Source organism: Cyprinodon tularosa, unplaced genomic scaffold (genome assembly GCF_016077235.1).
Source record: "Cyprinodon tularosa strain WSP-4 unplaced genomic scaffold, ASM1607723v1 ctg196, whole genome shotgun sequence".
NCBI classification, from domain to species: domain Eukaryota; kingdom Metazoa; phylum Chordata; class Actinopteri; order Cyprinodontiformes; family Cyprinodontidae; genus Cyprinodon; species Cyprinodon tularosa.
Window position 1 is genome coordinate 29,752 of NW_024038715.1, and position 288,358 is coordinate 318,109.

General features: G+C 37.0%; 10 protein-coding genes and 1 long non-coding RNA gene across 15 annotated transcripts; 7 read left to right on the forward strand and 4 right to left on the reverse strand.

Moving 5' to 3' along the window:
• The first annotated feature begins 3,773 nt into the window (after window positions 1-3,773).
• Window positions 3,774-13,904, forward strand: LOC119782603 (sodium/glucose cotransporter 1-like). Its single transcript, XM_038283616.1, has 15 exons — window positions 3,774-4,000; window positions 4,349-4,420; window positions 6,200-6,304; window positions 6,470-6,529; window positions 7,251-7,355; window positions 7,445-7,550; window positions 7,928-8,008; window positions 8,123-8,331; window positions 10,006-10,141; window positions 10,270-10,377; window positions 10,458-10,608; window positions 10,698-10,866; window positions 11,189-11,404; window positions 12,883-12,982; window positions 13,069-13,904. Exons 1-15 carry the CDS (start codon window positions 3,863-3,865, stop codon window positions 13,284-13,286), a joined length of 1,974 nt encoding a protein of 657 aa, XP_038139544.1. The 5' UTR covers window positions 3,774-3,862; the 3' UTR covers window positions 13,287-13,904.
• Window positions 13,905-21,537: 7,633 nt separating this feature from the next.
• LOC119782602 (sodium/glucose cotransporter 1-like) lies at window positions 21,538-33,364 on the forward strand. Its single transcript, XM_038283615.1, has 15 exons — window positions 21,538-21,722; window positions 22,086-22,157; window positions 25,095-25,199; window positions 25,317-25,376; window positions 25,460-25,564; window positions 25,651-25,756; window positions 26,001-26,081; window positions 26,192-26,398; window positions 27,373-27,510; window positions 28,523-28,630; window positions 28,722-28,872; window positions 28,963-29,131; window positions 30,662-30,877; window positions 31,924-32,026; window positions 32,237-33,364. Exons 1-15 carry the CDS (start codon window positions 21,585-21,587, stop codon window positions 32,449-32,451), a joined length of 1,974 nt encoding a protein of 657 aa, XP_038139543.1. The 5' UTR covers window positions 21,538-21,584; the 3' UTR covers window positions 32,452-33,364.
• A 5,890-nt stretch (window positions 33,365-39,254) lies between these two features.
• LOC119782648 (sodium/glucose cotransporter 1-like) lies at window positions 39,255-49,879 on the forward strand. Its single transcript, XM_038283687.1, has 15 exons — window positions 39,255-39,459; window positions 39,784-39,855; window positions 41,799-41,903; window positions 42,071-42,130; window positions 42,212-42,316; window positions 42,399-42,504; window positions 42,918-42,998; window positions 43,112-43,320; window positions 45,160-45,295; window positions 45,405-45,512; window positions 45,596-45,746; window positions 45,830-45,998; window positions 48,260-48,475; window positions 49,396-49,501; window positions 49,665-49,879. Exons 1-15 carry the CDS (start codon window positions 39,331-39,333, stop codon window positions 49,877-49,879), a joined length of 1,968 nt encoding a protein of 655 aa, XP_038139615.1. The 5' UTR covers window positions 39,255-39,330.
• Window positions 49,880-53,881: 4,002 nt separating this feature from the next.
• Window positions 53,882-65,235, forward strand: rnf208 (ring finger protein 208). 2 transcript variants are annotated; one of them, XM_038283643.1, is made up of 3 exons: window positions 56,151-56,642; window positions 56,724-56,860; window positions 63,254-65,235. In XM_038283643.1, exon 3 carries the CDS (start codon window positions 64,213-64,215, stop codon window positions 64,987-64,989), a length of 777 nt encoding a protein of 258 aa, XP_038139571.1. In that variant the 5' UTR covers window positions 56,151-56,642; window positions 56,724-56,860; window positions 63,254-64,212; the 3' UTR covers window positions 64,990-65,235. The 2 variants fall into 2 exon arrangements, with proteins under 2 accessions (XP_038139572.1, XP_038139571.1); XM_038283644.1 differs by lacking the exons at window positions 56,151-56,642; window positions 56,724-56,860 and adding an exon at window positions 53,882-53,903.
• Window positions 65,236-68,057: 2,822 nt separating this feature from the next.
• On the reverse strand, window positions 68,058-72,294 carry si:dkey-106l3.7. Its single transcript, XM_038283645.1, has 6 exons — window positions 71,562-72,294; window positions 69,376-69,528; window positions 69,129-69,267; window positions 68,958-69,040; window positions 68,754-68,851; window positions 68,058-68,536 (listed from the first exon to the last, which is right to left on the reverse strand). Exons 1-6 carry the CDS (start codon window positions 72,177-72,179, stop codon window positions 68,449-68,451), a joined length of 1,179 nt encoding a protein of 392 aa, XP_038139573.1. The 5' UTR covers window positions 72,180-72,294; the 3' UTR covers window positions 68,058-68,448.
• Window positions 72,295-72,335: 41 nt separating this feature from the next.
• Window positions 72,336-80,346, forward strand: LOC119782618. Its single transcript, XR_005280691.1, has 3 exons — window positions 72,336-72,386; window positions 73,712-73,891; window positions 78,822-80,346. It is a non-coding gene; the product is annotated as an uncharacterized LOC119782618 (long non-coding RNA).
• Window positions 80,347-81,588: 1,242 nt separating this feature from the next.
• Window positions 81,589-97,098, reverse strand: LOC119782598 (iporin). Of its 2 annotated transcripts, none has more exons than XM_038283609.1 (10): window positions 96,877-97,098; window positions 89,775-91,030; window positions 88,650-88,866; window positions 87,635-88,513; window positions 86,654-86,730; window positions 86,333-86,507; window positions 86,153-86,258; window positions 86,002-86,048; window positions 84,139-84,775; window positions 81,589-83,993 (listed from the first exon to the last, which is right to left on the reverse strand). In XM_038283609.1, the coding sequence occupies exons 2-10, from the start codon at window positions 91,002-91,004 to the stop codon at window positions 83,912-83,914; spliced, it is 3,450 nt and encodes a 1,149-aa protein (XP_038139537.1). In that variant the 5' UTR covers window positions 91,005-91,030; window positions 96,877-97,098; the 3' UTR covers window positions 81,589-83,911. The 2 variants fall into 2 exon arrangements, with proteins under 2 accessions (XP_038139537.1, XP_038139536.1); XM_038283608.1 differs by having other exon boundaries at window positions 89,760-91,030.
• A 2,839-nt stretch (window positions 97,099-99,937) lies between these two features.
• On the reverse strand, window positions 99,938-101,059 carry LOC119782622 (liver-expressed antimicrobial peptide 2). Its single transcript, XM_038283651.1, has 3 exons — window positions 100,829-101,059; window positions 100,586-100,725; window positions 99,938-100,319 (listed from the first exon to the last, which is right to left on the reverse strand). The coding sequence occupies exons 1-3, from the start codon at window positions 100,892-100,894 to the stop codon at window positions 100,298-100,300; spliced, it is 228 nt and encodes a 75-aa protein (XP_038139579.1). The 5' UTR covers window positions 100,895-101,059; the 3' UTR covers window positions 99,938-100,297.
• Window positions 101,060-103,474: 2,415 nt separating this feature from the next.
• Window positions 103,475-116,720, reverse strand: scarb2c (scavenger receptor class B, member 2c). Its single transcript, XM_038283650.1, has 11 exons — window positions 116,491-116,720; window positions 115,891-116,048; window positions 113,993-114,137; window positions 113,162-113,445; window positions 112,464-112,583; window positions 111,709-111,887; window positions 111,495-111,613; window positions 109,223-109,296; window positions 107,408-107,459; window positions 105,537-105,689; window positions 103,475-105,167 (listed from the first exon to the last, which is right to left on the reverse strand). Exons 1-11 carry the CDS (start codon window positions 116,611-116,613, stop codon window positions 105,129-105,131), a joined length of 1,446 nt encoding a protein of 481 aa, XP_038139578.1. The 5' UTR covers window positions 116,614-116,720; the 3' UTR covers window positions 103,475-105,128.
• Window positions 116,721-122,205: 5,485 nt separating this feature from the next.
• rai14 (retinoic acid induced 14) lies at window positions 122,206-175,993 on the forward strand. 3 transcript variants are annotated; one of them, XM_038283635.1, is made up of 21 exons: window positions 122,206-122,445; window positions 125,400-125,484; window positions 149,509-149,639; window positions 153,654-153,742; window positions 153,924-153,988; window positions 155,783-155,840; window positions 156,014-156,084; window positions 161,940-162,046; window positions 162,181-162,365; window positions 162,827-162,852; window positions 164,855-164,941; window positions 165,290-165,379; window positions 165,772-165,900; window positions 166,409-166,504; window positions 169,566-170,273; window positions 170,415-170,893; window positions 172,694-172,862; window positions 172,966-173,133; window positions 173,501-173,659; window positions 173,759-173,824; window positions 174,165-175,993. In XM_038283635.1, the coding sequence occupies exons 2-21, from the start codon at window positions 125,449-125,451 to the stop codon at window positions 174,249-174,251; spliced, it is 3,006 nt and encodes a 1,001-aa protein (XP_038139563.1). In that variant the 5' UTR covers window positions 122,206-122,445; window positions 125,400-125,448; the 3' UTR covers window positions 174,252-175,993. The 3 variants fall into 3 exon arrangements, with proteins under 3 accessions (XP_038139563.1, XP_038139566.1, XP_038139564.1); XM_038283638.1 differs by having other exon boundaries at window positions 169,653-170,273; XM_038283636.1 differs by lacking the exon at window positions 164,855-164,941.
• Window positions 175,994-237,496: 61,503 nt separating this feature from the next.
• On the forward strand, window positions 237,497-259,611 carry fgf10a (fibroblast growth factor 10a). Its single transcript, XM_038283605.1, has 3 exons — window positions 237,497-237,955; window positions 254,662-254,765; window positions 258,860-259,611. Exons 1-3 carry the CDS (start codon window positions 237,556-237,558, stop codon window positions 259,061-259,063), a joined length of 708 nt encoding a protein of 235 aa, XP_038139533.1. The 5' UTR covers window positions 237,497-237,555; the 3' UTR covers window positions 259,064-259,611.
• Window positions 259,612-288,358: the final 28,747 nt, after the last annotated feature.

Here is a 288,358-nt window from a genome sequence, read left to right on the forward strand (position 1 = left end):
AGCAGTATGGAGGAATATTGACACATTTTTTGTGGACTTTTATGGACCTTTCTGCCTCGGGCACCATAGACCTCCATTATTTGAATGTCAGCAGACAGCAAGAAGCCTTCCAGATCTCCAGATGCATTTGAGATATCAAAAAAGTACTCCAGAGTGTTGTTCAGCATGGGGGTGAGTAGAAAATGAAGGCTAATCATGTTTTGGGTGTACTATTCCTTTAAGAAAAATTAATAATGAAAGTTTAGAGTCTTTAAAAACAAAAAAGTTTCTTTTATGCTAAAACACTATTTTTATTAACTTTTTTTTATACAAGTAGTCTCCTAAAATCAAAATGTTCTTAGGGGTTTAAAGCAGGGTTTCCCCAGTCCAGTCACTGTGAGCTGATATCCTGTAACTGATGCAGCTCTTTTCCAACACACTTGAATTTAAGATTCAATAAACAGAATGTCATTACAGGTCTGCAGATGACTGATAAGAAGTCATTCGAATTATTCAGGAAGGTTTTAAAGTGATTCATAACACAATGTGGCAGAATAGCACCCCCACATGACTGGACTCTTTGGTTTAGACCTGTGGTTTTCAATCCTGGTACCCAGGGACCTTTATCTTATTTTTGTTGTTTCTGCTTTAACACACCTTATTCAAATAATAAGGTCATTGTTGGGATTCTGGAGAAACCAACTGCAAATAAAGTAGATAATTTAGCCATTTGATTCAGCTGTGTTGAGATTTTTCTAAAGGTTGCAGGATATCGGCCCTCAAGGACTTGTTTGAAACCATTGGACAAACCTGCATTTCATTTGGTAGGTTTATAAGTACTACAGGGACATCTACTGGCTGCTTCTTGCATTCTCTATAGAAAGTCCAGATAAAACAAAATTACTTGTCAATAAAGCTTCGATTACTACTTCAGATGGGTCTATTTTGTTGTTTTTGTTACTCTCTTTTAAAATATAACAAATATAGCATTAAAGTTGATTAAATATTTAGAAATATCTCAGCGTTTCCTGCCTCTCTCATAAAACACATGGGTTAAAGCTCACAACAGTTGTCTTTTGTTCCTCCAAAGGCTAATCATTAACAAGCTTATCAAAACATGATTATAAAGAATGCAAATTGTCTGTGTAATGGAGCAAAAATAAGTTAAAGTGCTTTTTGTTTGTTTTACATTTCAGACATAGTTAGTATATATTAAAAACGCAGACCTCTCTAAGATACAAATGTTCATTTATGTTTTACAGTTCATCAATTTCCCCAGTCTTACGGATGAACAGATACTAAACTGAATGGCTAATATAAAAAAAATGTTTAGATAAAATACAGCAGCATGCACTTTATGTGTTCCTGCATCTTATTTGTTCAGTTCAGATCAAAAGAATCCGATTCAGCAGAATTTACTTGGCTTTTCCTCAGAAGATGCGAGAACTCCACTTCAGATGAAACATGCTCATGGAAGTAATTGATTAAAAAAAGAAAAATATAGAAAATATAAAAAGAAATAGAAAAAAAAGTAAATATATATATTCTTAAACTGTAAAATATTGTGTTTATTAAAAACAAAGCCTATGTAAACATGTTTTAGTAGAATGGGATCTTCCAGGCTTGAAGATATTGATAATGACAGTCTTAAGTTGAGGATATGATTTTGCTAAATTTGTTTTATTTATATGCGCAAAAATATTTAACTCTGCCTCCATTCATTTTTAATATTTGTTTTAACCTTCTATGGCATAAATATAAATATTGTTATGTTGATAAAACTTAGAATCATAATCAGCTTTATGGCATTTTAGGGATTTTACCTGGTTTCCATTGTTTATATAACAATATTAGTTAAATATGTGGAAACATCGTGGAAAAAAGAGCAATATGTACTTTTATTTGTATAGCATCCTACTTTTTTTTTTTTTTTTAACAAAATCTTCGTATAAGTAAAGCATGCATCTATTTCCAAGTAGAGTACATGATGTACAAGATGTAATATGTTTATTGTTTTCACTAAAGAGAGAGTCTGGGTAAATAACCTGTTTTGTCATGGCTTGTTTTTTCATGTATCACGCTGCAGCATGGTTCCTACGAGTTTTCACAGAATGTAAGGCATTTTCAGAGATGTGACTTTACAAATCCTGGATGGAGGAAAAGTTATCTCTGCTGATCCATCATCTGACCAAACCATATAGAGATGCATGTGCAATGAGATAGACTGAATCACTGCTGTGTAGAAAATTATTAGAAGCTTACTGTGGAAGATTTTACTTATTGAATTGCTGCAGGAAGTACATCACCTGTTGATCCCTTATCCAAATTGTGTTTCTGTGCACATACCCATTATTGAGCTGCCTCAAATCAATAAACGTGTGATCTGCAGAGTTTGAGAGTTTTTTCTGATAGTTCTGTTGGAATATATTAATTTGTATACAAAGGGGATGTAAAGTATGGATAAAACACACCACTAGGGGCCATCAGAAGCATATCTTTCCTTTTAACCTGATTCTGGAATGCATTTTTCCCTCCCCATCAGTCTGCTTAAGATCACTGTCCTCACTGCCATAAGGATGACCATAAATGCAGGTCCCGTAAAATCTTCATGCATGAAATTTGTGTTGGTAAAAAATTCAAGTACCATTACTGGCCTGTACCTATTTAAACAAAAGTGGCCAAAATACACAATGTTGCCCAGAGGCAATGATCCACCATTCCTGTATTTAAATGAAGGTAAAATGTGTTTTTACTGAATCAGTTATTATTATTATTATCATTACATACTAATGCACGTTCAGACAATTGCATAAAAAAAAAAATTGAAATAATAAAACCAACTTAATGAAGAAAAAGAAAAGATGAGTATTAAGATAGGGAATGAAGAAGTGGGGAAATTAATAAATTGTATACATGGATTTCTAACAGCGCTGTTTATCAGCGTATTTATAGCACAAACTCATAGTTCTATCTGTCTGACAAGCTTACGCTGTCAAGCCAGCATAAACTATATCAGGTGTACGACATTCTTATTTATGAATGTACCTGTTAGACGAGTGTTCTCTCATTTTTACCAGCTGTATGAAATGAAACAGTAATCTTTGCAATTTCTCTCTATGTTTGAGTCATTGTTAATCCAACTCTCAAGCCTCGAGAATTCCTATGGGCAGAAGTGTGCGTCCACTACAGGGTGAGTTGTTCTTTAATTAGAAAATACCAGAGGTACAGTAGAATTAAATAATCAAATCACAAACATAGATAGTTCAAAGACCAATAATAATTGTAATAAAAAGATAAGCTACCACAGCTGTAAATACATAGTGTGGTTCGAAAAAAAAAACTATCCCAGCCCGGGGTCTCTCTGCATGGAGTTTGCATGTTCTCCCTGAGCATGTGATGGTTATCTCCAGGTACCCCAGCTTCCCCCCACAGTCCAAAAACATGACTGTTTGGTTGATTGGCTTCTCTAGACCTTACTGAATAGATCAAATATATGTTTGTGGATTTTCACTATATTTATACAATTGTATATTTATACAATAGTTAACATCATCAAACAAAACAAAAAAATGAAAGATAAGAAATAAAAACAAAAATCTTATTGTAATAGATTTAATATTAGCTTTGTTCTTCACTGAAGAGAGTAATTTTCACTGAGTTTCTTCAAACTTATCCTTATAAAAAATGATCTGTAGAAGTAAAGCTCCTTGTGCAGAGCAGAACTCACGTTGATATCAACTCATGCTCACATTTTCCCTCCCTCTTTCCCTCACACACACACACACAAACAGTAAAGATATAAAGGTAAGTGTTATGCACGTGTAATAGACACTGAGGAGAGACTCTTGCGGCACTCTTTAACTGCACATATATTCTGAGCAAAATGTCTCGGGATTACTTTGGGTTTTCCCACATCACAAGAAACAAGGGAAATGAATCTTCTCAAAATGTTATCAACAATCCAGCAGACATCTCCGTTATTGTTGTCTATTTTGTCGTTGTATTGGCAGTGGGAGTATGGGTAAGTATTTGTGGAATTTTTTTTTAAATCACTTCTCTTTCTCTACTACAATTTCAAATTTTATGTTTATGTATGCAGATTCTTTTTGCCTACAAATGAACCTTATACAATATTGATTTAAAAAAAGAAAATGTCTATCCATTTTATGGAGAGTTGCATGCAGATGACACTACAAAGAAGTGGACAGATGTTAAGCAAACCTGATATCTTAGCATCCTGGTGCACAAATTTATGTTTCACTGATAAGATGTAAAGAATTAGTGACATCTTGAACTTTGTGCATTGAAATTGAGGATGAGTTTTGTACACATTCAAGGATTTCCTAAGATGCTTCTTGTCTTGCTGCAGGCTATGGTCCGCTCTAATCGATCCACTGTGGGTGGCTTCTTCCTTGCTGGAAGGAATATGGTGTGGTGGCCGGTAGGTAGTTTACAACAGAAAATAAAAAAAAAGAGCTGAACAAAGTCTGCTCTTTTTTGTTATGCCTTTATAGAATGCTGTAGATAGAACAAGTTCCTTCAGGGTGACAAGTGTAGTTTTTCATTATTGGAAACCTGTGATAAACAGCAACCTTAAACATGCTCTTTATTTATTTATTTAGTTTTGATATAATCTCTCTTTTTAAACTTTTTAAATTGCTTTACTGTGCAGTAAAAACAGACTAAAATACAGATATGATGCAAAAGTTAGTTTTAATGGCTGAATATTGAGAGAGTAGGTAATTGCATAGTCTGTGAGTCTTTGCAGAGACTGCTGGTCACACAATCTGGGCCCTTATAAATGAAAGATGACAAATACAAGTATGAGCTAAATTTTGATGTAATTGAGGACACACCTATTCTCAGTCAATTAAGGAAAATATTCTAAGCTCTTCACAATGAGATTCACAGAGGCCCCGTTTGTGAGATTTTTTCCCACATCCCATTGGCTGTTTGGGTGAGCATCATCCTTTCATGTTATGAACTTTGTTGCATCCTCCAACACACAACAGTTTATATGTCCATAGTCAACACCCCTCTTTGGACTGACAGCCTCTCCATCAAAAATAGGAAGTCCCAAACTGAAAGTGATGAAAGAGCGCTGCTCATATGAAACTCAGAAGACATGCAGCTAAATTTTTGCCTGTTCCGTTGCATTTGGAACAGATGAATTATTCGAGGTATAAAATTCACTAAAGAGCAATATTCCTAAACAATTAGATTCGGATAATGCCATACAGCAGCAGGAATATCAGCTTTAATGGCTGGAATAAAAATGATGCAATATCACCTATTTGTCAATTTTACCTTGACCAGGTTTTACTCCAGCCTTAATGCCTGTGATGTTACTGACTGTAAGTAGGAAAAGTAGGTTTTTTTTGTTTTACATACTACTGCAGACAAATCACTTTTCACGAGGCATATAAGTAATGCAATTAGATGTTATATAATTCCAACCTAACAGAGAAAAAAGGTTTTCATTCGATTATTTTTATTTCATGTTTCGTGTTTTATAAATATTTAACAGGTCACATAGTTTGACTATAAGAAAAGCCCAGGGCGCTTCGATAAGCACCCCCTGAAATGAGTTTTTGGAACTTGGGATGTCTGTAATATGTGGTGGTGCGCTGTCACCAATGGTTCCATTCAAGGTGCACAGTCACTATGTTTCCGACTGTGATGTGTGATCATATACTACTGGGAATTGCATAATTGTGTCTTCTTGGCCGATTTATGAAACTGTTACTGTATCCTGAACATTAATCATGTGTTGCACTTCATATGGGGCCCACCCAGATAATGTTGCTTACAGGCCTATTGTTGTGTCGTTAAGCCATTGCAATTCTCATGTTTATTTCATGGGCAAACTATATATATATATATATATATATATATATATATATATATATATATATATATATATATATATATATATATATATATATATATATATATATATATATATATATATATATATATGGTAATGTCAGCATACAGTGCTTTATTTAACAAATTGAGAAAAACTGAGTGTAAGACAAAGGGGGAAAAAAGTCAAGCCAACCGGGCTTGATAATCTATTCAGGAGACTACTGGCATGAAACATGACTAAGTCCCTTTTAGTAGTTATCACTTAGTCATTTTATAAAAATCTAGGTTTGTCGGTGCATAGTAAATCTTTTTCCCTTGTTTACGTAACACCTATTGCTTTCTGGTTCAACAGATTGGAGCATCACTTTTTGCAAGCAACATTGGCAGCGTCCACTTTGTAGGGCTTGCTGGTACTGCTGCAGCATCTGGAATAGCCATTTGTGGATTTGAATGGAATGTGAGAGATCTTCTACTGTATATCATAAACATAGAGGTTATTCCTTTGAGCACAGCTTAAAGCTTAAAGGTCAACATTATTTTTGGTTTGGAAAATAAATAAATAAATTTTTCCGAATATTGTTCTAACTTAAACTTTGTTTCTGACGATGTTTGTGTATTACAGGCTCTTGTTCTTATGGTCATTTTGGGATGGATCTTTGTGCCAATCTACATCAAAGCAGGGGTAAACTAGACACAAACTGTTAGAAGCTTTCACCATCTCTTCATTTGGTACACCTCGATAACTTTGACCCATATTTTCCTTCAAAATTATTTCTAAATGGCATAAATCTAAATAGTGTACAGAGCATTGCTCCAAAGTTCCAGTCCATATGGTTTTATCACGTAGTTGCGGCTCACTTAACTATGTGAGTCTTCCATTCCAATTGAGGTCTTGTAACAGTGAAAATCACCTAAGTTAAAATTAAGTCATGGTCTTGTTTAATAAACCAGATGCATTTGGTTTGAGGTTTGTGACAGCGATTTACTTTCGTTGAAGTAGCCTTTAAGACATCAGTGTTTATTATAGTAAACATGGCAGCAATACTTAGTTAGTCTGTAGCACTTCTACAGTTTTTAAATTAGATGTCTCGAAACTCATATTCTCGAGGGCCGGTGTTCTGCTACTAGATATATAACCACAGCTGAATCAAATAAGTTAACTAGTGCACCAGCAGCAGTCGAGCTTTGCTAATGAGCTCATATTGCAGTCAGGTGTGTTGAAGCAGACACACATCTCTGACTGATTAGTTGCAATGTGATTTGCACATTAACCATTTCTATTAAAACCTATCAGACAGGTGTACCTAATGAAGTGGCTAGTGAGTCTGCTTTCTGTTTACTACAAAAGGCATCCATTACTACACTTCGAGCCTTTAAAAAGTATCATAACTGTCTATATCCAGGTAGTCACCATGCCGGAGTACCTAAAGAAGAGGTTTGGGGGACAGCGCATTCGTATTTATCTCTCCGTACTCTCCCTCTTCCTCTATGCTTTCACTAAGATTTCTGTAAGTTTTTTCTTATCTGTTACCCAAAATTGTCCTGTTTTTCAACAATACATGTAGTCTAAGTCAAACGCTATATCTGTCCCCCGCAGGCCGACATGTTCTCTGGAGCCATTTTCATCCAGCAGGCCCTTGGGCTGAATATCTATGTTGCTGTAATCGCTCTACTGGCAGTTACTGCCCTTTACACCGTAACAGGTCCATCCTCAGGAGGAGATTCACTTTCTTTTTATGGATCATAATTTTCCTGATAAAGAAGTCTTATCTATACAAATGACAAAAGAAGGCGAGGGAAGGCCAACTGTACGACAGAGATCTAGAAACATACTCAAATTAAGAGAATTACTCCATCCAGCTTATCCATGTTGCATTACATAGGCGATACACCAATAGACTAAAGTAAGTCTGAGCTGGTACTCAGTTGCTGCTTTGAAATACTGACAACACAACTAAACGTGACTTTTACGACTGTAAAAGAACAGCTACAAGAGATAAGATAATATTCTCTCTAGTAGATAAATTGCTCTCTATGATTTTCAATACAAAAACTTTGCTAACATCATGTTTTTTCTCAGGTGGACTGGCTGCAGTAATATACACAGATGCCCTACAGACCATCATTATGATTATTGGATCCTTTATTCTCATGGGTTTTGGTAATATTAAATAATTCTATCATATAATATTCTACCTTGCAGATGCAATTGGTTTCACTGCCACCTTATTAAAAAATGAAAATGAAAAGCTAAGTCTAACTTTTATATCCTTAGCTTTCAATGAAGTGGGGGGCTATGACAATCTAATGGAAAGGTACATGACAGCAGTTCCCTCAATCACTGGTAACATCAGTGCAGAGTGCTACCTGCCTCGGCCAGATGCCTTTCACCTGTTCAGGCATCCCATTAATGGAGACTTGCCATGGCCTGCCCTGGTGTTTGGACTGACTGCTCAGACAATTTGGTACTGGTGCACCGATCAGGTAGGTAATGATCATCAGCTTTGGTTGTATAAGTGTTTTATTTCTAGTGACTAAGTAACTAGTTTTATCTGCATATCACAAATGATTTAAAGTCATAAAATCATCTTCATGATTTCTTCATTTTTTTTCATTCTTGTCTGTTTTTTGTAGAACAACTAAGCTAGTTAAAGGTTAACAGCTGAGAGTGAACATTGGACAGGTTTTTAGAGTAAAAATATTGTTTGCAATTTGAATAAAATCCTCCACGCATGTTTTACTATCTTTATGCAAGTTCAATAGTGCTTAGGTTTGGATATTGTCTTTACTTTGATAAGATTGCATATACTATAGTGAGGGATAATGCTTTATAGCTGCTGACTGGTTGGTCCATCCCCTCATCCAACTATGATACAAGCCATTAAATAACTATTATTACATAAAATGTATAACAAAAAATTTGTTTTGATAACAAGGTTCAGCAAGGGGAATCTTAATAGCAGGTGATTTGTCAGATGCAGCACTTGCAAAAAGCCACCTGTTTCAATACTTTGAGCTATAATCTTCTTTGCAGTGTCAAGTCTTTTAGGGTTAATACTTTTTTCCTGTTTAACAAACAGAGATGGAATATTAACATAACATAAAAAAAATTTCAACTTTAGTTAAAAACAGGTAGATTGGTGGTAAGCTACTCAGTCAGCAGTTAATTTGGTCTTTGCAAAAATGAAAACAAGAAAATCATAAAACAGGCCTAAACCGCAAGCAACTGGCAACTTTTGCTTTGTTTTTCTGTGCAACATTTAACACCCATTTAGGAGTCTGTCAATTCAAATTACTTTTCCTAAAGCAATCTGTAGTTGGAGCACATGGATGTATTTAAGCAACATGGAGGTGAATCTCCTGAGCATATTTCAATTTAAATGCAAATCAAAGACCCATCTGTCATTTTACTAGGTTGTTGAAGTCTTTTATTGTGAAGGGGTTATGTGTTTGGCAATTTCAATCATGATAAGTGTGCTTATGCAATTTCCAAGTTACAGATGTTTGGAGGCCAATCTTCCCCTTGTGTTAAGTGATGGATTTTCCCTTTTAACAAAGATGGCATCCTAAAACCCCTTTTTCAAATAATCTGTCCTGTCTCTATATGTGAACATTTTGGTCTTCAAAGACGTGTTCTTTGTTCTTGAAGTGTGAATGTATCAGTGCTGATTTCTCATTGAACACTTGAGTGGCTTTAATTGTGGCACAATTATTGGTAAAAATACCCCTTCTTAAATTTCATATGAGTAGTCATTAAATGGCATTAAATGTGCCCTAATATGCTTCTGATTTCATGAGTGTGTTGTGCCATCTTGTTTATTCCGATCTCCCCTCTGCTTTGGAACAGCAGGATACTACCTGTTGGCCTTTAATGAGTTTATTATTCCAGAGTCCTTCACAACAGCTATTTTTACCCATCGTAGTGATGTGTTTAATGTTTTTCAACATATGTTAAGTCCACTCTTCCTAAAACCCCTTACGGCAGCTTTAAGGGTATCACATCAAATGAGTTAAAATATTAATACATGGCCCACTGCCCTCTTAACAGTTACAATCTTGTGCTGGTCTAGCTTATAGAGTCATCAGTAACATGCCATGTAAAGGTATTAAATGTGTGGGGTATTTTGCATTTCACCAGAGCTAGATCTTTGTCTACAGGTGATTGTCCAGCGTTGCCTCTCAGCTAAGAATCTCTCTCATGTTAAAGGAGGATGCATTTTGTGTGCCTACCTAAAGCTGTTGCCCATGTTTCTCATGGTTTTTCCTGGGATGATAAGCAGAATCCTCTATCCAGGTCTGTACTTTTCTTTTGAAGACAATGTATTTTGACTTTTATATAAAAATATATATTCTGCTGTGATTAATTGCCTTTATATCCTGTAAATATATTAATATTTGTAAAATACTATGTGTTATATCCAGATGTGGTGGCATGCGTTGACCCAGATGAATGTCAGCATTACTGTGAGTCAAGTGTGGCATGCACCAACATTGCTTATCCCAAACTGGTCGTGGACCTGATGCCCAATGGTAGGGAGATTTAAATCTTGATTTACCTTCAAACTTTTTCTTTCACTTTTTTATTTTCATACTCACTCTCTTTGTTGCAGGTCTGAGGGGTCTTATGCTATCAGTAATGCTGGCCTCTCTAATGAGCTCCCTTACCTCAATATTTAATAGTGCTAGTACTCTTTTCACCATGGACATTTATACTAAGATCCGTCCAAATGCCAGAGAAAGGGAACTGATGATTGCTGGAAGGTAAAACACAAGTTTTTCTCATCTTGAGTATGATTGCTTTACAATTTTGTGATATTTATTTTTGCTGCATATCTTTTTAACTACAACAGGGTGTTTATTGTGTTCCTTATTGGTGTGAGCATTGCATGGATCCCTGTGGTGCAATCAGCCCAGAGTGGTCAGCTCTTTGACTATATCCAGTCTATCATCAGCTACCTTGCTCCACCTATTTCAGCTGTCTTCCTTCTCGCTATTTTTTACAAGCGTGTCAATGAGCCTGTGAGTTTACTTTTGACCTAGAAATTACATTTCGTTTAAGTCATGACATGGGGAGAGATATGAATAGCAAATCTCCTGTACATCAAACCATCCATATATATATATATATATATATATATATATATATATATATATATATATATATATATATATATATATATAATATACACAAAATTTATCTTATTTCATGTCATCTCCTCTACAGCTACAACCTATCAATCCTAAAAGCTTGGGTTGTTGATTTTAAAGACAAACCTAGAAAAGAAGATTTTTTTTTTTAAACTGTGCTATCTTTCTAATTCTGTTTTTGTTTCCTTGTAAGGGTGCATTTTATGGACTTATCATCGGTCTGATTGTTGGCCTGGCCAGGATGATCGCAGAGTTTGCCTATGGGACAGGAAACTGTGCTAATCCGAGTAATTGTCCTACTATTATATGTGGAATACACTACCTATACTTTGGCCTGATCCTGTTTATTGTCTCATGCATCGCCATAATTGGGGTCTCCTTATTAACCAAACCTATCGACGACAAGCATGTAAGTTAAAGCTGTGTAAAGTAAAGCAGGTTTTAATCAAAGATTGTTACGTGTTGACTAATACTGCAAAAATTTTGAATAGCTTCTTTTCCTTGAAGAAAATGTATCTGTTATGAAACCAGAGGGTGTCACACTTTACTGCAGGTGAACCTGATATTCAGCCAGAGTTAAGTTTAAAGGTTTTATTGAAGGGGTGAATAATGGCAGATGAAACAGGCAAACAGTCTTGGCAGAAGAATCCTTGTTGAAAGTGCTGGTTTGCAGGGATGAGCACAGAACCAGGAGACGTAGGCAGTAACAGAACCAGCACGTCGTGTGGAAGGGAGAACCACTAGCTGATGGAACATGGAGACTTAGGCAACCACAACTTGGAGAGTTCAGCTGACAGAACCTACAGGGTCCAGTAGAGAAGGAAACAGGCTGGACTGCAGCATGCAAACACAGGCAACCTTAGCAGGAGAGTCCAGCTGACAGAGCACACATGAGCTAGTAAAGCAGAGGCAAATCAACTAATTAGTGGGAACAGGTGGAGATAATCTAGAGTGGGGTCGTGGCTGGAGTCAGACTGAGCTGGTAGGATAACTACTAGTGGTTGAATAGTGACAGGGTGAACTGAAAAAGTCCTCATAAGTCCAAAACCAAACTAAACAGAACCATAAATATGACAGAATGACTCTGATTTGATTTCCCTAATCACAACCTGTTCCAAATTTTATGTCTTTTTTTTTTATGTATTTCTAGCAACAGATTTCTGTATTTGTGGATTCTGGTATTTGTCAAAGCTATATTTCTAATGAAATGCTATGTCACAAGGATCCACTCTGCAGGAGTGGGTAAAAATCAGAAATGCACTCATCTTATCAAGGGACTTGCATATGTTAAAAGCCTTACCAGGAACAACCTGAGATGTAGTCATTTTGTTTTTGAAACCAGCAAGTCTCTTAACATTTAAAAATAAAGCGTCACACCCTGAAAGTAAAGATTATAAATTTGCAAAATAGTAAAAATCACTTTTGAGAGCAGATTCATAACATTTCCAGTAAATAATGCTGTTTCAAAGCAAAAAGTTAATTGTTAGTGATGAATTTACATGGAGGAACGTAAGTAAACAATACACTTATACTATGTAGAACCGAATTTAGAACTGAGTTGATTTAAGATTTGTTTTACTTGGGATCAAATTAATCAGCTTCATCTAGCATCTTGATAAAGTATTTTGTTTTATTTCATTGGTTAATACTGACATCTTAGTTAATTTACATATTTATCTGTTGCAGTATTTCGCAAAAACTATTACCTAATTTTTAAAGCAATAATATCACCTATATAACCTTTACAAGTTGGTTTAAATGGATGGCATCTCATTATATATATATATATATATATATATATATATATATATATATATATATATATACATATATATATATATATATATACACATAATTTTAAATTTCTATCAAATGTGTCTCTTTCAGTTGCACAGATTATGTTGGACTCTGAGAAATAGTACTGAGGAAAGAGTGGAGATTGAATTGGATGATTGGGTTGACGAAGGGGATGAAATGGATACAGAAGGTAAATGACCAATTACACAGTTCAATATTTAAGAGAATAGGTCCCAAAAAATGTGAATTCCTTATTAATTTGACTTTTTCTTTCAGACCAAGAGGAAAAACCAGGATTCTTCAAGAAAACAATAATGTGCTTCTGTGGACTCGAGAAGACGACAAAGACACCAAAACTGACTCCAGAGGAGCAGGCAGAACTGAAAAAGAAGCTCACAGATACAACGGAAGAACCTCTCTGGAGAAACGTAGTCAATGTTAATGCAATCATTCTATTGTGTGTGGCTGTGTTCTTTCACGGATACTTTGGTTAGTTGGATACTCCTGGATATTTATATATATATTTTATTAACAGTTTTTATTATATATATAAACGATCTTTGTCCTACCTCAGCAAAATTCAAGTATACATTTTTTGCCCACAACATTACAATAGTTTGGTCAGGGAAAGGTCTAAAGCTCCCAATGACGGAAATCTCAACAAAATTAAATAAGATAAAAACAATAGTTTGATAAAAAAAAAATTTATCAATAAACTTTTTTTAAATTAAAATGATTATTTTTGGCAAGCGATATAAAGATACTTAAGTAAATAGTCGGGGAGTGGTGGCCTAGTGGTTAGAGCAGGGATGCTCAAGTCCTCTCCTCAAGAGCTACAGTCCTGTAACTTTTAGATGCATCTCTTCTCTAACATACCAGAATCAAAAGGCTCAATCTCCTCATTTAGCCCAGCTGAGGCATGTTAACGAGCCACTCATCTGATTTAGGTGTGTTAAAAATGGTTGCATCAAAAGTTACTCTATGCCTTAACCCCTGGTTAAGGCATAGAGCAACTTTTTGATGCAATAGAACTTGGAATCCTGAGGTTTTTCGTTCGAAACCCACCCCCACAGACTGCCACTCTGGCTCCCAAAGACCCTTAACCTCACACTGCTCCCCGGGCACCGCAAATAGCAGCCCACTGCTCCCCAAGGGGATGGGTTAAATGCAGAGAGTTCATTTATACGCACTGTACTTGTGACAGTGTAATGACAATAGAATTTGATAAAAAAAATAAAAAAATAAATATTGAAATAAACAACCTTAATACTGAGAACGTTTATGAACACACATTTCTTGGTGTGGTCTTACAGTGTTGACGATGCCATACTGATTTCATATAATTCTGCATTAAAATCACTCAGCAGGAAATACTGTACAAAGTGCTTCTGAGTCATTAGCAATAAAACGGGTTTATCTTTAACACAATTATCCTACATTTAGCAGCCCCACAGCGGTGTTCTGATTAATAGCTAATAAAAACCCATGCGGTAACGTCAGATGGAGAACACTTCTGGATCTAGCTCAACATTCGATAACGCAGATGGATGAAAACATTGATCATTGTTTCAGAATATCTCGTTTGGAATTGGTTTAGGTTTTTATTCAATTTTAAGGAGAAAATTGTACCAGGAGAGGCTAGCGTATTTATTCTGAGTAATATCGAGGCATCACACCTTACAGCTCAGAAGCATCCAGAGTGAACCTTAAACCTACAGAGTCAGACTCTGAGCCATAGGGTGAGGGCTAATATAACGGCAGCATCCCCGCTAGAAGACGCACAGTGAGAAAACATGGCTTGAAAAGTCTCTTGCACAACTAGTTATTTGTTTTTAAATGTAAATTGGTACATACATCCTCTAAATGAATAAAAAATTTAGATAAATCCTCCACCGCTGTTACAAGAAATTATTTACTATATTCCTAAAAGTATATCTAGCAACGCTACCCATCCTTTCATGCCAGGATTGTCGGATCTGTTTCCAGCCTAAAAACAATGTGAAACCCCACCACCTTAGAATAAAAAAAAATCACAGCATAAATTCCTCTGAACCTTCTGTTAAAACATTGACCCATAAAACACCTATTACAGAACACAGAGCCAAGTTATTACCAGGAAGTTAGGCTCTACTTCGGTATTACAGAAGCTAAAATCAATTAGCTCTGGATAATCATGTGACACTGGTATGTCAGAAGCTGATAACCTTTATCTTTAGGTCATCCTGTGGGACAGCAGCAATCTACTATTTAAGCTCCACGTCAGCCTCCTGTCCTTTGCTTTATAATTTTTTTTCTCTCATCTCAACATCATCTTGCCTCTGATGTGGAGCTGGAAGTGAAGCGTTGGGAGTGATATTAGCAGGTTTTAATAACAATTGATCCTTATCTGGCTCATATACTGGCAAATTTTTTTCACTTTCTCCCAGGTCGGGACACGGTAGGTACGGCTGTTTGAAAACTGCTAACTTTAGTGTTTTACTGAAGAACCAAGCCAGTCTTTAAATGAGGGAACAAAATAAAAAACAGATCCTTCTCAGACAGTTTAATTAGTTGTTCCTTATATTAGCTACTCTGTATAAAATTTATCTAGATCAATTTATCAAACCTTCAGCCATACAAATATTCATAATTTTGGGTTCAGAGATCACATAAATGCCCTTTTCTTAAAATCTCACATTTTGATAATCAAAGACTCTTGTTGTGATGTATAAAGCAAGCCTTGTTCTTCTCCATGTCAATATACAAACAATGATCAACAGCAGAGAAGAGAATTACAATTTGAGAGGGGAATTTGTAATGAGACGATGTTGTGTTTGCACTACTTTTAAAAGTCTGGGGCCTAACCAAGACGGTGCTATGTTGTGAAATGGCTTAGATATAGAAATTAAAAAGACCAGAAGGAACCACTTTTAAAAAGTTCAACAGTACGTATAAATATGTTAACTTTCAAAAATGTGCTTGCAACATGACAATCGTCAATAATTTGATGTATCCTTTCCCCCAAAATAGGATATTAGATATTAATGATATTGTGCTTTGAATTGTGATGCCCTTTTTTCAAAAGCGCTCACATGTCAAATGTGATATGAATATTGGGGGGTAGGTTTGTAAGAGTTATCAAAATTTCTAGTTAATACTTTTGAGCTTTCTTTTTTAACGTCTTACCTTTCATGGTTTTGGTTCTGTTGTGCTTTACTTTGCTCCTTGTTTTTTAGTTTTATTGGTTTAATTCCTATTTTGTAGTAGTTTCTAGATTTATGTTCTCAGGTTTTTCTGTGGTTTTCCTTTGTTGCCCTCTTGTGTGTGTTCCTTTCCCCTTGGCTCCCTTGTTGTCTCCTCTCACACCTGCTCCTTGTCAGCTCGTTAGCCCTGTCTTTGTCTCAGTCAGCTGTCTTTGCTCTCTTCTCATGCAGTTGTCTACCCACCCCGTCTCTCCCTGGCTCCTCGTGTTTGGTTTCCCCAGTTGTCTCCATAGTTCTGGTTAGATTTACATTATTAGTTGGATTTTTTTTGGATTCCTACCCTTTTGTTACTGTTCCTCACCATTAAACTGCAGGAAGTCTCCTCAGCCTCTCTACCTCTGCATTTGGGTCCTCCAAACCACAATGTAACCTTGATATCATCTCTATGTAAACCTTGCTTTAAACTGCTACTCAAAGATGAATTTAATTTAATTCAATTCAATTTAATGATAGGAAAAAGGGCTTAACCTTGGATAAGCATGGATATAAATTATGGCTAAGCTCTTACCTTATTAACACAACATGAGGCTCTTTTTGTATTTTTATTTTTGCATTGTGCACAAAAACTGGTACTGCACACAAAGCATATTTCTATCCAAAGGTTTACCTTTATCCATTCCTTCCTCCATACATCTGTTTTATATTTAACTCAGAACATACACAACAGAGGTCATGGCTTGAACACTGAAAACAAATCCCATTATCTGCAAAAAAGGAAGCTAAAAACCTGAGGTTCTCAAAACAGACAAATTGACTCATGGCCCAAACTGTTAGCTGAAATATAGGTATTTTAAAAATATATTAGAATATTTGGAAATCCAGTAATAAAAACAGTATGTACAACAAAAACATTTGGTTCTGTTTATTTCTGGGTGATGTCTTTAAACTTTATACACATAGGTATGTTTTATCAATATCATTTTAAATGTTTAGTTTAATCTCTAGAGCACAGGTGTCCCATTCTGGTCCCTAAGATCTACTATACTACAGTTTCTTGATCAGGCCTACCCAAAGTCAGCCCCCAAGGGCCACTTTTCTGCAGGTATTAGAGGTTTCCCAAGTATAGCACAGCTGATTCTCATTTTTGCTGCTGATTTCCATTAATCAGCAATTATTAATGGAAATCAGCTGTGCTGAAGCAGGGAGACCTCACGCGTTGACTTTAGGCAGGCCTGTTCTGGATGCATCCTTGCTCCAACACAGCTGAATCACATAAGGGGCTCATTACCAGGCCTTTACAAAATTTGATGGCATGCTGAAGAAGTAATTCAGTCATTTGAATTAGCTTTGTTTGACCAGGAATGCATCTAAAACCAGCAGGGCAATAGATCATGAGGACCAGGGTTGGAGAGCTCTGCTATACAAGATCTCAAAACCCCATACTTCTAGATCATTCTGCTTATAAGTAAGAACAGGGCAGCCCTTAAAAAGATGCAACCTTATGCTCCAGTTGTAAAAATATATATTTGTTTGGAGGATATGGCTGTAATCCTTTATTAGGATTAAAACACACATAGACTGGACAGCAAAACTCTATGACCCCCTTCAGCAGTTCCTCCTGAATTTAAGATTGTGGCTTTCTACCCAAACCTTTTTCTAAGATCTGAGAATAAACTTCCCCAGGTCTTTGTCCTGTCCTACCTTGAGAAACTTTGAGACCAGTATAAAATCTTTCTCTCGGTCATAAGAAATATTTATGCATTTGTAGACATTCATTGATAACTGGACATTTTAATCTTCACTTTTGACAGTGTTTTATTAAAAAGAGAAGAGCACTGTAATTAAGAGCGGCTCATAAATATTATGTTTCTGATTGGCATCTTTCTATCTTTACATGAAGATAGCACATTTACACTGCAATGGCTAAAATTCACAATTCGTTAAGAATTAAAGTAAGATTACAATTTTATTAAAAATGCACAATCTTTTTTATTTGTCCTCAAAGTCAACAATGCTTAAAGCATTAATCAATGAATATTTAAATGTATTTTTATCTTGCCAATAACTTTCAAGTTTACTTATCATTTTTGTATTAAACACAGGACATGGAATGAAGGTTTAATGAAAGACAAACAACATAACAAAAAATATATATCCGGAAAGGTCCTGTAATATTTAACCAGTGAAGGACAAACCAAATGGTTGTAAATGTCCTCAGGATACATGCATGTGCAACTTCAATAAATCTCAGCTGTTCTGCCATTTTATTTGTTCAAAGTCCATGTGCTCACTTCTTATGTATTCACTCAGATGTGTGTGTTGTTATGGAATAAGGAAAAATAATATTCAGGGAAAGAGGGGTAGAATTACACAGACCAATGAAACTGCTGCTTTGCCTCCACCTAGTGGTGTGAAATATGTACAAAAGTTTTTGGTAACATTTGGGGCATTCCAATTTTATTTTGTTTAAACCTGGTAATAATCGGGAAAGACACCCTTTGTATACCCTTTTTAGATAACAGCCTAAGAAAAAATCATTTATTTTTTTGTTTTGTTTGTTTTCTTGAAAAACCTTTTTACTGTAACTTTCAGATTCACATTATTATCTTGGTTTTATAACTTAGTCTGGTTAACTGCATGACACGAGTACAAGACGTGTACTGTTTTATCATAGATAAAGACTTTCATTACATTATATGATGTACAACAAAACTTTGATAGAACAAACCAGTTTCAGCTTATAAAGTATATTAAATGCAAACATTTGGTCATATATGCTGCTTATGCACACAAACAAAACTGCCTTAATAACTTTCTTCCAGGTAGTTTTATCTCCTGATTCTACATAAGCTACAAATTCATTTCAAAGATGATATGTTTGCTATCTGTTGTGCTGATCTTTGATATAATGTCATATTAAAAGGTTAAAGATCAACATGCAGGCTTATGTTGATTCAAACACTAAGATAAGATATCGAATGTACTGTTCATTTCCAAATAACTAAAGTTTGAATAGAAAAAAAGAATGAATCAAATTTTATTTATTGTCAAATCTTAGTGTTCATTACCAGCCCAATGTGGCTGAAATCAAACAGCTCTGCAAAGACGATTGTGCTGAAATTCCTCTGCAGTGTTTTGCACATTAACTGTGTCTAATCCTTGATCCGCAATTTATAGGCTTCACCCAAATAGGCATGCGCGGTTAAAGTATTATTCAGGGTTTGTTTGATGCAAAAGGACTTGATTTTATATCACATAAAATACATCACAGATACATGCACAGAATCATAAAACTCTGGTTTAACTGCGCCTATAGTAACAATTAGATATAGTTTACTTTGTCTAAACTCTGTGGAAGACCAAGGTCCTGTCCGAGGTGTACCTACTGTAGTCTCTGTGTGAATAAGTAAACCTACAGATGGATGTATGGGCAATCAAATGAAATCTGTATAATTATTTTAAGAGTAAAGAGATGTAATATATTGTGAAAATCAACTTCAAAAACCTCTTTTAATTTATTGTTGATGCCTGAAAAACAACGTTATTAATGACAGCTATAAATTGCAGAAGTCACTTTAAGCTCTGCAAGTACGTCATCTGTTTTGTAATAAATGTGTTTTCTAACTGAAAAATAGCAATTTTCCTTGATTTTAAGTGTCTTGACAAGCAGTGGAAGTGTCTAAACTATTTTAACTTTTCTGGTTCTGTTTATTTTCAAATATTAATGTTTGTGTTAATTACAAAGGGACCAGTTTTTGTATAATTTCAAAGAAAATTAAGATAGATACATTTAGTTGAGGATCATTGTATTAAAAGTACTATTGAAATGAAATTATAACTGGATCTATCTATTAAAATAAACAATTGATTTATCTATGTTCACAAAAATATATTTTAATAATTAACTAATGAGATAAACAGAAGCATAACAAAGCTCCTGGGAAGACAGAACTTGGAGTGAAATTATCTTCACAGCTAAGATTGTTTGTAGTTTTAAATACCACAGCTAAACCACTGAAAAAATATTAACTTGATGCACATGAGGATAGCTTTATTCCTTATTCTATCCAAGTTTACAAACTTTGAAATACTCTAATTTTCTTTATCTAGTTTGTTCCTTCTGGTGTTTATGTTTACGCAATTCTTTAAATTATTCCTGTAGAATTTTTCATAAGTTTTTACTTAGCTCCCAATTTACTGTAAAATCTATCATTCCTTCAGGTTGGTGTTATTCTTAGTTGATCTAAAAAATGTTTTTGTCTTTCCTTTTTACCTTTTGGGTTGGTTCCTAGTGATTTTTATGCTGGAATGTGTTCTGTTTTAGTTTTGTTGCTGTCTTTTTTTCTGAGTTCACCTGCATTATTGCTATCCAGCTGTTTCCTCTGTAACTTCCTTCACAGCTGCAAACTGTTAACAATCAACCACCTGCTCCTTGTATACTAATTACCACTCCAACAATTATCTACGTTGCTCTCAGTCAGCTGTTTTTGTAGCTGTACAAATTTATCTGTCTCTTCTTCTGAGCATTTTGTGTTGAATTTTGATTTTCATTGTAATAAATCCATCTGTCTCCATCCTGCATTTGGGTCCTCAACAACAACCAGTTACGAAAACCGGTGGAGAAATTTTCGGATTGATTTGTCATGGTCCGCAGCTTTCACCTAATGCAAAATAGGTTGGTTCTGCAGAAAATGTATACCCCATGTATTGCTGAATGAATGATTCAGTTTCTGCAGAGTGTAATTTTGTAAGCATCTTATGATTATATCACATGGATTAGGAGCTGTAAATGACTTGCATCTTTTTTACGACCCTACCCCAATCATACCAAAAGCTAATTATTAACATGTAGCTAAAAATAAATCATTATCAAGAGCATTAAATGTCATTATAATAGGGTGAAGTCAGGGTTAAGAGCTATTTACCTGTTTTATACCTACATGAAAATCCTTTTAGGCAATGTTCAGATTAAAACTCTACTGATATAAGCATTTTTTTTATCTCTGTGACACTGCCATTTTAAACATAGGTTTTCCGGGACATACAGGAACTAAGATTAGTAAAGCTAATGAACAATAATATGGATACTGATACTGTTTCCCTAAAATCCAAATATAAAATATTGTGTTTGCGAATTTATTGGGAAGCAGTAGTATACTCTGCCCCTTTAACTACTCTGCCCCCTTAAATACTAATAATATAGAACAAATAAAGCCTTGTTTTATATAAATACCCATCACTGATAGAATATGTTTCCTACAAAATGAATGAAAATGTTTAAGGGTTAAAAAAATAAAAAGTGCTAACAAATCCTGCAGCTGGAGCCGGCAACAGTGGCGTTATTGTAGACTGATGGATATCCATATTGTTTTCATTCTTTTGTTTGTTTTAGTGGTGGTAGCAGTGATGACAATGATCTGGACACAAACTTTATTACAGCAGAATAACACGCGTATAACACGCACACAACATGACCGTCCCTCCCTCTATCATGTTCTGTCACACATGCAAATAATAAAGATAGAGAGGTGTTGCGCTTTTATTGTAGTCATAGTGAATTGACTCCAGCACGCAGCATCATCCTTTCTTGATCTTCCAACTCCTGGAAAAATGACCTGGGATTATTTTGGATTTAACAGCATCACAAGAAATGCAAGAAATGGAACTGATAAGATTGCAATTAACAATCCAGCAGACATATCTGTTATTGTTATTTACTTTTTGGTTGTCCTGGCTGTGGGATTAGGGGTAAGTTTTGCAAACATTTTTTAGAGATTTTTTGGTTTGTTTTTTGTTTTTTTACAATCATACATTGCTTTATGAAATTTAATTGAACTGATTTCTCTTCAAAGAAAAAGGCAGATAAATCTCACAGCAGAACAGGAATCAGGCATGCATAGGTCTACTAATGTATGTACTCACTGTCTACAAATCTAAAACAGTTTTTTAGAAGCTGCGAGAAAATTTTTTATCTTTTTCTTTTAATATTTACTGTCAATCCATCAGCAGAATGATTCGCAAAAATTTGCCCACAAAGTAATGGATGAGAAGATCTGGGGAATATTTAGCAATGTTTTTGTTTTCTTGACATGTGCCCTTGTCTTAATGTAGGCTATGGTCCGCACCAACCGAGCCACAGTGGGTGGATTTTTCCTTGCAGGAAGGAGTATGGTATGGTTGCCGGTGGGTATCTATCTAACCTGCATAAAACAATCAGCTCTTGTCCAAAATTGCACCTCACTCTGACTCTATATATTTACAGCTGAAAGTAGATATTTACATACATGATTTTCAATATCAGATATTAAATCAGATTACTCTTTTTTTTTTTCTCGATTCTAGGGTTAATAGGATTAACTACCTTGCAAACTCTAATGATTTATCCCTAATAATCTGTTTGAAACGGTTTTTCAATAAGCTAGAAAAGCCAAGAGGATGATGACATGGTTTGTAAACTTCTGAGAGACTCATGCAAAATATGAAGTTAGATTCAGACACACCTTTGGATGTGTATTAAGTTAGCTCCTCAAACACACTGTCTCTTAATGTGCATTATAGAGAGAGCTATGAAATAAGGAAAAATAAACAGAAGGAAAGCTGTGGACCCTCATTAACCTGACTCATCCATGTGAACAACTTTCAGACGCCTGAAGTTACAATATGCATTTATACAAAACACTTTATTAAAGGGGAAACACCAGGGGGAGGTCCATGGCTATCATACTGTAGCATTAACCCCAAACAGGGCAAAATATATTTTGAAGCTGCTACCTAGAGTTGGTGCATCATTCTCCACTATAGATTGAGTCTTTACTTTTACCAAAACAGATCTTAATTTACATTGCAGCCTTTAAAGCCATTTTACCTTTTGTAAATGCAGTTACTGTAGGTTACGGAAAAAAAATTTTTTTTCTTTGAAGGATCATCTGTTAAGACTTTTAATGTTTGGCTGAAATGATCATTATTACAACTGGGCAAAAGAGAGGGTAAACTTGGAGCTCATACTCATTTAACTGATTAAACTCTAATAGTTATTCTGCATTCATCACTCTAGGAAGTCTCTGGTGAATCGGCTGTTATCTATTTGATTTGAAGACAAGGATTTTCAGCCTTTCACTCTTTCAGGGTGACTAAATCAGGCATAATCATTTTCTCACAAGTCTTTATAAAGTTAAAATGGGGATCATATTGCAACAAAACTTACTCCCCAGCAATCTATGAGACATTGCTGTAGAGAATAGACATCTACATCAGGTTTCCTTTGGGATTAATGATTAATGAATGATTACGATGATTTTGTATGATTTTGTATTGAATTTCAATTTCATATCTAATAACTACAAGTGGTTGAAATAGTATTTCTAGTCATTAATCCTTGACTATATTACTTCTTTTTATGTGTGTTGTCATTAGATTATTGATTAGTAGGCTCAGTGCCCTTCCCTGTAGTGAACCTTGTTGACTTTACCTTTGTTTGAGCTGTAGACTGACACCATTTTCCTCTAACAGAGGAGGCAGAAAGAAAGTTGTTTTTAAATTATTTTGTGTATCACTGTTGGAAAATGGAAAAGTGGACATTTTTGCAAATTAAAGGAAAATATATTGAAAATAAGGCATAAAGGACCATGTAAGATTAGGGCCAATGGGTAGAAAAAAATCATTTGTCAAAAAGGTGAGGAAGACAAATTCAGGTGATTTCTTTATTAAATTATTGGCCTTGTAGATATTTCTGTAAATTATTTTCTGTATAATTGAGGACAAAACCCAACTCTTCATATGCTGGCTGATTTGTATATAAGAGTTTTTTACATTATTATATAAAGACTTTTTTATCCAAAGCCAGATTTTATATATATATATATATATATATATATATATATATATATATAGATAGATAGATAGATAGATAGATAGATAGATAGATAGATAGATAGATAGATAGATAGATAGATAGATAGATAGATAGATAGATAGATAGATAGATAGATAGATAGATAGATTTTTTTCTTTACGTTGTTTGTCTTGCTTATCAGATAGTTTTCCAATATAACCAGTTTGGTCTCAGAAACTCTGTGGTGATGATGCCATTCTTGTTGATAATGTTTAACGCTACTGTATAATGTATATTACATTGAAAACAATTCTCACATTTACTTCTACCAATATTGATGACAAACAGATGCTGTTTCTTTTTTGTGCTTATTGTTTTAGCAACTGGAGGCTCCCCTTATAGATGGCTTATTAATAAGATATAAATGTGTTGATAATTAATCCATAAACTCATTCAGAATTGTTTATAACATATTAATTAACGGTGAGCATATAATTATAATTTTATTAGTTTGTGAATATTAAAATCTTGCCACTATACATCTTGCCTGCAAGTAAAATTAAAACAGCTTTTAAGGTGACCTTGCAACTGTCCAACCCTCCGTCTGGCCAGCACTGTTGCCATTGATTGGACATGCAAATATCTATTCGGAAGTGTTTTGGCATCCTGGTCGGTTTGTTGGATGGAAAGCCATATAACCCATATTAAGAACAGCTACTCATGACAGTCACGTTTCTTGCGATTAATAATCATGTCTTTGTTAAACTAAAAGACAACTCGTTAAAAGAGGCCATAAGAACAAGTAATATTTCCTTTCTTTGGAATTAAAATAGTTCAAATCAGTAGGAAGGTAACGTCATTATACTTGTCATTAACAAGAATATTCTTAAGGGTGTACAGTAGTGGATGATGTTCTTTTTCCGGGTGGTCCTCCTAATTGTCAATTATTCTGGCTTTTACGTAAAGCTGTCCTAAGTGCTCGTCCCCATTTTCACTTACCTATGGGGAGTCTGACATAGTGGAAAAATTGCAAAACTTTTGGAAACTAAGCTTGAATAAGAAACAGGAAACAGAGCATTCATGAGGAGAAATGGGTTTGTGCATGATCTCACACGTGTTTAATAGCCATTCCCTCTCAGGAGCGGGTACAAGGTTGTGCATGTACATTTTTTTAAAGGGGAGAGGGCGGAACTTATCAAAAATATGTGAAAATCACCTATACAACACAGAGTCTTCATTGTTAAGGAAAATTGTAATTGTCTTCTAACATTTTTCTAAACTGTTAATAGATCGGAGCGTCCCTGTTTGCCAGCAACATTGGCAGCGTCCACTTTGTAGGGCTTGCTGGAACTGCTGCAGCTTCTGGGATAGCTATTGCTGGGTTTGAATGGAATGTGAGTAATTGTTTTAGGATGTCATTAAGAAACTCATGTTATCTCTGTGAGGTATGCTAATAGCCTATCATTAGATTTGATTCACAGAATATAAAAAAATTGTTTTGTGTGTTTCAGGCACTAATTCTTGTTGTTGTTTTGGGATGGGTTTTTGTACCAATCTACATAAAGGCAGGGGTAAATAACAAAACACAGACAACACATTTTTCTAGATTTCACAATTATAAAAAAAACAAAGTCTTATCATGATGTTTGTTTAGGTGATAACCATGCCTGAGTATCTGAAGAAGAGGTTTGGAGGACAGCGTATTCGCATCTATCACTCTGTGTTGTCCCTCCTCCTCTATGCCTTCACTCAGATCTCTGTAAGTTTATGTGACTGCTTTAAAAAAACTTCCTGCAGAAAGGCAAAGCCATTTCACTTACAATCTTGTTTTTTGTCCGATTTCAGGCCGACATTTTCTCCGGCGCCATTTTCATCCAACAGGCTCTTGGGTGGAACATCTATGTTGCCGTTATTGCTCTTTTGGCAGTCACTGCATTGTATACTGTCACAGGTCTGTCATAAGAAGGAAATCCTCTTTTACAGTTATAAATTTTTTTCTTATAAACTACAAGGAAGACGCCTTATCATAGTAATACAGGCCGTGCCTCTCTCAAAGCCATATCTAGGGCAGTTTACTGTATGTTTAGCAATTAGCAAAAGTAAGTAATAAAAGTTATATAAGAACATAATAACACATCTTTATTGAGCATATTTCCCCATTTGATTCTGAATGAAATTTCTATTCCTTTTTCTAGGTGGACTGGCGGCAGTGATATACACAGACACTTTACAGACAGTCATAATGGGTACTGGATCCTTTGTTCTCATGGGTTTTGGTAATATGCTGTTATTATTGTTTATCATTTTTGCGTGTTATTAGTAATCAATTATATAACACTATTGAGGACTGAAAGAGTAAACCTGTTGAATCTCCAACTACCCTCAGCTTTTAATGAAGTGGGCGGCTATGAAAGGTTCCAGGAACTTTACTGGACTGCGATCCCTTCAGTCACTGGGAATATCAGCGCAGAGTGCTACACGCCTCGGAAAGACTCCTTCCATCTTTTTGGAGATCCAATAACTGGAGACATGCCATGGCCTGGCCTGGTGTTTGGACTCACAATCCAGGCCACGTGGTTCTGGTGCACTGATCACTTTGGTAAGAAAGATGATCATCTTCTCCTGCTGTGTAGAGATGTTTTCTCCGGTGACTTAGTAACAGGCTTAACAACATAACAGAAGCAATCAAATACCATAAACTCATTGAGATGACTATTACATAACAGTTTCATCTTGCCAACTTTTGGGTAGAATCATTAAGGCGATTTTGAAATATACCTTGGAATTAGATCATGAACTGTGAACTGAACTGCAATTCAAAATGATTTAGGAATTAAAAATCTGAAAGGCGCCTGCACATAGAATCTCCACTTCATACATATACATGTACATATTTACATTTTGTTTTACTTTGATGATGTTGTTAAAAGATAGATGTAATCAGTGCTCATAACTAGTTTAGTCAAGTTTGTAACAATTGCTACCTGATACAATTTCGTGACAAACTCACCAAAATCATGTAAGAAACATGTTGCTTGTTTTTAGGTTAAGCATTGTAATATAGCTACTGCAGGATAAATTGACCCACTGTTTCTACTCTGATAAATGTCAGTATATTTTCAACTCACTCATGGGGTCATGAGAATTAAAATAAAGTAGTATTACTTGATAACTTGCATATACTGGAACTGTATATACAACAAAGAAGAGGTCATATTCGCAAAAAAGACCTGAAGCCAATGAATAGTCCTTAAAAGTATGCATAATATGAGAAGTACATTACTTAACACAATTTGATGCAGACACTGGAAAGCTGCTTTGTATTTATCTTTAAAGCAAAAAATCTAATCAAATTCTTAGAACACCAACATAACAGTTAAAGCCATGCTCAGCCAAATATGTGTAAAGCTGAGTATGACCACACCTATTTGACTTTACAATTTTGGCTGCATCTTACGACAGCATACAAATCACCTGTTTTATCCTGTGCTGAATTGATGTGTCAGTATGTTTAGCACCAATGAATTTCTGTGTGTAAATCTGATTGTTTTATTCACATTTTTTTGTAGGTGATTGTGCAGCGCTGCCTATCAGCCAAGAATCTCTCTCATGTTAAAGCAGGTTGCATCTTATGCGGGTACCTGAAGATACTGCCCATGTTTCTTATGGTTCTTCCTGGGATGATAAGTAGGATCCTCTATCCAGGTACCTAAATTGTTTTGTACCCTTTTCTGACTATTTAGCATCTGTGTGTTTCTTCAATTTTTTTAAAATACAAGTAGTACAGGACAGTGGTTCCCAACCCTGCTCCTCAGGAGCCACTATCCTGTAGGTTTTATGTGTGTTTCTGGCACACCTGCATCAACTCAGTGCAGTACCACAGTCCTGCACGTTTTAGAACATCAGTGCTAAAGTCCAGTCCTCAAGAGCTACTGTACTATCTTGCAACTTTTTGATGCACCCCATTTTTAACACACCTGACGTGGCTTGTTAACATGCCCCTGGTGGACTAAATGAGGGGATTGTGTCTTTCGATTCAGGTATATTAGAGAACAGATGCCTCTAAAAGTTAAGGGATGGTAGCTCTTGATAGATGTTTGCCTGCTCCACACACCTGACTTAAATAACTGGGTGATTAACAGGCTGATGCAGTCCTTGAAGGCTGTGGGGGAGGCACTGCAATCAGTTGATGCAGTTGTGCTGGAGCAGAAACACATGGAAAACAAACAGGATAGTGGGTCCTGAAGAATAACATTCCTGTCATTACACTAATAATTTGACACTGTAGCATGAATAGTTATATCCACAGACACATCAGGTTAGCTATTAGATTTGGGGTGAGGATATTCATATGCATCCCTGTTGCAGAATAGACACAGCTTCAACTCAAATGCCACAGTAAATCACCAAATTAGGTTACTTGGTCACCTCCTGTACTAGGCAGAGATTATTCCATCTCCTAGAAGCTCTAAAGTAAAGATAAACATTTATCATAACTTAGTTTATGATCAGAAATAAGTAGATGCACTTTGCAGGGCTAGAGCATTAAAACTAATTTTTTTTATTTAAAAATAAGAAACAGCAGCATAAGTAACCTTCCTAATCAGTTGAATCCTCTAATACCAGCTGTAATCCTAACTGAAATGTATTATTTAAAATACATGAAAAGATATTCAAAGATAATAAAGCAATATTATCTATGTGATATTAATTACAGACATAGTGGCATGTGTGGACCCAGATGAATGTAAAAAGTACTGTGGGACTAGTGTTGGATGCACCAACATTGCCTATCCCAAAATGGTGGTGGACCTCATGCCCAATGGTTTGTTGATTAATACCATTATTTTAAATTCTAAATGCACATTTTGACTTCTTCCAATTTCCGCTGCTCTTACTCAACAACTCTCTTTTAGGTTTGAGGGGTTTGATGCTGTCAGTGATGCTGGCCTCTTTAATGAGCTCCCTTACCTCAATATTCAACAGTGTTAGCACTCTTTTCACCATGGACATCTACACTAAGGTTCGTCCCACTGCCAAAGAGAGGGAACTGATGATCGCTGGCAGGTAGTTTAAGCTTTTTTTTTTTTTTTTATATATTTGTATTGTTCCTCTTTTGACTTTTATAGTAACTGCATGGTTGTTTGAACTTTACAGGGTGTTTATCCTCATATTAATTGCTATAAGCATTGCCTGGATTCCTATGGTGCAGTCAGCCCAGAGTGGACAGCTGTTTGACTACATCCAGTCGATCATCAGCTATCTGGCTCCACCCATTGCAGCTGTCTTTTTTCTTGCACTTTTTTACAAACGTGTCAACGAGCCTGTGAGTTTTTGTTTAAGTTTAATTAAAGCTTTTGATTTTCAACAAGTTGTCCATTACTGAAACTGAAATCTTGATTACAATTTAAATTGTAGATGACAATTGATTGATTGATTGATTAGTCAAAGAGGATACAATAATATTTTATACACTATATTGCCAAAAGTATTTGCTCACCTGCCTTGACTCACATATGAGCTTAAGTGACATCCCGTTCCTAATCCATAGGGTTCAATATGACGTCGGTCCACCCTTTGCAGCTAGAACAGCTTCAACTCTTCTGGGAAGGCTGTCCACAAGGTTTAGGAGTGTGTTTATGGGAATTTTTGACCATTCTTCCAGAAGCGCATTTGTGAGGTCGCACACTGATGTTGGACGAGAAGGCCTGGCTCTCAGTCTCCGCTCTAATTCATCCCAAAGGTGTTCTATCGGGTTGAGGTCAGGACTCTGTGCAGGCCAGTCAAGTTCATCCACACCAGACTCTGTCATCCATGTCTTTATGGACCTTGCTTTGTGCACTGGTGCACAGTCATGTTGGAAGAGGAAGGGGCCAGCTCCAAACTGTTCCCACAAAGTTGGGAGCATGGAATTGTCCAAAATGTCTTGGTATGCTGAAGCATTCAGAGTTCCTTTCACTGGAACTAAGGGGCCAAGCCCAGCTCCTGAAAAACAACCTCACACCATAATCCCCCCTCCACCAAACTTTACACTTGGCACAATGCAGTCAGACAAGTACCGTTCTCCTGGCAACCGCCAAACCCAGACCCGTCCATCAGATTGCCAGATGGAGAAGCGCGATTCGTCACTCCAGAGAACGCGTCTCCACTGCTCTAGAGTCCAGTGGCGGCGTGCTTTACACCACCGCATCCGACGCTTTGCATTGCACTTGGTGATGTATGGCTTGGATGCAGCTGCTCGACCATGGAAACCCATTCCATGAAGCTCTCTGCGCACTGTTCTTGAGCTAATCTGAAGGCCACATGAAGTTTGGAGGTCTGTAGTGATTGACTCTGCAGAAAGTTGGCGACCTCTTCGCACTATGCGCGTCAGCATCCGCTGACCCCGCTCCGTCAGTTTACGTGGCCTACCTCTTCGTGGCTGAGTTGCTGTCGTTCCCAAACACTTCCATTTTCTTATAATACAGCTGACAGTTGACTGTGGAATATTTAGGAGCGAGGAAATTTCACGACTGGATTTGTTGCACAGGTGGCATCCTATCACAGTTCCACGCTGGAATTCACTGAGCTCCTGAGAGCGACCCATTCTTTCACAAATGTTTTTAAAAACAGTCTGCATGCCTAGGTGCTTGAATTTATACACCTGTGGCCATGGAAGTGATTGGAACACCTGATTCCAATAATTTGGATGGGTGAGCAAATACTTTTGGCAATATAGTGTATCTTTACAAAGAGATGTTTTGCACTTTATTAGGGGCTGCATAACATTTAAAAAACCTATTTAACTTATTTTTTTTCTGAAGTTTTGGAGGATGATTCATTTAAAAGCACAATAATTTCCTTCTCTGTTATTCAGGGTGCCTTTTATGGACTTACCGTTGGCCTGGTAATAGGACTATCCAGGATGATTACAGAGTTCATCTATGGCACAGGAAACTGTGTCAGTCCAAGCAACTGTCCCACAATTATATGCGGCGTACACTACCTGTACTTCGGGATGATCCTCTTTACTGTGTCCTGTATAGTCATAATCGGAGTGTCTCTGTTGACCAAACCCATTCCGGACAAGCATGTAAGTGACAGCTGTACAATAAAATTAGATTTATTTTTACATACCAAAATAAGTAACTTTTGACTAGAGGTCAGCTCTGTACCCAACATAATTGAGCTGAGAGACTAAATTTAGGATTCTTCACACAAAGATAAGGTATATATCTTTAGTGGGATCAAAATAAAATATTTTTTCCATTTGGTCCTATTCAGCAGGACAATTATTAATGCTTAAGAAACCTTAACCTTAACTAACCTTAAGAAAATTCCCATAAATTGTTCATTTGACTAATAACTCATCATGAGGTTGTGTTGTTTCTGACATTTTTTTTTAGTTTAAATTCATATACGGTAGATTGATCTAAGTACCTAATATCCTCAACCCTTATATGGCTGCTCCTGACATGCCTGTATGACAACACAAAATAATATTTTATTCTAATAAAACAGTCTCATATATCGTATTGTACATTTCACTATTTGTATTCATAAAATTCAGTGTAGTCAATGATCTTTGTTAGCCGTTTATTTGATTTTTAAGGTTGTTTCTCTATACATAAAAAAAATGGTGAATTGGCATTGTTAAGGTGTACAGCAGGGTTCCTAAATTTTGTCTCTGAAGGATTGAGATCCTGCACCTTTCAGGCGTGACTTTGTCTCATAAAACCTGAGTCAAATAGTCAGGTAACTGGAAGGACTGTGGAGGCAGTAATTTAGCCATTTGTTTCAGATGTAGGAGCACAGACACAGCTAAGAGGAACAGGACATCAGACCTTGACAACAGTAATTGCAGAAGCCTGATGTACAGAAAAAGTCCTTATAGTGACCTGATTATTTGACCCAAGTGTGTTAAATCAGAGAGACACGTCTAAAAGTTGCGGGAAACCGGAACTTGAGGACTGGGGCTTGACACCTGTGCTCTAAAGAAACACATGTTTGCAAACTGTACATGAGATTAACCACAATGAAGTCATATTTTGAATTGAAATATCAGTTTATACAATTCTCTTTGATAGACAAACATTTTATTTTTAAATTCAAAATATTTTCGCTATCTTTATTTACCAGCTGTATCGATTATGTTGGAGCCTGAGGGACAGTACGGAGGAAAGAGAAGACATTGAACCAGACGACTGGATTAATGATGAGGAGGATGAAGAAAACGAAGATGGTGAAAAGCATTTACACATATTTTATATATCAGTGATAATAGCTGTTGACACATTTATTGGATGGTCTAAATACAAAACTATTCAAAATGATAAAAACTACAAAATACCTGTTAAAGTACTCCAACTTAGATATTTAAGGTACCATAGATGTGTTTTGACTTTTTTGTCCAGTTAAAAAAAAGGCTTTTTTTTTTTTTTATGTCGTACAGAACCTGAGGAGGAACCTGGCCTCTGCAAAAAAGCCATCATGTGTTTTTGCGGACTGGAGCGGAAAAAAGCCATAAAACTGACTCCAGAGGAGCAAGCAGCACTTAAAAAGAAGCTCACTGATACAACAGAAGACCCATTTTGGAGGAATATTGTTAATGTTAACGCCGTCATTCTATTATGTGTTGCTGTGTTCTTTCATGGATACTATGGTTAGACAAATTTAGCATTAATTATTCATATAAAAGGTCTTTTCGTTGACTCAGAGGGTTAAATATACATACAAATGAGTACACGCTGTCATTTGCTTTGCTTGTTACTCAGTATTTTTTCCTGTTTTATGCAATTTTGAAGCGTGTTTCTTTCAGAGCCTTTTACTTTCAAGATATTTGATTTGAGTAGAATAGAATAGAGTAGACTAAAATAGAGTAGAACAGAAAAGAAAAGAATAAAATAGAATTATATTGGTATTATTCAAAGTCTTTTTTGTCAATGGATAGGTAAGCTTCCTGGCATGAAAGACAAATAAACAAAGTATTAAAATGGACCAAGCACAAAAGGAACATTGAGAAATAAAACAACCAATGAAAACAGTATTTGGTAAATTCTGGTTGCAGGAGCTAACAAGTACAATATGCTATGACATACAAACTTATCTCATCAAAAAGATGAATCATCAACCCCCTGACATCACAGTTTAACTGTGTAAAGGTTTCTCAATGAAATAAGACATTTCCATTTTCTTTTGTTGCACATCTTAGAAATATAGCTTCCGGTTAGCTCCACTTTATTTGATATAAACGACAGATTGAAATTGATCAAATTCACAGTAACAACATATTGATTCATGAATTAGATTTATGGTGACACACAGAGGTGCTTCTTTCAATTGTGATTTTTTTTTTAAGAATTGTTGCTATAAATACTTGGATAAATGGTATTGTTTTTTTGGAAATAATAAGCTTTGGTTTATGTTCCCTTATGTCAATGATACTAGCACACATCCTGTCATTAAATGTTTTGCTTTTATGCATTGATAGTGTTCCTTTTCCTGTGGGGAGTTGTATTTTATCATGTCTTTCCAATCTCTGGCAGCTGCAAATCACTTTATATGTAATAAAAGGATCATAAATTACATACAACAATTTTTACTGTGCTAATTTTGACATATCAGGATTAACCAACAGTCTTTTCATGTAAAGCTTAGAGTTACTTTTTTTTTTTTTTTTTTTTTTTTAAAAAGGCCAAACATAATTATAATATGATTTTATTTACCGGTGGGTAAGGCTGCATTCCACACTTTCAAGTCAAGCTATTCTAAGTAGTTTATATTGTTAACAGCCAATAATACAAAAAAAATAATAATAAAAATACAATACTGCTCATAATCAAACTAATCAGCTATTTTAAATTTGTAATACATTTCGAAAAATGCAATAGGCTAACTTTGTATTTACCGGTGTGGAAAAATTCAAACAATGGATTCATGTTTGCTTCTACTAATCCTAAATTACTAAGATTGCAAAAATGTGCTGCAAATAGTCATGTTGACTGTTCTAATCCTAAAGGCATTTGAGTTATTTGATATTAATTAAAATAAATTTCAGTCTGTCATATTTTGCATGGGGGAAAAAAAAGGCTGTGTGTTTGAACAACAGACAGGGTTAATTTAAAATTGAAATAGATTCACAACAACTTAAACTCCTGCGGAAGATGGAGTTAGAGATCGACAGGCCGATTGGTGTGGTGTCTGCTGTGATGATGGATGGATGGATGGATGGATGGATGGATGGATGGATGGATGGATGGATGGATGGATGGATGGATGGATGGATGGATGGATGGATGGATGGATGGAATTGCATTAATAATTAGCTCCTGCCTGTTGCTGCAGAGAAAACACTGAGCCTGAAAGTTAAAGCTCTAACTTGGTCATAAATAAATATCACTACAAACAGAATGTGAGTCGGTGTACAGGGAACTAAAATGAGCATCCCCCCCCAGACTAGGCTCCTTCATAGACATTGGGTGAGGGGTTTGGTTGCCAATGGGAGGTTAAATCAAATGGGAACAGTAGAGGAAGTTCATGTCCCCCCACAAAAGTCCCACTGAAGTGAGAACCCAGACCCAAAAAACACAGGAGGGACTATATAACTAAAGTAAACAGGTTGCATCCTTGGTGTTTTATGCTTAAAGATTTGTTTCTGAAACTATTTTACATATTATATAATAATATTAACTATTTTATTTCAGTAAAATATTCATAAAAGAACTGTCCTCAGATTGACCACAAGATGTCTCTATATGACACTTTATTGCATAATTTCAAAGAAAGCTTATTATTTAAAAAATCAAAGAAGGAATGTGCAAAATCAAGCAAAATTTATTGTGAGTGATTTAAACATAAAGGCGTTTTAAGAGACACATTCTGCCATCCAAATATGCTATTTTTTCCCTCTTTGTAAATATATTTAAGACATTGCCATTAATTTAATGATAATTCCATCCATCCATTTTTAGTCATGCTTATTCCTGCTGGGGTCACGAGGGGAGCTGGTGCCTATCTTCAGCTGTCAATGGGCGAGAGGCGAGGTTCATGATAATCGTCTACCTTTATTTTAAGCATGTTGGTGTTTTGTTGTCTTTTCAAACAGCTGTGCAATATGCTTTTTTTTTTATTCATACATGTTAAAAGGTAGCTTTGGTTCCCAGATAAAATCTGATGCATAACAGTGCCTGCTGCTTACACGAAGCCCTCTGTGATCAGATGGAAAGACTTGTAGTTTTGCTATAAAGGATGAATTTTATCCTGCCTTTGGGTTAAAGAGGTTTTTAGTTTTTGTCATGGCATGCTTTGACCTGATAGGCATTGGAAGTCTACAGAGAAATCATATTATATTTCTAAACTCTTTATAAATCTATACTGGCTTACTTGAAATGAACCTATCTATATCTTACTGCTAACTGAGTAAACACCAATTCAGTTGTGCAAAAACAAAACAAAATGATAGATATTATTAAAGAAAATATTACATTAGACTCATTAAAATATAATGTACTGTTAATTGTTTACTCAGGACCTGTCCTGCTTTACACATTATAAATGTGCAATCATCCATCCTTGTTGATAAAATGTGACAAATAAGTTTTCCTGACAAAGTTTTTCCGCATCCTTTAATAGCTGCATAGAGGTATGATCAAGATACTGTTAATGGGGGTATAAAAAAAGGATGGCTTATTAATTTACTGCTGTTCTCACAAGTGCCCTGATAACAATATGGAAGTTTTGAAGGACACAAAGCCTAAAACTGATGGCAGGGTTTGTATGGCTACTTTTTCTGCTGTACTATTGTTTTCACCTGTTTATCCCATCAGAGTAACACTGATTCTGAAATTATGATTGCCTAAAAAAAAAAGAAAAATGTGTTCTGTTTAACAGTAAAATTGCACTACTGAATGGAACTGGTGTAGAAGTGTTGCAATAAAAACAGTTGTTTTTATTTTCAGGGTGATATTGAATTTGTGTTTGGAGGCCTCTGACTGCCACAAAGTTTTATGCATAGACAAAAGGTTTTGGTTCCTTTAATATATTTTTTTATTTTATTGCTGTTGTCATGATAAACATAACACATATATTAAAATTTTGAATATATTCAAATTAACAGTATAAACCGATTTTTATTAGAATGCAGCTGCAGTAACTGTTGCATTTCTATTATCTTCACTTGTTTAGGAGAAGTTGTTTTTTTTTTTATTATGTTTTTTTTATTTTTACTCAGGCCAGAATTAAAACAACATATGTAAATCGTATGATATCCTTTTTGTCTTTTTTGTCTCAGTACTGTGTGGCTAAATTGTTTCAAGAAACATATTGATTGAATACTTGAGAGATAAATTTAATTTATCTGTTGTCAAGGCAGGGTTGCAGGAGACCTTGTGCCATTAGAATACACGGCCACACAGCACAAACAACCACACAGTGCCCAGATACAAACATAACTTATATCTAGAAGGGCTGTTTGAAGAACATATTTTGGGACAGTGGAAGGAGGGCAGAGTAACCAGAGTGAACCCAGGCATGAACAGGAAAAGCAAACTAAACTCAGAAAGTTCTTTGGTTGAATCACCTTCTTGCTGTAAGGCAGAGTGCTACCAACAGGTGCATCACTTTGCAGCCATGGTATAGGGGAGAATTTTTCCAAATTTTTTAAAATTACACCTATTGATTGTGTGCGAGAGCATGCACAAGCCCATTTCTCCTCGTGCGTGTTCAGTGCTGTTTGCATCACTCATACAAGCTTACTTTTTAAAAGAAAATTAGCAATTTTTCTACCGTGGTGGAAAAGGCGAGTTTTAATGAATGGCTGAAACCGTAGCTCAGATCCATAACCTCACCACGGATATACACCTGAAAGAATGCATGCATAGAAAATGATGAGGGACAAGCTTGTAGGACAGCATACATAAACATATCACCAGAATGGTCAACAATTAGGAGGACCATCTATTTTGATGATCCACCCAGAAAAAGAACATCCTCCACTACAACCTTGATAATATATTTGATATTCCGATTCCTATTTCTAGTCTGTTTAATTATTTTATTCTGTTACCAATCCTCTTAATTTGGAAAACAAATTGATTAGCATTGAGTTTTTATATATCTTATTTTTTAACAAGATATTTATTTATAAGTTTAGAAGTAACATGGTTGTATCCACAAATTGCCCTGATGTTGTTCTTTCTTATACAATGTAACCACATTGGGTTACATTAGGGTTTGTGTCACTTAGGTGCCATGTTTCCTGCTGGTTGCACTGGTATATTGCATAGCTTGCATAGGCTGTGCAAAATTTGTGGTGACACCAGTATCACCATGTGAAATTGATAAAGGAATCATTTGCATAAATGGCATATAATGCCAAGAAATTGCAATACGGGAAATCAGTTCTCAACAAGAACCAGATTTTGATTCCATTCTCTGGCAGCCACACAGTAAGTATTGGAATGAATATTGAAATAAAGTATTGAAATTATCTTTCAAACATGGATAGCCGATGTGTAAAAGGCTGGTGTTTTTTTTTTTTTAGCAATACTATTGGAAAGACTGAAAGAAAAATATAGTAAATTACCTGTTCTTATACAGTGGTTAATTAGTTGAGTTGACTCCAAAGTGCTTTATACTATACAAGTCATTCAGCCACCAACAGACTGTTGTAAGTCACATTTAGCCCTGTCTACACCGACAGTACTAATGGGCTGCATTCTCACCACCAATATCAAGGAGGATGGGCCAAGTCTCTTTCCTGATAGCCATCTGGTTTATAAGCATTTGGTTTAAAGAGAAATCAGAATAGAAATCCATTTTCATTTTTTTTTTTTTTTCTCACAGGTTTATATGGAGTAACAATATACTGTTATCTTATGATTTTGCTAAAAAATTAGAAAAAAACTTAGAAGGTAGCACAAAATGTACTTTGGTTGATGATTAACTTCCTCAAAGATTAACAGAGAAAAAAAAGCTGAGAAGTGGGAAGCTTACTCAGAAATAATATTTGTTATTTTTATGGAGAATAAATATTTGTATCCATGTTATGTTAAAAGCAATGCAGCTTTTGTAATAAGGGAACAAAACCAAGCACATTTTAGAAAAGAGGACATATTCAGGGCGGATTGTTAATGGGATTTAACAACCTTTTACAGGAGTCACATCAAAGATTCATAGATGTACCTGCCTTAAGATAGCAGTTGCACAGGGTACGTTCACTTCACATGCAGAGACATTAGCTGTTTGTTGCAATATATACAAAACCTTCCAAAATGTCCCAACGATCAGCAAGTCTCTATTAAACCTACAAAGAAAAGTTGCATTTTCTTTCCAATTCTAAAAATGTAGAAAGCTGAACAAATGAAAAGAAGCATATCGTATGTACACCTTCGACATTCACATAATACAAAAAACCCCAGAAGCATTTAACCAAGTTAAGTTTCAATTTAACCAAAGATATAAGAATATTTAGCACCTTATTATACATCACAGTTCAGTGAAGATTGTATCCTTTTCCTTTTTGATCTTCAGTCTTCTGTTTGGTTCTCCAAGCTAATTATTAACACACAGATAAAAGACACATGATTATAAAGAAGATTTAATGTTCATGTAATGGGTTGAAGGTGAGGTTAGGAACTATTAAATTGTTATATACTGCCAAGAAATAACCACAATCTTATTTGGCAGTGCTGTCATAGATTATTAACCCATGTCAAGGGGAAAAAAATGTTTTATATAAACTAGATTTTTGAAATTGTGGACATGATATGAAAAAAGCTGTTATGAAACTTTAGACAGCAGCTATTATATATTCTAATATCTATGTATTAGTTCTTAATTTTTGCATTCGTTTAAACAGGCAAAATCTTAACTTAAAATAAAGACAAAGTAAGAATTTTCTTGCTAGTAGAAGTATACCATTCCAACATCAAATTAGCTGTTTTCCCCCAAAGACAAATTTATATACATATATATATAATATGTGCTTGTGTGTGTACATTTTTATACATACCCCCTTGTTATAAATTGTATCACATACATTTTAATTCATTATTTTTATGTCCTTACTTATGTGGATTTAAAGGCCACAGTTCACATATTCCTACTTCATTTTTAATTCTATATGTTAATAAACAATCGTGTAAAGTTAGCAACTGCTGCATATGGTCCTATCATGTATGATGTGTTATATAAAGAAAAACACTTATAAGTAACAACAGGAAGAAAAAACGATTACCGGAACATCCCTGGTTTTACTTTCTTTAAAGATTGATGATTAACCGTTTGCTTTCCAGAAGGTTTAAACATTTCTGCTGTACTAATATTTGTAACAAATTAGCATACAAGTAAATTTCTTACTCTGTATAAACCCCCCTCCAATCACCCCTCTCTTACCTTTACTCTATGCTATTGACCACCCCACCACCCCTCCCTCCTTCTGCCCAACACACAAACACTGAAGCTATAAAGGTAGGTGTTGTGCATGTTTTCAGTCACAGTGGACCGACTCCTGCAGACTACCTGTCGTACACTCCAACTCTGAGCATAATGGCTTGGGATTATTTCAGATCGCCCAGCTACTTAAGAAAAGTAAATGGCACTGTGGCTCTCAACAATGCAGCTGACATCTCTGTTATTGTTATTTACTTTTTGGTTGTCCTGGCTACGGGTGTTGTGGTAAGTTCTGCAAACTTTCTACCTGTTTAAAGACTGCAATTCTTTTTTCATTCACCATGAATTGTAAACTGTTCAAATAATCTGAACAAAGAGCAAAAGCCATGCTATTTTTATTGTTGTTTTGACTGGTTCAGGCATCTGTTTAGGGAATTTGTTTAAAACATTTGCATTAAACACATTGTACTATACCTGGGATTTCTGCAGATGAATATACAGTAACAAGAAACTGCCACTAACATAGAGTTGAAATGCCATAGAACTTACTGTAGTAATGTTTTGTTGACTTTTATTTATTTGCTAAAATGTATCCTTGTATTGTTGCAGGCTATGGTCCGCACCAATCGATCCACTGTGGGTGGCTTCTTCCTTGCAGGGAGGAGTATGGTGTGGTGGCCGGTGGGTATCTTACTAAAATATTAGGGGAAAAAATTAGTTCTGCAATGATTCTGATGTATTTTTTAACAACTTGAAATGAAAGGTTGGTTATATACAAGTCAGAGAAAATAATTTATTGCATAGTTTTGTTCCTTAAAATTATTGCTATTTCTTTATGAAAATTAAGTAAGTTCTTTTATATACATTTGAACTGATGGTGTAAGAGTCAGCTAAAATTAGATTATTCAGATTCACTGGACATATTGATCATCAGAAACTTAAAACATTCTTCAAAACGCTGACATTTTTGTGTCCTTAGCATTGAGGTGTGTCTTGACAAATTTTTAAGAAAAAAACATTTACATTGATCTTAAGTAAGATACTGTTGTAGACAGTCAATCTGGGAATAGTTTCTAAATAATGTGTGGGCCACAGCTGTTGCAGAGATGTATATTGTTAAAGCCAAAACCTGCAGTGCTAATTGAACTTGTCACAAAACAAGAGCAAATTTTACTCCATAGGCCCAAGCATGGTAAATGCTAACTAAGGCCTCCGAAAGAACAGATTTACAAAGTGACAGGATGAGTAAACAACTTAGTCTTCAGAAAAAATGTAAAGAGGATCAAATGTTTCCTTACAGAAACATTTAGAAAAGATAGAAAAAAATATATTTTAATGGGAAGGTGACATGACTAAACATTGTTGTAAATGACGTGATTCCCTAGTCTTATCTTATACCAAGTAACTTATTAACACCACACTGATTCCCCACGTATAAGCAATCATCAGGTGTATTTTGTTTCTTTTTTATTATAATACAATCAACAAATCTAATGTATGCTGTGATTCAATTAAATATATTAAAAATGTTTTACACATATTTGTCAGTTTCCTTTAATGTCTTAGAGCTAATAGATGACCGACATTTTGTTGTTTAAAAAAGGTAAATTATTATCATGAGATCAAAAAATCTTTTTTTTTTCAACAATAACTAAAGTTATGGCCAAAAAATATTCTACCCAATCTTGGGGAAGCCAGCTGCATTGACAGTTGTCCAGTGCACAGCACCAACAACATGCTCAAGGCATTGCCGAACAAAAAAGGGGTATTGCATCAAAACATTTAAAGGAAAATGTACAGAAAAAGAGACGGAAAAAGAGAGGCAGAAAAAAAATGTACAAGCAACAGTAGCAATAACAGCCTGGGAAGACTGACAAGCAAAGCATATTCAGTACAACAGTTACTGTTAGTGGTTCAAGAGCTTCCATATGCAGTGCTGAACAGAGCATATTAACAACATTGCATTCCTTATGTTCCCACAAATAAGGTTTTGCCATTAAACTGAGAGAAAAAGAGACCGAGCTATTGATCAGGTGCCTAGACCCATAAAGAGACCGAAGTAAATTCTGGACCTTTCACTTGTAAATCCAGGGAAACTGTCAATTCGGGGTGCCTTGTCATTTCCCATGTTGCTCCATCGTTTTATCAAACCAAAAATCTGTTTCACCAGGACATTTTAGAGCAAAACATGCAGTCTTATCCTGACTTCAGCTGCATGGAGATGCTGATTTCATTTTCAAGCCATACTGTCTGCCTGGCAATACTTCCAATGGTACCAGAAGCTGGTTTAATTACGATAATTTATTATGATGTTTATACATTTGATTTACCAACAATCTTGGCTGGCTCAAACCCCTCAGGTTATCTATGAGGTTCATTCAAGCTTAGGAGCAATTTTAAAGCAACATAGGATTTCTTAGTAACATCTAATCAGTCCCACCAGCTTTTTTTTGCATGCCAGGCTACATTGGTGTACTACTTCATGCAAAAGAGGCCTAAACCAAACATTGTTTGAATATACTAACCTATAAATAAAATGTTGTGCTTTTCAGCTGAGCAAATGATCTGGCGTTTGTTACCTGCTGTGGCATAACTTTGGAAATGAAAGAATTTTTTTTTTACAGATTGGAGCTTCCCTCTTTGCAAGCAACATAGGCAGCGGCCACTTTGTAGGGATTGCTGGTACTGCTGCAGCTGCTGGAATAGCCATTGGTGGATTTGAATGGAATGTAAGTACCATTTTTTTTGTCCGTTTCACAAAAATGGAAGATATCGACTTGTGACTATACAACCTCACTTTTGGTTTTATGAAAACTGCAAAGAAAAAGCTTAATAAGTTTTGTACTAAATATTTCCTGGATGAATTCCATCTTTTTGCCATTGTTTTGTGTTCCAGGCTCTTATTGTTGTCGTCATTCTAGGATGGCTCTTCGTACCAATCTACATCAAAGCTGGGGTAAATAACACTCAAATTGAAAATTAAGAATTTTAAAGTTTTTGTGTTTGAAAAAGGAAAAGTATATTTAAATCGTCTTAGGTTGTCACCATGCCCGAGTACCTGAGGAAGAGGTTTGGAGGACAGCGAATTCGCATCTACCTCTCTGTGCTCTCCCTCTTTTTATATGTCTTTACAAAGATCTCTGTAAGTTTGTTGCATATAACTTTAACCTTTCAGCAATGGATGCATTGAATCAAAATCAAACAGCCTTTCTATTTCGTCCCAGGCCGACATGTTCTCTGGTGCCATTTTTATCCGGGAAGCTCTTGGTCTGAATATCTATGTCGCAGTCATCGCGCTACTGGCAATTACAGCTCTATACACCGTAACAGGTCAGTCCTCAGGAGGAGATTCACTACTCTTTCAGAGATTATTTTCCTCATTAGCAGCCTAAAAAAAGCGTTCTCTATGTAAATGACGCATGTGCAATGATAAGGTCTTCCAAGGCCACACGTAGAGCAGAGATCAAGAAACACACATAAAGAGAAAACCCCTCCTCTTTTAGCTGTTTATCTGTGGAGTGTTTGTGGTTAATTGCCCGTGGACAGTGATAAGCTTTAAACTGCCCTCACTTACTGCTTTGTAATAATGCACTCACACTAAAAACAAAACATTTATCAAATAAGAGATAAAATAGCGGTCACATGAAAACAAGAAATCCTTATTCTCTGTAGTATAGACATATTAATCTTTATGATTTTAAGTAAAACGCTTTAAAGATGGCTAACATCATGTTTTATTTCAGGTGGACTGGCTGCAGTGATATACACAGACACCTTGCAGACCTTCATTATGGTGATTGGATCCTTCATTCTCATGGGATTTGGTAATAATCATTTATCTTTATTTCTCAGTTTATTTTGCATCCTCTCTTTGTTCTAAGCCCCACAAAAAAAAAAGAGTAGAATGAGCCTCAGTCTAACCTTCATCTGTCCTCAGCTTTCAATAAAGTCGGAGGCTATGAAAGTTTCCAGAATAGCTACATGGAGTCAATTCCCTCAGTCACCAATAACATCAGTACAGAGTGCTACCTACCTCGGCAAGACTCCTTCCACATTTTCAGGAATGCAATAACCGGAGACTTGCCATGGCCTGGCTTGGTGTTTGGACTAACAATTCAGGCCACCTGGTACTGGTGCACAGATCAAGTAAGTAAAAATATAATCACCGCCTTTGACTGTGCGGATACCTTACTTCCACTGACTCAGGAACATGTTTTACTACATACCAGAAACAATCAAAGGCCATAAAGTCATTCGGTTGACTTTTTACATAACCGTGCGCGCATTTATGCTCTTTTTATCTCGCCTGTTTTGGACAGATTCACTGAGGCGGTCTAAGGTTGCCAGCTGATAGTGAAGAGCCATGTCATATAAAAGTCCTTTGGAGTAAAACCTGATCCATGAGCTGAATTGCAATTACTTCACAAATATTTTGCTAACCTCTAGCAATTTCTTGAGCCTATAGTTGCCTGGACACAAACTCTTCAGTTCACAAACACTGGTATCCTGTTTTTATCGTGTTTTTACCTTGATCCAATTGTAAATGTTAAACAAACTAAATGCGATTTATACCCTTTGTCATAAATGGTTTGAGTGCTTCTTGTGCAATCTATTTAAAAGCAATCACATACTTCAGTCAAAACCACTGCGTCTACATATGCACTTTTTTGTTCGGCAGGCTTGTGTTAATAACAACAATAGTCATGTCTTAGTGAGTGGATGTCTGTAATTTAAGGGTGGGAATTTTGCTGAATCTTATGATGAGATTTTGTTTTAAAATATGGCATTTATTATTCTTTGGCTCAATTCAAATTATTTATCCTTAAAGCACCATTTGCCTGAAATACATTTTTAATGTTTATTCATCAACAGGCATATTCACTACAACTAATTTTGATTTATTCAAATGTTTTGTTATTTTGTTGGGTAATAAGCTTTAAATAAACTGATTACATTCATTTTAAATAATTAACAACATATTAACAATATATTTTTAACAAGATTTTTCTTCCTTTTAAAACTCTAGAGGATGCATCCCCAAAGTCGGTCCTCGAGGTTTCCCTGCTCCAGCACAGCTGATTTACATTGATAACTGAATAACAGGCTTTTGTTGAACTGCAATCATCAGAATCAGCTGTGCTGAAGCAGAGAAAACTTTAAAACCTGCAGGACTGCGGCCCTCAAGGACTGACTTTGGGGATGCCTGCCCTAGAGGATGCAAAATCAAGGCAAATACATAATTGGTAAACACATGCAACGAGTAATGCAGAGGTAAAAGTTGCAAATACAAAAATTAGATTTACACTCAAAACAAATATAAAAGATAAATGTTGCAAAAGAGAAAGCCAAGTGCAAACATAGTGCAAACACAAAACCCATAGCAAACATATAAATGATGCTGACACACAAATAAAAAAAACCCACAAAAATCATGCAAATAGCAAAAAACTATAAAAGCCAAGAAAAGCTGAAAAACTAGCTTTGCACAATGAAAGTGATTCAGACCACTAGGGGAAGATTTTTCTTTCCTCCCTTGAAATATAGTCTGGGTGGAAATACCATTAGGTTTTTCTAGTGGATTTGGTCCATAAACATCAATGCATAGCAACACATAGATCCGTGTGATATGGTGATGTCTGCAGCTCGTTTTGCTGTTTGCAGCATTTCCATTCACATATGTTTTTCGCGTCAGCTCCATTTATGTTTTTGCTTCTGGTTTTTTGTTTGCAGCATGTTTGAACTTGATTAACTTGGTGTAACTGGAAAATTTTCTTTCTTACATTATTTCTTTGCATGGGTTTTTCTTACTTCATTTTGGTGTTTGCAAGCCTAATTTTTGTTTTTGCAGTACTTTTAATACTTTACTTTTACTGTGCAATGATTTATTTGTATCACATTAGCATTACCCTAGCATTAATGCTCCTAGATGGCTTTTCAGAGGCACTAAATACCTATGCTTACCCTCAATGCTCAATCTTTTTATAGGTGATTGTTCAGCGTTGCCTCTCAGCTAAGAATCTCTCTCATGTCAAAGGAGGTTGCATTTTGTGTGGCTACCTGAAGCTGTTGCCCATGTTTCTCATGGTTTTTCCCGGAATGATAAGCAGGATCTTATACACTGGTGCGTGTTTCAAGTCTTTTGTCTTGTGAGGACTGGCATAAAATACATATAAAGCTTAAAGTACTCATTTGACACTGCTATTTTCTTTTATACTTTTAACAAAATCCAGATGTGGTGGCATGTGTGGTACCAGAAATATGTGAACGAGAATGTGAAGCTAAAGTGGGATGCAGCAACATTGCCTATCCCAAACTGGTGGTGGAGCTTATGCCAAATGGTGAGTGCATTGACAGTATTGTCTTATTTAAATCAAAACTTTATCTTCTTCAACCATTTTCTTCATTTTTATCTGTCTTTTAGGTCTGAGGGGTTTGATGCTATCGGTGATGTTAGCCTCTCTAATGAGCTCCCTCACCTCAATATTTAACAGTGCTAGTACTCTATTCACCATGGACATCTACACTAAGATCCGCCCCCGTGCCAAAGAAAAGGAACTGATGATTGCTGGCAGGTAACATAGGTTTAGCTTTGGTTAACATAACTGTTTGGATTCCCTAACTTTTACCTAATACTTTATTTATGTTAACTTTGCAGGGTGTTTATCCTGATCCTAATTGGTATAAGCATCGCCTGGATTCCTGTTGTACAGGCAGCCCAGAGTGGTCAGCTCTTTGACTACATCCAGTCAATCACCAGCTATCTCACTCCACCTGTGGCAGCCGTCTTCATGCTTGCCATATTTTACAAAAGAGTTAATGAACCAGTAAGATTCCTTTTAGTTTTTCTAAAAAAGTTCTTAACTATAGCAACTGTTGTGCTACAGAAGTTGGGGTTTGGCTATGATTAGCTATTACTGTAATAAGCAATGATTAACAAAACTGATAATTTGGTGCATCCTCTGATTACCCAGAATTGATGGCCAAACTACTTTAAGCTGTTTTACTTATTTATTGATAAATAACTGCCTGGAGAGGTTTGGTATTGTGTAAGAATAGATCATTTGCGTAATTTGAACACATGTACTCTTAAATAGCCAATGTTGCCACAATTTATTCAGAAACAAAATACTTAAATTTCCTCTTCACACACTTTAGTCAATAACCTACTCCACAAGGCTCTTGGCATACTTCTACACGAGTGGGGATTTCAAATAAATTATGGAAATAGTAAACAAATCCATAAAACTGAAAATAATAACCAATAAAACAAGGCATCGATGTTACAGTTTGCTGAAATATGGGTATTTAAGACCACGGTTTCCTGCCGGATTTTGTATTTAGGTGAAACTGGCTTTAAGTAAATCAATAAATACAAATAATCGGTGCACATAGCAGAGGGGAAAATAAAACATAACTCAAATAAATGGAAGGTTAGCAAAAGTAATCTGCTAAAAAAAAAACAAATTAAGCCATTACAGGAATTAATCGACTGTTAGGACCATACTACTCTTCACAAGGGGCTGCTACAGCTACCATGAAAATTAAATCAGCCAAAGATATCAGCAATGTCAAGTGACATTAACCTCCTAAGACCCAGAACAATTGTTTGTGTCCATTATAGGGCATATTTTGTTCACCTTATTCTTCTTTTACTATTAGGGATTAACTTATCAAGCCTTATTGTCCCCTTAGAGGACATCCAGCCTTTCCAGATATATCTTATGTGATACAGTAGGTTAACATGCTGGAAACCCCTTGTTTTTCCTTGATCAAAATGGCAGGCTGACCTATAGGTACATTTTATGAAAAAAAGGAGTTGTTTGTCCAATAATTTAAATTTTTTGCCATTTTTTTCAGGATAACTACTGTATATATCTTCTTGTTAATTAAAACCTCAACGACACTATTTTGACTTCTTAAAAGAAGTTTAATGATTTCAGTTTTGATATAAAAGCCCTTTTATTTGTCTATTTTAGCAGACACTAGGTCAGTATTTGTGGTTTTAGTGACTGCACATTTCTTTAGGAGACAGAAGTGAAGCAGTAAAACCAAGATTCAGATTTGGAACTGTCAAATGAAAAGAAAGGTGAGGAAGAGTATCAACAGGGGAAGATGGTAAACCCAGGAGAGGATGAAGATGTAGGAGGAAGGGATGAAGGGACATACTTTGAGCCAGAAAGGAAGCAGAAACTTTGACATGCTCTTCTGGCCAGGAACTAATTCTCTGATTTACTAATTTCAAATAGATATTATAAAATACCATCTAACAGCAACAGTAATGTACATCAGAATAATGTGCCTCTGTCACGCAGGTGTTCTGTGCTTGGCCATCAATTTATTTCATATGGTGACTTACAGGGTTAATGACATCTACCAGGCTGATTCAGCTCAAAATTATGTAAGATTTTAAAATCACATTTTTCAGACAGTTTTAGAAGTGAAACAGAATTATTACCATAATCAGAAAGTGAAAATAGACAAACCAACATTTAAATACAACAGAATACATTTCCAAAGCAGAGGAATTCAGTTAAAACTCATTGAAGTTAGCTGTTGTGCAATAAAATCAACTTTTAAATCATTTCAAATTACACAAATAATAAATGCATTCCGAAGAATTCGAAAGCAGATTCTGGGGGCACTGATAGGAATTATTTATATACAGTAAGTGAAAGAAACAGTAAAAGGAGTTCATGTAACAATGTCTGAAAGCACTCATCATCGCTATTATAAGTATGATGACAATTTACTTAAATGTTTTGCTAAATTGGCCATTTTTGGAAACCAAACATACTTTGTAGATACTGTCTTCCAAAAAACACAACTGTTTTTAGTCATGAACAAAAACGGTTTTAGGCACTGTTAGAATAACCAAAGAATATTGCTGCATTGATTGCATTAAATGAGCAATTTCATCTTTATATGTTGTGGATTCTTCGTCAAGCCTAGTTTATAGCTTTAGCATTACTCTCAAATGAAATTATTGAATACATTTAAAAGAAAACTTCCAAAGGTAGCTTTTTATTGCAGTTGAGTATCTCCACCTTAATTTCTTTATTTCTTTCTCCTTTCCTTTTTTCACCAGGGTGCCTTTTTTGGACTCACGATCGGACTCGTAATAGGACTATCGAGGATGATTGCAGAGTTTGCCTTCGGGACAGGGAGCTGTGTTACGCCAAGCAATTGTCCCTATATCATCTGTGGAATACACTACCTCTACTTCGGGATGATCCTGTTTCTTATTTCCTGCATCCTCATAGTCGGAATCTCCCTAGTCACTAAGCCTATTGATGACAAGCATGTACGTAAAAGCTGTGAGATATGACAAGCTTAATCTTCAACTTTCGAATTTAGAAATCATTAACAGAAAAATTCTCAACTGCATACTTCGATCAGTATACTGTAAATGGAGCATGAGCTTCCTGGAAAAAATTAAGATGGGTTTTGGCTTTCCTCTGGATCACCTTAAACTTATGGGTATTGTCACACGCGCTCTGGAAAGTGTAAAAAGCTTGATGACATAAACTTTCAGCAGAGTTTTTTTTTTTTTTTAAAGCAATTAAATTGTTGCGCATTTCAAAAATTTGCTTTTTCTGGCCAAGTGGCTTAGGCAATGGATTTCAAATCCGACAGAAAGTATATTAAAACCATTCATTTGACGCAAAATAAGTTGTCACCAAGAAGCATGCTTGGGATAATTACTGGCCCTAATTTTTTATTTTTATTTTTTTTTTTGCCTTATGCCTTTCATATTTTCTTTAGACAAAAATTTAGATGTAATACTTTGTAATAGATGCTGTGTAACAGCATATGCTACATGTAGAAATGGTTTAATTTTATTTTTTAAGACTGGTTGGCTTTGAGTTAGTTTTCCAGTTTTCTTTGAAGAAAAACACCCAGTTAGTGTCTTATTACCTCCAAGTTAATGTAATGTTTTTATGATGTTTATTTTCTGAAATTCTTTTTGTGTGTAAAGTTTTACCACCGACATGACAGGCCAAAAACAGTTAAACATTCAAACCTTTAAGAAGCCTAAAAGGGTGAAATCTGAAAGCGCATGAATACTTTTTTATGGGTCTGCTGTATGCTAAATATGTTATAGTACTGGAATCTGTTATTATTAAAAAAATGAGAAGATATTCAGTTTATGCAAAACCAATCAAATACATGATTTTGGTTGTTGTAATAATATGTAATTAATATTTTGTGTGATTTTACCAGCTGTATAGATTGTGCTGGAGTCTGAGGAACCGTACAGAAGAAAGAGAGGATATTGACAAAGACGAGGATTGGGCCGATGATCAGGACAGTGATTCAGATAGTGAAGGTATCCAAAACACACACAGACTTTACCTTTGATATAATGATTTTAATTGTACATTTATATTGGTAGAAAATGTATTTTAAGATGTTTTCAATGTATTTGTTGTTTTATGTTGCTTTTTTTAAAAAACATTTTACAATTTTTGTTTTTGTTGCCTGTTCTACAGGATCAGAGAAGAAACCTGGCTTCTGCAAGAAAGCACTCATGTGCTTCTGTGGCCTGGAGGACAAAAAAGCACCAAAACTGACTCCAGAAGAGGAAGCAGAGCTGAAGAGACAGCTCACAGATACATCAGAGAAACCTCTCTGGAAGAACATTGTCAATGCAAACGCCATCATTCTCCTCTGTGTGGCCGTTTTCTTTCACGGATACTTCGGTTAGACAAACCCCATCGACATTAAGCAAACCTGGATGCTGTACTTTCTATTTAAGTCAAAGGGTTTTACCAGGATATAAATTAGCACCAAACCAGTAGCACTTACATGATATATGGTAACGTATCATTCTTCATGTATTGTGTAATCTGATCACACTCAGAATACAGTGTATTTTTCTTATTTTTTATTTTTGGTATTTGTCACCTGTAGTAAAGCAATAACAGATTACATCTAAATACTCAAATGTTTATCTTGACTTCTACATATCATACGTGTAGATATTCCTTGATGAACTGGAGATGTTCATCTTTGTGTGCTTCTTGTTTTTTTTTGTAAAAGAGGAAAGTAGCGCTGTGGTTCAGGACAGCCTATATGTGTAGGTTTAGTTTGGCTTTTTTTTACCCGAACGGAGCACAGAAAATACAAGTAAAGATTTTCTTTAAAGTTAAGATTGTTATTGTGATAATGCACAAGTGCATTTGGTAGTGGCTCATTCTAACTACAAAGCCTAATCTCTTATAACTGAATACATAAACATTTCTTTTTTTTTTCTCAAGTTTACATACAATTTTGTATTTATTGTCAGATGCTGCATTAAGTCATCATGAAAAAAAGAACAACATGACAAAAATGTATATCTGGGGGGAAGCTTGTAATATTTAACCAGTGAAGGACAAAAAAATATGGTTGTAAATTGCCTCAGGATGTATGCTTGTGCTACCTCATTAATCGAATTCAACTGGGTGTTTTCATTATGTGTGCTCAAAGTCCATGAGTGCTGCCACTTTTTAAATCCACATTCCTAACTCTGTTTTTTCAGGTGTTAATGAGTAAAACCATCTCATGGAAAGAGGGTTTGGAATTTCTACAAGCGCTCAGACTCTCTCTATGCTTAGTGGATTAAAATCCTTTATAGGTTAAAATTAAATGTAGATTTTATCTTTCTGTTTTGAACCCTAAGTATCCGGCTAAATATGTTAACGCTGAGGATAATGATGTTTATATTCACCAAAAAAAAAACATAAATGAGTTCTTGCTTGATTTTTAGTTACTTAAACTGAACATTTCCCTCTCTCTCTGAATACGACACATAACATCCTCTTCGTTTTATAACTAACTCTCTGGTCAATGTACAATAGTACCAACATGATGCTGTTATGTCATTACTGCCTTTGCAGTGCTCACGTTCTTCCAACTAATTTCTTCAGCCCACGCCTTTTTCTCCAACAGCTGCAAACGACTTTATAGCCGATACGTTTATCAGGCAGGTAGTGATAGTGCTGATTGTCTCTTTCCAAAGAATAAGGAAATCATAGGTCAGTAATGGGACTTGTTTGTCAGATAGGACATTTTGTCATAAATGACATGATGATTATCAGCTCAACAGCTTTACTGAATGCATCTAATGCATAAGCAGACACATAAGTTTTGAATCACTCCAACATGAATTTGACTGCTCTGCTGTCTACAGCTGAACAAATTGCTAAACGTTTTAGTAAAGCCATAACAGAGTAGATCTTTCCCGCACAAGACAGATGGTAAATACGTTTTTAAGCAAAAGGTAAAATAGCAGCCTCTGTCTAAAATAGATGGTCCATGTTTTTGTTGTTCTTTTTCAAAATAAGGGTCTAGATAAACAGTAATAAGAATAGGCTGTCCCAGAGATCATAGTAAATCCTTACTGAAGCAGGAGTTTATCATTTTGAAATAGAAGTGCTACATATGCAGTATCTGAAATTTAAATATATATGGGCATATCAAAATTATTTTTAACCTAGAATCACATTACTTACACATTTTATGTTTTTTTTCTCTTTTTTTTTTGTAATGTAGTTCTAAAGGATATGATGAATAAATCACAAAGATCTGTCAAAAATACTGGTGGAATCTATTGCCTATTTATTTATATATTGAAAGTAAATGCAAAAGATGATCATTTCATATTTATCAAGCTGATTATTCTAAAGGGAGCAGATTGGACTTTACCAAAATGCAGGTTAAAAAAAAAGAAAAGTTCCTGTAGCCTTTTCTTTTGTTATAGTGCATTTCCAAGGCTTGTTCTACATTTTAAATATTATTATAACAAGGCTATAACCATAAGCAAGGGTGCCATTATATGCCATATGAAAGAAATTAGAAGAATAAGATAAAAATTATTGTTTTTTCAGGTATAGGTTTGTAACAACACACAGAAAATACAGAAGTGATTAAAAAAATTAAGAGGTTCTAGAATTTCAGAAAAAGAAATGCTAGAACCTATATTCCAAAGAGATATACCTAAAGTAAAAAAGTAAATTAATAATGGAAATTTTTACTGGCCTTATTTTAAAGTTTTGTTTAAATATTTTCATTTAAAGAAATGTTTAAAAATAGCCCTCAAAAAAGATAGGGTTGTTGTTTTGTTTATTTATGATTACAATTATATATATATATATATATATATATATATATATATATATATATATATATATATATATATATATATATATAAAATGTTAAGAGAATATTTGAATTTCTTTAAAAGCTAGACAGTCCAGTACACATATGGTACTTTAGTATGAAATAGCTGGTAGGAAAACACCTATGGATTGATATCCCTCAAAACAAAGTATCAGTTTATGACTGATATCTCCTTAACAGCAGATGTGCTGGAAGGTGCTCCTGCAGGACGTTCTCCTGTGATTTATTTCAAAACATGACACCCAACAGTTACTGCATACTTCCCCATCCTAACTACTAAAGTATGTGTAGAGTGAATCATGGTCTGCAGCTGACGACTAAAACAGCAGACACCATGTCCTGGCAGTTTCTGTGACATGTTGATGCTATCATAATTCTGCATTACTCCGGCCACTAGATGGCAACGCATGCTTCAGTATGATCAGAGTATACATTGATGTACATGTTCAACCTTAGTTTGGTGATTTAAGAAATCACTACAAACTTATTAAGTATATATCCTTATGTTTACATTTTCAACCATTTCAAGGATTTTTCTACATATAACTAAAGATAAAACTACAATAACAATGAAAAATCATATTAACTGGCCTTACTACTGTACATCCAAAATGGATGTCAAAACATATCTAGCACTGATATTAAATCAAATTGGTAAGATTTCATAGATAGATAGATAGATAGATAGATAGATAGATAGATAGATAGATAGATAGATAGATAGATAGATAGATAGATAGATAGATAGATAGATAGATAGATAGATAGATAGATAGATAGATAGATAGATCCATGTGGAGGAATATAATATTTTCAGCTGTCATCAAGCAAGAGGAGAGGTGAGGAGAGGAGAGGTACTGTAGAGGTTGCATTTGCTGGCAGCGTTGGATTTAAAACAAATACTTTAGTGTCAGGAAATATTTAGAAGAAAATGCTTTTAATAAACATGAATATGAAAATGTGAGACTTTTATTATGTGACAGACAAATGCAGTATTTTAACTCTAACATTCTGGGGTTTATTTAAGTGTGTCTCAGATATTTTTATGTTAACAGTAAGGGGTAATATGCTTTAAGACAGAGAAATAGAAGCTTCCTGTAATCAATTGCTGGTTCATTCATCAACTGTAATTCATTATGTTCAGCAGATTAGCTGATTTTAATCAATAATTTAGTCTAATGTTTTAATCTTGATTTAAAAATTAAGGTGTTTGATTTGTATCAACCATACATTCAATGTAGGTGAAACTGACTGGATCTGAGCAACATATGCTTGAAATGGTTCATAAACTTTACTTACTCAACACACAATCTTTGTTTTATATATGGTCAAAAATGTACAACCAAAAATGTTTAGATCTAAATACATCACACAATAATGTCTTGTCAAACCCCTATCCTCCAGTAAACATGTACTGCAGGGGGAAGTGTTATGAATAGGCCTAAACAGATGGGAAACATAGGAAGACAGACTGGTTCTTCAGGACTTAATATGACAAAGTGATAAAGTTGATAAAAACAGTGACCAAAAAAACTGTGCAACTGGATGAGAACGCTTCGAAGCTGTAGGTGAGTTTGAATATAAAAATCCTTGTTTTATTTACATTTTTGATTAACTATAACTATGATGACTGGAAGCTAAAAAAACTTAAGTTTTACCAAATTGCCAATTGCTAAAGTTGGAACTTTTTGATCCAACGATCAGCTGTTGGTCACTGTTCCTTTTGCCCGCACAGAACTAGGGAAGAAAGCCTTTAGCAGCTCCTTGTGCGTGGAATTTTTTAACAAAGAAACTGGAAGTTGACTGAGTTTTTATCTTTAAATGCTTTTAAGTTAAAAGTGAAAAAATTTGAAGCAGCCTCAATGATCTGTAATTGTTTTACTTGATATGTTCTTTTTTTTTATGTGCCTGTCATTTATTTTTGATGTATCTATGCTTAATATCTTATGTACTGTAACTTTGCTGCCTCTTGGCCAGGACTCTCTTGAAAAAGAGGTTTTTAATCTCAATGGGATTTTTTTCCTGGTTAAATAAAGGTTAAATAAAAAAATAATAATAAGATATCACCTGAAATAACTCATAAAGTGATCACTACAAGATCTAAAACCTTGTTTAAAATTAACAGTTTGGTATTTAAATACTCACAGTGCTGTGACCTGTGACAGTTAATACATGTTGCTTTAACAAGGGATCCCAATTTTAGTTAAGTTTAACTAAATTCCTTGCCAAACTTTGTAATCAAAGTAAACTACATTTTTAAGATCCTAAACAGTAAAGTTGGTTTTAAAAAGCTATATGATGAAATACGCTGTTTTCATGAAAGTTTTTGCATTATAATAGTAGGAAGGAGCTTTTTTGTGCCTGCTTTTCATTGTCAAGGTTTATTCAAAAGTACCAAATGCATATCTTATGAGTGTATCAATTCATTACACATATTTCTTCAAAAGCAGCACCCATAAATATTTTAGGAAACAGGTGATCATCACTGTTTGTTAGGTTACCAGCAAACGGCAAAATAATATCCTACACTCATATTTTGGCAAACTATATACAGTATAGGAAAGGAAAATAAGTAAATCTTTAGAGCAGAAGTAAAGTAGGACGTAAACTACATTCGTGAGAAAAGCATCAAGGTAGTTTGAAATAAAATTGAGAATACAGACTAAAGAAAAGCAGCCAAGTGTTTCACACAAAGAACCTGTTTAACCTGATCTTCAAAACTGAACACAACCAGGAAACAGCAAAATACGAATAAAGGTTTTTAAGTTTTCCTAAACAAAGACAATCTTACATTTACTAAACTAAACTCTAAGTTTAGTACATGTTTCCCTAATTTGAGATAAACCAATGGACTGTTGAATGTAACTGGAATTTGCATTCAGCCTTTAAAATACAAGGACTTTTAGTCAAGATATTCACATTTAATAATTTAATAGTACACTGGCTGGATGAAACTACAATGAAAACTTTAACAAAAGTTGTAAATGGCTGTGTTTTTTACTTGCTTTATATCATGGCTTCTGGCATACCACAGTAAACATATGTTAGCATATTCGTTCCATTTATCTAGCCATCCTTCTGTCCGTCCGTCCGTCCGTCCGTCCGTCCATCCATCCATCTATCCATCCATCCATCCATCCATCCATCCTAATGGTGGTTAAACTGATGTGTTCCTTTCTCTATAAAATCTGAATAATTTAAAGAACTAAGCTACTGCAGAACTCTAAAACTCTAAACACTGTCTATCTTTTCAAGTTGTTAGTGACATTATGCAATGGGTGTTTAGTTGTTCAATGTTGCGTGTTTTTTCATATGCTTTGATCTGAGGATTATGTTCTGTTGGTGTTAAACCTTCTTGAGCTGACACAAAATATAACAAAATCCTTATTATGCAACATCCCTGCATGTTTGGATCTATGGGAAGGGCTACAATGCAGATTTGAGGTTTTGGAGAAATGTAGCAGTTTTAGAGTTTAAGAAAGATAGATTTACACAAATAATAGCCTGTTGTACTGCCTGTGATGGAGATGTTGGTTCTGCTTTCCCCCAAAATCTAAATCTATACAAACCACATTTATAAGTGAACTCATGCTTTACCCATCTCAGCTTTACAAGACCCCTGTGTTCCTGCTGGTGGTGCTTTGCCATATGTCTGCATATAAAGTATGATTCATTGCTTTTGGTTTCTTTTTGCATCTGAGAAAGGGCTAGTGTGTGTGTATATGCATTGGTGTGTTTAGATGGGGGTGGGGAGTACCATCCTGATTGGCTGAAGTATTTTCTCTGGCAACGAGCAAACGTGATCCCGCCTGCAGAGGCACTGCAGAGAGTGCTGCAGTGAGAGAAAGAGAGAGGCAGGGAGGAGGGGAGCAGGCAGGCAGAATAAGCTACATGAATAAGGACTGAACCAGAAGCCCACAGGAGACAGAGCACTTTGTGAGTGTGTGTACATGTTTGAATGCGTGAAAACACTGCGCATGTGTGACTGAACGGACGGTGGAGGAGAAAGAGCAGTAATGAATGCCAGCTGAGGGATGACAGCACAGGAGAGAGAGAAAGAGAAGACAGAGGCTCACCTTGAGACAACAAGAAGGAAGTAAGAAAGAAAGGAAGACATAATAGGTGGATCTATGACAGACATTAGCAGCTTGGGTCTCTGCACAGAATAAGATGAATAATGTTTGAATAGTAGCTGTAACACCTGGGATGAACAATAGGACACAGGAAGAGAGATGAACATCTACAACTCAAAGGATAAAGACTGGAAGAGCAAAGTAGAATGATATCGGAAAACCAATGATACTGAGGTTGACGAAAGCAGACTGATGTTTCCACCTTGCAACAGCTTCCTCCATCTTAACATCTCCTCCATGTTGTTGGTGCTCCAGGAATAGAGACGGATAGAAGAGAGACGGAAAGCATCCTTACCTCGGTGACAAAAAAGACAAAGCAGATTATCATCAGATGCGATTTACTTGATGAAGAAGATAAAACATTGAAGGTAACAACCATCTAAAGCAGACAGGTGAGAATGAGGAAAAGCTTTACATCTCTTTCTTGTTGAAGATCCATCTCATCCAAACTGCTTTCACACCGTTACCTTTTTTTGTACTGGCATAGCAAAAAAAAAGCGATGGTTTGTCTTTTGTTTGTTTTTTTGGTCATAGCCATGTTTTGCACAGATGTTGCATCATGCTGATCTTTGTTGAAGGAATGGATTCAGACACTGATGTTTATGAGTAGACAAACCATTACAGCATCTTGTCAGCAAATCTCTAACATCCTATCAGGTATAAAACATGACTTAAGGAGGCTTGTGTCTGGTTTTGGGTATAGATATTGTCTGAAAGGCTTAGTGTGAGCTTCAATGACATTTACCAGATCTCCACACAGGCAAAAAGCAGGGTTGGGTGAGCAATGATCCGTTCTGTAGCTGTCAGCAGTCACAGATGCATCTCCATAATGGCAATGCATTGGCGCTGCAGTGAGAGCACCCTGTGCACTACACTGGGATTGCATAACTGCTGCTTCATCCAAACTGCACCCCTCCTCAAAGCCGTGTGCGGCTGCAGCTGCTTCATCCCATAAAGACCAAAGCAGTTTGCTTCTCTTAAGTGATGTTCACCTTGTAACTTCACTGAGACATCTTTAATAATTTGCCATCATTGATCAAGTCAGTGTTGTTATTGAGGAGCTCGGACACTGTCCCTCATATATCTCTAATGAGGTCTTTGTTAGGCAGAGGGATGCATTCATGCTTTTATTTTTATCAACAGGATCTGCCATGTTGGCGTGGGAGCTACACAGGCGAGAACAAAGAGCAATTGGCTGTGATGAATTGTGAGCCAAAATGGCCGATGTCTGTTGTCATAAATGATAGTAGACTGTATTATTTAAATCAAAACTTTTTTTTAAGATAAAAGCACAAACACTAGTTGGTGTTTTACACTGGAAATGTGAAAAGAGGATTGGGGAAATAAAGGACTGCAAGCTGCAAAAGACGATATCTCTTTAGTAATAAGTAAATCCCATTCATCATTAGAATTTAGTGATATAATGAGGATACGTTTAGTAGAGTTGGGGATTTGTCCTTCCAAGGTTTTAACATGTTACATAATCACAATATGCAGCATTATATCCCACATACACCAATAGAGATGTGCTGCATTTTTTTTTATCAGGAAAGTATCAAATCTTTAAGGAGCTAACATACTTGACATACTGCTGGCAGGTGCAAAAATACCCGCAGTCAGCTCCATCGAGGAGGAAGCTGTGATAAACACAGATTTTTGTAGATGGCAGAGTGACAGGGAGACATTCTTATGAGCAAAATTATCGATGACTCATTCAGAACATGGTGCCTTATCCAGGCTCCCATCCCCACAGGTGGAGGGACTCATTCGTGTATGATGGTGTTGACGGGGGAGTAGCTGTGAATGTGAATGAATGTGTGCTCAAGACTCAGGCAGCACGTGAGGTTTGTTTTATCAAAGAAATGCAGCTGTTTGTTTTTGTCTCTTTTCTTGATTCTTTTTTTTCTCTTCCATCAGTTACTGGATGCATTTATAGATAATCATTTTTTATTGTCTCCCATCTGCCTGCTATCTGTGTGTTTGTCTCTGGAGGAATGTAAAAGGGTGGTGCTCTGTATGTACATGACGAAATGGTCTGAGGGGAAGAATGTTCTCAGATAGATGTGTGTGTGAATGCAGCTCTGTGTGTTTCAATTGAACGAGGAATCTGCAGCTGAGAGTGACTCCTCTGACATCTCCGTGGTCATTTTCTCCTTCGTCTTAAAGTCCAATGCCCAAAATAATTTCATTGGTAAAAATTCCCCTGCTAGAAAATGACCCATGATGAAATGGAAACAGAAAAACATTGGAAAGCTTCAGCATTTTATCCTGTTCTAAGAGGATGGGTAGATGGAGATGAGCTCTTTACATAATCTGAGCGGTGGCCGTCGATTAGGAGGAGGCTGCTCCAAAGTTGGCCCACTATTATGTTGCTTCCATTTGTTATTTCTATATCATTGACACCAATTGAGAAATGTTACCTGCTTTGTCTCCATCAGACTCCCCTTAAACTTTCTATTAGCTTGATTGACTTGGCCTTTGGCATGGTTTATCTTTTCAAATTGTGTTTTTTTATGCACTTAAAATATCTAGACTTAGACAGTCCTATTTTCTATTCCATCAAAATGCTGGTAACTAATTGGAAATAAAGATTTGTTCATAAATAAACTGGTAGCCGGACTTTGAGTTTAACCCTAATCAGTGAAACTTGATTGACAAACTTGAACATGAGTGGCAAGTCTGAGCATATGTTTTCTTATACATATTTACCCCTTGTTTAAGCCACAGTCTAGTTTTTGTGCAGATTTTATTAAAGTCTTATGGAACAACCTGGAACAAAACATAACCACACTCTATGTATGAGGCCATATAAATCAATCATTAGTTTAAATCTAAATCTAACTTTAAAAGGCTGCTTTCCGGTCTTCAATTTCAAAATGGTGTAACTTGTAACTGTTAATCACAGTCAAATATTTTCTGTACATGATGCACAATTTGGCCAGCTTTACCTTGATCGACTCCGATTTTGTCCCACCTTTTTAAATTCACCACAACTAAACACGAAGACTTGCTCTGTTGTGTATGTATAAAGCTCTGAAAAATTAGATAAAAGTTAGAACATATACTCTGGATCTCAAGTGACAACCATCTCATCTTTAGCTGTATTGCTCATCATGGTGACCTTAGCACATGGTTAACTTTTATGGTCAGTTTTCATTATATTTACTAATTAAAATTAAACTAAAAGTTGCCCGGCAACAGACTGGCAACCTGTCCAGGGTGTAACCAGCCTCTCCCATAGACTGCAGAAGATAGGCACTGGTCCCACCACAACCCTAAAAAGGACTAAGCAGGAGAAAATGGATGGATGGATGGATGGATGGATGGATGGATGGATGGATGGATGGATGGATGGATGGATGGATGGATGGATGGATGGATGGATGGATGGATGGATGGATGGATGGATGGATGGATGGATGGATGGATGGAATTAAACTAAGTTTCCACAAATGGGTTGGTTCACAATATTCATGTGGTAAAATGTATCCAAACTGAAACTGTGATGAGCTCTGACCAATTATCAGACTATCAATGCATCTTTGGTATTAAACTTGACATGGGTATTTTAAATTCAACATCAGGAAAAAGTAAAATTCAAAAAGTAACTGCAAATAAGACTTTTCTTCATACTATTCACAGAAGACCCTCAGAAAAGTCATGTTACATGCTTATTTATTCCACCCAAGCTCATGAAATGTGTATGAAAGCTTGCTCTGTTTCCCCTGCACACAGTGTGTCAGAGGATGAGAGAGAAACAGGCTATTTTTGGGGAAGCATTGCAGCACTGCATTGCTGCCTGGACACCTTTATTCAGATGGAGTGTCAATGGTAAAATTCTAAGTTGAGCTTTCTAACAGTGTTGTGTGCCATAGTGAGTAAGTAACAAGTATGTCAACATATTAATGGGGAAGGGAAACAAAAATGAAGAAACTGCCTAATAGGGCTTACTTCATCACAAAGCTACATGGTCTGTTGAGAAAGAGAGCATCTTTATCACTCGGTGTGACATTTTAGCAGAGGTTGGGGGCAGGAAACCGCAGAAAAGTGTACAGCTAAACAGACCATAAATAGAAGCCAGAACCATTGCTGTTTTTCATCTCTTCTGTCTTTTTTTTCTTCATGTCTCTCTTCGTCACTATGTAGGTTACCTCCTCTGCTCAGTGTGTTCCTTTTTTTCTATAATGAATCATCACTGTCGACAATCGAGCGCAGAATGAGAACCATGTCATCCTCCCTCTTTTGCTTTCCAGCAGCTATTGTTTTGGTCAAGTTAAAAACGTTCATCCGAACGTTTGTTCCTTTTTCACTTGCCCACTCACAGAATGACACAAACCCTCCGCACAGATTGTGACCTCTTCCCACGCATGTCAGAAGAAAAACCAACGTAGTTTGCATGAGATGGCTGGGTGTTGACAAGAAAGATATGCAAGTGCTGAACCACAACTGTGTCACAATCACCTGCTCTTTCAACACAGTGTGGAAATTCACATGAACAACTTTAGATTTTTATAAACCTTCACAAACTTTACCACTTAGAATAACAAATACAAGTCTTTGTATTAATAGGTTTTTGAAATTGGACCTTTCTTACATAAAAAAAAATGCAAGACCAATACATTAAGTAAATAATAAATTCATAAAGCATGCTGTTTTTCCTTCTGTGGTCAAAAGCAGGCAAGCTTTTAAATAATAATAAAAAAAAAACATCATATCACCGTGTTCAGAAAGCTGACCAGTGCATAAGCCAGAGCCCTGCATTTTGCAACTTTCAACAAATTTTGTTATACATTAATTATTATGAGTCAGGAGTTAAACAGTGTCTTCTTTTTTCTTTTATTTGCCAGTTAGAAGAAGAGATAAATAAATGATTTACCCTTTAAAATTGCTCTGGAGGAACCCTGGCCAGACTCTGATTATAATCTACAGACTTGGCAGCAAATTAATGTTATGTACTTTGTCAATAGAAAGGCATGTTCAATGCGACGTGCCTCACATCGAGCTGCATGGTTATCATCTTTCATATTTAAAAAGACAAAGCTTAGCAGAAGCCATGATGCAACATGAAATGGATCAAAAGCTTTCCCCCCAAAATTACTTCTGCTGATAACCTTTATGATCACTTAAGACAAGGATATTAAGTAAAAAATATATATATATTTTCACATTTCCTGAGTCACAACTACAAATCTCCATATTTTTAGAGGGGAAATATATGCTATATCGGTAGGAAGTTGCCCATAATTACCAAGAGCAAGGAATGTAATAGAAATAATAGAAAAATAATCTGCTGTTAAAAAAACACTTAGGCTTAGTCAGAGGAAAAGCATTTGTAAATAATTATTTTAAATCTGTCCACAAAATTGGATTGAGGTCTGGGCTTTGATTGGACCCTGAACCGCATCAAGGTGAAGATCAGCATCCCCTCAGCATTATACTGCCATCATTGACGTTTCTGAAATGCAGATAAAAACTTTATTGTCTAAAGAGCTGTTTTATTGAATACTTTTTGAAATACATTATTTAATCATTCTTGTATTAAAAAATATTTGTTTTGTTGGTTTTCTGTACTGTGCTTTGTTCTTTTTGTGAAAGGTGCTTAATTTGTACACTTGACTTACTTACTTGCTATGTCATTTGACTACCACACAGAGGCATAATTCTTCTGAACTTCTTACTGCAGAACTTGCTCTAACTACCTCTCTAGATCACTGCTTTTGTGGCTTCTAGACTAGTCTAGATATATTTTCTTTCAAACAAAAAAATTTTCAATGCTTTCTAGGCCGCAATAAAGTATCTTCAACTTAACGTAGGGTTATGTAAATAAAGTGTTGATCTTAAGATCCTTTAATATGTTTGACAAAATAATAGTGTTTTTGGTGCTTATTGTCGTTTTACTCCAAGTGCAGTTTTTGAAGAATGGGGGCAGTTTAATCAATTTCCTTCTGTACTTTAATGATCCTATGCAGATTCATCTAGCAAGTCACAAATTAAGATACTGTTTAGTGTTGAAATCAAAATTTGGTTGGTAAAACATAGTTAAACCATATCCAATAAATGAAATGATTTGAAAACAAAAACTTTTGAGAATTATTACCATAGTTCAAGCAAAACCAAAATAAATTAGAAAAGAGAAAAAGTCCTAAAAATCACAATTGTTAATGTTAACCTTTTATATACTTTTGTAAAGAGATATTTTAAATAATAAAAGCAAATCTATACTTTTCAAGACAGCAAGGAACCTTGCATGTGAGAGGGGGTCCTTCTTCCACTACTTTGATGTCCCAAACACATGTCCTTCTCTCAACAAAGGCTGTCGTCTTCCCTGTTCTGCATAAATGTCAAATTTGCAGAAGTTACAGCCACTGGCTGTCCTGTCATTTTAGCTTCTTCTCTGATTAGCGCTCCTTGTCAATTTAGTTTCGACTATGTTCTCAGTTGTACCTAAGTTATTTAGTTTTCAAATGATGGACTGAGTAGTGTTGTAAGGAAAAAAAAATGGAAATTGTTAAGTTGATTCCTGAAAGTCCTTGGTTATATAAAATTTATATAGCAAAGTTTTTGGAAATATACTTTTTATATATGATAAATTGATCCATAATTCTTTAAAATCCATTTATCAACTTCTTCTTTCCAGTTATGAACTGGTTATTTGTTTTGGTGAACATATGGTGTTTTGGAGTACATATTGTGATTCAGTAGGCTATCTTGTTAAAAAGCTCAAGACAAGTTCTATGCTTTTGAATTAGAAACATCTAAAATTTTCTTTTTTCCCCTTCTTACAGGTAAATGGACAGAAGGAACTGGATTTACTTTAAAAGGAGACATCTGACTCAAAGACATCTGTAAAACTTTTCTTCCGCCCAGCACAGTTATGATGACTGTTTAAGGCTTAACTTGAAAAGAAGCTCTCACTCCTACTTCTAAGGAATTCAAGGAGCCATTCCAACAGCTCCCTTGGGTATCAAAAAACACCCCACAAGAAAGACCTCCGCCCTTCAACTTATCAAGATACCAAGGAAAGGAGTCAAAAAGGGTGTTCTGAAAAAACTGGATCGACAGCAGAGACTGGCAGAGAAGCATTCTTTATTTCCCATACACTCAAGTCAATATCTAACACAAACACAGCCAACAACAAGAAGTTTAGTAGTTGTTTAAGTGAGACATTTTTATTTTCCTATAGAAAGTCAGAGGAGCAAATGTAGGAATTTCTTTCCTGGTCTAACTGAACTGCCCACAATCAAACCCAGGATACTGTGTGAATTGTATTGATTTTATATTGACCAGACTGGTGTAGTGAATGAAAATATCTTAGTGCTAAACCATTAAAAATTCCTGTGCAATTTGTAGATATCTAAAAGAGAGCACCAACATATGTAATTTTGTGCAAAAAAAATGACTGTGCATAGTGTACCTTGATCAGGTTCTGTGAACTAGACTGTTAGAATTTTTAGAAGTTTTAAGTTTATATGCATATATATAACACATACCACTTTGGTGCAACAGAGTTTGGAGTAAACATTACACTTGCTGAGCCTTTCCATTTATTGAGGCTTGAGCTGACAGAAGCAGCCAGCTGGGGAGATCTCTGAAGGAAAAATGGAGGCACCCATCCGTCCCCATGTTCCCTCTAATGGCTAATTTTAAAGAAGGAAATTAATCCACTTCCCCTTGTGCAAAACAAAGCCAGGGTGTCCACTGCTAATCAGAGCTATAGCCAGTCTATCTCAGAACTCAATACCTTATGTCCTGCCTCAGGCGTCAGCAGCTGGCTATCCCCATGGACACAGTGAAGATCATCCAGTCCGAGAAGTTTCCCAGAGAATGTCCTGTCCCGGTCACCCAACCCCGCTATGCTCCAGCCCCAAGAGTGGCATGGGATGGTGGCGGTGAGGGCGAAATCATTGTCAACCAGGCCTGCAGTGATCTGACATTGGACATTACACCTTCTCCCAGGCCAATGGTGTCCCCTCCATCCCCAATGATGCGCAGGGAACACAGCTTCCTGGCGCAGCGCAAAATGAGTGCCAATGAAATCTGCTATCACCAGTTCCACTACAAGATGGAAGACGTCATTGTCAACCAGTACGTGCTTCGCTCCTCCTCCACCTCCTCCTCCACTTCCTCTTCCTCCTCTTCGGGCCCTGTTATGCCATGCGAGCCTCTAGAATGCCCCACCTGTGGACACACATACAACTTTGCCGGGAAGCGTCCACGGATCCTCTCTTGCCTGCATTCGGTGTGTGAAGAGTGCCTGCAAATCCTCTATGAATCATGTCCCAAGTACAAATTCATCTCCTGCCCCACCTGCAGACGCGAGACGGTGCTGTTCACTGACTATGGCCTCGCTGCTCTGGCCATCAACACCAGCATTCTGAGCCGTTTGCCCTCCGACCCTAATGGGCCAGTGCAATGGGGCGGGGAAGCTGACCGCAGCTGCTACCAGACTGTGCGTCAATACTGCCAGTCAGCATGCACCTGCCAGATTGCCAACCCATTGTCCTCCTGCGGCATCATGTAGAGAGGAAGGAGGTGAGGACACTGCAAATAAGACTTACCGCTGCTCCCCACCAACACCATTCTTCTCATCCATAAGCTAAACCCTTTCTGCCAAGCCCCCCTTCCCTCTCACATGTACAGCAAATAAATCCCTTCATAGATGTTATCTCTATATATTTAATAGCACAGATGGATACTGTGTGGGAAATATGGATGCTGGTGATCCAGAATGAAGCGAATAAATGTATTTTATGTACGGACTGAAAAACTATTTATTTTGGATGTGTTTGTCATGACATCTCTTTAAATGGGAATGCCAGGGGAGGTATGTCCCCCAACCTAGGAGAATAAAGATTAAATGAAGCAAGTACCTCTGAGTGTCCTGTGTTAGTAGTTCATGTGATTTTAGCTATAAATGAATGTAATGTGAAACTTTAAATCCAAAGAAAGAAAACTCTTACATCCTGATTCACTAGCAGTGTCTTCTAGTTCATTAGGAATACCAATGTGTTAAAATGCCTATAGAGTAATACAGTCTCCAAAGAGAATTCTGGGTTTTCCTAGGGGTTTGTATGGAATCAGGCATGCCTAGAAGGAGGCACTTCAGAGGCTTCCTTATCGGATAACTGAACTATTGCAGCTAACGCTAACGCTAGGAACAGCATTACATAGCTGAAGTGCTTGCCTATATTTTCAAAATTATTATTCAAAAGAGGTCAATTGTGACGTATCACTTATTTGGTAAAAGATTTTGGTAAATTTCGTCAAACCGGCTTGCCACAGAATGCATTAATTTGTCTCGACCATCTCAGCATTTTGGTAGAAGAAGATGTCATTTATCCATTCCCCATTCTTGCCTATCCTTGCAAGTAAACCTTAGTGAAAGGTTGTGTACAATCTTGAAAAGTTGGCAGCTGCTCATAGGGCACCAGAGCACACAGGTAAAATAACCTAACATTCAGACTTTTTTTTTAAGTTATTGCGGCACTAATGGCTCATTATTGTACAATAGTCTCACAGAAAAGTCGGTACAAGAGAGAGGGAGAGACATAGGGCAAAGGACCATAGACGGGATTTCAATCCGGGTCGGCCACGTTGAGGCCTAAGGCCTCCATACATGGGGTCATGCGCATTAACCATTATGGCACTGATGCACACCCAGTTTGTATGTTGTTTTTATGTCATGTTACGAGATAACATATTCACATCAAATCTTAGGGAAAAAATATCACCCATTTCTAAAAGGTAAGGAATACAAACTAAGATGTTAAGCTAAGATATGCGTAAGAAGTGGTTAACTGACCTGCAGCTTTTATACACTGCTTAAAAAATAAAGGGAACAAATAAATAACACATTATAATTCTGAAAGAATGAAGTACTCTTTTCTCATTGATCACTTAGTTCTGTAAAAATTTGAATGTGCTGACAACAAAATCACAAATATATCATCAATGGAGATCAAATGTATTAACTAATTGAGGCCTGGATTTGGAGTCACACACAAAATGAAAGTGGAAAAATACACAACAGGCTGATCCAACTTTAATGCAATGTCCTTAAAACAGGTCAAAATAAGGCTCAACATTGTGTGTGGCCTCCACTTGCCTGTTTGACATGCCTACAACAGCTGGGCATACTCCTGATGGGGAGGCGGATGGTCTCATGAGGGATCTCCTCCCAGAACTGGACTAAAACATTGGGCAACTCCTGGACAGTCTGTGGTGCAACATGACGTTGGTGGATGGATCGAGATCTGAAGTCCCAGATAAGCTCAATCAGATTCAGGTCTGGGGAATGGGTGGCCAGTCCCTAGCTTAAATGCCTTCATCTTGCAGATACTGCTGACACACTCCAGCCACATGAGGTCTAGCATTGTTCTGCATTAGGAGGAACATATGGCCAACTACACCAGCATATGGTCTTACAAGGGGTCAGAGGATCTGATCTCGGTACCTAATGGCTGTCATGCTACATCTGGCAAGCACATAGAAGGTTGTGTGGTCTTCCAAAGAAATGCCACACCACACCATCTCTGACCAACTGCCAAACTGATCACGTAAACAATGTTGCAGGCAGCAGATCACTATCTACATTGTCTCCCATCTTTGTCAAGTCTGTCACATGTGCACAGTGCAAACCTGCTGTCATCTGTGAAAAGCACAGTGCATCAAGGGGAAATTTGCCAATAATGGTGTTCTCTAGCAAATGCCAAGCATTCTCGAGTGTGCTCTGTGAGCACAACCCCCATCTGTGACTTTGTGTCCTCATACCATACTCATGTATTTGATTTCTAAGCGTTTGTACAAACACGTGAATATTTGTGTCCTACTGGTGGTCACTTTGCAGGGCTCTGGCAGTGCTGCCCCTGTTCCTAATTGTATAAAGGGTTCTGGGGTCCTGCTGCCTGGTTGTTGCCGTGTTACGGCCTTCTCCATGTCTTGTGGTGTGCTGGCCTGTCTCCTGGTAGGGTATCCAGCCTCTGGACACAACACTGACAGACACAGCAAACCTTCTTGCCACAGCTTGCACTGATGTGCCATCCTGGATGAGTTGCACGACCTGAGCCACTTGTGTGGGTTGCAGAGTCTGTCTCATGCTAATATGAGTGGGAAAGCACCATGAACATTCCAAAGTGACCAAAACATCAGCCAGAGAGAAGAGGTACTGAGAAGTGGTCTGTGGTCCCCACCTGCAGAACCACTTGCTAATTGTCTTGCCAATAATTTCCACCTGTTGTCTATTCCATTTGCACAACATGTGAAATTGATTGTCAATTGGTATTTCTTGCTATGTGCATAGTTTGATTTCACAGAAGTTTGATTTGATTGAACTTATATTGTGTTGTTCACCTTTTACCTTTATTTTTTTAGCAGTATTTACATAAGGTGGGCTGAAGTTACAAAAATGTAAAAAAAAAAGCTATCTCAATATGAGAGGAGGGTTTTTTTTTTGGACTATATTACTAGCTTAAAATTATGCAATGAATGTCGATGTATTTCAAAATGCTGATTAATTTGACAAATTAAAGAAAGAACATGTCCATACATTTATTACCAACGGTCATTCTGAAACACTATCACAACTACCTCTTGAATTTAAACATTTCATCATTTATTTACAAAGCAAAAGAGGCATAGTGTTTGAATTTCTTTACATATTCCACATCTTCCTCTGGTCAATACTGAATAACATGTGGTTAAGCAGTTTTAAGACTTTGGTAAAGAGTCTTTAATTCCTGCAGCTTTAAGTGTAAGAGAAGCTGTATAATAAAATACTTTTTTAATGCTTTGAACTAGACAGAAAAAAGGGTAACATATTCTAGTCAATCAATTTGTTGCGTCTTATAAACAAAGATATTTGTCAATAGGGATGAACGGCTGAATCGTGCCGAAACATTTTCAAATCAGCATCAATGCTAACACACTATTTGATCTAAAACTCCTGAGATGTCAGCTTATGGAAACAGCGATTGTAGTCCATTTAATTTGGTGACACTTTCTTTGACCTCCTGAACAGCTGGCTGAACCGTCGCCGGGTAGAGAGTTTCTCTGATGACTGCATCTGTTGGCTACACAGATAAAATATTCATGAGGCTGCAAGCATGCACAGGAAAAATTGAGGCAGTATGTGTGTAAACATTGCTTTAAAAAAGAAAAAAAAGAAATAAAAAAGAAACTATAATTTAAGCATCAGCAGCACCTCTACTGTGCAGTAAATGTAATGTGGCTACATCATCTCAATCTCAATATTTCCCCTAAAAAGTTTTCTGTGATATATTGTCTTACCTCCTTATGTCTGATGCAGCAGACTCCGCCCTTCTCAAAGACCCAATTTTTAACCTCTGGATCAAACTTCTTCTGTTTGATTCTTCCTTTTTGGAATCCTAAAAATAATCCAAAAGTTGAGTTACAAAACAGAAAAAAGTGAACTTCCTATTGAAGATAATCTAACTACACTGTCTTCAGTAGATGTTTATGCATATATCTCACCATCTGTGTCGTGTCTTCCTCCTCAATTTCCCGTAGATTATTCGTACTTAGTTGCTGCCCTCTGGAGTTTCTGTTTAATTTTTCTGCAACAAATGCAAACTGTGAGTTAACTAGCGGTTCATTTTCCAAGAACAAAGAAAAAAAAAAATCCTGAAGTGAAAGATGCCTTACTTAAGTGCAGTTTTGAAAATGTTGTGTCTGAGGCTGATCTCTGTCTGAAATGGCGAGATTTTTGTTGCGGGGGTTCACTGGGAACTTGCTTTGCATTTTCAAGTGAGGGTTGGTCCTCCTGGGAATCTGCTGAGTTATTCTGACAAATATGAGGAGGAATTAAGAGAACAAACTTTAGTATATTGATCATATGGTAGGAGCTGCACAGATTTCAGGCTGTCATATTGTAATCTCATGGATCACTCACCTTTTGTTCTTCATTTTCCTGGAGTGCAACTGTCTCTGTCTGCAACTCCTGGTTTTGCATCTTCTGTTTGGCATACAGCTCCATCTTTTGGCAGACCCACTCCAAGTAGCAGAGACCGGGACTGAGTTCCTTTCCCTCAAACATACCAGAACCCTGTACACACAAATAATCTCTTTTAGTGAAATTATTGAGATCAACAAAAAGCATGTTGTTAAAGGTGGTGAACCTATTTCAATTTTTGAAATCCCTGAAGGAAGAGTAAAGAACCAAAATAGCACAGGAAAAAGAATTTAAATTGCATGCACCTTCAGAAGCACTACATAAAAACTGTTTACCAATGACACTTAACAATACCCTCAATGCTTTCAGATTAATATAAAATAAAATAAAATCTGAAGAATAATGCAGAACTGTTGCAGCTGCTCTTCTTCCATAGAGGATACACATAGTGTGGTTATATTGATCCTTTTTTACTCTATGCTTTTGTTATTCTTTCCTGTTGAGTCTATTACTGATTTAGTGCCTTGAAGTTACTTCTGCATTTTCTCCCAGGCTAGATGGAACAATTGGTAGTATGGCAATATCAAAATTATCTGGGGCTAAATCGCTTTATATAGACCAAAAAAAGCTGTGTATGAAGCCACATCTCTATTTCTACACTGGCTGCTGCCTTACACCAATTTTACCTGTCTGCTCGAATGCACATATCTGCAAAGGAAAAAGTACACAGCAGAACAACTTCGCCTTACAGAGGAACGTGTCTAGTTAGGAAGTACTGTAAGTAACTTCTAACTTTATAATGCTGTATGCAAGAGAACAATTTGATCCACTGGACTAGCTCTCCGCCATTTTGTGCCGGGCGATGGCTTTTTATGGGCAGCCCTAAAGTCCTTTATCACAGTTGTTACATGCAGGTGTGTGTGCCTGCACAACCGGCACAGCTTTGTAAACAAGAGAATGGAGAACTACACAGAGATTATGTTTTACGTTAAACATAATCCATCTAAAAATCTACCTTCAGTTCAGTTCGATTTTTAAAAATCTTTCTATTTAAAAAAATGACTTACCCTTGTTTTTCTGTTAAGTATGCAAACTTTTTCTACCCATTTCATATAGATTATTACAAGCCAAGGATTCTGTTTGTTGCTTTTTTTGTGTTTGTTTATTGTTCTTAAAGCCTGCATCCAGTCAAACATTTAAGGTAAAAGATAGATAAAAGCTAAAATGATTTTTCAAGTAGTCAACTTGTTATTCTTCACTGTTGGCAATGGTAAAGGTTAACTTTCTAACCAGGTAATCCATTAAGCTGTTAGCTAAATGTAAATTGTTATAATAACGCTTGAGGTAATCTAAACAGGTGTGCTTATAGAGGTATTTGTGATATTGCACCATCAACTAATCTTCATTTTCCACTGAATAGCATTCAGCAAGCTTCCAGGATTGTTGTCAATTCCCATCATCATTGAAGCTTAATAGAAGACTAATGGAAATATCTACCTGTTTGATCATAATAAAAAGATTACCTTAATCATCTAAAGAGTTATATAAATGGCTGATTTGCACTTTTTAGTGTTGCATTCTCAACAATTATTTATCCTTAAACTACTAAAATACATGGTAAACCACTGCAAACACACACCCAATGACTGAAATATTACCAGATCGACAATAAAGCCACTTAATCTTACAGTTTCAACATCTGGCTGCCGTCACCCAGAGCTGTTTTACTGTAACTTGGCTTTTTAGTAAAATCAAAATCACAATGAATTTTCTACTGCTGGTTCAGACATGCCAAACAGACTCTTCAACTTCCTCTGTTTCCATTACTCTGAATTCTGCTCCCAACTGGTTTGACTGGTTTTGCATCCATTTCACCAAGGAAAGACTTAGACAGGTTGTGAACAAGAAAGACGTCCTGCATGGGTAATGACATGCCTGCGTTAATTTAGGAGTGACTTTGTGTTGCAATCGCTGTAACGGAAGACTTTACCGGACTTTCCTGTAACAATCACAAGCTTTAGCAATGCAAGACTATACCTGAGAGTGAGTCACTGACTCCCTCTCCCGAAACTAAACCACAAACGAATTTAGGAGGCTGTTTTTAACAGTGACACAAGCTGCTCTGCATCAAAATCTGACTTTAATGGATTACAATGGTTTGGATCATGAGTATGAAAGCATTGTACCTGTGAAATCTGCTCGACAGAACCAACTGAAAGAGGTTCTCTCTGTGTTTCTGACACATTCCCAGAGGGGACTGATGGGTCGAACCTCCTCCTCATATTGAAACTCGCGAATCTTATACACCTTTTTAAATCAGATGTATGCTGTTTAGGCAGGGAAGATGATTTAGGCTGATGGCTTAGCACCTCATAGACTTGCTTCCACCTCTTAGAATCAGTCCTTTGTAGCTCTGGTTCTCCCTTAAGGTTCAAGGGTGTGGGTTCTTTTTCGGCTCTGCTGGAACACATGTTTGGAGAGGAAGACGAAGAAGAAGGCAAAGAAGACGTGAGAACAGGCGACTGAGATGTTGAAGCCGGAGAGAATCTGTCCCTTGGTAGCTGAAAAATCTCAATTTCTGTGTTGTCCGTTGACAAAAAATTGCCTGAGGTGGGAATTGGTGTTTCACAGCTGGCCGTCTCAACTCCAGAGTCTACTGATTCTGAGCGTGGGTTTACTGCCATGTTGGAAACAGGTGCAGGAGGCCCATCAGCGTTATCCTGATGCCAGTGTGACTCCGGATGAGTTCTCTCCTCATACACATAAACCTCCATAAGGTCACCGAAGCTCCTGTACAAATTCATCTCCGAAAGGTTCCAGTTTTCCCCCTCTAACCGTTCCTTTTGAGCTGCAAATGAAAAGTGAACAAGACTCACTTTGAGGCAACCTGAGCAGGTGAGGTGATGATGTAGGTTTAAAAAAATTCCCTATGATCTACCTCAGTTGTTTTTGCCACACCTCCAAACACCACTGCATGCACATACCTGCTTATACCTGTTTCTAAAAACAAGGTAGGGAATTCAGCTCCAACTATATTTGAACTATAATTTATCCTTTAAACTGTGAGAACACATGAACAAGCCTCAACATGTTTACAGTATGCCGGGAAGTTGTTGCATTTATAAGATGTTATTGGTGATGTCAAAAAGAAACTACAATCTTAAGATCTGCTGCTTACGTCTTTCCAAAATGCTATCCCACATCACACACTGTTAAATTTGTATTTTACCCATAAGGGTAAATTGTTGTGGTGTGCATGTGACGGAAAGAGCTGAAACAGTTAAAGCTATTTTGTCACATCTACAAAGCAAACAAAACTGGATTTATCAGAAACGGTAGGAATGTGTTGAACTGACTCTCCTGTCTGCTGACATGACTGGCATTCTTCAGGGAGGAAGCTGCTCAGGTCATCTGATCTGACGCACAGACTCATAGTTCTAGAACAACAAAGAAAAAGAGTTTTATTGCTTTATGAAGGAAATGGGTTCCCTTTTTTGTGGAGATGTCGAGTGCAATGATATACTGTACGTGCTGTACATGCAAACTACTTTTATTTGCATAAATATTTATACTACGTTAATTTTTATGCAAAAACTGATGGATTGTGTGGATATTCTGGTCAACACAAAATAGCACATAATTGTTTATGAAGAAGGAAAACTGCTACAGATGATGCTTCTTGCCTACAGCTATCAACATCTACAACAGCTTGTTGGAAAAAAGCTGTTACTACAACATTTAATTTCCCTTTAGGATAAGTAAAGTATTTTGAATTGAATATGAATTGAAATTATGGAAATTATTACCTCGAACTGAAATCTAGAGAAGCAGCTTGGATCCAGAGTTTAGGTAGGAGAATCTGTCACAAGAAAAAAAAGAATTATGCATGTCACAAATCAGGTCTTTATTAGTAAATAAGTAGAAGACATTTTGAATAAAGCTGCTGGCCTTCATCTGCAAAGAGAATTGCTTCTAAAGAAGGTCACCAGTTTATGGGCTCAATGCTATATGAGGGTGAAACATAGAAAACTTAGGGTCATTCCACATTACCCTTAACATTCCATTTTTATGGTGGTGGGAGCGTCATGTTATGGGGATACACAGAGGAAAACCTCATCAGTGTTATTAGGAAGATGCAGAGAAATCTTGGGAGAAAATATGTCTGAGGCTGCAAAAGAAAAATGCTTTAAACCAGAGGTCATAAATTAGCAAATCCGGACCCACCTGCTGGCTAATCAGGACCCAACATTATTTAAAACATTAATAAATTACCGCATGTTGTCTGAAGTCAGTGTCTAACTCCACTTGCGCCACTTCTCCTGTTGATATGGTAAAGCCCTCCGGAGCGTCCAGGACCAGGCTAGACGTGATACAAATTATGAGCTGTCAGTGTGGATCACTGCAGCGAGCCACTATTAGACACAGCAGGCGAACCTGTGGCAAACCAGGTGATGGGGAAGGAGAAGACGATGAGACAAAGAACGCAGAGAAAGTGTGGACTGCTGGAAGAAGTGTGGTGAGTTAGTGTAAAAAAAGTGAACTGGTGTGCTTAAAGATCACCCTGCACATTTTGAGCATGTTTGGCTCAATTCTCCAGCATGAACCTAATCAAAAATAAATATTGATCCAGGCTCACGAAGGAGCACCTTAATATATGCTTGAGAATGTCTTTGTCACCAGTCAAACCCAGGTTTAAAGCCTTGCAGGGCAGTTTAAAGCCCACTGCTCTCATTAAGCCATAAAAGAAAAAAAGAAATTACTAACGGTCAGTTTAGGTGTTTTATAAAATATGTGAAGGAGGAAATTGTCTATATACCAAACTGAACAATTGCTGTTCTCTACTTCAATAACAATTTAGATTTCAAAAAGGGAAAATGTTCATTTTTATTTATTTTTTTTATTATTATAGTTTTTTATTTTTTTCATGTATGTATTTTATTCATTCAATGTATAACATGGATACATAAAAACCTCATTTTATTTTTGTGTTAAATGCAGTTTAAAGTAACGGATTATAATTAAAAATTTCTTTACTGGTTGATGATTTTTTCTTTATTTGGACCCCGCTGATTTTTAATTGTTAACCCCTTCTTTAAACCATGTTCTTTAAAGGACACCTTGCTTAGTAAAAAGTACCCAAAAAGTTTATTTAAGTACAAGCAGAAAAAGCAGTCTTCCAAGAAATATTCCGAGAGTACAAAATAACTTGGTTAAATAAGTAATCAAGCAAAGATTACTTGTTGACTCATTACATCTGTTTTAATGTTTAATGTAAAATTTTGTAAGAGAGTTTTGCAGTAATGCGCAAAGCTAGGTATTTCAAAGTGTAAAGAGAAATTAAAAACAAATAATAATAGTACAAATAAATAACATCCTTGAAAAATAACATATTTGGGAAAAAGAAAAACATGAATTTTTTATTTTCTTACATAAACCTATAAAAACCCATCTTTATAGTAGGTAAGGCATTCATGATTGGAAAGGATAAAGAAATTGCAGTGAAAATATTTGTTTTTTGCATACTCATAGTAGCATGACATTTTACTCAAGCAAACAAACAAACAAACAAAGTTCTCACCCGAACTTTACTTAAGTAAAAGACAGAAGTACCATTAGGTGCAACTAGTAACTACCCACATTATTAGGAGGCAAACAGAAATGTGAACCATATTATAAGTTTATCATGTTTTCATGATATCTTTTTATTTTTGTTAAATATATTTTTGTATATTTCTTATCATTAATTATTTAAGTGTTTCTCTCTACTTCTCTTGACATATATTATTTAAATCCCTAAATTATTCCTCATATAGATTTCGTTTTTTTTTTTTTCTGCTTGAATCCTGAATCCACCAGGGGTCGTAGTTGAGCAATTTACAGAAATCCAAATAAGTTTCCCGTTTGTGCAGAGGTCAGGCAGCTTGATTTCTCTTTCTGTTGGGGTAACTCATAAAGGCGTAAAATAAAATAATAGAAAATAAAATAATGAATAAAAGTTTAATTTTTATTTTCATGACTTTCCCTGAGAAATATAGGAAGCAACCAACAGGGTGAGTTTCAGTCAATACACTAATCTGATTAAGGGTTTGGTACAGAAGAGGATTAGGGACACACAAAAAAAAAAAAGTTAACTAAGTTTTACATTTTATTTCAGTTTAATATGGGAAAAAAGTCAGAATTCTGAGATTAAAGTCAGAAGACTTAGACTTAGACTGATTTCTTCGTTATTTTGTATACACAAGTGTAAAACAAAAATAAATTTCGTTTAGAATAGCTCTCTGGAAAATTACATTTTTTTTAAACTGCAACCTTGACAGGCACGTGCAGAGGGGGGGGCTAAGGGGGCTTGAGCACCTGCCCCTTTTGCTCCATGATCCCAATGTGCCCTTTTGGTCCCTTTTTTTTTTTTTTTTTTTTTTTTTTTTGACACATGTACTGAAATTGTTATTATTAACTTTTTTTTTTTGGCAAGAAAAACAATACAATAAGCCCTCCGATCACATTGTTACCTTTGACCTTTTGCAGGTGACGACGCACTTGCCTCTCGCACAGTCAGATAAGGCGGCTAACTGCGGAGCTAAAGGTAGCGAATATTCCACATTACACTGTGGCCGCTGCTCATTTGGCCCTAAGCAAGATCAACCATGATCGGACGGATGGCTGTCTTCAGTCTGCACCGCCTCTCCAATGTCAACCTGAATAGAGATGTAAGTGAAACCAAATGAGCCCCATGGATGATGCAGTATTGTTTGATCTAAAACACTGTTTACTCTGTGCTTTTAGTCTTTTACATTGAAAATTATGTTTTTTAATTCACAAAAAACTGTTCTGTAATGATTACATAACAGTTTTTTTGTGAATTAAAAAACATAATTTTTGGAGAAAATACTGGAGTAGGCTTGCTACTTGTCAGACAACGAAAACTTTGAACGTTGTATAATTTCTCTACTTTAGCAAAGAGTAGCAGTTTAAACGGAGGAAAGTATAGGACGCGGCGCGCCTTTCTCTGAAGAACTACTGAGCGGGAGGAGACAGCCAGGTGAAGAAAAGCTGTTCTTATCTATCGATTCAGTATTTTTATCATACAGACATTAGGCTGTTGTTCTTGTGCTATGAGCTAGCTGCTAGCTAATGACTTTGCTAGCAAAGCAAGATAACTAAAAAGCCTCCCTGTGTCGTTAATGATAGTAGGACATTCTTCAGTATTACTTATGCAATAGGGGCACATCGCCCGTCAAAAACCTATCATCTCCATAATGGATATATGTCTGATTTTCTAATTTCCTTTGCTGCATGATGTACATTTCATTTATTCTAGCGTTAGGTAAATGTATCTTAAAGGAGAACTCATCCAGAACTACCATGATAGATATATGATAGATATAATGTATGAAGCTGGTGAAAACAAAACTGCGCAGCTTATGCAAGGAGGATCGGTTGTCAGACCTTCTTTTGTTGGCAATCGAGAAGGATGTGCCAATCATTCACAGTGAGGTTATTAAAATTTTTAAAGACATGGCTAACAGAAAACTGCTGCTGTGAACAAAAGAGAACAAAAATAGCAAAAATGCTTAAAAGTTGGAAATTTGTTTTTAAACAGTTAAATCACCATGACGGAAAATAAGTTTTTGGATCATAATCTTGGATTTAGTTTGGGGGAAAAAGAAAGGCTGAAATAAATAAGACATTGACCTTCACTCAACACAGAAAAGATGAGAAAATGAGGAAAAAAAGAAAAGAGAAACTGACAAGAAAAAACGAAGAGGAAAGATTGAAGAAAATGTATATAGGTACTTACAAAATACACTAAGACACAAACAGAGTAGGCTTTTCTCATGGTGACATGCATCAATAAAATGTTTGCTTTGTTCTTTTTTTTCTGCAGTTCCACATTAAAGTTTGATGCAGAAGCTCTGCTTTTCTGAATGGAGCGTCTCCATCTCCACTGTCAGTACAGCAAATCAGGCAGACATTCTTTTTTATAGATTACAGTACACTAAAGGGTTGCATTGTTCCCTTGTATGCATTTTTAACAGTTTAATTCTGTAAAGACAAAATATGTCTGGTGGTCCAGCTCTGATTTACATCTTTGGCTAAATTGCAGGTTTGAATATTGTAATACTTTCCTATAACAAAATAGACCTGCAGAAAGAAATTACTAATAAAATATTTTACATATGCATAGTTCTATGTTCTATGTAGAGATTTCCCTTAGCTTTGATTGTATGTATCACAATTTTGTAATTTATCATTGTTCATTAAACTCTGAAAGCTATGTGACTTTGTTAATATTCTGTCCTAAAATGCGATAAGATGTGCCCTTTTTTTTTTTGAGCACCTGCCCCTTTAGTGGTCTCTGCACGGCCCTGAACCTTGAAATATATATATATATATATATATATATATATATATATATATATATATATATATATATATATATATATATATATATATATATATATATATATATACATATACATATACCGTATATATATATATATATAAACAGTAATAAAAACATATGACTATAAATTTACAGTTCTAACATTTTCAGTTTCTTTTCTTTTTTTATATATATAATGATAAATATAATAAAATACAATACAATAACCAATTTTAAAAAACATTCAGCAGTCTAATGGCAGTGGGGAAGAAAGCATTGTGGAATCTGCTGGACCTGAATCCAATACTTTGAAGTCTCTTCCCAGAGGGCAGCAGGGAGAACAGTCCATGGTGGAGGTGTGAGGGGTCATTTAGGATGTTACGTGCTCGGGACACGCAGTGCTGGGATGAAATATCTTTAAGTCCTGCTGCTGCCTCCTCTGTATTTTTTGGGGGGTATACACATCACCAGCACTGTGTTTCTTTGAAATAATGAATTCTTATTAGGGCTGCAACTAATGATCATTTTGAAAATTGATTATTCTGTCAGTTATTTATTTTGATTCATCGATTAATAATTGAACAGCTTTCTTAAAAAATACTTTTTACGAATTTAAACCGCGTGAAACTAAAACTTTTCCACTTGGAGAGTTTTGTATTCAGCATATTGACAGACAAGTTTTTTTTTTTGTATCCTCTTTTTTTGTTGCAATTTTGGTATAATTAATTATGGTAATTCAATTCAGTTTATTTATATAGCGACAATTCACAACACATGTCATATCGAGGTACTTTATAGTTCACCAGGTCTTACAGTCAAATTTATTCAAAGTTTTCTATCTAAGGAAAACCAGTTGATTGCATTGACTCAAATACAATCCCTCACACTAAGCATGCTTGTAGCGACAGTGGAGAGGAAAAACTCCCTTTTAACAGGAAGAAACCTCCAGCAGAACCAGGCTCAGTGTGAGCGGCCATCTGCTCACACTATATGTTGATCATTTTTATTATTCAGTACTGTTATATTTACTATTTTATCATTCTGTGTCATCTTTTTTGCACAGAGACCCAGACCACCATTGACAGCAAAGATGGACAACAAGTTCCCCTACAAGCCTGTAAACTCCTTCATCCCTTAAGGAAGTCCTTAAATAAAATGGATGATGATAACCTCCAACTTCATCTCAGATGCAATAAACAACACAATGCAAACTACCTTGCATAAGATTTTATTATTATCTAGACGAGACGTTCACAGCCTCGGTGGAGTTTGACACATTATGGTTATTTTCTACAGTTGATGTCAATCTTTAAATTCTGGACCAATTTCTCAGCCAACATTTATACACTTTTGAAAAAGAGTTTGACATGGTTTTGAGTTTCCAAGCTGGAACATTTTGTATTTTGGCACACATCTATCTTTTTCACTCAAAGCTCTGTATAGATGCATTTGGGGAAAAGTTGGTTTTTAAAGTTGGACTTATAGGTTGTCTTGGGTGGCATTAGAACGAGAAAAAAAACACCCTATAAAAAATGAAAATAGATAAATATCTGTCATTTGTGCTATAATTAAGCTTTCTGTTGAACATGAGTAAACATACTTCTCCTGCTAAGAATGGGGAGATTATTTTACCTATTTTTTGTGGGATTATGCAAGCAGGACATTTCATCCCATCTTGACATCAGCTAGTTCTGGCAAGGGGAGGACCTTGCCCGGGGAGGCATCTATATGAAAACCAACACTGGTTCTAAGTCTAAATTTGGCTGCATTCTATCCTTAGAAAATATATTGTTAGTGTCAAAATATTATGGAAAATTCCTTTTGGATTCTGTTGCTGCTTTAATCAATCCCATTTCCAGCAGAAGGACATTTACACAAAGGGCATTTTAATAATAGTTGATCAACTGATAAATACTTAATCAATATCCAACCACAATGACATACTGTCATCAATGAACAACTGAACAAATTGTTCTTCACACACAGCAACATTTTTCCATGAATGAATAGTTCTGGCTGCTTTACTAAAGCAAAAGGATATTTTCTAAACTGTATTAAGTTATTCTGACTAAATGAAATGTGGTGAATATCAAATTACTTTTGAACTTGTAACTATAGAATTTAAACATTTGAAATATTTGTTTTTTACACTTTAATTATCATACAATGAGCATCTTCTGTGAATATTGTTTGGGATGCAAGATATCTTGGCTTTAACATTTGTTTTGGTAATTTTCAAGCATATCTGTATCATCTGATAGGTAAAACTGGGCCGATATTAACACCCACTGTTTATTTTCATGTACTAGCTGTTTTGTTTCTTATGCAGCTCAGGGTTTGTTATGATGTCCAGAGATTAGGGAAACATATATTAAATGATATTGGTAAATATGAGATATCGTCTAAAATTATCGTCTATTTGCCCAAATTTTCCTGTTGGTGTATTCGTAAATATTCCGAAACTGGAATTTCTTGTCCATGTTTTTGCTCACATGTATATTCTCTTAGCAGACACCAGCAAGCTTCTTTATTGCAGAATCGGTAATGTTCATTTATATTACTTGTTTTCCTGCTCTTTAATTTGACTTTTGTGCTATGTTCTCTTTGGAATTGGCCACGGGACCTTTCTTTTCCTTTAATAGGAAAGAAAACCGATTTGTTCTTACAATAAACACGCATCAAAAGGCTTCATGAACTGTAAGCTGCACTAGAAACTGCTCTTTCAACTAGACAATCCAAGATTCCTCAGGAAAATTATGCTATTCTTGAATCACATAATACACTTTCAAGCTTCTTAGTGATAGTTCCATACTGTGGGTCTATTTTGCTGAACGATGTAAGAAATTCATAATAAATTATTTACTATTTGTTTGAGACTTAAACATTTGTGAGTTCTAGCAGGACAATGATCCCAAATGGCTGTCAGAACTTTTTTTGGATAAATGATTCAAGCTAGACTTTACATATATATACAGTTAAGGGTTAGGGTTATTCATCATTATTTATCAATCGCTTTATCCCAAGGGGTGCTGGTGCCTATCTCCAGCTGTCTACAAGCAAAAAGCGGGGTACACCATGGATAGGTCGCCAGCCTTATCGCAGGGCAACACAGAAACAAACAACCATTTAGGCACACACTCACATCTAAGGAGAATCTAGACAAGCCAATCATCCTAACAGTCATGGAGAGTACCCGGAGAGAACCCACGCATGCACAGAGAAAACATGCAAACTCCATGCAGAAAGACCCCGGGCCGAGAAGACCCCGGAACCTTCTTGCTGCAAGGCAGCAGTGCTACACACTGCACCACTGAGCAACCCTTGTTGCAAAGTCTGTGCCAGGAAATCATAAATTCACATTAATTATACAACATCTGGCAGGCACAGATCTTAATTCTGTTAGAGGAGTCTGGCCTGTAGACTGTTGCCTGGTACTAATGCACACTTGAGCTAATATCAGTGGGATTGAGGATAAAAAAACAAAAAGCCCTTTTCTAACAGGAATATATCTGGCATGTTAGCGAGTCATGAGATTGTTGGATTCATCCCATCAAGGCGCAGTGCCAGGATACATGGGAGTCAAACCAGGTCAATGTTTGCAGCATACTTTATGCAACAAATTTAAGACCTGTTACATAATATGCCAAGAAAACCTACCAGTGGGCTCAAATAAAAACAGAATAAAGGAACACATGATCAGCTCTCTATTATCACAATAGAAAACAGCAGGAAAAGGATTGCTCAGACACCAGCATATTAAAAGCGAGATGCCTCTGTGACATGAGCGAACTCTGAGCTCATAAGAGAAAAGATAAAACTGGAGGCATTAGGAAGTGTTTCAGGGCTTTATTGAGAGACTGATTGTCACAGGCAATTAGAGGAAGCAGACTAGAGAAAAAAAAAGCAGAGAAAATGCGAAAAATTAGAGCTGAAACAGATTTTTACACATATTACAGTGCATTAGAAATTGTACTTTCACTAAATGACACAAACATATTTTTCTTCCGCTTTCTATCCATTTATTTGACAAGCGGTTTGGCACACAGGTACTGTAATGGCTGAAACAGCCACCAGAGGGCTCCTACTGTACTTCTGCAGCAAAACAATGAGAGAAAAAAGTGACATTTTGAAAATCAACTGTACAACTAGCTAGCTGTGGAGCAAGAGCACCTACAGCATGTTTATTAGTCCATGAACCTAAATTTAGTCCATGCAGAGGATTTGACAAGAAAAAAAGGCTAGTTAGAAAAAAAGACAGTGTGTTTGTTTTTTAGCACTAAGTGTCATTTTTTTTGTATCTAGTGCTGAAGTGAAACCCTGATCTATGCAGGGGTCAGTGCACATAAATTAAAATCAAGGGGTAAAATATGAGCACCAAGTCCTCTTTATCCAGAATGCAGAGGCCATTTGACATCAGGAAAAAAATAAATAATTCTTTTTATTTACTCTATCAGCCTATATGACCAGAAACTACAGAGGGGGGAAAACTAATAAAATATTTTTATTTAAATATTCTGTGTTAGAGTTCTTTGTATGAAACAAGTTAACTATTTCGGTGTTATACATTTAATTTTTTATTTTTTTTTACCTGTTTTGGTAAAAAAAAAAAAAAAAAAAAAGAACCCAAAAACCTTTAGATGTTCATACAGAGTACTCTACACGTTTTCTGGCTTCTCTTATAAGGATGTGTAAAAAGCTTTAAATAAATAAAGCTTTATACACATTTCTGTACAAAGTCCTGTTTGACAGCAGGTCAGAATTTTCTCATATTAATCATTATAAGGTTTGGGCACAAAAAATATTATTTTATTATTATTCACCTGCTAAAAGACACAATTACGGCTCATTTTTAGGTTTCTGTCAGAAACAATAAGACTCATATTTAAAATGTACTGTTATTTTTAACCACAATGCAATTTGCTCTAACTTGCTTCATTATAGGAAAAAAATAGGTTCACAGTATTATAGGTCCTCTACCATACTTATCAGAAAACATGATTTGCTATTGCAGATATTGCACATATCAGGAAGGCCAGCTTTGTGCTTAGATGCCACCTAGTGGGAGACAGAAGGAATCTTGCAAAAATAACATCCCTGTCTGACAATGTCTCCCTCTCCATGCATGAAGCCACTTCAGTGAAAGACTGCTGCATACCAAATGAATTATCGCAGATCCTTCCCACCAACAGCTGTGAGACTTCATAAACATCACTGCTCCGGCGTCACTGTTTACATAAATGCTTCTATTCGCCGTATTTTTATTCATGTTTAACATAGCATGTATTCAATTTGTGTTTATGTTAATTTATTGCTTTACTATACATAATTTTATTCTTTATTCTATTTCTTATGATTTTAAATTGGTGACAATCTCACTTTAAATGTCTTTTACTTTGCTGCTGTTGTGCTGACATTTTTTCCATAATGGGACAAAAAATAGTAATTTTCTGTTCTATTTTCTAATATATTCAACTTTTGTTTTATGATGGGTCCATTATGAGTGTTTGATTCCATAAACTGAGTCCCAGACAGATATTATGGTAAGAAAAAGGGTATTTTCCAGGAAATAGTCTCATTTACGGTATCTGGTGGTAATCTGGTATGGAGACTGTGATCATTTTACGCATCATAATATTAACAAGTGGAAAGAGGAACTGATTACAAAATTAGAGTTCTTAGAAACTCTGGTCCAAAAATGTAGATATTTTTTTTTTCATTGAGTAAATACTGTTTTATTACTTTTTGTGAAAAAAATTAATACATTTCTAGATTTTGGCTTTGACTTTTACAAAGGGATGCCAAATGTTTAGCTGTACTCCTATAGTTATTTTTTTGTTGCTTTGATGATACTGAATGAACTTTCTAAAGGGCATTATTTTGAATTCACAGTTTGGTTTCATCACTAGATTAATATTGTAATTCTGCATATAAAAATGATACGTTTCTATCACAGCATTTTATTGCTTTTAAAGACTGAAAATAATCAAAACTTAATAAAAATTGGCAGGTGGTTGTTACCTTTGAAATCTGATGCTTCGTTGTTGCAATATTTTGTTATCATAAAGAAGTGTAATTGTGCTTTTTGAATGCTTTTCTGGTACCTAATCTCCCACACATTATGTTGTTTTTTCAGCAACCAGAGCCAGTCTGAGCTCATCCTAGCTTTATAGATCTAATGGACTGGGCCAGAAGTCCAATCTGCGATCTGTCCAAGTGCAGCCACTGAGATGGTAGTCTGTGTATAGAGAGAAGGAAAGTACAGGAAAAAGTTAGGGTTACTGTAGAGATTATACACGCTACTGACAAAAAGAGCAAAGATACAATTTAAAATCAGTTTTTTTAATCATTACTATAATAATAATTTCAATCGTTTTCATTACCTTTGTCTTTGTGCTTTAGAGTGAGACTGGAAACTCTTCTCTGCTCTGGCAGAAACACCAGCAGCTCCAAACAGTTTTGCCCAACGAAGGCTGTTCTGAAAGGGAGTCTCTACACGGTCAGAGCTTGTTGCATTTTGGCTCCCATTGTCTTTTTTCACTTCTCTCTCATTCTTCCAGCCCTCCTCATAGATTTTCAACATTGTACCTCTATGATCTAGGCTACAGTTTGCCACTTTTGATACACTATGCACAGGAGCAGAAGCCAAAAGCGGACTCCTGTTAGTTTGCATGGCCTCATAATTCTGCTTGCAGCCACTTGAACTCTGACTGCTGAGAAACTCCTGCTGCCTTTGGTGTGTTTGACTGTTTCGCCTGCTGTCTTCCACCTTTCTGTCAACCTGTAGCTTTGGCCAGCTGGTCACAAGCAGGGCCGAGCATGGCTGAGGTGGGAGAGCATCACACTCCTCTGAACACAGCTGTGTGTGGCATAACAGTCGCGGCTCCAGGAGCAGGTTGAGGTCAAATGGCAGCACAGAGAGTGGCTGAAGGAGGAGGAGCAGCTCCTGGAACAGGGGCTGGCAGCGACTCAGTGAAGTGAATAGAAACCCCCAGGTGTGATAGTAGGTGGTAACCACATCTGTGAGGAAAGAACACATGGATTCAATGTAAAGAAGTATCTTTAAATATCAAACACGTCTAAAAGAGGTTTAGAAGTTTTCTAATTTGTCTGCTATGGTTAAGTGTGCTTCAATAAGCAATATATTTAAAAGTCTGTCAACCACACCACATTATTACAGCAAGGGTAGTTTGTTTATCTGCAGTAGACCTTTTAAAATTGCATTAAGTTTTTATAAAATTCGAGTTAGATTTGTCCATTATCTTAAAGTATGTGAAATTTCTTGCTTTCTATTGTTTGTTTATTTATTATATTACTGTCCCAAACCTAAATGCAAAATAAAAATAATGATGTAAATGTTGAGTTCCGTTGTATTAGGTCCACTTTTCTTAATTACCTCCTAATAAAATGAATCTAGTTACCTTCCCAATCAACTTACTTTGCCTGTCAGTAAAGTATTCTCACCATAAATACAGCTTTTTTTGTGAAGGCTTCAGAGGTTTTGAAAATTCAATCCAAAAAGACAGGGATACATTTGATAGATGCATCTCGCTTAACACTGCTCAAGTCATCACCTGAAAATAGAGCAGCTGCCAAGATGCGACTATCCACCTAAACAGACAGGCCTGGCAAGAGCAGGTTTATTTAAAGAAGTGTCCACAAAAGATAATTGTGTCTCTATTCTATTGCAATCTTTGTTTCCTTTATGACACTCTACGACATTCTCATTACACCAGCATGACCTTGAAACATGGTGGTGGCAGTATTGTGCCGTGGGGACACTTTTCTTGAGCAGGGTTAGGAAAGTTCTTCCGAGTTGGTAAAATAAAATTGGTCAAAGTTAGAGTGAATGTGGGCCATCATGGAAGAACCTGTTAAGGGTTTCAAACGACCTGACATTTAAGAATTACGTTAAAAATTAAGAATTACATTTACAGATATAGCTGGTAGGGTCATGTCCAAATACCCTTTCTACAGTAATTGTTGCAGCACTAATGCACAGTATACTTCTGGTTTTTACTGTGTAGAAATATCTGCTTGAAGTTATGTGTAATACTTAAGAAAAGATGTCTTGGTAACTTGGCAACAATGCTTCAACCAAACAGGTTACAATGTCTGGCTCTCTGGAAACCAGAAGTGGTCGTAGTCGTATGGATAGAGATTAAATGAAAAAAGCGCTGCAATTTTTGTCAGTTTAACAGCTTCCCTACTGTGTTTCTTGTGCTGTGCATTAGCAGCATACTCACCTTTTTGACTTTGCAGATGACTGAGCCAGAACTCCAAAGCTCTCAAGCTGTAAGGGAGAAATATGACGCGATATGAAATAACAGCAGAGTAGAGGTTACAGTTCAATATAAAAAGTTCACCTAAAAGATCATAAATAGCTTTAGTTTTTACTTTAAAAGGCCCATGAGGAAGGCTCGTAATCTCATACTGTGGCTGGTGAGCTGGGGACACTGTTTAATTTTGGAAACAAGGCTGTAGAGAACCTTGGTGGACGGACCTAAAGCAAAGATGCAAAGACTTAGAGACCATAAGCAAACTGACTGACTGGTTTTAATTTAAATCTGCACATACCTATTCTTGTAGAGATGTCCACCACATTCCAGGAATGATTGCGACGCTGCCCTATTATGAAATCCAGCTTGTGATCTCTCAGACCGTCCTCTAAAATGTTCTGAATCGCAGGACACAAGTGTTCAAGGACGAGGCCTGCTATAGTGGAACTGTAGGAGCTGTTACCCAGACGCATCTGTAACACAAGGAAGAGAGGGACAGAGGCTGTGCTATAATGTGTGTCCTGCTGACACAAGTTATTTGACTCTTGTGCTGAATTATTGGCATCATGCTTTTCACAGGGACGTTTTGTTCTACTTGCTTAGTTCTGCTGACTCTTACCTTTTCTTCTGGGTCTCTGCTACTTCCAAAATGAGCCATGATCAAATCCACTGCATTGCTCACAGCTCTCAGCAAGCCTGGACACGATGGATGGATGGATGGATGGATGGATGGATGGATGGATGGATGGATGGATGGATGGACGGACGGACGGATGGACGGACGGACGGACGGACAGGTGATGGATGGATGGAAAACAAATACAAAGGGAAATCTCATTCAGAATCGAAAACATCAACATCCTTTTTACTCTCCTCTTTTTCCATATGAATCCAGAGCTGGATAATATTTATAGACAGCCTAGGTTCCATCCGAACCTAGTGTTTAAATGATTTTAAATGTGAACTGTGCCTGAGTACAAATAATCTGTAGCATCCCTTATTACAGTGCTTTTGCCCTGCCTCTCTTTCTCCATCTCATGTAGAGCAGCCCAAGAAAATGTCACAGTAAATTCTTTATGCATGTTGAAGCCGCCTGCAGCTCCACACCAATCATATTCTTCACTGCTGATGCCTCCATCTATGAAAACATGTTCTCAAATAATCAGACTTCATGTTATTAACTTTGCAAGTCCCTTTCCTGGTGGCATTAGGGCAAAAATACGATTAAGTGTGATATAAATATTTAGTACTACTGCATTAGTCTCTGTCTTATCTGGAGACTGCAGTCTCTCTCTCTCTCACACACACACACCAACACACCCCCCCACACACACAAACAGAGACTGGAGAGCATAGAGCTCAGCCAATCCTGAGCAGGGATAGTTAAAAATAGGTCATGTTTCAGAGGAAGCCCCTTTAGGGTATTGAAGGCACTGTTGCAGTATTTTGAGGTTTGATTGCTTCTTTTAACAACTCATCATTGGCAAGATGGCTCTACCGTGAAGCAAGTATGATTACACCAAAACAAATAAATTGATATATCTTCTAAATAACACAACATCAATGCATTTGTGGGCAATTGTCTTGAGGTAACTCTCACCTTTCCTCTGCAGATGACTGATAGACATTGACTCATAAGATGTATCCAGTGAGAGGCAGAACTCTACGGGCGGCCTGTCGCTCACGATCAGAGCCTGGCTGCTCTGGCTCTGAGTTGGCATTGGGCTGGGTCTAACAGGCTCTTCAGTTTTCTTTTGGTGCAGGCCTGAAGAGAGGAATGAGCTTAAAGAGGAGAGGCATGCTGCAGCAGTGAGGGACTGATCTTGATGGAGCTTTAGCTGTGGTCTTGAGGGTTTTGGAGGTAGTAGGGACACTGGCAGGTTTGAAACCACGCTTTCAGGTGTTATGGGTAACATATGGGAGAGTTTTGAATGAAAATCAGTGTTAGTAATTTTGGTTTGAGCGGTGACTTGGTTTATTTCTGGTTGAAGGCTAAACAGGTCCTGGTATGTAGGGATCCTAACCAGGTTGGGCTGATGGCTTGTTGTTCCAGGGTTTAACCGTATTCTTTCCTGAGACTGAACTACTGCCTCATGGCTGGTCTCATTGGCTGTTGGTTGATACTTTTGACTCCACGTGTGTCTGTAGCTCAAACCTTTTGGACTTGGGGTGCAGGTGGAGCAGGTATCAGAGCTTGAAGCAGCCTCCAGGAATACTGGGCAAAGACTCTCCATAGGTGAGGTTTGCAGTTCAGATAAACATTGGCTTCTTTTCTCCTTGAACTTGACGCCATTCTGGGAGCTATTAGGTTTGCTGCTCTTATGATTTAGGTACTGATCAAGCAGGCCTCCTAAGTTACATTGTCCAGGCTGGATCTGGGGCTTCTCTGTGTGAAGCAGAACAAATGGCTGGATGGGCAAAGAAGTTGGTCTTTGTAGCTTACTGTAGCGTACCATTTCCTTGTCACAAGACCAAACACCTGACAAGCATAGGGCATTATAATATGAAAAAAAAAGATTAATTTAAATCTTTATTTTTCTCTTGACATGCATTGTATGTTTTGTTTTTATCCATTCCTTGTCCAAAAGAAGAAAAAAATCAAACACTCTCCTCACCCATTTCAGTAGCATCTGCATCAGTGTACTCTCTGTTCTGAATCACAGATGGCTGGGTGGATTCAGCTCCTCTTTCTTGGCATTTACTACTATGGGGGCTACTCTGGCCGCAGCATGGTGAACAAGGCATGTAGGAGAAGCTCTGGGTACCGTGCAAATGTTGCTTCCTGCAGGGGGCTATGTTGGTGGAAGTTGTGGTAACCTGCTGATCGCTTGCCTTAAAAAGAAAACAGACTAAATGAAAAAAAAAAAACAAGATGACTGCATTCATAAACACCTACTGCACTTTTAACTAATCAATGAAGTTTTGGATTAATATCAGCAAAGTTTAGATGCTGTTTTCAAGAGAGAGAGATGGTTTCTAAATCAAAACCATTTATAATATTTTCAACATATGGAGGCACAGATCTGTTTAGATTTAAAAAAGTTGACTTGATTAACCTTTACAGATACGATATACGTGAAGGGTTACGTGTCATGTAAGGCTATAAGAGACAGGTTAAAGAAAAATCAGGACTATTTTTTCAAAGCAGCATTCATTTTATTTATTTATTTGTTTGTTTATGTATTTTCAGTTCAGCATTCCATAAATAGGAATTTAAAATATTTTATCCAGTAAGCCCTAAATTATATTTTTATCAACATATTTTTACAGAAACAAAAGAACCCACCATTTGTCCTGTGATAGGGGACTCAAAAATATTTTTTGCATCAGATGTTCATCGTCAAACTATTTGTTTTTAGGCATTCTAGTTTGCGTTCATAACAAACAGATAACCAAATGCTGCACCTTTTTGAGGTTACAAAATTAAGAAAAGTTTTGAAAAAGATGTAAAATGATTATCAGGCTCATACTTTTATGACTTTTCCATGTTTAATAACATCCATGTTATTAAACATGGATGTTTGTACAATAAATGTTCTAAATGAGATTTATTTTCAATTTTTCATTTTGCTAAGATATAATAAAAAAAATGAAATTCATTATTTACAAAATTTTACAGGATAAATCTGATATAAGCACAAGTATCAAGTATATTTAGATTTAATGAAAAACAATCCCTTTTACGCTTTGGTTTTAAGAGACTAATAAAGCACTAATATTGTTACCTTTTCAACACCAACCTCCATGTTTTCTTTGGGTGGTCCTTCTTTGTTAGAACCAGGAGGTACTGGAATGGTGCAGCCTCTGCCAGGCTCTCCGGGACATCCAGTGAGGCCAGAGCACGCAGGGCTTGGGGACTGGGATGAGAGGTCACAGGTCACAAGCTTATAGTACTTCTGGTTTGTCTCCATAGCCAGTCTGTCCTGGCTTTGAATGCACGCGGTCAGGTCTGTAACCTCCAGAGAAGAGAGGCAAGGAGCCATCAGCTCTAAGGAATAAAGGTTGCAGTTTGAGTCCATGCCAAATGGTTTGGGATCAGCATCTTCTTTCTGGGCCAGTTGAGGAGCAGGTTGGAGAGAGAGGAACACAGAACCCCCTGAAATCTGACATGAATCAGCAGCAGGACTGCTGAGATCCTGAGGTGTGGCAGGATTGTTGCTTTTATTGTAGATGGTGCAGAAGTTAACCAGTATGCCATCAGAGCTGTTACATGAGGAGTCAGTGTTGTCTTCTGTTTGAATGTTGGCTAGCAGCTCTGGGGAACATTTTCCATAGATATTCTGCTGTAGGATGTCTGAATTCTGCTCTGAAGAAGACAGAAGAGATCTGCTCACAGGACAGCGATGGCATCTCTGATGCAGTGAGTCCATCTGGTTAGACAGCCACTCTTGGTTTTTTCCCATCCCCAGCATTAACCCTTCATTGTTCCATTCAACACCAAGTTCTTCGTGAAGAAATGCATCAATTCCTCCATGATTCAGTGACCAGTGGGAGTTTCCATGCAGCGCAAAAGAAGAGTCCTCATGATATTTGTGGAGATTATCTCCATCCCTGTCCTCTTCTTCCTCCTCATCCAGCTCTGGTTTGGGAAGAAAGGAGTTGTGTGAGCGCAGGTTATTTCCAGCTCCACAGCTTCCCTCCTTGATACTGGATCCTATTTCTTCTGGCGATGAGTTGGACTCGTATTTTCCGCTGCTGTCGCTGGTCCCCTCTTCCTCCACCTGATTCTCACAGAGACTACTGTAGCTGCTGGAAAAAGGTCTCCATCCTCTTGTGAAGGAGTGATCTCTGACAAGAGTGTCCTGCTCTGGGAGGGACACTGCTCGGGTCAGTCCTGATGAGCATAGCCGGCTCGGCCTCTTGGCTGATCTGGACAAGACCTGGACTGGAAGCTGCCAAGCGGGAAGTTGCACCACAGGGAAATGACACGCTATCAGTGTGTGACCTGGTAGACTGGATGCTCCAATCATGCTGTCCCCATGTCCCGAAAAATATCCTGAAAGAATGAAACACATAGGGGTTTGTTTGGCAAAAAAGGCAGAAAAATTATTTTTGTCACATTTTAAACTTCAGCAACTAAACACAGACATTCAATCTGAAATACCAACTAGTATATAGACTGTATGCATAGATATACACTCACCGGCCACTTTATTAGGTACACCTGTCCAACTGCTTGTTAACACTTAATTTCTAAGCAGGCAATCACATGGCGGCAACTCAGTGCATTTAGGCATGTAGACATGGTCAAGACAATCTCCTGCAGTTCAAACCGAGCATCAGTATGGGAAAGAAAGGTGATTTGAGTGACTTTGAACGTGGCATGATTGTTGGTGCCAGAAGGGCTGGTCTGAGTATTTCAGAAACTGCTGATCTACTGGGATTTTCACGCACAACCATCTCTAGGGTTTACAGAGAATGGTCCGAAAAAGAAAAACCATCCAGTGAGCGGCAGTTCTGTGGGCGGAAATGCCTTGTTGATGCCAGAGGTCAGAGGAGAATGGCCAGTATGGTTCGAGCTGATAGAAGGGCAACAGTGACTCAAATAACCACCCATTACAACCAAGGTGGGCAGAAGAGCATCTCTGAACGCACAGTACGTCGAACTTTGAGGCAGATGGGCTACAGCAGTAGAAGACCACACCGGGTGCCACTCCTTTCAGCTAAGAACAGGAAACTGAGGCTACAATTTGCACAAGCTCATGGAAATTGGACAATAGAAGATTGGAAAAACGTTGCCTGGTCTGATGAGTCTCGATTTCTGTTGCAACGTTCAGATGGTAGGGTCAGAATTTGGCGTCTACAACATGAAAGCATGGATCCATCCTGCCTTGTATCAACGGTTCAGGCTGGTGGTGGTGGTGTCATGGTGTGGGGAATATTTTCTTGGCACTCTTTGGGCCCCTTGGTACCAATTGAGCATCGTTGCAACGCCACAGCCTACCTAAGTATTGTTGCTGACCATGTCCATCCCTTTATGACCACAATGTACCCAACTTCTGATGGCTACTTTCAGCAGGATAATGTGCCATGTCATAAAGCTGGAATCATCTCAGACTGGTTTCTTGAACATGACAATGAGTTCACTGTACTCAAATGGCCTTCACAGTCTCCAGATCTCAATCCAATAGAGCATCTTTGGGATGTGGTGGAACGGGAGATTCGCATCATGGATGTGCAGCCGACAAATCTGCGGCAACTGTGTGATGCCATCATGTCAATATGGACCAAACTCCCTGAGGAATGCTTCCAGCACCTTGTTGAATCTATGCCACGAAGAATTGAGGCAGTTCTGAAGGCAAAAGGGGGTCCAACCCGTTACTAGCATGGGGTACCTAATAAAGTGGCCGGTGAGTGTATAATTCAGTTTGGATTAAATAACAAACAGTTAATTCAAACTTGTGCATCAAATGCCTATGCTTTAAAATTATCAAGGTTTTTCTCTCCCATAATCATGTCACCTTTAAAAAGGATTAAATTAATGATTGTTTGCATTTCCACAAAAAAAAAAAAACTATGGATCACCATTTAAATTTTTATTGGTGGTTCAGCCCTACTTGCAGATTAAAGGATAAATATTCCTTGTGGAGCTGTTAGGGTTATATTTTCCACTCTTAAACTAACTTTGGGATCTGATTAGTTGTCAGAACAATAGGCAAAAAAGAAATACTAAATAAATAAACATTTTACATGGGATATTTACCATCTTAAACAACAAGGTAAAAGACAAAAACAAAAAAAAATCTGCATGGTACGGCCCTCACAGTCTGCACCACCAGTCCTCTGTGATGTGTGCCTCCAGGCTGCAGCCGAATGTTGCACTCTATAATTCAGTCGAATTCTAACAAACCCCCCCTATTGCTTTCTCCTCTCGGGCCAACCACAATCAAAGTGAGTTAGTCAGCTGCTTTGTAACTAGGGCAGCTGTGCTGCAGAGATACTCTGCAGACACTGCTGAAGTGTAAAAACATCTGCTTGTTTTTTTTTATATTTTTCAGTCCAGGACATGACAACAAAATAACTCATTCTTTAAGAGGTTCTACAATCATAAGGTGTATAAAACACACTACATGTTCCGCTTCATCCTTATTAGCCCTTATTAACCTAAAAAAGACAAATTAGCAAATTTACTAGGCCACTATCACAGGGATTAGGTGAGAAATAAAGACATGCTGGTTTGGAAAATGTAGATGTTTATTATACTGCCAAGGTGGAAGGATATTAGCAGTGAACTTCAGAAAAAAAATTTTTATACCCGGTCTGTTAAGAGTTATGAGGCAATATTCAAATACATTTTTCCCACTCTCTGCAGTGAGAGCAATTGTTCAGTTATGGACATTTTACCTCAGTCACCTCTCCAGCTAGGACATTTTTTTTAAATTCACCCCAAGGTTGGACTTGTAATTCTCAGGCCTTATAAAGCACGACAAGAGAAACGCTGAACATGTATATAAACTCCATTTATCAAAACATCTGCAAAAATGTCCTTTGACAGAAGACCTTTAAGTAGATATGTTTAGCTGTATGATATAGCCCCAAAAATGTTGGGGCTGCATTATATGAATTTTCAATATGAATTTAAAAATAAATGTTATATCTAATCTAAACGAGATCATACATTTAATCAGCAATTTAAAAACAAACTCCATCAGTTGAATGAATTCCTTTATTTCTTTAGTTTATAAATGATTTTTACACTTTAGAGACTTGCTGTAATGTTAAGTTAAAGAGTGATACAAAAACTAAAGAAGGAATTTAAGATATAGTTAGAAGATACATTTGAGGACAGAGTTTCACTGTTTTTACACTATATTTGTGCTCTTTAGATACCCATAACATCACATTTTTGTGTCAAACATCACTAGCATGAAAACATGAGTTTTCATGTCTACAGTGCACAGTGAAAACACAAAACAACCACGAGAGAACTACCTAAAGTATCATACAAATTGCTAAGTTCATAGAAAAAACATTTCTGTTCCATAACTAGCATTAGGAATTTGTAGAATAAAATTATCATTCACAAAATATGTTAATTTTGGAACTATTACAAATTTACAGATAAGAATATGATAAAAAAAAAAAAAGTTGGAACAGAAAGTGCAACAAAAAAATAATGTGAATGGATTAAAATACAGTAACCTCTGCCTTCAAATTCAGAGAGATGTAATGGTTTGTACAGACTATTTTTCTGTAAAGTTTGACCAACTAAGAAAGAAATAGGTTAGCCAATATGAAAGACTGCAGAATCCAAGTGGATCAGCTCTGTCTTCATCTGGCTGGAGCACAGAGGGATGGTTGTGATTAACAGAACTCCGGATGTCAGTCGCTTCGTGCCAGCCATCTAACATTACAGATTGGAGTCAAAGTTAATGAATCCAGAGGCTGAAGCCCGCTGTGATTATAATGGCACTTGTTATCACCGTTTTCAGCCTCTAATGAGACGCCATGCCAAGTCAAAATTATCTGCATTTATTGAGTCAAAGAGAAGGAATAAGGGGGGACTTCAGGATAAAGATTCATCTCAGGAGAAGGTTTATGTTACATGATAAATGATGGCAAAGGTAGTTTTGCACCTGCAAAAAACATGTTTAGTCCTTGAACATTTTGTCATTACCACCGCCAAGAAGGTTATGTTTTTAGTCGACTTTCTATGGGTGTTACTTTGAGTGTCTGTCTTACCATCTGTGTACAAGATAACTTGAAATATTATGAACAGATTTTAATGCAATTTTTACCAAAGGTAGATCTAAGTCTGAGAAACAATCCATTAAATTTGGCAATGATCCTCATCATATATCCGGATGCCGGAATGTTTTAGAGAATTTTTTTACATTATTTGGCTAAATAAGCAGTTTCCTCCTGAACCAGAGGATGACTGCAGTGACTATTGACAGCTTCAGCATCGTACTCAAAAAATCCAGAAGTATTATACTGAAGACAACAACGCAGGAAAGGTGAGCCATGCCTCGTTCAAAGTCTCAATCTGCTGATCAAAGAAGGAAGCAGAGTGCAGAGTTAATGATAAAGGTGAGAGCAGAACAAACACCTGAGGCTGCAGAAACATGCTGTGCCTTATTTATAAACCTATGAAAGGATTTTAAGTTAATTGTTACCAAAGGTTCACCTCATTTTAAATAACAATTCATTTAAATGTGGTAATTATCAAGATCATGCGCCTGTTTTAGCTATAGGTGGAAGTCACAATATGGGGCAAAATTAGTGGAGGTCTGCACCCTCCGAGTGCATTTCTAATTTTTCTGTAGATTTAGCTGAAGAATTTGTCTGGGTTATTCGCCTATATTCATGCTTTGATACAATCCATTCAGTTGGAGCTCTGGCCATGATTAGAGTTATTGTTCTGCCAGAAGATGAACATAAACCCCAGACTGAAGTCTTTTTCTGACTCTAAAATTTTTTATTCCTGGATTTTTCTCTCAGATCCATCCATCTTGCCACAACTGTGACCTGATGCCACCACCACCATGTTTAACTGTGAGTTACCATAGCTATTATACCCAATTAATACTTTCCTTGTTCAAACTGTTTCTGTTAGTGGATGGAGATGAATTGATAAGTTTGAACTCTTGCTGTATAACAATTTTCAGATAATGGATTGAACAGTGATCAGTGAGCTGTTTAAAGCTTCATCTATTGTTTTTCACCATTTCAAACTTTCACCCCAGAACCTGTCCAATGTTTTACTTGGTCTTAATGATACTATTTGAACTATAATATTCTTAAAAAATATTTGATAACTTGATAAAACAGCTGTATTTATGCTGATATTAAGGTGTAATTAATTACAAGTGAGTTCTAAAGACTATAGTTTAAATTGAGTGTATTAAAGAGAATGGATATGCCTCACTTTTCAGTGTTTTTTTTTAAGGTTCCAAATGCATACTGACTTACCATTATGCTCTAATGTGTCTATTTTCTGCATAGCAACTTTAAGCTTTCCAAATGTAGGTGGTGATATAAAAAGCTTTTTATTTGTCTTAAGGTGTTTTAGGATTCAGAATGATGTTTAGAAGTGGTATACATAAGGATATGATAAAAAAAATAGTATGCATTGAGTCTATTCAAAATAAAAAATACACATGTTACACATGTTTCTTTCTTGCTTTTTTTTGTATTTCATCTTGGCATCGCATGCTCCGATCTCAAAGAAGAGAACATTCTGGAAAGTTAAAAGATGTTTTAGATATTATCTTTTACATGAGTTACATGCAGTGCAAAAACGTACATTCTTTTTTTTAGTTTTTTTATTTATTTATTTTGGTTTATAGTGTTGATACTGCTGCAGTCAGTTGTTTAACATCATTGCTGATGTGATTTCTTATTCAATAACACTGTATGAACAGAGAGCAAAATTAATTGGAGCTGATATTTGTCCAAGGCTGTCCTTTGAGACAGTGACTTCTGTCAACTACATCAGTATACCTTCCAATTGGGAGCATGCATAATTCAATTAAATTTATATAGGATGGAGTTCATCTTTATTTGTGATATAGGTTTGATTTTTAAGAAATTATGATGATACCCTGCAAATATCCTATGATTATCAGATAAATCTATATTCAGGGACCGGATTTATATTTGTTCTTCTCACTGTCCTATAATTAAAAACTAAACACTAAATACAATGTACACTCACTTTATCCCAGGATTGTTTAAATAGGACAACATAGGAAAAAAAAGGGGGTTGTGCACACATGACCAAAAAAAGCATCCATGCCCAGAGCAAAGCAAATGCCCAACAGAGGAACAGCATAAAAATAAATGGATTTAGTAAGAAACAGGTAGCATTGCTTATGTATAAATATATTTATTAAAACCTACTTGAAAACAACAGAGTTGATGTCCGTCTTCCTCTTGTGGATCCCTAAAGTCCGAAATCATGAAAAAAAATCTCTTGGTTTACAAAAACTTGTGCAGTTTTTGAATAATATATATAAAAAAAACAAACTATTATTAAAATCTTCCTATTTAATCTGTGGTGGAAACATGAAACCGGTCCGGTAAGCAGATCCGGACACACGCGCGCGCACACAAACGATTATCATCAGTCTCCACGCAGCCACATCAGTATGGCTCAGCCTGCCGGAGATGTTACGTCACGACTGCTATGGCCAATGAGAAGACAGAAGAAGGTCTGCTCCTAAAGTATCCAGGACACAAGGTAGGATAAACGGCAGAGCCATTGCTGTACTGTTCAAATCATTTTAATTGGCTCCGTTTTTCGTCATTAATGTATAATTCTGTCATTGTGGTTGTTCTCTGAGTGAGCCTCAAACATTTACAATTTTTTTTAACCATTTTTAAGCTGATAATCTCAATAAGTTAATTAATCATTTATTCCTTAATTTCATCGCATCTCACCATGATGTTTATCTTTTGAAGATTTTTCAGTTTCCTTAGTTTTGTCAGGCATCTCCTATTTAAGTGCTTTTAAGTTTTTACTTGTGTTACATTTAAAAATACCAAAATGTGACAAACAAGCAAAAAAAGAAACAAAAAATATTCCCATTACTGTATTATTTTATAGAAAGTGTAAACATGTAAGAAAGAGCTAAAATGGGAACATAAAAACAAAAAATAAATTCATATATATAGGAATTTAGAATAAAGCTAACGATAACAACAATAAAATTGTTTAACAGCACCAGAGGTAATCATAGTAATCGTGTAAATAGATCCTTATTTTTCTTTATTGACACAGGGTTCCCTCTGCTGGTAAAAGGGTTAAAGAGAAGAAGCTGCACACACTAGCAGTAAAATTTCAGATGCATTGATACCATTTTAAAAAACCACTAGAAGACTTCCAAGCAGAGGTGTCAACTAATGAAGTACAAATATTTCGTTACTGTTCTTAAGTACACTTTTTAGGCATCTATACTTTACTCAATTAATTATTTATCTTCCTATTTCTGACTTCTACTCATTACATTTTCACACAAGTATCTGTACTTTCTATTCCTTACATTTTTTAAAACAAATGTTACTCGTTACTCTTGGCTTCGGTTTAATGTTTCTAAATATTTATTTCACGTCATGTTCGCCATCCAATGCAGATCATTGGTGCCATCCACATCTAGTGAAAACCAGTGTAATTGGATGGGTCATATAATGCAAACACTCATTGGTTAGCTAAAGGAAATTATCAGAAGCAAGCAGGTGTTCTTCAAATTGCAAATGTGAATTGTCTATGCCATGCTACAATATGGATTAAGAAAAATATGCTGAAATGTCTGAAAGGTCGAACACAGGCGAGAGCGCATCAGGAGATGGAGACCAACAAGACCTCCCTCATCCTCGGCCCTATGTCAAAGAATTTTTTTGAAAAAGTCAAAAAATTTAGCTTTCAATTCATATAGTGGCATCTGGTTGTTTTTTTAAAGGTTACTTTATACTTGTATACTTTAGAAGTTTTTGGAGCACATACCTTTTCACTTTTACTTGAGGAAAGAGTTGATATTTCAACTTTTACCAGAGTGTTTTTTAACTGCAGTATCTATACACCACTGCTTCCAAGTATCCATGTCCGTCAAACAAACTCTCTGAATGTATCTTTACTACGATGACCCTTCTATGTAAGTCTTCTCTTTATGTTTTCCTTAAAAAAAATGTATATTACAATACTTTGTGTATTATGTCTACATTGCTTTTAATGTAGCTGACCCCTGCAGCAACTCTACCAAGAATCACCGTCCTACTTTAATCAATCGCACAAAGAATAAAGACAGTTCTGAAGCCAAAAGAGACATCAAATAACATGATCAGTGAGTGTATGAAATGTCTTTGATATTGATACATTTTCAGTTCTTGTAATATGCCACGAAATTGAAATGTTTTAAATATGGTATAAGCAGAAGAGTTGTTCAAACTATTATCCATCCATCCATCCATCTTCCTCCGCTTATCCGGGGTCGGGTCGCAGGGGCAGCAGCTTAAGAAGGGAGGCCCAGACTTCCCTCTCCCCAGCCACTTCTTCCAGCACTTCAGGAGGAACCCCAAGGCGTTCCCAGGCCAGCCGAGAAACATAGTCTCTCCAGCGTATCCTGGGTCTTCCCCGGGGCCTCCTCCCGGTGGGACGTGCCCGGAACACCTCACCAGGGAGGCGTCCAGGAGGCATCCTGACCAGATGCCCGAGCCACCTCAACTGGCTCCTCTCGACGTGGAGGAGCAGCGGCTCTACTCCGAGTACCTCCCGGATGACCGAGCTTATCACCCTATCTCTAAGGGAGAGCTCAGCCACCCTACGGAGGAGACCCATTTCGGCCGCTTGTATCCGCGATCTCGTTCTTTCGGTCATGACCCAGAGTTCATGACCATAGATGAGGGTAGGAACGTAGATCGATCGGTAAATCGAGAGCTTCGCTTTTTGACTCAGCTCTCTCTTCACCACGACGGACCGGTACAGCGCCCGCTTCACGGCAGACGCTGCACCAATCCGCCTGTCGATCTCCCGCTCCCTTCAAACTACTAGCAAAGACAAATGTTGCTTGTGAGGTTTGTTCTGTTTGATCTAAGATAGATTCTGACCGTCACTCATTTTCAAATGATAGTTTGAGTTTCTAAGTTATTTTCTCACATATGGGCAACTTTAATGCACATTTATTTATGCAAACATTGTGTGAATATTTACGAGACGAGTTCAGTTTGTATTACAGAGGGATTCATGAGCAAAATAGATTTTTATGTAAAAACTGCAAATGCATTTAGATGACGACCATATTTGGTTGCCTAAAAAGAAACTGTCAAACAGATCAACAAATAAAAACTATATGTATACCAAAGAACAATTTGCATGTTCTTTTCCATTTAAAGGCGGTAAGAGATGTGAGGGATATTTTACAATGCTGTAAAATTGAAAGGCAAAGAAGATATGGGCAATACAAGCTCTTGAAAAAAGTAGAGTGTATTTGAATATTTACAATGTTACAAAAAGTACAAATAAATACATCAGACTAACATGTACCAATGAACTCAGAGCTCACAGACTGTGGAAGAACGTTTGTATTTTCTTATCAAACATACATTCAGATTACACAACTTGTCCAGTGATGAGGCTGACACGTGGAAGATGGTTTTACAGCTTTGTTTTTCTTTCTGTGGCTAAAGTTCCTCCAGAGGGGCATAAAGGGTATTGAAAAAATAAAAAAAAGGAATCCCTCAAATCTTTCAGTAGAAGGGAAATTTCACACAGTTTGGTCCATTTGTTTCAGAGTTGTGTTTCTGGTTCTTTTGCAGAGATGGAGTGTCAAAAGGAACATTTGTTTCTCCTGCAAAGATAAGGACAGACTTAATTACAGCATTAGGATTCTGATTGCACCATGCAAAATGCATGTGAACAAGTAATTCAAGCTTTACACAAATCTGATCACGCAGAGATGCTTAAATGGCAGAAATAATATTTTTTTCAGGTAAAATGAGTTTTAAAAACAGGTGGAAGTGGAACAGGTATATCAACACATTCTGGATGATCAGATGCCATGAAAACAAAACCTATTGCAGTAGAGAATTCATGAATGAAAGAATTCAGTTTTACCTGCAGTGTTTCGTACCACACTCTGAAGGATCTCTGCAGCTCGCTCCAACAGGTTTCATACTGTTCCAACGCCACAGCAGTGATCGTTTTGTCCTCTGGATCAAGCCATTCCAGTCGTCAGGAACAGGTAGTGCATTGACCTGCAAAAGTAAATATTAGACCCTTCAGAATTTTTTTTTTATTGATACAGGTTACAAATTGTTAATTTATAACTTAAAAACTGTAAAAATGGTCTCAACTAACCTGAGTCAGACATATAAGGGATAGAAAAACAGAGAGGATAATGATCTTTTCCTGAAGCGTCCTCATGCTGTTTTCAGGTGAAGCTTGTAGATACTCTTATCCAGGCTTGCTGTGCGGTTCCTCGCTCCTTGTATTAAAGGCCTTCATTTGGTTGGGGAGGAGTTAACCTCTAATTCATTCAATACATCTGTCACTGTAAAGGTGGATGTTTGGCAGAACCAATTGCCTGAGTCAAAATCAGGGTTGGAAATCTCTTGCTGAGTACTTATCAGTTTTATAATGACAGCCAAAGTCAAGGTTTATCTGGAGGTATCCAAAGTACACTTTAATCTGGTAATGTAGGACAGGTCCACGTCAGAGGTATCATTGAAGGCGTCGTACAGGTTCTGATAAGTGGATGTTCTGTAAAATGTATAGATACTTTTAAATAGTTATGTTAGCTTAGCTTAACATGGATGAAAGAAGTATGAGAAAACTGCAAACACACAGCAACACAGAATGCAGTGTGCAAACTGTAAAAAAAAAAACAGCTTCTCTCAAAGTACTTTATGAGTATCTTTTAAGGACCACAGATGTTATCAAAACTTCATATTCAGCATTGAGGGTAACATTCTCTCGCTTATGTCTAAAGATCGAATATAATTATAAGAAAGTATTTTCTGTATTAGCTGTATAATCATCCAAACTCTGCTTATGATCGCCTGGTTAGATGACCCTGCTCAAAGCTGGGCAGAGCTGTTTTCTGACAAAGGCAAGAAAATAACAATAATCACAAATGTTTTTTTCACATCTGATTTAAGAAGTTCATTTTGTTTAGATTGATTTGGATAACCGCCTTTGTGAAACTCCTGAATAGATTTTCTGTTTTTCTTAACATATGGAATGAATCCATCGTCCATCAATTATTTTTCTTTAAGCATTTTTTGATGTGAAATTTTAATCAACATCCACTGCGTGATCCTACAGCTGGACTAAAGGCTGTTTGTGCCTATATTTCTCAACCAATAAAGCCAAGAGATGGGAGTGTGGGAAGCCTTCAAGGGATTTTGTGGGTTCTTTGTGAAAGCCAACAGCCTGATCCTGCTGGATCAAGTAGGTAATCTCTTTGTTCTACAGCTGCACTTCTGATATGGGAAAGTGATGGTTCAATCTTGGCAAACCTTTTTTATTTTAATAAACTTTTGAGCATTTTTAAAGATAGGAGAAAGATAGCTTTGCTTCTTCACATTTAAAATAATGATTGTTCAATGATAAGTCAAATAATTTATCCCTAAAATAGATTTAATAGACTGACTGATTTATGAATGTATATAGTTTAATTGAGCTTTTCAACATAATCCTAGCTTAATTAAAAAAGAAAGTCAATTTCCTTTTATCAGTAACAAATAACACAGCTATCCATTTGAATACAAAAGTAACCTAAAACGTCAGTATCCAACAGCTTATACAAGGTTCTTAAGACATCTAATCAAGTTCGCCTCTAATTATCTCTAATGACTATATCATCCAGGTTGTTACCTTATTCTCACTAATTGAACAAACAGTTGGGATTTAGGTAAAAACAAAGTAAATAATGTTTGAATCACACATAATTTATTGGTTGTGACAGATGACAAGACAAAGTGAGCAATACAAATGGAACCATTTCTGTGAATTTTAGCATTGATTACACATTATGTTTAGACCATTAAGTAGTGGTGTAAAGACCCTTGACAAAGCAAGAAACATCAACAGTATTTGTCAGGTAACAGTAAATGGTCTAACTTATATCAGAAAAGTGCACAATAATTTTGTTGTGGGCAGTGTTAAAATGGACCAAGCTGTCTTTTGGCAAATAAGCCACTTTTAAAACCTCAACCCAGCTGGACAACAGTTATTTTCTCAAGCAACTTAGGCCCCGTCCACACAAATTTTTCACCAAACCAGCCTCTCATCCACACGAAACCGGCGTTTCGGGGGTCTGTAAACGATCTTTTTTTTAATTCAGCCTTCAGAGTGGGAAGATTTCACAACGCCGTTTTCGCGTTTCCATCTTTACGCTCTAACCGCATATTTTTTTTTTACACGCATGCGTCATAGCGTCGCCTCTAAACACGCATGCGCGACACAGTATCACAACAACAATGGCGCCGTTGCTGCTAATGCTACTCACCCTGCTGTCGGGCTTACAACAGAATCTTCTTCTTCTGGAATATCTCCAGGAAGAACAGAGCAATATCGACGACATAGTTCAGCACCTGAATTTGACTTAACCACGAAAATGGACCCGCAGGGCAACCATGTATTAATATTAGTGCGCATGCCCAACATTTCGTCGCTTATTTTTGCTTTGGCACCACAGCGCCACTTACAGGCCTGGCATACATTTTGCAGCGTTTTCATGCATTCGTGTGGACGCTCACATTTATTTTACGTCTCCGTCTTTACAGCAAACGTTTTGGAAAATATCAGCGTTTCGTTTTGACTTCGTGTGGACGGGGCCTTACATTTCCTAATAGAAAAAAAACAAACTAAAATGCATGTTATGACACATCCATAAAACTCAATGCACACTCCTTTTTAGCAATATCCAGAAGCATCATTAAAACAAAAACAAAAAAGAAGTGTTGAATTGGGCAGGTAAAAAAAAAAAAAAAACATTTTTTGTTTTCTGTTCCTACAAAAACCGTCACAGCAGGTAAAACCTATCCCTTAATCCTTAGGAAGCAATACTGTTTATGTGTTATGTCATATACTTTAGGCCAGTCCCATTTCAGCCCCATATCCCTACTTTTCACCCTACTTCTAAATGTTTTGTGTTCCTTTGAGGGTAGGGATGTCCCAACTCCTCTTGGCATGTAGGGGTAGTGGACATAAGAGGGGTACGTAGGGTGAATGAATCTAGCCCTTCAGAGCGAGGGATCTCAAATGCTGGCAAGGGACAGCTCAACAGGGAGTAAAGAGATTCTACGGAGCGACAATTTTTTTTTTTTACTTTTAAAAGCCAAACAAAGCTGTCGGCATCCCTGGGTTCAACAGATTCTCCCAGACAACAGAGGGAAGATAAGACGGCATGCTTGAGCTAAGGCAGGAGTAACAGGAAATCAGTGCGAGATCACTGGCAGAGAGAAGACTAGAACCAATACGAGGTGGCCAGCCGTGCGCCCCTCTGGAGCTAAGGAACAACAGCGGGAAATCGTGGAGGAGAGTGGTAGATCGGAGAAGCCCGCTGGGCAGACAACGCACCAGAGGGGTTGAGATGCGGCAGTTAACGGGTGTTTGCATTGGAAGTAGGATGATGAAACAGTTCTTCTAAGACTAATTTAAAACAGCTTTTTTAAAAGCTACTCACAAACCTCTTAAGAGCGTTTCCCACTTGATCCTTAGTCAACATTATTTGATTTTTTATTTTTTATCTTCCATTTTATTAAAAAACTTTTTTTCCGCTCTCTCATGGTTGGACGTATCTTCCGCATGTGCATATGTAAATACGCAGTTGCTTAGTTACCCGAACACGAAACATGTAACGAGGGGTGTCCCAATTCCTACAAAGCCCTATGCCTTGTGGCTTCAATTCAAAGTTGTAATAGTAGTGGGTGTGGGCTAGTAGTAGTGAATAAAGGCTAGTGGTTGTAAGTAGAGAGAACATTGGGATTGGGCCTTTGTCAGGATCAAGTTATGTAGAATGCCATTGTTTTCAAACAACTGAATCCCCATTACATTACAACTCTAAAAGGCAAGAAACTCGCAGATCCAATCATCAAATAGTCATTGAGTAAACTATAAATACCCTTTGAGGCTCTCTCAAATAAAAACATTTAGTCTATACAAACCATACATACACCATTAAACATTATTTCAATGGTCATTGTATTTGCATATCCTTTTTGTACACAAAACCTTAAAACAGATTTTCTTTTCCCTAAAAAAAAAGGTATAGGAGTGAGTTGATTAGTAGAGACATGAAGGTAACAGTTTCATGCACAGCTTAAAGCATATTTTACGTAGAGATCAGCAATGTCAGTTTGTTTTTATTTTTTAACTAAAGAATTACAATTAGCTTTAATACTTTAAGATTGTACTTGGTTTCATTGAAAATCCCATATTTAGTTGTTAAAAAGGTAAGACTTATAAAAAAAAATGAAATGTCAGCAACAATACAGCAAACTTAAATGCTCGTTACAGACGCATAGGTTTCCCGAAGCCTTTGAATTAAAATATTAAAAAGAAAACGCATAGGTTATGAGTGGTGACCTCCAGATTAAAAAAAAAATGGCGTTTTTGGCAACACCACTCTTCTCATCACATATTTTGTTTAGTGCTAGGATGAGAGCAAGGGCTGACGTTCTGCTGCAGAGCTCTGAAAAACAGCAAACATTACAGTGTTTATTAGCAAACAACACATTTTAACATAAAAAAAAATACTTAGTCAACATTTTCTGAATACCATTTGTTCATTATTTCCAAATTAGCTTAACTTCATTGAAAAACTTTATTTGGTCCTCAGTTAAATGTTTAAATGTGGAAATTAAATGTTTTAAATTAATTAAAATCTGAGATACAAATATCTGCATAACAACATATACTCAAGTGTGAGCAGGACCTACTGAAACAGGATTACCTTTTCCAAATTAATAATCTATTCTTTCATGTAAATAAGGAAAACAAAAGCCAGTGTGTTAGCTCATGTGATGTTCCCTTTCGTGATCGTTCTGTGGTGCATGCCCACCTCTGGGAGTTTCTGTCGACACATCAAAAACATAAAGATTCCTCCCAGGATGATGCCCACTCCAATCAGCATGAAGGGAATGTTCTCCACGACGTTCTTCTGAACAGCAATCACCTGCAGCTTCTTGGCTGATGCATCGTCAATAAGAACGCTCTGGAGGTCAGGTAAAGGAAATCAACAGAAAGCTTTACAGTTCCACTAACAATACATAAATAATCCATATAACTAATTCAATAAATACAGTTAACTTTACATAAAGCAAAAAGCAATTTTAAGTCAACTCAAAATTAAAAATAACCTAAATTAAAATATTACATTTTTGTCAAGATGTATAAAAAACAGATAACTCAAATTTTTTTAATGGGTACTAATGAGGTTTAAATTCTTTAAAGCAACAGTTTAACCTTTTGACCCCAGTAGTAGCTTAATTTGAGATTTATTAAATTATTTTTCAGGTCAATATACAGCACCTGGTGCCAATTCTCTTCTCAGATACATCCTTTTGTAACATTAGAGGGTCAGATCCATAGCTAAATGAGTAATGTGACAGAATGGATGCTGAATTAGTGGATCTTTACAGCAGTCTGAGCTCCCCTTTAACACAAGAGCTAACTACACTAAAAGGATATAATCTAGAGCCCGTGTTTTCACTAAGACTAAGAAAGTAGAGCACCTGTTCTAAAGTCCTTATACTGGCTCCCTGTATCTCAGAGAATAAACTTTAAAATACTTCTGTTAGTCTATAAAGGTCTGAATGGCGTAGCACCTAAATACATCACAGACTTGCTATCAGTGTATGAACCCTCCAGACCACTCAGGTCTTCTGGGTCCAGCCTGCTCTGCATACCTAGAACCAGATGGAGAAGCAGCATTTAGTTCCTATGCTCCACTTATGTGGAACAAACTTCCAGAAAACTGTAAAAAGTGCAGAAGCCTGAGTTCCTTTAAATCAAGACTAAAAACACATTTGTTTAGGATTGCATTCGACTGTTAAACAGTTCAACTGGAACATCATTAGTTCAACTTTTTTATTTTCTTTAGTCCAAATGTTTTTAATGTTCTTTTTTGTTTCTGCATTTTTATTTTATTTTTTTTCCTACTTGCTTTGATTCAGTTTTATTTTCTTTTATTTTAATCATGTAAAGCACTTTGCATTGTCTTTGTACTGAATTGTGCTATACAAATAAATTTGCCTTGCCTTGCCTAGAGCTGTGAATGTGACGGTGTCTTTAAGTAACTACATGACCTCTCAATCTGCTAGTCTTAAAGTTTCTGCTTTCATTTCCCAAAACATAAAGTGTGACTGTTTGATTGGCAACACTGCAATGTTGCAAATGAGCTAATGGGGGTTAAACCTGGAAGTTACAGGTCAAGTGCCACCTGGTGGCTAACTGTAACACAGCATTGCTTTAAAGTTTGCTCATCTGGTTGTAAATTAAAAATAAATATTTTCTGACCTAAAGAGATTACTGTTTAATTGTTAAAGTTTATTCTTTCATCACTACTTTACCTTGTAGCAAGTTAACCTTAAAATTAAATTTAAATTTAGTTACCTCACGTTGGCCTTAACAGAAGTTAAATTATTGAAGTAATAATCACACTAGCAACTTTTTTTATATTTGATTATTCTATGGAATAAAAAAGTGAAAAAATCCAGTTAACATTTAATTTCTTTAATAAATCCCATCACAAATTACACTGATAACACCATTAATATTATATGTAAGACTAATATTAACAATTAAGCAAAAAACAAGAAAAAATGTAAATAAAACTGAAAAGCAACAAAACAAACGAAAACTAGAAAATAGAGGTCGTTTACTTTGAATATTGCCTGAAATTAGTATGAATCAAATTTGATTAGTTTTTACCTCATTAAGATACACCACAGGGAGGATCACTGTCGGCACATTCTCTGTTTGCCTGAAAGGAAACCAAAAAAAGAGCCAATGTTTCTTGTTTCTGACTGCAATAATGTCCAAAGATAGTTATGTTTACATATTTTACAATATAAGCCGATTTAGCTTCCATGTTTTAAGGAGAAAAAAGTAAAAAAAAAAATAATCCATTAAGTCAAAATGCAACAAAGAGGCAAAGGCTGTCAAACAATTAAAACATCAGAATATGGAAGTTAAATTAGTTTACAATTTGAGTTCATATATGGAGATTCAATATTTCTAATAAGAGGAGAGAAGTCAGGTTAAACTAAAGATATTTTAATGCATACTCCCTTGTCTGCCAATGACTGTGTCCCCAAAACACTTCTGTTAGCAAGCCCTGCAGGCGGCAGTGATCAGAAGCAGCCAAGCTTTCTTATAACATGTTGTCTATGATTCATGCATTCATTTTAATCCTCGAAAATAAACAACTTTAAAATAATGCTACGCATGTTTTTGAAGTTTTTTTTTCACTTACAGAAATCAGAAAATATTAAGATAAATATATAAAAACTTAAGAATTTTGAATATTTATCTTAACAACCAAGTGATCAGAGGTATGAGGTGTTTCACGTACCTCTGATCATGTGCCTTCAGTCATGCAATGACTAAACAAAATCAGTTGAATTTTGTTTAGTCATTGCATGCATGTGCATCAACTAAACAGGGAACTAATGAAGTTATGCAAGTCAGCATGTTTCCAGGTATGAAAGAAGGAGGAAAAGTAAAAGTGCAAAAAATATATATTGGATAGAAAGAAGGATAAAAATACATTCAGGCCTCTGAGCCACATCTGGCCCGCAGTGGGATTATAGTTGGCCCATCAGATGGTTATAGATGTCTATTATAACTGACCTGATAATAGAAAGCGCATGCAGAGCTAATATTAAAAATTCTGAGCTGGTCTGTTGGTGTAAATCCACCAAGATTACACAACGTCTTTTTTCTATTGACAGTTTCTTGGCTGCTTTAGACCATGAGTTAAAGCTGGGCATCTAATCACAAAAATAATAAAAACCATAAGGACATTAGGATAATTTCATTCTGTTAATTTCATTCAAAATGTTGAAACTAAAGAAACAGGGAGCAAGATTAAAAAGATGTAAAAATGTCTGCCAAAATAAACCAGTGGCCAGACAGCTGGGCTAAAAACATTGCTTTGGTTTACCCAACCTTTTACCCAAAGTAAGGTAAGGACAGTGACCTAAAACTAAAAGGTTCTTTTCAGGACAGACTTTTTGTGATTCTATGAACATATACCACAGAAGCTAGTGTAACCGAAATACAAACAAGAAAACCAAAGAGCTTTACATTGCAAACGTAAGCCCTTCTTTTCTCTTTTAAATTGTATTAAAAGGTGAACTTTTTCCCTATCTCTTAAAATAAAATCTATATGAAACTTCTCCTTATGATGCACAAACAAAAAACAAAACACCAAGCTGGTGTTAGTCCTTTGTATTTTGGAGATAGCTTAAGCAGTAAGAATGACAAGAAAGAAGGAAAGTCAGATGTCATACATGCACAAACAACTGAGAAAGGTTCCTTCCAAAGGTCCTTAACAGAGGGATGATGGAAAATTTTTTATTTTTTTACTGGCAGACAGCCCCTCCCAGTTATGAATAATCATTCAGTTGTTGCTTTCATTTAAGGCCAATTGCCACAGTAAGATTTGTGAGTAACAACCTGTCAGCTCAACTTCCAGTGAGCTAATGCGTGACAAGCGACAGCTTAAGGAAGTGAGCTGATTACCTGAAGTCTGGAATTTTCTCCACATAGACGTTGATCTGGAGGCGTTTGGCGGCTCGTAGGATGATCCCAGTAAGCTGCAGAAAACAAAACCAAAACCTGTTAGCACAATGAAGACAGCCTTGTATCTCGTCTGTGTGTCTTAATTCACCTGCAAGGTTTGAGATGGAATTTTAGATCAAAATTCAAAAAAATATTTTTTAGAATCACATTCCTCTCTTCCATTAATATTTAACCAATAAACACACAAGTTACCCCATTGTTTGTTTCAGATATGTCTAAAATTAAACAACAGATGATGGATTGACAGACACATTAACAAATGAATGGAAGCAAAAAAAAAGATGGATACAACTTAAATGCAAATGGGACAAGAATTGTTTACTCTCGACGGATGTTTTTTTTCCATACAACTTTCTTTTTCCATATTTATCCTTATCTTAAAAATCTAGTTTCAATAGATTTCTGGTCTTTTATAAATTTTTCTGTCAGAACTCTTCCAGCTTAACATCTAAACATTTAAGCCTAATTACATTAATATTGACTATTTAAACCAACTACTACCATTTAAAGAAGAATAATGTTACTCTAAATTATAAGGTCAATGTCAGGCTTTAATAGCACAAGAAGAGTCTTTAAGACATACAATTTTAATCCGTATAATAAATCAAATTATATTTACAGCTGTTTTAATTTTGGTTATAGCACAGCTATAAGTAGGACTACAATAGGTTGCATTATATTCCTTACAAAACGCCATAAATGCAGCCGATGAGATCAGAATAGAAGAAGACAGTACAGCTACATAGCCAACTGGTAAAAATAAGTTGAAACTCAAACCAGCACCATTCTGATTAAATGTCAACCACCCTACGTGTTAAGCTGCAACACACTCAACTGTGCATTTCCTTATAGAAAAAGCATCTGCACAGATCTGAAGACGGTTGCACATTGATCATAGGTCTTTGCAAAGTCTCAGAGATCTTCCATGGCAACAAGTAGACTACAGGAAAACAGGATGGAGGTAAACCATAATTGGTTTACAGGGTTCAAACATACACTTAACGCTATAAAAGCTTACGTCACTGTTGGTTGCAGGTTTCCTTTGGATGATAATGCACTTTTTATTTTGGCAGATCTGAAAGCTTAGCACCAGTGCAGCAATGCAAAAATGAAATCCTTGTTGCAACCCTTAAAAAGCTGATTGAAAAAGGAAGCTATGACAGGCTTAAGGTTCAGGTTAACATTGGACAATTATTACAACATAGTATGATTGTGTAAACAGATAAAAGTTCATACTTTTTGAAAGGGTCACGCTTCTATTTTTAGAAGTCAAGGCTTCTATTTCAAGGACTGTTTGGAAATGTCCTTTACTAGCTTTGCAACAAAAAAAATGTTTGCAGAACTTTGCCTTTGTCTGTAAAAATAATTTCCTTCTAACAAATAAAATGTCAGAAAAAGAGAAAAATAAAACACATTACACTTTAAGGCAAAGAAAATTAGCTCTATTTAAGTTGTTTTAAAGGAATATACACTAAAGCTGCACATTGATGAGATTACAGGTGCTTACTGTTGTTAATCCATCTGCCACTTATCAATTATCCATGCCGAGATCAATCAGGTTATTATAGAGTGAAAAGATGATATCAGCTGTCAAAGCTTATCGTTGGAAGATTTCAGTACCTAGTACGTCTGTCTCCAGGCTCACCACAGACTAGCAGCGGTTAAAAATGAGATATTTCACCACCTAGTGGGATCATATTGTGCTGCAGACGTTACAAATCAATTAACATGATAATTAAATATGTTAAGGAATCAAAGGAACAATAATCAATAATGATAACTAAGCATTCAAATCGGAGCAACCCACCAAACACAAATGATGCTGAAGGTACTGTACTGTTGAGACAATCTGTGCTCTGCTTCTATTTCTGGCATCCTTGCTCGCAGGCTGCTGCTCTTTTGCCAACATAAAATACCAAATGCTTCGCTCTGTTTTGTAAACCTTTGGAACTCTCCTATGATTGGTTCAAGTACCAGGAAATAAATAAGGGCAACACACCATGCATCCAAATCGTTCTGGAATGTGCCTCTAGGTTTAAAAGAAGAAAAACCTCACTGTGACGCTGCTGATGGAGAGGATCGTTTGTTTACAGGGAATAATTACTTCCATCTTGGTTAATAAATGAGAATATTAAGGTGAATTATGCAGTAAATCTCTAATTTATTGCTCCTTTAATTTATTTAAATTCAATGAAATTAGGTTAAATCTTACTGGATTGATATCAATGGCAGTCTGATGCTCCTCCTTCTTAGGCCTCATGCCAAACACGTCCTTCACAAATTTCTCATCAGCCTGGTAGAAGTGTGGTGAGGACATGATGATGGGAGCTCCTAAGCACCAGCAAGATACAAATATGCAAGCAGATCATCGTTAGGGCAATTTCATTAACCACCAAGGCCAAAATATTAACCCCCTCATTTCCCACCTTGTTTACACATGCTGACATTGAGCAGGCCTGAGCCGAGGCAGTTACCGGCCGGCACACAGAAGCCCGTGTTGGCCGGGTTCACGGTCAGATTGGCAAAAACTTCGAAGGGGGGGGCAAAGCGATAGCCAGGGATCCCCTTTACAATCATATCATCGGTGTAGACTGCATACAAAGACCTTTAAAACAGAATCACATGCCGAGTATTCTTTGGAGGCAGAGATAATTGTTTAAAGCTGTAGCACAGAGGACCGAATGAGTTTATTTGGGCTTCCAGTAAATCGGCTTACCGCAAAACAAAACAGCTCTTACAGTTAGCGTTCAAAGGTTCACATTATCTTGGCACTTGTTCATTTTATAATCAGGCTAAGCAGGTAGAAGGCCTGTATACTGAACTTCCTCATATTTGTCTATTTACTGGAAAAGAGAGGTTACATAGATGCTTTATGTAGCACTGATTTTCAGTTACTTCAAAAACAATTCAAGCAACAGTAGTGTCCTTTATCCAATCTCTACATCAGGATAATGTTGCAGATAAAGCTTAGGGTGAAAAGAGTGAAATGTTCACTAAACGTCTTTAGCCAACAATTGGGTCAGAAGGTAGAGATATGCTGCATCAGCAAAATGGGTCGGAAGGGATAGCAGAAGTTACTTATTAAAATGCCTGGTTTTGCACAGTCACACATAGCTTTTTTCTTCACAACACAAAACTGTTTTATATTCTAAGATCCATGCTTGCCGTGGCAGCAGCTTACCTGCACAGGTCAGAGGAGAACATGTAGAGCACTTCGTTTTTACTGATGATTGGGTGGAAAGAAGCTCCGTTGGTTCCGTTGATCATATTGCACTCATCCGACGTCCACCAGTCCAACGAGCTGCATCCACAATCCAAACAATTACAATTGTTTTATTTTGTAATCGGAAACAGTTTTATATGCAATGAGACTGCCTGAGCTTCACAACTAAAATAGTAAACACAGAAAAAGTATCGTATAATTACTGAGAACTCTGGAAAGGAAGCGTAAACATATCCAAACCTAATCTCTTTAGCTACTTAAGCCATTGTGAAGCATAAAGGATGGTTGAGAATTGTGATGATTTGGGCTTTTTGGAACTTTGTTAAGAATTCAAATTACCATCAAGTATTTAACATGCCATAGCATGGCTGCTGAGAGGGCAGTGAAAATGGTTTAACCTTTGAGATCTTTGCAGAATTAGTTAACCACAAAAACAGTACTAGACGCAAAATTAGCAAACTGCTGATGCAAGTCACTCATATGACCCATTTCATTTAAAACAGTCTACAAAATTAGTGACGGATTAACAATAGAGACAATGGGGGGGGGGGGATTACACAAAGTGCTCTAAAAATAATAGATACTGATTCTGGGTTTATCGAAACCTGAGGGAGTAGATTACTTTACTGAGATACAAAACAAAAAAAGGCATCTACCTTTTCCCATTCCATGTGTCCACTCTTGCAAAGTCCTTATAGTTCTGCTGGCCAGTAAAGAACAAATATTCTCCATCGTCTGAACCATTGTTTTTATAGAAAAGTCCAAAATTGTCATCCAGATTAGGATCAACCACTTTGAGGGCTTTAAGCAGGCCGTCTTCATATCCCCACAGTAGCTCCGCCACAGTGTGGGTGGTGAACAGGCCAATTTCTTGGGAGAGCATGTAGGCAGAGATCAAGTTGGCTGCAACCTTATTATCCTTAAATCTTTCCATTACTGTCTATAAGGGAGAAAAATGCAGGTGAATCATCTTTTTCAGCAGAAGTAAAATAACAGGAGGTTTGTAAAACCCATAAAATCTTCTTTTATCTTAAATATTGAAAACATATCGAACTATTAATTGCTTATTAAAACATGTTTGTTCATTTGATATAAAAAAAACTTCTAAAAAGCTCAACAACAGCTAAAATAATAAGATTTTATTTAATTTCAAAGCTCTGAGAATCATGAATTGTATGGAATCAGTTACTATAACAGCCCCATGAAGCATGCTTAAACATAAGTTATTGTGTACATTCAACAATATTTAAGCTCTTTTAATAAAGATATATTCGTCTTTTGACTAAAAACCAAAAAGGTTTTAAAGTTTTTTTACAGTTAAATAAAATCTGCTAAACATTTCCTTTTTCTTTTTAACCTGTAATTTTTTTAATCAAAAGTTGATATTTTGCTCTTATTTAAAAAGAGAAAAAGTTACATAAACTAGAGAAACTTATATGTAACTGAATTACTGAAGAAATAAAATAGCTTCTTATTCTTTCGCTCACCATAGCAGGGATGTTAACTGTTCTGATGAGGTCACTTTCGGGACCTCTGGACATGTTGCGCTCAAAAAAGTAGGTTTTAGGGTTGACGGCTGCAACTCTAGTCCCATTACTCTGGAAGACCACCTCCTCCATGGGCCGGTGTTCTCTGTGCCAGGGGAAAATTAGACAATAATATACAGCTTGTAGTTCAAATTAAAGAAAAACAAGAACTATTATAATCAAATTATTTTTACACTCAAATAATTTCTTGTACATTTATTTCAATTTGAATTTGCACTTTTAAAATCATTAAAAGTACTGTAGAGCTGCAGGTACTGGATGAAATAACTGTTAACTGATGATTTTCTCACAGATGTTATGGCTGGTCATTTAAAAATGCCATCTGGGCTATGCAGCAATGGTTGTATAATATTTCTCAAAAACATCTTCCTTTTATCTCATATTCCCGCTGTTTCTGCCATTTTTTTAATGGATCTTTCTTTTAATATTCTATTTATTAGCCTCTAATGTAATAGTATTATCTTAACTTTCTTAGCTTTCTGCAACAATCTGTACTTACATAACCGTATGGAAGCATTTAATAATTGCACTTATTCACAAACTTTTACATAGGTATAAATTGGAAGGAAATGCTAAGTGTTTTTAAAACTATTCTCGATATAAAAGGATTTGAAATTTTCTTTTAATGCCCCCGAATCATAGTGATTATTATAGGGCTGCAACTAATTTTAATCCAATAGCAAAAGGATCCTTAAAATAGATTTTTTTACAGAATTAAAACAAGTGAAACTAAAACTTTTCCACTGCAGGAGCTCTGGGAAGAGGATATTAATGGACAATTAAAACAAAAAAATTCTAAATACTAAATATTTATATATTTCTTTGCAGTTTAAATGTAATTACTGCTCTAAGTGTGTTGCTCTGTCAGCTAAAGGCGTGTTTTAGAGTCTCTATACTCCAGTTTACGATTAATCAATTACTAAATCAATAACTAAATCATGATCAATCAAAATATTTGTTTCAGCCCTAGAAAGTTATATCAAAAAAGTTGAAGTAAATATAAGCTTCCTTGCTTATAAAAGATATCTTTTAAGACCAAACAGTCAGGTGGATTTTTATTTTCCTTTCTAGTAACCCAGTTGCACTTTGGAAAACAGTTTAGTTCCACCATTCATTTCTCATCAAGGAATTGGTACGTTTGCCCTGAGGCCTAACTGCAACCACCTGTAGAATTGTTTGTGCCCTGAGCTGCTTAGTCTGTTAAAAGAAAAAGAAACAAAAACAAAATAAGCGGTTCTGTTCTTCTTTTTGGTTTTAATGGTGGCGGGCAAACAATAGGGTGAATTACCACCAAAGCCCAATAAAGGGTGGGGACCAGGACAAACATGCTTGAGAAAAGACAAAACAATTACATTTAAAGTAATCCAGTTACCAAGAACAAAAAGCTTATATCATAAGTACTTTTCCTTAAAATAGTCTGCTCTTTTTACCTGTTCAAAACTCCTTATTAATTGTGTTCTTTCTCTTATGCATACAGATATAATCATACGCTCTGCCGTTTCCACAGAATTCACAAATTCTTGTTTCATGTTCACATATGAAATAAAATGTTGAATTAAAATCTTTAGGTTCAAAACCCAATCTACTATTTATTTTCTGTATTCTGTCCCTTTGAGTTCTCCCTTTAGCTTCTTTATATTCTGTAAAACAGTCTTCATTTGATCCTTTCTCCCCATTTTTCCTTGATCCTTATTTTAAATAATGCATTTCACCTTTTATTTCCAAATTTGGATTCCTATATCACAACCAGCCTTAGCAGGCGATGCTTTCTGCTATATCCTTTACTTTCACCCCTAAATGTGCAGCAACCCATCACTGTTCTGCAGCTGGCCTCTCACCTATATGTGTATGGCCCAATCTCCATCACAGCTGGCCTCTCCCCCTTCAGCACCTCCTCTGGGTTTGTCAGATTGAAGAAGTAAAACTGCATGTAGACTGGAGCAGGAGGATCTAGCCAAGCCTCAAAAGCATCTGTCCCATTTCTCAGGACTACTTCCTAAAGGGGACAAAAGGTTAAATAAGGGTTAAAGCATCTGACCTCGAATGATCAAGGTTGAATCATTTGCACATGATGAATTGTCTCCCATCACATGACAAAGAAACTGTGAAATTATCCTTTTATTCTGCAGAGGTGAGCATTTAATTATGATTGCAAAGGGAATAACTGTTTAACTGTATATAAATGTTTAGCTTGTTCATGACGTTGCAGCTATCCTCCATTTTTAACATGAATATTTTCCCTAATCAAAATTAGGACACAAAGTGTTTAATACATGTAGCTATAACGCAGCATTAGCTGCAACAACTCCAAATGTGGATTAATTATATAAACGCAGCACATGAATAGTCTAATGAACCTCCTCAGCTCAAAACAAATGGTGGAATAAAGAGATACATTCAGAATAATAAAATGTTGAGCTAACAAATAATCAGCTTACCGTTTTAACCAGCGACTGCATAAGATTTGGAAACACGTTGGATAAAACTAAAGCGATGCCGATGATCAGCATGAGCAAAGAAGACGCCCCGATGCTGTAGATAAAACATGGTTTCAGCGGCATTGTGAGGCAGCAGAAACTGTCTGAGCAGACAGAGGAGCTACTGACAGGGCTGTTTTTGTTTTGGTTCGGGGGTGAAAGCGTCCGTCCCAGGAAATTGTTCGATGGAGCAAAGAGTCACTTCCGGAGCGAAACAGATTCCTGTCACCATTTCCGGTTTCGTCAGCAATTTGCGGTTTCTTTAGATCGTTCAGCTGTAACGGTGCAATTTAAAGTGGCTCTATTCAGTTTGGTTAATGTTTTTTTTTGTTTTTGCTGCATCAAATATAAAGCGTGTAGAGTTTTAGTGGCATAAGATATGATAGAACTTTTAAAAGAAAATTTTAAAATATCCGCTTAACGCAAAAAAACACAACAGAGGATTAATATCTTGAGCATGATAACTCTTTCGAAACTTACATAAACCTTTATTCTTTGTTATCAAAATAGAATAGAATAGATAGAGTAGATTAGAATAGAATAGAGTAGATTAAAATAGAGTAGAATAGAATAGGATAGATAGAGTAGATTAGAATAGAATAGAATAGAATAGAATAGAATAGAATAGAATAGAATAGAATAGAATAGAACAGTTCAGCAGTCTGATGGCGGTGGGGAAAAATCTGATGCAGAATCTGCTGGACCTGCATTATATATTCAATGCAAATCTGGATGTACATATATATATATATATATATATATATATATATATATATATATATATATATATATATATATATATATATATATAGATAGATAGATAGATAGATAGATAGATAGATAGATAGATAGATAGATAGATAGATAGATAGATAGATAGATAGATAGATAGATAGATAGATAGATAGATAGACAGATAGATAGATATCTTATGACTTATACATACTTTTCCTTTTCCCCACTATCAAAAGTACAAGGAAAAAAATTTACTCTCTGCATTTAGCCCATCCCCTTGGGAAGCAGGTGGCTGCCATTGTGTGGTGGCCGGGGAGCAGCGTGGGGATAAGGGTCTTGGTCAGGGACCAGAGTAGCAGTATGCGAGAGTGGGGCTTGAGCTCAGAAGCTCTGGATTCCAAGCGAAATGCCCTAACCACTAGGCCGCCACTCCCTCCTCAATTGAGGAGATTCCAAGATATACAGCACCTTATGTACAGTAAAGTGGTGGCAGATAAAGGGCGGTTTCGGGTTTGTTAAATAGATAAATAGTAAAGGTTATTAAAGTGGTATTACATCTGGTTATAGTGAATGTGAACAAATGTGAACCTATATGTTGGTGTTTATCTGTTCTATATGTCGTATATGTGAGTAGTATAATATACCCACTCACACATTAAGGATTTGATGACTGCATATTTTATAGAAAACTACTGCACACTGTAATCTAAAGCTGTAAAAAAAAAAAATTAGCTTTAATTTTCAAAAAAAAAAAAAAATGGAACAAAAAAATCAAATCAATATTTTATTTAATCTGTAAAAACATGGACCATTTACTTTTTTAATGCATGGTTGTGTTTTTCATCTTGCATACAAAACTTCCAGTATTTAATTTAATTTTCTTTGTTTTTAAACTAAAATGTCTTATTTCAAATTAACAAAACATTTGATCCCAATTTAACTCCAGAGACTTCTTCTCAACCACTGATAAATTCCTGATACTAGAAAGCAGACTTGCTTCACCCGTCTCAGCCCTGAGCTGTGGATGTCTGCAGTTCCCCAGATTTTCTTCCTGTTAAAAAGGAGTTTTTCCTCTCCACTGTCACTACAAGGATGCTTAGTGTGAGGGACTGTCTTCGAGTGAATGAGTTAATACATTCACCAGTTTTCCTTAGATAGAAAACTTTGAATCAACTTGACAGTATGATCTGGTTGAATAGTAAAGTGCCTTGAGATGACATGTGTTGTGAATTTTCGCTATGTAAATAAACTGAATCAAATTGACTTGCACTCATGACCAAGCCTGTTAGTTCAGCCGGATGGCTTAATGGTCAAGTCTTGTTTCATTTGAAGTTGTGTCAAGCTTTCTAGTTTTAAATAAAATCTAGGGCAAGGCAGTCTTGGATGCAGGAGACTGCCCTGGAAATGGAGGGTTGTCGGTTCAAGCTCCAGCTTTCAGTGTCGTTGTGTCCTCTGGCAAGACACTTCACCTGCATTGCCTTGATGGTGGGTTAGGGTGACTGTTCAGCCACTGTTCAGCAGCCTAGCTTCTATCAGTGAGCCCAATGGCAGCTGTGGCTACAATGTAGCTTGCCACCATCAGTGTGTGAGTGATGTGTGCATGCTGGGCTCTGGTCATTCTCCTGACTTGAGTAAAAAAAAAAAGTACAGGCAATTTATCATTGAAATAATGAATTGGGCAGAGTTCTTTGAAACATTTTAAGGTTGTCATGCTATTAAAAACAAAACACTTCGAAACCTTATCTCTCTGTGACTCCTAAGGTGGTGTGTTCCACAGCATTTTTTTAGGGATTATTAGTTTTACAACTTTTAGTTTTTTAAAAACTTAAAAAACAATATATTTTGTGTTGGTCTACATGAAAAAAATCTATAAAACGCTTTAATGTGTTGGGTACAATAAGGTGAAAAAATTAAGTAATTTCCCCTAATTTCAAGGTATTACTGTATTTGCTGTATCAAAACTATGTTTACTCAATGCTTAGACATAATACACCGCATTTTTCCTCTATTTTTCTTTACAAACATTTGTTGTCAGGGCAACATAAATGAGCAGGGAAAAATAAACCTAACTTCATAATAAAAGCATAAAAAGCCACTCAACCTAAAGTTAAATAATAGTGTTAAGATGTACTTCCACTAGATGGCGATGTCGAACTGCTTTCTCAAAAGCTTTCTATTTAGTTTTAGTTTGGCAGTTTGCATAACTTACTGAAATTAATGTGGTTATTGAGTCAAGGTTTACATTGAAACTGATCCCAAAAAAGATGAACAAAGAGTGAGAAACGGTGTTTCAGTCTGACATAGACTTTTACTAATTTTAACAAGAAAGTGTTTAGCTTATTTTTTATATACAAATTGTAAAATAGGTTAAAAGTCAACCACACACCGTTTACAGACATTTGTTATATTTCTCCCGTGTTCTCTGGTGTTATTTTTGTTGTAATATTTAGATAATGAGTAACCAAGGAAACATTATCTCATCTTTCCACATACCCTTTGCTGACAAACACGTTTGTGCTTGCATTATTAAGTTCCATTGCACTTGTGTGTCAACACATTGGGTTTAATTCATAAAGATATGTTCGAAGGGCAAAGTTTTAGACTTACATGTTCAGACATGGAGCGCTGCAAAGCTAAATCAATATAATTTATCTTCTTTCTCAAGGCTCATTTGGGCAGGTATCACTTTGTGATCAAAGAATTAAGATAATTAATTAATAATAGAATGTTTTTTTATGGAGAAATTACTGTAAAAACAATCTCAGGGAATTTTACATGAAAATAAAGAATTTCAAACGTGGTGACATTTTTTCAGTTAGTTTTAAGTCAGATGTAATCTAAAAGCAAAGAGCACAACTGAAAGGAAGTTGATCAAATCAAATTGAGGCCAGTCAATAAAAAGATAACAGTCTAACCTATAAAGAAATAATCAGATTGGACATAATTTATCTTATTTATTCCTTCATTCTAGGCAAGCACCTTGCAACAAATGTTGAGAATCCACTTTTTCTCAAGAGAATGAAATCTTCTATTCCTAACTTGGTTAAATTAAACCGTGATGAAATTTACCTGCCCCAAATGATTAATCTCTGACATTAATTAATAATTTTCTTTCTTTTTAATGTTTTTCATTCATTATTTTATCCTGCATGTATCATTTGACCTGCTTTTGTTTTTGTACTGTTCAGCATAAATAAGTTTTACAGCTAATTGGAATTCAATAAAGCAAAAGAAATGCTTCAAATTAAAATGTATAAATTGAGACTTTGTTTATCTTTGCTTTAATTCATTTCATTGCATCCCATATCTCCCACTTCCACCCTGCTCACCATCCCTATAAGAAGACAGCATAATAACTGATCTAGTCACCCATTGTTTGATTGTGGAGAACCCACGGCTTGACAGGACAGGAAATACACAGATAGTTATGCTTTTGGCTATAGCTACATAGAAGTGGTGGTTCTAGACCAATTTCACCACAGGGGCCTGGGTGGGTCTTTTTTCTTTTGCAATTTTTTCTTATGGAGGCAAAGGAATACAACAAAAAGTACAGGGAAACAGTTCATTATTTTAAAATAACAAAAGAGCCAAAAATCCAATCACAGCGCTTGGTTCCCAGCCCACAGCTGAAGCTAAATGAATGCCTTAATTTTTAAAATCATTATTAAGCTATGAAATTAAAAATTAAACAAAACGACATTTATGACCAATTATTTAAAGCTTCTGTGCCAAAGCATATTATCATATAAAGATGATTTGGTATTATGTCTGAGCTGCTTTGCAAGGAGAAATAGGCAAATGTTTCCCTCTCTCTGGAAGAGTCATATCCTGACAAACTTTGAGATGTAATTGTATAGCAAAGTATCCTGTCTGCGTGTTTGTTTGTTTATTTAAAAAAAAAAAAAATTTAAGATGATAAAAAATCTTTACTTTTCAGGTTTATGCCCTACATTGTGGTATTCTATGAAACAAGACGTTTTTGTAATTCATCATAGTTAAAGGTTGTACTGTAATGCTTTTAAATAAAGAAAAGTTAGAATACTTTTAAACGGGAATGCATGTTTGTATCTTAGAATAGAATAGATTTCTGATTCAACTGTGTTTAACCCTTTATAGGGCAAGCTATCATTTCTGATCACTTGCATACCCCTTACAAATGGAGTCCCCTCTGCCATCAGTGAGGTCTAGAGGAAAAAAGATCTATATCCAGCCATTCAGCAAAGATACTGATACAGTGCTTTTAATCTTATTTTAGGATTTGACCAATTAAATGAGCCCTTGAAAGTCAAGAAAAAATTGTAAAAAGTTAAAAAGTCAAGAAAAAAAGGTAAAAAGCTAATTGAAAAGTTAAAAACTTAATAAGCCTGGTTAACAATTATATTTAGGTTTATAAACTAAAAAAATGTAAGTGCCAGTATCAGCATTAATGCCCCTAAGTACCAAAACAAGTGTTTCTTTCACACTCAGATTGTTTTTCATGAATCTTATTTTTTTCTTAACATATTCAGGGAAGTTGACGTTTCTTCTTTTAAAATTGACATTTATTTTTGCCATCAAAATATTACAAAGGTAATAAGGTCTTGTTCTGGATTCCAGTAACACTATTGGCTTGAAAGGTGGATTTTCAAAGGATTTCACTGAGTGCCCTATAAAGGGTCAAGATATTTGAATGCGTAAAGAACTTAAAATTTGTAAAAGCAGTTAGGACATAACACTGTATCCTACTGCCATACAGGCCATAACCAGTTCTACAGGGTCACTGGCCCCTGGTGGCCCCTGTCTAAAATCACCCATCCTGCCAAAATTTGCAGGGTTAAATAATAAACCTTTCTGTCTCAGTGAAAATCATTTATTTTTGGCGGAATGCTCCTTTAACAATGAATGGAGCACAATGGAGAGCAGGGGCGTGACGTCACGCTCCTAAAACGGGCTCCAGGCTGAGGCAGCCTTTGAGTTCATTCCAGCCAGAGACCAGACGGAGTCCAGACCCAACTTTTACTGTTTGCTGGCTGAATCCAACCGCTGCTTCTCAATACACCGTTCGGCCTGACTTGTCTTCACCCCGGCTGGCTGTTTAGTTCAGAAGCTGATCAGTTTTGTCCCGAAAATAAGAAAGAAAGAAAGCCGTTGTTTCTTCCTATGCGTCCCAGCCTACCCGGTGCGTCCAACGCGCACAGTAAGGTAAGGTCTGTTGGTTGTTGTCTGTGCGGCGCTTTTACTAAAACCTGACAACTGTGAAGAAATCTCAGCGATGCTTTGAACGAGTTCCCGTTGAATCTCTAAGCTGATAATGCATCGCTCTTTGCTGTACATGCATGATGCTTCACGCATTGAACAACCAGTTAAAGCTGTGCACGGTGTTCACATGCTGTAGGAATTGGGAAACCGTAGTCTGAGCTGTTTGTTTGCTCACTTTCCTTCTTTGTGGCATCTTATTCAATCAGTGTTATTTTCCAGATGAACAGCTTTGCTGTAAAGTATGGCCATTCTGCTTAAACTTTAGTGATATGAACAATCTTACTGGACAGAAAGATGTGTAAACAAAGATAAACTGCATTTTAAATCTTTACCATTGTTTAACTTATGCAGGCTACTCCTTTTCAGTTAAAAAAGTTGAATTTAAAGTTTGCAGGGGTCATGCAGGGGACACAGAAAGCAGAAAAGGTGCTCTGGTTTGGTCCTTTTGTCCTTATGTGATTTAAAAAAAAAGTAAACTCCAAATTATCTTAAACCTGCTACCTTTCTGCTCCCTACATAACTTATAGTGAAGGCAGTGTAGGATGATCAGTTAATGGAAATACAGGAGTTAGAAATATAGGACAGAAAATGTTTTGAGGAGGTCCATCACCCAGGACAGTGACACTAATAATCAGTTAGTTAGGACAGTTAATAATCTCAGTCAACCACTGTGTGTTCTTCCCTTAGCTCTCTACTGTGCAAAATTTTTTTTTATATCTAAGGGAAACATATTCCAGGACACTACAACTTTTTTTTTCATTTTTTTAATGTTTTGTTGGTACTATATAGAGTCTTTTTTTATATTGTCTGTTGTATTTTTTTATCTTTAATGGCCAGAATTTCCTTGAAGGAGTAATCCCAAGGGATAAATAAAGTTGAGTCCAAGTCTAAACTTGCTGGCAGAGCTACAACGGAATAATATAGCATAACCTATCCATTTGATAGAATGGCCTAGTTAAAGTCCAGGCCTAAACTGATTTGCAAATTTGTAAAAAAAAAAAAAAAAAAAAAAAAAAAGTCAAAATCATGTTTGCAAACACAATCAACTTTGACTGAGCTGCTTTGCAAAGAGAAATAGGCAAACGTTTCCCTCTCTCTGGAAGAGTCATATCCTGAAATACTTTGAGTTGTAATTGTATTCAACAGGAAATAGCAAGGTATCCTGTTTGTTTGTTAAAAAAAAAAAATATATATATATTTTTTTTGAGATGATAAAATCTCCTTTACATTTCAGGTTTATGCCCTACATTATGGTATTTTATGAGCCAAAACATTTTTGAAATTGATCATAGTTAAAGGTTGTAATGCTTTTAAATAAAGAAACGTTACAATACTTTTAAATGGGACTGCATGTTTGCATCTTAGAATAGAATAGATTTCTGATTCAGCTTTTTTTAAGATGTTTGAATGCGTAAATAACTTAAAATTTGTAGAAGTAGTTAGGATACAACACTGTAACTTGGCATAAGCCAGATTGATACCGTGTGGAATTCAAATTGAACTGGACGTATCGATCTAGAAAGAAGGAGGGACATTCAGGAGAATTCTTCGGGCTGATTGGGTACCTGCCTCCAATGTAGAGTTTTTTTTTTGCAAATCATAGCAACAAATTTGTTTAACAACTAGTGGAGTTAAAGGTATTGTGGAGGATTTTTGCAAATTTTTGGAAAGACCTCCCTGTACCTGTTCCCGGGAGGGAACACCTATTAAAAGCATGCAAGAGCGTGAATGAGCCCATTTCTCCTCGTGCACGCTCTGTTTAAAAGTTCCTGTCTGCATCACTCATACAAGCTTACTTTCAAAAAGATTTGCAATTTTTCCGCTATGTCAGTCTTACACCCGGTAAGTGAAAATGGGGACGAGCACGTAGGACAGCCTTATGTAAACATATCACCAGAATGATTGACAATCAGGCGGACCACTTATTTTGATGATCCACCTGCAAACAAGAAAAAGCGAAAGCAAAAATTACATTTGTTTTGCTTCTGCCTAGGGCTGAAACAATTAATTGGATCAATCGTGATTAATCAATTATTGAAATAATCGTCAACTAATTCAGTACGTGCCTTTAGCTGACAGAGAAACATGCTTTGAGCAGCAGTTATACCATAATTGTAAAAAAAAAAGTAAACATTTTGAATTTAAGACATAATAATTTTCATCCATCAATATCTAGAACCCCTCAAGTGGAAAAGTTTTTGTTTCACCTGGTTCAATTTTGCAAAAAGCCTTCTTTAAGGAACCTTTGGCTATCTGATTATTGATTTCTTTAACTGAAAGAAAATAATCCTCAGATTAAACGATTTGCTAAATAATTGTTAATTGCAGCACTACTTCAGCCACTGGTTAACGCGTTGACGTCATCCAGTGGCTGCTTTTCATTGGGCTGAAACATTTCTGCACCGAGCCGAACGCATCTGTTGGCTCCTGGCAAGAAGTATTTTCAGGAGTTTGTGAATTCCCAAATCTTGCGACAATTCATCTTGCTTGCGAGGTAAACAACACTGGGTACCTTCCACGATTTATCACGCCCTTTTCAGAACACACAGCATGTTCAGCCTCCGTTAACATTGCTGATATTAGCTGAGGTGAAACTGATTTTCAGTTATTCTTGTCTACTGAGCTAATGCTTATAAAGCTGTCCCCCCTGGTGGGACTAATAAAGTGTTCTAAGTCGTTATTAAGTATTGTAAGGTTACAAATATGTGTTGGTTTACTCATGATATGTAACCTGTGAATCAGTAGTGATGCTATATTTTCAACTCTTTCACTGTTACCTAGTGGAAGAAAAATCCCCCCTAAGCACTTAATGTGTCAGACTTCTTCAGAGTCACATATAAAATAGAAGGAGACGCCTCTGAGGCCCTGTTTAAACATCTGTGTTTTGTTCTTCGCAGGAGATCAGCGAAGCAATTTGAGTGACTGACTGCATGGATCGGACTTAACATGAAGAGCCTCAAAGCCAAGTTTAGGAAGACTGATGTAAGTGCTCAGACATATGTTCTCGACTGTATTGGCTGTGCGCTCATATGTATAAGTCTGTGAGCGGTTTGACTCACTGTCTATGTATGTTTGGCTCAGGGATTTCATGAAGGATTTTTTTGGCAGAATTTCCCAGCTTTGAGGCCAACAGCAACCTATGGCGTATTGATAGAAAAAGGAAACTGGGAGGAAAGAAATAAATACTGTTTATAGATAAGGTCTGTGCAATCCATTTGCGGCTCTCTGTAGAGCTCTTATAACTGAAAAAGCATGCAATTTATATATATATGTACCAGCTTTTCAGTTCATGTTCGTAGTATTTCTGACATCCTGACAGAGAAAAAAAATGTTATTCATGGGGAAGAGATGGACGTCTGCACTAAGCTGGTCTACTGAAGTCTATCCAAACTCTGAAACCCTGAGAGTGCTCTCTATTCCAGAACAGGATTTCATCCTGAAAACTATGAATCAACCTTAAGGGAGGAACTTCTCCCTGTCGGTACAGTCATTCATTTGCTCCGGGTTTGACATGCTCTTACAGCCACAGGAAGTTAGGCGTCTCCACACCGTCTGAGTCATCTGTTGTCATGTTGACCCCTTATGACACAAAGCCTACAGGAAAAGTCTGTAATTCTGAGAAGTTTTTTTTTTTTTTTTTTAGGGGGGGTGCAAATGTGTGTCAGATATAGAGGAGTTAAAGAATGCTGAGTAAATGGCACATTTGGTTTATGTTGACAGTTTCCAGGAGATTAGGAGTGTGTGGGAATGGCATGTGGGAGAGTTACACACTTGCTTTCATTGAGTTTTCCCAAAACTTATTAAAAAAGAATCACTATAGCCTCGGTTTGTGATGGAGGTTTAATCAAAACCCTTTGGTTGCAAGTTTTGCAAATCATTGTGCAGCCACTTCTTGAGATTTGTAAATGTTTTGCAAACCGAGTCCGCTTTATGGAGGAGTACAATGGTGTCCATTGTTCCTCTAAATATTGAATACACAATGGTAAGGTCAAATAGTTGCCTCTCAACAAGTAAATGAACCAAGTCTCACCTTTACTACCAAACAGTTCTCCTGTTATAATACAGGTTGCAGATTATAAGACCCTGAGCTGATGTTGAAGCAAAACGTGAAAACAGCCAGTCGTAGGCGGTGGGAGAGAGGAACGAGAAGAGCTGTGGATGTTGCTTGGAAACACAACTGACGCTATATCAGACATGCCTTTGTAGACCTCCCACTCATACATTGTCACATTTGCTCATAGGATGATTCCAGCAGGGTTTGTCTCTTGCTTTATGTATCATAACATTTTTATCTTAAAACAGTGACATGATATAATATAGACAAATATGCAACTGCTCATTGATGTAGCATTAGCCACGGGAAGCATGGAAGCAGCTGTGTTTTGCCATATCTGCAGAGCATGATTGGGTCTTTTAAAAACAAGTCTAGTTTTGTGGTTTCTGTTGGATGTAATGCAGAGTGATTAGGACCAGGTTACTGTCAAAAGACTACATGCCTCTGTTAGAGTTTCAGGTTCTTCTCCTTACTCAACTGAAAATGAACAAATCTGTAAAGTTTTCAAACCTAAGATATAAGAATAAGGCAAGGCCAGAGAAAGAATTAGGTGTTCAAATGTATCTACTGTGTCTACTGTAACTCCCAACTTTTATATCTAACCTTTAATGGCACAATAATAGTTAGATTACAACTGGATGTTTCTCCAGAATAAATAAAAAAATACATTATATATGTTACTTATAAGGCTGCCAAGAGGCCCACAGCTACACTGCATGAGATGCATCATTTTCTGGCATACTAGATGAGTAGTAAGCCAGAAAGGTTTAAGCCTGGCTTTAATATAAGACTTAAACCTTCTAAAATGTGTTGTAGCCTTAAAAAAAAAAAAAAACAATTCTGAATAATGTCAGCAAAATAAGACATTATCAAGTCAAGATGTAGAAACATAAACTCCTACCAAAGTAGCCTGTAATAATAACACTATATTGACTGAAAGACAAGATGTTTAATGAATGTATTAATTTAAATGTCTGCACATTTATGCCACCAGGTTATTGTGTATTTTTTATATAACCCCCAAATTAACAATTACATCTTAAATACATTTGTACTGGATACATATAACTATATAAAGTCAAAGTTTTTTTTTTTCTAACAGCAGCTTGCCTTTTAATACTTGCTGTCTCCAGAGAATATTTCTGTACATTTTTATTTTTGCATTTATGATTTGACCATATTTAGATAAAGCTTAAAAAGTCAAACATTTTTTTTTTATTAAAGAACGCAGCCTTTTTATTGCAGTGAAATCTTGGCAGTTTTGCAGTCTCCTTGCATAATTAAATAAGACGTTATTATAAAAGAGGAAAAGGTTTCACAGGGTAATGTGTTTATCCTTGCCAATGGTCGTTCCACAGCTTTTTATAGAGAACCGAAGCACTTTAATAGAAAGAAAACATCTCATGGGTTCTATTTTAGGTTTTGTGTGTCACTGACCGATTGCTCAGGAATTTACCTCTCCCAACCTCCACTACCACCCTAAAACTGTCTGTTTTTTTCCCCTTTTACATAAATAACAGAAAGCTAGACCCGTTGTAAATAGCTTTTTGATGAAGTAAACATATTTCCAGCCCGATAACCAGTGCTGGAGTCTGTGGCTGAGATTAGGACATTAATGAAATGCTTCTCTTTAAGTGCCCTCCTCCTCCAACAATGTGAACTGAGTGGAACAGGCTGCCAAGGCTTCACTTGAACACCTCCACAACACGAGGTCCAAATGAGGCAGATATTTAAAAAGCAGGAGACTGTGGGAGAGACCGAGATGTTATTTTTGAAACCGATATAGACGGATAAGAGCTCAGTGATAACAGCGAAGGATAACATTGGGATTTTCTTTTTTATGGTACTATGGAGAGCACAGCATAATTGCATGTAAATTACTAAGACTGTGATTAGAATAGATTTCTACTCGTATCGGCAAAAGCTTCAACTTCATTCATTAATTCACTGTTGGCTGCCTCCTGTTTTATTGGCTCAGGGAGCCATTAAACAGGAGAGCAGTCCATTATGGAATTTATTACATGAGCTTAAACTGAACTAAGAAGACTGATGACATGTTTTAATGTTTAAAAATAAGGTGCATTAAAATTAGGGTGGTCAAAAACATAAAAAATGCATTTATTAACATCCAAAACTCAATGTTTTCAATCACAATATTTAACAGGCCTTTTTAATAGGATCACACATTCTTTTAGTTAAATAAGTGCTCAAATAAATATAAAACAATTAACCCAAATATATCACATTATGACAATAGTTTAAGTTAGTTTCAAGTACTTTCAGAATGCAAATAATGTAGAAATCTAAAATTAACTAGAAAAACGCTCTGAGATCGCAGACCTATGCAGAGTAGCACATTTTGCCCCATATTGTTACTCAAACCTTTAGATAAAACTCGCAATGATCTGGATAATTACATTTTAATGAATTGTTCCCTTGCATGAGGCGCACCTCTGGTAAAAATGTCTTTAAAATCCTTTCAATAAGATAATAAATCGGGCACAGTGTGTGTTTGCAGCCTTTGGTGTCTGTTCTGCTCTCTTTCTTCATCCACTCAGATCGAGCTTTCAAGAGAAGCTTAGCTCACCTTTCTTGTGTTTTAAATTTTTATTTTTTGTCTTTATTATAATACTTTCAGACATTTTGGTGGATCTTCACCGGATCTTCACCGAAATTAAACGGATTGTTTCTTGAACTGAGATCTACCTTTGAATAAAATCTCATTAAAATCCATCCAGAACTTTCAAGTTATCTTTTACACAGACAGACGGAGAAACACACAAACTGCAATAAAATTGGGAGCGTAAAAAAAGGTCAAATTAACAAAAAAACTCTACTGGTTAGTATCGATACCGTGCGCTTAGTATTGTATCTGAATATAGCATTTGAGTATCAGTAATTTTGACAACCCTAGTTAAAATATTTTGAAGGCATGGACACTATATTTTGTTTGGGTACAAAAAAGGATATTATTTACAGAGAGGTTGTAAAAAAACATGAACAGAGTGCTGGAGAAATATCAAGCGTTTGTTTTGTTTTTTTCTCGTAGAAACAAGCCTATAAGAATTTTGTTGTAATTTTGATGTTTTTTCGCTTTTTTATTTTCTTAATTGAAAAAAGAATTTGATTTGTAATTGTCCACTTAACTGGTAAATGGTTATGGCTTAACCAGCTAAAAGTAAAAGCATTGTACTAATTTGCTGTCCACCAATGATTATTCACTACTGATATGTTTCAGCATATTTTGACCTACCAGTATGTTTATCTTGACACATTACCTGTATTAGAAGTGCAGTGCATAATTGCTGAAAGCTGCCAACACTTTATTTAAGCAGCATTGTCCATATTAATTTATTTCTGTCCAGAGTAGGTGAGAAGAGACGGCGATCATCATACATGCCTTGTACACTGACCTTTGGCTAAATGTATATTTCCACTTAAATTCTGTGCATACCATGTCCTAATAAGGAGGCTGGTTTGAGCTTTGAGCAGGTTTGCAGTTATGCAAGGACAAAGTGGATCAGAGGAATCCTGCAATATTTCTTAGTGGACTTCTTCTCTTTTATGTGTGAGAGCTGTTTAATTAGCTCTGTAAAGAATTTTTTTCTACTTTATGTGTTCTGAATTTGCCTTACTTTTGAGAGTTATGTATTATTATTGGTCAACATTTATAGGGAGGCAAACTGTGACATCATCTCTGTTTTTGTGTGTGTTATCTCTGGGAGTCTGGTGGAAATAGAGCAGCATACAACAGACGGTGTAATCTGGATTCTGGGAATCAGTCTGGCCAGCAGCCACAAAGAGACTTGGAGGCATTCAAGCTTTGACCTCCACAGAAACTGTCCTTAAATTATCTTAAAGATGTAAGAATAAGTCACAGATGGCCATTTAATAAAGAATAATAGTACACTATTGGTCTGTATGCACTGGCAGGCTACTATGTCGTTCTCTTTTAACCAGAAGTTTGTTAAATACATACAAAATTAATTTTACCAAAAAAAATATATATATATAATAATATTTTATTCCAAATACATTTTACAAATTACATTACCTTATATCTCCATCTTCAGTATTGATGTTAGTAATATGACCTACATATTTTTGTTGTTCTCTGAGCTAAAAGAGTGACTGCAATCAGAAAGTGATGCAATTATTCACTTATAATAGAAAGCCCCTCACATGGAGCCTCTCAGAAGTCTCTCATTTCATGCTTTTGTATTTAGGAGCAGGAATCAATCTAACCACTTATTTTCCACAGTTGTGATTTATGCAGGCTTTTTCTCAAACTAACACTCAAATATATAACGTCTAGTTTCTTACAATAACTAAATAAAATTAAAAAGTGAATGGGCCAAGAATGTAACTGTTAACACACAATCACATTTATTCACTGAAGGTTTAATAAAAACACATTAAAGGGCCTACGTCATACAAAATATAGTTTTTTTTAGCTTTTAGATTAATTCTTGCATCTCTAAATAATTGTAATGAGTTCTGCTGTCTGAGCAGCAGCTTCTTCCTGACCTGTGAAAATGCAGCCTGGCCAGCTAGGCTGAATTACGTGCAGGAAATTTCCATCTGGTAAACTGCCGTTGACTCTGCTCAAATACTGCTGGACCAATAACAGCGTGAAAGGAGGGACTTTATGATGCAGAATTACCCATAATACAGCAGCACTTTTCTGATTTTTGTTGCTTGGTGCCTTGGAAAATTGAGAACCCATTGAGGCCCCGTCCACACGAAGCCGAACCCTGGCCTAAATGCACAAATTTTTCACCAAACCAGCCTCTCATCTACACGAAGCCGGCGTTTCGGGGGTCTGTAAACAATCTTTTTTTTATTCAGCCTTCAGAGTGGGAAGATTCTGAAATGCCGTTTTCGCGTTTCCATCTTTAAGCTCTAACCGCATTTTTTTTTTACATGCATGCGTCATAGCGTCGCCTCTAAACACGCATGCGCGACACAGTATCACAACAACAATGGCGCCGTACTGTGTTGAATGGTTGCTGCTAATGCTACTCACCCTGCTGTCGGGCTTACAACAGAATATCTCCAGGAAGAACAGAGCAATATCGACGACATAGTTCAGCACCTGAATTTGACTGAACCACGAAAATGGGCCCGCAGGGCAAATATGTATAAATATTAGTGCGCATGCCCAACATTTCGTCGCCTATTTTTGCTTTGGCACGACAGCGCCACTTACAGGCCTGGCATACATTTTGCAGCGTTTTCATGTATTCGTGTGGACGAGCACATTTATTTTACGTCTTCGTCTTTACGACAAACGTTCTGGAAAATATCAGCGTTTCGTGTTCGTTTTGACTTCGTGTGGACGGGGCCTGAGAGATCTTTTTTTTTTTCTTTAGGCAGAAATTGTTTACTATAGAATTTCTTTGCCGGCTTGAGATGTTTCATGGACTACATAATTACTAAAACGTAGCGCGTCGCTTGGAGTTTTTGCATCACATCCATAGTTATATGATTTATTTTATTTTTTCTAACCTGATGACATTGTTAGTCCCAAATTTGAAATGGAGCCCTACTAGATCTTTACCAAACTGGTACGACGTATACACGGTGTAACAGTCTGGCTAGTAAGGCTAGTGAGAATGAGCAGTTGGAGTACCTCTAGGTAACAAGGCTCCAGCAGCTTACCAGGGCTGTTTTTGCACTGCACAAAAAACGCCCACTTTCTCCGATCAAGGAGGGATGATGTGAGGCATGATGATTCTGGCTCAGAGTCTGGGCTTAAGTAGAAATGTCCCAACCCAATAGTGATGTCAGATATCAGGCTAACAACTAATACCGGATTATATCAACCTGCACCTACAATCTCCGCTATTGGCATGCTGGTAAAAACCCAGGGCTTCCGTCTAAAATGTATGTAACCTGTTGGTTAATAATAAATGGGCCAGTTGTTCTCATAAATGTTGTTGTTGACTACTGTTCTCTGTTACATTCCACATGACAAAACAAGTATTTAAAGTATGTATGAATCGTGCTGATATCCTATCAGATTCTCAAATTTCCCAAAGATACTGTAACATATTGGAAATTAAAAAAAATATACTGGGGCATTTAACAGTTTAACAGCTCTGTACAGTGAAGTAATCTGTCTTTTTTAACTAATGTTTAAGTCATGAAGATTTTTTGGCGTGAGATGTCTCAGCCTTCAGAAGGGGTGTGATGTGGAAATGTCATGAATGGGTGAAATCTTAATCTTTTATTAACCACAGGTCCTCTTTCTTTCATTTGTTTCATTAAGGGGATCCCAAACCCCCAGCGAGTTTTAGCAGCAAGTTTTTTCAGAGAAAAAGTGAGCCACATCCTGTTCTTGTCTGTGATAACTGGCGGGAAAAAAAATTCCAAAACAAAACATGAAAACAGTTGGCATGAAAAATGTTGGAATTGTTCTTCCAGAAAAGCATGCAGGATTATTTATAGGATTATTTATATTGAGAATCTGTGGTTTACATATCTTTCTAAAAATCCAACCACTTTGTTTCATAAAAATGTTGCATATTCAGTTAATTGTAGCTGCTAAAAAACTCCCCAAATCAAATCACTTATTTCTGGATTGTTGATTATAGGTAACCATGTTTATAGCCTTCTATCTTTACACTGTCTTAGACATTTGAAACGTGTAAATTATAGAAATAAATAAGATGCATTTATATGAGAGGAAATGCTTAGGGTAACCATTACAACGGTATATCTATATAAAAGCTATCTCGATGCTTCTTGGACACCTTGCTGGGGGTCCTAACAGGGGCTGTTTATTGGCTTTAGATAAACAAATAATTGAAATGACACTAGAATTGTTTATCATGTTTGCAGGATGATATAAGCATAATTATAAGAAGTAAAAAAAAAATAAGATTAACATCAAACATATTTCATGCCATTGGGACCATTTAACAATCTTTATCTATTGTGCTTTTTCAAAGGAGCATGTATGCACTAGTAATGCACTGAATCATTCAATCTGCATTCTGGTGTGAAAACATGCCTAACCTGCACTCCATGCTATTACACTGCTGAAACCTGCTCCCCCAGCTGCTAGACTTAGCAGGATTACTCAAGGCTTACACACAGACACACTCATGCATAGATTAGTAACTACAGCAGACACACAAACCCTCCCCTTTATCACCCTCCCTGTGTCTAATCAATGTGTGGATTACGCTGTCGCCTCTCACGCCCCACAGCTGCTTTATCGCTTCAGTTATTTAAGACAATAAAACCTCATATCTGCATTCATTGTTCAGCTCGATTTATGGCATCTCAAAATTTTAAAAGCTTTTAATTTGTGTATACATCTGCAGAATGGAGTCCTCCTTATCAGGAGTTATGAAATCGGTCTGCTGTTAAATAGAGCAGAACAGCAGAGACCATCACATGCTGATCATCTGAAAACATGTCTTAAGGAGAAAAAAAACAAAACTCAGTGACTTATGAAATGTTTAGATAAAAAACATTGAGCCACAATGTTTCCCAGGGTTGTCTGTGCTGCACCTTAAGGAACCATGAGATGAAAAGGCTGTAACCCGTTAGATGACACACCCTTATAACTCCAGAGTCCTTCAGTTAGGGGCAAATTTCATCCATTGAAATGCAGTTTGTATTGCCCCTGTTTGGTTTGGCTAAATCAGATTGGGTCGGCGTTTTGTAATTTATTCAGTCAGGGGGGCTTTGAAGGGCATTAGTGGTGGGAGTGTGGAACCTCTGGGGCAGCCCTGTGTTAATCTGACAGAAGAGGTGGAGGAAGGGGTGTGTGTCCATGTCATCATCAATCGTTACTTGGAATTCATCAGCTCAAAACATGTGTATCACCCTTGTTTATTTTAGACAGGATCCTGCAGTCTTTGAACAGGATGGGAAATTAGTGGACTTTTACCATTTTCCATGTCTAGGAAGGAATAATCGTGATAAATCGATTATTGAAATAATCATCAACTAGTTTAGTAATCAATTAATTTCTAATTGGAGTATAGAGACTAAAACATGCCATTAGCTGACAGGGAAACCTGCTTAGGGCAGTTATTATACAAAGATTGAAAAAAAAAATTATATATATATATATATATATATATATATATATATATATATATATATATATATATATATATATATATATATATATATACACATGCATATAGTATTATATTTATGAGGAGTTTTCTATCTAACTTGCCATTTACTCTGGAGCCCTTTGTTTTATGTTGGTCATATATGCAACGTATTAATTTAGGATTGGCTTGAAACGACAACAAAGATCAAAAATCAGTTTTTTTACTTTGCTTCAGAATATTAAAGTCGGACTACGCAGCAATTCTGTGGCAATTTCATAGGTATGACAGGAAGAGAGATGTGGTTACAAAGTAAAACACATCTGCTTTGGGGGAAAATATAAAATAAAATCAGTTAATCTGAAGGGAAAACTCAGTTTTGGAGTTGCAGATTTCTTATATAGTAAGCGGTAGAGGCTTGTGCAAAAACAAAGAATGAAACATGAAAAAAGTATTACTTTACCTATTATAGGAGTTCAGGAGGACAGAAAATTGATAAAGTAGTCATACTCCATGAGCCTCACAAAAACAACGAGGGACAGCAATGGAAGTTTATCAATCGCCTTGGGGAAAAAACACTTCAGGAGAAAAAAACGGATATAGTAAAATGGTGATCCTCTTTTAGCGACACAAAAAATGAATTAATGAGGGGCAGACAGAGCAGATAAGTGTGGTGTATTTCTATTATCTCTTTATGAAAAACAAGAAAGATATTAAATGACTAGCTGAGCCCCAACACATACTATCCTGCAAAAATCCAGACTTCCAGTAGTGCCAAGACTAAAACATGGCCAAACGTGTCTCGCTTCAGTGGCATATGCTGAATTTCCAACCAAATCCTGCCACTCCCAATTTGGTTAGGGGATTTAGGGGAAAATAGTTTGGAAGCATGACTTAAATCTATTTTTTATACAGTACTTTGCTTCAAATCATTATGCTTCCAAGAAGTGAAACTTTTCTTGTACATAGTCTTTATCATGAGATTCTTTACAGGAGGTGTACTTGAAAAAGTTTGTCAAGGACACAAATCTGGGACAAAAAGTGTTTAACGTGAAAGTATTAAAATAAATGGGTGCACATGTTTTTTTAAGTTATGGATTTTTGCCTTACCTAAAAGGTCAAAATCATAGCTGCTCAGATATATTAATACAACACTTTTATCACACTTTAAAAAGCTATATAAATCCCTTAACTTCACCTCATATCATCACCTAAAACATATATTTTGGATGACCTCAAAAATCTATCCGTTTTTTGAATAAAGAACATTAAATTGGGATTAACTTGACCTCGACCCTTCTGAAAATATCTTGACTTTGCTTAAGAGCCAGTTCTGGATCGGGAAAGCAATTAATTTGAATCAATTTTATAATTGCACCAATAAAAATGGTCATTTATCCTACTTGCACTATGTTGATTAGGTGCAATTAGCTTACAGATATGTCTTTTTTTTGTAATAGCGGAAAAGCTATTTCTAAAGAAAACCTTTATCAGTGAACCTATAATGCAAAATTCCTTTTTTGCCTGTTTTTTTTTTTTCTACTTATGTCTCTGCTGCCTCTACAAACACTCCAGGTAAAAACTCATCCGACATCAAAGTCATCAATGATGTTTAACATGCATGGAAAGTTTGGCACTATGTGCAGCAATAAAAACACGCAAAAAAATAATAATAAGACTGTATTTTTCCCTGGAAACAATATCCCTCCAACGAAACATGATGATGGAAGTATCATGTAGTTGACAGGAGGAACAGAGGCTGGTTAGAGTTGACGGAAAGACAGATGAAGATAAATGCGTTGCACTAGGAAGAAAACATGTTTGAGGCTGATAAATAGTTGAGACTGAGAAGTAAGTTCACCTTCCAGCAAGAGAATGAGCCTTAAAATACATTAAGAGGCACAGTTTAATAATTTAGATCAAAGCATAATCCTGTTTTAAATAGCTCAGTGAAAACACTGATTCAGCAACAGAAAATGTTCTACCTCTCTGTATCTGATTTTTGTCTGAAAGTATATGTTAAAGCCTTTTATTCTTTCCAATTCATTGATATACTTGGCTCGCGAATGCCACATTTATCCATGTGTTCTCTTAATACCTCTGAACAATGTTGGAAATGCCGATTTGATCTGTTTTATTTATTAAAATGCAAACCAGGTTGGAGTAGAATGACCCGGGGAGTCTTAAAAAAGGGATCCAGTTAAACTAGGAACTGTCTATGGGGCATGTTTTTTTATCAGCCGTGTTTATTAACTCCAGAGTTGCAAACAGGAAACATGTGCATCAGCAAATATACCCTGTCCCAATTTAACACTGTAGTTCTGCAGTAAGGAAAGCAGCTTTGAACCTTTTTGTTGCAGATAATTTTGTCCTTTCTCATCCCTGCAAATAAATCCGCTGAGATCATGGACTCTGTGTGTCTTTAGCTCATAGTTGCATTTACAGAATCACCTCTGAGGGATTTCCCCAGAGCAATGCTGTGTCCCAATCTTAATACCGTACATGCTGTCTAAATGCATTCAATACTCATACAGGCAAAGCTGTTATTTTCTTCATCTGCTAATCAATCGAAGATCATGCAATCATATACACCTCCTTGTTGGACTTAGTAGCCACTAATGGTTTTTATTTTTTACTACGCAACACTCGATCTGTAATCCTGTATATCAACTCCTGTTACCACAGTTACCAGTCTGAGCCCGCGGTGAAACTGCTCTCACTGTGGGCTCGGTAAAGGCTTTTCCATCGATTACGGTAGAGGGAATAAATAAATGGTAACAGGGTATGTATAATTAAATATTGCAAAAGTAAAAAAAAAAGGTTTAAAATATTGAAATAAAGTAAAATATTCAGAGGACAAGATTTAATTGATCATCAAACATTTTTCAGCTCTGAATATGCCTTTTTAGATTTATTCTTATACTTAATAATGGAGAGGTTAAAGGCTTCAAATCTAAAATGCCAAATTATAACTCAACAGTTTGTATTGGTTTTATTGGTCAACATCCAGCACATTATAGTATACACATACATAGTCTCTACTACATTTCATTGCTTTGTAATTTGGACAGCGTAATGACAACAAAGTTGAATTATTCTATTCTATCCAAAGTTTTAATCATTTAAGGAAGGATTTGTTAGGGTCATTGTTGGCCTGGCTGACCGGCAAGATGTTTTGGTCCCCTGCATAGTGATGGGGGTTGAGATGATAGCAGAAAGGAATCAACTCTATTGCTGCATTGTAGGTTTCTGAGAGCTGGAACCTGAGACCAACCACTCTGTTTAAGGATGGTTTTTCTCTCTTAACATAAAAGGTTTCCTTCACACTCCTTTCAAACCACCTGTATTCTTTGTCCAAAATGTGAACACTTTGGTCCTCAAACGAATGTCTTTTGTCCTTAAGATGTAGCTGTATATGGTTTTGCAGGGTAACACTGTAGTTCTGCAGTAAGGAAAGCAGCTTTGAACCTTTTTGTTGCAGATAATTTTGTCCTTTCTCATCCCTGCAAATAAATCCGCTGAGATCATGGGCTCTGTGTGTCTTTAGCTCATAGTTGCATTTACAGAATCACCTCTGAGGGATTTCCCCAGAGCAATGGTGTGTCCCAATCTTAATACCGTACATGCTGTCTAAATGCATTCAATACTCATACAGGCAAAGCTGTTATTTTCTTCATCTGCTAATCAATCGAAGATCATGCAATCATATACACCTCCTTGTTGGACTTAGTAGCCACTAATGGTTTTTATTTTTTACTACGCAACACTCGATCTGTAATCCTGTATATTAACTCCTGTTACCACAGTTACCAGTCTGAGCCCGCGGTGAAACTGCTCTCACTGTGGGCTCGGTAAAGGCTTTTCCATCGATTACGGTAGAGGGAATAAATAAATGGTAACAGGGTATGTATAATTAAATATTGCAAAAGTAAAAAAAAAAGGTTTAAAATATTGAAATAAAGTAAAATATTCAGAGGACAAGATTTAATTGATCATCAAACATTTTTCAGCTCTGAATATGCCTTTTTAGATTTATTCTTATACTTAATAATGGAGAGGTTAAAGGCTTCAAATCTAAAATGCCAAATTATAACTCAACAGTTTGTATTGGTTTTATTGGTCAACATCCAGCACATTATAGTATACACATACATAGTCTCTACTACATTTCACTGCTTTGTAATTTGGACAGCGTAATGACAACAAAGTTGAATTATTCTATTCTATCCAAAGTTTTAATCATTTAAGGAAGGATTTGTTAGGGTCATTGTTGGCCTGGCTGACCGGCAAGATGTTTTGGTCCCCTGCATAGTGATGGGGGTTGAGATGATAGCAGAAAGGAATCAACTCTATTGCTGTATTGTAGGTTTCTGAGAGCTGGAACCTGAGACCAACCACTCTGTTTAAGGATGGTTTTTCTCTCTTAACATAAAAGGTTTCCTTCACACTCCTTTCAAACCACCTGTATTCTTTGTCCAAAATGTGAACACTTTGGTCCTCAAACGAATGTCTTTTGTCCTTAAGATGTAGCTGTATATGGTTTTGCAGGGTGACAACGACTTAAACGACTCCCGCTTACTATGGGGTGACCTGTTCTGTCGCTTCAATTTGCCTGTTTTCTTAGCAGTAACAAGGCTCTGTTGGGCAACTCTATAAAGCTTGGAACTCAAAGCTAATCCAGACTTTTTTAATTGAAAAAGTTTCCTGGATGGAAAGCAAAAAATCTTCAAACTTGGAGAACTAAGTCCAGTGGTTTCTTTTAACCTTTAATGTTTTAAGGTTTTTGGAATGACTCTGAACTAGATGACTGAGAATCTTCACCATAATATTTCAGTTTATCATGAGGTGAAATGCAAATGGAAGGATGTACTTGTTGGGGTTAATCTCTGTGCCACCTTCTATGAAATGAGCTTTAATGTTCTTTCAATTCAATTCAGAAGTACTTTTTTTAATCCCAAATTGAGATTAAATGTTGCAGCAACTCATATAGTATTTTTTTTATCCAGGTGTTGATAGCTGCAGGAAGAAAGGATCATCTGCAGTGGTCTGTCTTCCTTTTTGGGTTTTTTAAAGTCATTAGCTCTAATACTGTTGCCCCAGCAGATGATGGCAGAACACTCTACACAACTTTCTTATAGAAGATATGTAGCATCTTGCTGAAAATGCCAAATACCAAAGCTTCCTTAGGAAGTACAGTCTGCTATGTCCTTTCTTGTAGAAGTCTTCACAGTTGCGTCTCCAATCTATTTTGTTGTCCAAGTGAAGACCAAGGTATTTTTACTCCTCCACCACATCTTCTTCCTTGATGTTAATAGGATTCCGCTTGTTCCTCTTCTGAAATCTACAATCATCCCCCTTGTTTTGTTGACAATCAGGCTCAGATGATTGTTTCCACACCATGCCACAAAGCGGTTCACCAGCTCCCTGTTGCTCCCTTTCAAGAGGCTCCGTGCATTTTTTTGGCATTCATTAAATTAATACATTTCACTTCTCAAATCAGTTTTAACCAACTTTCACCAAGAGGGTTGAAATAATTTAAAAACCAATGCCTTTCAGTAGACAGTCTGAGTGTTTGTAACTCTTCACCCTGGAGAAAATCGTGCGCCTTTATGGGAAAATAAAATAAAAGATCAGCACTGAAAGTTTTGGAACAACCGAGACAAACCACCAGATTGTTCCACATAAGCTTAAGACGGTCCCAAAGTGGCACAAACATGCTCCTACATGTAAACACAAGGTTGCAGAACACCACAGCTGGAGCTGAAATAAGAGATTGTTTAGATTCATTAGGTGGCCCCATGAAGGATTGACATGGAGTTATTACAGTGGAGCATATTAACCCTTACAAAAAGTCATAATGGCAAAGGTTTCTGGTGGTTTTAGATGTTTTTTTTTAGTATTGTCGGTGACAGGCAGGTTTATAGAAACAACTGTGGAAATGTTTAGCTGGCCAAATACTTCTTCCTTCAAATGTTTTGCTTTCAGCTTGACACAAAGACCAATGGCCCTGTGTTGTATGCTTTGTTTTACTTGGACTCTAGTTTTTTGCTTTGCACTGCATCTGTGTGTGTGTGTGTGGGGGGGTAAAACTGCCTGCCTTATCTTAACTTAAATGAGCAATGCATTTATTTTTTCCGTTTTTTTTTTCCTTACTCCAGCGACTTCATGATTAACCTTTCAGTATAATGAGGCTGGTTGCTTTCCAGGCCCCGCAGTGTTTATTTATAGAGGGAAAAAGGCTATTTGTATCTAGAGGAAGTTTTGTGTAAGGCTTCTTTTTTTTTTTTTTTTTTTTTTACCCGTAGAGGCTTTACTGTGCCCATAATGGCCCCAAGTTGGATGTGTGCATCAGTCCTTCAGCTTTATCCTGGAATTACGATGCGGGTTAGTTTATGTGCTCCTTTAACTATACCCTAAGGAAGTGCCAGTCAGGAATATTAAAGGGGAGTGAGCAACTTGTTCTATTTATTAGTTTCTCAGGAGTCATTGCTTCAGTGAAGAGAAGGAGCAAAGGAGAGATGTTTTGTTTTTCGTGTTTTCCTGGACTGGCAGCCCAGCCAGGGTACACTCCTCCCCTCACATGTTTTCTGCTATAAAAAGGCTCTGGCCCCTACCAACGCAACCCTGACAGGATTAGGCAGATACAAGAATGAAAGAATGCATGATTAGATGATTATTCTGCCAAGACAAATCCAGAGAGAGACCTTTCAAATAATACACAACTTCTTCCTAATTATGGAGAGGTTTTATATTACTTTTGTTTGCATTGTACACAACAGTTTAGTTGTTATTTTACTTAGTTCTTGGTTTTTTTTCTTAGTTTCATCCAGAACTTTCATAACTGTAAGATAAAATACACCAAAAAGTCAGCCAAGGGTTGAAATGAACGATTTGATTTTGAAAGGCTCTCACTCAAATTCTTAAAGGTATAGAAGAGGATGTTCTGTTTTTCCAGGTGGATCATCAAAATAAGTGTTCCTTCTAATTGTCAATCATTCTGTTGATATTTTTCCTATGTGCTCGTCCCCATTTTCACTTACCAGTGGTGAGTCTGAAAATTGCAAATCTTCTTTTGGAAAGTTAGCTTGTATGAGCAATGCAAACAGCAACTTTTAAACAGAGCGTGCACGAGGAGAAATGGGCTCGTGCACGCTCTCACATGCTCTTAATAGGCTTCCCTCTCAGGAGCAGGTACAGGGTTGTGCATATGCATTTAGAAATAATTTTTGCATCTCCTGAACTAAGAGGCTCCATCCTTTTTAATATATTTTTAGTGTTTATTGTTTGACATCCTTTAAAAAAAAAAGATCTGAACCACAAACTCAAAATTAGCAGGATGATTGATTTATCTTATGCACACTGACTGTAATAATAATGATAGATTGTATCTATTCCATCTGAGACAATCCATTGACATCAGGATATATATCATTTTGCGGTTGCCACATGCTTTTATTGTCCCAACATGTTACTATTTCCAAATGAGGAACAATCTTCAAATAAACATCTACTTATCATACTTAGTTTTTTACCTATTTTCAATTACACACAAGTAAAAAATTTACCCTTACTCCATTGTAGATTTAAAATAATATTGAAAAGAAGATAACAAAAGTATATTGAAATGTTTGATATATTGTAATGATGAATTATAAAGGCCGAATTGGATGCACTGTTAGAGTAAAATATATTGTTGGCCTGATACGATTCCTTAATAAAGGGGGAAATATCCAAAACCTTTTCCACAACAGTTTCAGGTATACACCCTTTGCAAACATACAGTAGATGACCATTTGAATTAGTTTTCTGAAAAAACCATTAAAATTTGAAAGCTACTCTGGCTGTAGAATTCAAGTCTAGAATGAATGTTTTAGGTTAAAAAGAAGTGATCTTTCTTTCCTTGTATCAGCATTATTTTGGTGGTTTGTGGTTACAATAACCGCCATGAGTATGACACGTCCAGATCCCTAACCTGATTATTAGTGGTTGTGTTGCATTGTGGGAAATGTGAGGACCAGGTTCTGGCAAGAAGAGAACATGCTTGGAATGAAAACCGCAACTTATTTGGTTTGGCTGCATAGATTTTTCAGCTTCTTCTCTTTATTTGCCGTCAATTGGGAATTTATAGAAAAGATGAAGGTTTCTTGGAGCCTCAAATCAATTCTTATCAGGTTCAGTATAATTTAACTTGTTAGGGAGGTGCAGGTAGACATGCTGTCAGTTTTATAACATGGATGCCCAGCTAGGAAACATTGTTCCCATTATCCATGAGACCCTCGTTGGCCGGCGTTGTAAAATAGATGGCAACATCTTTCATTAAGACCAACCATCTGGACTTTGTTTAACTTTCAGTGTGTTTGGTTTTTTATTCTTCATTTCAGAGTCTTAAGCTGTCATGGTGTGTGTATGAGTGGGTGTTTGTAGTACACAGAGCAGTAAGCAGTTTCAGCTGCAGCCTGACAGAAAGGCCGTATTGTTCCAGGACATTGGAGCATCAGCTTTGCAGCAGATAAGAGGTTTGAAGTCAAGAGCAACAACCGATAAAGGGAAGGAGTGGGGGAAACTTTACATATGTCAATCTCTCTCCTCTGTTCAGTTCAGTTCATCCCTTTATCTGGACAGTATTCACTTTGTATGTTTACTTCTGCTTCCCCAAAGTACGACACTCATTTGTCTCTTAGGCTTGTTTAACATGCATCCACATTTCTCTTTTATGACTGCCTCCTAACTTCTCTCTAAACTACTTATCATACACACTAAATGCCAAAGCCTGCATAATTCTTACTTTTGTAAGAGAAAGGTGTGGGTTAGTGGTTTTTGTCTGGCCCTCTGATAAAAGATGAAAGGATTTCTCCAAGTAATTTGGCATGGCTTAGGCTGTTCGCTCTTATCAAGCTGATAAAGGAAGGTCTGTTATTCTTTATCCGTCCTTTCCTTTTTACCCTTACAGTCTGATCTGCGGTTTTAACCTAATTGCTTTGGCCAAAAACTATGGTCTCTAAAAATTACCTTTTAAAGGACATTTTATTTTTCTATATATGGCTTTATATATAAATATACATTTTTGTTTTACTTAATGTAAGGATGTGGTTGGTAAAAAGTCATCAAAGAACCCTCTTGGTTTTTTTTTGCCTGTCAAGTTATTTTGTTTTCTGGATGTAAACTGTTTGGGTTAAATTATCTAGTAAAGTTCAATTCTGTAAAATAATGGTAATAATAAAGCGACAGGATTAAGCAGTTTTTCTCAACCACCAAATCTTGCCAAAGTGTTTTTTTCTTAACCATGAAGTGAGCAGGATATGTCGAAAATTCGAATGTCGAATTTCAATAAAAAATTATATATATATTGAAACAATTACTCAGGTTAATCGTGATAAGTCAATTATTGAAATAATTGTCAGCCAATTTAGTAATCGAGGCATCGTTAACTACAGTACAGAGACTGTTAAATATGTGATTTACTTCGAGGATTTAAACATTTTGCATTAAAGATGACAATAAATCTGTCAACATGCTCTATCCAGAACTCCTCAAGTGGAAAAGTTTTAGTTTTACCTGGTTTGATTTAGTAAAAAAATCTTTATTAAGGAACCTCTGGCTGTCAAATTATTAATTGATTAATAGAAAGAATAATTGACAGACTACTCTATTTGCAAAATAATAGCTAGTTAGAACGGTTCACAAAATCCACGGTTGGGTTCGGTTCACGGTTTCGTGGTCACGGTTTTTGGTTCGGTTCGGTATATGTTGATGTTAGCCTGACATGTTGGTCATGTTGCTGTTAGCATAAACAAAACGTGTTGCACAATGCTTGTACATTGTGCACTTTTATCCACAACTTTTTTTTAAATGCAAAGGGGTCCCATACAGCAGACCTATAAAGTGCTGCTGGCGCGTCTTCCAACTCCTGTTCTTTCCCACTCGCCATACCGACACATTTCTCCACAACAACAGATTTTTTCTGCTACACCCGGCTATGCTGCTTCTTGTTTACTACTGATGGTTGGCTTTGGTCGCAGTACCGCCACCTTCTGCTCTGGCTCTGGAGTGTACACGCTTCGCCTATGAGAAAAAGGAGCAGCGCATGAACCGAACGCAACACACGCCAATCGAACCTAGACAGTCAAACCGAACGGTTCCATCCCTAATAAATATATATATATATATATATATATATTAGTACACTAAACACTGTCATTGCTCTTGCCTATCAGTTTAGATGAATGACCATGTCATGTTAAGCTAGCTATACTCTTTTCACTCTCAGGTGAGAGTTCGGACATTGTACCCCGAGGTGTTTACAGCTTTGGAATTTACTTTATGGCCTAACCTTGCTTTAAATCCCCTGATTTGTGTTCTGTGTTCCTTGTTCTTCATCAGAGTCCCATCAGCTTAAAACAATGCAAAGTTGATATTAAGTTACCGATAGGTTGGGTTTTTAAATGCAATTAGTTGCATTGCGATTAATCATTTGAGAGATTACAAATGGACACCACACGTATCATATTTCTACTTGCAAAAGTAAGCAAAGTGTGTGTTTTTCTTCTACTTCACAATTATATTTATCTCTCAAGAGCTGTTAACCTTTTAGTTAAAGGGTCAGTGCAAACAAGAAAGCAGATGGTTTAAAAGAATTAAACAAACAGTAAACATTAGAATTTAAACCTCTCCACTATCTGTTTTCTTTCGGCATGTCTTTCCAAACCCTTAAACCGCCTCTTCACTCCTTCTACTCAGTGGCTCTATGTTGCTTGTCCTCGCAGACACCCCTTAGGCCTTGGCAAACAGGAAACACTTAGTGTTATCGGCTCACTCTTTGTGTGTCCTAATGAGTGTTAGGCTAAGGACAGAAAGGGAACACACACCCGATTCCAATGTAAACACTCACTGCAGGACAAAAAGTAGAAAGACTGATGTAGAGGCATGGAGGGTGGACTGGGCGACAGGAAAAAGGACTGACAGCAGCAAAGTTAAGGGAGTTTTACTTCCTGTTGGTAAACCCTGGTATTAACATCAGCTTCTTAGGAATTGTGGGTAATAATTGGTTGTATATTACTATTTTAGTAGTAATTAAGTCTTCTATGTGGATTTTGAAATACAGATTTTTCCTTTTGAAAGTAAAAAGAAAATGAGTTTGCAATATTTCTTCTTGATGACAATATGGATGACATAGTTCAACCCTGTTTTTAAGAGTTCTGCTAGTTGTTTTGCCGTTGATTTTTTTTCCCCCTGCCCCAGAGATGATTTTTATTCTGTATGTGGCCGAAAGTGGAGCAGTGCATTCCGCTCCACTTAAACTTGTCAACTGCAATGTGGCCGAGTGATGTCAATGTCACGCTGAGCTGCCCTGACTCTCCAATATCACTGTGTCTTTTAATTTTACAATTTTTTTTCCTGTGTTTACTTTGAAAGCCTTAGCATTTTAGAGGTCACAAATGTAATACAAATATTCTATCTCATCACCTTGTTAAAAAAAAAAAAAAAAAAAAGAAAATACCTAAAAGAAATAATCTAGAAGAAAACATCTAAGAAAATCTCTACTGAAGTACTGGAGACCAGGAGCGTTGTTCCTTCTTTATGGAGAAATATTTTCAGCATAGTAATGCTATTTGTCTTCATTTCGATTTTGAGTGGCTGACTCTACAAATAAACCCTTCTGAGTATTATCTTTCCATTTCAGCAATTTTTCTTAAGACACTTGGATAATAACGAAAACCAATTATGTCCTTATTTAATCCCATTTCAATGTATTAAATGTAAAGGATATTTGTCACATGAATTTGAATTCAATAGGCTGACCCCCTCTTTCTTCCCTGGAAGCTGAAGTCCCACCATGAACTGATTAAAGACTACTTGACAAGTCCCCTCTCTGTCTGGGAGCTTTACATATACAGGCAAAGTAAAGTATACTTTGAGGGAAATGAGAAGATTAAGATTGATTTATTCCTGACAGGCTTGTGTAAACTTTACAGGATCAGATGCAATATCAAAGGATTTCAGGACTGTTTATTGTTGGGAGCCGTACAAGGTACAGAACCAGTTAGGTTAAGGCAAAGGATGTTATAGAACTTCAGTAAAGAATCCGTACATATTAACAGTTCATAACCTGCTTTGTAAATCAGTCCGTCGTTTATTTGAGGGTGTTTTTCTTGTCACCATTTCCTGATGTTCAAGGCACTCAATTACAGCCGTCTGATCTGCCCTTCCTGGTATCCAAAAACACAAGATAAGGGAAGCGTTGTCCTCTGCTCAACAATTGCATATTTTTCAATTAGAGCAAATGAATAATGTAAGCAGAGCTCCTTTGATGTTTCTTTGTTTTTGTCCCAGAGGATATCTTTAAATGTGCGCATTTCTTTTCATGTTCTTTATTCTTATAGGACTTTCTGTAGTTTTAATGAAGCATGCCTCATGCAGTAAATGAAAAACACATGACTAGAAAAAATCATGGGACTTGTAGACAGACTGAGAGGGAAATTCATTCTGGTTTTATGAAAACAAGAAATCTGAACCTTTACACCACATGGGATGTTTTCTTTAAAAACGTTCTCCTACTGTGTTCTGCTTCATAGCTTACCGATTTTTCTGATGGATGATTCTTTATTTTATATTTTAAAGAATCCCTTTTTTCTGTTTAAGTTGTGTTTTCGTTTGAAAATAGTCCAACTGTCCATAAAAGGCAATGTATCAAAGAGTGGTGAATCATGTATTTTTGTATGATGCATGTTGCTTTTTAAGTTAACTGAACAAATCGGAAATCGTTTCAATCTATTGATGACACAATTCTTCACAACCCTGCTGTGAACATTTTATATTTCCCTTTTGCATTTAGGGAAGCTTTTTTTACTATGTAATTTGACAAGTTTAGAGCTTACAAAGGGAGATCTTTAACCTTTGAGTTTGATACAATCTGCCACTGAAGAGCATTATGATTATATTTAGTGAATCATTTCAGTTTTAATTTAACCAAAAGAAGTTAGTTATACCATGCAGTCTTACAAGTGTAGGACTAAGAATAGCTGTTGAGGTAAAGAAAAGCTATTTGGCACCTAGTTAATTCTTAACAATCACCTATCTCTTTCTACTGCATTTGTCAGAGTATCAACAAATGTGATAACTTGTAAAAGGAAATTCCATTGTGTAAGGAAATATTTTGGGAAATATTTTTCCTAATAGTTGGCTAATAAGGGAATTTTGTACTACAGTCTTTGTGACTAATTATGAGAATGAGTCTTTCTATCCTTTCTTATAAAAGAAGTTATCCACAACAGTTATGAACTAAAGGTCTTTCGAGAAACACCCCCACAGCATCATAGATCCTATTTTTTCTATACAATGTTCAGTGTGATATTATTTTAAAGATTTTCACATATCATTTTTATTTAGTCTTAGACAACAGAGTTCAGTGGTTACTCCAGCTGTTCCAGTGATTGGGGGGATTATTATAATCCTGCATTTTCCACCAGCTATACAAAATGTACTGCAGTGATAGCACTTGGGTGCTTGCCCTAAAGGCTATTTACACCCTGTAGTGATAACTTGGCATATTGCTCTTTCTAAAATAAGCTTGAATGTCCTACCATATGCATTAATGGAGCCAGAGCTCCACTGCCTTCCACGTGTAGGTCAATAGGTTATCAGGTCAGATACTAATACTGGACCGCAGACTAATACTGGACTGCAGACTAATACTGGACTGCAGACTAATGCGCACAGGTGGCTGCAGGGAGAGCTGACTAATGATCATGTGTTGCCAGCTGCGTGCGGGCCAAGAGTTCAGTTTTCTTTTACCAGCCCTCATAAAGTATTTCAGTTGCATTTTCTCTTTTATCTGCTTTGTTTTGTTAATGTTTTAATGTACTTTTTGTTGCCTTGCCAAATCATACTTGATTCATTGTGGTGGTCTGCTCATAAACTTGCTCTGCAATTTTTAATGTCAATAAATCTGCATGTATTTAGTATTAGATCTCAATCAAATCATCTTTAAAGCTTCCAATAGATGTTCTCAGTATTCTTGGTCTAACAGTGCTGTAAATATGTGGCCGTTTGGTTTGTGTATGTTGTCATTCTGTGCATATTTTTCTTGGATCCTGTCTATGTGTTTGCTCAACCAATTATTAAAACAAATATTGCGTGTCTGTGTGTTTGCATGCCATAGCAGAGGGAAGTGACATTTGTTCTCTCTGAGGCCCAATCCTGCTTTGTCTGGAGTGGATACGACTACGGTAGCTTCTTTGTCTGTTAGGGGTCCCATCATGACAAACAAACCCACTACTTCTGAAACCAGCTGCCAGAGTGGATAAGCATGTGCTGAAACAAACATAGTTGGGCTTTGGTGTTGCAAAGTGCATCATATGTCAATTCATTTGTTTAAGCTATTATATGTGTATATATTAATGTATATGTGTATGTATGTAGGTATGTACGTATATGTATATGTCAAGCGAGCGTTAAAACTTTTTAAAAGTTTTTAAAATGTTGCTACTTCCATTGACATCTTCTAAGGTGATACTTTAAAGCGTGCATAAAGGAAGCATTGATGGAAACACCTGTATTTTGAAATTCTACTGTTTTAAACACAATAAAGAACAATGTGGGGACTAAATGATGCGTAAGATAAACATTGGGGTGATTTTTGTTTTTGTTTTTTTTTGTTGCATTATAACTGTTTGACATATGTAGTGTTTGTGCAAATTGCTTTGATACTTTTAATTTAAATGATAATCAGAAATGACCCAAAGTCACTCTGTGCTCACTCAAACATAATCAACTATGCTGCTATTACAGTTTGGGGGGGGTACATCACATCTTTGTGATTGGCATATTTTTATTTTTCCTTCTGGTTGCTAATCCTGATTCTTTGAAATGTTCCTGTAGGCCAACGAGTGGAACAAAAACGACGAGCGCCTCCTTGCTGCTGTGGAACATGGCGAGGTGGACAAACTCGTGTCCCTTCTTACTAAAAAAGGTGCCAATGCTGCTAAGCTGGACGGTGAAGGGAAATCAGCGTAAGCATTCTTTTGATCGTCTGCTGATAATTTAATTTGTTTGTGCTGTTTTTGTCTTTATGTGGAGCACAGGAATCTCATTATACCAGGAAAACCCATAAAGCTATGTTCGTAATGACTGTTTAATTAATGCACAAGAACCCCAGTCTATCTTTTGCTTACAGAAAGGAATTCAGCAGAGAGAGTCATTTACATAATAAAAGACAGGAGTCTGGAGGGATTTCTCAAGAATGAGCATACAATGTTGAGCTCAGCCTAGAGAAAATATCTACAAGTCCTGCAGAGTGAACTGTTTATTATTCTGTTGTGCTTTTAACTTGGGGTTCAACAAAAAACTGGATGCTGAAGATTGTTAAAGGACTTTCATGCTTCACAACACAATATTTAACGTATATCTATTTAAACATTTCACATTTATACAACCTACAATGTGCTTCAATAGCTAATCATTTCTGCAGAGGCAGGGGAGCTTGTTGCATCACCACTTGAGGTTGTTGATAACAAAGAGGCTCAATGTTTTTATATTTGACCTCTTTTTTTCTTTTTTGTCACATACTGACGTTAACATGCTGAGCCGTTCACGCAAAACGAAGTGCTTAGAAACAAGACTAGATGACTAGAAACAAATACGCTGATTCCTGCTAACCCAAGCAAACAAACAGCCTTTTTATTTCACAACTAGCACTAATCCCTGACCCTTTGTCTGTGTGCAAGTGGAACACTGGAGAACCCAAATGGATGCACACTCATGATTTTTATACATCAACATAATCGTGATGGTTATTTTTTTATTTTTGTTTCTTAAACCAAACTCATATAGTATGCAGTATCTCTATGGTGATGGAGCCTATTCAAAAAGCATGCAGACCTAGTTTTGTGCCTTTTTTTTATGTGCACATCCTCCACGTACACACTAAGTGGAAGCAGGGCATGTGCATCAGTTATTTATTGTTTTTCATTCTACTCACTGACTTGGAAGGGGGCTTATTGATTGCCCTCTTTATACATATAAACAAACAGCACGTACAGTCCAGACATTCCTCACATACTGGTTAATAGTTATTGTATTCATGAGCACAAGGCAGTACTTTTAAAGCAGTCTGTACCAGAAAAAGCTAGGGAAAAAATCTGTTAAAACACAGAAACGGTCAGAAAACATTTCTGACCCCTTTTGTTATCCTGCTCCTTTGTATCTTTTAAATCAGTAAAATTGCTTTTAATCGAATTAACATAAAATAAACCTTGAATAAAAGCAAATCCCCTGATTTAAACCAAGAAAGATATTGCTGTAATTATGTGAAAGGCAAAGATTTGAATTTCAATATAACCTGTAATTGAAAAGGAAAGTGGTCTCTTAAAGCCGCCCCTAAAACTACTGAAGGCAGGCAAGAACATTAAACCACAATGTATATTTAAAGTACTTTAAATTTTTTTCTTTTTTTTTTCTTTCTTTTTTTTATATTATACACCCTTAGCATCCCTAAACTAGGATGCTGATATATATGGCAAATTGTGTAATATCTGAGACCCCATAAGTCTTAGTGACAAATTGTTTGCTAGGATATTGTTTGGTTTTAATTGTTTTAGGTTGTTCTCTGTTTTTTAAGATCTGATTCATGCAGTTGAGCAACTATTTTATCATTTGTATGAAATAATTTTAGCTACCAGTAACACCAGCCTGTTCAGCTGGATACAGTTAAATAGGTTGCTATGGAGCCCATCAAAAGCAAAAGCACAACCTCCTTTTAAGGCTGATTTATACTCAGAAATTAGGTGGTCTGCGTGTGTGTTGCAGTGAATGCAAATGTACCTCCCGCCCCTGCCGCAGACACTCTGCTACACCTCTCCAAAATTGTAGGTAACCCCAGAAAGGAGGCCTCTGATCGATCAAATCAACATCCGCTCTACACTGTGCCCATTTCCTGTTTGGTACCTTACCGGCTTGTTTTGTTTGTGTGAGCACCATTGTGAAAAACGACTTGTGATTATGGACCAGCTAGAAGAGCAAGGTGTCCAAGAACTTTGGGACCCTTTTCCCACATGGATCCCCGCTGTTTTTTGCCCTCATGTCCCTCCGTTTTAGCACAAACTCAGTGCCTCGGCCGTGTCTAGACCCACAGCTAGTTCATGATTGTCCCTCTTGCATTATAGCGTGGAATAACACAGCGCAGACCACACTTCAATATTGGGCATAAATCAGAAATATCTGCGCCAAGCTCACTGTGACACACTGCTGCGGGAGTATAACCGGCCGGGAAGAGTCCCAGTTGTTATCTGTTGAATTAACATAAGTAGGAATACAGTTGAAAGGGGTTAATTGCTTTGCAAATTAAGCAGCTTGGAACTAGAGGTGGAGCTAGAGGAGGGCTGCAGGGGGTAGGGCTGGGCGATATAGAAAAAAAGCTTATCGATAAAAAAAAATGCATATTGATCGATATCGATAATTATTGAAAAGATTTGAAACAATATTTTATGTGCAGCTCTGCCTGGACTTTTTATAATATTGCTAAATGATTTAATTTTAATAAAAAACACAAACACAGACTTCCAATTAAATCTTTATTTAACCAACTTTTTTAACCATAACAGAATTGATTTAAAGAAAAATAACTTAAGAGACCTGAGTTATGTTATTAAATACTGACAAAGAATAAACTAAAGTGTGTTGTGGTTTGAGAGGGCGGCGCTTGGTGACGGCGTGCCTGGGTCCGCGATTGTGATTGGTTGGGAGGAAGTAGTGACTAGCATAAACCTACATGCTAGGCTACAATGAGAAGGAAGGAAAACTGCGTTTCTTTTTTATCGAACTTTTATAGACCCCCTTTTTTTCTATTGCGCCACACGTCTATCGATCGAAATATATCGTTATTGAATTATCGCCCAGCCCTAGCAGGGGGCCTTGACCCCTCTGAAATCTGATTGACCCATCCTAGTGCTTAAGATGATTGACATCTCAGAATGTCTGTTTGCTCCTGTACAGTAAATGGTGCTTTCTATCACTGAGGGTTGCAATTGACCCATGAAGATCATTCGTACATTTAAGTAAATCAGAGAGATAGACTGTCTGAAATTTTGCCTTAATCACTATATAGTGATTACGCCATTTTTGATGAGTGTCCGAATGTCTAGCGAATGAAATAGTAGTGGATGCGAAATTTCCCACAATGCACCTTAAAAAGTAGTGATCATCATGGTCAGACAAGCAGATATATCACGGAAAGCTTTGCGAGGAGAGCTCTCCTGGCAGCGACAGTGGCGACAAATAAAATGGCGCAAGCATGGTGTTGGGAGGCGGAGTTTCGTGATCAATGGGGAGAGAAAAGTAGTGAACATCTGGCCAAATGGTCAGTTAACTGAGTTCACTATAAAGTCCACTATATAGTCCCACCTCTATATAGTGTTTGAGGGATTTAGGGGTTAGGATGGACGTTCAGACACTGCCATTGTGTATCATCAATCAATAACTGTAGAAAAAATGGCAGATAGATGGCAAAACAATTCCTCTGACTCCTGCAATATGTTTGTTGGGGGACGGATCCCAAACCCTAAATGTATCCATGAACTTTATTGGTTTTTATGGTCGGTTTACTTACAGCCTCCAGGACTAGTTAAAATCAATAAAAGTGATTTGTAAAGGTTAAACAGAATACGTACATTAGAAATGAAATTTAAAAAGTAAAAATTTAAAAGTGCAAAACGCATTTTAAAATAAAAGCTGTATGTTTTATTAACTATCTGCAGTAAAAATACTAACATTGCAGTTTATCTGAGTTCCACGCTGTAGCGCTTGCTGCCATGTGGCTGTAATATGGTTTAAACCATGGCTGAGATGTGCATGACATGCAGATGGTGTGGATTCTATTAATATTGGAATTGAAAGAAAAATCTTTGTGTTCCCTGAAAAACATTCTACTTTCTTGATGACGGCTGTCTTTTCATAAACGAGGTGCCATGTAAATGTTCTTGTTGTAATACTGTGAGTAATTTGTTCTTCACTCTGGATTCTGTGCACAGCCTTCATGTAGCAGCTGCTCGTGGCTTAGCAGAATGCCTCTCTGTAATCTTGGCCCATGGTGCTGACCTCGCAGCCACTGATGCTGCTGGTATGTATGCTGGGATTTTTTTAGACATTATTCTGAGAAGTATAGCCTGTCTATGGAATGGATGTCCTAGGAAAATTTAAGAGAATTTACTCTAAATTTGTCTGTACCGTGCTACCTACCGTTCCATTTTGGATGGTTTTATTAATCCTTTCTAAACAAAGACATTTTCATTTCTCTTTAGGTTTTACTCCATTACACCTGGCTGCCAAAAACAATCACCTGGAATGTTGCAAAAGACTTATTCAGGTAATCCTCATAAGCCAAAAAGTTAATTTATTGTCATAGAATAACAGAATTTTATTAACCTTGAGTTTAAGAATAAGTTGCGCTAGACTAAACTAATGAACCAATTTATTAATATATTAAGTCAAAGTATTTCGGCTTTATAAGCATATCTCCATAATGTTTTTTTTTTTTTCAAACAGAATGTTCTATAAATGCCTTATTATTACCCCTTTAACCTTTTCGTCATTGTTCATATTAGTCACAGTTCAATGTATTTTATCTTAATTTTTGTTAGCAGATGAACAAAAAGCAGCTTTTAATGAAGCACAGTAATGATTTAGTTTCCTAAAGTGTTTTTTTTACAAAGAACGGTGGTACAGTAAATCATCCTTCCACAGCTGTGTCTTACAGTGGAGGGGATTGGTTCAAATGATGTCTAGTGTTTTCTTTTTCACTATGCAAAGCAGAATGTTCAGATTTGCTTTCTGCATGTTCTTTTTATGGCTTGTTTCTTACCGCTCCTTCATACAGAGTTGGTGTTTTAAGTGCATATATTAATGTTTTTCTATCTATAGAATCTCCCACCTGAGCTGTGGTTTTCTGCTGCTCCTCCAGAGTTTTCACAGGCCTCTAGACTATTTAAGCCCTCCATACAAGGCCTATGGTGGACTGAAAGATTGAGAACTTTAAAGCTTTTAACATCTTACGCTGCAATAAGCTATCCCAAACCTTTATCCCTGGCCTATCCTCTACATTTTTATGTGCATGATGTTTTTTTTTTTGTACTATTCTCTAACAAGCATCTCAGACCTACATAGAACAGCTGTATTTATACAGGACTTTAGTTACACACTTAATTAGTTTCAAGGCAATCTGATGCACAGGATTTAATTTCAAGTATTTGAGCAAGTATTTGAAACCTGTATTCTCATTTTTCTTCTTAGTAATTGTGTGTTATATTTCAATTCATTTTCATGTAGTGTATATTATGAGTTTAATTGCAAAATATAGTCAGCATATAGAACAGCTAGTAAAAAAAAAACAAAGCATGGATTTCTACTACTTTTATTTATTGAATCAGAATAAAGTTTATTCCAGAATTTCCTTACTTTGGTTCTGAGTTGCTGTCAAAAACAAAATGTGTGAAAGCACAACTTTCACTAAATGAACCCTATAGTGAGAACTACCTGTTTTTTGCCAAGGCATCTGAAACCAGACAGTTTCACTGCTCCATTTCTAGACCTTGCTGATTGTGTGAGGAGATCAGCAGGACTGACAAGCAGACGCACACTATTCCTACTCTGATCTGCTGACTTGACTACCTCGTGGCAGTCTGCAGCATCACAGCAGCATCCACTACCCTGCCTCATTGCTCAAAGAACGGTCTGCAGCACAGCAGATGTCTCTTGTTGTTCTTTCAGGTTGATTTCCTAAGCTGTAAACAACATGTCTACTATTCACAAAGAAACCATCTACGTTCTTAAACTAAACATGAAACCTAAAGATAAATAAATTGAGCATACTTTTGGATAAACTGATTATTTTGGTAACAGTTCTGTACTGTCTTGCATCTCATTATGTATAAGTCAAACAGAATTCTTGTAAAAATATTTTTCTGTGGAAATCAAAGTTCTGACTCATCAAAAAAGCAAGATTTTTATCTCAGCTTTTTACAAGCAGTGTAAAAACCAACTTGATGGGAGACATTTTACTGTTTTCTTACAACCTTTCTTTGTCATAGGAAAAAGGTTGGATAAGAAGTCCGACTATAGACTCTGAAATGTTGGATTTGCTAAAATAATCTTCTCGTTCCAGAGTAAGTGTCCTTTTGAGACTCCAGATAGCTCAGGAAAAACTGCTCTTCATCATGCTGGTAAGTGTCTCAGCAGTCTTAGAGTTAATTATACAGAGCTGCTGTTATACAGGCTGGGTCTGAACGTGGGAATGTTTCATGCCGGATTAACTTTAAACTGTAATTTAATTTGGATGAAAATACACCCCGTATGAAATTTAGTGATCAAGAGATTCTTTTCATTTGATCCTCAGCTGCCGGTGGGAACATCAAGATTGTTCAGCTGCTGTGTGAACTGAAAAGTCCCATCAACCAAAAAGATGCAGTATGTACATTCATTATTTCTTCTACTCTAACAGCATGTTTTTTTTTTTCTGGCATGGGAGATAGGATCACTTAAACTGAGTTAAAACCATAAATAGGTTGGGTTTTAGTGTTCTTCCTTTAGAGAATAAAGTTTTAAGACACGAGTGTTTGCTTTGAATTTGCCTTTTTATAAGGATCCTACAGTCTGAGAAGTTCTAGAATTTGAATAGAAATTTAGATATTAGCTTATTTTTTAGTTGCCATCCATCCATCCATCCATCCATCCATCCATCCATCCATCCATCCATCCATCCATCCATCCATGACTTAGACGAGGGCAACTTTTATTCTCATTTTGTATACACAGATGTTTACTTACATGACATTTCCATTCCTTAAAGTGCAGCAGTGATCAAATGCAAACAGTGTGCAAAAAATGCATGGTTTAAATATGCAGTGTTTTGGTTTGGTGTTGTCAGTGTGATGCAGAGTCTGACATCATTTAGATCCATCCATCCACCCTTTTTGTACTGAGCGGCTTTTGCATCTCATTAGAAAAATAATAATTTCAACCCTACAACTGAAAAACATGGTATATAATATATACCAGTAACAGGCTTATTTTGGTGAGCAACTCTTTGTTCCCTTTCAGGCTCGGATGAGAAGGGGGGGGCTGTGAGAGATGTAACTAAGCAAAAGCAAATGTTCCTCAGTAAAAATGAGCCTCATGAGCTGACATTTACTCTCATTTGTCATCTGTTTGAAGATTAATTTCTGTGTGTGCAAAAGGTAGAAGGTCAGAGTACTGTGGGAACTTATGCTGCAGACATGTGGTCTCTATTGCAGTGACAGACCATGCCTGTTGCTTTTATCCAGCTGGGATAGGAAACCATAATATGGCATGCAGGGTTGTGTGTGTCTGTTTAACTGAGGAGCAATTAATTTTCATTTGATCACCATGCTGCTTTTAGCTTGTTAGGAATAGGTTCACACTATATTACTGCACTCACTTACAGTCAACCCTCTTGCAAACATTATCATTTAGTGTTAGATAAAGGAGATGTCAGCCTTATTTCTATATAAATAGATTCCACATTATATAACAAACACAATTCAGGTCTCTTTCCCTTGATAACTAACAGGACTTAGGGTTAGAGCTTTGAGATTTGGCTTAAAAATATAATCTTTTTTTTTTATCTGCTGAATCTGTTAAATAATTTATTTTTCCTCAATAAAGTTTCAGAATAAAAATGAAAAATGACAATTATCACCCACTTTTTATAGATTACCTTAATGTAAAGGGCAACAGAATTAAGCTGTAAAATGATAATTATGCTTCATAATAAACAATGAAAATATAACAAACTAAATGTTTACAGCCATAGATGAGTCACAGAGATGCGTTCATCGTTTATAAGGAGACATCTAAGAACAAAAAGTGATGAACTTATGTCAATCAGAGCTATGGAAGCTCAAGGATATGATTTGATTATTTATAAAATTCAAATTTTCCAAAAATCAAAGCTTCATAAAAAAAAAAAATCTGTTTAATCTTTTTTATTGATTAATCGCCCAGCCCTACTGTGGGATAAGACATCCTGCTGTATTCACAGTATGCACTCAAAAATAGCAATAAAATATATATCTTTCTGTATTTATTAAGATTGTTTAAGGATTAACAATCGGCCCCTCTTAAAATGGACTTCATCAGCTATTGAGTAGCAATATATCTCTGACTTCTGTTTCTCGATAAAAGCTAAGAGAAATCACTGTCATGTTCCATGAAGATCATTTACTTTTCCAGCCACAATGATCTGCAAATGTGTGCGAGCAGCTTGGCCCTCTGTCTTCTATTAGTGGAGGCAGTTTGTGGACCGGTCGTCTGGAATATGAAGCTCTTTATGCTGAGCTTAACATGCCAGCTTGTAAGCCTGGGGCATCCATCACAGCTGGATCATATGGCCGTACCTGATCTGGGTTGGACTTTAATAAACACACAATGAAATGAAATATGAAACAGAAACATCTGGCAGATCAAACATTGAAACATATCAACTAAATGCTTTTTTAAGTTAAGCTCATAGTAAAGTAATTTTCTCTACTTAAACTTGTACATCTTCTTTTGGCGAATCCGTATTTTTAAACAGCTTGAAACTAAATCTTAGCACAATTTATGTAACATAAGGGGTTATCATTCTTCCAAAGGCTTCTTTAGCTTTATGGCATTTTAATGTATTTATGAATGGATGAAGTTTTCCTGTAGGTTTAGTTTCTTATCAAACCTCCTCAAAGCAGTAAACATATGCCTTTGTATTCCTGCACCATACAACTTTATACACTTATTTTACACATATTTTCATGTTCTAATGGATGTCCCTAACAACTACTTCATTAAGGTGTTTAATTAGGTTTTTAGCCTAGTATTACAGTAAACTACTCTGCATTGTGAGTAGAAGTCATATTTAAGTTTATTAAAGACTTAAACCATCAGTCAACCCAGAACAGCAGGGACTATAGATGAATAACAGAAGATACAAGCAAGTAGAAACTGAAAACTAGGTATATAAATACTGAGGAGGTATTACTGATTGCTCCACAGGAGACTTTAATTAGCAGAATGAAAAACAGCTGACGGAGAGTATACAGCTTAGGAGCCAACAGAGGGACTATGGAGAGGCAAATGGAAGAAAAGAAACATTAAAGAGGAAAAAACAGAAACCTAACGAAACCAAGGCCACCAATAAATAAAGAATCCTTAGTGAAAAGGTGACTAAGAAACTCTGAAACACCAATTAAAAGAGGATAATAAATAACATCGAATCTAAGAAGAACTTTAAATAAAATGGCAACAATAACTGTGTCTATATATATATATATATATATATATATATATATATATATATATATATATATATATATATATGACACACAAATACATGATCACACACATTTTTCTAGCTATGTTTGATGAGAACTATGAATTGACTTCCATACATTTTCATTCACTTTCAACCCTTTCTAAGCCCTAATTCTGACAATAACGGTAAGCTTAACCATTGCCAGTGCATACCTCAGCCTGACCCTCACCCTAAAATAAAATCAATTCACACCTTGGCCCTAAACTTAACCCCTTGCTAAATAGCTTGTGAGGAGCAGAAAAATATCCTGACTTTACAATCAATGGACCTCACTTTGCTGGTAAAAAAAGAAAAATGGTTCTCACTCAGATGGCCAAACAGGAACACACACACACGTTCAACTTAATCTGTTGCCCAGAATAGGACACAATTACTTTTGCCTTTTGGTTTCCAGAGTAGCAGCAGCAATACAATCTGGTCATAGCAGGCAGGCCTGTTAAAGTCTTCAACATAACTCTGAAAAAACCCAGAACATAGTTTTGTCCTCTTTGGTCTGTGGAAACAGCAGCAGCCTTGTAATAGAAAACACGCAAGTATGCAGTTATGGTTTACTGCTTAATGTTCTTTCGCTTTTTACCCCAGGCGTCTCAAAAAAAAAAAAAAAAAAAAATCATGTTCCTGTGTTAAAGAATTTTTTTATTTAAGGTAGTCAGAACAAAGATTTATTTTAACACCATTGAAGAACAATTGTTTTGAGACTCTGTAAAACAAAAACGAATACCTTTCTTAAAAATTTCAGACACCAATGATGCATAAGAGATGCATCAAATTCAAGGTTTAGTCATACTTGCTACAATTAATTCATAATAGGTCGCCAAAGAGTGAATTAAAATGTTTGAAATTAAAAAGAATTTAAAAATGTGGGAAAGCCGGGAATGTTATAGTAAAAACAACTGATAAGCAAGTTTATTTTAATTATTTGGCATCTTATTTGGCAAAGATAAAAATCATAAAGTGATTTTAAAGACAAATAAAAAAAATAGAGCATTAAATTAAAACATGGGTAAAAACAAAATCCAGCGTAGGTAACATAAAGTTAGAACCAATATGATAAGGTGGAGTACATTGCTTTAATAACAATCTCAAGTTCCTGGTTTAAAACTAGCCTCCTTAGGCTGGAATTATTTCCTTTTTTTTTTTTTTTTACCTCCAAAAGATATTTTTCAGAAACACCTTCTGTTTGCCCAAAAGTTATATCTGTTGCCTGATTATATTAGCTGAGCTCTCTGGGGCAAAGATCATACCAGAGGTTCCCTGAAGGAGTCACTGTTCAACCAATGGGGGAGTTTCTATAGTCATATAAGTAATAGATAGTTTTTAAAGTTTCTAAAGTAGCATTACATATCCTCCAAATCAAATTCATAGTAGATTTTATGAAACGTAATAATTATCTGTTAATAAAAAGGAAAGATTCATATTACCTAAGACTGTTCCAGAGATCTCCAGCAATAAATTGCTTGAATTGTGATGGTTGTGATCAACCATATTAAAGGAAACTTAAAGATCAAAGGAGCCTAAAAGGGTAATTTCCCTGCTGTGTGCAGACATCATGATGCCACTGGAGACTTTTATCAATGCAGCTTTTCTTCGGTACATTTTGAGAAAACTTAATTGCAAGTGGATGGTGTTATTTTTATAGAAGCTCTCACAAGAAGTATGATTTCCTATCTTAGTTTTGCCTCTTTTAACAATGTTGCTCGGACATCTGAGCAAAAGCCTGTTCCATAGCTGCGACGGGCTTAGAAAATCAACCATTCAGCACTTTGGTTACACAGGGCTGTCTATAAACTGGATGTCATGGTCAGAGTTGGAATCCATCAGTCCAAGTGAAGAAGGTGCTACATTTCATGAAATACTGCAGCTGTTGGTCAGCTATGACAACTCTGTGTTAAATTCTGCTGAACCCACCTATTGAAGCAGCAGCTTTGTTATTTTTAAATGTTTTTCATACCCATATATAGGCAGGAGATATATGGTACTCCGTGTAAATTGGCTAATGGCTATATGTGTATTTCTGTACTACAATGTAAAGTAACACCTAATGTTTTATAGTTGTCAATTTATTTTATAAGTAAACACAATTCCTTCAGCTGCAGTGTTCTCGGATATATATATTTTTTCAAGGTTTCCTTCAATTCCTCCTGAACCTTGCAGCTCATTTCAGATTGAACTTTTACCTTTATTTCCAAAAAAATGTAAAATAGCAAAATTCCCAGTTTAACCAATTTGCAAGCCATCAAATTTTTATCATGGATTTAATCTGTAAATGTAATGTAAACGTTTAAAAATCTTAAATAAGTCACTAAAAAGTAAAATGTTTTAAACATTTGCATTTATAAACAAAGAGCCCTCAAAAGAATATACAATTTATCTTCTTTTGTGTAGAAATTCACAAGACCTGTAAATAATCTGTTACCCTTTGCCCTAATTAGAGAAACCATGCTCTCAAGGCAATTTTTGAGGGAGAAAATAACTGTTAGAGATAAGATAACTGTTTACATATATGATCAGGCTTTAGGGGTCAATGCTCTTTTAATGTGAACATCATCTGAATCTTCTTTTCCAAAATTTTTTTATTAAAGAGTTGTTACCTAATTAACTCATGTTGACAATTGTGAATTAAAAAATCGAGTTTATAAGCCCTGTTTTGATATATATAAAAAAATAATTATATAGTATTCACTTTTTGTCATAAGATTTATGCTTAAAACACAGACCTTTTAAAGGAGAATACTGCCTCAGAGAGCATGGATGTTTACATACACCAGGTCTTTTTTCATTCTCTTTCAAATAGCTCAGGTTTTCTCATCTCAAAGGTAGCTGGCTTACTTCATGTCAAGGACCACAGCTTGGTGTTTTGCAGGATGGCTTAGAGATGTTTACGTTTGCCATTTGGAATCTAGAATATTCAGCATGACAGCAATACATGTTTGTAATGTCTGTTTTTCTCACAAAGGATGGTCTCACTCCGTTGATGTTGTCAGCCAAATACAGTCATTCTGAAGTATGCAGCATGCTGCTGGACTGCGGTGCTGAAATCAACACCCCTGACAACTGTGGCAGGTAATCAAAAACACATGAAACACTCACTATAAGAAAGATAACAGACTTAGGATTCATGTATTCTTGCACATAGGTGGATGTTTTTATTTGTATGCTTGCTTGCATTAATGCCAGGTCTTCTCTCCGTGTTGTAGGACTGCCCTCATGCTTGCAGCTGAGTCCAACGCAGTTGCCGCAGTTGAAGTTTTGGCTCAAAGAGGAGCAGATCTCTCAGCTGTAGATTTAGAGGGCCATGATGTTTTACATTATACCAAACTATTGGGCAACTCAGAAGCCCAAAGTGCTCTCTTGGCTTCCCTGAACAAACATCCACATATAGGTAAGACTAAAAGAAAAAAAAATTAAATTTCTTTCTCAGGTATATGCATTATTTAATAAGCCTAATCTAATTAGTATTTTTCTTTCAATGGCTGTCCTTTAAATAAAACTACAGTAAACCACTTTAAAATCTTTCAGTTTTCCATAAAATATCAACACTGCCATCTGCTGTTAGAATGGGGTTACTTTCCATGATTTAGTTTTTGCCAAAATTCTTTAGATCTGGACCCACAAATTATCAGTAGAAGAAAATTGTGACCTCAAACACTAATAAAGCAAACAAGTTTCTGTGAGAACCCAGCTAAATATAAATGCATAAGCTTAATGATGCAAACATCTCTACCAGATATACAGTATATATCCTACATTAATGAAAACATTTTTTTTTATTTATTTTTTTTTTACCAATCATTTTTTTAAAACATGCTAACTTGTTGTTCTCTTTACTTACTGCCTTGAAAGATTCCAAGTCTCCAAGAAGTCCTCAGGTAAAATATTTTTTACTTTTTACTACTGTTATGTCCCTCCTCAGTGCTCCTAAAGCATCTGAATGTTCACAGATTATTGATTACAATAACCTGCTAGTATAACCTTACCTTAAACATCTCAGTGAAAAAGCATATCAACTTTAAAAACTGCAATCGACAAATAACGTCAAGGTGGAAATTGTTAAAAGTCCCTGGGAAAAAGAGATGGTATTAGATATTTCAGATGAGGTGTGGGCAGAGGCCTTAAAAAGAGTCAATGGCAGCACACTGGGATTAATCCAATTTAAGGTAGTGCATCGTCTCCACTGGAGCAGAGCCAAGATTTCCTCTTTCTACCCACATATGGACAGTAGATGTGTTCGATGTCATGCAGATGTAGCTGACCGACACATATTTTCTGCTCCTGTCACACACTTACACAATATTGATCAATGGTCTTCAATGTGTTGTCTGAGGTTCTGGAGGTGAGAATAGAACCCTCTGTAATAGTGGCTATATTTGGGATACCAGATGCAGTTGATACTTGGACTAAAAAACAATGTAACATCATGTCTTTTGTTACTCTATTGGCGCGTAGGCAAATTCTACTGAATTGGAAATCAAACACGGTAGCTGCAAGATGTGATGATGGTCTTAAACTTGGAGAAAATTAAATTCACCATACGACGTTCTGAAAAGTTTCTGTCAGTGTGGGGACCTTTAATCTCATATTTTTAGGCACTTGATACATTACCAATGTGGCATGTCTTAATCAATGACTCTATTTGGTAGTATACTGGAGTAGCCAACAACACGCAACTTAGGCTATAGCCAGACATGGCTTTAGACTTGATCTGAGGTTATTTTTTCTGTACAAGCCTATACTTGTGATTTGACATTGGGATTTCTATTGTCTTTTCTTTCCCTTCTTGTATAACACTTGTACTTATTTAACTATTCAGGTCCAGGCAGGGCAGGGTGTATTAAGGGTCGGGGGTGGTGTTATCTGTTCTGTGTTAGAAAAAAAGAAAGTAATGTAACTATTCCTGTATATTTTTTACACTATCACTTTCAATAAAAACAAATAAAAAAAAAATGCAATCAAAGTGGGTAGTCCTAATACACTCCCAAGTCTGGGTTTGAATTTGCGGGGGTGTTTTCATAACAAGTGACAGTGAACTTGATATGAATAACTATTGAAAGTACCCAAAACATAACCCTGCTATGCTGCTTATGTTTGATAAAATGCTCAATAAAAACACTTTGTATCACAATTCCAACTTGTGACTCATCGCAACAGCATATGAAACATTTTTGAGTGAAATGGTGTAATAGTTTTGTTTTAAACCTTCAATGGGAAAAGTATCAGTAGTGGATCCGGGTATGATAATGAACTGAGTAACACATGGGAAGAATATCTATGGTTTATCTGGTTTTTAAAAAAAAGGAAAAAAAGTTTGGGGTTTAGTTATTTTTTAAAAGCATGTGTCATAATAATTGAATTTTAAAGAAGGTTTCTAAAACTCACCATCAGTACGGAAGAGGATTAGGGCCACTGGAAGAAAAAAAAATTTCTGACTTTAATCTCAGAATTCTAACTTTTTTCTCAGAATTCTGACTTTAATCTCAGAATTATGACTTTAATCTCAGAATTATGACTAAATTTTAAAGAAGGTTTCTGACCTTTTATTGTCAGAATTCTGAGAATAAAAAATTAAACTGAAATAATATTTAAAAATCAGTTAACTTTTTTTTTTTTCCCAGCGGCCCTAATCCTCTTCCGTACCATCAGTGTTAGGATCTAAAAATAACTAATTTCAGCTTATGATACTTGTAGAAATATTGCTTTGATGTATTAGTGCAACGTTTTTTTTTAATAGCAGGAACATGCTTTAGCTGCTGATTTTAAGGAATTAAACTTAGTGACTGACTATTTTTCTACTAACCAGCACTGAATCCCACCTCTCTTTTTTTTCTTTTTCCTTTGGTGAATATCTTTCTGATTCTCTTGCTGGCTTTTTAGCATGATCAAGTAGCTAAGCTAAGTGATGAGCGGGTCACAACTCCCAAAAAACGAAAAGCACCTCCACCTCCTATTAGTCCACTGCAGGTAAATGCATGTCTTTTTTTGTGCGTCCAGCTTGAATCATTATACCACTCCAATTAATATTGATGCATGTTTACTATGAATTTATAAAAAAAATAGTGAATAACATTCATGCAGGGATTTGTTATTATATCCTCTTTTCTGTCTCTGTTATAGTCTAGTTTTAAAGGGAAACCAGGTTGTTGTTAGTTTCTTATTTGTGTTGAGACAGAAAAAAAAGATAGTTAATAAAGATGAGCAAATAATGTGCATTGTTTTAACCCATGCTCAGAGCTGCTTTAACATTTAAGAACTGAAATGTTTTTATGCAGAAAAAAACTGAACCCCATATATCATTTATTCATCTTTCAGAGTTCTGGGCCCTCTTCTCCCTCTTTTGTTACATCTACCAGCACTCCTGCTTCCAACAAGGATGATACTCCAAACAGATTTACCTATAAGGTAGTACAAAAGTCAAAATTTGTACTTAGAACCTTTTTTATTACAGATTTATGTTACAGTTCCTTTTTTCCCCTTTACATTTAATTATCTACAAATAGAAACAACCAAATGAACTTTGAATTTTTCTGTGTTAAAAAAATTGACTTTACAGATGCATTTTAGGTTGTTTTGGTCTTTTGCACGAAATCCTAACAAGTTATGTCAACGTTTTTGATTGTAATTAAATATTAAACGATTAAAAACCCATGAATATTTTGTTACTGTATTAGTAGTAAAGGAGAATTCGAAAGCTCGTTAAGTTCACCCCATCAGCCTCCAAAATGTATTCCCACCTGTCTGTTTGCCCTCCCTGCCTCCACCCTTCACTGCTGTCTCCTCCCCTCACTATAAAGGAGGACGAGTTCATAGGATCACCACTAAAAAAACAGGTTGAGAAGCTTCATGAAGAGAGAAACATGTTGCTGGAGACGATCGAAGACCTGAAGCAGACGGTGGAGATGGTGACAGTTCCTGAACTAGAGGTGAGGGTAATAATTACTAACCGATGGACTGTGTGATGCTTTATTTACTTTGCTCATTGGTAGCTTTAAAAAAGGTGATTGGATGAGACCAAAGGAGCTAAACAAAGAATGACGTCATTGTGGCGGTAATGATACACAATGCAGAGAACTGCGCAAACATTGGATGTTTATTTAACTATACACTGGGCAGCTATACCTCTTACAGCTTTCAAACAAGGAGATGTTTCATTTTCAACCACATTTATTACATACAAATGCATTGACATAGCAGTTTAGCAGTTTTGAAAAATAACCATTTAAAAATTTTTTTTTCTCTTTTTGATATGCAACTTAAAGCTCTTATTCTTAGTTTATTGCCAGTCTACGAATCATCTGCATTCTTAAAGGAGGTCTAACCTAAGCCTGCAACATGTCACAACTTGTGTTATTTCCCCAAGGATACCTAGAGGTCCCTAATGCTACCTTTGTGCGTCTCTTTGGCATGTGAATGTGTGTGTGTGTTTGGCAGGTTGAGCACACAGCGACTGCAGCTCTGGTTTCTGCTCTGCAAGCCAGGATTAATGCTCTTACTTTGGAAAACCAGGAGCTAGCAAACAAACTCAAGGTCTGTATGTCTCTTTGGTATATTCTATGTTTAACAGAAAGAGCATGATTAGAGTCAACATATTTACTGTTTTCAGTTTTAGAGAGCATGGTTTACTTTGTGTTCTGGTCTGTGTTATATGAGGCTGCAGGTAGAGGAAGAGGGGAGAAAGAAAACCTCAAAGTAGCATAACTAACAAATTCGGCAAGATCCTCCAAACCAGCTCTAATTATATGCATTAAGGGGAAATTAATTCAGGGCTTTCACATTCTCTGTGTAAAGGAAAGAAGGCTGTACATTTGTGTTTTATTTTTCTCCAGTTTTTTATTGTCGTTAGACTGTCACAAGTACAGAGCAACCAAATTAACTCTCTGCATTTAACCCATCGCCTCGGGGAGCAGTGGGCTGCCATTGTGCTGTGCCCTGGGTAGCAGTGTGGGTTTAAAGGTCTTGGCTCAGGGACCCAGGGTGGCAGTCTGTGGGAGTGGGGCTTGAACCCAGAACCTCAGGATTCTAAGATCTATGTAATGACCACTAGGCCAACACTCCCCAATATTAAGCCCTTTTTAATTGGTTCTCCTGCAAAACAATCCAAATGAGATTAGTGTGACAGATACTATCAGCATCCATTTTTAAGTCATGTCTCCAACTCTGAATTGCATTTAGGTCTAGATTTAACAGGGCTATTCTGAAACAGGACTGTGTCTATATTTAAATCTTTGTAGCTCTTGTTGTATTTTGAAGTTTCTGTGGCAATTGACAAGTCCTTTAGTTACTGTATATCAGGGTTGTTTACCGTATAATTCGAATAAAGGACAGAAAGCACATCTATTTAAATAGGTTATCCCGCACACAGATTCTCCACCTGATCATTTCTACATTTGGGACGATGCACCTCTTGGTTGCTTTTTATTAATGCTTCCCTTTCCTGGTCTCTCACTTTAAATGGATGGCCATGTTAAAGCTTGAGTCAGTTTTTCTAATGTTTAATGATGAATTGAAGTCTGCTCTGTGGGATGTTCAAGGTTTTGTACATTATTACTTAACCTATGAACTCTTTCATATTGTTTCATATTGTGTATGACTTTTTTTGTTCACTTATGAGCTCTAGCAAATCTCCATAGCTTCCACTGAACATCCTTTATCTACACTAAGACTACATTACACAAAGATAAATATTAGCTATCCAAACAGGATCGCTAACTGGATAGGTAAAAAGTGCTGAATACAAATGCCTCTCGCACATTCAAATGTTTATTTGTAAAATACATTTTAACACGTCATTTTCCTTTGTTACTTTGAAGTCTGTGGTTGTGATGTAGAAATTAATGTGGAAAAATTTCTCAAGGGATGAAATGATGGTATAGCTGCACAGTTCGGTCGGTATAAACAAGTGTAAACGACCTATTTTTTTCCAAATTTAGAACCAGAAAAGTATTTTCTGCCCCTATGTGCTGGTCATTGTATCCATTACCTTATGGCTAAAAACAGCAGTGTCATCTGCATAGAAAATTACATTCTCATTTCCAACTGTGGCTAGATTTGTATAAGCAGCCACTTGGAGGAAATTTACAGAGAGATTTGAAATAATTTTTTTTCACATGTTTTTATCAGTATTCTTACTGAAATTAGTTTTAAAAGTCAAATTTATGGTCTTTTTTTGAGGCGGGACCTGTCCATCTTCTGAGATCTCAACAGAACATAGTAGTCTAAACACCATTCACTGGTGTATTAAAGCAATACTACTGGGTATTAAAACAGGCTTTTCTTTAAATTCCATTTATTATTATTTTGGTTATGATTACAGTTTTATTTTAGTCATTCCGTAAAAGTTCAAAAAAAAAAAAAAAATTCCATTTGCATGTTTCCAAGCAATACAAGGCCTTGTCTATATATAGACTCAAACTCACTGCGGATCCAGACATTTGAATTGAGAAAGCTTCCTGGAGAGGTGGCGAAACGTCTTCAAATCTTGGAAACCAAGTCCAGTGGATTTTTATTTTTTTTTTAACTTTTAAGGAATGACTATGACCTGGATGACTGAGAACCTTCATCAGCATATTTTATTCATTGTTTTTTTTTTTTTTTTTTGCCAGTTGCTTTAAGTAGAAAGAAAGCCAAGATTTGTTTTCTTGAATTTTGACAGTTTAGGTTATTAGAGGAATGACAGATTTCTAATGATATTGCCACCTGCCACCCAACGCATAGAACTGCATCACAATTCTCCTTGTTCTTGTAGCTCGCACTCGTACTTTACAAGGTTTTTTGTTTTAATTTTTTTTTACCTTACCTGGAGTTATCGTTGGTGTCTGAGTTGAACTGGATTCAGGTCACCTCTGAGTATCCACTTGATCCATTTTGAATATAAGGCTTTAATTGTTTGCTAGACTGGACCCATTTAACATGAAAGAGTCACAGAAGCAGAACGGGAACCTCCGATCCAAAGTAAATTCAGGAAAATAGAACACAGACTGTTAGATGCATCGGCACTGAACTACTAACGTCTCGGTTTGCTCATCAAACTATGTTTTAGTCATAAGAGTCGAATAAAAAGGTTTTGTAGGGATAAAAAAAAGTCTTAACCAAGCTTTTACTCTCTTTAATGCAAATCAACATTGTCTCCCTGTCCTGTGTAAACACCATATACCAAGCTGTTGGGCAGGTGGCCTAGTGCTGAGGGTGTTGCACTTGGATCCTAAAGGTTCTGAATTCAAGCCCCAGTCCCACAGACTTCCACTCTGGGTCCCTGAGCAAGACCCTTAACCCCACACTGCTCCCCGGGCACCACACAGTGGCAGCCCACTGCTCCCCAAAGGGATGGGTTAAATGCAAAGAGTGAATTTCTTTGCTTTGTACTTGTGACTATGTAATGATTAAAAAAAAGTTAAATTTTTGAATTCTTGAAGCAGCTGTACATTTACAAAATAACTTTATTATATAATTGATCATGGCTTTAATTTTAGGTGTTTTTTTTTTCAAGATTAAGAAGAAATCTTTGTGTCTTTGTCAAATGTGTGTGTGTTTTTTTTTTTGTTTTTTTTTTTTGTTTTTTACAAAATTGTCATGAACTCTCACCACACAGAAACTTCCATCCCTACCAGAATATGAGCTGAAGGAGAACAGTCGCCCTAACAGCATGGCTTCCAACTCCTCCTTTCATTCCACACAGGATGAGTTTGAACTACCAGCGCAGGTACATTCTACAACCAGGGTGGAAGTGGGAGACCATCCTGGAAACATTTCTGTTACACTACAGGAAGAGGAGGCAGAAGGTGGGAGCAAGGAGGAAATCCGGATGTTAAGACAAACGCTAGAAAGTCTTCAAAACAAACTGCTTGAAACCAGGAGAGAATACGTCTTGCTTCAGGCTCAGCTCAACACTGAAAGAGGGAGAGAAAGAGAAGAGGATGGAAGTGAGAGAGAGAAAATACAAGAGGAAGAGTTGAGGAAAAGTTTAGCAGAGCTTCAGGCAAAACTGACAGACACTCAGGAAAGATACCATCAAGCTATGGAGGAAGTCGAGGATCTGAAAGCACAGATGGGAAGAGGGGACGATGAGCTGAAGGAGAAACTGGTGGTTAAGGAATTGGAACAGGAGATAAAACAACTGAAGGCCCAGCTCGCCCAGTTGGGGTCAGAGAAAGAAAAAACGGCTCAAAGAATCAGAGAGCTGGAAGAAGAGCTGCAACGGACAGATGAGGAGAGGCAGGCGGCAAAGGATGGAGAACAGAGAACGGCCCAGATAGAGGAGCTTTACAAGGAGGCACAGGAGGAAGTCAGAATGCTTCAGGTAAAATTAAGAGCCACTTTTTTTACGTATTGAGAGAAAATAAAATAAAATTTCTCATTTTATTTTAAATTTCTTTTTTTTTCAACTTGCGTAAGAAGTGCCACTTTCTTAGTTCACAATGTCTTCATTCCTGCTGTGTAGGAGGCCTTGAAGGGCACAGTTCCTGTCGAAGCTGCAGCCAAAGACTTTGAGGAGATGAAGAAGGAGCTTAACGAGGTCATTGCTGGGCAGCAGCAGCGCTTGCTGGAGCTGTCACACTCCTATAGTGAAACCAAAAACCAATTGAATGCAACTCAAAAAGAGCTTGCAGAGGCTCGAGCTGAGAATACAACAGCATTATCCATCTCTTCAGAGCAAAAGGTCCAGCTGCTGAGCAGTAAAGTGGAGGAGCTGGAGATGTTACTCGCTGAGACAGAAGGGAAGCTCTCAGTTGCTCAGGAGGATATTACTCACCTGAGGCAGGAGGCGGAGGCTCAGGCTCAGAGCTCTGTGACCCTTACTGATCACACACAGGTTGTTTCATCCCTGGGGAATGCCATCAAGGAGTTGGAAAGTGACTTAGAAACCCTCAGACAGGAGCTGCATCAAAAGACAACTCAAGTGGAGACACTTCAAAAGAGGTGAGGAGAGAAGCTTCAAGAAAAAGCTAGAACTAATACGATTCTAGTGCTGCAACATACAAATATTTAACTAATCAATCTATAAATTATTTTTGCAATTACTTAATAATCAGATGGCAAAAAGTGCTTTATTATATAATAGAATAGAATAGAAAATCCCATTATTCTCCCACAATGGGGAAATTGTGGGACACCACTGTAAAACATTACAGCAAAAGTGGTCACACAAATGTGGAAATTAAAAAAAGATTAAAAAAAATATTTTCTTTTCATTATTTATCCAGGTAAAGCTAGAACTGTGCCAGTAGAGAAGAACTGGATAGGGGATATTTACTGACGGTTACGTTTTTTAATCTAAATGCAAATATATTTTGTGCAATTCTGGCCAAATTATTGCTCTTTGTTCATTTGTTTTTTCTTAAACAAATGACATGTTTTAGAGTCTTCATACTCCAATTAATGATAAATGAATTACTAAATTAGTTAAAAATTATTTTGATAATTGATTAGGCCGATGCATTGTTCCAGCCCTATTGGATATAACTGTCAGTAATCTAACAAGGCACATACATTAGACTAAATGCACTTTTCTTTGTCAACGTTATGTCTTCAGTGAACTAATACACGTGAACACACAATGCATTTCTTTAAAGAATGCAGGGCAGGCATTTTTGTGTACATTTCTGTGTACTCCGACGTCGAGGTGCTAACGTCTCTGTTAAACACTTTAAAAAACTCTGAAAATGGAATACGAAAGGTGGATTCTTGATTCTCGACGTCGGAGTACACAGAGTGAAGCGAAAAGACTACAACTGTGTAAACAGGCCCCATTTCCGTTTCCGGTGGCAGCGGAATATTGACTATTCCAACAGAACTCAATGGGATTTACAAAATGCTAAATAAAACACTACAGGAACGTTTTTTCTTTACGAAACTTTTTTTGGAACGTCATTGAACAGCGCTGACGACCCGGTGAGTAGCATATTTAAAAAAAAGAACGTTTAAGGTTGTTTTAAGGACATTATCGGACATGCACAATGGAAGCCATTCTAAAGCAGCCAGGGGGTGATTCTGCATGAGCCAAAAAGCAGAGACAGGACCATTTTGGTGTCGATCATTCGATTTCATCCTGGACACTACAGAAAATGGGCTAAAAGTGTTAAAAAACGGAATTCTCCTTTAAATGCTTGTTCAGAGTACTTTGCTATTAGGGTTGCCTTAAAAAGTGCTTGCTTCTACTAACATATATATCTGTGCTTTTGCTGCAACTTTCTCTTCCCTTTTCTGTGGCAGCAAAACCCACTTTAAGCATATCAAGTACCACCAAACGGAAGGAGTGAGAAAGTCATCTTAATTTTTTTAAACTGTCACCAAAACGTAGGTCTGTGATTTGAAAACTGTGATTAGTTAAATTGTGATTATAATGCAATTGCAATTATTTGCCCTAGCCCTATTCAGTACAGGACTGGTTAACAGATTGGGTTCATACTCATCATCTTTGATAAGAGACCATCTCCCAGAGGCCACACCATTTGCAGGTGGAACCAAGAAGGACGGGTGCAAAAGGATTTGCGAGCAATTGAAAGCCTTGGCGACCTGTTCCTTGGTTGCTTAAAACTAGTTCTGGGCATGTAGTAAATAGTCTTGAGATCATTTTTTTTTATGCAACAAGTGAATATTGTATAAAAAGAAGAGTCTTGCTCTGAGGTCTAGAGTAGTTGTTCACTATGGAGTCATAAGTGTTAAATATGGTTTACTGTAAAATAAGTTGATTTATTTCTCTATATTTGTGTGAAACAGGCTGAATGCAGAGCAAGACGTTTCCTCAGACGACACGGTTCCCCGTCCGGATCATGAGAGCATGAAGGAGCAGCTGGAAGGTGAGGTGAATCATCTGACCCAACTCCTTCAGGATGCCTTGAGGAAGCAGGATGAGATGGCTCTGGAAGCAGCAGACGCTTGGCAAAAGGTGAGAGAAGATAACAAAACATCCACAGAAGAGGATTTAAAGTACCTGTTTGCCCTCCTGTTATGACTTCTTGCATTCAATTTTAATTTCTGTCCTCTTTCAGGCACGGGATAATCGTTCAGAGCGAGAAACTCTGCAGGAGCTATTGATGTCGCGGGAAAAGGAGAACCAGACACTGACCGCCAAACTTGCTGAATCACAGGATGCTGTGTGTCAGCTCAAACAGCTCATAGAGAATCATGTTGCATCAGAAAGAGAAAAGAACAAGAGGGTCAGCAATAAACAGCTCATCTGCACCTAGATCTACCTTAGGAACATCATTTAAATGTCTGCAGAGCTTTGGAGGAAAGCTTAATCAGAAAACATAAACATGAATAAATCCTCTCAGCTAATATCTCTTTATAAAATAAAAGTATTAGATTACACACACTAGCTCAAGTAGGCTTATAAGTGTGGACATGTTGAAAAGTGAACAAGAAAAGTTGAATTTATCAATATAAGTCAGAGCACCTATCATTTTTTTTACATTTCTTTTATTTGCAAGTGACAGTAAGCACACTTAATTCAAAACAATATTTTTTCTCCTTTTCTGCATCATGTTTATTGCTAAATGAAGCTTTGTTTTAATCCATTTTCAGATAGATGACCTGTCCCGGGAAGTAGGCAAGCTGAAGGAAGCTCTGAACAGCCTATCACAGCTTTCCTACAGTTCCTGCTCTCCGTCCAAGAGACAACAGCAAAACCAGCAGACGGAAACACTTCAGCAGCAAATAAAACAGCTTCAGTACCAGCTAGCTGTAAGAGTCTCTAGAATGACTACACAGTAATATACTCTTGGTGATATTTGTATTTCTGCTGCACCTAAACTAAACTGTTACCCGGTGTTGCCTTTAAAGGAATCAAAGAAGCAACATGATGAAACAGTTTCAGTATACAGGATGCATCTTCTCTACGCTGTCCAGGTAAATCTGTTCACATTTTAAATAAAATGCAATTTAAAACAGGTTTATATTGTGCAGCAGTTTGGCATAATGTGAAATTTTATTGAATTATTATTATGTAATCGTCTTTGCATCCATCCATGCTGTTTTTTTATTTTAAGTGTGGAAAAAAGTATTAAGAACTCAGAAAATGTGCATCTAAAAAATGTTGCTGTAAAGAACAAAAAAAAAATATATCTATCTATGAATGTTTGTGTCGGGTTTACAGTTGAAAGCTGTAAACGTCTGGTGTGTTCTGTATTTCCGATAAATCATATTGCTTTTAACCAGATAATAACTGAAGCTTTGCCGTGTCCCTCAGGGTCAGATGGACGAGGATGTCCAGAAAGCTTTGAAGCAGATTTTGAAGATGTGCAAGATGCCAAGTCAAGCCAAGGAGACCTGCTAAGAGACAGCTGGGAGTCTTCACTAAAGCACATTTATTTTGTGATTTAAAACAAAGCACATTGTGCCTGTGTATATGCCCAGATTATTTGCTGATAACGAGCTGGTTTACAAGTATGAGTTTATTGCCTCTGCTAAGGTCATTTGAACCTATAAAGCTCCCGTTCGACACACCCCTGACATTAAAGTGTTCTCTGTTAATGGATGATTTATTTGGAAAAGCACATGTGAAATGAGGTCAGCCAGGTGCCACTGCAGTGTCTAAAGCCATCCAGCTTAAAGGAAACACATCAGCTGCAAAAATTATAGATTTCTATTTTTAATATTCCACGTTAAGTATTGATGTCCTTAAAAATGTAATCAATCAGGTTGCCATGTTTGTGGGAAATCAATACAATTAAATTGCATACAAAATCCATGTAAGAAAAGGACTTTAACCTAAAGCTGGAGGAACCAGGACCCACAGGCGAGTAAGATTAAAAGCAGATGTAAATAGCTGCTTTACATTTGTTGTAAAGATGGATGTGGAAACACTCTCTTGTACATCATTTAGACCAGATTGATCTCCCATGAATAAGATCTGTCAGCCAAATTTGTGATCTAAGTTTGCCAGCAAAGGCACAACACACACAAAGGGGCTGGTTTAGCTGAAAAAAAATCAAGGTGGTCAGTTTCAATGTCTCTTTACTGTGACACGGACGTGCTGCATGTGTGTAGAATCACTCCAATGCTGTTTTTTTCCTAACCGAGCGTGTGTGGTGTCCATTTTTCAGAAATATTGAAAGTAATAGGCCTTTTGAGCAATGCAAAAGCTTCTCCTAGCACTTCTTTACAGAAATAAATTAATAATAATTAAAAAATACAAACAATATAGGCTATTTTTGTGCTCACTAAGTCACTATATTATTATAAAAGGCTTCTTGCTGTGCTTTCCATGGCTTTGTAAGTTTTTTGGGACTGAAAATAATTTCTTTGTAACAAAGCAATATGTGTTGTAGTTTCTAAAAAAAATTGTTTATCTTCCTGTTATGGTCCATACTATAGACTGATTTCGTTTACTGTTTTAGAAAAAAAAAGAATTTCACTTGTGACAAATGCCTAACAGTATGCGTTTGATATTTATATCTTTTAACTATGTTTAGTTTCCTTACTGTTTCGTCTTTTGTTTGCAGCCTTTTTACTTGAAAAGCATACAAGATATATTGTCTGGAAACGATTGGCTGAGTTCTCCTGCCACGTGCCTGTAAAACCCTATTTAGTAACATCTCAGTAATTTATTTACATTTGTCTCATTTTATGTGGTTTCCTTTTTTGATTCAGTGTTCATCTGTAGGTACAGAGACCATTTTCACAATACCTTAAATTAACTGCATGTGTCTTCTGGGGGCCTCGACACTGTTTTCTCTCTGCACTTCTTTGCCTTAGTACTGTTCCAAGGGAGGTCATATTTCTACTGAAAAGCTTTGTGGCTATTCATTGTACAATCAAGACTAAAATGATTGTACTTTTATACCTGACTGAGATGTGTTTGATGACTATAGATCTTCAGAGGTCTTAAATCGAGTCCATAAGAGATAATTAACTTCTTTGCTTCAAGCCTTGGCTCTAATATTTTGTACCAATAAGGGAAATCTAAGAACACGGACTTTGGTGTTTGGTTTACTAACAGTTTTGTAGTGAAAAGAAAAATGTTTACCAACCCTATTTTGCCCACTTTATTAAAATTTTAAGATACTGTGTCATAAACTGTGTCTTACATTTGCCGTCTGTCATGGTTCAAATTACCACTTAATTTTACTGCAGTTGGAGGACACATGTTGGTGTGAACAGGAATTTGATATAAATTGTGACAAACCAGAAGAATTTATTTACTATATAATCTAAAAAGATTCGTAAAAAGGCCTAGACACATTGGCCTTTCAGGCATACACAGTGCACTGGCAGGCCATTCCTTCTGCCATAGAATTGCCTCCTCTCTGTTTCCCCTTTTTTTGTTATGCCAACCCGTGCACTGGTCTATATAAAAATCCATGAATTTCTGACCTAAATTTATTTTTGTTTCAGGTTATTTTTTACTATCAAACAATTTTATATCAGTTTAATGTATAGGAAGGCAGTTTTCAAACAAGGATTAATTAAGAGAACCATGAATTCTTTACCTGAGGTCATCCAAAGAACCTCAAGCACATTCAAGGTTGTACTTTAAAACCCCTGGTAGGGTCTGCCTAGGCAAAGAGGCTCTGGGTGACTGGTCAGAAAAGAGTGGTTCAAAAAGCCTTTAAAAAGAAACCGAGGTATGTGACCTTCTACAGTGAAGCCAGGACTCTACCACGTAACCATTCCTGAGGTTGGGGTTTGTTAGCCCAAGTTTTTCCTTGCAGGACCTGGCAAGACCAAGTCCATGAGGGAACGGTTCAAAGAGGATTGGACAGCAGCCTGAGGCAGGGGCGACCCGGACCATGGATGCTTAAACTGGCTCTGGGAACATGGAATGTCACCTTGCAGGGAAGGAAGGAGCCTGAGCTTTTGGGGAAGTGGAGCGGTAGAAGTAGTCGGGCTTGCCTCCACATAGCCTGGGCTCTTGAACCGAGCTCTTTGAGAGATGCTGCACTCTTCTAATCTGGAGTAGTCCACTGGGAGACATGGAGACGGGGATGGGTCTGCTTGTCTCTCCAACACCTCAGCCATTTCTTGTTGGGAGTTTACCCTGGTGGACGAGAGGGTCGCATCCCTTCGTCTTCGGTTAGTGGGCAGAGTTCTGACTCTTGTTTCGGCCTATGGGCCAAACAGCAAAATGGAGTACCGGGCCTTACGCATCCCTGGGGGAATGGTCCATCATTCTGAAGGACCTCAAGGCCCATGTGGGAAACAACAGTGATACCTGGAGATGAGCAGCAGCAACAGTTCTACTGAAGCCAAGTGTGACACAGCCCGGGTAGTTGCAGAGGCAAAAACTGGAGTCTGGGAGGAATTTGGAGAGGCCATAGAGAAAGACCTCAAAGTAATTTGTATCATCCAGTATCTCCAGAGGGGAAAGCAGTGTTTTGCTATCACTGTTTTCATTGGGAGTGGGGAGTTGCTGGCATCGTTGGATGGTGCAAGGATCTCCTTAATCTGGCTGAGAAGCCTTACGCAGGGGAAGAAGAGACAGGATACTCTGGGCCAGATTCACTAATCATCCAGCCAGAAGTCACTGAGGTGGTCAAATATCTCCAAATTGCCAAGGCGGATGAGATCGCCCTGACTACCTTAGAGCTCTAGATGTTGTTGGACTGATGCACCTCTTGAATATTGTGTGGAGGTCAGTGGACAGTGTCTCTGGACTTACAGACTGTCGTGGTGATTCCCCCTCATAAGAATGGGGGATTTAACCTGCTTATTGAGAGTGAAGTGCTCTGTTAGGAACATACGGAACAATCATATCTCTGATGTAAGGTGGAGCTTGGCCATTTAAGGATTTGTGACAAGGAGGATTTTAAATTCTATGCGGGACTTAAGAGGAGGTCATTTAAGAGAAGCTGGGATAGGAGAAATATGATATCTCTTTTTAATTTTCATCAGAACTGTTGCTGCAGTATTTTGGATCAGCTGAAGGGTTTTAACTACAGTTTGTAGACTTACATATACTAAAGAATTACAATAGTCCAACCATGAGAAAACAAAATGCATGGAAGTTTTTCAGCATCATCCCTGGACAGGATATTTCTAATTTTTGCAATATTTCACTTGGATATGGGATTTAAATGACAGATCCTGATCAAAAATAACACCAAGATTTTTTACTTTATTATCTGAGATCAATTAAATCCCATCCAAATGAAGTGACTGACTTATTTTTCAAAGACTTTGGTCCAGAGTCTGTAACTTTACATTACAATGTTGCCCTATTGAATGTGGATGACTATACAGTGTTTAAGTTAGTCGGATTGAAGGGGTTTCAGCAAACCCAAAATAGGCCTAAAGACCTCAATGCATGGAACAGTGCGCCAGCTCCACACTCTCTGCAGGGCCGTAGGGTGTCTGGTTGGGTTTGGTTGGTGTTGGCAGAACTCATCTCTGATTTTCAAAGATGATGTTGTTCCGCTGGCTCTCTCCTGCCAAGACCTTAACAGACCTACTGGGGCAGTTTGTAACCAAATGTTTAGCAGTAGGGATGGGAATCAGCTCCTCCAAGTCCTAGGCCATGAATTTCAACTGAAAAAATGTGGCTTGTCCCCTTCAGGTAGGGGGAGAGTTCTTGCCTCAATTTGAGGAGTTCAAAGATTGTAGGGTCCTGTTTATGACTGAGGGAAAAATGGAACAGGAGAACCATAGTAGGATCAGTGTAGCTGCTGATACAATGCAGATGCTGAACTGGTCTGTTGTGGTGAAGAGAGAGCTGAGCAAAAATAAATAGTTCTAGATTTACCTTCCCATCCTCCCGTATGATCAGGAAATCTGGATCATGACCGAAAGGACAAGATCCCGATACAAGCGGCTGAGATTAACATTCTTTGCAGGGTGGTAGAAGGGATAGGGTGAAGATCACAGTCATTTTGGACAGGCCTTGAGTAGAGACACTTCTCCACATTGAAAGAAGTCAGCTGAGGTGGCTCGAACATATTTTTCGGATACCAGCTGGACGCCTTCCGCAGGATTTGTTCCAGGCAGGTCCCACTAGGAGGAGGCCCAGGGGATGACCCAGGACATGCTGGGGGATTATGTCTCTAATAATTTCAAAGTGATATTTCAAAGCTTATTTTTTCAGAAGTTTAAGAGATGCTTTCTGAATAAACAACCTTCACTATTTAAAGTTGTTCATCAAACATGCGACTGTTACAAAGTGACATTTATCTTAGCAAAAAAAAAAAAACAAATACAACACTTTTGACATTATCTTCTGCTGTTCCATTCATCTGATTCGAAACACATAACTAAAGAATCTGTCACAATAATTAGCTGAACATGTTACCTAAAGTGTGGTCACAATTCAAGCTGTACAGGCAGTAGTTTGCCAACAGATGGCAGCACACATCAGGGATACATCTCCTCGCAAATAGTCTGTGTTCAAACAACTGGGAAACAAATTTAGACCGTCTTATAAAACTTCACGGGTGATTTTTCTAGGTGTAGTTACGTTTTGTCATCCATGTAAATATATAATACATCCCTCATCAACTTTTTTTGTTGGTTACATTCTGGAGGTCACAGGTTGACTTTGGGCCCTGGGATGCATTATGATGTAACATACAACCTTGTACTTTCTGCAGCTTAGATGTTCCCTTAGATCTTACAAATGTGTGAAAATATTTTGTTTCTATAAGGGGTCATTTCAAAAGAAAGGAAAGTAACTTTTAGTTCTTATAATTTTTGCAAATTAGAACTACAGGTAAGTAAAATGAAGTATATTGTGACTATCCATAAAGTATGGGACTTCCACTTGCCATTAAGGTAATAATTTGCATTTCTCAAGATTTTGGAAGGTAACATGTTAGTTTTATGAATGTCACCTCTAAGTTTTTCAGTAATCTTTAAGTTTTTGAGTTTAATTTGCTGAAAATATCATCTCCCATATGTATTACAAACAAATAGGAAGGTAGAGAGCTTGCTAAACACTTTTTTTTTTTTATGTGTCCAACAATCCATTTGCATATGCGTTTTCTTTATCATATTCCAAATTTATACCAGAACTACAGTACTATACCCTTCTAAGTTTCAAATACTCAGGATAGAAAAAGAATTACATAAACTGTTTATTTTCCTGCTTGGTTAGGCTCACTGCGGTGAATGTCAGCAACTGGTTCTCCCTCAGTTTCTGTTCAGCCATATCTCTCAGAAGTGGTGCCAACTTAGTTATGAGTCATTTATCTGCCGCTCTGTTTTCTGCTAACCGGTGGCACAAGCACTTTGTTTCCTGTCGTGGCCTTTTGTGTTTTGCCTGCTGGGCGAACACACACATGCAGATAAGCACAGAGGAACACTTGCATACCTTTGCCCTTAGTCGACCACTTCCTGTCAACCTTTGCTTTCTCCCACGTTCTGCCCTCAGACATCAGGGGTTAGTGTAGGGTAGACCGATGCTGTGATCATAATCCAGAAACTGCCCACATTTGTTAAACATCCTGAGGTTAAAAAAACAAAAAGTCTGGCATCTGAAATTCCGGATGGTAGGCTTAAATAACTCAAAACTTATTTAATATGGAGTTGTTTCCATCTATTGCAATTTAAATCAAGACAGAAAAATCTACTGTAATACTTTTTTTTTTTTTTAAATCACAGGATTTTGGTTTTGGGCTGACAACTGATGACTGCAAATCATTGAGCTAGTAAATCTCTGAAGCTCCAGATCACAGATATTAAGAAACAAAAGTATTATTTTAAAATAGATGAAGAGTATAAATTCCTCATTTTATTTAAACTGCACTTAATTTTAAAGACCCATGAATACTATATTAGTGGTATACTGATAGACAAGACAAAAATGTAATGACTAAAATTCAAAAACATAAAAAAAAAAAAACCAACTAGATTAGAAGAGATACTATATGGATTTAATCACTGTATGGATGAATAATTCTCCATTGACCCTACTGAAGTTGCAAATGTACAGTAAACCTGCTCCTGCTTCCAGGATCATATGGGAAGAACACCATAGTGGAACACCAATAGCTTTGTAGTGAGCTAAAATACCAACAGTTAGATAATCATTACATTTACTCAATGTGTTTGTTTAAATTGTATATTCCTGACTAATCGTGGTTTGTGTCCCTACTAAATATTGTTAAATACTCTTCTTTTAATCTGCGTCACAGGCCATGTGCTTACTCCAAGTCTGCTTGAAGAAAAAAAAAAAAAAAACTCAAGTACTTAAGTGCCAGTACTTATATTTGCTACTTTTCAGAAAACATTTCACTGGTTGGGTTTAGTATTTCCAATTTTCTGTGGGCATCTGATAAAGATTTTTAACTGATACTTTTTCGTAGAAGTTTAATCAGATCTCTAAAAACCTGATGTTATATTTCTCCCCTTTGGACTTCTTTTTGAGTTTTCAGTTATTTATGTCATTCTGTTTTTTTTTTTTTCCTTCGATGGTTTCTTTTCCATTTTGTGTTATAATTAAGAAGTGTTGCATTTTTTTAGTTACTCTCTGTTGCCCCCGTGTGCCAGTCTCCTTTTCCCCAACTCCCTTCTAGTTGCTTCTATCCACACCTGCTCCATATCTGCTGATTAGCCCATCCTTTTTTTCTGTCCCCCATATATACTCCTCCTGTGCAGTTCCTCATTGCTGGTTTCTTGTCGTCACTTCGCTCCTCATGTGTGTTTTCCCCTGAAGTCGCCTGGTTTTTTGGTTTTCTGTATTTTCTTTTTGGAATGTTGCTTTTGCATCTTAACTGAATCACTAAAAATTTATTTATTTTTTTTACATTTACATAAGGTAACTTTCTTCAGCTATTTACATTTTTACAAGCACAGAAATTCAAGGCGAGGAGTATCAACAATCTTTCAGTGTGATTTACTGATTAATATTAAGTTAATAATAACAAATCTTTTGAACATTTACCCTTAGTTTCTCCCATCAAAATATTAAAGCAACAAAGCCACTTCTTTTTGTAACCTTGTATTGCGCACCACACCCTTTCTTCAAATTTGTAGTCTTTCTTTTTGAATTATTGCATACTCCCTCATATTCTCATCTTTAAACTTTGGATATTGGTCATTTCGCATTAATTGCAAAGAAATAATAGTTTTTTTTCACAACTCTCTCTATCTGACCATTTTTTGGTAGCCTTCAAACTTACTTTAACAGAGTTCTCTGCCCCCAAAATGTTTTCACTTTAGCAGATCAGTATCAGACGATGCAGTATTGAATTTTAAAGACTCAGTCCCACTCTCTCTACTCTCTCTACACAGTTTTAGCAACTTGGAAAAATAATATATATATATAAAAAATACTAAACTTAATACAGAACTGCATAATTTGAAGCATAATGTTAGGAAACAAGAGAGAAAAAAAATTCTTTACGAAAACAGTCTAGTGTTGTGTAAAATGACCCTTCTTAAAAGAACAGCAGCATGTTTTTTTTTTCTTGTTTTTTTTTTTTTATAAAATAGGAGAATAAGAATATTCCAAGATTTACTTTAAAACAGTGTCCAAACTTACAAGAAGCCATTGCTCTGCTGAATAATCCTTGTGCACAGCTTTTAGTAGTAATGACTTTATGGGATTATTTATAAATAAAAAGATTCTATTACAAATAAGATTATTTGCACCCTTCTGAGTATATTATGTTCTGAAGGTGAGGCAGCATCAGAGGGAACAATGTTTGGACTTACTGGATCTTACTAAGACTAAATTAAAATGGCTTTTTTTAAAAGCCACCTACAAACATCTAAAGAGCATTCCCATCAGTGGCGGCTGGTGGAGTTTTCTCCACGAGGGGCTATAAATTCAAAATAGATGTATACCAAAAACCAGTGAAACATATACGGTACTAAGTTATCACACCATTATATTTATATGAATGCCAACAACAAAAAAACATTATAAAAACACTATTTAAAAACAAAACATAATTTCATATACAGGTTTATTTTTATACATAAATTTTGCCCTTCTAAGGCTTTGTAAAGGCAAATCTGGGTTTTGCACGGTCCAATATTGTATCACAAACCTATTAAAAAATGTACCAGTTTAATAATGGAGAAGCTATTTGTCAGCTTTATATTTTTTAATATATAAAAATTATTCTTTTTCTGAATGTGTTTATTTAAGAGCAACAACGCAAATTACTAAACAAACCTACAACAAGTACACTATATTGTTTTCAATGTGAATCCCAGATTGTTCACTCTTCTTTGCCTTTTCTAAAAAGTACTTTAAATCAGTGCTACCTGTCTTTATCCATGCTGGGTCAGATCCTGACGTATGAAAAAGGATACAGGGAAAGCATAATAAAGCGTTAGCCTCTCTGCATGCAGTTAGCCAAGCCTTCTTGCTAAACCAGGTCCTGGAAGGGTATGTTTCTTGCGCCATTTCTCTGTCTCTCTCTCTCTCTCTCTCTCTCTCTCTCTCTCTCTCTGTCATTCTGTCAATCACCCACAACTAGTCTGTGCTGTGGCGGGAAGTGGTGAGCAAATACACTTCCTGTCACCCCGGGGCCCAGCTCTCCTGCGCCCCAAGCTCTCTTATGTCTTTGTATTGCAGAGGAGCGACGGCGCATGTAGTCATTGGGCAATAATATATATATATATATATATATATATATATATATATATATATATATATATATATATATATATATATATATATATATATATATATATATATATGTCAGCTATGTCATTTCCCACCACCTCCAATGGTGGTGGGAAATGACATAGCTAAGCTATTGTGGAACATCAAGATACAAACAGACAAAATGGTTGTGGCCAACCAACCGGACATTGTGATCATTGAGAAGTGGTAGAGAACGACCACAGGGATCGATGTGACTATGGCTCCATATGTCACACCTTGCCCAGGGGTATGAGGGATGGGTAAGAGAGCAGTTTTTAAAAATGTTTTTGTGTATGTATAAAACACCAGGATGGTTATTTTTCTATATGCCTAGTGATTCTGTTTAGCTATGTCTCTCTCGTATCTTATTGTTGTAACAGCTCTATTACAGAGCCATGGCTGCCATTACCTTAGTATACTTTTTGTTTCTTTACCTCTGAAAATAGTCAATACCGTCTGCCAGTGATTCTGTGTTTACCTCTTGCACTTTCCAAGACAGAGCCATTAAAACACTATTATTACTTTTTACCTGGCATACTTATTCTGTTTTGATGATTTCTTTTCAAGGAAAGGGATTTTGGCCCAGTTATTATGCGTTTAGCCATGTCTCTCTATTGAAGCAAGCAATTAACAGGTTTTGCTGCCAACAATTTTTTTTTTTTGCTTTCTTTCCTATAAAATGTACTTTTGCTTTTGTTATGTTAACGAAACAGTATCTCTTTCCTTGACAAAAATGGATGATGACTTAGTGGTACGAGAGCAGGGGGTGGGTCTTGAAGAGCCCGCAAGATATTTGGTGTGAAACACATAATGCCACCTCGGGTCCTTAAAGGAGAAGTTCGGTTTTTTACACTTTAAGCCCATTTTCTGTAGTGTCCAGGATGAAATCGAATGATCGACACCAAAAGTTTGACAATTGCTCCTGTCTCTGCTTTTTGGCTCATTTAGAATCACCCCCTGGCTGCTTTAGAATGGCTTGCATAGAGCATGTCCGATAATGTCCTTAAAACAACCTTAAACGTTCTTTTTTTAAAATATGCTACTCACCGGGTCGTCAGCGCTGTTCAATGACGTTCCAAAAAAAGTTTCGTAAAGAAAAAACGTTCCTGTAGTGTTTTATTTAGCATTTTGTAAATCCCATTGAGTTCTGTAGGAATAGTCAATATTCCGCTGCCACCGGAAACGGAAATGGGGCCTGTTTACACAGTTGTAGTCTTTTCGCTTCACTCTGTGTACTCCGACGTCGAGAATCAAGAATCCACCTTTCGTATTCCATTTTCAGAGTTTTTTAAAGTGTTTAACAGAGACGTTAGCACCTCGACGTCGGAGTACACAGAGTGAAGCGAAAAGACTACAACTGTGTAAACAGGCCCCATTTCCGTTTCCGGTGGCAGCGGAATATTGACTATTCCTACAGAACTCAATGGGATTTACAAAATGCTAAATAAAACACTACAGGAACGTTTTTTCTTTACGAAACTTTTTTTGGAACGTCATTGAACAGCGCTGACGACCCGGTGAGTAGCATATTTTAAAAAAAGAACGTTTAAGGTTGTTTTAAGGACATTATCGGAAATGCTCTATGCAAGCCATTCTAAAGCAGCCAGGGGGTGATTCTAAATGAGCCAAAAAGCAGAGACAGGAGCAATTGTCAAACTTTTGGTGTCGATCATTCGATTTCTTCCTGGTCACTACAGAAAATGGGCTTAAAGTGTAAAAAACCGAACTTCTCCTTTAAGCCTCAGAAGGCTCCCTGGCTACTGTGTAAAGCTTCTGCTGCATGCCAAGGGATAGGTTAAGTGCAGACAACATTTTTTGGGGGAATGTGCAGTCACATATAGTTGTTTCTGTCATTAAATTTGCAGCCTTTATTTTTCTTTCCCATATTATGATTTTAACATAAAATGACTGTTATGAGAAGTGAAGCTTTCTACATAATTGTTTTCTATTGTAAAAAACTGGATCATTCTGATCTGTAATCAGTTTGGACTGATTACTTTGGCAAATACTTGCTCATGATTTGATGGCTTTTGCAAAACTGTTAAAGATGACATTTGTTGTAAATCTGATCGAAATGACTAAAATCACAGCTCCTCATAGCTTTTGGCCGGCAAAATTATTCTATCTGCAGTAATGACTTTTTAATTGTTGAAATAAAAATCATGAGCAATGTTTGTGCTTGATGACCTAACAGGTTAACTAACATAAAACTACAGCATTTGTATCCTGAGTGAGCCGAGCTAGCATAATACTTGTTTTGTCTGTATTCTGTTTGCAAAATAGGACTAATTGAATTCTCAGTTGTCTCTGAAAAACATTTTGTACATTTAGTCATAAAGTGTCTTGGCTATTTCAATAAATTTGTGCATGTAGGATCCTATTGACATGTTAGCTCATATCACATCTAAGGACTTAATTAAAATGTTAAAGTCATGTTGCAACCAAATAGGATTATGTATGATGTACTGCTTTCTTTCTGGCAGTCCTTTAAGACAAAGTGGGCGTTCAAAAATCCATTTTAATTCAGAGTTCGTAAATAAAACATTACTGAATTATGGACAAATGAACCTTCCTTTATCTGCTTTGTACATCTCCTATCTCATTTAAATTTTTCTCTTCTGAAAATCTTTTTGGTTTGTCAACACTGTAAACACGCTCACATTCCACCCCAGTGCAACCACATTTTATTGTTGAGTAATTAACTGATGAGTGCAACATGTTGTTGTTCTGTTCAGCCACCGATCCATCAAATGTTTTCAGTTTGTCTAATGCTGGCGGGCCTTAAAATAAGAGCCTCCAGTAGACGAGTGGAGGGGCGTAAGAGACGCATGCAGTTTAATTGTTGCAAGATGTAACATCGCCTGCGGTCAATAAACAGACACATTTCCACATGCACATGCATACACGATAAATGGGTGCAAATGAACCAACTTGTGAGCACATAGTGTGCACAGTAAAGAAAACACAAAGTTTTCCAAGTGTGTTACTAAATGGCAGCATGGTTGGGTGATTTTCAGATCTATTTTTGTTTGTTTACTGATGGAAAACAAGGTTTCATTTTAAACCCAAGTCTCTAATTTGATGGAAAAAATTCCATCTGTCTTTGATGTACAGGTGCTGGTCATAAAATTAGAATATCATGAAAAAGTAGATTGATTTCAGTAATTCCATTTAAAAAGTGAAACTTGTATATTATATTCATACATTACATACAAACTCATATATTTCAGATGTTTATTTTGTTTAATTTTGATGATTACAAATGACAACAAATGAAAATCTCAAATTCATCATATCAGAAAATTAGAATATTGTGAAAAGGTTCAAAATTGATGGCCCCTGGTGCCACACTCTAATCAGCTAATTAACTCAAACCACCTGCAAAAGCCTTTAAATGGTCTTTCAGTCTAGTTCTATAGGCTACACAATCATGGGGAAGACTGCTGACTTGACAGTTGTCCAAAAGACGACCATCAACACCTTGCACAAGGAGGGCAAGACACAAAAGGTCATCGCTAAAGAGGCTGGCTGTTCACAGAGCTCAGTGTCCAAGCACATTAATAGAGAGGCGAAGGGAAGGAAAAGATGTGGTCGAAAAAAGTGTACAAGCAAGAGAGATAACCGCACCCTGGAGAGGATTGTGAAACAAAACCCATTCAAAAATGTGGGGGAGATTCACAAAGAGTGGACTGCAGCTGGAGTGAGTGCTTCAAGAACCACCACACACAGACGTATGAAAGACATGGGTTTCTGCTGTCGCATTCCTTGTGTCAAGCCACTCTTGAACCACAGACAGCGTCAGAAGCGTCTTGCCTGGGCTAAAGAGAAACAGGACTGGACTGCTGGTGAGTGGTCCAAAGTCATGTTCTCTGATGAAAGTAAATTTTGCATTTCCTTTGGAAATCAAGGTCCCAGAGTCTGGAGGAAAAGAAGAGAGGCACTTCATCCACGTTGCTTGAAGTCCAGTGTAAAGTTTCCACAGTCAGTGATGGTTTGGGGTGCCATGTCATCTGCTGGTGTTGGTCCATTGTGTTTTCTGAGGTCCAGGGTCAACGCAGCCACATACCAGGAAGTTTTAGAGCACTTCATGCTTCCTGCAGCTGACCAACTTTTTGGAGATGCAGATTTCATTTTCCAACAGGACTTGGCACCTGCACACAGTGCCAAAGCTACCAGTACCTGGTTGAAGGACCATGGTATCCCTGTTCTTAATTGGCCAGCAAACTCTCCTGACCTTAACCCCATAGAAAATCTATGGGGTATTGTGAAGAAGAAGATGCAATACACCAGACCCAACAATTCAGAAGAGCTAAAAGCCACTATTAGAGCAACCTGGGCTATCATAACACCTGAGCAGTGCCACAGACTGATCGACTCCATGCCACGCCGCATTGCTGCAGTAATACAGGCCAAAGGAGGCCCAACTAAATACTGAGTGCTGTACATGCTCATACTTTTCATGTTCATACTTTTCAGTTGGCCAACATTTCTATAAATCCTTTGTTTTTATTGGTCTTCAGTAATATTCTAATTTTCTGATATGATGAATTTGAGATTTTCATTTGTTGTCATTTGTAATCATCAAAATTAAACAAAATAAACATCTGAAATATATGAGTTTGTATGTAATGTATGAATATAATATACAAGTTTCACTTTTTAAATGGAATTACTGAAATCAATCTACTTTTTCATGATATTCTAATTTTATGACCAGCACCTGTAAATAGTCTCATACAAAATCAAAATCATTGAAAATTCATATGAATTTCTAAATGTAAAATCTTTTCAATGTTGGCCAAGACCAATTAAGTCGGTCCTGATTTGACTCAAATAAATACAATGCAATTAAATAGTCAAATAGGTTTCATTCAGGCCAGTTCGAAACAAATTGTAATACAGTACAGTATAATGCACAGGTCGGGCTTCCCACTGATACTTCAGTTGCAAAGTTTCTCCTCGACAGCTCAAGTTTGGCATGCTATTTGGAGAAATCCATTTTACATCACCTGGTAAAAGTTATTTACCTCTATATTGTAACTTCCAGCAGAGGGCAGGTCTTTTAAAAAATTTGCGGAAATCCTCTACTATAATTTTTAATGCTTAAAAACAGTATGCTGTATATAGCTTGAAAGCTATACATATATTTTTAGTTTAAAAATCTATATATTGTATTTCTTTGATGCTTCTGATGCTTATTATCAATTGAACACTGTTCAATTAATAATAAGTTTGAAAAAAGGTTTTACAGCTAAAAAGTTTTCAGGAATCTTGATTGTGTTGTAAAGTCAGACAACAATCCTGATGAGGAATGAAATGAGGTATGATGCATGCAAGACAATTATAAGCATGGTCAAAATCTCCAAGACTGCAAAACGAGCGTTAAATGTGATCAGAAACGATGACTAATCTGAGACCTCAAACCACCAACCACACAGCATTAAATGGAAAATGATTCCTATGGGAAAATAATGGGTGAAATTTAAGATCCCACCTAGGGATCATAAGAAATCCCATAAAACCTAATTTCATTTTAATCAATTCTCCAGATGATGCAACAGAATGAAATAATTTATTATGGACAATTTTGATCTCTTGTTACCCTTTGGGTCAAAAAGCTGCTCAAGTTTTTCAACTGAATGACATTGTTTTACAATCATTAGAATATCACAGACATCATACTACAGAACTGTCTGTGGTAGTAACTCGGGTCAATGAGATAAAGTTTCAGGTGCAACTTTCAGAATGGCAATACGCCACACAAAATATAGCACCAAAAATGGCAAAACATTGCAGATCTTTCTTAATTGAGTTTATTGACCTTTATGCATTATATAATTATATATAAAACACAGAAAATAGCATAAGGTTTAGAATCAAAGTCCTAGACCTCAGATCAAAGATGGTTTCCTCTATAACGAATGTGTTACAGAGTCTTTGCCTTAAAATCAAAGGCTATGAGCTGTTTATTTCTGCATCTCATTTTGAACTGAATAACTAATGCAACCTAATCTGATGGAATGACATCAGTTAGCATTAAACAGCAGTATTTAAGCCTTTTTTTTCTTTCGGTGTTCTGCACTGAAACTTTATCAACCCTCAGACTATAATTTAAAAACAGTCATATGAAAAAAATGTTGAAAAGGAATATTTTCATTTTTTTATGTTGATGGTTAACTTAATAAAGAAAGGATTCAAAAAATCATCATGTAAATGTATACCTATGATTTGATTACATTCTCTTTTCCCAGCCACTCCGACTCTAGGCCAGGCTTCCCTGTTTCTGATTCGCTTCGGCCTTCCCACATCAGGTTCTGATGAGTCTAAATGGAAACACGTGCTCTGCATTGACTTCCCCCACATTATGGGGTAGTATCATTTTATTAATGACTGAGAGGAAGAAAAGGAGATAGGGAGGGAGGTAAGGAGAGGTTTGAGAGAGGAAAACCCTCTGTCCTCAAAGGCTTTCTGTTCTTAGATAGCTCAGAGCTGAGCTGTGTTTATTTCTAAGAAAGTTATTATCGGCAAACTACAAATATGTGTTTGTATTTGAAAAATCTACTCACTCCTCGAGGGCTAACCGTTGCAAGTGACTGATGCATAAAAATATTTCTATTCCCATAAGTGCAAGAATGTGTGGTCTGTCATTCATATAAACAAATGTGATCTAAATTTCGCATTTACTGAAGCCTATTGAAAGGAAAGATGGTCATGACCATCTTCATTTTGCATATTCAAATTAAAGATCATCAATAACTCTTCATGGTGTGGTTAGAAGTAAAAAGGTAAACCTCAGCTTTAAGAAGCTACAGCTTTATTACCTTTAAAATTATCCAACAAGGCAGCCCTATTTAAACAGTTGAAACTAATTTCAGTTTGCAATTAGAAAATGTGTTGAGCACTCTATTTCTCATCTTTTCCCATATACTGCTGGACAGAAGACAGAAAAATAAAATTCTCGCTATTGGAAATATTATTTTGATGTCCTTTAAACTGGCCTAAAAAGTGGAACTTGAATATAAATTTCTGTGCGCGCAGGTAATAAATCCCAGTTCTAGCAATCCTAATTTGCAAGGTTCTTTTTCCACTTGGAAAGTCTAGAGCATCCATATGTGTCCTGATGATTTTACTTCTCTTTCATGTGTGAGTAATCTGCAGGAAGTGAGAAAGCTGAGCCAGCACAAGTCTCAGATGCATGTGTTCTCTTCCCAATCTCACACTGAGCCCATAAAATTTGAGTATCAGTATAGAGTCACAAAAAGAAGGGGTCATCCTAGAGCTAGGTTTTTAATTTTGTATAAAAATACTGCATTTTGTTCTCTTTAATGCGCTACGACGTAAGCGATCTGTAAGGAAATGCTTATAAGGCTGAGGGTATCATCATCTACTGTGCTGCAAACTCCCCTTTTTATTACAATGTGTTACTTTTGTGTACCTCTGAAAATGCACATTTTAGACGTGTAGAAAAAAAATTATTTCAAACAATACAGTTTAAATTCAAAATTTATGTGTTTGTTTTTCCACTGAAAAGCAAACATTTTGTATATTATGTAATGAACAATTCTGAAGCCTTATTCTAAATCCTTGTCTTTTTTTTTTTTTTTTTATATTTTATTTAGACAACTGTCAACAACAATACAATGATCACAGGGACAAAGTAAACATGACATTTTTTTTTTTTTAATCCCTTCTCCCCTCCTTCCCACTCCCCATCCTGTGGTCCCTTCCTTTACCTTCTATTTATTCTGTCCCCTACCCCTCCCCATCCATCCGTACCCGGCTGCAAACAAAAACAGCAAAATAAAAAAATAAAAAAAAATAAATTAAATAAAAAAAAAAAAAATAAAAATAAATAAATAAATAAAATAAATAAATAAAATAATAATAAAAAAAAAAAAAAAACAGTTATACAGCTGAGGAATCACAATCATAACAAAACCCAGGGGACCAAGACAGAGTACAGAAACATGGACAGCATGTAAAACAGGCGTCTGCGCAAGCGTAGGTACACAGATCAAGACAGAACATGGATATTTAAAACTGCACAGGTTGACAATCACTATCGCTAGCCAGATTCACAAGGAGCCGCCGGGCCAAGGGGACAGGCAATTACAACAGAGCTGGTTCCTATACGTTTTTCAGGCTCGAGGGAGGGTATCCAATCTTTCAAAATAAGATAGTATAGGGGCCCAAGTTTTATAAAATTTTTGGGTCGAACCTCTAAGACAAAATTTTATCTTCTCTAACTTAAGGAACATGGACAGATCTTTCAACCACAGAGAAGCCTTGGGTGGGTGTTCTGATTTCCACGCTAATAATATTCTTCTTCGGGCGAGGAGAGTTGAAAAAGCTAGTACATTTTTAAAATCATGTGTTAATGATATCCCCTCCCCTGGAGTTCCAAATATTGCCAATTCAGCACTGGGTTGGATACCTATTTCGAAAGCTTCAGATAGGATCTGAAAGATTGTGGACCAGAAGTTACGCAGTTTGTTACAGGTCCAGAACATGTGAGTTAGATTTGCCTTAGCCATGTGGCACCGAGCACAGGTTTCACTCACTGTAGAGTAAATCCTTGAGAGTCTAGCTCTACTGTAATGGATCCTATGAAGGACCTTGAACTGAATTAGTCCAAGCCGAGCGCATGATGTTGACCCATTTACTCTACGTAATGCTTGGTTCCAAGTTTCATCAGAGATGTGTATTCCAATTTCCTCTGACCATTCTGCTCTGATCTCATTGAGATTCACAGTATTAAGTGATGAGATGCTATTATAAATTTTGGAGATTAAGCCCCTATCCTGTGTTGGAGTTTGCAAGATTATGTCTATACCTCCCTTTGGGGGTAAATTAGGAAAACAGGGACTATTGTTACGAACACAGTCACGGATCTGGAGGTATCGAAATAGGGAGGAACGTTGTAGGCTAAATTTAGAGGAAATAGCATCAAAGGTAGCAAAAATTCCATCTATATATAGGTCACTAAATTTATTTAAGCCTGCTCTCCGCCAGTGGGCAAAGACAGGATCTGATAAGGATGGCGGAAAAACATGGTTATCACATATGGGACTGTAGATAGAGAAGTTTTTCATATTGAAGTGTTGTCTAAATTGTGACCATATTTTTAGGGTTGAGATTACAACTGGGCATGACGAATGCTGCCTCGGAGAGAGAGGAAGCTTTGAGGTAACTAATGCAGGGAATGATGATGGCTTACACGTGTTCAGTTCTAATTGACACCAGTCAGCATCTGGTTGATGGAGTAAACAGACTATTTTTTGTAGGTTTGCCGCCCAGTAATAATACAACAGATTAGGTAGAGCCATACCCCCCTCATCCTTATGTCTCTGAAGGAAGCGCCTGCTGATTCTAGGATGTTTATTACCCCACATGAATGAGGATAGCTGTTTATCGATAAGTCTGAAGAATGATTTTGGGAGAAAAACTGGGATACTCTGAAAGAAATACATAAATCTTGGCAAGACGTTCATTTTAATACATGCTACTTTACCCGCTAAAGATAAATTTAGGACACTCCACTTCTGGAGGTCGCGTTTGAGATTATTAAGCAGAGGGGAGAGATTTTTTTCAAACAGATCAGAAAAAGAACGTGTCACGTTAATTCCCAGATATTTGAATCCTGCTCTAGCAAGCGGGAAGGGTAGGTCAGTTTCTGTAATTTGGAGCGCGGAATTATTAATTGGAAAACATTCACTCTTTGAGAAGTTCAACTTGTATCCTGAGAATTTACCAAAACGGTTTAGTAAACTCACAATGTTGGAGATAGATGATACTGGGTCCGAGATGTAGAGTAATAGGTCGTCCGCATACAGGGACAGCCGATGTTCCAGCTGTTTTCTACAAATTCCCTTAAAACTCTTTGAAGTCTTGAGCATAATTGAGAGTGGCTCAATAGCTAAAACGAAGAGGAGTGGGCTGAGGGGACAACCCTGCCGGGTACCCCTGGATAAAGAAAAGAGCCCAGACCTTGTTTTGTTAGTGATTATACTCGCTTTGGGTGAGGTATACAACAGTTGTACCCATGCTGTAAATTTGGACCCAAACCCAAACCTAGCTAGTACCGCAAATAGGTAAGGCCACTCAACCCGGTCAAATGCCTTCTCCGCATCGAGGGAGACCACAACCTCAGGATGCTCCCCCGATTCAGGAGAATGGACAACACTAATAAGCCTACGTATATTAGAGAAAGAGTGACGACCCCTCATAAACCCAGTCTGATCTGAGGAGATTATGTCAGCCACGGCTGCGTCCAGTCTCATAGCCAAAAGTTTAGCTAAGATTTTAACGTCACCATTTAGAAGTGATATGGGCCTGTATGAAGCGCAGTCTGTTGGATTTTTACCATGTTTTAGTAAGAGTATGATGTTAGCTTCTGTAAGAGTCTGTGGCAAGGTTCCCCGCTCCAATGAGTAGTTAAACATTTCAAGTAAAAGAGGTGCTAACTTGGATGAGAATTTTTTATAGAATTCGATTGGATAGCCATCTGGTCCAGGGGCCTTGCCACTCTGCATTGCTGAAATAGAATTGATAACCTCACTAAGTGTAAGGGGCTTATCCAAATCCCTCTTCCTATCAGGACCAATAACAGGGATATCCAAGCTCTTTAAGAAATTATTCATATCCGAGTTGTCCTCTGGGAATTGTGACGTATATAGATCAGAATAAAATTTCTCAAAGACCCGGTTTATTTCAGCTGGATCAATAGTTTGCTCATCAGGGGTCTTTTGGATCTGTGATATGAGCTGCGCCGCTGACCGGCTCTTGAGTTGGTGGGCCAGGAGGCGGCCTGCCCTCTCACCATGTTCATATATAAATCCACGAGATCTAAGCAAGGATTGTTCCACATCCTGCGTTGATATGAGATTATATTGCATTTGCAAACAAAGTCTCTCTTTGTACAGCTCGGGGGAGGGTGACATTGAATGTCTACGGTCCAGCTCCAGCATAGAACTGAGAAGCTGTTCCTGCCTTAATCTTCTAATTTTGTTACGTGTTGCCGTGTAAGATATTATCTCACCTCTAATTACCACTTTTAATGTTTCCCACAGGATGGATGGCGACACAGAATCTGATTTGTTTTCGACCAAAAAATTATCTATGGCAGTAGACATCGATTCACAAAAATTGTCATCTGCTAACAAAGTTGAGTCAAATCTCCAGATGGGCCGCTGAGCCTGATTAAGTGGAAAGGCTAAGTCCAGTATTACTGGTGAATGATCAGACACTACAATAGCAGAGTATTCACTTTTCTTGACAAAGGGTAGCAGAGTTTTGTCTACAAAAAAGCAATCAATCCTTGAATATGACTGGTGGACAGGTGAAAAAAAGGAGAATTCCCTACGATTTGGAAACAAAAGGCGCCAAGGATCTATACAACCTGATTCCTTCATGAATGCTGCTAAGGCCTGAGCCATCTTTGATGGAGATGACAATCTAGAGCTGGAACGGTCTAGGGTCGGATCCATAACACAGTTAATGTCCCCACCCAATATCAAACGGTGAGAATTCATGTTAGGTAGAGCAGAGATTAACCTGGATATAAAAGAAGGGTCATCCCAGTTGGGAGCATATATGCAAGCAAGTGTAACTTGAGTATTATACAGGGAACCAGAAACTATAACATATCGGCCCTGTGGATCTGATATGGACGAGCTTAAAGCGAACTGTATGTTTTTATGAATCAATATTGCTGTTCCCCTCGCTTTAGTATTAAATTGTGAATGGTAAACTTGTCCCACCCAAGGCTTCTTAAGTTTTATATGGTCTGCAGAGACCAAATGAGTTTCCTGTAGAAATGCTATTTCTGTTTTAAGTTTTTTAAGGTGGGAAAAAATTTTGGCCCGTTTCACTAATCCTCTCATGCCCTTTACATTCCAGCTAGTAAAGCGAACTGCTGAGGCATCCACTCTTACACTGTTGTTACATACATTAGCCATAATAATCCAATTTTATACCTGTCCCGGCCCAGCAGCTCCACCTGGCACCCCCACGGATGCATGTCTTCCTATGCATGTTCAAATTTTTAAGAAAAATAAAGTAGAAAAAACAACACAAAACACCTGTATGAATGAAAAAGGCAGCCCTGAACCCAACCCTTTTTAGAACCCACCCCAGTTGTATCCTTGCTTCTCTTGTCGAAGCCAACTGCTGTCCCATAAATACCTCGTAGGTCTTCCGATAGGCCTTACACATCCCCAAATTAACTTTGGAAGGTTCCCGAAAAACTTGGTATTAAGGAGTTACACTCTTTAAACAATAAGTTAAAACAGCATCAGCAACTATAAACGGTGGATAATGTAAACTCCACAGGGCAATTGTACAATAACCAGCTAGATTATGAACGTGGATTTTTGTGCAAAAATACACTAAATTTACGTAAAAACAGAGAACAGAGAACAACAAAAACAGTGATAGTAGCAGCATAAAATTGTAATAATAGGGGGCATATTCGTGTACGTGCATACATGGTGCAAACATACTCACAAGTGTATGGAAGCATGCCCCTTATGAGAAAAACGATGCGTCCACTTAAAACAGCATTAATATATATATTTTTTCCTCTCTTTTTTCCTTTTTTTTTTTTTTTTTTTTATCCAGTCCTTCAATGCAGAACACGCAGGTGTAACACATAACGCAGTAATTTGTTACCAGATCCTGCTGTAACGTGGGTATCCCGTCTCACTCCGACAGATGTTTGTTTATTTTGCAACGCAGCGGTCGTAAAACGCCTGGGCCTCCTCCGGCGTTTCAAATAAGTGGCTTTCTCCCTTAAACGTAACTTTAAGACGGGCAGGGAAAAGAAGACGAAATGACACACCCTTCTGGTAAAGAACTCCTTTGACGCCGTTGAATGCCGATCTTTTCTTTGCAAGAGCGATGCTGAGATCTGGATATATCCTCAGGGTGGTTCCCTGGTGCTTTACTTCATGCTGCCTGGACCATCTCAAAGCGGCTTCCTTCTCCCGGTATCGGTGAAATGCAAGGATGAAGGGCCGTGGTGGTCGTCCTGCTACGGGCTTGGGTCCGGATGCGCGGTGTGCTCGCTCCAATTCCGGGGGAGAAGGGAATATGTCGTCCCCCATAGCATCCTTTAGCAACTTGGAAATGAACTTAGTTGGATCCTGTCCGTCTTCACTGCCTTCAGGTATGTTAAGTATGCGTAGATTTAGCCTGCGAGATCGATTTTCCAGGTTTTCAAGGCGTTCCAACAAGGCAGCGTTTTGGGACTGAAGAGACTTAACAGCAGCTTCAGCTTCGAATATGCGTTGAAAGTTGTCGCCTGCCAGGCTTTCCGCAGCTACAAGGCGGCTTTGAAAAGAATTCACTTCGTCCCGCAGCCCGTCCACCGAAGTTTGCAGAGGCCGAATTGACTCTTGAATTAATGTGGCCACATCCTCTTTAAAGTTGTTCCGCTGCTTGGATAGTTCCGTGACCAGTTGGGACATGGAAACGGGATCTCCGCATTTACCATCGCCATGTGGTTCGCCGTCGGAGGAAGCCGCGGCCATTGAAGCTACCTTGCTAGCTAAGCTAGTCGTTCGCCTGGTTGAAGTAGAAAGTTTTTGTTTAGTATTATCACTGGCCATTATAACGTCGCCAGGTTCAGAGATGGTGCTTCTATCGGTCCGGTGCTTAATAAAAGTGTATAACTCCTGTTCTAAAGTAATTTAAAAAAAAGTTGGCCGGGAGCTCCTTCACCCTGCTTCCCTCCTCTACATCGCCAAACCGGAAGTCTAAATCCTTGTCTTTAAAGCAATTTTGCATCAGGAGTACCAAAAAATCTGCAAAGCTGAAAAGGTTATTAATGTCTCCAAGGGGAAGAAATAGTAAGATCTTAAAGAGCATAACAATATTTCTGTAAATTTCAACCAACACTTGTTCTTATTGTCAGTATTTTGAAAAAAAAAAAAAAAAAAAAAAAAAAAAAAAAAAATTAAATTAGCTGTTAATTGGCTTTACAGGTAGCTTTACAGCTACACATGCATAAAAAAAGTTTTCAGTATACATGGTTTTTGACACAATTCATGCTTTTTGCAGGTGCATACCCACAGCAGTGACATCTTAATTGATGTTAAGATAGTGGACTCACACCTCTAAGTGTTTACAAGAGTATTCACAGTAATGCAATTGAAATGAAAAATCAGAACAGACTGACTGCTGAAGAGAGTGAGATTTTTTGGAGTGAAGTCAATGTTTCTGAAGACCTTCACCGGCTCTATGGTGAAATAGTCATTTGTTATGGTGTGGTAGGTCGGAGCAGCAGCTTATCTACAGCTGCATGGAAGTGGCTGAATAAGCTCAATCGGGGGGCAGCTCTGTCTTAGGATCTTCCCTGGAGACAATGCAGGTGGCAAGGAGTTAACATAATAAAATCACAGTTGGACAATTTCTCGCAGCCAATCCATGAAGATGTTACGGAAGTGGAGAGTTCAGTTCATCAGTGGAAGATAACTGTACCCTAGATGCATAAATAATCACTAACATAGATTCTCCTTATTAGCTGCAGTAGACTTAAAGTCTCTCACTGCTCCATTGTTTTTTGTCCACTCTAGGGATTTTGGTACACCAGTGTTTTTATTCGCTCAGATGTACCTGCTATTTTATGTGGTGGCTAAGATGTGTATTACAAAAACCAAATTTAATCTTGCTAGAAAAGAATAAAACAAACAAACCCAACAAATAAAACATATACAAAGGAAAAAAATTGAATAACATACATACATACATGCAAATGTGATGCAAAAAATAAATGAGCTGCAAATACGACACCGGCTAAAACCACATAACTGATGCTAACACACTATGTGAGACTCACCACCGGTAAGTGAAAATGGGGACCGGCATGTGGGACAGCCTTACGTAATTCAGAATTAGCCCATACTATGAATCAAAGTCTACTGTATGGGCCAGATCCTTACCAAAAAAATATATAAATAAATAAAAAGCTTTATATATTTTGAATATATAAAAACAATTTATGTTCTGAGAATGTGTTTACTTAAGAACAACTATGCAAATTAACAAACATCTGCAAAAAGTAAACTATATTATATCATTTTACAAGTGAATCCCAGATTGTTCATTCTTCTTTGCCTTTTCTAAAGAGGGCTTTAAATCAGTCCTACCTGTCTTTATCCTGATGACTGAAAACAGATGAAGGCAATTAATGCAGCAGAATAAAGCATTAGCCTCAAAGCATGCAGTTAGCTAAGCCTTGGAGCTAAACTAGGTCCTGGAAAAAGACTGAGTGTATTCTACCTTTGTCTTTGGACTGCTGATTCATTTTGATGTTCGGCTGATCAGGTCTAAATATTTACCTCCATCTTCTCCTGGTAAGTGTGCTTTAAGGGACTTGACTTAAAGGAATTTTTCTTGTGCCATTTCTCTCTCTGTCAAATCGTCTCCAACTTCTGTCACTCGACCTGTCAATAAGCCGCACTATGACTGTGTCGTCAGTTCCTGCCAGCTCTGGGCGGAGGAGAGCTACGCCCCAAGCTCTCCTGTCCTTTTGTATTGCAGAGGCGCTACTGCGCATGTACAACTTTTAACGAGAGTCTTTGGCCAAAGATTTTTTGCGCCCCAAGGCGGAAATCCGTCAGCAATCCGATGAACGAAACAGCTTTATTTGTCAGAAACGATTAAATATATATATATCTTGCCCATCTAAAAATTATATTAATATATTTTAAAATATAAAAATTTTAGAATTACATTTTTATTCATTTTCTCTGTCTTAATAAAGTTAATTGGGTGGGGCGACATACTAGCGCCCTCTATTCGCCAGCCGCCACTGGATTTCAGATGCTCATGTTTGGAAGTATACATAAATCGAATACTGCACTTAATTGGACTCCATAACTTTAGACAAAGAAACAGTGTAATACAGGTGTTTGTAATATACAAATGATTTAAGTGAAACATGGGAGGCTGATTTATGCAGAAAATTTTTTTTCAATGTGTAAGTATTTGTTTTTAATTATATTTTTATATGAATGCAGCTGTGTTTCTTCAGATCTCAGCAAAATTGGCCAAGATGGGAATCATAATCAGAATTCTGTCACTGTTTCGTTCAAGAAAGCACAATGAAATTTAACATAGGCTTACGTTTTATATATATATATATATATATATATATATATATATATATATATATATATATATATATATATATATATATATATCATGCTCATGCTCACCAATGACTAAATTGTTGCCCACAAAGTATTTATTTTTATAATTAATATTCAGGGATGACTTATATTTTATGATTAATTGAAAATGGCATTCTTTTTATAATCCCATCACCTTCAATACATTTTTAAATGTTTAAAAATAAATGCCCTGTCAACATTTATTTACATCATTTAGTAGATGGCGAAACATTTACTAGCATGATGGCAATGAAATTTAACAGGGATTGTATTATTTTTTTTGTCTACAGTAGGTTGGGTTGATGCAATACCTGCAGAACTCTCTGTTGAATGAAATATAGGTTAAATCTTGGTAGCTTTTTTCAACTTTTGGATTAACAAAAACTGAGCTAATGGTTATAGCAATTTCATCCATATCACCAACTTCTTTTAATCTCCTCATTTGAGATTAATTATACAAATTACACTGAAACCTCCAAGACTGTCTTATAAAGCAATGGTAATTCAGAACTTGATCTAAAAATTTAGGTAAAATAAAATGTTATACTATTTTAAGGAAATAGAGAAAACCGTTTTATGCAAATACAAGTAAACATTTACATCCTAAATGGATGGATAGAAATAGAAGTACAATGAGAGAAGCACTCAAAGGGTCTATCTGCCTATTCATCTGGGTTGTTATACAAAAATAAACAGCTAGAGAATAAAATACTTATTTTGAATATAATATAGGGGTTCCTTTGTTAGAAATTTGGGAAACTTCAGGAACTATAAGAAATAAATCCTTAAAGTAGGAAAAAAAGCTTTTTTATACCCTCACTGATGGAGTTGTTCAGCCACATACAGTTTATTAAGTCTTGAAGTCAGAGACAGCTGACCACAAAAATGATGCTGAGAGAGCAACGCTGGCAGAAAAAAAAAAATAGCCTGGATTTAGCACACACCAAATATGTTTTGAATGAGTGTGTGAGATTTAAACACAGCAAACCACTGTCACTGCGTGTTCAGATTGGTAACTGTGCTCTGAAATTAGTGGCACAAAAAATATGGCATTACAGCATGCAGCATAACTTCCTGGAAGTGCGGATTCCCCTCAAAGCTTTTACTGGTACTTGTCCAGAGCGTTCCAGCTTACTTTCACCGCATTTTGGTATATAGTGTATCATATTTGTGCTCAGAGGTTGGAATAATCTGGAAGATCCCCTAATTAAGATGTCCATTTCTGTAATCAACCCAATAAATATTTATTACAGACCTCAATAATCAGAAATGGCTGCCGACTATAAACTGAAGCAACAGCTGTACTAATGAGCCACTTGTCTGAACTACTTTATTTTACCAGCTACATTAATGATTATGTGCAACATCTACCTATACATATGTTCATCAGGTGTGTAAATACAGAGAAATGTGTTGGTAGCTTAAAGTGTGGTCAGAATGATCTCTAACAAAGTCAACCTGTTTAACCATATCTATCAAGAATAAGATCACATTTGGAGAAACATTTTCTGAGCTAAATTTAATTGAGAAAACTATTCCTCCTTAAAGTTTTAATAGAAACAGGAAAATTCTTTAGCATAATTTCATAAATAGTTTTAATTTTTAATCAGCTTATTACATGCCATAGACATACACATAGACGTTTTCTTGCTTTATCCTTTGTAGTATATATCTATAATCTCCAAGGTGCCTGAAACATGTGCCCTGGCTCTGGTTTAAAACAATCTGGTGCAACAGACTGAGTCACAAAGACCAGATTCACCTGCACCAAATTATAGGGCGGGCCACCCTGAGGCCAATCTTCTCGCCAGCACAGGAAACACTGAACATGCACAGGTCATAGTGGTGTGGAGCTGACACATACTCTAGTTTTAGTCATTGCTTTTAAAGATTTAATAATTTAAGGATGAAGACAAATAAAAAAAAAAAGACTTTGCTCTCTACATTGGCGCAATAAACGGACAAAAAAAATCTTGTTTTGGATGAAACTGGGCAAGTAATGGGCTCCAAATAGCCCATGCTGAGAGTCAATTAGCTGGTATAGTGCTTAATGGTCTCTTTCACCCCCCAGTCACCACTGATTCACTTTGTATCAAAGGAGCGGAAGCTCCACAAACTCTGAGTCAAAGCAGTAGAAACCTCCTCTGTCTTTCTTTCATTTGCCTCCTCATTCACATTTACAGTACCACAGCAAATAAACAGGAAAGGCTTTCAGGGTTTGCAGCCAAGTAACAAAGAATAACAGGTATGTTGCAAGGACATGTGGATCTAAAAGTGTATGTGACAGAGAGAAAGAAAAAAGGTTCTGACACTTGTCTATGAGGCCCTTATTAAAAAGGTGAGAAGTGAGTGCAATGTCTGGAGGTGGGGGTTAATTGAGCTTTTAAAAGAGGACTTCAAAGGCTGACTGGTGTCAGGGCTGAGGGCCATGGGAACTATAGAGGAGGAAGAGAAACAGGAGGATGGGGGCTTTTAAGCAAATAACTATGGACAGTTAGCTAAAGCAGGTTATATAAATTATTCCAGAATGTCCTTAAAAAGGATTCTTGGCCCAGTCAGAAAAGGTGCCAACATTAGTTTTAAAGATTTCCCTTTTAAAAACACACATTTTGTACCACTTTGCAGCAATTGTACAGATGATATTAATATTTTACCAAAATACATGTAAAGTTTGAAACAAAAAATGCAAAAACATTTTCAGAACAATCTTCTTTTTATTTTTTATGTTCTATTGTGTAATACCAGAATTAGAAAATGAGCACAACGAATGATCCTAGGAGCAAGGTTGTCTGGGGTGTTATACCCCTGGTAGCGTCTCCCATGGCAAAAAGGTCCTAGGTGACTGGTCAGACTAAAAGCAGCTCACAAGACCAATATGGATAGTATTAAATGAAGGACTGTGCGTGACGTCACCTGGTATGGCGCAGCCGGGGCCCCACTCTGGGGCCAGGCATGGGGTAGGGGCTCACATGCGAGCGCCTGGTGGCCAGGTCTTTGCCTATGGCTCAGCCCGAACGGACGACACGGCCCAGCCCTCCTGCAGACCCACCACCCACAGAGGGATCTGTAGGGCTCAGGTGCAGAGAAGACTGGCTGGCAGTCGAGGCGGGGTGCGACACATGCAGCTTCTGGCTGTAGGGACGTGGAACGTCACATCACTGGGGGGAAGGAGCCTGAGATTGTGCAGGAGGTTGAAAGGTACCAGCTGGATATAGTCGGGCTCAGAGGGGCTGAGCTGTCAACAGATCACCACCTGGTTAGGTGGATCCGCTGGCAGGGGAGGAGGCCAGTCAGACCTGGCAGGCCTAAGCGTGTTGTGAGGTTCTGTTGGGAATGTCTGATGGATCCCTCTGTTATTGCGGTCTTCAACTCCCACCTCCGAGTTTCTCCTAGATCCCAAGCGAGGTTGGAGATAAGGTTGGAGTCGGAATGATCCATGTTCTCCTTCTCCATTGTTAACCCGGCCGTACGTAGCTATGGCCGTATGGTCTCTGGTGCCTGTCGCGGCGGCAATCCCGAACCCGGTGGTGGCACCTGGAAGTAAGAGATACCGTCAAGCTGAAGAAGGAGGCCTTGTTAGCTAGTGTGACTCCGGCGTCCCCTGAGAGGTACCGGCAGGCCTAGCATGCTGTGGCTCGTGCAGTCGCAGAGGCAGAAACTCGGATCTGGGAGGAGTTCGGAGTGGCCATGGAGGAGGACTATCAGTCAGCCTCAAAAGTGTTCTAGCAAACTGTTCGCCGCCTTACGAGCAGGAAGCAGCTCTTCACCAATAGTTTTTACAGTGTGGGTGGGGAGCTGCTGACCTCGACTAGGGATGCTGTCGGGCGGTGGAAGTGGTACTTCAAGGATCTCCTCAATCCCATTGTCAGGCCTTTCCAAGGAAGAGGCAGAGGCTGGGGACTTAGAGGCGTACTCGCCCATCAGCCAGGCTTAAGTCACCGAGGTAGTTAGAAAGCTTCTCGGTGGCAGTGCCCCGGGGGTGGATGATATTCATCCTGAGTACCTTAAGTCTCTGGATGTTGTAAGACTGTCTTGGCTGACACGTCTCTGAAGTAATGCAAGGCAGTCAGGGACAGTACCCCTGGATTGGCAGACCAGGGTGGTGGTACCTCTCTTTAAAAAAAGGGACTGGAGGGTGTGCTCCAATTACAGAGGGATCACACTCCTCAGCCTCCCCTTTAAAGTCTCCTCCAGGGTGCTGGAGAGGAGGATCTGGCCGATAGTTGAACCTTAAATCCAGGAGGAACAATGCAGTTTTTGTCCCGGTCGTGGCACACTGGACCAGCTCTACACCCTTCATCGGGTGCTCAAGGGTTCGTGGGAGTTCACCCAACCAGTCCACATGTGTTTTGTGGATCTGGAGAAGGCTTTTTACAGTGTCCCTCTTGGTAGCCTGTGAGGAGTGCTCCAGGAGTATGGGGTCTGGGCCCTCTGTTAAGGGCTGTCCGCTTTCTGTATGATTGCAGTATGAGCTTGGTCCGCATTAGCGGCAGTAAGTCTGACCTGTTCCCGGTGCTGGTCTCTGTCAGGGCTGCCCTTTGTCACCGGTTCAGTTTGTTACATTTATGGACAGAATTTCTAGGTGCAGCCAGGGACCGGAGGATGTCCGGTTTGCTGGAATTGGCTCTTTTCTCCCATCTTGCTATCTATTTAAGCCACCCGTCACCAGCCATGAGATGCCAGATTTTCCAGCCAAGTGTGAGAGTTTGTGTGCATTTCTGATTACCTTATCCTGACTAGTTTCTGTTACTGAACTCCTGAGTTTAAGTTGCCCATATTCTGGTCTTTTGGCTCATCCATTTTCAGACTGTAACCTGGATTCTGCCTGCTAATAACCTTGGACCTGTCTTCTGACCCCGGCTTGGATATCTCCTCTGCGTGTCTTCGGACTTCTGATCTTCTTGGCCTGGAAACCTGTTCCTGCTTCGACTTCAGATTATACCTCCTTCTGCTCGTCTGCGTACTCTGGCTTCTGCTCGTGGCCTCTCTGCTTCTCTCCCTGATTGCTGGAAGCGTTTTTTTTTTCGCTGCAAACTTCAGAGAAATAATCCTTCGGGACTTCACTCTCTCTCCTGTGCTCAGACTGAACTTTACCAGGTTAGTGACTTGCAAGCTTATTATTGTTTCCAGTTTGAGTTTTTAACTCACTAACCTGAGTGCCTATCTCTACAGAGTAATCAGAGAACCTGAGTTCTTAGTAAACACTTGTTTTGTAAGCACCCTGATCTATCTGCTTGAATTCTTGGACCTATGCTCTGAGCTGCTGACATTAAAAGCCTTAAATAAAATTAAAGGCATTTTATTATGCAAGTTTATTGCATTTTTGGCCAAGTGAACCAATATTCTGCTTTTTATTTTATTTATATCAACTCTGACTCAGAGTGGTTGCTTCTGTTTTATTAGGTTCCTGCCCTGCAGAACGTATAGACATAAACATATTGCAATCATAACATCAGCTAACCAAGGACACCAAAGTTACACTCATAAACTCAAGAGAATTAGGAGGAGGCCAAATGTCAGAGGCCTATAGTTATCCTTCAGATAGTAAGAAATTAGATTCTTTAAAAAACCTGAATTCTAAATATTTTTCATTTGGATCTTTTAACAGCACATAAAGATTGTAAACCATAACAGTTTTTGAGAGTGGGTAATGGCAGTATTCAGTTTGTGCAAGACTTTGTACAACCAGTTCCCAACATGGCTTTTGGCAACAACTATTTTTAGTGTAAGTGCCAAGGTTATGCAAACATTCAAGTGTAAACACTTATAAATGGTGTATAGCAAAAAACTTGCAGTCATTTTACTATTTGGGGTTGTTTGAGGTCAATAGACGTTCAATGCAACGTAGCCCTTCTTGGACTAACTGTAAGCTTCAGTCTCTGGGTCCAACATATCTGGATTTACATTGAATAAGGACGCTAAGAGATTTAGGTAAGATATTATAAATTACCTTTAACCTTTTAATAGTAACTCAACTCAAAAATTCTTAGGGTCACAGTGGTGTCGGATGTAGGAGTTTGCCCTGAAACCGAAGGATTGACGGTTCAAGCCCCGGCTTCGACTTTCATTGTTGTTTTGTCCTTGGGCAAGACACTTCACCTGCATTGTCTACTGATGGTGGTCAGAGGGTCCGGTGGCGCCAGTGTACGGCAGCCCCGCTTCTGTCAGTGAGCCCTAGGGCTGCTGTGCTACAATGTAGCTTGCCACTATCAGTGTGTGAATGGGTGAATGACTTAATGTAGTGTAAAGCGCTTTGGTCAAGTCTCCTGACTTGAAAAAAGGCACTATATACTGTAAGTACAGGCCATTTACCATTTATCTGCTTCTTTAGGAATATTTCCTGTAATTTAACAGTCCATCCATTTTATTTCCTTATGTCCTCTAAGGCGTATTTCTCTGCAGCAGCTGCACTGTGAGATTTCATTCCAGCTAAATCAGAGAGGCCCACATATATCTTAAGTGTCATTTTCCATGGTTGGCAATTTTTTTAGAGCAGTTTAAACAATTTGTCTCAGCTAGTATGTTTGTACTATCAAACATTGAAAGCTTTTCTTGGAAAACGGAGTATTATAAAGATAGATGCAGTTCAGATATAGCCAATAGTATCATATCAGCTGTTAGCATTTCACCCGCATTAAGACCATTTGACCTCATAAATATTGTATTAAACCTCTGCAATGATAATGTTTGAACAACATTACAGTACCAGCCTCTGTTGTGCTTTCTCCAGGCATCAGTCTGACAGTAATTACAATGATTTATTTAGTTTTGTTACAAAAAAACTAAGAAATTTGTGTTTGTTTTAGAGTGTGTGTGGCTTTTAGATACCTGAGTTTTAGTAAAGTAACAGGTCTTTAATTACATAAACAAACAAACGACATAAGGTACATATGTTTTGGTTTAGTGTAATTAGGGAGACATAAAAATATTGTTGTCATCCCAAAAGGTTTTCTAAAGCCGAGATATGAAATTCTCTTATCTTGGTTACACTGTAAAAAGCAATCATCATTACAGTAAGTTTCGAAATACAATCTGTCGTGAAAAGCTGCTCTAATACATTGATGGGATATACACAGTTAATCTACATCTATGTAGAGAAATGAATTAGATCCACTATATCTGCTACTTAGATTTTGCTTCTCGTCAAAGCCTTACAGGAGTCTTACCATCTGTTCCTGATCAGTTCTATAAATCACTATTTAGCTTAAACCAGCTTAAAAAACAACCTATTGTACTCTCTAGCTGTGTGAGCTTTTTCTATCAAAATGAAATTGGTATGGAATTACAGCCCAAATATCTTCAGAAAGCTGCATTCATGTAACATGCCAAAGGAGGTTCCAATGTATGTGTATATCTGGCTTTTTCATGCATGGACGTGTGCATGTTTGCAAACCTTTGTGCTGTTGCATTGGCAGAAAGGTGCAGACAATATGAGTAATACCCCTTTTTATGTTTCTCACATTTGGCAACACCAGAGCCTTTTAATAATGTTTTTTTTTTTTTTTTTTTTTTTTTTTATTCTAGGAAGCACTGGAATCTGTCTCTACAACTGGACTGTTACAAAATCTATCATCTCTGCAAAGACAAAAAAAAAAAACATGAGAAATGGTGTTCTGCAAAATCTGCAGAAAAAGAAATTTATTTTTTTCTTATATACAAAATTACTGTATTACTGGGGTTATCTAAAAAATACATCTTTGTGCTGATGTATTTATTGCATTTAACCTCTCAATATTTTTGCACCCCATCTTTTTGAGATAACATCCCCACCATTTTATCTCATAGATAAACAGTTGTCATGACATCATACATTGTGTCATACATCAAACTGCCCACCCACTCTTCTTATCCAAAGAACTGCCTCCCAGGGCGCACACACACACACACACACACACGCACGCACGCACGCACACACACACACACACACACACACATCCTCATTCTGCTGTACATAGTGAGGATCATGTGGTGACTCCCATAGACTTACATTGATTTTCTGCCATTTTCAACACTTTCTATTCCCTAATCCTAAAACTAACCCTAAACCTAACCATTACCTTTACATACCTCACCTTAACCATAACCCTAACTCTAATAAGGGTGAGGTTGGCTGACCACCCCGTTTGCTCCTAAATGGCAAGATACCATCTGGGATCATCCGTTAATGATCCGAAGTGGCAAGATGCCATCTGGGATCCTCCGTTATTGATCCAAAGTGGCAAGATGCCATCTGGGATAATTCGTTCATGATCAGAAGGGAAAGATGCCATCTGGGATCATCCGTTTTTGATCCGAAGTGGCAAGATGCCAACTGGGATCATCCGTTAATGATCAGAAGGGGCAGGATGCCATCTCGGATCATCTGTTAATGATCAGAAGGGGCAAGATGCCATCTGGGATCATCCGTTAATGATCTGAAGGGACAAGATGCCATCTGGGATCATCTGTTATTGATCCGAAGGGGCAAGATGCCAACTGGGATCATCTGTTATTGATCCGAAGGGGCAAGATGCCAACTGGGATCATCCGCTAATGATCAGAAGGGGCAAGATGCCATCTGGGATCATCAGTTAATGATCCAAAGGGGAAAGATGCCATCTGGGATCATCTGTTATTGATCCGAAGTGGCAAAATGCCAACTGGAATCATCCGTTAATGATCAGAAGGGGCAAGATGCCATCTCGGATCATCTGTTAATGATCCGAAGTGGCAAGATGCCATCTGGGATCATCCGTTAATGATCCGAAGTGGCAAGATGCCATCTGGGATCATCCGTTAATGATCCGAAGTGGCAAAATGCCATCTGGGATCATCCGTTATTGATCCAAAGTGGCAAGATGCTATCTGGGATTATCCGTTAATGATCCGAAGTGGCCAGATGCCTTTTGGATCATCTACACATGCTACTAAATGGCAGAAACTCAGGTCGATATAATGATGAGAGACATTTCTTAAACAAGAACATTACATTCATTTATGTCCCAGAACTCTGCCTTGCGGTCCCAGGAGTCCTGCTCTACCCTCCTTTCCTTTACAGGCTTCTCGCCTCGGGCAGGCAGCCTCCTGAGGTGTGACTGGTGGATGAAAAACCTCCATATCTGGTTGAAATAGTCTGTTTTCCCCGAGAACCAGAGATCTGGTTAGAGAGGGGAGCTTTCCAGAAGCCTATCCAACGAGGAGGCCTCTTAGGTGGATACAAGATGCATGAAAGAGATCCCCTTAAAGAGGCTCCCAGGACAGAGGCCTTTTGCAGGCAGCCTCTGAGGTTGGATTGGTGGATTGTATAAAGGTCTGACTTGCTGTAGTCCCATTCGAGTTTATGGAGATCTCTACAGTCACTAGCTTTTCAATTCCATGCTGTCGTTGAGCAAAAGATGACGGCCTCCACAAATGAGAACCAACTCCTATGTAATTATAAGCAACAATTTCTAGGGCAAGGCAAAAATTAAGATGGAGACATCTATTTCATAGGTAATAATGAATAACATGCTTATAGATAATATGTACTGTGTATGTAATTAAATCCCTATAAATTCTATTCACTGTACCTTTACATAACGCCCTGGCGATGCAAACAGTAATAATACCCCCCAACACACTTTTGATCACTATAAAACTAGAAAGAACATTTCAAATTATTAAAGGCTTTATCAAAAGAAACCTATATAACAAATTATGTTAACATATTTTAAAGGGAATTTTGTTACCCAGACCTTTCTTTTCTCTCTTAAAAAGATTTTTCTTGATTTCACACTGGATACTTCAGGTACCTCAGTGGCTTAATATTCTAGATATGAGGGAAAGAAGCAAAAGACATCAGATCTGCTGGTAGATTTACCATAAATACGATCATTGCATCTGCTTGGACAGCAACAGATGTCCTCAATGGAAATCAATAGTTTTAGTTCGAGTGTGTGTGGCGCCACCGGTTCTAATAGTTGAGTAATTTTTTAAGGACACATTTTCCCTGTATCTTTACATATATGTAATGTATCCAAAATATAGCCTGTAAGTAAAAACAGAGGAAGGTTCCCATTGTTGTTATATTTGATAAGCAAGGCTACTTTATTTGTACCCCCTTTTTTTTTTTATATAACTGTAATCTTATAAAAATCCAAACTCGTTTTTTCAAGAGAGACCTGTTTGATGAAACAAAGTAACAACTAAAAACAATAGTAAATTACACAGTAACAATAAGTAATAATAACATTGCCCCATCCAATCAAATGAGCCATTGAAATACGACTAAACAACAAGAGCAAGTTGCTTGAAAATATATCTATATATATTTTTTTAAAGAAATCGAAATTGGCTCATAACAGTCAGTGTAAATTGTTTCAGACCCTGCTGCAGAGTATTCTGTGTTGCATGGCAAATTGTTAAAATGTGTTTTTTTTTTTATTCTGATCATACTAACTATAGTATTAAATGAGAGGAAGTCCTGAGAGCAGCATTCTTAACTGGACTGTCTAAGTTACAGGTATGAAGACAGGGCAAAGCAGCAGCAACTCTAGGGCAGCTTTGTAGATCAAAATGTACACATGCATGAGTCAACAGATTAATATAGACAACGTTCTGGCAATAATATAGATTACAGTCCTGAGTAAGAGATCCATAAACAGTTTTAAACATTAGGCCTCAAATATAGACAGTATCCAACAAATGCAGTAATGTGACATTCTTATACAAAACACAATTTTCTACAGATTTATTTTGTGGTAGTTCAAAATGCTCTTACACATTATTTAGGAAAGACAAACACCTTAACAAATCCAAAGCCATAGGATATAACACTATTCAAAATACAGAATATTTAGTAGTATTCAAAAAATAGAGTGCAGGTTCAATAACAAATACAGATGAAAAATCTGTTACAAAGGGAATAAAATCAAAGCTAACTGAAATAGAAAAAAAGCAAAAAATAAATAAAGCAAAACTCCTTTAAAACTAAGTAACGAAACAAATAGAAAAGTTAAAAATAATTTGTGAAGTAAAAATAAAATAAAATATGGAATCAATTCAATTTAAAATTCATCTAATATCCATTTGCAGAGAATGTCTATGTTACTTCTTCTTGTGTATTTCATTAAAATCCCTAAGAACAAGTTAAACATCTTGCTAAAGTGATAAAACAGCTACTTTTAAGCATTTTTAAGGGAATATTTAAACAACATAAACAATGCATATGACCTCAAGATGGTTCATTCAAATCCTTGTCTCAAAAAGATTATACCATATGGGTTTAAGAAACCAGAATCACGGAGCACTACCAAAACTTTAAAATGCAATGGGGTACTTTCTAAACCTAAATGGATAAGAAAACAATCTATTGCAGTTTTAAGCAGTTAAAGACACTTCATCCAACTAAAACACTCTCTAACAACTCTGCAGATCCGATTAGATTTAGAACGTTTTTAAAGATATTGAGCATACATCGGACTCATGACCTGCTTTTCTGCAGGGAAAACTTGACCTTGCGTTAACATGGAACATTATTTCGACACGCCTCTTCATATCTGCCAACACATCATGAGCCTGGTAACTGTACTCCTCAGCAGTGATATTTTTTTCTTGGAAGAAGAAAACCACTTGGATTCACCAAAGAAGTCTAAGGCTTGGCTCAAAGATTACAGTAATGACTCTCAGTTATCAATTTGTCTTTACATCTCTCCCGAGACCACATCTGTACTAAGTATCCTCAATTTACAAAGACTCCATAAATCCTTAAGAATCTCAATTCTTGGAAACATACAGTAATCTTCAGGACAGTTCAAAATGTTATTTCACTTTTCCTTGACTAGGAACAGGAAACAGAGATAACTAGGAAAAGGAGATCTTTCAAATTTTAAAAGGTTGTTTTATATGAACAGTAAGATAAAAAAAAAAATACAAAAATTCTCATTTAAACCAGTTTTTATCCAGCACAGGTGCTTGATTATCACTGTCTTGCACTGATTCACAGCTGCAGCTCGCTGGAAATGTTTTCTCTGCTAAGCATTTGCTATAAATTAGAAACATGGTTGTTTGCAGTAGATCAGCAGCCTGTGAGATTGATAGACCAGCACCTCTGACACACAACCACTTAGTGTTTCGAATCCCTTTTCCTCCCCAGTATAATGCATGGTTTGAACCTCAGCAATTCATCTTCACCACATACATGCCTAGATGCATAGAGTTTCTGCCATTTAACTGGCTAATTTGTTTCTAATTTTTCATTTCACATCTCTTTTTGAAGTGTCATCATATGCTGTAAAAAGGTTTAGAATAAAAGTATATTTTAGGAAAGGTTAACCATTAATCTTGTATTAGAGGTTTGCCTTTAAACCTTCCACCTAACTGTCTTTTGGCTGGCTCACTTTACTCCTGGTGTGCAGATTTTCTTTCTCCATGAATGCCTGATTTGCTAATGTAACACTTGAGTACTCAAGAGACAAAGGCATCTGTCTGTTCCGTATTAAAATGCACTGACCTGAGAATTTTACATGTTCCTTCTCAACAATGTGTTAGTCTAAAAAAACAATCAACTACATAGTTCTTTATTTTGTGCAGACCTGAAAAGTGAAGGTATAGTTAAGTTGACAGATATTGTCTCCTCAATGAAGCCGTACATGTAAGGTGGTTGATTAAATCTATAATCAGACCTAGCAGCAACCCACTGGGATAGGATAAAGTAATCCGTACCTGTGGAGAGGCAAGGAGTCATCAGACCACGTGTGATAAGTTATGCCCAGCAGGAGAATAACTGATGATTCCAAAAGAAAAAAAAATGGTTTGTATATTAGGTTCTTACTAAAAGAAAATAGTCAAAAACACACATTCAGTATTATAAATGTAATAGGGTTGCCCTGGGGAGAAAAAAGTTTCATTGATTTAAAAGTATATCCAACAAAAATCACCAATATGAAAGTAAGATTATTTTTTGTTTGTTTGTTTTTGGTGCTTTTAAGCCATACCTTATTCATATAGAAGAAGACTTTATGTTTTGGCTTAATCAAGATAAATTGTTTTAATTACAAATGTCAATCTGGTCTAATATCTTTGGTTGTTTAAGTTTTTAGAGTGGTATATACTAAGCCTTATTTAAATGATTTATATTAGTTGAAGGCATTGTGGAGGCTGTTCTTTTTCAGGGTGGATCCTCAAAATAAGTGGTTCTCCTAATCAATCATTCTGGTGATATGTTTACGTAAGCCCGTCCTACATGCTCGTCGCCAGCTAGCTATCTTTTTCTGCGCATGCACACTTCCAGGTGTATATATGTGGTGAGCAACGGTTTCAGCCAGTCTTTGAAGCTCACCTTTCTTACCATGGCTATTTGAAAATGGGCCGTGGTGAGTTTGAGTGGAAAAATCGCAAATCTTTTGGAAAGTAAGCTTGTATGAGCGATGTAAACAGCTAATTTTAAACAAATAGTGCACAAGCAGAAATGGGCTCCTGCATGCTCTTACACATGTTTAATAGGCGCTCCCTCTCAGGAGCAGATACAGGGTACTTTTTTTTTTTTTTTAAGTGGAAAGTGGAAATAAAAAAGAAATGGGAAAATCCTACCCTATACGTTTAACATTAGACAAAAAAATATATATGATATACATTTGTGATTGTAGTTGTGTTTTTTTTATTAGTTAATAAATTGTAGATAAATTTTACATTTCAAATTTCATAATGCTGCATTCATCCCACACATCAAACTGACCCCTTTCTGATTCCTGACTTCTTCACTATGTCCTGTTAAAACATGAAAAGGATACAGTTATTGCAGGAATGCCTGCACATATTGCTTCCATGAGATGTCCTGGTAATGCATATAAAGTGAGAAAATGCTCTGATGTTCTCACAGCCAGCTTCTGAGTAGGAAGTCTGCTAAATCAGATACATCCCATATTAACATAGTTCTAAATCCTTTTGAAAGTAATCTTTTTTTCTGGAAGTTTATATAACAACCTTTATATATGTATGTATCAAATCTATTTACATTACTTTCCAAATAAGTAGTAGTGGTAGTACTGCTAAAAAGATTCAATATACATTCCAGAGCCCTTTAGCTTCTTTCAAAGATATCATATCTATCAAATAAGTACTTTCTAATACCTAACCAATAATTTCAATTGCCTGATACTTTCTAGAATTTCTGAACAGTATAATGTGTATCCACAATAGTTGATTAAGTCTTTTGGACGAGTTCTTTCTGCAAGTTTATATAACAACCTTTATATATGTATGTATCAAATCTATTTACATTACTTTCCAAATAAGTAGTAGTGGTAGTACTGCTAAAAAGATTCAATATACATTCCAGAGCCCTTTAGCTTCTTTCAAAGATATCATATCTATCAAATAAGTACTTTCTAATACCTAACCAATAATTTCAATTGCCTGATACTTTCTAGAATTTCTGAACAGTATAATGTGTATCCACAATAGTTGATTAAGTCTTTTGGACGAGTTCTTTCTGCAAGTTTATATAACAACCTTTATATATGTATGTATCAAATCTATTTACATTACTTTCCAAATAAGTAGTAGTGGTAGTACTGCTAAAAAGATTCAATATACATTCCAGAGCCCTTTAGCTTCTTTCAAAGATATCATATCTATCAAATAAGTACTTTCTAATACCTAACCAATAATTTCAATAGCCTGATACTTTCTAGAATTTCTGAACAGTATAATGTGTATCCACAATAGTTGATTAAGTCTTTTGGACGGGTTCTTTCTGCTGAAACACTTAGTCTGTTCTCCAAAACACTTATTCTGTCTCAGGAGTTACAGTTAAACTTATAAGCAGTACCTTTTGCATAGCGAATACATCACTGTGCTCACATGCAAATGAGGACCAATGACAAACAACCTATCTTTATGGCTCTAATGACTTCTCATGTTTGCAATTACGGTATTATAAGAGGGGAACAGTTTTTTTTTTAATAAACCCTATTATTTTTTATGCATGTAAAGAACAAAATTTTCAGAATTCTTTATGAATAATATTTATTTTTTCTTCATTCTGCAATGACTAGTCCTGCATGGTGGCTTGTTTTAAGTTTGAAGGAAAACATAGAGGCTATATAAAATATACACCTACATATCAGCAGAAAACATTTTGTCTCTGCAGGTAGTTCTCATAAAACATTGCTTAAGATTAAAAAAAAAAAGATTTAAAAGATAGTAAGCTTATGATGTACATGTTTGATAATTATATATTCTGAAAAGATTTTCACAGATGATTTCACCCCTAAAATAATTTTCAGATCAAAGCAATTGCTTCACTTATTTTAGTTAGTCACAGATATTTGCAGCTTTAAGAGCCTTTCGTCTAAAGCTCCTGTTCTCTGGATGTTCCCATGTTACCTCGTTAATCAGCTTCTCAGACAACATTTCACAATCATTTCATAAAACAACACAAAACAAATGTTTATCTAGTATTTAAGTTTATTACCAACACTAATGTCATTCTTTTGAATCCTATTTAACTCTATCACACATTAATGATCTGTTCTGGAAACATGTGGAATCATCCAGAACATCAAAGATCTTGAAGTGCTGCTGCCTCCATATGAGGAAATTGGCCTGAACAGACACTTCCACACATACTTAAAGGGTACTGAAGACTCTGCTTGTGAATATGTGAGAGTCAGTCAGACAGACGGACAGGCAGTCCACTTCCCAGTGTCACTAATATTTTGTTGCCTCCATATGAATAACTTGGCTAAAGTTGACACGTGGTGATGATGGGGTAGTCATCATGCCAGTGGTGCTGGCTACCACATGAAAAGCTCCTTTGATTTTCACAGATATGTCAAAGCTGTATGTCACTTCTACTTCTTTAAATGGATTATTCCAATTTAAAACAGGTTGCTATATAAATACAGATTTATCTAAGGAATATGTCAGCATGAATTTCCCTTGCTTTGAATCTACTTGAGGTTAGAATTTACTAATGTTAATGCACTGGCAATTTATTCAGATTTAATAACAAGGAACTATTTTATTTGCCTTTTTATAACACATTTTTAGTATTAATAATCATTTTCTGTCTTGCTAACATTACTGTTTATGTCTCCTATAACCTGGAATAAAGTATGAACAGATATGCAAATAAAATGATGGTCAAAAGACCTATGAGCCTATAGGCCTATTTAAAATACAAGATAAATTCAAGATTCATTCCTTTATCTTCATATGCACTTCAGTGCACGCAACCAGGGTCTGTAACACACAGACATCATCAGTTCTCAGGTAAATTTATGCGCTATTAATTAAACTTCACAATAACGCTATGACCATTTAGATTTGGTCAAGTGGCTCAGGTTATCCTGAACTATCTCTATAGTTATGCTGCTATAAGCTTAGACTTCTGGAGGACATAGGGACATCATTTTTGCTTCATTCTTTCTCTATTCTTCCACTTTGCAGAATCTGTTAGTTTAATCTCCAGTGTTATAATCTCTCTGCCTTTTCTCATAGTAGCTTCACCTAATCTGTTTCTGTTTGGCTGTGACACCTCCCTGGAGAGAAATCTCAGCTGTGCTGCTGCCATCAACGCATTTGTTAATAGATGTTGGAGATAGGCCTGTTTTCCAGTGTAGTCCTGTTTCTCTGACTGTGTCTGGCTGGATGTGCTCTCTTCATCCTCTGACATAGGAGTTGGCTAAGAGCTCCTTTGCCTGGCTGTGTGTTTCCTGGATGGGGCCGCCTTTTACAGCTGCTTATTGTATCTCTCCTTCTATTCAGGTGGAAAGTTTCCTCACTCTGGCTGCTCTCCTTTGTCGTGGTTGTGGTACTAGTGTTATTGATTATTGGGGATGGTTTTCCCAAAAAATCTGAAATGCGTTTCTGCAATATTTCCTCCTTGTTTCTGTCACTACACTTTGCAAATTTACTAGTCTGCTGCCATAAGCGGGATATCTCTTTACTCGGCGACCACTAGCTTGCTTGACGTTGCCATGACAACGTAAGTTCCGTGAACCTGTGGTGATTAGGCCTCAAAATAATTAAATCAAAATCCAAATACACACAATAGTAAAATAAAAAAGGCAAAAATGCACAAATCTATAAATTGTGCAGTGTATTTTAATACATTCCGCCACTAGGGGGTTGTGCTGCTCCCCCAGCACCCCCACTTCCTGTCTCCCTCTGTTGTCCTCTTTCCCTTTCCAGGCAAATTTCAAGACGAGTAAAAGCAGATGATACTGGCAACATTCTCTCAGGTTTCTTATTTGATGTGAACGTACCTTAATGATAAACGAAACCCTGCAGTTACCAATATTTGAATGGGTTCCATCCATCCATCCATCCATCCATCCATCCATCCATCCATCCATCAACACTGGGGCTGGTGCCTATCTCTCTTTGGGTGAGAGGTAGAGTACATCCTGGACAGGTCGCCAGTATCTCGCAGGGCAGAATGTGTTTTCAACAATGCTTATTCTTTTCTTCACAGAAAGGTATAAGTAGAACAAAAATCCCTTATTTGGGTTTAACTTCTTCAGCCCTACAAAACAAGTTTATTTTGTTTCAATGATCGTATTTCATCACACTCTTTTTGTCAAGGTTGTAACCGCTGACATGGATTGCACAGGGATTCACCAAAAGCCAAAACAGTGATGAGGAACAAACAGCACCTTGAAACCACGTGTTGAACATCAGGAGCTACACAGGGGGAAGCCCAGACTCTGTGTCCTCATTACAGGCAACAGACTGTTTTGATGATGATGATGCTTGATGATTCCTTTTATGTGAGATTGTGTCCCATGTCTAACAGCTCCTTCATTAGTGGAGTGTGTAAACAAGAGAAAATACTAGATGCCTGATGGGATTGGCCCTGGAGTGAGTGTTTGTTGTGGTTTTAAGAACCACAGGTCCATATTTATGGTTTCTGTCTATGTAAATATGTGTTGTCTCTGGTTTATGTGATCTGGTCATCTTATAGTGTAAATGCTTTTGTTCTTGTTAAATAGGGTGTAAATTCAAAGTGAGTTTTGGCATGTACAATCACAGGTGCAAGACAATTTTATAGATATAGTAACTTACACATTCAAACAAACCTTACAGATACTTAATAAATGTTCTTTTAAAATAAAGAAAGGTAGTTAGTATAAAAAAGTGGAAGTTTATTTTGGAGTAAGGCTTGCTTTATATACGACAATATTTATCTGTCATTTAAGCTGAATGCAGACTGTAGTTCGGTGTCTTTAGTTATTCTTGGTAAAAGTTTAATAATTTTTTTTTGCAAACTTTCACAAAACAAATAAAGGATTTATCAACCTATAAACCTTCCTACCCTAACCTGAAGTAAAAGGATATAAAGAATTAATGAAAGAGTCAGATCCCACATAGAAAGCACTGATATAAGCTCCCTCCAGTGGGTGGCCCGGCTAAAGGCTGCTATGTACTCCATGAAAATCTACCATTTTGTTCTTGGTCCGCAGCAAATGATGTAATTTGGTCTCTCAGAATCGTCTTGGGGGTAAAAATTGGAAATGTAATTTGGAGTCAGAGGGTAACTTTAAATGACTAATACCTCTTAAATAAACTTATTTTTGTTGATAAACTTTATTAATATACATGTTCCATGCATTGTTTTTACATCTGACTTTAAATTTGCAAAATTGGCCTTTTACCGTAGCAGCCATTCAAAATAGCCCTTCCCAGCTGAATGGCAGCCAAATGGCAGCCTACTTCCCTCCAACTCTCAGCCTCCAAGCGAAATCCCCTCCAACTTCCAGCCACCCGAGTAACTCTTTTTTGCATATCTTTTACTGTGACCCCACCCTTTCACTGAATTACAGGGTCTGACCAAGAGATAATGCTTCTCTTTAGATCTTAATGTCCACAAATCATGACAGAAAGAATATTTTAGTGCAAATATTGATGTTTAAAAGGGAATTAAAAGGGACCAGCCTAGGAAAGTTGGGAAATTTTGAATGGCTACTACTGTATGTCTGTAACTGCCTGGTTGGTGCCTTGCTTTGGGTAAATAGGGATTACTGCATACATTTTACTTCTGTGGACTTACCCTAGACTGTCATGTAATGTACAGTAGGAGAATCGTCAGCAGTACTTCCCTGGTTCACTTCGGGCAGGAATCGGCAACCCAAAATTTTCAAAAAGCCTTATTGGACCAGAAAAAAAACAAGTCTGTCTGGAGCCACAAAAAATGTAAAGTCTTACATAAGCATCCGAAGGGCTCTAACAGTATATTAGCCCAATATCAAAGTGACTAAGTAGGAATAAATACATAACAAGCATTAATGAAAAGATGTTTATTTTCTCTGCAGCACATCCTCCAGAAAATTAAACACAGTGTGACTAATCTGCTGTATGATATTTGGCGCTTTAAATTGAACTTCAATTAAAGTATTAATGTGTTATGTTTTCTTGTATCGATGGAATTATAAAAATAGGATAAAGAGATCAGATTTTTGCATTTTTTTTTTTTTGAGGATTTGAAAAACAAAATGGAATGTGCATATTAAGGCTCCTGTAATTTCAATCATCCATGTTGAAATAAAATGAAGTCCTCATTAAACTACAGAAACAATACAATCCTGTTATTAACCAAAAACGGAATTCAAAAATTCTGCAAAAAAAGCACTTCAAACAATATATTACAATTAAAGAAGACTAATACAGAATGTTTGCACTTTTATGATTTTTTTATTGCATATGTGAGAGTATGTTTGCATGTGTGTACATCTTTGTGGTTTTTTGTGTTATCCAGAGAGTACCCAATCCCTTGCCCATACACTGCCAGGGATAGTCACGGGCCACACCACGACCCTGACTGAAAAATAGAGAGTAGATGGATGGATGGATAGAGTTTGTCCCTGCACTCAACAAGGACTCTTCTCTAAAGATAAAGAACATTGCTCAACCCATTTATTAATATATTATGCAGAACCATGAACTCATTTAAACAGCACTAATGTATAAATAAGCACATAGCTTTATCAGGAAGAACCCTAATTAAAATCTGGTCTGTCTTCAGTGATTTATTTTTTGGAAAATAAAAATGTTGTTTACATTAATTTTCCTGCGGGTTTATTTTATCAGTTTTCAGCCACCCCTCAGTGCCCATTGGGCGGTACCTGACCACCCCTATGACCATTTTCTGGAACCGCCACTCGTCAGGCACCATGCTAATGTGGCCACCTCTGGAAATCCTTTTTCCACCCCTTGGCCACTCCAGTAGAATTTCCTAGAACCACCACTACTAAGAACACTTTCATACTTTTGACCTCCTTTAACATTTTGAAAGGATCTGTTTGAACATTTGGGAGTATGAATCTACCATTAGCAGCATGTCTGGTTGAATAACTATGTACACCAGGGCTAAAAGTGTCCTATTGTTAATTGTCTTTGGAAGTTTTGACATTATAACCTTTCTCTGAAATAAGACCTGTTTAAAAATAAACCGGAATTCAATCTTTAGCCAAGATAATCTAACATGCATCATGTTGACACTTTTTGGAGGTCTTAGTGTGGTTTGTTTAATCAAAAATGGTTGGGAGATCTCAATCTGATGTCACCAATATCCCTTTCCCTTTAAGGAGCGGTGTATGGATAAGACAGGAGAAGGTAAGATTATCCTGATAATTTATTTTTACCATGTACACTCATATATTTGGCAGTTTATCGAAGGACCCAATGGGCTTATAAACCATCAGTACAGTAAATTAATGCTAAAATTTAGAAACTTTCAGATGTCAAAACATAAGGACAATCGGACATTTAAAACAGACTGTGCAATGGTGGAAAAAGTAAGAAGCAGTAAAACTTGAGAATCAAATCCTAAAAAAAATTATTATTCACTGAGGAAGGGTTGGAGAATGAAAAAATGAACTAGATTAAACCAATTAGAGGAAATATAAAGCATTTAAAGCAGAATGAAAGCAAGAATGGGAAGAGTGCTAATAACACCAGGGAAGCTGAATTATGACAAAGAGCACTGCAAAGCAAAGGGAAGAAATGCTATAAATATAGATCTAAAAGCAATAAATCCAACAGCACAAATACAATAGAAAATATACTACACAATACCATGAGCATGGTAGGATCTTGTTAGCCAAGATAGAAGTATAATATTAAACATATGTAATAGGCAAGAAAATGCTGATGCAAAAATACAATAGAAAGCTGAAACCCAAACACTTTGTGACAGGAGCAAAACCAGATATGGAATGAATCTGTGCCAGGGGGGTCCAGTCCAGAGACACGTAGGAATATATACATTGAGATAGACCGCATTTAAACAGATGTAAAATATTAAATTCTGACATCAATTAAAAATATGAATCTTTAACATTTTTTAATTTTAACATGCTTCATAAAACATATGGATTACATATTGCTTGCATTTTACAGTGGGCACTGCAATATCCTCTGACACATGGAAACCACTCTTACTGTATGTAATAAATCAAATTTAATACGTTGTTTTAAAAATACCAGCAGATCCCCTATATCTTTCTGTAAAGTTTTAGCTTAGTTATCACAGATGAAGAGAAACACCTGCTAAACAAGTAGAACCCCTTTTCTGTTTTGAAAAGCTGGAGGACCATTCTTAAATCCCCTTCTGTCATCAGATAATATTTCCCACTGACTGATCTTTCAGGTAGAGTATCCACCTACGACCCGTTAATTCAAGTGGATTTAAAGTGCTTCTTTCAAAACGTTTTTCAGAGGACTTATTGTTTACTTTGTCATATCTACAAAGGAATGTCTTCTTTTATGCTGGACCTCCTTTGCTTTGTTTTTCTGTCATGTCTAGACAGAATGTATTTTGCAAGGCTTTGAATTGGATTTCTATGTTGTGTAATTGTGCACCTCAGGATAGCGACCTAGCTTTAGAACATCAGAGGGCTTTGTCTCTTTTAGTTTTTACTCTGAACTCACAGACTAGACGTGTGTATAATTGGATTTCAAAACCTGTCGCCGTGTCTTTAAAATCACTAATATGTGGTTTGGAGGAGATAGGGGTTACCTAACTAATCAACGGCTGACTGAGTGTGTGCAGAGTGGTAAGAAGAATGGAAGAGGTGAAGTGTTGTCGGACAACTTAAACCTGACACTTGAAATTGTAACTTAGTACGTGGAAAAGACAGGTGTTCAATTCCACCTTTGAATAAAGTAAAGCAGAATAGTAGAGATGCGTGTGCTGTGTGAAGGTGTGTGTGTGTTAGAGCGTGCATGTCTTAAAAAGAGCTGTTACGAAGTGTCCTGTAACATAAGGAATGAGCTCTGATGTCTCACACTTTCCTCTCATATCTCATCCAATGTTTCCATACAAGGTTCTCTACGGTTATTTGCAGCAAGACAGCATTTGTGTTTGAAAGGTCAGAGAGTGTTTTAGACAAATAAGACCTGAGCTGTATATGAAGTCCCATTCAGATAATGATTTAAATAAAATAAAATAAAATGGTATTTGAATGGAAACCGAGTATTTAGCTAAATCATATTTTGGTCCTCTTCTGCATATTCAAGAGGAGCTTGAAGCAAATATGAATTTATTGTTTTTAGTTAATGTAATATCAGTAATCAGAATATCAAATATTCAACTGGAATTGTTTGCAAGATAAACTTAATGTGACGCTAAATAAAATGAACTGATACAGTAAAGAAAGCTATAGACTGCTATACAATAAGTTGTAACATGTCAGCACCTAAAACGTCAATTGCATCATCATTTATGATATAAGTCTACATTTAAAACATCTGGCTGCCCCATTCAAAAATCTCATGTTTTTCTTCAGCTGTTTTTATCTCCAGCAGTTTGCTGAATTGCATGGCTAACTTTAGCAATTTTACTCCCTTTTTATATGACTTAATGATTCTTTAGCTCATAACTCATTTAAAGGTGGCCACACTTTATCTTACAATAGAATAGAATAGAATAGAATAGAATAGAACAAAATTGGGAAATTCTGGTGTTACAGCTGCAAAAAAAGGTAAGGATAAAATGGTCATACAAATGTGGACCTTCGAAGAGTGCATAAAAATAACAATAGTAAAGACTAAATATGAACAAATAAAATATTGCACTGTAAAGTGCTTGAAATACTGTACTGTACTGGAGAATAAATAAGCAATATATAGCTGTGGACATTTTTACATGAATAGATATTTGAAAATAGCAGCAACATCAGAGATGTGCAAAATTTAAACAGCAATGTTATTGTTGCTATCATTTTGCACATTTAATGGTTTTGAGACACTGGGCAACTCAGCTGTAGAAAGAGTTAGCACATTCTCTACGATCATCACCTCTGGTCTGGACAAAATCCAGCTTTTGTTGTTTAGATTTGCTCAGGCCATCATCTTCCAACTTCTTGCTCGTAACAGCCAGTTTAGCCTCTAGCTTAAGGTTGCTGTGCACTCTCTTCAGATGATCCTTGAGTTTATTTGTGCTAATTTTAGCCGTAACTAGTTCCCGTGCCTACCAGAACATAAAGTGCAATTTACTGTGATGTTCTTATCCATTTCAGTGACAGATTCAAAATTGTGGGTTTATATGTAGCCACTTGAAGCCATATTGCTGTATTTTTCTTCTATTGTTTTTAAAGCCATATTCTGTTTTTGTTAAACCATATGGATTGTTCAGCTCAGATTAAAACATGCACTCACCTTAGTAACTTTAATAATATTATAAAAATGTAGTTTGTAACATGTTACTCTACTCTGTTCCCTAATATATTATTTAAACGCACTGCAAGGATGAAAAAATAGTTGACCTAAATTTGTTAAGACAACAAAATTATTTGCAGAGCATATTTACCTAGGCCATGCACATAGCCATTAACATTACCTTTAAGATGACTGTGGTCTAAACCGAACAGCACAGCCTGGTGGATTATAACTAACATAATTAACAAATAAATAAACAAATAGATGAACAACAGGGATCTAAACTTGAGATAGAGTTAAAAAAAACACCATTATTCTTTACTGGGGTTTTCTATTGGGAATTAGAGTAAAATAAATAGTAACAGCAGTTGTTGACTCCTTCAGCCTCTTTCTGACTGAAAATACTGGGGTTTATGTATGTTTTTTAAACATGGGTCGACCCGCTAACAATCAGCATTTGGCTCCTTTCCAAGTGGCAAAAACAAGATAGGTCTGACCCCTGGCTGGCAAGCTGCATTGCCTATGTACAGTATCCCCGTAGCTGCATGTCTGGTGACACCGTCATGCTGCGTTAGTGTTTATGATGTCACCAGTGTGATATCACTGGATATCACCGTTGCCAGTGCTTCACCATGTTCATCGAATGTAAACAGAGCTGTTTTGGCAGGTTAGAGCAGGCATGGCTGGCGCGGTGAGCTAATGTACGCTGCGTGTCACGTACTCTGGTGTTCCCACAGCATCAGAGTGGAAGCGATTTTAATGCGGTTCACTTGTCGAGTGGTTTGACCCGGGTAAACACATGTCAGTGAGGTGTTCCCACTTCCACAAAAAGCCAATTGTACCCAAGTTTAAACTTTTTTGTTTTTTTCGGGTAGTGGGAAAGGGGGATAAGCAAAAATATATGCTTTTGATAGATCTGTAGACATTAAACAAAGTATAGATATGATTATACAACAATACCAAAGCAGACTTGCCAATAAATACAAAACCACTGGTCACGAAATCTCTATCATAAACTCAGAATTAATCCTATGGAGGACACCCAAATCAATTTTCAAACTACCACAAATAACTTTATTCTGCACTTTTATTCTAAGTTACAAGCTTATTTATTGTATATGTCTTTTTTGTGATTCATTGTAATAAGATGGTGTTTTCGCAATTTTAAGTCATCACAAAAGGGGATTTCTGGTGTATGAGGATTGTTATGAATTAAACCCTCTCATCAGGTGCCAAAACATTTTTCTTTTTTTTAGCACAAAAACTGCAGTATTTCTGAACATTACAGTTATGCAGCTGAATCAAAGGTATGTCCAATATGTGAAATAAATTACTTCAGCCCTACCATTAAGTTTTTTCTCATGTGAAATAATAGACAAAACCTTGCCATCTCTTACAGCCAAAACAAACCACAGTGGAAAAATTAATGGAAACATGAAAATAATGAACCACCACAAACCATGAAGCTTGGATGGAATATGTTAAACCTACTAGCTACATGTAGTTACATTGTTTATTTCAAGTACCTCAGTCTCAGCAAAATGTAGAGACAGATCATACGGCCTTTTCATGTAATGTTTAGAAAGCTTTGTTCGCTGTACCAATCGTTAAACCCATTTTCCAATTTTCATTGTGCACGAAGCGTTGGGATTTTACAGACATAACAAATGTCTCTCATCTTTTTGTCGGCCTCACAATATCATGTCTTGTCCTTCACAGCACTCAAGCAGCATATGATTGTTTTGGCACATTTTCCTTCATTTAATGACCACCACTGATTGGTCCCAGGCCTACTCTGCTTTAAAGTTTTGCCCGACAAAATAGGCATGAAGGCTATAGGAATAATCAGCCCACAAAGGCAGATAGTGCCAAGATCTTTGTCCTTCTTTTCACCTCTTCTGTATCACTCATTCTTTGATTCCTGTTAAAGACATGCAAGTCTGGATTATGATATACATGCCAATTTTAGCTGAATGTCAAACTTGATTACAGTAACGAAAAAAGAAAAAAAACTTTCACTTAACTTGTTAGCTTAAACATGTGTTGGCAATGTTTAAATGGGAAAGGAAGCAGTGGATTTAGCTACACAGCACTCTGTATAAGGAACGTCTCATAGAAACTCATAGAAACAGTATTAGTAATGCTTGCTAATCTATGATGTCAGAGATTTTTAAACCATGATCTCTATTATTAACTTTCTATTAAATGGTCAGTTGGTCCATAGAGTTTCTTAATGTAGAAAGTTTGAAAGGAGATGAGCTATAAGATCAGCTATAAGATCAGCTATCTGTACAAGTGTTGTTGTAATGAGTTTAATCAACACAATGAACAAATTAATTTGAACAATAACTGTGATCATGCTAGCCTAATATGAAATAGATACAATAATTTGTTCACAATTACAAAACAACAATCAAATCTATTTTCTAAAGAAGTGAAAATAAGTTTTGCCAAAATTTGACTAAATTTCATTGCAGACTATCTTTTGCATTCACTTGAATTGAACAAAAAAAGTGTAACACTTGTTACTTCGCATACCTACTTTTTACACTGCGTTGTTTTTTTTTAAGTGCCTTTAAAACCTATTTATGTGCTTACAAAATTTGTAAATGAAAACAAATTAGCTACACATTTTCAGCCATGGTTCCAAATGCGAATTAATGTCAACACACCTTTTTCCCAGGTGGTCCTTTAGAACTGATGTTTTCTGTTCTCCTTCTTGTTCAAAAATATGTTTTATATATCTAGTCAAAATGTGGAGCAGTTGAAACAGAAGTCAGTTATTTTATTCACATTTATTCACAGTACATTTTGTAAGAGACTGATATTAGCAAATTAAATATGTTTGCTACATTAACTTTTTTAAATGTTTTAATCATTATTGGTCAAGATTTAATGTTTTTATTATCCATCCATCTGCCTGTTTAAATGGCTCTAAAGGCATTTTCTGTACATCGAAGCCATAGAGTGTTTTTTTTTTTCTTAAATAACAAAAAAACAATAAAGAAAAGCAAATAATTTCAACCCCCCCCCCAAAAAAAAACAAAACATTTATTGTCATTACTTACTTTACTAATATGTTACATTGCTATTGTCATTTTTTTTTCGTTTACACTTGTGTATACAAAATGAATAAAATAAATCCCCTTCTGTGCGGCGCCCAAGGAGCAGTTTGGCGTTAATGGTCTTGCTCAGGAGCCCAGAGCAGCAGTCTGAGCTGACTCAGCCACTCCCCTTCAATCCAAGTTTGAATATGATATGCAATACATTATACAATTGAATCCAAAAGTAGCAGCATTTTACAGAAAGATTGTTGAATTATTAACATGATAAAATAATCAATATATAATCAAAGGTATTATATCACTCAGCACTGTCTAATTATAACATATTTCTAACATATTTTTACTGGTATTTAGATTTTTTTCATCTTCAAGAGGGAGCTTCAAGTCTTTGAAGTTGGAAGGCCTCTTTACCATCACTCTATCATTCAATTTTTTGGCTACCCCTACATGTACAGGTTTCCCCATCACTTTCAAGTCACTCTGATGGAAACACTTACAGGTAGATCAATATTTTTTACTCTTACTGTATAGATGGCAGCAGTATATGTATTAAATCCTGTTAACACCTAAAAACAATAAAATTACAAAGCAGATTTAGTTTATCATTTTTCTGGAGCTATTGTGAGGCTGTGGTAATTTCTATGCCCATGCTTCAAGCAGTTGCAGTCTATGATAATGATGAAAGTAGACAACAACAACTCCTTGAATAGTTGAAATAAATTACCAACCCTTGATATTTTACTTTGGCAGTGAAAAAGATATTTTGGAAATTCTGTGATATAAATACAAAAATGCGTACAGAAATGTTTGCTGCATTTTCTACTTTTACTTGTTTCCTTTACCAAAACAAACATCTGAAAGTCTGTGCTTCATTTTCCCTGGCAGAAAAGCTCCTCTTGATGCAGATTTCTGATCAGCCCTGCTCATACTTTGGCAATCAAAGTGCTCTGTCTAATTCGGGCTGGCAGACTGGGACAGCCTTTTGAATTTGCAATCACTGCAGCGTTTAAACAGCAGGGTAGTATGTTTCCAAAGAACAAAACAGAGTAATTAGTTTGAATTTTTACATTGCTGTGTGCTGCATCAACAAGCATATTGTGTTTCTGATTTACTTTATGTGCATTCTATGGTTTGTGGCTGCTGATAATGCAGAGACATGTTCTTGGTTTTAAAAAGTACGATTCATTGAAGTTGTGGACACATTTGAAATACAATTAGGGACGCATTTAGGTTTTTTTTTATTAAAAATAGATATATTTGCCTATATAGGATACTGTCTGTAAATTATAAACAGACTAGTGCATAGAAATACACTACAACTATTGTTCATGATGTGTTCATCTTCAGTGGCAGTTGCTTCTTAACATGTTCTCTGTTCTCTATTCTCCTTCATAGGACACAAAATAATTACTTCCATGTAGTTAACAATTATGATCCAGTTCTTGGAGGAAGGTGAAATTAGGGGAGGCTATCAGCACCATGTAGGGAAAAATTCAAACTTTGGGTTACGTTTCAAAACATAAACCAGTCCCTGACACGATACCAGCTGATGAAACCACAGTTTGTAATTTTCGTGTGACAAATTGCATTTTTTTTTATGTCTACGTAAAAACTTGTGTGTAATCCAGTGAAGGCTAAACTTTTTTTTAAGTATCTGAACAATTACAATCTTGTTCCCGCCGGCTGTAATTCTTTATCCAAAACCACATTAAACATTAATGATGATGTTGGTTTATACACATGTTACTGAGCCAAATCAAAAGGGAAGCAACAAATACATCCGCTCAAGGAGCTGCACAGCCATTAATAGGGTGAGCACATGGTTCCTACCCACTGTTTGCGCTGGGCAAAGTTAATATTTCTGGTGGTTGTTTGTTTGATTGTACTGTATGGTCCCTTTGGCTGCCAGTGTATGGATATATCTGGGAGGCAGATGTCTGAGGGTTGTCTCTGTTTTGCAGATGTATTATTCGCTGCCTGAAAACAAAATATGGCAGCCCTTTCCTTCAGAAGTATAATTAGCTCTGTTGTGACTTCATTCTGAGTCATAATCTTTATGAATCTAAGAAATAAACTATTACTTTGCACTCTCATATTTGGGCAAAAAACTTTTTTGAACACTTTTCCAGACTTGCTTATTTTTTCCAACGCTTTTGGTGGTACATGTTCTATGATCTTCTTTAAAAGAAAGTATATGCGGAACCTTGATAATCCTTAACCCCTAGAACCCTACGGACCCACCGGTGGGTCCAGCTGCTACGTGACCTCGTAATTTTAACAAACTCTCAGTATTGATCTAAAAAACATATTTGGCACAGTTTGGTGACATTTTTGGATAAATGTGCCAAAATGGCCCCTCCGCCTAAGAAATTTCTCACTACTACCATTCTAAAAAAAATATGATTCATGAGATTGAGTCCAAATTTGGTATATTTTTACACAACATTTAGATTTAAAAGTCTGTACTACTTTTTTGTGCTATAAATAATATTTTGGTAGTGTTTTGCAATGTTTATTTCAAAGTAAATTTGGCGAGATTCAAAAAATGCAAAATATTTTGTATTTTGTCCCTAATATTTCAGGCAGGGTCAAAGCTACAATGGTGCTGACACCAGAAAACCATTCATGACATCTTACCTTTACAGAGGTACCAAAAGTTTCTTCTTAAATCTAATAGCTGTGAGGCTATAAGTGATTTACTTTTGTGTGTTTTTGTCAGGCAGAAATTTATTTTTACCCCCTTAGGGTGTAAGAGGTTAAGAATCTTCCTAATGTCTTAAAATTGACTAGAGTAGTCTGATCCAACAGAGACAATTGAAACTGCTGGAGAAATTAAGGCTTTCATATTGTTATATCTAGCCATATTTTTTTATTTATTTGAGAAACAAATAAAATAAATTATAAGAGTCTAAACACAAGAAAAAAAAGCATATTTTCCAGATCATGTAAATTCTTTGAGGTATGTATGCTGCTTTTGCAGAGATCCTATTCTGAATATTGCATGTCTGTTTAGATCAGTTTTGTGGAATTCACACTGTTCTGCTGTCTCATTACTATTTGTTTGCTTCTCTGTGAAGTCTATATATATATATTTTTTTTTTATTAATGTCTTAACTGACCCAGCTGACACTGTGATAAAAAGAAATGAAAAATGGGATTGGCCATCTGGAAATTAAAGGTAAAAGCTTTTCAATCAGAGTCCACTGGCATTTAGCTGTGTATTTTAGGGCATCTCAACAGAAAAACCAACAAAAACATTTATTTGAAAAATCAATTTCTAAACCTGATTACTCCAGGTTAGGAATATGGGGCTAGTAATTGTCTTTAAACAGATAATGTAAAATTTGGGTTAAGGCTGCCAGTCCTTTTCTTTAATCCATAAAACCTGAATAAAGAAACTCTTGTATCAACTCTCACATTTTAGTAAAAGAACTTTAAGCATGGGAACAATATAATAGCCATTTTTAGCTGTTTCTAAGACTACAACTCCTAACATTATGCATCTCAAGTTTCCTCACAGATCTGGATTTGGAGTTATTAACTACTGGCTTTAGTAAACGCACATTTTATGTGATTATAGTTTAGTCTTTTTATCTAAACTTGTGCCTTCAAAGAGGATGTTGCCACATTTTATCAGTAATCAAATAAGATATTTTGGCAGTTCCAACAAGCTGATTTCTTTATATTGTGCACTGAACCTCCCACTTAGAGGATTTGTTGTGGTCTCTTTGCTCAATAATCAGCTGGATCAGCCCTTCAAGACAAAAATGCTCATCCCACACAAACATTCTCCAGTGAGGCTCATATGATGTTGTAAAATTGTATTTTTAAACAGTAAAACATTCCAGTGAATGACAGAAACCAGACTGCTGGAACATTTCTGTGCTACAAAGAGTAGTTACCCGATATAATTTATCACCTAAAGATTAAGTTGTAACTTTTGGGAGATACAAGTTTCAGATTATGAATCTGGTTTTTTTTGTTTTTTTTTTTGCAAATCAGCATGAGTGGTTTTTGAGAAATATTGTTGTGTGTAAATCAAAAAGCTTAAAAAAGGGCTCTGACCCAATGCTTTATGTCACCCTCTCAGAAAAGCACTGTTTATGCAAACTGAAAGTCATGTCTACTTGCTATGGAGTTTGGCAAAACGTTTGGCACTTTAGGAAAAAGGTCAGGGCGGATGAGGTGTTTACTCATGTTTCTCTTATCGCTGAAGTTAGCCCACTGATCTCTGTTTGTTTCCATTTCAAGTGCATTTCGTACATTCCAAGGAAATGACAAAACTAATTTGGGAAACCAAAACAGGTTTTTTTTTTTAAGGCACGGAGTGTTCAATATTTACTTTAAACTACATTTTTTTCTGTTTTCAACCTTAAACCTGTTCAGGAGTGTACTGTAATCAATGCACTTGGGGGATTCTTACAGTTGTCACTGATGGTTTGCATTTACAGAGAATTATCTGTGTAGCAACTCGGGCCTACATGTCTTGTAAGTTAGCCTTTTGTAAGACCTCCTTTTCTTTTTGTAAGTGCTTTAATGTGTGTGTAATTAAAGTTAAGTGCCAGGGCCATTTCAGCAAAGCAAGGTTTGTAGGCCATAATGTGTTCAAAGCCACCAGCTCGACCGCAATGAAACAATTAGAATCACTGAGCCGAAATGCTGGTCCCTAATGGCTTTCTGCTCCCGGGCATAGGGGATCAAGACTTATCAAAAGCGTGACCAACTAAGCACAAGGGCACCAGTGTTCACTCATCTTATGTGAAGTCAATAAAGCAGCAAGCATTTAGTGATCTCATTTATGTGTAGGTTTTCTGGAATGAATGACATTACAGCCATTTGCTTCCACCTGCTGGATTTTTACATATTTCAAATAAATGCATTAGGTGTGTAAAAAAACAGAACAAATTTCTTTCTTGCATTTTGTCCAGAGGAAACTAAGAATATCTAACTTTAATGTCTACATTACAGTACAATAAATCCTCTTATTCTGCTATTTTTTGAAATCATTGTCTATTGAATAATTGTTTCCAATCTCTTGAAATTACCAGAATTAGTCAAAAAAATGTAGGAAATGAAAAAAACTCATATTCAAAGATATTTGAGGTAAAGTCAACCACATTTAAATAATAGTCCTCAACAGCTCGCAGAGGAAAATGGCTGAATTTTGCTTGGGTCGCTCCGAAATCTTATTTTACGGTGGGATAAAAGTTTTTTTCTGCCTATCTGACAGCTTTTTTCCAGCATCTGAGTCTCATTAGAGCTGTTTTACAGAACAAGACTGCAGGGCAAGGCAAGGAAGAGATCAGTGAGAAACTAATAGATTTTTCAATATTACCTCAGATGTGATTCACTTTTGCTATTATCACAAAACAATAATGTGCAGTGGATTGAAACAATGGTGAGCAGGATGAGCTGTGTATATTTGTGTTATCAGTCTATGCCCCAAGCTAAGCTAACGCCTATTGTGCCTTTTGTTTTCTCCATTAGGCCTGTCCCTGCTCACATGCCCAGACATATCCTGGCCTACTAGCATTAGTACATCCTGTAATTTGTTAAAATAAATGCCCCTTCAATAAAACAACAGATAGTAACCTTATATAGCTTTGTTTATTCACACTACTGTGTGTGTGAATGTGTGTGTGCATGGTTGTACAGTATGTCTCTGTCTTCCTCTGAGATAGACTGGCGACAAGTCCAGGGTGTCAATGACTTTAACCCAATGATTGCTGGAGATAGGCACCAGGGGGGCCTCACATTAATTAAAATGCTGCATTAGGTGGAGTGATGTAAAGTATTCCTCTCCTGAACTCTAAAGACATGTAGATCTGTCTGGCAATCCCAGGTTTGTTTTGCTAGTTTACAGAAGAGTTGGACTTAGCCAGAGTAGGTCCTTCAAAGTGAGTTATTTTACTCAAGTGCACTGTCTTTTTTTTTTTAGAAATGTATGTCACATTACACTATCATAAAAACATTTAAACATTTTGGGAGAACCTTCCAATGTGAATACCTTTAATTATAGTGTTAATATTTTGAACGACCTCAATGAAAAGTGCTGTCCACTGTGCTGAATGGTGGTCAGACCTTACATATTCTCTGTAATCTATAACCAACAAATATAAACACAGCCTTCGTAGTCATTTAATAAACTGATGAACTAAATGCCTTCAGGATATAACACTTTTTAGGGTGAAGCATTTAGGTTTTTAGGAACTGTGACCAACTTTACACCTGATTTATATATTCAATGTATCATCAAATTTAGATTATACATAAAAATCCATAGTTTCAGCTCTGTTTCTTAATTCCTACCAGGATGAGAGCCAAGAAAAAGTGAAATCCAGCTGTTGTACATCAGCAATTGTTGTTTTCTTCATCTAATATAAAAAAGCCTATTATAGTAACTGAAAGTTATTAAATCATCTATCGTCATTTCATCATTGCATCTTTCACAGTGGTTGTTTTCCTTAAAATAACCTATCAAAATATTCTTTGTCATGTGTTCCTTATTGGGATCAGAGGACTAAGTTGCTGACAGATAACATGTTGTTGTCAGAACCGAACTTTGTCTATTCTCATTTAGGTGTAATTTTAGCAGTGGAAACTACACAGTGAGTACATAGTCATGGTAGATGGCTATTTTTTTTTTTATTTAATGGTTTGCCCATAGCAAACCATTAAATACAAAAGCAGACTGATGTTAAACTGGAAAACCTACAGTAGAAGGGCCATAATAACTCAAATCTGTCTGCAGTACCCCATACACAATTGGGAAGCTTAAGAGAACTGAAGGGAAGGTGGAGATATGGCTGTTGTCTGACAATGTGAAAAGGAAATTAAACAAGGCTGAAACCAGACAGCAGACCTGGATCCCTCTAAAATGTAGCAAAACAAATCCAGCATAAACTTCATTAAAACATTTTTTTTCCTCCAAAAATCTATTACATTATGTAGATAGATAAAAATGTATAGAATTACTGCAACTTGTTTAACATGTTGTATTTTATTAGTCTAATTATACATTTTAATTGATCATAACAACACAACGGCAATTTGTAGCTTTGTATATATATATATATATACATAAAACAACAAATAAAATACCTTTGATAAATAAAAATAAATTCAATTGTATGAATGCATAATAAACGTTATCAAACATAATTAAATCAAATGAAAACTAAATTGAGATAAGCATTTCTTACTTAATGGAAAGAAACCTTACTAGAACCCAGTTAGAGACATTTTGATTTAAAAAAGGCAAAACCGTATCATGGATTTCTGTGCTTTTCTTAATATAACCATATAGAAGCTATTATACATTAAAACAAACACACAACAATTTTAACATCATGTCTTTTTCCTCAGTCAGATTCTCTTAGTTTCCTTTCTCTTTAGTCAGATTCTCTTAGTTTCCTTCCTCCTCAGCCAGTTCCTCTTAGTACCCTTTCTCCACAGTTGGATCCCGTTAGTGTTCTTTCTTTACAGTCAGATCTTGTTACTTTTCTTTGGTCAGTCAGATCCTATTAGTGTTCTTTCTTCAATCAAATCTTGTTAGTGTTTGTTTTCTTCAGAATCAGGTCCTCTTAGGCTACTTTCACACAGCAGCCTGAAGTGACCCAAATCCGTTTTTTTGTCTCGCACATATGCAACCTGTGTCTGATCTTTTCATGACTGTCTGACAACACAGATCCGATTTGTTCCAACGCGACCCAGGCCACTTAGCTCTGTAGTCCTGAATCCAATATGAATCTGATATTTTCAAATGCAACCTGCGTTTGAACGGTCAGGTTGCATTAATCCGAGTTGAATGTCATCAGTACTCAACAAAGGTCCCTATTCTGCATCTTGCTATGCAGAAATGGGAAGAAAAAGCAACACCAATGTTCAACCCTCTTGAAAAAACCCTCTTGTATTGATAATGGCTGAGGTGGAAAAGAAATAAAACATTGCAAGATGCGCTTCGGCACTACCACCCATGTTTACTTCCATAAACACAGAGCATGCTCGCTTGTGACGCCATTGCATCCTCTACTGCACATGTGAGACGCTCATGTTGTCTAAATGCAGTTCACACAGGAGAACACATACAAGTCGCATATATTTGGAAATGTGAACAACAGGGTAAAAGAATCGGATTTCACCAAAAAATTAGGAATTGAGCATTAAGAACTGTAGTGTGAACCTAGCCCAAGTGTTCTTCAGAGTCAGGTTCTCTTAGAGTTCCTTCTTTAGAGTCAGGTCCTTTTTGTGCTCTTTCTTCAGAGTCAGCCCCTCTGTGTGCGCTCTCACCACAGTCAGACCTTCTTAGTGCTCCCTCACCTCTTAGTATTCTTTCTTCTCCTCAGTCAAATCCTCATAGTGACCTCTCCCCAGAGACCACTGAGCCTGCTTTGTGCCATCCAGAGACTCCTGAGCCCCATGAAGGATCTTTCTTTCAAAAAGAGCTATGTGAGAGTTTCCTATCAAGGCCCCTCTTTGGATGCTACTCGTATCTAAGGCCCCTTTGTGGGATCCTCTTCTCAGAAGCACCTCCGTGGGCACTCCTCATCTCCAAGGCCCCTCAGTGGGCACTACTCGTCCCCAAGCCTACTCAGTGGGCGCTGTCTCCCTGTTTGCAAGGCATTTCTCCATCTGCTCCACCTCTTTGTGGGTCTCGAGCTGCTCCACCTCTTTGTGGGTCTTGAGCTACACCACCTCTTCGTGGGTCTCAACGTGCTCCACCACTTCAGGGGTCTCAACCTGCACTGCCTCTTCGTGAGTCTCAAGCTGCACCGCCTCTTCGTGGGTTCCTGTGCTGCAATCAGCAGACCCCAATGCTCCTGCTTCTCAGAAGTCAGCTTCCAAGGCTCCTGCTGCTGAGATGCTGGCCTCCTGGCCATCCTCAAGAGGTTATCCTTGGCCACTGGCCTCCAAAGGTCCTTCGCAGCTGTCCTCTCCAGGTTCCCCTTCACCGCTGGCCTCCAGAAGTTCTCCTTGGCCACAGGCCTCCAGAAGTCCTTCACCACCGTCCTCCCCAGCTTCCCCTTTACCGCTGACCTCCAGAGGTCCTCCTTTGCCACCAGCCTTGAAAGGTCCTCCTTCATCTCCGTCCTCCAAAGACCCTTCCAGTTGGCTTCTACAGTGAATCTAACACAACTTTGAAAGCTGTTTTTCTCTCTAAGTTCTGTAAGTTCTGCCAATATAAATGGACATTTCTTCAATTCTATTTCAATATTAAAAACCTTGATATCATTGGAAAGCTTAGATTCCATTTTTCTTGATCTATAAGTAATTCAGAAGGACCCCAGGTAGACTTCCTGGTCTTGCCATGACCTGTTAAATTTTTATACTTGTTCAAACTGCTATGGATTAAGTTGTGTGACAGTCGCAGTGTTGAAATATTTTCCAACAGAAGCCTGGACATTAAAGGCTTGGACATTAAAGACGCATTCGCTTGCATGCATATGGGATACAAGATGTACTTTTGAAAGATCAAAAAGATCTAGTTTTCTTGAAACATTTATAAATTATTGCTAATGCTTTATTCATTTGTTGTGTTCACAGATCAAGACTTCTTCAATGCCACATAAGAAGAATAACCACTACAAACATCAACCATGTCACTCTGCTTATGAGTGTAATTATTTTAACTAAAATCTTAGAAAGAAAATTATATGTCTCTTGACTCATAGTTTTGATGCATTTGTAGAATGTTTTTTTTTATTATTATTTCTGGGACTAGGAAAGAAAGAATATTTCAAATTATGGTAATGAGTAAATTATGCTTTTTATTTATGAAAGTGCATGACATTGTCACTAATATACAGTTTTGGATCTTTTATACCTTCACTGTGTTTTTATTTAGTATGTAACTTGTTTTTTAGACCTTTACACATACCTTTGTAACAACAAAATAATTAGAAGTAAAAAAGAATTAGACTCAAAGTATCATATTAAATACCTAGGGTAATAAGCTGAGAAACAAATATGTAAAAGAAAGTACTTTTTAAGTCTTTTTCATGACCTAAAAACCAAAAAAAGAAAAACTCTTTAGACAAGTAACAATTTATCACTTTTAAACATTATTTTATAGTACAGAAAGCAACAGGTGCTCTATCAAAAACAGAATTTTTTAAACACCAGAATATTTCACCTTACATAGGAAGGGGGAGGGAGTGGCAATAAAGGCAGTTTCCTTTCCTTTTTTGCTGTTGGTTCCTGACCTACTCTGTCCCACTGTGGGGCTTTAGTCTGGGAAGGGGTGGAGACAAAAAAACAGGGGAGAGGGGAGGAAAGTCAAAATGAAGTGGGACAGACCCCCTTCCACCACGATTACCACCCCTATACTCCCCCACTGCACACACACACATACAAATCCACATTTACATGTGCATACGCAATCACACACACACGGTTAAGTATGTGCATGCAACAAACTCTTCAAAGCCAACTGGTTTTAATAGACATCCAATTAGGCAAAGACATCTGGGGAGCTGCTGTTGCAGATAAATAGGGTGAAAGGAAGACAAGATTCAGTCACCTCTCTGAAACTTCTGAAGATCAGGGGAAAGCACCGATGATAGAGGCAGCAGCAAGGAGAGGTGGGGGCCTAAAGAGAGAGGGAGTCACACATTTGAAGAAAGAGGAGAGGCAACACACCACTCCTGCATTCAGACTCTGAGAGGCAAGAAGAGAGGAGAGACCGGGAGCTTAGCTCACTGACAGACGCATAACAAGAGAGGGAGAAAGACGAGACCCAGGAGGACTTGGTTACAATCTCAAGTAACTTCAAAACGAGCTCAAACAAAAAACACAGAAACAAAGGAGGAAAAGGAGTCAAGAAAAAGTCTGGATTTGGACAAAAAACTTGCCTTCATTTCTTGGAATTTTTTTTCTGGACATTTAAAGAGAAGCAACTTAGATCTTTTTTTTTGTGGTTATATTTATTACAAGAAAACTTTTCTGTTTAATCTCTTCCGCCTCCCTGCAGCACTGAACTTGAGGATATAAATGGACTTATTTTGTTAAGAAGGTTATAACAGATGATGAAATATATATATGTATTAATAAAGTCATAGTTTTGATCTATAAGGATTTGGAGAAGAAAGAACAAAGGGGAAAAAAAGCAAAAATTCTGCAGCCCTGCACCCAGCCCTGCACCCAGCTCAGCATGCCCCAGCCCCTGAACACATCCACAGCTCTCCCAGCTCCACTACCATGTGTAGATGGACAGTGACACAAGGTGCACAGGTCGCCTGGTTCTCCTCCTTCCCCTGCAGCAGACCTCCATCACGCTTCCTGCCTGTGAACTTTCTTCTGCTGCTCCTCTTGCTTGGACCCACTGCTTCATCAACAGATTCTGAAAAGAGCCATGCACCAGAGGGGACTCTTAAGCCACCTTGTTGGGCGCTCCTGCGCGCATCCTCTGCAAGGTTGCCACGGGCGACTAACTTGTCGCTGTCATCTGCAACAGTTGTCGGGCGACATGTGCGAAGCAGCTACAAGCATCTACAAGGTGATGTGCGCAGGAGAAAGCTGTTCTCCTATCAGAAATTCTTCCTTCGCATCGGCAAGGATGGACACGTCAATGGCACCAAAAGAGAGGATGATCCATACAGTAAGTTAATATTATGATCTTTCTGGTGTTATGTTTTAAGCTTTCACAAGGTAAACAAAATAATAGTTTCTGTCAGTACTACTTCCGGGTAATTTATGAATAGATTTCTGTAAGAAGTCTTTAAGCACATAACTCCTACTTTTTTATATTGCTGGTAACCTAAAACGCAGCCCTCTTCTATTAAAAAGTTTATCTAGAGAGAAGGAGGTTTAATTTTTTTTCTTTTCTGGAGTGAGTGTGCACATTAAAACAGGTGATCGGCCAAAATAACTCATAACAGCACTACATGCCTCCAGCCCTTTTGCCATGTGGAAGAGGCAGAGCCTATTTGTCTTGCTACAAAGAGCTTGGGAAAATAAAGCTGGACAAAAAAAAAAATAGAAGAAGGGAAGAAGAAAAAAAGAAGAAACTAAAACAAGTAAGCCAAGGAGATAAAGACAAAAAAAAAGAGTAGACAATTCACTGGAATCAATTATATATCGCCCAGAGAAAGTTCTTTGTCTTTGAGGGAAATATCTAAAACAGCTATTACCAAACCCCAAGAGGAGAATGACAAATCCACTAACTTCTTGTTGCTATTGTGTTCCAGCTCTAACAGTCTTGGGCATATGCTAAGTTTGAGGTTTTCCTGACTTAGATGTAAATTCATCTATGCCTTTTTCTTAATTTTTTTAATTTTCCCGGCTATGAAATATGATTTAACCTTTAATTATCCCGAGACAGGTCACTGAGAACACATGATTATTTGTCAGTGCTACTAAACTTCACATTTGCACAGCTGTCCTTCTTCACACTTGCTCCAAAGTTTGTCTTGCACTGCCAAAATACTTCTCTGCCATTTTATCTGGAGGTTGTGGGAATTTATAACGGATAAATGGTGTCCAATCTGCACAACGACAAACCTAATTACTTTGAAACTTCAACTTGCAAGGCGTATCACAATTCGTTATGCCTGATCGAGAGCAGAAAATCAGCTGTTATCATTCTGTCCTCCAAAACTTTTATCTTGTAGTTAAACACATCTGGAAGTTCTCCAAGACTCCCAGAGATTTCTGGCCTCTGAATAGCTCGGACTAACTCCACGGCCTCAGGGCACACTGAAGGCAGTTGTTCAGAAAGAATAGGACATTGCTCTTAGACAATAACCATGGATAGTTTGTTTTTTATTTCTATTCTACTAAATATGGTCTTTCTGCATTATGTATTACTTATATTTCTTAATCTGAGATGGCATTTTGAGTCTGTATGTCAGTGGGAGTTATTCTAATTGGTGATAACTTATCAAAATTCTGTGGATGATTTCCAGTCTCAACCTTTTCTGTCTTTAACAAGATTAATACAAAAAGTTCTGTACATGCATTATATCAGGAGAAGATACATCTGTGGGAGAGATTAGTCACACTATAAGAGAGTTTGACAAATCTGTTCAAAATTACACATTTAGGAGTGCTATCATACTGTTTTTAATGTTTAACATTAGCAGTTAGCATAGCTGGCAGGGCTTAAAATAACTAAATCTTCTGTTTACACATATTCCATTAAAAATTTAGATCAATATCTTACATTCTTTTATTTACCTATTATTATATCTGGGTTTTCTCATGATTGCACGATAAACATTGCAGTGATACAGTAATTATCTGACTTTGAGTCCTCTGAAAAAACGTCCAAGAAGAATAATTTGAGGACAGTTGGCTATGATCTTTACGTACAAGGAAGTTCATAGCGAGCTGGGTACCAATCGGGGCTGCTGAAACAGCCTATTTCTCTGTGCATCTCTCATTGTAGGGCCTTTATCTCGCTTACATATTCATGCATATGTCAGAGGTTGCCATACATCTACTTTTGGAGAGTTTTTATCTTGTGCTGGGTGTATACACACACAAACACATGCACACACACATACAGCTAAGCACAGAGAGGCCACTCTTGCACATGGCCTCCATATGGCAAAGCCCACTTTTATTAGGGCCAGTGTGAATATGTGTGTGCGTGTCTGTGTGTGCCACTCAGACACCAAGTTTTTGCCAGACATGGTTGAAGGAATTTCAATTAGCGTCTCTTGTTCCCTCCCCTTGCCTGCAGTGCTCTCTGACACACACGTGCACATGGGCGGTTTTACACACAGGGAGCTCAACCATTAGCTCTTTAAAGCCTAGACCATGAAATAATTGACAGACAATTCTTTTTTTTATTATTATTAGAGTTGTCATTGAACTTTCTGACAAAATTTTTATAAATTAAATTAGATCATTAATTTGCATCAATTAGGATACATTATGCATTTCTTTATAAACTTTTATATCTTTGTTGTTCAGTACATGTGCCTGATTGTGTAAATCAGGTTTTTTTAAGAACAAAAAAATCTCATTGAGGATTTAGAGGTCTTAAAAACTCATGTATCAAATGTGATACACTAGGCTTTAAAGGGTTTAACCACAAAGTGTCACTAACCATAATAGAATTAACTCCCTGCATTAGAGAGCCTGCATCAGAGAATCAATCAGTCTGAAAGGTTGTCGCAGTTTATCATTCTGGCAAAATGGTAAGAGTAATTTGGTGGCAGAGAATCACATGCAAGTCTTCATTCTTGTGGATTCAGTCAGGTTTTTCTTCATTGGAAAGGTCTGCATATAAAGCAATCTGAATACTCCTTGTACTTTTTTACATGAGCTTTGAACAAATTGCACCCCTGAAAGTAAAGCAAACAGAGTGTAATTGAATTCTGCTTCTATGTGTTTGAACATAAATGTGGTTTTTCCACTTTCCATGTTTCATGTTATTCACATGACCTCTCCTTCTTAGAGGTTTGCAAACCAACAGATTTTGACCACAGTTCTTTTTTTGTTTTTACATTTCAGATCATAACATTGTTCAAGTACACAGTGATGATTTTATAAGCTTATAGAAACCAAGCAACTGCTGCATACTGCATGAGAAACAAACTCCTAGTATGATGTAGTTTTCTGAAGGGTATTCACCAGATACAAGTGGCTTATCTGTATTGATCCAGATTAGAGGAAGAGTCTTTAAGACACATTTTAGATTAATCAATCTTTTATTCTATTTTTATCATAAAGATAATTACAGTAGAGCTTCATGTTTTTTTTCTGTATTGATGGAGGGGCTAAATGCACTGGTTTTTCACAGGTCCCCACTCCCCACCCAAGGAGACATGGCTTGGGGGGCACCATTAGCGCGCCAAAAAAAAGTCAGTTGCAGTTAGTTGCAGTCTAAGCATGCTTAATTGTCTATCTAATCAATGGAGAGAAGTGCCCACGGCAATATGTCAGTAGTCAAGTCAAATATGCCTTTGCACTCCGGCTGGTTAATAATGCTAATATGGGTGAATTATCCACAGCATCCAAGGCTGTTTTCAATTAAAGGGCTAGTTTATGTTTTTAGTATTGAATCAGGTATGTATTTGGTTATTACTAGCTTGAATCTTCACAGGTATAGGTTGATTCATATATGAAATTGATTTAGGAAATGATTAGTTGAATACTAAAAAGTTACTGTTTTTATCAAAATGCTGTTTGTTGGGAAAGCAGAGTCAAAGATATGCAGCAGAAGGGCTTATCCAGGGAGGCCTTCATGAAAAAAGTACTCTCTTCCGTATGATTAAAAAATGAGACAGGCTGATCAAATTCATTGAACACATTTCTAAATTGAGCACATGTTCACGACATTGAAACAGCTTATTATGGAAGCTGGCTTGCTATACGTCACTGGATCATATCAGGGATGATGAAGACATTTAACAGTGGTTGGGACTCCCTTATGCAGTCAAGCCATTCTGAACTTATCAACTTAGTTGCATTGAAGCACATAATTCAGGGTTAGTAAGGATAATGTGAAATGTGTTCTTTGCCGCTTACATGTTTTTTTGTTTACCCTCATTTGCTCCGTGCTCATCTATCCATCTCACCTCATAAGGCACTAGGAATGAGGCACTCTGGTCTCCATTTGGATGTCTTTAGGGCACGTCAGGATGTGATTAGCATTGATCCTGGCCCTGACCAAAAGGCAACAAAACTGTCCTTGTTCTCCTTTCTCTCTGTTGTGTACATTTCATTCACAGACAAACAGATAGAGCAATAAAACAGTTTATGGGCTTTTGAAGTTTGACCACAGTTTGACTTCACTGCAGCCACTCTGACAGTAAATATTTCCTCAACTGATTTGCACATGATAATGTGCATTCATTGGCATATTCCTTTTGAGTTTTAACTTTTTCAACCAGTGGTTTTTATGTTTTTGAAGTTTCAAAATGCCAGTGAAACTGTTTCATGCATAAAAGACTAAAATGGAATTAAAATAGTTAAATAATATTTCATACTGTATAACATTGCTGCATAGTTAAAGATACATTTTCGTGTGAATTTTGTATGCAAAATTCCATTGTATTCATGATGCTCTTTGTTCAGTAATGATCTCTAACCAACCTCTAAAGGTGTTCAGAGTACAACTAGGATTTTACTAAGATAAAATTACATATAAAGAGATTCCATGTTCTAAACAGTAGACTTTTCAGGGCAACCAGCTGGACAGAATTACAGATTTTTTTTTTATTGAAATATGTTTCACTTTCTGCTCGCCTGCAAAACAAAATTGAGTAAAAAAAAAACAACCCATGAATAAATAATTTTGTCACTGTATTTGAGAAAATCCATTTGTATGTACAGGTTCTTCAAAATCTGATGATCAAATGTTATAAAACTTGTCCAAAAGCAAGTTTGATGCAGAATTAAGATCTACACATGATTGCTTTTATTACATATCCTTACTATCCTTAAACTATCCTCAGTCTTCCTCTATGATTGAATGTCTCTTATTTTGCAATCTCGCTCTTGGTGCTGCGTCTCTTCTCCGAGGAGCATGTTTAGGGTTCTCATGGGAAAAGGTAACAGTGCGGCCCATAAAAGAGAGTTATGAGGTGGTGCTGGATGCACTGAGGGTTCGTGTCAGCATTGCTTTTCATTTAAGATTACTTTGACATCTTCATGGACTCTTCTTTGCAAAGTCCTTTGCAAGAATCCCTACAACCACTTATTCATTAAATGTTGAAGTGAGTACTCTTATAGCTTCTAGAGCCTCATTTAAAATCAACGGTAATGTTCACTCAGCAAACATGAAAAAGTATACTGTGCCCAATCATGCTAATATTTACATATGGGAGAGTCAAGTTGGAAACAAATTAATGAAAACATACTCAAATTACCCCCCCCCCCCCCCCCCCCCCCCCCCAAAAAAAAGAAAAGATCTGATATAGCACCTATTTTACATATATTTTTTTTCTGTATGCTTTAAACCTATAACACTAGTTCAAATGTTTGTGTGTTTTTGCAGCTTTCTTGATGTTTGTTTAGTATCTAAAGCGCGGCAGGAATCTGGTTCAAATCAAGACATTTATCCAGTATGATTTCTTTTGTTTGTTGAGTAAACATATTTGATGTCCTGCTAAAAGTCTACATAACGCTGACTCTCTTACATAAGCGCCATGTTTCAAATCATTTGAAGACGCTCAATAAGTTTCATTATATGCTGTTTCGCAACAAACACTCTGGAATAGATTAAAACAAAGATATGCAGAGTTCATTAGTCTTTGTCAGTTTGAGCTCATAATATTTTACTTCTTTAATAGTTTGTTCGCGTTTTATCCCATATGTGTTATAGCATCCATTTCTAAAAAGATATACCGGTAATTGGATATTAACAACCATTCTTACAGAAACTCTGGTTTTTAAGCTTTGGTTGGATCCTGCAGCTTCTTTACAAGCCATACCATCTCTGTAAATTCCCTTCTTCCCCGGCCCTGTTTAGGGGGTCTCATTCCTTCACAAACACAGGAGTGAGCGAGATCACCCAGAGGTCAAGAGGTGTGAGTGCCCTTTAACCTCATTACTGCCCATAGAGGGTCATTTTCAGAGCACAGAATGGCTGATACAACATCCAGAAAATCCTTCCAATAAACAATTCCAATCTAGATTATCCAAATTGAGACTGGAAACAGTATATAAAATTAAAATTGTTACCTCAGAAGAGAGCCAATAATGGGAAGAGGGCCAATAGTGTATTAATTTGGCTTTGTTATCTGATCCATTTATTGACTACCACTTGTCTGAGGGGTTCCTAAGGCACATATAGTCCTTCCAATGAATTCTGGGTGTACTCTGGGATTTCCCCCAGTTGAAGAAACCCAGGAAATCTTGCAATACAGGAATCTAAGTAATCAGTCAATTCCCATAAAATTCCTAAATCCTGTCAGCTATAGAGGAATTGCAGTTTGCCAGCGTAAAGGAACTCCCCAGTCTATGTATAAGTGTGAGTACTGCCACCCTTAAATCGACTTAAGCCACATGTTTCCAGGTGTTTTCCATTTGTATTGCGCACAGCCTCTTACGACAACAATGGGAGGTCAGACTATATAGCAATTATTAAATCATGGCCATTGCTTTTTGAAGATCCAAGCAATGCACAAATATGTGTAAATACTTAAATTTCCCTGAGAGAGTTATTGGAATCCATATGCTGATTCTCACTACCCTATTTCTGCCTAAGACAATGGAATAAATATTGGCTTCATGTGTCATAAGAATTAAAGGCAGGTATATGAAGGGCACATCAGAAGCTGAAAAGTATCCTGGATTTCAATAACTTTCGATTGTAGGAGAGGAAGCAACTGAAGCATATGTGCAAAGTATCTCATTTTGGAAATCCCAATATCATCCATGACTTTATCAGATTACCTTGGTCTATCATTTCGAATTACATAGAAACCCTCCTTGCTCATTTTCCAACTGTTCGTTTTAGTCTGGATTGGTGGCTAATATGCAGGATGAGATCTAAAAAATTGCCACCACTGAAGCTAAAAATCTGTCCTGGCCTTGGTTGCATAAACTAACAAATCAAAACTAGTTTGTTTCGCAAGATGTATTACAGTAGATGAAAAAAGTTATTAGTTGTCCCTAGGAGGTTCTTTGTAAAATATTTTTCATTAATATAGAGATTTTTATATGAAGTTTTATTTGAACTTCCTAGAAAACTGCTTCCCCAAGCTAATAGTTGCCTTCCATGTTCTATTAGCTTTGTTGTATTAGCAGATTTGGGATTTTTTTTGTTTGTCGTTTTGCTTATTTTGATTATATATGAAAATGATTGTTCTAAAATTAAATGAGCTGCTTAATATTCACCTCATTTTAATCCCCAAAAGACTTCTTTTTGTATTAAGCATTGTGCAACACATTGAAGCTGAGTCAATATGGTAGGAGAGGGATTTCTACTCTCAAAAGGAGAGCTTGTCTTGCAAGGAGTCACACAGAAAAATGACAGACTGTCTTATTCTTCGGTCACTGTTTACATATTTTCTGTCATCAGTGCATGACATTTCAACATTATTTCATTTGATTGTCGATTACTCTGTCAGCTACAACAAGTCAGCAATAGGAGCCAGATTTATGCATGCACTCCTACCACAACCAGCAACACTCCACCCAGTAGTTTATAAAGTCTTTTAGCAGCAAATCACATTTCTAAAATATCATCATTAGCTTCCTCAAACTTTGAAAACGATTTTTTCAACAAAAACCTATTTTATCCAGTGAGATAGGGTTATTCCAAACATACAATCCCTGAGACTAGAAGACAGAAAAGAAGGAGATACTGTAATGTGAAGCCAGTTCTCTAACTACTTTGAAGTGACATTTTGAAATCATGTAAATCAAGTCAATGTTAGGCTGTATTTTAGACTTATCCTGTAACATTAAAACAATGTCTGAAGAGCTGTTTGTTGCTGTCTAAATATCAAATTGTTGCTATGTGCTCCTCGGCGCAAACAGCAAGGGGAAAGTTGTTTGCAAATGCAGTATCTGTCCTGTCAGCGACACTCATCTCTGTGGTTTGACATTGCTTCATTTTGGAAAAGTTGAAGCCAGAGCCACTTCAATGCCGAGACCAATGCAACTAAAAAGTAAATACACAGAAAATGACTTTTTAACAAATGGAAAAGCTTTACTCTGTGGTGTCTGACAGAGTTCTGGGACTCTTCCAGAGGTTGTAACCTGGTTTAAGGAGTCAGCATTAGCAACACACACCAAAAGTAACAAAAAGCTATATTCTAGTTTTATAAAACAATTTATAAGTAGATGTTCAGCTCCAAATTTCCCATTTGGTCTAATTTTATAAATAATACAATATTAAACAGTTTTTCCCCCCCACAAACTTGAAGATACGTCAATACAATGGGAACTATATGACTCCTTATTATTTATTTATTTTGGTGCAGATCCATTAGAGAGTTTCTTTTAATAACTTATATGTACTGAATACATAAACTAGAGTAAAAATCAAGATTAGGTTTTACCAAATGCTGAAGCACATGGCTATTGTGACAGAATAAAACAGACTCCCATTATCTTTAAGTAGATTATGTTTATATACCAAGCATTGAATTGAACACCCTTCACCACCATCTAGTGGTCAGAGTATATCCAATTTATACAAATTTCTCTAAAATGCATTCTCCTTTGTATCCCTAAACATAAAATAGTTTGTGTTCCATATTCAAATTATTGATCTTTACAGCAAAGACACAACATTTTTCATTGTATAGCTGTACTATTTGATTCAAGGACTTGCATAATAATGTTTCATGAAGCTTTAAGCCAATTATTGTTTTTAAATTTAGAGCGATTTCAACTCAAGCTGATAACAATTTTGTTGAGAAAGGGAGGCAGGAGGCAGCGCATCAACTACAACCTGCCTGTATTGAACATGCTCTAAGACCAGAGAAGGAAACCCTTTCTGTCAAAGCAAAGGCTTGGTTATAAATGCAACTGGTATAAAAAAAAAAAACAACAACAACAAAAAAAAAAAACAGGTAATTTAGGTGCTTAAGTGGACTCTGTTTTGTTAATTCTATAGCCGTTTACTTATTTTTTGGTGGCTGCTCTGACTGGAAATGCAATGCATCAGTTGTCCATACTTGTTTCAAGCAGGAAGACCATTGCACTGCCTTCTATCTCCATTTCCTATTTAAATAATCACCAGCCTCTCTTTGAACAACATGCCAGTGCAAACATGGCACCCTTCAAAAAATCATGAACACCATTCACATTTACAGCAATGACAATTTTGAGCTTGAAGTTGGTTTGTTCTGGGATCCTTTCAGAAAAGCTGCTTCAGAAGCAAATATGTATTGGTGTCATTAAACCTGAAAGCGGACACTGAACAATCACATTGGTGTGAGCATGGTTCCAGTAAATAAGCCAAAATCATGGTCATTAGAGCATTCGGAGCCTTTCACTTAAATATGCAATAGAGAAAATGACCCCAACCGCCAAATACATGCTTTGTGTTGCTGGTTCTCTAAATTTCTCGTCATTAAACACCAGCACACACACACATTCTGTTTTTTTAGTTATGGGGATATTTCATTGACTTACATTTATTTGATATGGCCTATCCCAGACCCTAACCCTAATTGTTATCAACATATACCTAGCCCTTACCTGAACTGAATTCACACTTTAGTCCTTAACCGAGCCCAGGTTCCACCCAACACACGCAGACAGAGCTTGAAGGTAGCTTTAATTAGATTCATCAAAGGTAGAGCTGAATCCAGAAAGGCATCTGGAAAGTCTGGCTCTTTGAGCGAGGTAGATTGGAATTTCAGCAAATTACCCTGTGTTTGAGGGTGTGCATGCATATGTGTGTGTATGAATTGACATTAACAATAAGAAAGAAAGAATATGATATAGTTGTACAAACTAGATAATATTTGACCTAAAAGCAAAACTGAAAATTGGTCGACGACAGCTGTAAGCATATCTGCAACAACTGAAAGCTGAAGGATTTTTTTTCCTTCCCTCCTGTCTTGCATTACACAGCAATTCGTGCACAAACCTGTCAAAACAACAGTTGGGCAACATCACCCTGGCAGCTGAACAGTAAATGAAAAATGTGTGAAATGCAGGCGACTGTCGCAGCACTTTTCCTGAAAACATAACTTCTGTCAATCTGTGCCTGCAAGTCTGTTTGGAGAGAAACCAATGGATTTGGTGCTGTATCATGTTACAAAGTCAACTGTGTGAGAGAGAGGAATCACGGTTTCTCAGGTGGTTGGGGTTTATGCTTCCCTTAATCATATAACCATTAACATCACAAAGAATTTGTTTTGGTTTCCTCACGCTCTTAAATGCGTGTGACACAACTTGGTAAAGTTGGCTTAAGTTGCACAGATCTGAAAGAAGAGTATAAAACGTAACACTGCCGCTACACAGGACTTCAAAAGTTCTGAAATAAAAGTTTTTTATTTAATTGATTGGTAATATTGAAACACCAAGAGCACCTTAACTGAAGGATGTCAGCTCATAAAGGAAAACATCTTTCTAGACATAGTTATGATAGCTAATGCAATGAGAGAATTTGCAGTAGATATATAGTTTATTATTGAAAAAATAGGATAAAATACAGCTTATGAATATCACAGAAAACAAATTAAGGACCTCTGAAGTTTTTGTTTATAGCAAGATGTTGCCCATATTGACAATCAGCCAGGGGCTCTTTGTTTTCTCAGCTCAGTCAAGCCCGCTAAGCTTAGCAGGCTTTGATGTGGCTCCTGAGCTCAGGATGACACTGATGTCAACCACATCAGTCTAAACCAATACCTCTGTGTTCCTTAAAGCGCAAAATATACAATGGCTTCCGCTACGAGCAAGGGTCTTCACCAAGTAATCTGCGCTGCCGGGGGATGTTTTTTCTTTCTCTTTGAGTTCATAAAGAGCTGGAAACATTCAACTTAGCTCCTATAACCCTGTTAAAAGCCTGGGTGGCCTTGAGTGCTGTCACTGCCACAGGGACTATTTGCTTTTTTGTATTCCTCTGTGATTTTTCTTTCCTTTATTTGCTATTTTAGTACGTTCCAGACAGAATAAAAGAGAAACTGTCTTATATATCTTCAATTCCTTTTTTTAACACATCGGTATGATCCTTACCTGCAAATTAAAATATAACACCTTATTATCTTTTTGTTAGATCTAATGGACAGTGATGTTGCCGTGAAGCAAAGACATCGCCAATTAGAGGTGTTTCTAAAAAAAAAGGTGCCTAAATTGTTAGTGAATTCTAAAATGCCCCTAAATATTATATTTACATTTTCTATACATTATTTGTTTAGTTTCTTTAAATGTGAAATTGAAGAACATTTTACATTTTTCCTGTTAATAGAGGCTCTTCACACCAACTGCTTGTCAAGTGATGATATTTCAAAATACACAGCAAGACCTTTTCGGGCATTAGATCCACTCACAGCTGGTCTGCATGTCAAGGTCACAGAGTGAACAACCTCTTCATAATCTTCAAAAAAGCCCCTGAATAAACAGTGGAAACATTTTCACAACCTCCCTTAACCTTTAGGTTCAGTTGGAGTCTCAGTGACTTCGTCTCCAAATGGGGCCAACCAGGGGTCGGTGAGAGGTTTATGTACGTGCGGTTTATTCTGTCTGTATCTGTATACCTTGTTCTTGCATCCAAATTTAGCAGAAATCGTGTTGTTTCCATGTGATTTTTGAGCAATGATTGTTTAATGCATATGAACTGCAAATGGACATTAGAGGTTACCTTGGGTATTAAATTAATATGGATCGTACAAAATCCCGCATTAACATATAATACGCCCCAAGTTATGCAGTACTTTTGCCAAAAACAGATTTCCTGTGCTAAAAAATATTCTGTGGCTTTGTGCCATATGTAGAACCAAGGCTATAACTTTGCCAACCTTTAATCAGCCAAAGGACAATAAAAAATCTTTCTCTTTGATTTAAGAATTATTTTGTGAAAATAATAATAAGAATTTGGAACTTGACACTAGTAACATGGTATATATTGTTTTATGACTACTTTAGGACCTCTGGTTTTAAATTAACTTTAGATCTGCAAAAACAAAGGAGTTTATCAATTGTTCACTGGAAACACAGCACTGTGTAAAAAAGTTTGCATATGACAAGACTGGACAGCAGACACAAGTATTAGATTTGAGATGATGTAATAACTCTAGCCATGGCAGAAATAAGGAAGGTTAATAATATAATGGACTTTACCATATATTCTGTAAAAGCCTGTAACTTGATCTAATGCATATTTCTCAGTGGCTGAGCTCTGGTCTTGTTGTGCTGAGACAGTTAGCTCCAAAATTAATTTATATTTCTCACTAATAATGGTGCCTTCACAATTTTGAAAAATATAGAAAGATAACACCATCTGCCTAATTTATCCAAATTGCCCGAAATACATTTTCCCCTCTTTTGCTCTTTTCTAATGGTTCAAACTATAAGAATAGTATGTTCATTCAGTTATAGCAGTTTTGAAACGATAACTGTGGCAATGCCCAACATACCAATTCAACTGTTTCCTTTGGCATTATTTTAACATTTCTAGGAGTAATCCTTGTCTTGCATCGGTTTAGCATTTTTAAGCCCGGGATTATTCTTTGTTTGAAGCCTGTTGGTCTTTTCTTTTATTTATTTATTTGTGCTGCCGGAGCTACAATTTACTACAATTTACTGTAAAGCTTTTGACTGCCATCCCTAAGATCCTTGGCAACTACAGTAAGTGCAGTTCTGTAATCCTTGGTCAGTACATTGATTCCCACCACCATTTATGTTGGACTGTATTCCACTGCACAACTCCCAAAAATATTACAATAAATGATGAAGTTAAAGGAAAGGTGTTTGCATGGTTGCCTGACTTGATTTAAGTTTAGCTGAAGCCCTTTTTGAGCTGAAATTTCTCTGGTTGCTCCAGTTTCCTTACCCTCCTCAAAGACACAAAAGTTAGGTTAGATTTGGTGTTGACTTAACAATGGATGGATGATGTACTGAAGGTGATTCCCATCTCTCACAATATTAAATCCTTAACAGGCTTCAGAATCACATGACCCTAAAAAAAAAAAAAAAAAAAAAAAGCTGGAGAACCACAGAACACATGCAGTGATATATCAAGTCACGCTTTCTTAGACAGTGCAGTTGTTTTCCATATCTGTCCTTCTCATTTTGTCCATATTTTTTAACTAAGCTAAAATCTTAGGTGAAATTTTAATTATAGAGATTTTTTGAAGAACTTTATTACTAGCATGGAAGACAATAAAAGATGAAGATGCATGAAAACCTTAAAGTATGAAGCAATGATTTTATGACAAGACCCAGGTATTAATGCAGGGTTGCAGGGGAAGTCACTGGGGAAGGTGGATGGTCATTTCATCAAAGGGGCAAAAGAGTTTAACACAGGACAATCAACCATGCTCACCTATCCACACTCTTATTTAATGGGAATTTGGAGGGACAGTATATTTAACACGCCTGTTTCGTTCCCCAGAGGAACATGTAGCATCTATGCATTAATGGGAAGAACATTAATGCATGGATGGGTTGCAAGGAGTTATTGCAGATTTAAGATTTGATTTTAATTCTCACTATAGTCCTGGAATATATAAGAGGTTAAACCAGAAATGTGTTTAAGTCATTCCAATTTATAGCTCTGTCAGGGTTATAGTTAGGGATTAACAGGGAAAGTTTATCCAGCTTGCTTTTATGAAATTTATATTTATATAGACAGCTTTTTGACCATCCTAGTTTGTTAAAAACACTGACAACTGGGTAGGTGAAAAACTTTAACATATGGAATTTACGTAAACAATCCACCATTATACTGTACCATTATTTTCCTTCTCTTTCCTTCTCTTTTTTCAACTTTAAAACAAAACATAGACTCACTCTGTGATATTCTGTAAGCTTACAGAGGAAAAAAAAACAAAACAATTCTACGGTAGTTCTGAAATTCTCTAATTCCATAAGATTATTAGCTGAAATATGTGTACATGTACATGACAGTGGATTTGTCGAGGAAAACCAATGTGATGTTTGATCTTAATCTGCCTTTCTCTGAATCCTTAAACTGAGTCCCCGCAATTTAAGCTTTTTGTTGCAGTCTGGAGATTTAACTCACATGCTTCTGGTTTATGGTAAAGAGACTATAAAAAAAGAACCCTGTGCTTTTGGTTTTCTGACAAACCACATCAAACAGGAGGAGGGAAAAGGGTTTGAACAGGTGCAGAATCTTTGCGCGAGCACAGACAGATCTTATTTTGTATGGATCACAGCTCAGAAATGTCAGCTGTGGAGCAGCGAGATGGAACATTTTGAACCTGATAGATCAGTGTTGTGTTGCGGAGCATGTCTGGGTGAGTAATGAACTTAACTTTAGTGTGGCAGCATTATATACTGAGAGCCACGGAAAATCTTGGAGTTGGGTTACGCAATGATTCTTTTTTTTCTACCTAAATAGGACCTGTGGGGACATTAAACATTTTCACATCATGCTCATAAAAAATGGAAAATATGGTGAATACCGATATAAGATTAAATCAACTTGCTCAAAAGCATTTCCAAACAAAACCTGTGAAAGAATATAATAAAAGTGCACAAAACCTATCTTGAAAGCAAGCAACCGATCCTTATGATGCTATAATGAATGTGAAATGTATTCTGAGGGCAATTCAAAAAGAACATAAACCTGAAATTATTTTTTTCCTTTTGATGTTTTGGCTGTTAATTGTTCTGTAGATTGATTTTCTAGGTTTCCTGTTCTGCTTAAACACCAAATAAAAGATGAGGTTAGGGCAGCAGGGAGATATCTAGTATAAGAACAAGAAAAAAAAAACATTTATATTGTGTTCACATAGCTTCTACCTAATCAGCAGAAAATATGAGACCAATCACAAGGTTATGTCTGTCTCTATGCTTTTTTCCAAACATATTTGGAGTTTAGAGGTACTCTGAAGGTGCAATTTAGTTTGGTTTCCACCTAATGCCGCAACTAGGATCAATTTCCTTCTTGTCCTGTTTGCTAATCTTCTCAAAACCCTGTTAGTTTTATGGCTTGATCTAGCGACTTAAGGACGACAGAAAAAAAAAGCCACTGACCGCAGTGTAAACCAGTAATTGGTTCACCTTGAAAGCCGATATGGCCGCCTTGACCTCTTGCCAGTCAGCAAGTCAGAAAGCTTCTCTCAGTCTTGTCCGTATGCCTGTTGGCTTGCTTTTGCTCCCATGGTCAGAAAAGCAAACATTGCAAATATGTAAAGTAGAAAAAAAATTCCTGGCCGACAGTTTACTTGCAGCTCAAGCAGTACATGAGCAAAAAGCAAGTGGGAAAAAGGGAGAGAGGCACATCTGAAGTTTCAATGAAACTGGAAAATAAAGACAAGACCAGGATATTCATGTGAGGAAGAAATTCGGATTAATAATCATAATGTGTATTTGAGTTAAGAAATGATAACAACCAATCTTTGTAAACTTAAAATAATCCACCTTTATACCTCCTTGCATAACCAGGATGTCTGAAAATCTTTTTAAGTTACACTAACAGTAGTTATTGGAGGACAGAGAAAAATCCAAGACCATAGTGTTTGTTACATGCTGTGACATTCATGAAACCTGTTCATTCAAATGTTATGCTCAGAGCTTTGCTTGCTGCCTGACCTGTAGAATCAAGACATCACAATAGTAGAGCATGTCTGACAATAGGAAGTAGACTAAAAGATCTAACCTTGATCTACAGGTATAGAACTTGAAGACGTGATTACAAAGCAAATTGTATATTGTTGGGGTTTGGTAAGAGATTCAAAGCCATTTATAACTAGAGAGGCACTTTGAGAGGCAGATTTTCCCCCATATTGTGACTTAAACCTATAGCTAATACTAGCACATGATCTGGATCATTACAATTTTTTATGTATTGTTCTTTGACACGAAGCATACCTCTGGTAAACATTTTGTTAAGATCCATTCATAACTTTAGAAGTTATCCTGTACAAAGACAGACAAACACACACAAAAGCTCTCCTAAAAACATTACGTCCTTGGCAGGGGTAATTATTTGAAGGAGTAGAGGTAGGGGTAGGGATTCCCCAAAGTTGCCACCCTACCAAAACTACTCCAATAGGGTATGCAGAGCAAAGCAGGCCACACTTGTCTTGGTCAAGGTCAGTGTTTATTGGTAGGAGAGAAGCAGAGCAAAAATGGTATTATAGGGAGAATTAAAAAAAAAAAATCCAAGACCTTTGTTAAAAAAAAAATCTGTGGACTCGCAAGACAAAACTTTATCATTTTGGAAGAGTTGCTTTTTTTAAATGAACAATATCTTGACAGTAATGTGTGTTGTGATGTTTTTCTGATGCTGTGCTTTATTTTAGGATCCGAATAACTTGATATAATCCTGCATTTTGTTCTATCATTTTATCATTTTAATCATTCATAGCAGTTTTAGCCACCAACCGTAGCCCAGGTAGTTATTAGGCTTAGAAAGAAATTACCTTTTCACGTTGTATGTTTTGTTTGTTGCATTACATTTGTCCCTTAGTGAATGAGACTTTGTTTTTTGTATTTACTAATCTAATCTTTGTCTCGGATTAAACATGTGACAGTATAACCCCTTGGAAATACATCACAAATACTGTTTTTGCAGCTCTGTATTGGTAAAATCCTATTGGCATTTCCATGAACATTTCCGCTGTCTTAACAATGGTGCCAGAGTTTTTAGAATTAGTATTTGATACAAAATACAAAGAGTATGATAGCTGATGTCATTAAAATGCAATATAGATTTTTAAATCCTGCTATTTCATTCCAGCCATTTTATGTCTTTACTAGGTATTTTGGAGATCAAATCAGTGGACGTTGGAGTGGTGGCCATCAGGGGCCTCAGCAGCAACCACTACCTGGCAATCGGAAAGAATGGAACACTGTATGGAGCTGTAAGTACTTACTGTTATGCTTTTGCCCTGCTATACACAGGTTGCCTTTTAGCATTTGTAAAACTTTTAATTTATTTGAAGAATTTAATTTCTGTTAAGGTTAATTTGGGAACTGTTTGACGACGGTGTCTTCTTCGAGTATAAATTAAGGTGTGAATCGGTATTCTCAATCAAGTTCTGTTATTAAAAGGATCTGGCTTTTTCTATGATTTTAAGATAATAACATAGATATTTTATAAATGTGTTTCCTAAACCATTTTCATACCTATGTTTTTAGCATTTTCAAAGGGTTAACAAAAATGGAATTAAAAGAGGATAAATACAGTTTTTTAGGCTATCAGTTCCTACCAAAAGAATTGTACTTTTTTCTTCATTTAAATTCAGACAATCCCTGGAAAACCAACATTATAGATCAGTAAGGCAACTAAGAAAATTATTTACAAGGTTGGCAATAACATAAAGTTGTGTACTATTGGATTCACAATTATAAGATCTTTCATTGTGTCCATGACAGAGTAAATGATATCACTCTAAAAAATATAAATTAAAAAGTAGAAGACCCACAATAGATCCTTGTGGAACACCGTAAGCAACATTAACATTATCAGATTCAAATTTCCCAAAAGAAACAGATAACATTCTATCAGTAAATAAGTAGACAACAAATTCAAAAAAGGAACCATTGAGACTTTTTATAGCATTGAGGGCAGTGAAGGATTTTAGAATGGCCAACAGCTTCTGTGCTGTGGTTGGTTCTAAACCCCAACTAGACTCATGCGAACTTCCCTTTTATCAAATTACACAAACCATTATAGTTTTGGCTAAAATATATTTGAATGAACAATTATAAATATATACATCAAACCTTTGCAATATATTAAGGGACTGAATAAAATACTTAAAATGGACTACTGACTGTTGGAACCAGTTTGTCTGTGTCAACTCTCCTGTCTCTGCTCTCCATTCAGAAAAAAGGAAACATAATCCAGCAGGTTATTTATCCAGCTTCAGTCCCTTGAGGAGAGAAGCCCTTGTTTCATCTGTTTTCTCCCTCTTTATCCTATTTTCTCAATCTCATTCTGTTCCTCTCCTTCCTTTACTTTGAAAGACCCGTTTTTCAGCGTGTCTTTCTGGAGCTGCAGCACAGATGAAATGACATACGGTGTCGGTGAAAGAGAAAAAAAAAAGAAAAAAGAGATTTTGTTGCACGACCTGAAACTGAATTCCCATGACGTATTCTGCCCGATGCAACACAAGCCAACGTTGGCGGTTGGCTGGTGAGGGGCTGGCATTGGATTACACTTGATTGCTTTGCACAGTGACTTCTTTATCCGGTAGTAATCAATTGAAATCATTGTTTGATTACATCTCCAGACAAAATATCAAAAACTGTCATGATTAAAAAGTTTGATAAGGAATTTATCAATGATCAACTGCATAGCATGTTGACAAAAAGTTTTTTCCTTTTTCAGAAGATACATTTTTATACTATTTAGATCTGGTCTAGGTATTTTAAAATTGATATATTGCTGTTATATTAATCTGATTTAATTTAAAGACAGACTAAGTCCCACACACACAAAGTTTAAATGCTACACAGTGTCTGGTAAATATTCTCCTTTTGCTATGAGAACATTCAGTTTTGTTTCTGGAACCAATTTGAACAGCTGTGGCCAGATTCAAGACTGTGAGCATGGGTGTGCGTGTGTGTATGGATTGTGGGGGGGTGGGGGCAAGAAAATTTTTTCTTCTGAGTATCAACTGCATCCAGTTAACTGCCTACTTAAGTGACGTTAGCCTTGAGCACAACGGCAGCTTCCAGTAAACTGACAAAGAACGCTCCCTCAGATCTTTTCTCTCCTTGTGTACCAGTCATTGCATTAGCATTGTAAAACTCAGACATCGTGTCACAATGCTCTGTACCTGCAGCAGGCTTTAACCTCCGAAATGTCATGCTTTACAAGATCCTCTTTTCTGAGCTTCATCCAAAATAAGATCCCATTTTGATGTTTTACTGCTGGCCTTAATTACACATGGGAATAGTCCTTAAGCAATGGCTTACAGTTTGTTGATTTGTGTTGTCAGAAGAAGTGAAGGAGGAAGATGTCTTTACGGTGCTGTACAGAGCCAGATAAAAAGAGAAAACCTTTGCAACATACTGCATGAGTTGCAGTCTATAAAAGGAAAGTAGTGACTTAAAGAGCAGCAGTCTTTAGAGCTACAATGAAGGAAGGTTCGCAAAAGCAATTGACATTTCTCCTTAAAGTTATTATGATGGTGAAAGATTAAAATGAAAGGTTATGATTGGCTCTAGGGGGGCTGTATTAAAGAAAACATAATTTCCTCTAATTTTAAATTGACACCTGTTAAAAGGTTGGAACAGATGTACCTTACCTGTAGGAAACTCTATTAGCATATTTACTTAGTTGACTCCAGAGTCCTTAGTTGAAGCTAATGGTAAGTCCAAGAGAGGTTAAGATCTAAGTAAACAACTACAGTCTAAGAACAACTCAAAACAAAACAAGAAAAACATCTTGGTGATTTATATCAATATAGCTTTTATGAACCTTTAAAACATTGTCATGTTAGCATTGGTTAATTACAGAAACCTTTGATCGGAGGTCAGAGGAGGTGTGCAGAAAGCTGTCTCTTTGTGGTAATATTTTCTCAAAAGGTTCACAAAGGTGCATTCAATATCTTTAAGTCGTTTGTGGGGGATTTTAACTTTAGGTTAAAAGTATGTGCTTTTAAATGTCTTTTTAAACACGGACAATGTCCCATTAAAGATAATTTATTATATAAATTTATTATATAGATGTTATCTTCGTTATCTTGTATGTGCCATGTACCATTAAGGAGTTCCACAGTATATTGTACCTACAAGAAAGAAGAAATACACCAATCAGAAGCCCAGGTCTCAGTAGAATAAATGAATCAGTTGCAGAGGGATTTAATCTAACTAAATAATCATTACTATGTTTTAAATAAGTGCAGATTTTTTGAATTTTATGTTCCACTTAAATGTTAAAGCTGTACAAGGAAAGTTTAATATCAGAACAATAATTGTATGAAAAATTCAGTTTTTAAACAAAGATTCATGTATTCGCCATAATAACTGCTTGCGCCACACTTTGGCACAATAAGTACAGCAGCGAGTTTGGAAACAACTGATAATGAGTCTTCTACATTGCTATGGAAAGATTTTATGCCTGCATGTTTCTGATTTATTTCAGCCACGCTGGTGGGTTTTTTCAAGCATGCATGGTCAGTTCAGTGTCACACTACAGCTCTGATCTCCAACGGATTTAAGTCTAGATTTTATTTGGTTTGGTTTGATCTTATAAACCGTACAGAATGGGTTTGATTAGTTTTATAGGGATTTTTTGTGATCATGATAATTTGTCATGTTTTCTTGAAGTAAGTTTGGTAGTAACCCGCCCTTGGGAAGCTTATTTCACTGTTGCTTGTTCTTTTATTTATTGATATTGGTTCTCAGTGTGGTTCATTGAAGTTACAAAGGCCTTAAGAATGGCTCTGTAGCCCTTTGCACTCTTTAAATCAGGGCATGAAGTGTTGCTTTTTTGCTCATTTTTTTTTTCAATAAAAATGTGTTAGTCACAGATAATTCATGATAATAGAAATATTCTTTTACTTAAAAAGTTAACATTATTATCAAAAAAATATCTGTGCAACAAAAACAAAAATAATCTTTATGGCACAAATACTTCACAGCACAGTTGTTCAAGGAGACTAAAGCATTTCGGTTTATTACCGGACAACAAAGAGAAGCTGTAATTATGTAATCTTTGAGGTTTTTTGCATGGAATTTGGCTCTAACAATCATCTTGTAAAACTGGATTAATCTTCTGCCAGTAGAATGCCTCAGATATGTCTGTGTACAACCACACATCGTTCTGAGTGAACACATCACTCACTCATCTGGCTCTGTGTCAAGCAAAAGGCCGCTTGGAGCCACTAGCAGCGCTTAGAGATGCTGCTCTTTCCAGAGTAGAGAAGACAGTACAAACATTAAACATGATTTATAACCTTTGATACTCAGCCTTGTTTCATTTTTACATGTTTCCTGTCCACAGAGGGAGTTTGGTCCTGATTGTCGTTTAGTTGAGCGCATCGAGGAAAACAAGTACAACACCTACGCTTCTGCCGAGTGGAGGACCAAAAAAAACAAGAACATGTTTGTGGGACTGAATGCCAAAGGAAAACCAATGAAGGGAAAGAAAACACGGAGGAAAAACACATCAACTCACTTCTTGCCCATGGTGGTGCCACCACGATGATGGGATGTATCAGAAAACTGCAGGACGTTTATGATGGCGACATCGGACAGATCTGATCATGGTCTGTAAAATGCACTGAGGGAAGCAAAATTAAACTTATAGAGAGTGGACTTCTTGTTTGGAAAAGGACGGTTCTATTTTAAAAAAGATATATATCAGTATACATGTATATATTATTTTTGGTTTTAAGTTATAAAGTACACTGGCACAATAATTACAAAAGAAACGAACAACTGTGCCAAAATGTGATTAAAATATTCACATCCAAAACTTTCATGCATTTTTGGAGTGCATGAAAAAGAGATAAAGGTACTGTTAGAAGCCTGACCAAGAAATTTTAAAAGAGGATATAGGTTGTTCATGACACCACCAATGGATATCTAACGGAAACATGTCTCTTTCTGCAGATTTATTTATTTTATGTTATATTTAACAGAGATAAAGAATAGAAGACATATTCTTCTCTTTTTACCTACCATTTATGTTTCTCTTTTTAAGCTACTAATCATCTTAACCTGTATAAATAAAAAGAATATATTTGTCTTTAACTTTTTGAGTTCAATATTTAAATTTGACACAAAAAAACACAATTTAAACACTGGCTATAAAGAAAGATTATGCAATTGAGGGTTTACAATTTTGTGAAATGTTCTTCACGTGATAAAACGCTGATAAAATAACTGCCTCTATGTGACTGAAGGTTCAGTTCTCAGTCTATCTTGACACAAAATTTTCAGCCATATCAGTGGTTTCTAGCTATCATAGCTGAAGCTGTGGGCTAACACCCTTTAGTCCAATGATTATTACCTTTGTTTTTATTGAGTCGGAGAAAATTGTGGCGCATCCAATTATTGATCTGTTCTAAGCATGTTGCCAATGCTCCCCTGGTTCACCTGGTGACATTATAATATAAAGCTGTATGTTGTATGCATAGTTATGGAAATGGATGTTGCTGTCTGCTATAATCTGAGCTAAAGGGAGCACATAGATATTGAATAGGAGGGGCCCAAGAATGAAGCCTTGAGGAACTTTGCATGTGCTATTTCTGGTCCCTGATCTAAAGTTCCCTACAGACACACAGAAGTCCCTGTATTACAGGTAGTATTTAAACCAATTGGGCATACTTTGGTATTGCAATGGTTAGCACCAAGACCCATCTAAGGATGCCTTGACTTGGCCGACCCGGGTACAAATCCAGCCTGTGCACCTTTGCTGCATGACTCTCCCTCTCTCTTGTACCCCCTTTTCTGTCAGCCCACTGCACAATAATGAGAAACTAGTGCCTCAAAAATTATTTAAACCAACCTACTGCTGTACCAGACAAGATGACCCAGTTTTCCAGATTTTTTAATAAAATCAATTGACCAACAGTATTGAAAGTACTGAGGTCCAATAATACCAGCCTTATGGTTCTTCCACAGTTTGAATTTATACAGATTTCACCGAAAACCGTAATCAGGGCGGTCCCAGTACTGCGGTTGTCATGCAAACCTGATTGGACGACATCAAAGCAGCTGGTCATTAGAAAGAAGGAATTTAACTTTTGAAACACAACTGTTTCAATCATATAACACGGGAAAGGTTTGATATGGGTCTGTAGTTCTGCAGGATAAATTAGTCTTTTTTCAATAATGGTTTGACATGAGTATATAAGGATATGTTTATGATTTGAATCAAAACAGATGTTAATTATATCTCTGAGGTCTCGCTTTAAAATTTTCATAGTAAACTTCTTTCACCACCTTTGTTCAGCTTTCTTATAACAAATTCTTTGGTAATTAGATTAGAGGAAAAATGCTGTCAAAGTAAAGAGAAGTATGTACTCATAAAGCAACATCAGTAACAGAAACATTTTAAACAAAAGTTGTAACCCAAAGTTTGATTATACACATGAATACCAACTAGATTTGTAAAATTTAAAAAAAAAAGTTTTTGGGCTGCTTTGACTAGCCTTTTATTTGGGTGCAAATTGATAGGATGTGTCATTAATGAAAATATTCTGAAATATAACTTAAGAATATAAAATTGTATCACAATAGAATTGTGTTGTTGTTTTTTAAGATCTTATAGTTCATCCAATTACTTTTAAATTATAGTGGACAATCTTCTTGCAGCTTTCAGTTCTGGAGAGATTAGCTTATCTATTAATTGTTCTGCTTTTTTGTCCTGCTCATTCTCCCTTGTCTAACAGGTGCACTTCCAATGTTTACGTATTCTGTGAGCTTTGCTTTTAGCCATTCATTGTAGCTCCACTACTGTCACTGTATGCTTCGAAAAAAGCTGATAATTGCATGAAGTAAGCTGTCTTAAAAGTTTATGAGAAGAACAAGAAGGTCCCAATAGATCAATATAAGACCAGGTTGTATTTGAGATATTTTTCATTCTTTTGGAGAAGAGAAGGTACTGTAAAGCAGGCGCACTGAAATTGCATGTGTGCAGTATGCAAGTCATTCAAAAAGTTACTTGGAGATTAAAAATGTATATTTCTAACAAAATCGTCCACTATGCCTTTGGTTAGCAACAGAAATAATAACATAAACCAGGTTTAAGAAAAAAGGTACACAATTTTCATTTTTTCTTTCACTATAGCAGTAAGCTGGCCAAAATTAACAAATGGCTAGGTATATAAGACAACCGTCTACTAAACACAATGAAAATAGCCATATCATAATTCTGTCATGAATATAAAAGTCTGAAAAGAAAAGAGGGCTCTGCCAAATGTCAACATAAATATGTGTTTAAACAGCCCATGAGGAGTTATTTCAGGTGTTTTTAAGGGAGTATCTGTTTAGTAAAAGTTATCTTACTAGAAGCACCTTCTTGACATCTTTATGTAGTTTAAATCTGCAATAGCCAGCTGTATAAAGCTTGCTGGAGTCTTAAAACTCCAATCTCATAAATTTCAAAGAGGTTGAAATAACCATGATCCCATTTATATAATTTAACAAGAACTCAGTCTCAACTTAAATATTTGATAATTGGAAGGTTCAGTCCCAGCCTCCCTTATCACATGTACAAATATCCTTGAGCAAAACACTGTACCTGATTTTTCATACGATCTGCGTGATGGTGATGAGTGTTTGACTGATGTGTATTAGCAGAAAACAGCTATATATGTTGAGTCCATTCATACAACCTTCCTGTGTTATTCATGCTTAAAATTGAACAACTAAAGCAGCTACCTGAAAGAAACGTGGTAAAATTCTATAAATGTTGACAGTTGCCCCCTCTAGCGACAAGTTGAAATGACACTAGTATTGTGCACTGAAATGGGAGAAAAGGAAAATCACCAGTTTGCCACTGCAGGTTTTTGCTAAGAAGCATAATGTCAATGTAGGGGAGAAAGTTATTAATAGTGAAGTTATGCTATCTTACCTTTTTAGGGAAAAGATGGTAAACTGTGGAACCCTTTCAATTCCCGGGGCAGATCTAAGCCCCCAAACTGCCCGAAAATGTACTCTAACCTCATTTTGTCGCTGATCAATATCCAGTTTATCCCTTTGCATGTCTGGACAAAAGTTAAATTTTTTTTTAAATCTTGTTTGGAGTCTGTAATGAGGTATAAGGGGCACTTGGGGACTAGTGATCCATTTTCCAAATCAGTCTCCCATGTTCTCTTGCTAATGCATCAATGGCTGTGTGGAGACTGATCAAGGTAGGTTCAGCACTTCACAGACATACTCATGCCCAGTGAATCCACACCAAATCACTTTCTCATGAACTAACAAATGAAGCGTATGGAAGCAACTTAGAACGTTTCCTTTTAATTAACTTTAAGTGAGCTTTTTCTGTTTTTGCTGTTAAGTGGTAAATTTCTACATCAGGTACTATTTGCAAATAAAGACAAGGAATTCTGTGTGTTTAATAATACATATTCTAATATGTTCTGTGTTTTTTTTTCTTGGATTGCATGAATAAAATACATTAAGAAAAAAAAATATAAACATATTAAGCAAAATCTTATTACGTATATCAATCAATGTCTTGTCTTGACATGAAAAATCGAAATAACATATAATGCTAAGATTGAAGAGCAGCTCATTGCCTTCCAGGGTGATCATCCTACACTTGAAAGAGAACTTTCAGAACGAAGATGCAAGGTGGGAATCTGTAAAAGATTAGAGTTTAAAAGAAGCCCAGCAGACAACCTGGCTTATTACTTCAGGCGTTTCCATTTCTCTTAGCTCAGACCTTTGCCTGACAAGTACACATGGCAAACATGGCTTCCTGGAGGATAAACATAGTCTTTTATGTGATAACAACAAAGACAAAACAGGCTTTAGAAATTCACACACACACCAACACACTCCCACAGAAAGAAAGAGACACACTTCGGGGGCTGGGTAGCATCGTGTGTGCATCAGTGTGGTCTCAGCAGCTGGGAAAAGTCTCCTCCTTGACCTTACGTGTCTGAAACCTGTTGCTGTGCCCCCCGAGACAGAAAGACACATGGAGCAGGGCATATGGTATAACATAAATATCACAGCTTTGTTTATCACCTGATTCTAATTAACTATGACGTCATGCTTTCTTTCTCTTCTCTGTTATTTCTTAAAGCCCCGCTCTTGCGCTTTTGCCCTTCACAGTTACAGCTCAGTTTTTCATTTTCTCACACATTAGGACATTTTCTCATGTGTTTTCCAAGTCTAGATAGATTCCAGCTCCTTAACTGGATCAAAGATGGAGCAAGGTTATCACATCAGCACACACAAACATAGTCCCCCTCTCTGCCCACATGGTTGCAATGGGTGTAACATCACTTTCAGACTCTTTACCTTCTCCACATTTATGATGAAATCCACCATTGTTCGTCCATCTCAATGTTTATCACAAGAAGGCCCTCTATCCTCTTATTATAGGCAGGAATCCTCGACTTCCAATGGTCATGTCAAAACGTGAGTAAGTATGATGCATCAGAGGGCGATTCAAATAGCCTTTCATCCTCCCAGGGCATCTAGTCCTTTGTTTATATGATTACTTGGGTGTTCTGTAAACGACATATCAAGTACAATTACTTTGAAATGTGTTCAAGACACTGATACCCCTCCTTATTCCCTCCCTCATAAAGTTCAAGGACTGGCATTCCTAGCCTGAAATGTCTTAATTATTCTGGTGAAGCAGCTCTAGAGATTTAAATATCCTATTTAATACCTTGTTGGCATATATTTGGACTGAAACATATATGTTCACTTGTTTGTTCTAAGAACCTGGACTGAAGTCTGCCATTACAGTATAACATGTGTCAACCTCTTGGAATTGCTTGTTGTATTTTTACTGAAACTTTAACATGACTTAATGCTTTCTTGCTTTTGCCCGCAATCCATTACAAGGCTTTGAAAGCAGGCAATTTATTTAAGACAGATGTTTCACTCCTATTACCAGTAATATCTGAGTTAGTTGGTTCCTCCATTTCTGCAGGGATTCTAACGTCTTTATTAAAGCAGTTTTGCTGTCTTTTCCGAGTTGACAATTATGCCTAGTATGTTAGGTGTTTGGTTTGTTGAGGCATGTGGCGAGGCTCAGTATGCGGTTTCTGTTTTGACTGCATCGGGATCTATCGGACCTGTGTTGGACCTCAAATGAAATGTACACTGTTGGCTTCACACATTCGCAGCTCCTCTGTTTGCTCAGAGAGTCCTGTGGCTGTGCTACCTGACCGCAGAAGCAGCTGTGAATATTTTACATCCTAGTGAGCCCAGAGAGACTGAAAAAAGGGGGATAGAAGGAGACTGCGAGCTCACCCGGAGAAAGATATACTGGATTGGAGGATAGGTAAATGAACCAAAGTAATTACAGGTTTGCAGTTGTTTGGTAATCAAAGGAAAGAGGCTGATGTTTGTGGAGTGGGCAGGAGCCTGAGTGGGACGCTAGAGCGAGAAGGGTGATCAAGGCATTCATGGGGTTGCCAGATAATTTGGGGTTGAAGATTGGGAAGTGACTTTAAGGGGTGTTTGCAGAAAGCTGGGGGTGGGGTATTATGGGAGGAGGTGGAGGCAATCATTGGAAGCAGACCAAGGGAGTTCCTGGAACCCAGAGGGTAAAGCAGGAGATGTTCCCCTCTCACGTGCACAATTAAGAGATTCTGTTTGTAGCTTTAGGATTTTGTTCTATTTGTTGCCAATAAACTAATTTCTCTGACAATTCATTTTATATTTATGCTTAGAACTACTAATTTTGTGTAATTTTGTGTAACAAAAGGCTGACTCATTAGTAGAATTCAAAAGATCTATCAGATGGAAAACTGGAGGTCTTTGTTTGTTTGGTAATGTAGCAAACTGCTTATGAGAGAAATGTCTTGTCACGTAAAAACATTTTACATCTTGAATTTATTGTGATGCAGTTTAAAATTTACCATTTCTTTGAACAGCAAAATCCATGCAAAATCCTTTTGTATCTCTGCTTCTTTCTCTTCTTCTGTCTCCTTGAACCCCAGTCCGCCTCGACACATGGCTGCTCTCACTGAGCCTGGTTCTGCTGGAGGTTTCTTCCTATTAAAAGGGAGTTTTTCCTTTCCACTGTCGCTACTGTACAAGCATGCTTAGTGTGAGGGATTGCCTTTGAGTCAATGAGTCGATGCAATCAACTGGTAATTCTTAGATATAAAACTTTGAATCAATTTGACTGTATGATCTGGTTAAATTGTAAAGTGACTTGACATGAAGTGTTGCGCTATATCAATAAACTGAATTGAACATTTCAAAACAAGCCTTATTTTACTATTTCTCAATAAATGTTTCACAGAGTAATAGAAACAGACATATTTTCAGAAAAAATAACGATTTCAAATTTTTCATCTAGAGAAAAAAAAAGTAGCCCAAAATTCCACATGCAATATATTTCTCAGATTAAGATTTATTCATCAGGCAAGTCATGTGCACATATTTAAGGATTATATTTGCTATTAATCATTTTATTATTCTGGTTTATATTTCAATGTATTTGTGAATTAAAATTAAACAGTAAAAGATAAAAGTGAAACACCTAAAAAACAAAATATAAACAAAATGAAATATTAATTTGTCTTCATCTACAATAATAAGGGGTTTCAATTGGAAAAGTTTGACAGTGAAAGTTTTTAGAAGAAGCTTTATCTCTCTGGACATAAAAGAAAAGTTCAACTCTAAGCAGAATATTTGGGACAGAACAAGAAAACAAGTGTCTCCTGTTGATCAGAAAAAGCTGTTTACTTTCTCTTAAATGCTTGTGTTACTGGTCCACGGTTCACCCACTTCAGTCCTTGTGTTGACTCGAGGGATATACAGCTTAGACTCCAACTGCAAATCTTACTGCCTGAAGGGCATTCCTAACAGGCCGGTAGTGCTGACTTTTCTGGCATTTTTAAAAGGCTCAGTTCTTTGTTGCATCTGTGTTCTTTTCCCTCCCCTTTTGTCTGAGTTAGCACTTAACTGGGCATAGCCAGAGATAGCTCACAGCCAAAGCTGATCAACCAGTATGATGCAGATTTTAGAATAAAAAGTAGCAAAGTTGAACTGGTCAATACAAAATTTATTCAATGTATATTTTACCAATATTTCTTAAATTTGTGAGATACAAGAACAAAAGGAAAAAATGCAAGCAACTTAGAATCAAAGTAAAGATAAAGTTTCAAGTGGAAACTCAGTAAATAAATCACAATCAGAATATATAAAGAGCAACAGTAACATAAACTATCCTTAAACTATGAGAATAGTATTAAACAGTTGTTATATATAGAAGTTTTAAATATTTTTATCTAAATGTTAATCTACTTCAATGTCTGCTGTTTATTTTTCTTTCCCTATTTACTTTAATTGATTAAATATTAGGTTAAAAAATAAGCCTGATAAGTTGAAGTAATGGAGAACTCTGCATTTCGCTTTTCCTTTTCTTTTCCCCTTCAGAGGCAACTTGTACCTGGATTGCAGTCGTACTTAAGACCCCATCTTAACATCTCCTGAGGGCTTCAAGTTTCCTGCAACAGGTGGCTCAAACATTTGCCTTGGCCTGCGCTGAGCTGAAGTCTCTGTTTATCACTTCGGAAAGAGTGAGCTGTGTTGAGGGAGGAATGAAAAAGGGGACAAACATGAATGCAAAAAAAGTACTTTTGCAAAAAAAAAAAAGCGATCTAAAAGAGGCCTCATACGGGAATCACTTATGTTTCTTCTTAAAATATGAGCTACAGAGATAAGAACAAGAATGTAAACTTTTTATTAACATTTTAGTCTTGATAAATATATGAAAGATTTTGAAGCTTTTCCAGAGCAACAGCTAAACTGCTGTTATCCTCTTTCATCCACTGTTTATGCCTCCCTTAATCCATTTTATTCCTTCACTGGCGTGCTTTCCTTTTTTCTCCTATTTTCTTACCTTTTCTCCTCCACACTGCACTCTCTAGGTAAATATGCCTTCGGCCAAAATGAAAACATATTTGTTGTTTACTTTGGCCTTCTCTCCTCAAACTTTGGCATAGTCTAACGTCAGACTGTGGGTTGCTGGCAGAAAGGGAGGAGAAAGACTCTATTAGTCCTTGATCACTGGCTGCCTGATGCGGGCCACGAGGGCCTGACATGGGATCAAATAAAGACTAATTTATTGGTTGCTTGTAAACGAATAGACCACATTATCCATTGCATACCCAGTATAGATTTTAATTCCTAGATTTTTTTGTAATTGGTTGAAAATACATAAATAAATTGATGGTGGAGGACTGTGTATATTAGCCACATCTTTGAACATCTGAAAACGTACAATTTTGTGCTCAGTTAGAATCAGTGGAGAGCTTTTGTGAGCAGCGTTTTTCCAAAGGTGCTCAATTTGATTGAGGTTTGGAATTTGGGTCATCCAGTGCCATGATTATGCTGGTCTTATTGTATGCTTAGAGCTTCTAAAATACAAAGGATTGAATATCTGTTCTAGTTTTAAGTGTTTTGCAGTCTTGATAAAACATAAACAGGACTGCCATAATTTTTGCCTTGTTCGACTTTTCCATTAAGTCGGGTCGTCTTCTCTCTCTAAACAAAAGCAAAAGCATTCCCACAGCATTATGCTTTCACCACCCTGTTTCTTAGTAAGAAATTTGTTTTCAAGGTGATGTGTCGTTCTTTGAGGCACACATAGTTTGACGTGTTGGTTTAGAAGTTTACCTTTTGTCTTCTGACCAAAACACCTTCAGTGCATTCTGGTCACCTCCACATACTGTAGCATTTGACACCTAAAGCAAACCAGATAAGAATATACTAAGCAAACAATATAGTGATGATGTAGACAAACTTCAAAAGATGAACCTTGGAATCTTGAGTGAATATGACACTTTTTTAAATTATATGCAGTGTTATTTATTTATGTATTGTGATAAATCTACTCTCCGCGAAGCCATTCGTCGTATTTCAGATGAATTTCACTATGAAATTTTATGCTGAATAGGCAAATTACCAACCGAACCAATGGTGACACTGCAGATTCCAATCATATTGTCATGATGTTGGCTCTGATGGCTGGTCTAGTTGCTCATTTCATTCACCTGCCTCTTATATATACGTCTCAGTCCCTGCCATTGGGGCCGGATTATTTTTTATGCTGATGCTCCTGTTTTAGTGCTCGTTCTTGGGGACCAGTGGAGAGAGGGTTTTTAGCTTTCCATAGTGTTTCAAATTTCGTGGTCGTGACACCCTGCAGCCGCTGCAGATCTGCAGCTCCACTTCTGTTGTTCTAAATAAACGCCTTAAATACTGGGTCCTTCTGTCCTGCTTATTGACACATATGTCACAATACTCAACACCAAAATATCAGGAAGACGGAAGTCAAAGTTTAACAGCAGAAATTGCTTCTACTAATTAATATACGGAGACTTTTGAGATAAAGCTTCATGTCGTAAAATATGAAAAGAATGATTAAGGTTGGGGTGTAAATACTATGGCAAAGTACTGAATAGATGTTAGGGATAAAACAAAATACCTTTCACATCTGCTGCCTATGTTTGTGGATTAACTTGTTGAAATGAATCATCATATGGTTAAAATGAGGATATTCTTTTACTGTAAGTAGTTCCAAATTTGTGGAGGAGCTTGTGGGATGGATTAAATTAAACCAAAGCACCAAACACTGACAAAAGGAGAGCAAGCATATACAAGGTCACTGTCTCTGTTCTTCATCATGCACCACAGTACAGGTGCTGGTCATAAAATTAGAATATCATGAAAAAGTAGATTGATTTCAGTAATTCCATTTAAAAAGTGAAACTTGTATATTATATTCATACATTACATACAAACTCATATATTTCAGATGTTTATTTTGTTTAATTTTGATGATTACAAATGACAACAAATGAAAATCTCAAATTCATCATATCAGAAAATTAGAATATTGTGAAAAGGTTCAAAATTGATGGCCCCTGGTGCCACACTCTAATCAGCTAATTAACTCAAACCACCTGCAAAAGCCTTTAAATGGTCTTTCAGTCTAGTTCTATAGGCTACACAATCATGGGGAAGACTGCTGACTTGACAGTTGTCCAAAAGACGACCATCGACACCTTGCACAAGGAGGGCAAGACACAAAAGGTCATCGCTAAAGAGGCTGGCTGTTCACAGAGCTCAGTGTCCAAGCACATTAATAGAGAGGCGAAGGGAAGGAAAAGATGTGGTCGAAAAAAGTGTACAAGCAAGAGAGATAACCGCACCCTGGAGAGGATTGTGAAACAAAACCCATTCAAAAATGTGGGGGAGATTCACAAAGAGTGGACTGCAGCTGGAGTGAGTGCTTCAAGAACCACCACACACAGACGTATGAAAGACATGGGTTTCTGCTGTCGCATTCCTTGTGTCAAGCCACTCTTGAACCACAGACAGCGTCAGAAGCGTCTTGCCTGGGCTAAAGAGAAACAGGACTGGACTGCTGGTGAGTGGTCCAAAGTCATGTTCTCTGATGAAAGTAAATTTTGCATTTCCTTTGGAAATCAAGGTCCCAGAGTCTGGAGGAAAAGAAGAGAGGCACTTCATCCACGTTGCTTGAAGTCCAGTGTAAAGTTTCCACAGTCAGTGATGGTTTGGGGTGCCATGTCATCTGCTGGTGTTGGTCCATTGTGTTTTCTGAGGTCCAGGGTCAACGCAGCCACATACCAGGAAGTTTTAGAGCACTTCATGCTTCCTGCAGCTGACCAACTTTTTGGAGATGCAGATTTCATTTTCCAACAGGACTTGGCACCTGCACACAGTGCCAAAGCTACCAGTACCTGGTTGAAGGACCATGGTATCCCTGTTCTTAATTGGCCAGCAAACTCTCCTGACCTTAACCCCATAGAAAATCTATGGGGTATTGTGAAGAAGAAGATGCAATACACCAGACCCAACAATTCAGAAGAGCTAAAAGCCACTATTAGAGCAACCTGGGCTATCATAACACCTGAGCAGTGCCACAGACTGATCGACTCCATGCCACGCCGCATTGCTGCAGTAATACAGGCCAAAGGAGGCCCAACTAAATACTGAGTGCTGTACATGCTCATACTTTTCATGTTCATACTTTTCAGTTGGCCAACATTTCTATAAATCCTTTGTTTTTATTGGTCTTCAGTAATATTCTAATTTTCTGATATGATGAATTTGAGATTTTCATTTGTTGTCATTTGTAATCATCAAAATTAAACAAAATAAACATCTGAAATATATGAGTTTGTATGTAATGTATGAATATAATATACAAGTTTCACTTTTTAAATGGAATTACTGAAATCAATCTACTTTTTCATGATATTCTAATTTTATGACCAGCACCTGTAACCACAGTGCAGGACTGATGGACTGGAGCGGTGGGTGGGCTGCAGCAGGGTCAGAACAAATATGACACTTTTTTGAGGTTTTATCTGTTGAGATTTAAGCTCTGCTGTTTTTAAATTTATTTCTTTGTTTCTTTTTTTTTAAATGTTTGTCTGCATGAACGATACTGTTTAACAATAAACACATTCCTAAAACAAAAGCCAGCATTGTAAACTCATAAATTGTAACAAAACAGGTTCCTGCTTTCTTGATAACTGTGACAGATTGGAGCTTTTACTGTATTTATGTGTCCTAAAATAACATTTGGGTAATAATAACTCCTATTCACTCCGCTGTGTTTAGTTCTCTCAGATGTATATCCCTCTTTCCCCCTCCCCCACCTGATTCTGCATCTTCCGCTAATCTAATGGTGGGAGGGGTCTAACTGCATACTCATGCATTCTGTGGAAAAGCCAGAACACACTGCTTTAGTCCAACACTACAAGCTCAAGATTTTTTTTCCTGTCACACTAGTTGAGTAGAGGGTCACACTACTGTATGTGCCAACACAGGGCCGGATTTATCAAGATCCAATTTTGCGTGCAGTAATTTGCGCTCGCAAACTGGAATTTTGCGCGAGGGGCTGAACCATGGTTTGCGGGTGATTTAACAAGAGCGATTGCGTAACTGGTGACAGGTGCAAAACTGTTGGAGACGCCCTATTTAAATGATGGTTATGCGCGTTTTGTGGTTTGCGGCATGGCGAGTTTGGACAGCAGAAGGCGCAAAAGGAAATTCGACCCCATGGAAATGGAGGTATTGGTGGATGAAGCCAACAAACATTTAAGTGAGCTACAGCAAAGAAGTGTGCCTGTCACACAGAGGAACGCTATATGTGAACAAATCTGTAATAAAGTAAATGCTGTTGGTGAAACCTTGCGAACAGTGGATGAAGTAAAAAGAAGATACCAGGATATTAGAAGGCGAACCAAAGAAAAACTGGCATATAACAAAACATCTGTGAACAAAATAGGAGGGGGCACAGTAGATGAGATGCCTCTGACCAGCATTGAGGAACAAGTACAGCTGACGCTCTGTGAGGAGCAAATCACTGGAATTGCAGCTCCAAAATGGCAATGCTGGATAAACGAAATGTTTTGATGTTCGTTTCCTCGTTCATTCCAAAAATATTCACACGGTGTGAAAAAATGCGTTCTCTGCATCTCCTTGCTTCATTTCCATGTCTCCTTCTTGCGACAATAACCGCTGCCATGTGTGCGCAATTACGCATACAGACCATTTGCACCTTCTTTTGAAACGTGTTAAATATAGAGTCAGATACCGTTAGCAAAATTGCTTTCAGGTTTGATAAATCACTTTGCGAGTGCTAAATTAATATATTTACATGTTCTCCTCCCACAAGACGCACTTTTGCGTGTAAACGCCCCATATTGCATATTCATTGCAGAAAAAGTACTAAATGGATAACAGGCGCTATTTAGCACATTTTAAAGACCAAATCCTTTTAGCACGCTGTTGATAGATCAGTTTGTACATTTTTTAGAGTGCGCAGTGAAATAGCTCACGTTTTTATACACGCAAACCTTTGATAGATCCGGCCCACAGAGTTTTTCCCAGTGTTGTCTAAAGAGAGAAATTTTACATATCTGCAAAGAAATGTCTCTGACAGATTTCAGATCACTCTAGTTTGTCTCGGAAATTCCCCCAACATTAAAACACGCATGTTAGTGAAGGTAAAGGTGTGGTTACTGCTAGTGTTGTACTAATACCGATACCAGTATCGGACAGGGCCCCAATACTGCACTAAAATGGTGATATCGGTGTCTGCAAGTACTGACAAGTAGGGCACTAATACCATTTTGAGAACCAAAAGTTTATTCAACTATTGTCACCCATTCCAGGTAGGCAATAAAAAGTTCTACTGGATTCACTTTGTATTAGTCTTTTTCCTGCTTCATAAAGGTAGGCAGCAGCTTGACAAAGCCATGACGGCATTTATTTATGTCCAATTAGTATGCAGTTCTTCATATATGCACACACATCAATTTCAACAGATGGTATTGGTATGGTATCGGTACTGGCGGATACTGCACAGCCAGGTATCGGTATGGTGGCCAAAAAATGCTTGCATTGCATTACTGCGTTAAGTAGCACAGGTGGCTGTTTTACTGCAACTGTTTACTGTACTCCTGAGCAGACTCCTGTGTAGATTTTATTAAAACGTTTTATTAATTGTGTATGTCTGAGTTTGTTCCACTTACTATAGTTGCACAGAATGATTCCAGATGCATCTATATGTTGATGAACCAGGCTGGTTTACCATACATTTGAGCAATTTTTTTTTTACATTCCCCAAAGCTAATGTGTTAAACCTTGCTCCCATGTCTCCCTTCCTGTCTCACTCCCAATTGATGCATAGAATTGACTTAAACAGGGGTTGGAGTTATTTGCAAGCACAGATGCAGAGAATCGTATATTGGTCTGACAAGCCCCTTGAATTTTAATAGGATGTAATTGCCACGACTTTATACAAGCTGATAGTCTGTCAGACTGGACACCAAATTGTGTCTGATGTGTTTCTACCTTAAATGAGGACATACTACACTTCCAACCTTTGGTCAATAAGTCCTGTACTTAGTGTGATAATTGATGCAAAAACTCTTTAACCAACTCACAATTTGATTCGAAAGGCTTTAAAAACAATTTAAACAATTTTTTTGTGTTTTAAGTGTTGGCCTAGTGGTTAGAGCAGTGTGCTTGTGCTCTGAGAAGTTTGCAAGCATCCAGTTCGATCCCCACAGCCTCCACTCTGGGTTGCTGAGCTAAACTCTTTACCTCACACTGCTCCCGGGGCGCCACAGAATTGCAGCCCACTGCTCCCCAGGGGGATGGGTTAAATGTAGAGAGTAAATTTATCCATTGTGGTAAAATAAAGGTATTTACACATTATATATTTACATTTACAATTGCTATAGTTCAGTCTTATATTTACAAGCAAGTATAAACTGTTTGAATATGTCAAATAAGATTATTTACTAGAGAATACACAAATACTAAATCCATACTAACCTCTAGATATTTTAGCCTAGAATAAAACAAAAACGGACCTTATCTCTCAATTATTATCCCTTAACCGATATCGCTCAATGGTATCTCCCTGATAAAAGCCACATTCTTTTCAGCAATCTGCTGTTTCTCCGCTATATGCTGGTAAAATTTACTAACCTAAAACAGGATATCTTTGCCTTTTTGTTTGTTTTTGTTGATATCTGGTTTTTGAGTGTGGAGATACACAGTTTTTTAAAATCTGAAATTAAGGTAAGATGTTTGGGATTTATGTTTTGTCCTCTAATTTTCCTTTTGGTTGTCTAACACATGTAGCTGTAAAAATAATATGTGCCCTCAGTCTTCCTCTGGTCAGACCACTGGAAATATAAGGGGTTTGTGGGTGGAATTGGTATATGTGTTGAGGATTACATAAAGTAAAAACACACCGAACATGAAGGTGGCACAAAGAGCCAGTGGGTTTTTTGCGGTCATGTGGGAAGGAGCTGTGGAACAGCCTCAAACCAGAGAGTTCAGGATATGGCTGTGGGTGTCTGTGTATGTTTTGGATCTCTATTACGCTACATCTATACGATGTTGGAGGATAAAATGAAAAACCTCACTTAACTATGCATGCAATGTGTAGTAAAATGTTCCTTTTAGGAATAAAACACCATCTGCAAGGTCTTTCAACAATCTATGCTCAATCTATAACTGCAACTGATAATTATTAATCATTAGACAATCCACAAAAAAGTCTCCATATGATCAAACTGTTAACTCAAAAGAAAAATTTAAGCTCTAGCTTTTAGGGACAGCAGATCACTCATTCGAAGTAACCACAGAGAGATCCACCTTATATATGATGTAATTTATTAAACACAAAACAGTCCCCATTACAAGCTATTATTCTATTCAATACTACCTAAATAGAACCCACAAAAACTACCAAAAGAGGAGCCAACTATAAAGTGGTAAAGAAAATAATAAATCTAGATAGCAACAGTTTCTAGACCAGAGATCACCACTGTGGTGCCTGCGGGCACTAAGGGGCCCTCAAGGACCACAAGGGGCACCTTCAGCAGCTTCTGAAAACAGAGCAACTCACCAGTGGACTAAGTTTAAGATTTGATTGTATTTAGGAGGACAGGTTAAAGGAATAGTACACGCATTCAGCTCGGCAAAGAACTCATGCTCTTCCTCAACACTGAAGTCCTCAGACATTTTCTTTCGTTGTTTCTTTCTTTGCACAGGTAAACAGCACATTTCTTCTTCTACGCTTGCATTATCGGCAGAGCAGACGCTGAATGTGCACTTTCGTCTGGTTTGGTCTGCCGCGGTTTCCGTAGACTCGTGAACGCGCTTTTAGGAAATCCTATACACTACTGTTTATGCTCTAAAAACATTCTAAATGACTTTGTTTCGAGTAAATTATGGATGCTACCCACTCAGGACACTTGGAATACATTGGACGAGCAGTATGGAGGAATATTGACACGTTTTTTGTGGACTTTTATGGACCTTTCTGCCTCGGGCGCTGGGCACCTCCATTATTTGAATGTCAGTAGACAGCAAGAAGCCTCCCAGATCTCCAGATGCATTTGAGATATCAAAAAAGTACTCCAGGGTGTTGTTCAGCATGGGGGTGAGTAGAAAATGAAGGCTAATCATGTTTTGGGTGTACTATTCCTTTAAAGGAAAGTCAAAACAGCTCATGCATAGGAGGACTCAACAAGGAGATTTTTGTAAAGGCTGCCTGTCTAATGTGAGATTTTTGTACACAAGCAATAAAAACATGTTTTGGTGGCCTCATCATTGGCTTCGGCAGACCCTTTTCACAGGGGCATGTGCCCCGTCATGTATCCTTGGTGCCTGGATATGCCTGGGACACTGATTTTTTTATTAATTAATTTTCTCTGCAAAAAATGCTCTCCGCAAAGCACGCAAGCATTTCTTTTTTGTGCCCTATTCCGCCACTGTATAGTATTGGGTCAGCTGACGCCCTTGGGCCTCATTGTTTCTATTTTTTTAAATCTAGAATAACTTAGACAAAGGCAGACTTTATTGTCATTTTTTACACACGGAGTGTATACAAAACGATATTTCGTTCAGTACAGCTCTGAAGGCATTTCCATTCTAAAGTGCAGCAGTGATGAATGTGAACATGGTGATTAAATGTAAACATAAGACTGGTATATGATTTACAGTTTTCCGACATTCAGCAGTTATCTTTTTTTAACCCCGTTCTATACATCATTCAGCAGTCTGATGGCAGTAAGGAAGCCTCTTCCCAGAGGGCAGAAGGGAAAATAGTACATGGTGGGGGTATGAGGGGTCATTGATAAGTGTAACTTTTAAGAGTATTAGCACACTGTAAGAAAGGACTACCTGGGCTTAAAATTATAATAAGCATTCATGATTAAATGCTTATCCTGGAGCAAATGTCAGTGAGCAGTGAACGCTCTCACCATGTGGAATTCACCGCGTGGATTAGGTTTTGTTGCATTGATGAAATGATAGAAACATGATAAAGGAATCTTTCTTTAGTCGACATGCTTCTGTTGGGAGGAGTTGATTGAGTCATGAGTAACCAAGCAAAAAACTGACATCCATCAGAGCAGTGCTCTATATCCTCCTTCACAAGCGTTCCTTGGTGTTATTCATTTAGAAGATTTGGGGGGGAAAATGGAAAAAAAATTCACATACAGTTTTCCATGATTGCAACAAAACTAGCAGCAGTAGTGGAGCTAGGAGATGCAATCCACTTCTTAAATCTGTATCTGCTCTCCTCTAATTTATCCAGAAGTTCTGAAATCACACTTTTTCTCTCACTCCAAACTTTGTGATTGGCAGCAATTTTAGCATTCCTCACCTGGAAATGCCTTTCCATATAACTCTTTTTATTTTTTGACAACCTCTTATTACAAAGCAAAAATGCCAGCAATCCTTTTGCATTGATAATGAAAGCATTCTTATTTGAATCCTCTGTTCTCATCAACTATCTTCCTTTCAGTGGCGCCACAAGGGGGTGGCCATGGCCACCCTGTGCAATGCCCTGGCCATCCCACTGGCCACCCCACTTAACAGTGTAAATTGTAGCTTAGCATTTCATCCCATTATGCACAGCCAGTGACCATCCATCTATCCAGCTACTTCCTCTTATCCGGGGTCAGGTCGTGGGGGTAGCAGCTTCAGTTGGGAGGCCCAGATGTCCCTCTCCCCAGCTCCTCCAGTTGAACCCCAAGGGGCTCCTAGGCCAGCAACAGAAATATAGTCCCTCTTCCCTGTAGGACGTGCCTGGAACACCTCACCAGGGAGCATCCAGGAGGAATCCTAACCAGATGCCCGAGCCACCTCAACTGGCACCTCTCTACATGGAGGAGCGCAGCTCTACTCTGAGTCCTCCCCGGATGACTGAGCTCCTCACCCTATCTCTAAGGGAGAGCCCAGACACACTACGGAGAAAAGTAATTTCAGTCCCTTATATCCGGGATCTTGTTCTTTCGGTCATGACCCAAAGCTCATGACCATAGATGAGAGTAGGAACTTAGATCGACCTGTAAATCGAGAGATTTGCTTTTTGGCTCAGCTCTCTCTTTACCAGAACAGACCGGTCGGTACAGCGCACGCTTCATAGCAGACACCGCACCACACCATCTATCGATCTCCCGCTCCATCTTCCTATCCTTTGTAAACAAGACCCCGAGATACTTAAACTCCTCCTCCAGCCAGCAACGTAACATTAAAAATCAAACAATACCAAGACATGAATAGGTGTTTGCTTACTTCTTTATGATTTCTACAGGCAAGTATTTTCATAATAGTATTCAAACAACCTCTTAGACACATTTAAGGGCAATATTTCTCTTAAGCCCTGAACACACCAAATCCAATTTCCATCTGATCTGGCCGAAAATTGTGTTGGAAGTGGTTGTGGCATTTTGTATGACTATAACGTCCAACAAGATTTTCTGCGGAGGGCTTGCATAGCTCCGACTGAGATAGACCCCAGGTCTATTTTAGTTGGACACAGAAATTCAGCAGTAATTTTATGGGTCTGACAGGAAGAATTTTGGGGGAAAATACATTATAAAATCTTTCAATTGCAAGGGAAAACAGTAAGGTTTAGTGTTGCACAGGGCATATGTATCAGGTGGGACAGATTGTGGCATAAACAACCATTGAAACATAAAAAAAAATACTTTACCCATGATAGGAGTTCAGGAAGACAGAAAACCGATTAATTTGGGGTAGGGACGATAGAAAGCACAGTTTGTCACTGTCATTGAGAGAGAGAAAAATTCGACAGACTTCAGGAGGACAGAAAATTAGTACATTAAAATAGTGATCCTCTTTGAGTCTCATAAAAAACAAAAACAAATGAGAGGCAGACAGTACAAGTAAGCAAAGCTCATCATTCTCCCCTCTCTGTGAATAAAAAAGAAAAACTTTAAAAAACTTCACAGATCCGTCTCTGAGAACTACAGTACCACTCACTGACCCAGCCAGCATATAAACCATCCCACAGCCTTTACTGCAGCATTCTCCTTTACTTGAAACATAGTTCCCATTATATTTCCATACAGGCCTTCAAAATTCTTTATCTATTCTAGTTTAAGAGATGTTTAAAATTGAATTGGGCATTAAAAAACTGTAGGTAACCAATGTGACGCAGGCTTTAATTAATAACAGAGTTAGCAGTAAATTGGTCATTAAGAATTCAGCTGTCAAATTAATTAGTAATTAATAAGTTTATTAAAATGTAAGCACAGTGTAAGCACAATGTTATTTACACCTGAGTATTTTACTTCATCTATCCTTCCTAGTCTTTTCCCAGTTGACATGTATGAGACGAAACAACCATATTTTATGTACCTTAAACTCACAGGTTCAATGTCACTAAAGCAAAAAGGAATAAAAAATGAAAGTTACTTGTCTAGCTGAACTACAGCCGATCTAGTCTGAGGCGACCCCGCAATGCTCTCCACTTGGAGTTAGATGAGCCTGGACTCGATTGATCACTCCAACCATTGGGTATTATTACTGAATTTTGAACCACCTAATACATTGTGTAAAATTCACTTTCTTAACCAGACAAAAAAAAAGCAAAGAAAAGAGATCTAGCTGTGTAGCCCACCTTAATTACATAACACAATCCTCTCCTCAGACAAATTCTAAAAAAATGAAACGTAAGTGCCGAGTGCTAAAAGATCCATTTGGCAGGACTAAATGCTATATGTGTTACACACCCTCGTCCAATGTATTCCAAGTGTCCTGAGTGGGTAGCATCCAGAATTTACTCGAAACGAAGTCATTTAGAATGTTTTTAAAACATAAACAGTAGTGTATAGGATTTCCTGAAAGCGCGCACCTGCACGTTCATGACGCTACGGAAGCCGGCAGACCAAACCAGATGAAAGTGCGCATTCAGCGTCTGCTCTGCCAATAATGCAAGCGTAGAAGAAGAAATGTGCTGTTTACCTGTGCAAAGAAAGAAACAACGAAAGAAAAATGTCTGAGGACTTCAGTGTTGAGGAAGAGCATGAGTTCTTTGCTGAGCTGAATGCGCACTTTCGTCTGGTTTGGTCTGCCGCGGTTTCCGTAGGCTCGTGAACACGCTTTCAGGAAATCCTATACACTACTGTTTATGCTCTAAAAACATTCTAAATGACTTCGTTTCGAGTAAATTCTGGATGCTACTCACTCAGGACACTTGGAATACATTGGACGAGCAGTATGGAGGAATATTGAAACGTTTGCTGACTTTTATGGACCTTTCTGCATCGGGCGCTGGGCACCTCCATTATTTGAATGTCAGCAGACAGCAAGAAGTCTCCCAGATCTCCAGATGCATTTGAGATATCAAAAAAGTACTCCACAGTGTTGTTCAGCATGGGGGTGAGTAGAAAATGAAGGCTATTCATGTTTTGGGTGTACTATTCCTTTAATGTGTACAAGCACAAAAAATTAAGCACCAGGTGCTTTTTTGCTGCTGAAATTGTGTGTGATGTGAACATAGCATAATTCTATTTCTTAGCTACATACATATAATCAGAAAAAACTTATTATACATCTTTCACTATTCAAGTTCTTATTTCCTCAATTTTGTCCAAATTCCTGGCAGATTTTTTGGTCAACCTCTCCTCAATAAACATTCCTCATCAATTCTCAATATGGCTCAGACTGCAGCTGGCAGAAACCTGTTTTATAACCAACAGGGCTCTCCTAGCCAGATGTACTCTGTATTCAGAGTTTATCTTACTCTTGGCTTTAAAAGCCTGGTCTCCTGCATGATTAACAGTCGGAAAATGAGAACAGACTTCAAAAGTTTGGGAAGAGGTAACCCCAGAGGCAAAAGATGCAAGACAGAAAGGGCAGACTAACTACTATTTGATGATGAAATATTGAATTTTGTGTGTATTTACTTCCTGCAGAAGGTATTGGCCACCACCATGGAGACAGTACACCTACTACAGTACCGTAAGTCTTTTATTTAGCAATTTAAGCATTGAATAAAAATTATAGCCCAAATGATTTTACTGTGTTTTTTGTCTTATTTCATAGATTAAAAATGTAGATTCCAAATATCTTTATGATAATTGCTGCTATTTGAAAGTTGTTAGCCTTCAATATGTAGCAAACCACAGCCGTACATCAGTAATGTCATTTTAAGGATAAAGCCATCAAATACTTTTTTTCTTGCTCCACTATAATATTGTGCAACAGGTTACTTATATGGGCCAGTCTGGTCTGAATTAGGCTAACACTCTTTTTTTCAGAAGAAAAGTGCAACAAAGAAAAACTCTCAGTAAAACTTCATTTGAACTTGGCATTGATGTTTGGATCCATATCCTTTTTATGATGATTTAGGAGTAAGGCTCAAATCAGTGCTCAAATGCTATAGGTTGGTTTGTTTAGTCTTTTAACAGATGTGCAAATGCCATATCTAATGCTTTCACATTGTGTTACATGAGAAGCACACACTTCTATGTACTTTATATAACCTTTATTATTTCTGATGAACCAACAAAAAGTGATGAAAAATTGTGGAGGAAAGGAAAATGATTGGCAGATGTTGTATTGAAGGTCCCAGTCAGATATGTATCTGTCCATTCTACTATGTCCAAGATTGTTTTACATGTGTGGCATTGTGTTCTCGAGGTTAAAGAATATGGTGCATGACTTGGATTCATTTTTACTCCTAATATGGCTGTCTTGCCTAACCCTGATATTTAGAAAAAAAGCAACTACACTAAAAGGTGTTCAGCTTTCTGGTATCTGCCATTTCAAACTATATAGATAATGTGGTTTTAGAATAGAATAGAAAACCCCTTTATTGTCCCACAATTGGGGAATTCAGGTGTTACAGCAGCAAAAAGGTTATAGAAAAAAAATGGTCACACAAATGCGGACCTAAGAAGAGTGCATAAAAATAACATAATAGCGGGAAAAAAATAAACAAATGAAATACTGTACTGTAAAGTGTTTTAACAATATAAATACTGGGCACCTGGAGAATACAGTGCAAAACATATGGAGCCCCTAAAGGGACACTGAAGAGAAATAAAAAAAAATTATACTTTCTCGTGTGCACCACTTAGTTTCTCGTGCGCACCACATACTTTCTCGTGCGCACCAATTTTAGTTTCTCGTGCGCACCTGATACTTTGTTGTGCGCACCTGATATTGTCTCTATGTCATGATGGGTTCTCTTAGAGTAAAGCCCAAGATGCAGAACACACACAGAGGCACTGGTAAAAGGTCCAAAGAGTTTATTTAAGGCACAAGCACGAGAATAACAGTTCTGGCAGGGGGCTGGTTCACTGGGATCTGAGCAGGGAAGGGGAGATGGCTGGTAGCTAAGCTTCCAGCTCACTGCAGGGAAACAACAGGGGATAATCCACATGGGAACCTCTAGGGAAACACCACAGAAGTCTTCAGGTTTCTACCATGTAGGAATCTTGGGTTGGCTCACCAGGGCAGATTAGCAGGTTAGCTTTCCTAGAGCTTCAGGCTTGGGACTGGCTTCCTGTGATGCAACTCTCCCTGAGCTGCAGGCCAGAGACAGGTTGCCAGAGAGACAGCTCTTCCAGAGCTTCCACGAGGAGACAGGAGGTTAAGCTCATCCAGAGCTTCCACGAAGAGACAGGGGGTTAAGCTCATCCAGAGCTTTCACGAGGAGACAGGAGGTTAAGCTCATCCAGAGCTTTAACGAAGAGACAGGATTCCTGTGAGGCAGAGACAAGGAAGAATTAGAATCTGATCTCACACGAGAGATAACAAAGATTCATCTGTGACAGAGGCTCAGGAAGCTAACCAACTAAGATCAACACTGCGGCGTGGGATCAAGGACAGGCAGGAGCTTATAAAGGGGAGGTCTTCTGATAAGAGGATTAGGAACAGGTGTGCAGGAAGGTTCCAGCTCCAGAAGACCCACAGCGCATCCTGCTGGAGACAGAGGGTAATCTCCAGATCCCCACAGTAACTCCAAACCTAAGAGAAAAACAAAGAGCAGAAGAGGATCCTCGGCGCCCTCTGGTGGGCAAGCCTGAGGATCCCAACACTCTATTTATTATTAATGTTAAAGAGATGGCTGGCGAAGATTTAAAAAAACTTTTTGAAAACCCGAAATATTCCTGACAATGTCGCCGAAAAACTGAAGGCAGATAAGGTTTGTTAATCAATATACTAGGGTTGTAAAACATTAGCATAATATTTAATTACAGTGTTGTAATATCCTTTTAATAGGCAAATTAGCAATAGCACGGCACTTGCCATTACAGCCTTCCTCTTCAATCAGATACTATTTCAATACTATTTTAGAGCTTTTTTTTTTCAATAATTAATAGTTTGTCTGTGTGATCTCATTTTTAGATTGATAATAACGTCATAAATGTGATGACCGATGAGGAGCTGGGACAATATATTGTGAAATATGGAGACCGACTCGCAGTAAAAGCATTTTGTCAGCAAAGAAGTGAGAGTTTCCAAACTCCAGGAGTGAAGTCCGCCCTCATGCAGCGAGTACGTCAAAAACTGACCAAACAGAGACCTGCTGGAAGCAGTAGACCGCGGCCTTTTGGCAATCAACACACCGCAAAAGATAATAGACGGATCGAAATTGGATGGCTACATTTTAACAATGGAGATTTTCACCAGGTTCGAACAAGACATGGAGGAGGAACAAGACACTTGAGTGCCCAGAAAACTGTCACAATGGGGGAACTGTTGGAAATGGGAAAAGGCCTGTTCTTTCCAAATGGAAAATCTCCCAAAGGGTCAGCGGAGGATTTCGTCTTTGACATACGTGATTTCAGTCATGAGAACGTTCCACTTGAAAGCACAGTAAACCAACTGTATGAGCAGACAAAGGTGAAAATGCTGCGAATTTAAACCTGCTCTCAGGAAAAGGAAAAAATATCTACTGATGAGCAGTTTTCAGATATATCTTCAGGTTTTGAGGACACAGACGACACACAGAGAAAGGCAATCAGTGGTTGTAACGTAATTCCAAATAAAAATAATGCAGTTGGATCTAACAAATGTAATGATTAATTTTTTCAACCATTAGCCATATAACTGAATCACAAAGCAATTAAAGTGTAATTGTTTCATTAGTGAAGTAAACTTGAAACGTTTTTAAAATGCTGTAGTGGAACAACTGTTGATTTTTTTAACCCAGATTCAGTGCTGTTGCTTCAGCAACACTTTCTATTCACATGGCAGCTAAATTTTAAAAACAGGTCAATAAATAATCAGTATGTATGAACAATAGTGTAAAGCGTGTATAAGCCTGCTGAATAATAAAACAGCTTTTTATTACATCACAACTTCTTCATTTAATATAGGACAGGACAATCCAGAGGCAGTCTGCAAGGAAACGAAGAGGAAAATATCATGAAAGCACAACCAATGATCAAAGGAATCAACCATGGGCAGCCATCTATTTTCTTAACTGCATCCATGAAGTAGCCTCCAATAAACTTTGGGTCACTGCTGCTGGTGAACGCATTCATCCATATGATTTTTACTAGAAAATCCATCAATACAGCCATTTATGCAGATTCCAAATGGTTTCAGTTTGTCATAGGAGTCCAAATGCCAGATGTAATTAGGCTCTGACGTCTGGTTCTCCTAAGTTCCACACCTCTTGGATCAAGTTCTTTCAATATGACACGGACCTCTTCTTTTTTTTTTTTTACCTTTAATCCATTCTCCAGACATTTGGCAAACATCTATCTATATCCGTTCAGCTGACCAGTAGTTTGGAGCTGTGTTTGAATGAATTCAACAACATATTCAAGCGTTGTGTATCCTTTAGGCCGAAATAGACCGCAGGAATTCAGGATACGTTTTATGTGACGTTCAGACACAACATAACTGTGACGTCTTGCTAGCAATGCAGCCATGTCTTTGTATGGTAGCCCAAACTGAAAATATAGCTCAATGAGTTCATCTACATCCATTCTGATGAACACGGTTGTCCGAAATACTCGTGCGATCATGCAAGAAAGTATAAGGTGCACTCGAGAAACTAAGTGGTGCGCCCGAGAAACTAAGTAAGAAAGTATCTGGTGCGCATGAGAAAGGATCTGGTGCACACGAAAAAGGATCTGGTGCGCACAAGAAAGGATCTGGTGCGCACAAGAAAGGATCTGGTGCGCACGAAAAAGGATCTGGTCCCTGCATTAATCAGAAGGTGGTTCTGCTGGCAACAGACCACGTTCTGGGTCCACTGTCTGTACTCTGAGTAATCCTCCCCTGTGAAGAGGCCAACTACGGCAAAATCGTCAGGGAACTTCTAGAGGTGGCAGCTTTTCCTTTTAAAAAGCTTATTTTATGGCCTCTTACTTTTGTTTAATACTGAAAATAGCATACTTTTGACATCCTTCATCGTTCAGTATCAGCTTGAACGTCTAAGTACATACTGTTAGCACAACCCCTTAGTATAAAGGTCTGGTGTATTCCCTGACCATTAAGGCACTAGGTGTCTGAGTAGTTAGTGTCAACGCATATCATACTGCTGTATTAACTAATACATTTATAAAGATAGAATATAGACTATTAAAGAGGAAAATAAGTATTTATTTGTGTCCCACTTTTTTGTGGTTATGTACTGAATAGGACTTAATAATCAATGCCAGGAGTGTCTCTTGTATATTTCAAGTTGTACCATCTATGGAGTAATCAGGCCTTCATTCTTTTCTTAGTTGTAACAATAGCACACGTCTAAGTGTGAAACATCTTGCAAAACTTAGCCCAAAGCCTTAGTCTAACCTGCTCATCAAAGACAAAGGGATTATTACCCTGGAACGTCCATTTACAAACAGACACACACATGCACTCAGGCAGAGACAGACACAAGTCTAATTAGTCCCAGCTGCAAATGCTTGCGTGATACAGCAAGACAACTATTAATTTGCAGAAGAGAAGAAAGATTTTGACCTAGTAAAGGGAGATAGGTGCTAATTATGAGAAAACATCAAGAAAATGCACAATGCAGAAAAGGTGAGAGTATAGAAAAGAAAAAGATGAGTTATGCACTTATAGACTTAGGTAGAGGTAGCCTGTAACTAATTAGTAATTCTGTAAATACTAATAAAGTATTTTTGGAAATACTTCAATAATTTTCTTACAAATTCTATAAATATATTAATTTTGTGTGCAGACTTAAATATGGCTGCAATCCCACCTGTGGCAAATATTAAATAACAAACTGAGGAAGAACAGCTAAGCATGCAGTCTCTTGTTCTTGAGGTCAATTTATTGACTTCAATTCATGCACCATTGCCAAAAAAGCCGGTGAGCTGCTTCTTGCTGGGATTACAGTGAAGATGCTGTTCACTGTCTCAAAAAACTTAAATAACCTGTGTTATTTATTTCATGTGTTGCAGCTGTCAGCTGAAGAAAAGCAGCATTTGCTAACATCATGCTTTTCATGTTTTTTACTTAAGGCACTGTTTACCCAGCAATTAATGAAATAATCACCTCCTTAAAAAGATTTTAAAGGGTAGATTCAGCTTTAGACCACAACAGCTGGTGTAAAGCAATCTAAATGTCCATACATGCACATAAAATCTCATAGAGTTATATGGGGGGCACAGAAGAACATGAATATATAAACCCTATACATTTTTTTTTACCACACATGCAGTTATGGTTTTACATTAGGCCACCCCAGACTGATCCAGCTCTTAAAGTTATTGGGTGGCAGCCCAGAAAAAGGCCTGCATTTGAGGGAGGTTTGCAGAGTAAACAGACCTTTTAAAACAATAACAAGTCATAGGTAAAATATTTAGCGCTGGCGGCGGCTCTGTGGACTAATAACCCATGCAATAACAGGTGGTTTTATTGAAACCTGAGGAGAAATGTGTTGAAGTGTTTGCTTTTGGGACATAAAATGCATCAGCCAGTGGAGCCTTGCTAACTCATAGAGGATGACACAAGCCTGATTCCTTACAGAGTTAGTTTTATATTTTAACATATAAATTAATCCGTCTTTACAGTAAAATCTGGAAGATATAATAAAAAACAAAATATAAAAAATTACGTATCAGTAAACACTAATATTTAGCTAACAATGGCAAAAGTAGCTATTTTCAAAGCTATGCCATTAACGTGAAATCTTAAAGGAATAGTACACCCAAAACATGATTAGCCTTCATTTTCTACTCACCCCCATGCTGAACAACACTGTGGAGTACTTTTTTGATATCTCAAATGCATCTGGAGATCTGGGAGACTTCTTGCTGTCTGCTGACATTCAAATAATGGAGGTGCCCAGCGCCCGATGCAGAAAGGTCCATAAAAGTCAGCAAACGTTTCAATATTCCTCCATACTGCTCGTCCAATGTATTCCAAGTGTCCTGAGTGAGTAGCATCCAGAATTTACTCGAAACGAAGTCATTTAGAATGTTTTTAGAGCATAAACAGTAGTGTATAGGATTTCCTGAAAGCGCGTTCACGAGCCTACGGAAACCGCGGCAGACCAAACCAGACGAAAGTGCGCATTCAGCTCAGCAAAGAACTCATGCTCTTCCTCAACACTGAAGTCCTCAGACATTTTTCTTTTGTTGTTTCTTTCTTTGCACAGGTAAACAGCACATTTCTTCTTCTACGCTTGCATTATTGGCAGAGCAGACGCTGAATGCGCACTTTCATCTGGTTTGGTCTGCCGGCTTCCGTAGCGTTGTGATCGCGCATGTGCGCGCTTTCAGGAAATCCTATACACTACTGTTTATGCTCTAAAAACATTCTAAATGACTTTGTTTCGAGTAACTTCTGGATGCTACCCACTCAGGAGACTTGGAATACATTGGACGAGCAGTATGGAGGAATATTGACACGTTTTTTGTGGACTTTTATGGACCTTTCTGCCTCAGGCGCTGGGCACCTCCATTATTTGAATGTCAGCAGACAGCAAGAAGCCTCCCAGATCTCCAGATGCATTTGAGATATCAAAAAAGTACTCCAGAGTGTTGTTCAGCATGGGGGTGAGTAGAAAATGAAGGCTAATCATGTTTTGGGTGTACTATTCCTTTAAAGCCTTATGTTACTAGGGCCCCGTGGTGCCAGCAGTGTACAGCAGCCTCTCTTCTGTCAGTGAGGCCAAGGGCAACTGTGGCTACAATGTAGCTTGCCATCATCGGTGTGTGTTTGTGTGTGAATATGGAAATGATTGAATGTAGTGTAAAGCACTTTGGTCAAGTCTCCTGGGGTGAGAAAGCACTATACTATAAGTACAGGCCGTTTATTACCATATAATAAAAATTAAAACATTCTTGAAGTTTGGTTTGTTAAAAACTGTTCTCCATCATTTTTGCTGTAGTACGTATCTGATCAGTCCATAAAAAGCAGTTGAAGTGATCTCAGTTGGGTAACCCTTAGCAAAAAGTAGTGTACTTGAAGTAAATTCTATTAACAATACTTAAGTATAAGTATAAGTTTCGAAAGTATACCGAACGATGTACTTTTAGTGTACTTGAAGTATTACTAAAGTAGTACTTCTTCGAACTAAATTGGGACATTTCTAAGTTCACTAAAGTATACTTAAAGAATTCTTTAGTAAACAATAAAGTAAACAATAGTATAGTCAAGTACACTTGACTATACTATTATGAAGTTTATGGAATATAGAATAAGTAAACTCTAAGTGCACTGCTTGATTTTAAGTATGAAATTAGTGCACTTTTAGTATACTTGAATAAACTACTTTTTGCTAAAGGAAGTCAGTAACTGGCTGCCACATATTGACAGTCTAGCCAGCGTATGCTGACATCCCAGAATCTTCTAAAATGCTGGAACACTCTGAACTTTCTTTGTATTTTCTCAATTTTGGGTATATACATAGAGTATTCATAATGAGTCCGAAGCTTGTACCCAACGACAGCCAAACCTATGCAGAACGAACAGCAGCATATTCCCATGAACTGTCACAAGCCAGTGTCCTGATTGGGGCAGCAATGCACCCCGAGGCACCTTGCCTGCATAAAAA

Coding starts and splice junctions, on each gene's coding strand:
- LOC119782603 (XM_038283616.1), top strand. CDS start 3,863: ATGTCTCGGGATTACTTTGGGTTTTCCCACATCACAAGAAACAAGGGA. Junction 8,332..10,005: donor GGTACTGGTGCACCGATCAG/GTAGGTAATGAT, acceptor CTTTGTCTACAG/GTGATTGTCCAGCGTTGCCT. Junction 10,867..11,188: donor ACAAGCGTGTCAATGAGCCT/GTGAGTTTACTT, acceptor TTTCCTTGTAAG/GGTGCATTTTATGGACTTAT.
- LOC119782602 (XM_038283615.1), top strand. CDS start 21,585: ATGACCTGGGATTATTTTGGATTTAACAGCATCACAAGAAATGCAAGA. Junction 25,757..26,000: donor TGCATTGTATACTGTCACAG/GTCTGTCATAAG, acceptor TCCTTTTTCTAG/GTGGACTGGCGGCAGTGATA. Junction 32,027..32,236: donor GGATGAAGAAAACGAAGATG/GTGAAAAGCATT, acceptor TATGTCGTACAG/AACCTGAGGAGGAACCTGGC.
- LOC119782648 (XM_038283687.1), top strand. CDS start 39,331: ATGGCTTGGGATTATTTCAGATCGCCCAGCTACTTAAGAAAAGTAAAT. Junction 45,999..48,259: donor ACAAAAGAGTTAATGAACCA/GTAAGATTCCTT, acceptor TTTTTTCACCAG/GGTGCCTTTTTTGGACTCAC. Junction 49,502..49,664: donor CAGTGATTCAGATAGTGAAG/GTATCCAAAACA, acceptor CCTGTTCTACAG/GATCAGAGAAGAAACCTGGC.
- rnf208 (XM_038283644.1), top strand. CDS start 64,213: ATGTCCTGCCTCAGGCGTCAGCAGCTGGCTATCCCCATGGACACAGTG.
- si:dkey-106l3.7 (XM_038283645.1), bottom strand. CDS start 72,179: ATGAATTTGTACAGGAGCTTCGGTGACCTTATGGAGGTTTATGTGTAT. Junction 69,529..71,561: donor CTGTCGAGCAGATTTCACAG/GTACAATGCTTT, acceptor TTGTGTGTACAG/GGTTCTGGTATGTTTGAGGG. Junction 69,041..69,128: donor ATTTTCAAAACTGCACTTAA/GTAAGGCATCTT, acceptor CATTTGTTGCAG/AAAAATTAAACAGAAACTCC.
- LOC119782598 (XM_038283608.1), bottom strand. CDS start 91,004: ATGATTGGAGCATCCAGTCTACCAGGTCACACACTGATAGCGTGTCAT. Junction 86,508..86,653: donor GCAGAGACCCAGAAGAAAAG/GTAAGAGTCAGC, acceptor CTTGTGTTACAG/ATGCGTCTGGGTAACAGCTC. Junction 86,259..86,332: donor GGACATCTCTACAAGAATAG/GTATGTGCAGAT, acceptor TCTTTGCTTTAG/GTCCGTCCACCAAGGTTCTC.
- LOC119782622 (XM_038283651.1), bottom strand. CDS start 100,894: ATGAGGACGCTTCAGGAAAAGATCATTATCCTCTCTGTTTTTCTATCC. Junction 100,726..100,828: donor CCCTTATATGTCTGACTCAG/GTTAGTTGAGAC, acceptor TTACTTTTGCAG/GTCAATGCACTACCTGTTCC. Junction 100,320..100,585: donor TGTGGTACGAAACACTGCAG/GTAAAACTGAAT, acceptor TTATCTTTGCAG/GAGAAACAAATGTTCCTTTT.
- scarb2c (XM_038283650.1), bottom strand. CDS start 116,613: ATGCCGCTGAAACCATGTTTTATCTACAGCATCGGGGCGTCTTCTTTG. Junction 114,138..115,890: donor ATTGGGCCATACACATATAG/GTGAGAGGCCAG, acceptor CCCCTGGCACAG/AGAACACCGGCCCATGGAGG. Junction 111,614..111,708: donor TGTCAGCATGTGTAAACAAG/GTGGGAAATGAG, acceptor GCTGGTGCTTAG/GAGCTCCCATCATCATGTCC.
- rai14 (XM_038283635.1), top strand. CDS start 125,449: ATGAAGAGCCTCAAAGCCAAGTTTAGGAAGACTGAT. Junction 165,380..165,771: donor CAAACAGATTTACCTATAAG/GTAGTACAAAAG, acceptor CTCACTATAAAG/GAGGACGAGTTCATAGGATC. Junction 170,274..170,414: donor AGGAAGTCAGAATGCTTCAG/GTAAAATTAAGA, acceptor CCTGCTGTGTAG/GAGGCCTTGAAGGGCACAGT.
- fgf10a (XM_038283605.1), top strand. CDS start 237,556: ATGTGTAGATGGACAGTGACACAAGGTGCACAGGTCGCCTGGTTCTCC. Junction 237,956..254,661: donor AAGAGAGGATGATCCATACA/GTAAGTTAATAT, acceptor TGTCTTTACTAG/GTATTTTGGAGATCAAATCA. Junction 254,766..258,859: donor ATGGAACACTGTATGGAGCT/GTAAGTACTTAC, acceptor TCCTGTCCACAG/AGGGAGTTTGGTCCTGATTG.